At 43.5% G+C, this 288,358-nt stretch overlaps 2 protein-coding genes across 6 annotated transcripts; both read right to left on the reverse strand.

Moving 5' to 3' along the window:
* Window positions 1–1,490: 1,490 nt before the first annotated feature.
* Window positions 1,491–74,644, reverse strand: LOC121580982 (5'-AMP-activated protein kinase subunit gamma-2). 5 transcript variants are annotated; one of them, XM_041896238.2, is made up of 16 exons: window positions 74,369–74,644; window positions 56,955–57,026; window positions 52,698–52,965; window positions 29,962–30,167; window positions 23,758–23,818; window positions 22,880–22,986; window positions 22,195–22,276; window positions 5,043–5,101; window positions 4,878–4,923; window positions 4,740–4,794; window positions 4,464–4,590; window positions 4,088–4,253; window positions 3,925–3,962; window positions 3,645–3,791; window positions 3,452–3,545; window positions 1,491–2,650 (listed from the first exon to the last, which is right to left on the reverse strand). In XM_041896238.2, the coding sequence occupies exons 1-16, from the start codon at window positions 74,453–74,455 to the stop codon at window positions 2,619–2,621; spliced, it is 1,647 nt and encodes a 548-aa protein (XP_041752172.1). In that variant the 5' UTR covers window positions 74,456–74,644; the 3' UTR covers window positions 1,491–2,618. The 5 variants fall into 5 exon arrangements, with proteins under 5 accessions (XP_041752172.1, XP_041752171.1, XP_041752173.1 ...); XM_041896237.2 differs by having other exon boundaries at window positions 3,359–3,545; window positions 74,369–74,643; XM_041896239.1 differs by lacking the exons at window positions 52,698–52,965; window positions 56,955–57,026; window positions 74,369–74,644 and adding an exon at window positions 37,646–38,526 and having other exon boundaries at window positions 3,359–3,545.
* Window positions 74,645–82,646: 8,002 nt separating this feature from the next.
* On the reverse strand, window positions 82,647–215,001 carry LOC121581316 (histone-lysine N-methyltransferase 2C-like). Its single transcript, XM_045224804.1, has 60 exons — window positions 214,040–215,001; window positions 209,627–209,812; window positions 194,885–194,997; window positions 191,394–191,559; window positions 190,316–190,546; window positions 188,408–188,636; window positions 179,003–179,165; window positions 178,636–178,807; window positions 178,120–178,234; window positions 175,798–175,973; window positions 175,252–175,673; window positions 156,585–156,665; window positions 155,544–156,286; window positions 153,166–153,300; window positions 146,066–146,182; window positions 145,100–145,204; window positions 144,863–144,967; window positions 144,264–144,445; window positions 143,781–143,945; window positions 143,525–143,631; window positions 141,759–141,833; window positions 140,968–141,180; window positions 133,447–133,569; window positions 132,907–133,032; window positions 132,610–132,740; window positions 129,652–129,856; window positions 129,445–129,537; window positions 129,038–129,085; window positions 128,122–128,256; window positions 127,968–128,000; window positions 127,706–127,843; window positions 125,329–125,479; window positions 124,834–125,087; window positions 124,613–124,686; window positions 122,411–122,644; window positions 120,161–122,161; window positions 119,648–119,934; window positions 116,419–118,064; window positions 116,040–116,218; window positions 115,866–115,929; window positions 115,444–115,676; window positions 113,411–115,132; window positions 112,664–112,867; window positions 104,978–105,142; window positions 103,835–103,964; window positions 103,430–103,577; window positions 102,641–102,816; window positions 102,301–102,440; window positions 101,628–101,967; window positions 99,563–99,702; window positions 98,342–98,467; window positions 97,623–98,165; window positions 96,692–97,301; window positions 96,261–96,397; window positions 94,797–94,939; window positions 94,504–94,678; window positions 93,297–93,413; window positions 93,082–93,155; window positions 84,310–84,418; window positions 82,647–84,217 (listed from the first exon to the last, which is right to left on the reverse strand). The coding sequence occupies exons 2-60, from the start codon at window positions 209,809–209,811 to the stop codon at window positions 84,125–84,127; spliced, it is 15,447 nt and encodes a 5,148-aa protein (XP_045080739.1). The 5' UTR covers window position 209,812; window positions 214,040–215,001; the 3' UTR covers window positions 82,647–84,124.
* Window positions 215,002–288,358: the final 73,357 nt, after the last annotated feature.

Raw genomic sequence — 288,358 nt, forward strand, 5'->3', positions numbered from 1 at the left:
GAGGGGGGTAAAACTGATCTAAGACCAGTGTCTAGAAAAATACTAGTTTTATCTTTGCATTAAATCCATTGAAGTCCAGTAGAGCCATTGAGATTACAGTACCATTCCTACTCCACACACAGGCTAGCAGATGCCTCTATCTATTGCCTGGTAATACATGGCATGTCATTTCTATGAATAAATATTATTTTGTTGGTGAATTTGGAGCAAAATTGGAGCAAAACATCATGTATCATTTGATCCCTAAATGACATTCTAGTGACCTTCACAGTGTGTCTATCTAGCATACAATCGCATGGTGCTTAAGCTGCATTCACAGCCAAGTGGGAAGGTGATAATTACCAGTTGTGAAGTCGTAAATACCAGTTGGATGCATTCACATGCTTTGAACTCGTTGAGAAACGCTGATTGGCTAATGGCCAACAAGCTGTGTCAACCATAAACTAAAATTACAGATATTATGCTTGTAAACAAATGATACGAGTTCAAAAACCATATTAATAGATTGCTTTTCATAAATAATGTTTTGTTGTTACATTTAACATTAGTAGGTGACGTCAGAGGTCACCATTTGGGAGAAGTGGGAGCTCAGGGATGATAGACGAGTTTCCCACTAGTAAATACAACTTGGAGGGGCGTTGAAGTGGATTTTTCCCAGTCGTATGTGGTAAACATCACCTTCCCACTTGGTTATGAATGCAGCATTAGCACCTCATACAGTTATTTTTTAGCAGACGTTCTTATGCAGAGCAATTTACAGGAGCAATTAGGGTTAAGTGCCTTGCTCAAGAGCACATCGACAGATTTTTCATCTAGTCGGCTCGGGAATTAGAACCAGCGACCTTTCGGTTACTGGCACAACGCTCTTAACCACTAAGCTACCTGCCGCCTATACTGCTTATATTACACTGTCACCTTGTAGGCTGGTGTTCAAGAAATGCTTGGAATGGTTTTGGGAGTATCCTTTGCTTGAAAGCTGAAGTAGGACAGCTTTTGAGGGGGACCTTGGTGGTGTTTGCTGGTCTGTATATGGCCTGAAGCCATTTTGTTTCCTTTAAATATTAAAATCATTCAAGCAACTTCCTACTGTGTAAACAATTTCAATTTGTCATAGGAGGCCTCCAATAGTTTCTAGCATCGAGCTTCGAAGACAAGAGGGAGAAAACACAAACTGCCATTGGTATCCTCTGAGCCTCAGAAACTAAATATACTTAACGTGCCATCAACGCGCGTGATGGCCAATCTTAGAACAGGTGCAGATATGCCTGCAGTGCAGCTCCTAACCACTAGATGGTGGCAGTGTTCAGACATCCAATGTCACGATGATTATCATTGAAGGCATTATAGCCACCATGACTGTCAAATAAGTTCCATTAGAGAAGGGCATAGAAAATGTGTTATACTGTATGACGTTAAATAATTAAAGTGTATGGCGGTGATAAAAATATTACATCAATCAATTATCATTATATCAAATTGATTTACCCAAGCACTTTTAATTTGGCTTTCTTGCTAACTCAAAATAAAACATAATTAAATGTATCATGTGGTGGTGAAAATCTGCCATTAAAAAGAAGATATGCAGCAACACACATTACATACATTATTTTTTTCTGCTTTCAGAAAAGTAAAGAACAACATTCATAACTGTTATAGTGTCATTTATCATGCTTGCACAGGTACAGTCCATCTTGTTCTGAATACACATTTTCTTTGAATACAACATTTTATTGCCACATTATATTTACAAAAATAATATTAAACTGTAGTCAATTTAACATGATTTGTTTTAAACTTAGATAAAAAATAAATCTTTCTCTGGCACTTTTCTTCAAAATGTTCTTATTTACAGTAAAACAACAGAGATGAGTTTTGTCAGAGTTGTGTACTCTGGCCACAGCACAGGAGCCCAGTTGTGAGCAGTTCAGAATCTGCCATTTTCCTTTGCATGGTTTTCGTGTCTGTCGATTATAGATGGACGTGAATAATCGCTCAAGTACATTAATCAGGCAAAATAAATGTCTTAAAATAAAGCCTTTTTTCCCTGTTCTGTCTCTCTTCACAGCATATTACTCAAATGAAAATACAGCCCCTCCCACCATAACAAGGTAAAGCATGAAAACTTGCGATTTCTCCTAAAGTGTGTATCATCAAGTCTAAGATGCTTTGACCATATCTGTCAATCTTCTTCCTTGAAGGTTTAAAACTTACTGGGAGTGACTAGGCACTGTTGCTGGAACAACGACACAGCAGCATGATTCAGAGAGAAAAAACAAAATATACATAGCTCTCATATACCTAACCACAGTCTCCAGACTGGCTCAACCTAACAGAAGAGCCCAATACAGCAGTTTCATCAGTCCACCCTACTATAACCCTCCCACAGTGAATGAAGTCCAGTTCCATTTAGACAGAGAGATGCTGGTCCTCAGGCATTGGAGCCCTTTACATCCCAGTATCAGTCCAATCCAGTCTAGTTAAGTCCAGCCCAGCCTTTTGGTTTCAAAGTCTAGCACATCAATACCAAGGGCTCTGGGCCCCATGGCCAGAAACATAGAAGTCTAATAAAAGTTTTATGACAGCCTTCAACCTCAGTGGTCCCCACGGCTTTTCCCCTCTCACTCCAGCAGGCCCTCCTCTCTGCAGGCATCTAGGGGAGGAGAGGACAGACATGTGAGGTGAGAACACAAGAACACATCCCACTAGCCTGGTCCCAGATATGTTTGTGCTGTACAGCCAACTCTTATGGTTGTTGTTATGGCATAGCAATGGCAATAGGTGTTGCCTATACAGCAGCAACAGATCTGGGACCAGGCTAATGCCGAACATAACAATAGTAGGCTTCTTTGCTTCAGGGAGAGAGTTGTGCAAGATGCTTCATGTTTCTTTCACATCACGTCTCACATCTGAGTTGATGACGAGTCTTGCTCACTGTACTTTTCAATCTGTGAACTGATGCACCAGCAAATTCCAAATGCAAATTCCAAATGCATTATGACTGCACCAGGAAATGCATTTTCTTTCAAAGAACAAAAATGCGAACTCTTTATCTTACATCAATTATCATTCTTCTTCATTATTCGAAACTATAAGCAGATAGACAAAATACCAAGACAACAAAGAAGGAGTCCCAAGCATGTGGTCAGATGTTGAAATTAATGTTCTTCTATTTGAATCTGAGGGTAGGAGGAGAGGACAGGACATGGCCCGGAGTCAGGACACAGGACACAGACACACAGACAAGCCCACACTACACCATAACGAGCTGGCATACAGGATACGGCTCATGGGCACAGGCACGTGCCATCCGCATGTGGGTGCCAACCAGCAAGGGCCAGAGTGTGTGTTTGTGTCCTACCTGTGTGAGAAGTACGGGGCGGGGCAGGACAGGGTGGGGAGCTCAGGGTCCAGGTGTAGGATGAGGGTGGTTTGGAATGCTGAGCGACAATACCTGCTGGGCTGAGCACCAGTGCCTGCAGGATGTCAGACAGGGAGATGATGCCCTCGATGGCTGAGCGATCATCCACCACCACCAACCGATGGACCTGACACACACACACACACACACACGCACAGACACACACACACAAAGTTAGAGAGAAAGAGAAAGAGAGAGGAAGAGAGGCAAGTGTGTTAGAACTCACCTCTGCTTTGACAATCCTGTCCACGATGGTCTCCAACGTATCCAGCTTGTGGCACTGCATGACCCCCTCAAAGTACTGGCAGCGATGCCTCAGAGCCTGGGTCACTGTGATGTCCAGGTTATTATACGTCTTCTCTGCTGCCAGGTTCTACACACGATACATATACACACTCATAAGGATGGCTTTTTGAAGGAAAACATTCACGATATATTGTTGAGGGGAAGACACGTGATTATCAAGCTGTATTAAGATCATCAATATTTAGAAAATCATCACTTACTATGACATCAAATTTGGAGTAAATATCCACCACTTTCCCTGTGATGAGATTGAAACATAACCATTAGGCTTCACCACGAGAGTTAAACTGAATCTAAATCAATTAATCAATCAAATGGACCTGTAAATTATCTTTAAACAACAGTTGTCAAAGTAACACGTACCAGATACATCCACCACGGGCAGGGCAGACACCCTCCTCTCTACGAAGATCTGCAGGGCCTTGATGATGGGTGTGTCAGGGTGGATGAAGGCTATGTTCTTATAGGTACCGATGCCCAGCTCCCCTAGAGTTTTCTTCATAAAGGCTGGCTTGGGCATCTCACGCACCTGGAACAACAGAACAGAGAGAGAGCGAGAGACACTTTCAGTTTCTATTCACCTTCTCCAAATCCACTAGAGGGCAGTGTTCAAGTAAAAGCAGACTTGTCAGTTTATTGTTTCAAGAAAGACCGTTTTTCTTATATTCTTCCCCAATAGGACTAGTGTGTATTATCATAAAACCTAACGTCAGGTTGTTAGTCATGGTTTTAGACTTACAAAGAGCTGTAGGAACTTGAGGATCCTCTTGTGTGTGAGGATGTAAAGTGGGTTTCCCGTAACAGGGTCGATGACAGGCAGACGGTGGATCTTGTTTTTGATGAGGGAATACACTGCATCAAATATGCTTCAAAGACAGACAGACATAAAATGCATATTAAAAGAAAATGCAGGTGTTTTCTTTGCAGGTATGTATATTCAAACCACATTCATGGCACACAGACATACACACATTCACAACTGTATAATAGCCATTGTTATGCAGTAACAACTTACCTTGATTCAGGTGATATGTTCACTAAAGGTTTGAATGTCTCTTGCAAATATACTTCTGTGCAGAGTAAAAACTATGTGAGTTCAATGTTCTGTACATGTAATTTAATGTCATAATATAATCCAAAGCTTATTACATACCTCTCCATGTCTCAAGCTTATGATCTTCCAACTCATATATTTGCACCTATAAACAATACAACTATATTGATATCTAAAGAATAAACTACAGAAATACAGAAATCCATCATAGGTTTCACATGTTGAAAAAACATATTGCAAATGGGTTTGTCCTCTCAAACTTACCAACGGTGACTTGTAGTATCTGTGTAATATGATGATGAAGTCTGTGATTGTCAACATTCCTGAAATGAGAAGACATGTATGCCTTTAGAATGACTAACAGTTGTCATGAAGCTGTCAACAAATCACGCTCGACTGGCCATGACTCGTAACAAAACAGATTTTTTCTAAAGAAATGTGACAAACATATTTAAATCTGGAGATAATTGTTATCTGGGTTGTTCCACCAAATGAGTATACCTTTTGGGTAATATACCTTCATCAAAATAATACATATTTCACAAAATCTGTACATTCTGTCATAAAGAGCACATGTTCAACTTAATAAAAAACACATTTTCCCATCTCAAGAGTTTAAATAAAAAAAGATCTATAATAAGTGCCAAATAAATGTCACAGAGTTGACCATTTAATCTTAAATCACCCATAAATCCCCTCTTGACATGGGGAATGGAAGCTTGTTTTGTGCAACAGGGAGAGGCAATTGAATGCAAGCGTAACAAAAATAAATAAATTGATAAAACATTTGTAGCCTGTCTAGCTATGGGTAACAGGGAGTTGATGCGTTATGCTCGACCCATTCAGTTGAACAAAACAAAACACCAGAAATGGCCAAAAAGTGTAGAACCAGTTCACCTGCTCTTACACTATGATTTGACTATTAATGTTCAATGTTTCTTTGAAAAAATATATTTTAAAAGGAATAGTTTCATCATATTAAAACGAGAGTTCAGTTCACATAACATGGTTGACATTAAAATTAGGGACAGACATTCCATGTGATTAGATCAATCACTAATCACATGAAATAAATAATAATAATCTTCAGAAATGACTTTTTCAAAGTAACAAAATAACTAGGGCTTTGGAGATATGTTGGGGTTAAGTGGGGTAAAATCTTCCTAGAAGTCAGAGGCTGCACAGACGGTCATGTCAAAATGCTGAATTTTGGCACTTTGCAAGTTTTATTGAATTGTATTAATGTGGTCTATATTCACGTGGTCTATAAATCAAATCAAATAAAACTGAATTGGTCGCATACACATATTTAGCAGATGTTATCGCAGGTGCAGCGAAATGCTTATGTTTCTAACTCCAACAATGCAGTATACCTAATATGTGACGAGTACTGAGGATACGAAGAGGCAGGACGCAGACACAGGAATCAACAACGTAAAGGTTTACTTAACACTGAGCAAGAGAACAACAAAGAGCGAGTACACGACAAGACACTAACAATCACACACAACTACTTACAGTGGGGAGAACAAGTATTTGATACACTGCCGATTTTGCAGGTTTTCCTACTTACAAAGCATGTAGAGGTCTGTCATTTTTATCATAGGTACACTTCAACTGTGAGAGACGGAATCTAAAACAAAAATCCAGAAAATCACATTGTATGATTTTTAAGTAATTAATTTGCATTTTATTGCATGACATAAGTATTTGATACATCAGAAAAGCAGAACTTAATATTTGGTACAGAAACCTTTGTTTGCAATTACAGAGATCATACGTTTCCTGTAGGTCTTGACCAGGTTTGCACACACTGCAGCAGGGATTTTGGCCCACTCCTCCATACAGACCTTCTCCAGATCCTTCAGGTTTTGTGGCTGTCGCTGGGCAATACGGACTTTCAGCTCCCTCCAAATATTTTCTATTGGGTTCAGGTCTGGAGACTGGCTAGGCCACTCCAGGACCTTGAGATGCTTCTTACGAAGCCACTCCTTAGTTGCCCTGGCTGTGTGTTTCGGGTCGTTGTCATGCTGGAAGACCCAGCCACGACCCATCTTCAATGCTCTTACTGAGGGAAGGAGGTTGTTGGCCAAGATCTCGCGATACATGGCCCCATCCATCCTCCCCTCAATACTGTGCAGTCGTCCTGTCCCCTTTGCAGAAAAGCATCCCCAAAGAATGATGTTTCCACCTCCATGCTTCATGGTTGGGATGGTGTTACGCAGGTAGCTTAGTGGGTAAGAGCGTTGTGCCAGTAACCGAAAGGTCGCTGGTTCTAATCCCCGAGCCGACTAGGTGAAAAATCTGTCGATGTGCCCTTAAGCAAGGCACTTAACCCTAATTGCTCATGTAAGTCGCTCTGGATAAGAGCGTCTGCTAAATGACTAAAATGTAAATGTAATGTAAAATGTGTTCTTGGGGTTGTACTCATCCTTCATCTTCCTCCAAACACGGCGAATGGAGTTTAGACCAAAAAGCTCTATTTTTGTCTCATCAGACCACATGACCTTCTCCCATTCCTCCTCTGGATCATCCAGATGGTCATTGGCAAACTTCAGACGGGCCTGGACATGCGCTGGCTTGAGCAGGGGGACCTTGCGTGCGCTGCAGGACTTTTATACATGACGGCGTAGTGTGTTACTAATGGTTTTCTTTGAGACTGTGGTCCCAGCTCTCTTCAGGTCATTGACCAGGTCCTGCCGTGTAGTTCTGGGCTGATCCCTCACCTTCCTCATGATCATTGATGCCCCACGAGGTGAGATCTTGCATGGAGCCCCAGACCGAGGGTGATTGACCGTCATCTTGAACTTCTTCCATTTTCTAATAATTGCGCCAACAGTTGTTGCCTTCTCACCAAGCTGCTTGCCTATTGTCCTGTAGCCCATCCCAGCCTTGTGCAGGTCTACAATTTTATCCCTGATGTCCTTACACAGCTCTCTGGTCTTGGCCATTGTGGAGAGGTTGGAGTCTGTTTGATTGAGTGTATGGACAGGTGTCTTTTATACAGGTAACGAGTTCAAACAGGTGCAGTTAATACAGGTAATGAGTGGACAACAGGAGGGCTTCTTAAAGAAAAACGAACAGGTCTGTGAGAGCCGGAATTCTTACTGGTTGGTAGGTGATCAAATACTTATGTCATGCAATAAAATGCTAATTAATTACTTAAAAATCATACAATGTGATTTTCTGGATTTTTGTTTTAGATTCCGTCTCTCACAGTTGAAGTGTACCTATGATAAAAATGACAGACCTCTACATGCTTTGTAAGTAGGAAAACCTGCAAAATCGGCAGTGTATCAAATACTTGTTCTCCCCACTGTGTGTGTGTGTGTGTGTGTGTGTGTGTGTGTGTATATATATACACACATATATATACACATAAATAAATACACACACACTACTAGTCAAAAGTTTGGACACACCTACTCATTCAAGGGTTTTTCTTTATTTGTAAAATTTTTTACATTGTAGAATAATAGTGAAGACATAAAAACTATGAAATAACACATATGGAATCATGCAGTAACCAAAAGAGTGATAAAACAAATCAAAATATATTTTATATTTAAGATTCTTCAAATAGCCACCCTTTGCCTTGTTGACAGCTTTGCTCACTCTTGGCATTCTTTCAACCAGCTTCATGAGGTAGTCACCTGGAATGCATTTCAATTAACAGGTATGCCTTCTTAAAAGTTAATTTGTGGAATTTCCTTCCTTCGTAATGCATTTGAGCCAATCAGTTGTGTTGTGACAAGGTAGGGGGGTATACAGAAGATAGCCCTATTTGGTAAAAGACCAAGTCCATATTATGGCAAGAACAGCTCAAATAAGCAAAGAGAAATGACAGTCCATCATTACTTTAAAACATGAAGGTCAGTCAATACAGAACATTTCAAGAACATCTTTGAAAGTTTCTTCAAGTACAGTCGCAAAAACCATGGTTTGAGATGAATGAAGTAAAAGCAGCCAACAAGTGCTCAGCATATGTGGGAACTCCTTCAAGACTGTTGGAAAAGTATTCCAGGTGAAGTTGGTTGAAAGAATGCCAAGAGTGTGCAAAGCTGTCATCAAGGCAAAGGGTGGCTATTTGAATAATCTCAAATATATTTTGATTTGTTTAACACTTTTTTGGTTACTACATGATTCCACAGCTACGGAGCTGTGAGGGGAACGGCACCTCCGTACCTTCAGGCTCTGATCAGTCCCTACACCCAAACGAGGGCATTGCGTTCACCCCTACCTCTGCGGAAGCACAGTTCCCGCTCAGCCCAGTCAAAACTGTTCGCTGCTCTGGCACCCCAATGGTGGAACAAGCTCCCTCACGACGCCAGGACAGCGGAGTCACTCACCACCTTCCGGAGACTCTTGAAACCCCACCTCTTTAAGGAATACCTGGGATAGGATAAAGTAACCCTTCTACCCCCCCTTACCCCACCCCCCCAAAAAAAATAAGAATTGTAAAGTGGTTGTCCCACTGGCTATCATATGGTGAATGTACCAATTTGTAAGTCGTTCTGGATAAGAGCGTCTGCTAAATGACGTAAATGTAAAAATCTGTGGTACTTCACAGTTTTGATGTCTTCAGTATTACTCTACAATGTAAAATTTTTTAGAATATAAAGAACAACCCTTGAATGAGTAGGTGTGTCCAAACTTTTGACTGGTACTGTGTGTGTGTACACACACACACACACACACACACACACACACACACACACACACACACACACACACACACACACACACACACACACACACACACACACACACACACATACATATATATATATATATATATATATATATACACACACACAGTGGGGAAATAAAGTATTTAGTCAGCCACCAATTGTGCAAGTTCTCCCACTTAAAAAGATGAGAGAGGCCTGTAATTTTCATCATAGGTACACGTCAACTATGACAGACAAATTGAGAAAAAAAATCCAGAAAATCACATTGTAGGATTTTTAATGAATTTATTTGCAAATTATGGTGGAAAATAAGTATTTGGTCACTTACAAACAAGCAAGATTTCTGGCTCTCACAGACCTGTAACAACTTCTTCAAGAGGCTCCTCTGTCCTCCACTCGTTACCTGTATTAATGGCACCTGTTTGAACTTGTTATCAGTATAAAAGACACCTGTCCACAACCTCAGTCACACTCCAAACTCCACTATGGCCAAGACCAACGAGCTGTCAAAGGACACCAGAAACAAAATTGTAGACCTGCACCAGGCTGGGAAGACTGAATCTGCAATAGGTAAGCAGCTTGGTTTGAAGAAATCAACTGTGGGAGCAATTATTAGGAAATGGAAGACATACAAGACCACTGATAATCTCCCTCGATCTGGGGCTCCACGCAAGATCTCACCCCGTGGGGTCAAAATGATCACAAGAACGGTGAGCAAAAATCCCAGAACCACACGGGGGGACCTAGTGAATGACCTGCAGAGAGCTGGGACCAAAGTAACAAAGCCTACCAGCAGTAACACACTACGCCACCAGGGACTCAAATCCTGCAGTGCCAGTGCAGATCCAGAAGAGGATTGGGAGAATGTCATATGGTCAGATGAAACCAAAATATAACTTTTTGGTAAAAACTCAACTCGTCGTGTTTGGAGGACAAAGAATGCTGAGTTGCATCCAAAGAACACCATACCTACTGTGAAGCATGGGGGTGGAAACATCATGCTTTGGGGCTGTTGTTCTGCAAAGGGACCAGGACGACTGATCCGTGTAAAGGAAAGAATGAATGGGGCCATGTATCGTGAGATTTTGAGTGAAAACCTCCTTCCATCAGCAAGGGCATTGAAGATGAAACGTGGCTGGGTCTTTCAGCATGACAATGATCCCAAACTCACCGCCCGGGCAACGAAGGAGTGGCTTCGTAAGAAGCATTTCAAGGTCCTGGAGTGGCCTAGCCAGTCTCCAGATCTCAACCCCATAGAAAATCTTTGGAGGGAGTTGAAAGTCCGTGTTGCCCAGCGACAGCCCCAAAACATCACTGCTCTAGAGGAGATCTGCATGGAGGAATGGGCCAAAATACCAGCAACAGTGTGTGAAAACCTTGTGAAGACTTACAGAAAACGTTTGACCTGTGTCATTGCCAACAAAGGGTATATAACAAAGTATTGAGAAACTTTTGTTATTGACCAAATAATATATTAATATTTATATATAATATATAATATATATAATATATATATAAAATATATAATATATATTTTCCACCATAATTTGCAAATAAATTCATTAAAAATCCTACAATGTGATTTTCTGGATTTTTTTTCTCATTTTGTCTGTCATAGTTGACGTGTACCTATGATGAAAATTACAGGCCTCTCTCATCTTTTTAAGTGGGAGAACTTGCACAATTGGTGGCTGACTAAATACTTTTTTCCCCCACTGTACATATATACAGTGGGGAGAACAAGTATTTGATACACTGCCGATTTTGCAGGTTTTCCTACTTACAAAGCATGTAGAGGTCTGTAATTTTTATCATAGGTACACTTCAACTGTGAGAGATGGAATCTAAAAATCACATTGTATGATTTTAAAGTAATTAATTTGCATTTTATTGCATGACATAAGTATTTGATCACCTACCAACCAGTAAGAATTCCGGCTCTAACAGACCTGTTAGTTTTTCTTTAAGAAGCCCTCCTGTTCTCCACTCATTACCTCTATTAACTGCACCTGTTTGAACTCGTTACCTGTATAAAAGACACCTGTCCACACACTCAATCAAACAGACTCCAACCTCTCCACAATGGCCAAGACCAGAGAGCTGTGTAAGGACATCAGGGATACAATTGTAGACCTGCACAAGGCTGGGATGGGCTATAGGACAATAGGCAAGCAGCTTGGTGAGAAGGCAACAACTGTTGGCGCAATTATTAGAAAATGGAAGAAGTTCAAGATGACGGTCAATCACCCTCGGTCTGGGGCTCCATGCAAGATCTCACCTCGTGGGGCATCAATGATCATGAGGAAGGTGAGGGATCAGCCCAGAACTACACGGCAGGACCTGGTCAATGACCTGAAGAGAGCTGGGACCACAGTCTCAAAGAAAACCATTAGTAACACACTACGCCGTCATGGATTAAAATCCTGCAGCGCACGCAAGGTCCCCCCTGCTCAAGCCAGCGCATGTCCAGGCCCGTCTGAAGTTTGCCAATAACCATCTGGATGATCCAGAGGAGGAATGGGAGAAGGTCATGTGGTCTGATGAGACAAAAATAGAGCTTTTTGGTCTAAACTCCACTCGCCGTGTTTGGAGGAAGAAGAAGGATGAGTACAACCCCAAGAACACCATCCCAACCGTGAAGCATGGAGGTGGAAACATCATTCTTTGGGGATGCTTTTCTGCAAAGAGGGCAGGACGACTGCACCGTGTTGAGGGGAGGATGGATGGGGCCATGTATCGCGAGATCTTGGCCAACAATCTCCTTCCCTCAGTAAGAGCATTGAAGATGGGTCGTGGCTGGGTCTTCAAGCATGACAACGACCCGAAACACACAACCAGGGCAACTAAGGAGTGGCTCCGTAAGAAGCATCTCAAGGTCCTGGAGTGGCCTAGCCAGTCTCCAGACCTGAACCCAATAGAAAATCTTTGGAGGGAGCTGAAAGTCCGTATTGCCCAGCGACAGCCCCGAAACCTGAAGGATCTGGAGAAGGTCTGTATGGAGGAGTGGGCCAAAATCCCTGCTGCAGTGTGTGCAAACCTGGTCATGACCTACAGGAAACGTATGATCTCTGTAATTGCAAACAAAGGTTTCTGTACCAAATATTAAGTTCTGTTTTTCTGATGTATCAAATACTTATGTCATGCAATAAAATGCAAATTAATTACTTAAAAATCATGCAATGTGATTTCCTGGATTTTTGTTTTAGATTCCATCTCTCACAGTTGAAGTGTACCTATGATAAAAATTACAGACCTCTACATGCTTTGTAAGTAGGAAAACCTGCAAAATCGGCAGTGTATCAAATACTTGTTCTCCCCACTGTATATACACATACACACAGTATATATATATACATACACTACCGTTCAAAAGTTTGGGGTCACGTAGAAATGTCCTTGTTTTCGAAAGAAAAGCAATTTTTTTGTCCATTAAAATAACATAAAATTGATCAGAAATACAGTGTAGACATTGTTAATGTTGTAAATAGCTATTGTAGCTGGAAATGGCTGATTTTTAAAGGAATATCTACATAGGCGTACAGAGGCCCATTATCAGCAACCATCAGTCCTGTGTTCCAATGGCACGTTGTGTTTGCTAATCCAAGTTTATCATTTTAAAAGGCTAATTGATCATTAGAAAACCCTTTTGCAGTTATGTTAGCACAGTGAAGAGGCGACTCCGGGATGCTGACCTTCTAGGCAGAGTTGGAAAGAAAAAGCCATCTCTCAGACTGCCCATCTTAACCTTTTATTTTTATTCGGCAGTCTGAGATATGGCTTTTTCTTTGCAACTCTGCCTAGAAGGTCAGCATCCTGGAGTCACCTCTTCACTGTTGACGTTGAGACTGGTGTTTTGCAGGTACTATTTAATGAAGCTGCCAGTTGAGGACCTGTGAGGCATCTGTATCTCAAACTAGACACTAATGTATTTGTCCTCTTGCTCAGTTGTGCACCGGGGCCTCCCACTCCTCTTTCTATTCTGGTTAGAGCCTGTTTGCGCTGTTCTGTGAAGGGAGTAGTTCACAGCGTTGTACAAGATCCTCAGTTTCTTGGCCATTTCTCGCATAGAATAGCCTTCATTTCTCAGAACAAGAATAGACTGACGAGTTTCAGAAGAAAGTTATTTGTTTCTGGCCATTTTGAGCCTGTAATCAAACCCACAATTGCTGATGCTCCAGATACTCAACTAGTCTTCAGAAGGCCAGTTTTATTGCTTCTTTAATCAGCACAACAGTTGTCAGCTGTGCTAACATAATTGCAAAAGGGTTTTCTAATGATCAATTAGCCTTTTAAAATGATAAACTTGGATTAGCAAACATAACATGCCATTGGTCCCTTGTAGCTCAGTTGGTAGAGCATGGCGCTTGCAACGCCAGGGTTGTGGGTTCGTTTCCCACGGGGGGCCAGTATGAAAATGTATGCACTCACTAAACTGTAAGTCACTCTGGATAAGAGTGTCTGCTAAATGACTAAAATGTAAATGTAAACCTCAAATGTAATGTAAATGTAATTGGAACACAGGACTGATGGTTGCTGATAATGGGCCTCTGTACGCCTATGTAGATATTCCATATTTTTTTTTATCAGCCGTTTCCAGCTACAATAGCCATTTACAACATTAACAATGTCTAAACAAGGACATTTCTAAGTGACCCCAAACTTTTGAACGGTAGTATATATAATATTTTTTTTTTCGGACTCTGACATTGCTCGTTCTGATATTTATATTTCTTAATTTCTTTCTTTAATTATATATATACACACTGCATTCGGAAAGTATGCAGACCCCTTGACTTTTTCCACATTTTGTTACGTTACAGCCTTATTCCAAAATGGATTTAAAAAATAAATAATTGGCAATAATCTACACACAATACCCCATAATGACAAAGCGAAAACAGGTTTTTAGAAATGTTTGCAAATGTATTAAAAATTATAAACAGAAATACCTTATTTACATGTATTCAGACCCTTTGCTATAAGACTCGAAATTGAGCTCAGGTGCATCCTGTTTCCATTGATCATCCTTGACATGTTTCTACAACTTGATTGGAGTCCACTTGTGGTCAATTCAATTGATTGGACATGATTTGGAAAGGCACACACTTGTCTATATAAGGTCCCACAGTTGACAGTGCATGTCAGAGCAAAAACCAAGCCATGAGGTCGAAGGAATTGTCCGTAGATCTCCGAGACAGGATTGTGTCGAGGCACAGATCTGGGGAAGGGTACCAAAAACATTCTGCAGCATTGAAGGTCCCCAAGAACACAGTGGCCTCCATCATTCTTAAATGGAAGAAGTTTGGAACCACCAAGACTCTTCCTAGAGCTGGCTGCCTGGCCAAACTGAGCAAACGGGGGAGAAGGGCATTGTTCAGGGAGGTGACCAAGAACCCGATGGTCACTCTGACAGAGCCCCAGAGTTAATCTGTGGAGATGGGAGAACCTTCCAGAAGGACAACCATCTCTGCAGCACTCCACCAATCAGGCCTTTATGGTAGAGTGGCCATACGGAAGCCACTCCTCAGTAAAAGGCACATGACAGCCCGCTTGGAGTTTGTCATTTTTTGTCAACAATCTATTTAACCCCATGAGTCAATACATGTTAGAATCACCTTTGGCAGCGATTACAGAATCTTTCTTGGTAAGTCTCTAAGAGCTTTCTACACCTGGATTCTGCAACATTTGCCCATTATTCTTTACAAAATTCTTCAAGCTCTATCTAATTGGTTGTTGATCATTGATAGACAATCATTTTCAGGTCTTGCCATAGATTTTCAATTAGATTTATGTCACAACTGTAACTCAGCCACTCAGGAACATTCACTGTCTTCTTGGTAAGCAACTCCAGTGTAGATTTGGCCTTGTGTTTTAGGTTATTGTCCTGCTGAAAGGTGAATTCATCTACCAGTGTCTGGTGGAAAGCAGACTGAACCTGGTTTTCCTCTAGGATTTTGCCTGTGCTTCGCTCCATTCCGTTTATTTATTATCCTGAAAAACTCCCTAGTCCTTAACGATTACAAGCATACCCATAACATGATGCAGCCACCACTATGCTTGAAAATATGGAGAGTGGTACTCAGTAATGTGTTGTATTGGATTTGTCTAAAATATAACACTTTGTATTCAGGACAAAAAGTGAATTGCTTCGCCATATTTTTTGCAGTATTAATTTAGTGTCTTGTTGCAAACAGGATGCATGTTTTGGAATATTATTTTCTGTACAAGCTTCCTTCTTTTCTCTCTGTTATTTAGGTTAGTATTGTGCAGTAACTACAATGTTGCTGATCCATCCTCAGTTTTCTCCTATCACAGCCAATAAACTAACTGTTTTAAAGTCACTATTGGACTCACGGTGAAATCCCTGAACGATTTCCTTCCTCTACGGCAACTGAGTTAGAAAGGAAGCCTGCATCTTTATAGTGACTGGGTGTATTGATACACCATCCAAAGTGTAATTAATAACTTCACCATGCTCAAAGGGATATTCAATCTCTGCTTTTTAATGTTTACCCATCTACCAATAGATGCCTTCTTTGCGAGGGATTGGCAAACCTCCCTGGTCTTTGTGGTTGAATCTGTGTTTGAAATTCACTGCTCGACTGAGGGACCTTACAGATAATTTTATGTGTGGTGTAGAGGTCTTCAAGGGTCCAAATTTCCCACCCGAACCCGATATGCATTTTTTAAATATAGAGACCCGTTCTGAACGGACCCGAAGACAACTAGACCTGTTCCGTATAGACCCAGTCGGATCCAGACCCAATCCGATCCAAGTGAAGAAAGCAACAGAAAAGTGATTTTTTAAGCTACTTTATTAAAACGGAGCTGATAAAGCACAAGAGGTGGGGAGAGGTACCTCTCTAGCAGGCGGGGGAGGGTACGTATTCTGAGCAAGTGAAACAGGGAGCAGGGAGGGAGAGACAGTAACCAACCAACCAACCAACCAACCAACCAACCAACCGAGCCGACTCGCGCAGTGTTGGCATGTTTTCAAGCCAAATTGGACTACTTTAAAAACGATGTCACGGGTGAAAATGCATTGGTCGCGGGTTGCGGGATTTTGGCCTATTTCTAATTTGCACTGCGGCCGCCATGGCATTTCTCTTATTTAATATACAATTCACTGTGACATGCTGCTGACTGTCAGGTAGTGGGGCAGGCTGTTGCTGAGTGAGTGAGTGGTGGGGAGGGCCGGAGGGCTGTGTGTGTGTTGAGAGAGTACTACAGCTATTGGCTGAGTCACGTGAGAGGAGAGAGAATCAAGAGCGCACGTCGTGACAACTTTTTACCAGTTGTAGGTAGGCTATTTAGCAAGATTGTCATTATGGAGACACCTATTTCCAACCCTTTTTCCATAAAACATTAATATGCTAGAACTGATGCACATCAATAAATAATGGAGAAAAAGCACTGGAAAACAACTTTGGGCGCACTAGAGCTCATTACATACATTTGCTTGGAGGTGGTTTAAACTGCATTCTAATGTTGACTTTGCTTAAAGAAAACGGCATCAAGCGAAGTGTTTTATGCATGCTCAGTTCTTTGGTCTGGAGGTCTGGCCGAATGGAAATTTGAAATGGAAGTTATATGGAACTCCGTCACGTGGTTCTTTTTTTGGGAAAAGGCCTCAATGAAACTGACATTAAATGTGGAGAATGATATATTTGCCTCTTTTGGCCATCAAGTAGCCTATTAATTTATATGCCATTGTAGGCTACCATTTGATACAATACATATGTTGAGTCATTGCAAATCAATTTGTGCCACTTGTGTAACCTACCTGGAGCTGGCAAACCAATTTAATAAATAGCCTATAACGTCAGTTTGTTGTTGTGTTATTATGCAACTATTAATGGACATGTTTAGTTAATTAAATTGGAAGTTATTAAAGCTCTATCGCAATTGACGATCAGTTGTTAGAACGCATTAGATTGAAGGTAACAGTAGTCAGATTAGGCTACAGGTAAAAAATAAAATAAAAAATAAAATGTAAACAACACTGGCTGTTGTTGACAAGCATATTCAGTTCATATACATATTATTAACATTTAATTCAGTGATTGAAATGATGACGCCATCCTCAGTAGCCTATTCCAGCAGGCTATTGGAAAACACAAGCACTTCTTACCATAACAGCCTAGCTGTTCATGTTGAATAAATTAGTCTGTTAATTTGAATTGAGCAAGCTGCTAAATCGTTCAGTTTACATCTTTCCTACATTGTCTAGGCTACTGTAGACTATCTGAAATGAGATGTAGGCCTGTCAGGGGCTATAGGCTACATGCCTTTAAGCAAACCACGGCAAAATTGAATTACAATCATAAACCCAGATTTTAGTCTGTAGCCTATGCCTATTTAAATGATAAGTCGATCTCGCAAATGGGCCATTTATAACGGTTTGTAATCTTAACATCTGGCACATAATAACAGCACAATTGCCAGAAAATAGCTTAACAGTTTATGTTCGTCCAAGTGTTTCTTGCGCAGAGATTTTGAGATCCTCTGTCCAACTTTCATCACTCAAACTCTCCTGTCCGATTTATCTATAGTTATGCACATTCGCAAAAAGGATTTATTTACAATTATAAACCTGGTCGAGCCGAATGCTGATTGGCTGAAATCCGTGGTATATCAGACCGTATACCACGGGTAAGACAAAACATGTATTTTTAATGATCTAATTATGTTGGTAACCAGTTTATAATAGCAATAAGGCACCTCGGGGGTTTGTGATATATGGCTAATATACCATGGCTAAGGGCTGTGTCCAGGCACTCCGCGTTGCATCGTGCTTATGAACAGCCCTTGGCCGTGTTATATTGGCCATATACCACACCTCCTCGGGCCTTATTGCTTAATAAGGTACCCCTGGGGTTTGTGGTATATGGCCAATATACCACGACTAACAGCTGTATCCAGGCACTCCGCATTGCGTCATGCTTATGAACAGCCCTTACTTGTGGTAAATTGGCCATATACCATACCCTCTTGTGCCTTATTGCTTAATCATAGCAGTCAAACGAGTTAAATCGACATTCATTGATGGAAAATGATCTGGTGAGTTTAATAAAGGCTAATTATCTTTTCTCTTGCCACATATTCAAATTCCTTTATTAGCTACATCATGTCATAGCTCACAATAATTATTGTTTTGAGGAAAACATAACATTTTGCTTCTAACGTCGTAACAAGTTACTACGATATTCCTTCTTAATTGGCTCGATAACGTTATGGATAGCTAGGTTATTTATCATCAAATATGATTAAGTAGTACCTGTCTTGACTGCATCAAACTGGGAGAAGCTAGTTAAGCTAGCTAACATTAGCTAGCTAGGCTAATTGAGGCTGCAGTGCATGCACTTTCTCATCCTACAGTTAAAAATAACAACAACTCATTCAGAATATTAGCTAAATAGCAGCCTACCTGTTGGCTTTTAGTGGTTGTAGCCTATCCTTCTCCTTTAACTTTTAATTCCATCATTTTAATTCAATTTTCCATTGATTAGATATTTCCTAACTTTTGCCACAAATAGGCTCTATGACTGTAGCCTATTGCCGCTTTGATGACTTGTGATTGGCCAACAACAACAAGCTACACACGTCACACTCCACTCTCGTGAAAAGCAAGAGCAGCAGCATAAATTATACATTTTATCTCCCTCTCGCTACTGCAGCTCGTTCGGATCTGTACGGGCCCTTCCGGACAAGTCAGTTAAAATTACACATACCCAAGGCCTGTGAGAATCATATCAGATCCGACCCAGACCCGAGACATTATTTAGAATTCTGGATCCGAACCCACTCGGGTGCCGGATCGGGTCTCGGGTATTCGGGTACAGGTGGATCCGTGAAGAGCTCTAGTGTTGTGTACAGAGATGAGGTAGTCATTCAAAAATCATGTTAAACACTATTATTGCACACAGAGTCCATGCAACTTATTATGTGACTTGTTACTCCTGAACTTATTCAGGCTTGCCATAACAAAGGGGTTGAATATTTATTGACTGAAGACATTTGTAAAAATTTCGAAAATACATAATTCCACTGACATTACTCTGAAATTTTAATGAAATAACAGATATGGAATCATGTAGTAACCTAAAAAGTGTTAAACAAATCAAAATATATTTCATATTTGAGATTCTTAAAAGTAGCCACCCTTTGCCTTGATGACAGCTTTGCACACTCTTGGCATTCTCTCAACCAGCTTAATGAGGTAGTCACCTGGAATGAATTTCAATTAACAGGAAGCCTTGTTAAAAGTTATTTTGTGGAATTCTTTCCTTCTTAATGCGTTTGAGTCAATTAGTTGTGTTGTGACAAGGTAGGGGGATACAGAAGATAGCCCTATTTGGTAAAAGACCAAGTCCATATTATGGCAAGAACAGCTCAAATAAAAATACAAATAAAATCAATAAATAAAAGAAGCTCAAATAAGCAAAGAGAAATTACAGTCCATCATTACTTTAAAGACATGAAGGTCAGTCAATACGGAAAATTTCAAGAACTTTGAACGTTTTTTCAAGTGCAGTCGCAAAAACCATCAAGCGTTATGTTCTTTAATTGCTCTTTAAATATTTTTTTTATTTTTTACTGATCTATTTTTTACATAATACTTTTTTTTTTTTTTAAACGCATTGTTGGTTAATGGCTTGTAAGTAAGCATTTCACTGTAAGATCTACACCGGTTGTATTTGGCGCATGTGGTAAATACAATTTGATTTGAAACCGGCTCTCATGAGGACCGCCACAGGAAAGGAAGACCCAGAGTTACCTCTACTGCAGAGGATAAATTCAATCGAGTTACCAGCTTCAGAAATTGCAGCCCAAATAAATGCTTCACAGAGTTCAAGTAACAGACACATCTCAACATCAACTGTTCAGAGGAGACTGTGTGAATCAGGCCTTCATGGTTGAATTGCTGCAAAGAAACCACTACTAAAGGACACCAATAAGAAGAAGAGACTTGCTTGGGCCAAGAAACACGAGCAATGGACATTAGACCGGTGGAAATCTGTCCTTTGGTCTGATGAGTCCAAATTTGAGATTTTTGGTTCCAACAGCCGTGTCTTTGTGAGACGCAGAGTAGGTGAACGGATGATCTCCGCATGTGTGGTTCCCACCGTGAAGCATGGAGGAAGAGGTGTTATGGTGTGGGGGTGCTTTGCTGGTGACACTCAGTGATTTATTTAGAGTCCAAGGCACACTTAACCAGCATGGCTACCACAGCGATACGCCATCCCATCTGGTTTGCGCTTAGTGGGACTATCATTTGTTTTTCAACAGGACAATGACCCAACACACCTCCAGGCTGTGTATGGGCTATTTGACCAAGAAGGAGAGTGATGGAGTGCTGCATAAGATGACCTGGCCTCCACAATCACCCGACCTCAACCCAATTGAGATGGTTTGGGATGGGTTGGACCGCAGAGTGTAGGAAAAGCAGCCAACAAGTGCTCAGCATATGTGGGAACTCAGCATATGTTGGAAAAGCATTCCAGGGTTGGGAGAGAGAATGCCAAGCGTGTGCAAAGCTGTCATCAAGGCAAAGGGTGGCTACTTTGAAGAATCTAAAATCTAAAATATATTTTGATTTGTTTAACACTTTTTGGTTACTACATGATTCCATATGTGTTATTTCATAGTTTTGATGTCTTCACTATTATTGTTTAATGTAGAAAATAGTAAAAATAAAGAAAAACCCTTGAATGAGTAGGTGTGTCCAAACTTTTGACTGGTACTGTATATATATTAAAAAAATAGGAACTCAGTCGGGGTCTTAACTTGAGAGTTAGAATAGTAGAATACACAAGGTGCAATTTCAAAACTTGGTTGTGCATCAGCAGTTTTCCTCTTGTTATGTCACTCACTGACAGTCACTCAAGTAGCCCATGTCAGTAAAAAGAATTTGATTGGTAAATTAGTCTAGTTAGTCAGTCTAGCCAGCTATCTAAACTTCTAGTAATCATGGACGAATTACCGACCGGGCCCACAGGGACCCCATTGATTTTGTTAGTCACTCTCACTCAGATGTCTTATTAACGAGGCATAAGTCATGGCAATTTTTTATTTATTTTATTTTTATTTAACCTTTATTTAACTAGGCAAGTCAGTTAAGAACAAATTCTTATTTACAATGACGGCCTACACCGGCCAAACCCGGATGACGCTGGGCCAATTGTGCGCCGCCCTATGGGACTCCCAATCACGGCCGGTTGTGATACAGCCTGGAATCGAACCAGGGGGTCTGTAGTAATGCCTCAAGCACTGAGATGCAGTGCCTTAGACCGCTGCGCCACTCGGAAGCCACTCGGGAGCCCATATGTGTAGAATTGTAGGAAATAAGCTGTAAAACTGCAAAAACTAAAAGTTTTTAATCCTGGTGCTGAGTTAATATGATATAATGTGTAGTGGCTAACTGTATAGCTAATAGGCTATGTGTTTATAGATTGACTGAGTTGAATGAAGCTACAGCAACCAATGTGATAATGGCTGGAGTTTTGCTTGTTTTTGCTGTTCTTCAAATAACATTTTAGAGTTTAAAGTGTATAGAAATGCATTAAATTAGCTTCAACTTTCTTCCCGGACCTGACTAAAACTCAGACCCTGGCTACGGCCCTGATATGCATTCATTGGTGGATATAGGTGTTTGCATCAGCGAATGCATTAAGCGTGAATGCATTTCATGTGAATGTATGTCATACACAAAGGGTGTTTCTTACCCACAAAACACTGCCTCTCTGAGTCCCATAGTGGGGCAGCACGCACCCCATTGGCCACTAAGGCAAAGAATGCCTTCTTTACCTGTGAGAAAGGACCACAATCACATACAAAAACACATGGATGGCAAGGTTCTGAAGGTGGTATTGTACATATTGTAAAAATGTGAAGTGTAAAATTGAAATCCAAAATCATACACTAAAGTATTCTGGTTTTAGGGGTTTCATACTCAGATAAGGGAACTAAAACCTTGAGTTTAATAGATTCGGTGGCTGATTACTGTTTAACCGTTTATGAGGCAAATCATTAGCACTAGCAATAGCACTGCTCTCCTCATGGAACATTAACCAAACCATTCTCAGTGCCTTTCAGACCAAGGAGGCACTTCAATAACCATAAGAATGTCCCTCACTGGACAAACCTAATAAGACAAACAAATGCTACACTGATGGTCAAAGTTAGGTTATAGTCAGGCCTACTCAAAGTTATTTACACATAGTCTGAATTCCCAACCCTGTGTGTCTGTCTGGACCAGAAAGTGTCTCAGGTTGCTGATCTAAGATCAGGTCCCCCCTGTCCATGTAATCTTATCCATTATGATCTAAAAGGCAAAAAAGTGCTTTTTGAATATGGTCCCTCCATCATGATGTCAAAGTGTAGTCATGTGGAGGAGCTGGGCTTACTTACTTGCAGTCCCGTGTCAAACACAACCAGCTTGGAGCTGGTGGGAACGATGTCATAGCAGCTATGGGACTTCATAAAGCGCATGTAAATATCGCTGTCTGGTTCAGCAGCTGTAAAGACAGACACAAATATTCACACTAAATGTGTATATCGAATAATCTCACTATTCATACTGAACCAATGATGCCACCTCTTGGGCTGGGGGAATCCCTTATTCCAACAGCGTGCGACGACAGGACTGCACAAGGCTTTGCGCTATCACCAGGCAATAATTGGGTTATGATCAAAACAAATCCTGCATAATAAGACTTAAATGTGAAGGATTGTGATTTTGCGATCAGGATGACACTTTTTGTCTTGGTAAAAGAAGCAAAACCGGAATAATGTATCATATGGAGCATCATATTCCGTGAATAGCAACTGGTGTCACCATTACAATTCAAAATAAAATGTTATTTGTCACATACACGTGTTTAGCAGGTGTTATTGCGGGTGTAGAGAAATGCTTGTGCTTCTAGCTCCAACAGTGCAGTAATATCTAACAAGTAATATCTAACAATTTCACAACATATACCCAATACACACACATCTAAGTAAGGAATGGAATTTAAGAATATATACATATAAGGACAAGCAATGACAGAGCGGCATGGACTAAGATACAGTAGAATATTATAGAATACAGTATATACATATGAGATGAGTAATGCAAGATATGTAAACATCATTACACCAGCACTTTACAAATCAGCATTCTGCATTCCATATTCAGCCTGGTCTTCAACTATATGCGGATAAATAGCAAAAACGTCAAATAAATGGCTATGTAACACCAAGTAAAATCAAAATGTAGACTAGCCTACTAAGTAAAATGCACTTACCAACACCATCATCGTCTAGTTCAAGTTTCTCCAGCATGCCTTCGAATAAACCGTAGAAATTCTGTAAGAATAAGACACAGATGAAGTCAAGAACGCGCTCCAAATCTACCACAATATGACATCAGTCGCACTACTCGCCGTTTGCCAAAGTTAAGATTAAAATAACAAGGTACATTCAATAACTGCTGGCACTTTACACCATGACAAAATCAACTATCTTTTTGAGAGACTGACAAGTAGGCTAAACGTCCTTGCGCAAAGCCAACAATAAGAAAAGCAAGCCCCGTCTGTTTGACAATGACAAAATACGCACTGCGCGCAACTCATTCAACTGCCCTTGTCCAAGTTTCTACTGTAGACTATTGGCAATTCATATCCGGAGCTCTGTGCCTGCCAGTAACTGTAATGGCACATTATTATTAGACTACACACCCCTTAAATCTGTAATAGTGGAACATTCCTAAATGTATTTTGCTGCAATCAATGCAGCCAATGCCTACAGTAGGATCATACTATAGACTAAAACAGAGGAGTGAACAACTCCTACGGATAAAAAACGAAGCAAAAACATAATAATAAAAAAAACAGTCTGACATAGGCTACGCGTGACAGTATCTGCTCGCAAGCAGATGTTTTTCTGCGCATTCTGTGGATTGTGAACGACAGGGGACTTCGTTAAAGTTTCATTTATTATTATGATCACGCACTAGAACCCTCCATGCGAAACAACCAAGGCTTTTCACCATATTAGGAAATCCCTTATGTTGCCAAGCAGCCAGAAGCCAAGGATTCCCTGTCCTTCTCTATGCCCATAACTTTTTTTTTGCAGGACATAAAAATGCAACAATTTGCACAATACAGAATTATTTACGTATATGGATAGTGCATAGAAAAATCAATATGGCAAGGGATGAATGTGATGAAGTAGGCTGGCTACTGCACAATGACTAAGACACAGTGCAGAGACAGAGGCTGTGCTGCAGCAAATTTATCCTATAACAAAATTAATCTGTGTACAGCGATAACATGCAAATGTCAATGAGGTAAGTTGCCTTCTTCCCTATCCTACAAAACACTTCATCATGGCACGTACCACGAGCCAAGCCATATTGTGCTCTTTGTAGCATATGAGGATTTATTTACATGTATTTTTATCTCCCCTAGCCCCTTGATTAGACCCTTCAGTTTTTCATGAATTTGCCTACCACCCAAGCACCTGCGGAAAATACCTGGATGTGCGTATGTTCTTCAGCTTTTGCCCAACCAACCCCCCAGTCACCCTATACCGCATGGTGACAGCAATTTTTCAGCCAACACCACTACTGCACTGTCATAAATCTAGCCCGTCTAACGCCGCATCAGCATGGGCATGAATCCCATCCCAATCTGCTGCTGCTGCACTGCCACAGGGAACAGGGACAGGAACGTGCTGTAGGTAAACATGGGGCTGTAAAATCGAGATGATGGGCTGTTTCATTAACACGCTTCCAGATTGGATTTGGCAGAGAAGTAATTCCTTTGATTTGGTAAGAGGAGAGCCTGGTGTGTGTTGAGAGAGAGAGAGTTTACTGTTTATTTCACTTTTGTTTACAATCTACTTCACTTGCTTTGGCAATGTTAACACACGTTTTCCATGCCAATAAAGCCCTTAAATTGCAATTGAAATTGAGAGAGAGAGAGAGAAATACAGTGCATTCTGAAAGTATTCATACCCCTCGACTTATTCCACAGTTTGTTGTGTTACAGCCTGAATTCAAAATCGATTCAATATTTTTTTCCCACCCATCTACACACAATACCCCATAATTTCAAAGTGAAAACAAGTTTTAAAATTTTTTAGCAAATGTATTGAAAATGAAATACAGAAATATCAAATTTACATAAGTATTCACACCACTGAGTCAATACAGGTTAGAATCACCTTTGGCAGCGATTACAACTGTGAGTCTTTCTGGGTAAGAGCTTTGCACACGTGAATTGTACAATATTTGCTCTTCAAGCTCTGTCAAGTTGGTTGTTGATAATTGCTAGACAGCAATTTCCAAATCTTGCCATAGAATTTCAAGATGATTTAAGTCAAAACTGTAACCAGGCCAATCAGGAACATTCAATGTCGTCTTGGTAAGCAACTCCAGTGTATATTTGGCCTTGAGTTTTAGGTTAATGTCCTGCTGAAAGGTGAATTTGTTTCCCAGTGTCTGTTGGAAAGCAGACTGAACCAGGTTAGCCTCTAGGACTTTGCCTGTGCTTAGCTCTATTCAGTTTATTTTTATCCTAAAAAAACTCCCTTGTCCTTGCCGATGACAAGCATACCCATAACATGATGCAGCCACCACCATGCTTGGAAATATGAAGTCTGGTACTCAGTGATGTGATTTGTCCCAAACATAATGCATTGTATTCAGGACATAACGTTTATTTCTTTGCCACATTTTTTTGCAGTTTTACTTTAGTGCCTTATTGCAAACAGGATGCATGTTTTGATTCTGTACAGGCTTCCTTCTTTTCACTCTGTAATTTGGGTTAGGATTGTGGAGTAACTACAATGTTGTTCATCCATCCTCAGTTATTCTCCTATCACAGCCAAACTCTCTAACTGTTTTAAAGTCACCATTGGCCTCATGGTGAAATCCTTGAGCGGTTTCCTTCCTCTCTGGCAACTGAGTTAGGAAGGACGCCTGTATCTTTGTAATGACTGGGATTATTGATACACCATCCAAAGTCAGCTACCACAGCAAGTGAAATCACTGCAGCGCTTAACAAAGAGCTGCAGTCAGTTTCAGAATGGGTGGCAAGAAATAACTTAGTCCTAAATATTTCAAAAACTACACGCATTGTATTTGGGACAAGTCATTCACTAAACCCTAAACCTCAACTAAATCTTGTAATGTAATGAATAATGTGGAAATTGAGCAAGTCGAGGAGACTAAACTGCCTGGATTATAAACTGTCATGGTCAAAACAGACAAGTAGCTAAAATGGGGAGAGGTCTGTCCATAATAAAAGGGCTGCTCTTCCTTCTTAACAATGCTATCAACAAGGCAGGTCCTACAGGCCTTAGTTTTGTCGCCACAAAGAGGGTCTTAGGAAAATTACAATTGGCCCAGAACAGAGCAGCACGGCTGGCACTTAAATGTACACAGAGAACTAACATTAATAATATGCAAGTCAATCTCTCCTGGCTCAAAGTAGAGGAGAGCTTGACTTCATCACTACTTGTATTTGTGAGAAGTACAGTGAGGGAAAGTATTTGATCTCCTGCTGATTTTGTACGTTTGCCCACTGACAAAGACATGATCAGTCTATAATTTTAATGGTAGGTTTATTTGAACAGTGAGAGACAGAATAACAACAAAAAAATCCTGAAAAACGCATGTCAAAATATTATAAATTGATTTGCATTTTAATGAGGGAAATAAGTATTTGACCCCTCTGCAAAACATGACTTAGTACTTGGTGGCAAAACCCTTGTTGGCAATTACAGAGGTCAGACATTTCTTGTAGTTGGCCACCAGGTTTGCATACATCTCAAGAGGGATTTTGTCCCACTCCTCTTTGCAGATCTTCTCCAAGTCATTAAGGTTTCGAGGCTGACGTTTGGCAACTCGAACCTTCAGCTCCCTCCACAGATTTTCTATGGCTAGGCCACTCCAGGACCTTAATGTGCTTCTTCTTGAGCCACTCCTTTGTTGCCTTGGCTATGTGTTTTGGGTCATTTTCATGCTGGAATACCCATCCACGACCCATTTTCAATGCCCTGGCTGAGGGAAGATTTGACGGTACATGGCCCCGTCCATCGTGCCTTTGATGCGGTGAAGTTGTCCTGTCCCCTTAGCAGAAAAACACCCCCAAAGCATAATGTTTCCACCTCCATGTTTGACGGTGGGGATGGTGTTCTTGGGGTCATAGGCAGCATTCCTCCTTCTCCAAACATGGTGAGTTGAGTTGATGCCAAAGAGCTCGATTTTGGTCTCATCTGACCACAACACTTTCACCCAGTTCTCCTCTGAATCATTCAGATGTTCATTGGCAAACTTCAGACGGCCCTATATATGTGCTTTCTTGAGCAGGGGGACGTTGCGGGCGCTGCAGGATTTCAGTCCTTCACGGCGTAGTGTGTTACCAATTGTTTTCTTGGTGACTATGGTCCCAGCTGCCTTGAGATCATTGACAAGATCCTCCCGTGTAGTTCTGGGCTGATTCCTCACCATTCTCATGATCATTGCAACTCCACTAGGTGAGATCTTGCATGGAGCCCCAGGCAGAGGGAGATTGACAGTTATTTTGTGTTTCTTCCATTTGCGAATAATCACACCAACTGTTGTCACCTTCTCACCAAGCTGCTTGGCGATGGTCTTGTAGCCCATTCCAGCCTTGTGTAGGTCTACAATCTTGTCCCTGACATCCTTGGAGAGCTCTTTGGTCTTGGCCATGGTGGAGAGTTTGGAATCTGATTGATTGCTTCTGTGGACAGGTGTCTTTTATACAGGTAACAAACTGAGATTAGGAGCACTCCCTTTAAGAGTGTGCTCCTAATCTCAGCTCGTTACCTGTATAAAAGACACCTGGGAGCCAGAAATCTTTCTGATTGAGAGGGGGTCAAATACTTATTTCCCTCATTAAAATGCAAATCAATTTATAACATTTTTGACATGCGTATTTCTGGATTTTGTTGTTGTTATTCTGTCTCTTACTGTTCAAATAAACCTACCATTAAAATTATAGACTGATCATTTCTTTGTCATTGGGCAAACGTACAAAATCAGCAGGGGATCAAATACTTTTTTCCCTCACTGTATTAACATGTTGAATGCACGGAGCTGTCTGTTTAAACTACTAGCACACAGCTCACACATCCATGCATACCCCACAAGACATGCCACCAGAGGTCTCTTCACAGTCCCCAAGTCCAGAACAGACTATGGGAGGCGCACAGTACTATATAGAGCCATGACTACATGGCTGTCACCGACGCTCGTTTAATGTGAGCGGGTCAAAGACGCACAACATCTTTAAGCAGTCCCAGATGCTTTATCGGCTCAAAATCTGCAATGCTCTTGTAGTGTGAGATGTGCAACGACACGTTTTGAGAACGGAATGTTCACCCAGAATGTTTAGACTCTCGAGCAGGAGCGATGACTACTACTAGTATGCGTTTGTAATTGCCTTCAACCAAAGCCAAAGTGTCAAATGGTTACATCTCTGAAGTTCACAAGTGTTGTGTAGTGTCCACCTGGCTTTATGTGAACAGCGGGGACTATGAAGAGACACACACACAGGCACAGACACACGCATTCACACACACACATGTTAATATACGCACTATACACACACGTACACAATTATTTTGTGTTGTAGATATGTGGTAGTAGAGTAGTGGCCTGAGGGCACACAATGTGTTGTGAAATCTGTGAAATGTATTGTAATGTTTTTTATATACCTGCATTAATTTTGCTGGACCCCAGGAAGAGTAGCTGCTGCCTTAGCAACAGCTAATGGGGATCCATAATAAATACAAATACAGTCACTGTCTACTTCTACTGTACCTACACCTACACAGTGGAAATCCTCCTGCATTGTATCTGTTCCCAAAAACCGCCAAGGGGCAGGGCCTAAACAACGTCAGGTCTGTTGCACTCACTTCCCAGCTGATGAAGGTGTTTGAGAGAGTGGTCCTGGCGCAACTAAAGCAGCAGGTGCAGGGGTTTCTTGACTCCCTGCAGTTTGCCTACCAGGCCAAGATAGGTGTGGAAGATGCACTGCTGTTCATAGTGCACAAAGCATATGAGCACTTGGAGAGAGCAGGGACTGCAGACCGCATTATGTTCTTTGACTTTTCCTGTCGAAAGGGTGGACTCGTACAAATATCTTGGGCTGGTGATTGACCATAAGCTGCAGTGGAAAAATAACACCTCCATGGTTTTTAAAAAGGCTCAGCAAAGGCTATTATTTTAAAGGAAGCTCAGATCCTTTGATGTCTGCTAAAAAATGCTCCAAATGTTTTTTAATAGCTGGGGGGGAGGGGGGGGGCCTTCTCAGAAAATCTGAAAAAGGGGGCCTTCTCAGAAAATCACATCAGCTTCCCCCTTACACCACTTTTGGCAACCCTGCAATATTGCTTCACTGCACAATCAATTATCACTGACACTAACAAACAGAGTAAACCAGCAGTTGGTGTAGTAGGTAGGAAGAGGTATCACTCACTGGCTGTGAGGTAGCTTGGAGCATCGGGAAGGAGTAGGGTATCGGAGAAGAGGAGGGCATGGGGGGCTTGGCAGTGGAGGGTGATGAGAGGGAGCGGTCCAGGCGTTCAGGGGCACTCCGATGGACCTCCTGGGGGAACAGCATGGGCTGGCTGGGGGCCTGGGTGGGGGTGCTGGGTGGGGTGGGGGAAGACGAGAGGCCGGACACTGTGGAGGAAAGACAAGGACCAGAGAAAGGATTAACAGTTAACACTGGTCTACACAGGCCTGTCATTTATACATGGAGTTTCCCTAGACATCTCCTGTAATGCTGTTTCTATGTTCACAGGCAATCTCAACTCAATTGAGGCCTTTCTGATTGAGATATACTGTACCATTTCAATAGATTATGTGCTTGTCACATGATACTGTAATAGTGGAGTGGCTCCCCAAGATATTTTGCTTTTCAGAAGAATATTGATTACTTTATCATCAGCAGAGCTGATGGGTCAATAATACTTCATTCATCCAGATGAATCATCTGAGTTGAGCTTACAGATGGGATTTTCCATTCACAACGTGTGTGGTTAAGTGCTGCCAGGGCCTGGAAACCTGCCAAGAAAATAATGAAAATATCCACCCCACCCTGTCCCTAAAGAACAGCAATAAATTGATTTCAGCGGATCACCGCAGGGTAAGCGGGTGGACCAACACAACGGGTTGGACCAACACACAGTCTCAGAGAACATCTTCAAATACCTAAATAATGTATCCAAAGCTGGTTCAGATTTGTTTAAAATCAAATCAAATAAATGTGAAGAACATTTACATTCTGCCAATTAACAATAGAGTGGAATATAGTTATAAATCCTTTCTTCCTCTATTCCTAGCTTCATGTACTACTACCACTACCACTGTGCCATTCCCCAGCCTTGACGATGTGTATCATATCATAAATCAGTGAAGAGATACTGATAACTGACAAAATAAAGGAAACACCAACATAAAGTGTCTTAATATGGCGTTAGGCCCCAACAAGCCTTCAGAACAGCTTTGATGCGAATTATAGATTCTACAAGTGTCTGGAACTCTATTGGAGGGATGTGACACCATTCTTCCACGAGAAATTCCATCATTTGGTGTTTTGTTGATGGTGGTGGAAAACGCTGTCTTAGGCGCCATTCCGCTCCCATAAGTTTTCAATTGGGTTGAGATCTGGTGACTGACGCACGCACGCACACACGCACACGCACACACACCCTTTAAACCCCCTATGCTCCTTAGAGACCCCTCTTTCAAAGTCTCTGAGATCTCTTCTTCTAGCCATGGTAGCCAAAATAATGGGCAACTGGGCATTTTTATACATGACCCTAAGCATGATGGGATGTTAATTGGTTAATTAACTCAGGAACCACACCGGTGTGGATCCACCTGCTTACAATATACTTTGTATCCTTCATTTACTCAAGTGTTTCCTTTATTTAGGCAGTTATCTGTATCTATTGTACAGTATACCATACAGTACTAACAGTGACATATCACTCAGCCTGGCCATACTATTATTGGACAGCTGCCTGAGAGGCTGGCAGGCTCCTGCTCTGGCAGTGTCTATGTCAGGTCGAGGCCGTCGCTTGATCACATGACAGCCCTCACATGCCCCTCAGCAGTCACGACCCAGCACGGGGAACGGGTTGACATATGACACCCACACACACGGCCACAGACCCACCCTGCTGACATATTTCTGAGGCCATACTTCCAGTGACGTGGGAGATGAGTACAGAGTGGTTCACATTTCCTCCAGTCGACCATGGGACTGCCATGGGACTCTGCTCATCTCCAGTAACTTTTCAGCAACTTCACTTTGACATTCAAGTCTCCACTCACTTATCTAACAATCACCTATAAGTAATAATTATAAAGGCACACTATCGTAACAGCGGAGGAGATGAGGGATTACTTGAACCCAAATGTAAATTGTTGAAGTAAACTAAATTATGTTTGATCTGAAAAACAACCACTTCCAAGTGTGCATTACACAGCAAAAACATAAACAAACAGTTCTGTTTTTTTTGCTAGAAGACAGATTAGTCTATCAAATAACTTGGCTTGCATCATTTCTGATCATCCTTATTTTACAAAGTATTTATTCTTTCTACCACCCCTCCCCTGGTTGGAGGATCTGGTGGAAAACATTGCAATTCAATATATATACACAGTACCAGACAAAAGTTTGGACACACCTACTCATTCAAAGGTTTTTCTTTATGTTTTTCTATTTTCTACATTGTAGAATAATAGTGAAGACATCACAACTATGAAATAATACATATGGAATCATGTAGTAACCAAAAAAGTGTTAAACAAATCTAAATCTATTTTATATTTGAGATTCTTCAAAGTAGCCACCCCTTGCCTTGATGACCGCTTTGCACACTCTTGGCATTCTCTCAACCAGCTTCATGAGGTAGTCACCTGGAATGCATTTCAATTAACAGGTGTGCCTTCTTAAAAGTTAATTTCTGGAATTTCTTTCCTTCTTAATGCGTTTCAGCCAATCAGTTGTGTTGTGACAAGGTAGGGGTGGTATACAGAAGATAGCCTTATTTGGTAAAAGACCAAGTCCATATTATGGCAAGAACAGCTCAAATAAGCAAAGAGAAATGACAGTCCATCATTACTATAAGACATGAAGGACAGTCAATCTGGAACATTTCAAGAACTTTGAACGTTTCTTCAAGTGCAGTCGCAAAAACCATCAAGCGCTATGATGAAACTGGCTCTCATGAGGACTACCACAGGAAAGGAAGACCCAGAGTTACCTCTGCTGCAGAGGATAAGTTCATTAGAGTTACCAGCCTCCGAAATTGCAGCCCAAATAAATGCTTCACAGAGTTCAAGTAACAGACACATCTCAACATCAACGGTTCAGAAGAGACTGCATGAATCAGGCCTTCATGGTCAAATTGCTGCAAAGAAACCACTACTTCCAACCGGCGTGTCTTTGTGAGATGCAGAGTAGGTGAATGGATGATCTCCGCAAGTGTGGTTCCCACCGTGAAGCATGGAGGAGGAGGTGCGATGGTGTGGGTGTGCTTTGCTGGTGACACCGTCTGTAATTTATTTAGAATTCAAGGCACACTTAACCAGCATGGCTACCACATCATTCTGCAGCGATACGCCATCACATCTGGTTTGCGCTTAGTGGGACTATCATTTGTTTTTCAACAGGACATTGACCCAACACACCTCCAGACTGTGTAAGGGCTATTTGACCAAGAAGGAAAGTGATGGAGTCCTGCATCAGATGACCTGGCCTCCACAATCACCTGACCTCAACCCAATTGAGATGGTTTGGAATGAGTTGGACCGGAGAGTGAAGGAAAAGCAGCCAACAAGTGCTCAGCATATGTGGGAACTCCTTCATGACTGTTGGAAAAGCATTCAAGGTGAAGCTGGTTGAGAGAATGCCAAGAGTGTACAAAGCTGTCATCAAGGCAAAAGGTGGCTACTTTGAAGAATCTCAAATATAAATTATTTGTTTAAAACTTTTTTGGTTACTACAATATTCCATGTGTTATTTCATAGTTTTGATGTCTTCACTATTATTCAGTAGAAAATGGTAATGAGTAGGTGTGTCCACATTTTTGACTGGTACTGTATATACTGAACAAATATATAAAAGTAACATGCAACAATTTCAAAGATTTTACTGAGTTACAGTTCATTTGAGGAAATCAGTCAATTGAAATAAATGCATTAGGCCCTAATCTATGGATTTCACATGACTGGGAAAACAGATATGCATCTGTTGGTCACAGATACCTTTAAAAAAAAATGGGCCTCACAATGGGCCTCAGGATCTCGTCACGGTATTGCCATCGATAAAATGCAATTGTGTTCATCGTCTGTAGCTTATGCCTGCACATACCATAACCCCACCGCCACCATGGGGCACTCTGTTCACAAGTTGACATCATTAAACCGCTCGCCCACACGACACCATACACATGGTCTGCGGTTGTGAGGCCAGTTGGACGTACTGCCAAATTCTCTAAAACGACATTGGAGGCAGCTTATGGTAGAGAAATAAACATTCAATTCTCTGGCAACAGCTCTGGTGGACATTCCTGCAGTCAGCATGCCAATTGCACGCTCCATCAAAACTTGAGACACCTGTGTTGTGTGACAAAACTGCACATTTTAGAGTTGCCTTTTATTGTCCCCAGCACAAGGTGTACCTGTGTAATGATCGTGCTGTTTAATCAGCTTCTTGATATGCCACACCTGTCCGGTGGATGGATCATCTTGGCAAAGGAGAAATGCTCACTAACAGGGATGCAAACAAATGTGTGCACAACATTTGAGAGAAATAAGCTTTTTGTGTGTATGGAACATTTCTGGGATCTTTTATTTCATCTCATGAAACTTGGGACCAACACTTTACATGTTGCGTTTATATTTTTGTTCAGTGTACATATAGCCTCCTCCTATTTCTACTGGACTCCAAGTGCATTGTCAAATCAACCAATCCCTCTGATCTTAATTCCACCCCTCAGATATCCACAGACTAACACATCTTTCCCAGTATGTTACCATTTTACTATTTTATTTTGCAATACATCCTTACATTTTACTGTCTTACGAGGGTCTTGAACCTCTATTCGTACCATTTCTACCGAAATTGCCCTAAGAATAATTACTTTACTTTTAAGAGTATAATCATATTTCCCATTGATTGATCATGGTTTTTCAGATCTCCTAACAGTACTGTTTGTAGGTCCATCTGAACACAGACATTATGACTTAACAACCACTCCTGGACCTGACTCCAAGGACAGTACCAAAAGAGATGATCTATTGATTAAAATAGAAAATAAAAATCTGGTTTCCAACTATCTTGAATTTGATGCGGTATAGTTGTCAAACCTCTCGACCTATTTTACGATATATACTAGTCATTTTAAACCATGCATGGTTTTGGATTGGCAGCATACAAACTAATGCATTCCTTTCGCTCTTGAGTAAATTTTATAATTCTAATTCTATGACTGTATATAGATCCCTCTAGAGCGAACCATACAGTGCACACACTGACTTCTGCTTCTCCATAGATGCAAATATTGCGGTAAAATAAAAAGGGACTGAATTCTAAATGGCAGTTACATTCAACCCTTCAAAAGTAAATAGTAAACCGATATACCATCTAAAGAAAGCTCAACTTGATTGAAGAGGATAAACCTGCATGGGCATTCATCGTGTCACACAAAAACACGTCTGCCCAGTCCAGCTATCTCCACTATCTCCTGACATTTAGCTGGCTAATACCAGCCCTCTCTTCAGTAGTTTTGGTGTCTTATTTTAGCTATGCTGTTGTGGCACATTCCGCAGGAGAAGATAACACAGGGGACAGCAGGGAGGGAGCCCCTCCTCATCCAAACACACAGGGAGGGGAGGGGGACTACACCACATGGGGTATTGGAGATAGAGTCATCTATACCAGTGTCTCTTAACCTCCAGTCCATGGACCAGCACTGGCCCCTTGGATGTTGCAGACTGGCCCCTCAGTTGGTTAACTGGAACACCCAACAATCAACATCTAATTCAGCATGTCAGATTGCGTCACATTACATTTAGAAAACACTGAGAAGCTTTGCGTATAAAGGGCATTGGTGAACTAAGACGGTGACGGCATCATACTGGCCAGTGTTCTTTCCATTAGGTCTAAGGAGGAAGGCAGGTGTCACAATACTGCTGGGACTCAACATTAGGCTAGTCTAAACCTAACCTAGTCTTAAGCAATCAGTGTTTCTGATCTGCAGTGGTGAGTGGCAGATTTCCCTGAGGAGTTTGAAAGGGGTGACTGGGCTGTCAGCCATGTTAGGTTATGACTGACTGGGGTTATGAGTGTATCAGCAATATGATCTGACCTGTGTCTGATGTATTGTATGTAAGGGGTTTGTGGGACTCCCATAAACTCCTTAGGGAGACACAGCAACAACCAACCCCGGTCACCCTTGTGTAATATGTGTGTTTGTTTGCGCGTGTAGGCAGTACATTTAGTAAACCCTTAACATTCCCCCTTTCCCTTTCAACTACACTACATGACAACTCTTCTAGACTGGTCCTATACTGTATATGCTGTAGTGTAGACAACTCTTTTATCATTGACATGCCAAACTCTTCTATTATTGTCATGCTGTAACCATAGAAGACTTGGCAACAGCACATACTGTATGGGGCCAGACCAAAATAAACCGAGCACCACATATGGGTTTACACATACAGGTTTACATCATAATGACAGTTGGGCCTTGACCTCCACTGATCCCAGGTCAGACTAGGACTAAATCAGGAGCTGTGGAGTTCATGGCAGTGTCACTCAGGGCCACCGTCCGTACACCCCAAGCATCCAGTGAGATGTCCCAAAGGCAACATTCATAACACCCCATGTATCCTGTGTTGACCATGTCCCTGACGCTCTTGAAGGAGGGGAGATACCATCATTTTCATAAAGATTAACGTTCCAAACCAGAGCAGCGATGATTCCGTAGAGATTAACAGATGTGGGCCAAAAATAACAGCGTCATATTATCACCCTGTTCAAGCAGCAGGACTATCAATTACCATTCTATGTAGCACGAGAGTACTCTTAAATCACGATTAATTAGATTGAATGAAAATATATGCAAACGTTAGTTTACCGTGTCATATCCTCACTGTACAATGTACAAATTCACAAACGTATTTGAGGGACACCAGTCACAAAGACCTCCGAGCTGTCAGCAGCCTCTACAGTATATGTAGGTGCTGTGCCAATTACAAAATGGATGCTCTGTTTTTACTGTCTGGATCGGCAGGGTCCGGGTGATGTCTACCTTACTGTACTTGTTCAAAAAAATGAATGCTGTTCATACTGTACTACTACTGTATCAATAGAAGATCAATTTAACTGCTCCGATAAGAAACATTTAATCTGAGTGTGATTGCTAATCCGTGATGTCTGTCTGATACGTCAGACTAGACATCATGCTCTGTTGCAGACTTCAATCACAAATAAAAGTTAGCCATCTTGTGAGTATACTAGCTTGTAACTAGTGTATCTGGTAACACTACGCCATTTTGCAGTGGAATGGTTAGAATCTAAAAGAGACCTTGAGGGAAGGATAATATATTCAACATATAGTGTCTTCAGTCTTGTGGCCCGTCATACACTGAGTGTACAACACATTAGGAACACCTGCTTCGTGGATCGAGACATGGATCGAGACATGGACTGTGCATGTGTGCCATTCAGAGGGTGAATGGGCAAGACAAAAGATTTAAGTGCCTTTGAATGGGGTATGGAAGTAGGTGCCAGGCGCATCGGTTTGAGTGTGTCAAGAACTGCAACGCTGCTGGGTTTTTCACGCTCAACAGCTTCCTGTGTGTATCAAAAATGGTCCACCACCCAAAGGACATCCAGCCAATGTGACACAACTGTGGGAAGCATTGGAGTCAACATGGGCCAGCATCCCTGTGGAACGCTTGACACCTTGTAGAGTCCATGCCCCAACGAATTGAGGCTGTTCTGAGGGCAAAAGGGGGTGCAACTCAATATTAGAAAGGTGTTCCTAATGTTTTGTACACTCAGTGTATACTACGCAGTTAGACATTTTTATAGACAATTGAAGTGGTGTGATCATGTGAACAGCACAAGACATTACCAGGCAGACATGGTGGCTCTGACTGGCATCTTCCTGCCGCTAGCAGGTCCTGCTCCTTCCGCTTCTTACTTCTCCTCAGGCTACCAAATCTCTTCATGGACACCAGCGGGTTCAAGTGATGGGTTCAGCACCCAATGTGGACCATGACCATCCAGGATTGGGACCGGTCACAACTATAGGGCACCACCACCACTGCCCAGAAGAGTGACGAGAGAGCTACTCCTGCTACTCTGCCTGATGCAGGTTTGTAAATACAATAAAGCTAAAGATCTGCGTCAAAGATGACAAGATCTGTGCCAGAATGAAACTGAAGATCTGTTCGGAGAAGGGTTTTTCCTAACCAGTCAGGTTAAGAGATGCCTCTTCTCCTTTCAATTCATGTGTTATCTGTTATTTAGACATGGCCGGCCTTCATGCTTGTATTTCTTGGTAAGTTAAGGATCTGTTCTTTCTGTTAGGTCATCCAGAAAATGTCTCATTGAGTCCACAGAGGCCAGCAGAGGCTGCAGGCGAAGTAGACTCCCCTCTCAGGGTATTGATGTCTCTGGCAGCTCACACGTTTGCTGGAGAACACGAAGGGAAAGAAAGCTGGAAATTCCACACGTCCACTGTGAGACGAAGTCCAACACTCCCAAGTGATGATGCAGAGTGTAGCACAGCACACACAGGCAGATACTCTCTCCAGCTCACTCAATATCTCTCTCTCTCTCTCTCTCTCTCCGGTCTCTCTTTCACTGCTGAATTTCAGTCTGTTCCTCCTCTACTTTGCTCTGCTCTGTTTTGGTCTACTTCTCTCCCTCTCTGTTCGATTATGCTCTCCCTCTCTCTATCTGCAGAGCCCTAGTGGCGTTGGTTGCTGTAAATTGTCAGGTGCAGCTGTGGGTGGTGTCTCTTTAATATAGCACGCGTGTCAGCAGACTGTAAAAGGAGGCCTGCCAGGGAGGGCCACACAAAGTGATTGGCTAAGCGTCTGCATCTCGCTCCCCAACACATTCAAATCACCATACCCACTTCTGTCTCACTCGGTCTTCAATTGTATACACACTCACACTGTATCTCAATCAAACTAAAGACACTAAAGTGTCATAATAATTCAAATCCCTATGTACTTATAGTGGAACAAACTGAGAAAGAATTGAAAGACACAAATAGAACTATCTTTAGGGCTGTGACGGTAATTGAATAACCGTGTAACTGGCGGTTATGGATGAAGACCGCCATGAAAATTAAATAACCGTCAAAACCGTTTAAATAGGCCTACATTTATATATATATATATTTTTTTTAATTATTAACTTTACCTAACAGTGGGAGTGTTTACTAATGACTATAAGCAATTGTTTTGCTAACTTAGTCTGTCTACATCTCTTCCTCTTTCCAACTGTCGTTTGATGTTCGAGCAGCTAATCCGTTAGATATGCGGGGGTGTAGAATCGCTAGCCTATGGGCTATGGCACTTCAGTAAAAACGTATTTGATGTGTGGACTTTCTTTTATACAATGTACATTTTCATTGCTTGGTAGTATATAAATAAAATTGGTTTTCTTATAAAACTGGTTGGATGTGTCTGACTTCATTAATTATTCAACAGCAATCGACAAGGTTGTTCTGGCTCTGAGGCCTATAATGCGCTAATGTTGTGACAAATGGACAACGCACCAATCCTATCCAACCTGGCATGGTATAAATTTGTTACGGAATATTTTCTTACATCTATAGACTAATCAACGCTGATAAATAGGCTATGGACATGTTGTGTGTAGGCCTATTTTGTTTATATTTTAATAATTATCAACTTTTTAAGGAAAGGAGAAATATTTGCTTGTGTCTGACATATGCTGGTGGCTTTGATTGACGATTCCTTTTACTGGGGTGTGCATGTTTGAGTTCGCTGATTCTCTCTATAGGCCTATATGTCCATTCAGAAAGTTTCCTACAGTAGCCTGTCTGGACTCAATCTCTTTAATAAGAATCAAACGCTCCTGTCATTATTTAATCTTGTAAAAGGGCTATTTTCAGTAAAGGCCTTATCTCAACAAGTCCACTATTTTCGTCCGAATAATTAGGAAGAAAAAATAAATATGACGCTGTTCACAACAATTCCGATATATCGTCCTGCCACAATCCGTCAATTATTTATTCGGAACAGGTTAGATTTCTTTGTCTTTTCACATGTGAAAATAAGCTGTTGACCAATATAAATTGTTATCTGGGACACTGCCACTGACAGGTCTGTTGGTTCGTTGTGTGAATTAATGAATTTCTCTCTGGTTGTTTTTTTACATTTGCAATGCATCTGTGCAGCAAGGTATCAATTTAGCCAATGTGATCACATCACACCAGAGCTAGGCTACAAGTCGCTCTCGCCATTCAAACTTCCCCGCCAGTTCATTTCAAATGCTGTAGCCTATTTTATAGCCATTCAGCAAGCAATTCACCACCATGCTTCACCGTAGGGATGGTGCCAGGTTTCCTCCAGACGTGACGCTTGGCATTCAGGCCAAAGAGTTCAGTCATGGTTTTATCAGACCAGAGAATCTTGTGGCAAACTCCAAGCAGGCTGTCATGTGCCTTTTACTGAGGAGTGGCTTCCGTTTGGCCACTACCATAAAAAGGCCTGATTGTTGGAGTGCTGCAGAGATGGTTGTCCTTCTGGAAGGTTCTCCCATCTCCACAGAGGAACTCTGAAGCTCTGTCAGAGTGACCATTGGGTTCTTAGTCACCTACCTGACCAAGGCCCTTCTCCCCCGATTGCTCAGTTTGACCGGGTGGCCAGCTCTAGGAAGAGTCTTGGGGGTTCCAAAATTCTTCCACTTAAGAATGATGGAGGCCACTGTGTTCTTGGGGACCTTCAATGCTGCAGACATTTTTGGTACCCTTCCCCAGATCTGTGCCTCGACACAATCCTGTCTCGGAGCTCTACGGACAATATGTGTATGTGACCAATAAAATTTTATTTTATTTGAATTCCTTTGACCTCATGGCTTGGTTTTTGCTCTGACATGCACTTTCAACTGTGGGATCTTATATAGACAGGTGTGTGCCTTTCCAAATCATGTCCAGTCAATTGAATTTACCCCAGGTGGACTCCAAGTTGTAGAAACATCTCAAGGATGATCAATGGAAACAGGATGCACCTGAGCTCAATTTCTAGTCTCATAGCAAAGGGTCCGAATACTTATGTAAATAAGGTTTCTGTTTTTTAATAAATGTGCAAAAAATTCTAAAAACCTGTTTTTGCTTTGTCATTATTGGGTATTGTGTGTAGATTGATGAGGAAAATGTATTTATTGAATCCATTTTAGAATAAGGTAGTAACTTAACAACATTTTGAAAAAGGGAAGAGGTCTGAATACTTTCCAAATGCACTGTATTATGCTATATATTATAGACCTGCTAAAGTGAAACTAGAAAATCACCTGTGTTATATGCAACCCTAAAAGACAGAAAAAGATATCCGCCAGAGTTTACCCTTATCAATAAGTGGTTGCACAGATTTAGATAAATCACTCAAATTAAAATGTAGTGTCAACATTACCAACCATTGCTTCACTAAAATTGATTAACGACTGATTATTAGGCTATGGACAGGTTGTGTGCATGTGTTTCTATTTTCTAATGGTTGTCAATTTCATCTTCATGCTTATCACATCTGTCTCTATATATATCCCCCTTAAAACTTTCCTCGTCGATTTATATGATAGACTACATTGATTTAGCATTATCCTAGAATGTAGACTATTTTTTGATATCCTACAGAAAGGATTAGAAGCTAAGGCAAGGTTTTTAATAAGTGATTTGCTTATGTGTCTGAGTGAGATGCGCTGCAGGCGGCTTTGATTGATGGGTCCTTTTAGGTGGGTGTAGGAGTCCACTAATTCCCTATGTCCATTCAGAACGTTTTCTAAAATAGGCCTACCCTGTTTGGACTTCATCTCTTTAATCCGATAGAAAAAAAACTGTGTCTTGTTGCAGGGTCAGCATATGTGCGAGGAATGACGACAGGTGCCAGTTTTGCATTTCCTCTCTTATTAAATGGGGTGCAACTAAATGAAACGTAGCCAAGCTCCTTTCATGATTCATCCTATAGGATATATACACTAATATTTTCAGTACATATTATTTTTCCAGTAGTATAAGATTTCTCTCTCATTACTGCAACCTCATCCTCTATTGCCACAGAGAATGACCGCAGCAGCGTTGGTGACTTTATGAGAATTGTTCGGTAAAGTGAAGGGAAAAACGGACTTGGTGTCAATGGTTTAGCACGTCAAAATCGGAACATGTATTTTTTCGGAATTCCTCTCCAATCTGACATGTTTTTATTTGTATACTAGACTAATAATATTTAAAAGGTAATACATTGAATTCTATGACCGTCACAGCCCTACCTGTCGTGACTCGTGGAGGTTGTGTAAGATCTGTCAACTCCCCAGACCACGTCACCTGCCTCACAGAGAGACAGCTAGATCAGATCACTGTCCCAGTACTGTAGCTAACTCATTAAGACTGACCTTTAAAGAGTGCTGAGCTCAGCCCCAGATCACCTCAACCGTCCTCAGCTGACTAAAGGTAGGCCCATTGGTCTCTCCCTGGGCTGGCAGCTGTGGATTCAGCTGATCAGACGGGTTCCACTCAATACACTAACACCCCCCACGACGTCCTGTGATGACCCAGTCAGTTATGACACTATTGACTGCCTTCTCCACTACCCCAGATCCATTCAAAATGGTTATGCAAATGACCAGCCCAAACAAGTCAATAAACAGTTCAGCAGAGCATGAATGAGGAGATGCAGGCAGGGTCTGACTTCCTGCTCCTGCGTTTACCTATGACATCTCCATTGTTTTTACGCTGGGCTTGCATAAACTAGGGAGAAAATTACTTCATGAGCATTTCCTCTTCTTTCTCTAGACTTCACTTTCAAATGTAGTCTCTTCTTTATACTCTATTGTCATGGGTCTCTGTGAATTGGGCGCAATTTATAAAAACTACCCACTTCCTTAATTTACTGACCATATTATACAGTACGCAGTGGAAGGGGAGATAGAGACAGAAGGAGGGAAAGAAAGATGCAGACTGCCTGAAGAGCTTGATACAAGTTTGTCTGGGCATTTCCAGATAAGGGCATGAAAGAGCTACAGTTGTCTGCCATGGTGAGGGAGTGACAATGTCCAGACTATGGTAAACAACGCATGTAATATAGCTATAAAACTGAGGGACATTCTGATTATATTTGCGGGAGACAAATGCAGCCAGGATGGCATTGGAACAGACAGGCATCAACCTGATTCAATGACAACATAAATGTTTAAATTACCTTGAATGACAAATAGCTTATTATATTATAAAACCAAAATTCCAATGTATGCCAGGCATATGGACCCCTAGAGAAAATATATTTTTATTGACATCAAAAACACATTCATGGTTCCAGCTCCAAACAACTTCTCATAATGTGAGGGATGGAACAAAGCAAGGAAAGAACAGGGGGATAGCACACCCTTGTGGCAACTGTAGGATGGTTGCCGTGAACCTTGGAAGAGTAGTGTCTACAGTCAGAATCTGAGTTTCAGTCTGGTTGGTGACCCATATTCATCTTGAGGAAGAAACAGAGCTTGCCCCAAGCTAAGGACTGGCCCCAGATGGAGTGTTTCACTATAAAACTGCCAAACATGCCTCTTCATAGGAGCTGGGAAGAATGGGTGAACACCAGCCAGGGAAAATGACTCACTTTTAAACCAAAGTATTTCCATGCACAACAGACTAGTTTTCATTAGACCATCAACTATACAAGTACTGACACTGAAGAGCTTAAAGGGCAATTCCACCACTTTTCAAACTCATATTAATTATCTACAGCATCATACCAGTCTCTATATATGTGGAAATTGCGTGTTTCTATGATCTGTGGTTAAAGAAATAAGAAGAAACGTCCTGAAAAAAAATCACCATGTCACCACAAATGTCAGTGTTTGAAAATCACTGTTTTTAAAAAGTTGTAACATTTGATGATGTCATCGGGAATAACTTTTTAACTTTATATTTGTTTCTACATGACGTAGAAATGCATCCTTTTCACATACAGTGCATTCAGAAAGTATCCACACCCCTTGACTTCTTCCACATTCTGTTGTGTTACAGCCTGAATTTGAAATGTATTAAATTGAGATGTGTCACTGGCCTACACACAATACCTCATAATGTCAAAGAATTATGTTTTTAGAAATTTGTACAAATTAAAACAAAATGAAAAGCTGTAAAATGAGAAGTCAGTAAGTATTCAACCCCTTTGTTATGGCAAGCCTAAATAAGTTCAGGAGTAGAAATGTGCATTTGAATCATTTAGCAGACACTTATCCATAGCGACTTACAAGAGCAATTAGGGCACATCAACAGATTGTTCACAGAGTCAGCTCTGGGATTTGAACCAGCAACCTTTCAGTTAATGGCCCAACGCTCTTAACCACTAGACTACCTGCCACCCAAAAAAATTTGCTTAACAAGTAATAAGTTGCATGGACTCACTCTGTGTGCAATAATAAACGTGATTTTTTAAATGACTACATCATCCACATATACAATTATCTGTAAGGTCCCTCAGTCGAGCAGTGAATTTCAAACACAGATTCAACGACAAAGACCAGGGAGGTTTTACAATGTCTCGCAAAGAAGGGCACCTATTGAGATCTGTAAAAATTGAAGACATTGAATATCCCTTTGAGCATGGTTAAGTTATTAATTAAACTTAGGACGGTGTATCAATATACCCAGTCACTACAAAGATACAGGCGTCCATCCTAACTCAGTTGCCGGAGAGGAAAGAAACCGCTCAGGGATTTCACCATGTGGCCAATGGTGACTTTAAAACAGTTACAGAGTTTAATTGCTGTGATAGAAGAAAACTGAGGATGGATCAACAACATTGTAGTTACTCCACAATACTAGCCAAAATAATTAACTTTATGTCCTGAATACAAAGCGTTATGTTTGCGGCAAAGCCAACACAACACATCACTGAGTACCACTCTTCATATTTTCAAGCATGATGGTGGCTGCATCATGTTATGGGTATGCTTGTCATTGGCAAGGACTAGAGAGTTTTTCAGGATAAAAAGAAACGGAATAGAGCTTAGCACAGGCAAAATCCTAGAGGAAAACCTGGTTCAGTCTGCTTTCCAGACACTGGGTGACAAATTCACCTTTCAGCAGGACAATAACCTAAAACACAACGCCAAATCTAAACTGGAGTTGCTTACCAAGACAGCATTGAATGTTCCTGAGTGGCCTAGTTACAGTTTTGACTTAAATCAGTTTGATAATCTATGGCAAGACTTGAAAATGGCTGTTTAGCAATGATCAACAACCAACGTGACAGAGCTTGAATAATGTTTTTAAGAATACAGTGAGGGAAAAAAGAATTTGATCCCCTGCTGATTTTGTACATTTGCCCACTGACAAAGACATGATCAGTCTATAATTTTAATGGTAGGTTTATTTGAACAGTGATAATCAGAATAACAACAAAAAAATCAAGAAAAATGCATGTCAAAAATGTTATAAATTGATTTGCATTTTAATGAGGGAAATAAGTATTTGACCCCTCTGCAAAACATGACTTAGTACTTGGTGGCAAAACCCTTGTTGGCAATCACAGAGGTCAGACGTTTCTTGTAGTTGGCCACCAGGTTTGCATACATCTCAGGAGGGATTTTGTCCCACTCCACTTTGCAGATCTTCTCCAAGTCATTAAAGTTTCGAGCCTGACGTTTGGCAACTCGAACCTTCAGCTCCCTCCACAGATTTTCTATGGGATTAAGGTCTGGAGACTGGCTAGGCCACTCCAGGACCTTAATGTGCTTCTTCTTGAGACACTCCTTTGTTGCCTTGGCCGTGCTTTGGGTCATTGTCATGCTGGAATACCCATCCACGACCCATTTTCAATGCCCTGGCTGAGGGAAGGAGGTTCTCACCCAAGATTTGACGGTACATGGCGCCGTCCATCGGCCCTTTGATGCGGTGAAGTTGTCCTGTCCCCTTAGCAGAAAAACACCCCCAAAGCATAATGTTTCCACCTCCATGTTTGACGGTGGGGATGGTGTTCTTGGGGTCATAGGCAGCATTCCTCCTTCTCCAAATACGGCGAGTTAAGTTGATGCCAAAGAGCTCGATTTTGGTCTCATCTGACCACAATACTTTCACCCAGTTCTCCTCTGAATCATTCAGAGTTCATTGGCAAACTTCAGACAGACCTGTATATGTGCTTTCTTGAGCAGGGGGACCTTGCGGGCGCTGCAGGATTTCAGTCCTTCACGGCGTAGTGTGTTACCAATTGTTTTCTTGGTGACTATGGTCCCAGCTGCCTTGAAATCATTGACAAGATCCTCCCGTGTAGTTCTGGGCTGATTCCTCACCGTTCTCATGATCATTGCAACTCCACGAGGTGAGATCTTGCATGGAGCCACAGGCCGAGGGAGATCGACAGTTATTTTGTGTTTCTTCCATTTGCGAATAATCGCACCAACTGTTGTCACCTTCTCACTAAGCTGCTTGGCGATGGTCTTGCAGCCCATTCCAGCCTTGTGTAGGTCTACAATCTTGTCCCTGACATCCTTGGAGAGCTCTTTGGTCTTGGCCATGGTGGAGAGTTTGGAATCTGATTGATTGATTGCATCTGTGGACAGATGTCTTTTATACAGGTAACAAGCTGAGATTAGGAGCACTCCCTTTAAGAGTGTGCTCCTAATCTCAGCTCGTTACCTGTATAAAAAGACACCTGGGAGCCAGAAATCTTTCTGATTGAGAGGGGGTCAAACTTATTTCCCTCATTAAAATGCAAATCAATTAGTAACATTTTTGACAAAATGCGTTTTTCTGGATTTTTGTGTTGTTATTCTGTCTCTCACTGTTCAAATAAACCTACCATTAAAAATTATAGACTGATCATTTAATTGTCAGTGGCCAAACGTACAAAATCAGCAGGGGATCAAATACTTTTTCCCCTCACTGTAAATGTGAAAATATTGTACAATCCAGGTGTGCAAAGCGCTTAGAGACTCACCCAGAAAGACTCTATAACATGTATTGACAAAAGTTTGGACACACCTACTCATTCAAGGGTTTTTCTTATTTTTACAATTTTCTACATCGTAGAATAATATTGAAGACATCAAAACTATGAAATAACACATATGGAATCATGTAGTAACCAAAAAAGTGTTAAACAAAGATTCTTCAAAGTAGCCACCCTTTGCCTTGATGACAACTTTGAACACTCTTGGCATTCTCTCAACCATCTTCATGAAGTAGTCACCTGGAATGCATTTCAATTAATAGGTGTGCCTTGCTAAAAGTTAATTTGTGGAATTTCTTTCCTTCTTAATGCGTTTGAGCCAATCAGTTGTGTTGTGACAAGGTAGGGGTGGTATACAGAAGATAGCCCTTTATGGTAAAAGACCAAGTCCATATTATGTAAATAACAGCTCAAATAAGCAAAGAGAAACAACAGTCCATCATTACTTTAAGACATGAAGGTCAGTCAATACGGAAGATTTCAAGAACTTTGAACGTTTCTTCAAGTGTAGTCGCAAAAACCATCAAGCGCTATGATGAAACTGGCTCTCATGAGGACCGCCACAGGAAAGGAAGACAGAGTTACCTCTGCTGCAGAGGGCAAGTTCATTAGAGTTAACTGCACCTCAGATTGCAGCCCAGATAAATTATTCACAGAGTTCAAGTAACAGACACATCTCATCATCAACTGTTCAGAAGAGAGTGCGTGAATCAGGCCTTCATGGTCGAATTGCGGCAAAGAAACCACTACTAAAGGACACCAATAAGAAGAAGAGACTTGCTTGGGCCAAGAAACACGAGCAATGGACATTAGACCGGTGGAAATGTGTCTTTTGGTCTGATGAGTCCAAATTTGAGATTTTTGGTTCCAACCGCCGTGTCTTTGTGAGATGCAGAGTAGGTGAATGGATGATCTCCGCATGTGTGGTTCCAACCGTGAAGCATGGAGGAGGTGGTGTTATGGTGTGGGGGTGATTTGCTGGTGACAGTGTCTGTGATTTATTTATAATTCAAGGCACACACTTAACTAGCATGGCTACCACAGCATTCTGCAGCGATATGCCATCCCACCTGGTTTGCGCTTAGTGGAACTATCCTTTGTTTTTCAACAAGACAATGGCCCAACACCTCCAAGCTGTGTAAGGGCTATTTTACCAAGAAGGAGAGTGATGGAGTCCTGCATCAGATGACCTGGCCTCCACAATCACCCAACCTCAACCCAATTGAGATGGTTTGGGATGAGTTGGACCGCAGAGTGAAGGAAAAGCAGCCAACAAGTGCTCAGCATACAGTGGGGAAATAAAGTATTTAGTCAGCCACCAATTGTGCAAGTTCTCCCACTTAAAAATATGAGAGAGGCCTGTAATTTTCATCATAGGTACACGTCAACTATGACAGACAAAATGAGAAAAAAAAATCCAGAAAATCACATTGTAGGATTTTTAATGAATTTCATTTGCAAATTATGGTGGAAAATAAGTATTTGGTCACCTACAAAGAAGCAAGATTTCTGGCTCTCACAGACCTGTAACTTCTTCTTTAAGAGGCTCCTCTGTCCTCCACTCGTTACCTGTATTAATGGCACCTGTTTGAACTTGTTATCAGTATAAAAGACACCTGTCCACAACCTCAAACAGTCACACTCCAAACTCCACTATGGCCAAGACCAAAGAGCTGTCAAAGGACACCAGAAACAAAATTGTAGACCTGCACCAGGCTGGGAAGACTGAATCTGCAATAGGTAAGCAGCTTGGTTTGAAGAAATCAACTGTGGGAGCAATTATTAGGAAATGGAAGACATACAAGACCACTGATAATCTCCCTCGATCTGGGGCTCCATGCAAGATCTCACCCCGTAGGGTCAAAATGATCACAAGAACGGTGAGCAAAAATCCCAGAACCACACGGGGGGACCTAGTGAATGACCTGCAGAGAGCTGGGACCAAAGTAACAAAGCCTACCATCAGTAACACACTACGCCGCCAGGGACTCAAATCCTGCAGTGCTAGACGTGTCCCCCTGCTTAAGCCAGTACATGTCCAGGCCCGTCTGAAGTTTGCTAGAGTGCATCCAGAAGAGGATTGGGAAAATGTCATATGGTCAGATGAAACCAAAATATAACTTTTTGGTAAAAACTCAACTCGTCGTGTTTGGAGGACAAAAAATGCTGAGTTGCATCCAAAGAACACCATACCTACTGTGAAGCATGGGGGTGAAAACATCATGCTTTGGGGCTGTTTTTCTGCAAAGGGACCAGGACGACTGATCCGTGTAAAGGAAAGAATGAATGGGGCCATGTATCGTGAGATTTTGAGTGAAAACCTCCTTCCATCAGCAAGGGCATAGAAGATGAAACGTGGCTGGGTCTTTCAGCATGACAATGATCCCAAACACACCGCCCGGGCAACGAAGGAGTGGCTTCGTAAGAAGCATTTCAAGGTCCTGGAGTGGCCTAGCCAGTCTCCAGATCTCAACCACATAGAAAATCTTTGGAGGGAGTTGAAAGTCTGTGTTGCCCAGCGACAGCCCCAAAACATCACTGCTCTAGAGGAGATCTGCATGGAGGAATGGGCCAAAATACCAGCAACAGTGTGTGAAAACCTTGTGAAGACTTACAGAAAACGTTTGACCTGTGTCATTGCCAACAAAGGGTATATAACAAAGTATTGAGAAACTTTTGTTATTGACCAAATATTTATTTTCCACCATAATTTGCTAATAAATTCATTAAAAATCCTACAATGTGATTTTCTGGTTTTTCTTTTCTCATTTTGTCTGTCATAGTTGACGTGTACCTATGATGAAAATTACAGGCCTCTCTCATCTTTTTAAGTGGGAGAACTTGCACAATTGGTGGCTGACTAAATACTTTTTTTCCCCACTGTATGTGGGAACTCCTTCAAGACTGTTGGAAAAGCATTCCAGGTGAAGCTGGTTGAGAGAATGCCAAGAGTGTGCAAAGCTGTCATCAAGGCAAAGGGTTGCTACTTTGAATAATATAAAATATATTTTGATTTGTTTAACACTGTTTTGGTTATTACATGATTCCATGTGTTATTTCATAGTTTTGATGTCTTCACTATTATTCTACAATGTAGAAAATAATAACAAATAAAAACCCTTGAATGAGTAGGTGTGTCCAAACTTTTGACTGTACGTAAATTAGATATTTCTGTATTTAATTTAAAACATTTGCATTTGTTCTTATGGGGTATTGTGTCATGATGGGTGAGAAAAAAAAACAAATTTTAAATCAATTTTGAATTCAGGCTGTAATAAGTCAAGGGATATGAATACTTTCTGAAGCCACTGTAGACACTGGTATTGTGCTGGAAATAATGAAAATGGGGTTGAAATACAGTAGATTTGCACTTTAAAACTCCTTCGGTTAACTCTGCTCTCTGGCAAGGCAAGGAAGTTACCTTCTAACACTCAACAAATTACTTCCAAACCATAATTCTTAGGTACGTAATACTTTACGTGAAACCTCTAAAGGCTACATAACGCTGTCGTAACATTATAAATAGTCATGAAAGTGTAACCAACTTCTTAGCTGCCATTTCATTTGGTTGTTATAAGGCTGTTCTAAATTGTGTTTTAAGGAGTAAATACTAAGCAAAATTACTACCAGTGTTGTGTTCTTGACTCTGTATGTAATTTTGTAATTACAGTGGTGTGAAAAAGTGTTTGCCCCCTTCCTGATTTGTTATTTGTTTGCATGTTTGTCACACTTAAATGTTTCAGATCAAACTAATTTAAATATTAGTCAAAGATAACAAGTAAACACAAAATGCAGTTTTGAAATGAAGGTTGTTATTATTATTAAGGGAAAACAAAATCCAAACCCACATGGCCCTGTGTGAAAAAGTGATTGCCCCCTACAACCTAATAACTGGTTGGGCCACCCTTAGCAGCAACAACTGCAATCAAGCGTTTGCGATAACTTGAAATGAGTCTTTTACAGCGCTGTGGAGGAATTTTGGCCCAAACATCTTTGCAGAATTGTTGTAATTCAGCCACATTGGAGGGTTTTCGAGCATGAACTGCCTTTTTAAAGGTCATGCCACAGCATCTCAATAGGATTCAGGTCAGGACTTTGACTAGGCCACTCCAAAGTCTTCATTTTGTTTTTCTTCAGCCATTCAGAGGTGGACTTGCTGGTGTGTTTTGGATCATTGTCCTGCTGTAGAACCCAAGTTCGCTTCAGCTTGGGTCACGAACAGACGGCCGGACATTCTCTGTCAGGATTTTTTGGTAGACAGCAGAATTCATGGTTCCATTTATCACAGCAAGTCTTCCAGGTCCTGAAGCAGCAAAACAGGCCCAGACCATCACACTACCACCACCATATTTTACTGTTGGTATGATGTTCTTTTTCTGAAATGCGGTGTTACTTTTACGCCAGATGTAATGGGACACACACCTTCCAAAAAGTTCAACTTTTGTCTCGTCAGTCCACAGAGTTTTTTCCCAAAGGTCTTGGGGATCATCAAGATGTTTTCTGGCAAAAATGAGACGAGCCTTAATGTTCTTTTTGCTCAGCAGTGGTTTTCTTGGAACTCTAACAAGGAAGCCATTTTGGCCCAGTTTCTTTCTTATGGTGGAGTCATGAACACTGACCTTAACTGAGGCAAGTGAGGCCTGCAGCTCTTTGGATGTTGTTGTGGGGTCTTTTGTGACCTCTTGGATGAGTCGTCGCTGCGCTCTTGGGGTAATTTTGGTCGGCCGGCCACTCCTGGGAAGGTTCACCACTGTTCCATGTTTTCGCCATTTGTGGATAATGGCTCTCACTGTGGTTCGCTGGAGTCCCAAAGCATTAGAAATGGCTTTATAACCTTTTCCAGACTGATGGATCTCAATTACTTTCTTTCTCATTTGTTCCTGAATTTCTTTGGATCTCGGCATGATGTCTAGCTTTTGAGGATCTTTCGGTCTACTTCACTTTGTCAGGCAGGTCCTATTTAAGTGATTCCTTGATAGAGAACAGGTGTGGCAGTAATCAGGCCTGGGTGTGGCTAGAGAAATTGAACTCAGGTGTGATAAACCACAGTTGAGTTGTGTTATAACAGGGGGGGCAAACACTTTTTCACACAGGGCCATGTAGGTTTGGATTTTGTTTTCCCTTAATAATAACAACCTTCATTTCAAAACTGCATGTTGTGTTTACTTGTGTTATCTTTGACTAATATTACAATTTGTTTGATGACCTCAAACATTTAAGTGTGACAAACATGCAAACAAATAACAAATCAGGAAGGGGGCAAACACTTTTTCACACCACTGTATAACAATGTAATTTTGTCCTTATAATGAAAATTCTATGAACATTAGCTAGAAAGAATGTGCTTGGACTCTAGTTGAATGAATCCCAGAGGCCAGCAGCACAGTACATTAACTCAATCTGACATGCTTGCTTTCTGGCATCCATGAAAGCCAGAAATCAAAGTCAAAATCAAGTCCTATTTGTTTCTGTCACTTTCTATATTTTTACCCCAAGAATAAGTTGTTGACAGTGACAATGATGATACGAGTCTAAACAAGGAAGGAAGGCCATCTGTCTAGTCCTCTAATAATACAGTATGGCCCTCTCTAAGCTTAAGACCCAGAATACTCTTGGTCATGATGGGTCACTGAGCTCTCAGGACAAGGCAATGAGATGGTGATGCTTGCACTGTGTTTGCTTTCCAGGAGGGGTCTGCTGCCACCTACAGCTCTTGCAGGGCTTTTTAGCACTAATGTGCTGTGACTATAGGGTTTTAGTGTTATGACCATTTTCTTTTGAACCGCTACCTGTGTTTGCCATGCTATTTATTCCATATTATTACAACAGCGCATCTGCACATAATTCAGTTATAGATAATTCTGTCAGAATCAAAGTCTAAGGTCAAAATAATGCTGATAACTTCATGTCTTGAGGTTTTTCAGCATGTAAATACAGGAAACCACAGTCGGCTCTTTGAAATACATTTCTTTGTATTACCTTTCCTGGTCCTAGAGAAGAGCTTGATGCTAGAGTTGGACGAAGAGCGGAAGATACAACTGAAGCTGAGGCGGCAGGGTGACTTGGGAGGTGAGCGTTCCTGGTGGGCGGAGGGGTAGGGGAAGATGGTTCTGGATGAGCCCGGACTGGTCCGAGACTGGGAGTGGGCAGGGGCAGACATAGGACTAGATGGTTGGCTGACACAGGCAGCACCACCCCTCACAAATAGTCCTTTAGTTAGGCTGGCAGAGTGGCAGCAGACCTCTCCCTGAGATAGAAGAAAAGAGATGGGAGGGAATTTCATTTACAATGTGTCAGGTGGATGACACCAGGAAATACTAAGACAGAGGCTTTCTGCACTACAGTCATCAAAGAAACCACAACGCCAGCGTCGGCATAAAATGAAAATGTATCTTTGTTGGATGTATTCTGCATTAGAACCTGAATGGAATTTCTAAGGCTTGATATCACCATCTGTAGGAGAGATGTTCATGGCTTGGGTGTAGCCACTTCTCTTTGTGTGAGATATGAAACCATGTGTAATCAGAGCTATCACATTACAGTGTTACCCCTTTATTCATTTAGCAGCAGCTTCTTGCGAAAGAGCGTGTTTAGGCAAGCGAGTCAGCTTGGAGAGTTTTATCAGTAGATCTATCAGCTCATTCAAAACACGAGGAAAGACAGGTGGTTCATTCACTACATACAATATACTCTGGACAGTTGAAAAAAAGAGAACAATCAAATCTCAAGAAGGAATCAAATCTTAACGATTCAGAGAAAAGACTGAGGTTGTCGGGAAAATAACAAGTGAAAGGACTTAAAAACTGACTCAGACAATGTAAAGACAGAGAGAAAAGAGGAAGCTTGCTTTGCAGGGATCAATTTCCTGTATTTGATCCTACCATGTCTGGAGACTGTGGGTGGGGAAGTGCAATGAGGCAGTCTAAGGAGTTGGTAGAAAAAGCATGATAGAAAAAAAATGTTTTGTAAAAAGGAGAGGTAAAACCAAATCACTGCCAAACTCAAAACCAAAGGAGCCAAATATAGCCAGAGCTTGCACAACCAAGAAGTTGTCTAAAAATCTCTGATAGTCTTTGATACTTATCATACTTTCTACTATTTTAAATAAGTCAAACACCCTGTCATAGACTGTTCTCTCTTCAACCGCATGGCAAGTGGTACCGATGCACCAAGTCTGGAACCAACAAGACCCTGAACAGCTTCTACCCCAAAGCTAAATATTTAGTTAAATAGCTAACCAAATAGCTATCCGGACTATCTGCATTGACCCTTTTTGCACAAACTTTCTGTTTGACTCATCACATACGCTCCTGCTACTGTTCATTATATATCCTGTTGCCTAGTCACATTATTCATAGTTATACATACACAACTGCTCAAAAGTTTGGGGTCACTTAGAAATGTCCTTGTTTTCGAAAGAAAAGCAATTTTTTGTCCATTAAAATATCAAAATTGATCAGAAATACAGTGTAGACATTGTTAATGTTGTAAATGGCTATTGTAGCTTGAAACGGCTGATTTTTAATGGAATATCTACATAGGCCCATTATCAGCAGCCATCAGTCCTGTGTTCCAATGGCACGTTGTGTTTTCTAATCCAAGTTTATCATTTTCAAAGGCTAACTGATCATTAGAAAACCCTTTTGCAATTATGTTAGAACAGCTGAAAACTTTAAGATGGCCAAAGGAACACAGACACTGGACAGAGGAAGATTGGAAAAAAGTGTTATGGACAGACTAATCGAAGTTTGAGGTGTTCGGATCACTAAGAAGAACATTTGTGAGACACAGACCAAATGAAAAGATGCTGGAGGAGTGCTTGATGCCATCTGTCAAGCATGGTGGAGGCAATGTGATGGTCTGGGGGTGCTTTGGTGGTGGTAAAGTGGGAGATTTGTACAGGGTAAAAGGGATCTCGTAGAAGGAAGGCTATCACTCCATTTTGCCATGCCATGCCATACCCTGTGGACGGTGCTTGATTGGAGCCAATTTCCTCCTACAACAGGGCAATGACCCAAAGCAGAGCTCCAAACTATGCAATAACTATTTAGGGAAGAAGCAGTCAGCTGGTATTCTGTCTATAATGGAGTGGCCAGCACAGTCACTGGAACTCAACCCTATTGAGCTGTTGTGGGAGCAGCTTGACCGTATGGTACGTAAGAAGTGCCCATCAAGCCAATCCAACTTGTGGGAGCTGCTTCAGGAAGCATGGGGTAAAATCTCTTCAGATTACCTCAACTAATTGACAACTAGAATGCCAAAGGTCTGCAAGGCTGTAATTGCTGCAAATGGAGGATTCTTTAACGAAAGCAAAGTTTGAAGGACACAATTATTATTTCTATTAAAAATCATTATTTCTAACCTTGTCAATGACTACATTTCATATGCATTTTGCTATATTTCCTATTCAAACTCATTTCATGTATGTTTTCATGGAAAACAAGGACATTTCTAAGTGACCCCAAACATTTGAACGGTAGTGTACATACAGTGCATTCAGAAAGTATTCAGACCCCTTTACTTTTTCCACATTTTGTTACGTTACAGCCTTATTCAAAAATTTATTAAATCATTTTTTCCCATCAATCTACACACAATACCCCATAACGACAAAGCAAAAACAGGTTTTTAGAAATTTTTGCAAATGTATTAAAAATAAAAAACTGAAATATCACATTTACATAAGTATTCAGACCCTTTACTCAGCACTTTGTTGAAGCACCTTTGGCAGAGATTACAGCCTTGAGTCTTCTTCTGAGGTCCTGAGCACTCTGGAGCAGGTTTTCATCAAGGATCTCGCTGTACTTTGCTCTGTTCATCTTTCCCTCGATCCTGACTATTCTCCCTGTCCCTGCCGATGAAAAACATCACCACAGCATGATGTTGCCACCACCATACTTTACCGTAGGGATGGTGTCAGGTTTCCTCCAGACGTGACGCTTGGCATTCAGGCCAAAGAGTTCAATCTTGGTTTCATCAGACCAGAGAATCTTCTTTCTCATGGTCTGCAAGTCTTTAGGTGCCTTTTAGCTAACTCCAAGCGGGCTGTCATGTGCCTTTTACTGAGGAGTGGCTTCCGTCTGGCCACTCTACCATAAAGGCCTGATTGGTGGAGTGCTGCAGAGATGGTTGTCCTTCTGGAACGTTCTCCCATCTCCACAAAGGAACTCTGGAGTTCCAGCTCTAGGAAGAGTCTTGGTGGTTCTAAACTACTTCCATTTAAGAATGATGGAGGCCACTGTGTTCTTGGGAACATTCAACGCTTTTGTTACCCTTCCCCAGATCTGTGCCTCGACACAATCCTGTCTCGGAGCTCTGAAAATGCACTGTCAACTGTGGGACCTTATATAGACAGGTGTGTGCCTTTCCAAATCATGTCCAAACAATTGAATTTACCACAGGTGGATACCAATCAAGCTGTAGAAACATCTCACGGATGATCAATGGAAACAGGATGCACCGGAGCTCAATTTCGAGTCTCATAGCAAAGGGTCTGAATACTTACGTAAATAAAAGGTATTTGTTAAAATGTCTAAAAACCTGTTCTCGCTGAGTTATTATGGGGTATTGTGTGTAGATTGATGAGGAAAAACTTAAATTTAATCAATTTTAGAATAAGGCTGTAACGTAACAAAATATGGAAAAAGTCAAGGGGTCTGAATACTTTCTGAATGCACTGTATCTACCTCAATTACCTCGTAACCCTGCAAATTGACTTGTTACTGGTACCCCGTGTATATAGGCAAGTTAGCGTTACTCATTGTGTATTTATTATTAAGTGTTATTACTTTTTTATTTTATTTCTCTATTTAATTTCTCTCTGCATTGTTGGGAAGGGCCTGTAAGTAAGCATTTCACTGTTAGTCTACTCCTGTTGTTTACAAAGCATGAGATTAATAAAATGTGATTTAATTTGATAAAATGTAAATGATTACCTTGCATTCATCCTATTCGGTCTGATCTTTCGGTATAACCCTGAGCTTCTGCAGAGCAATCTTCATATGTACAGAGGGACCTCTACCATGACATCTACAAACTCACGGTCATGTGAGATCCATTTTCACAGGTGATTGTCAGCAGAGGGCTCCGGAACAATGATTGTCTGACTGTCTCACTGCCTGTGTCCAAACATGTTGCTTAGATAACTTAAAACTATAAAAATGAAAGGTAAAGGTGAGAAACACAACGCTGTTAGTCATTGTGTGTAAACACGAGTATGAAGAGAAGACAATTTACCTTAGGAGAGCCATCCTTGTCCGAGCCACCAGACTCAGCATCCAGTATGGGGGAGGTAAAAGCACTAAGGTCCTGCAGACAGACAGGGAAGGCTTGGTGTCAAACTGTCAATAAGATAATACTAAAAGGCTGATCACTTAACATTCAGGACATGCCTCAGAATAACAAACTGGCATGTTATGACATGCAGCATTTATTTCTCAACACCATTATCAATACGTCTTGTCAATAAGTTAAGTGTAGTCAACATTTTAGCCAATTTTAACAAGAAAAATGTACTATCGATGTTACACCCATTTACTGTAATTTACAGCTTTAGGTTCAATCATTTGAAAATCTGCTTCCGGCAAGACGTTAACCTCTGAATGAGGAGAAACATGTTAAACCACTACTGGGGCATGACATGACCAGGAAATACATTTACCTTGCATTCTTCCTCATAGCAAGGATTGGGTTTCCCCATACTGCACTGTATTCAAAACAAAAATCTAAGTTAAGTGAGAAGTATGCATTGGTCTGAAGCCAAAAAAAGAAAGGAAATTCACATGAGCATCACAATGCCTATTACACCCATGCTCTACCAAGGTTTTCCAGCACACAGCTTTGACCTACTACAGTAGCTACAGTACATTTTAAGTATTGATAGAGTGCAAAGCACCATGTGTATGCATTTGAATTGGCATAAGTTGTTTGTCAGCTCCACATGGGCCAGCTTTAATTTCTCCGTGACAGGCAAATGCCCACAATCCGCCACTCTGCCATAAAGCACTGTGGCGTACATCTCACGGATGAGGGCAATGACCACTTCCTTGAGTCTGAGAGCTGGTCTCGCCTCCGTTCTAGAAAAACGCACGCAGTAGTACACACCACCACACTCACTGCCTCTTGCCTGCCACTCCACGAACCCAAAGGCTCTTTTAAGAGACACCTAATAAATTAAAATAAGTGTGTGTGTGTGTTTGTCGGGAGTGGGCTGTCAAAACAAAATAATGGTCAAAATGTATCCTCCGGGAGGCGAACCCACAATCTTCAAATCCACAGAAGGAAACTAACCATTACACTACGAACCCTGTTCCTAAAAAGTTGATTTCGACAGAGCATTTAGATGAACATTCTGGAAGTGATTTTGTTCATTCACTCAGTACTGATTGAACATTTATTTCTCTTGCTTGGTTAAAATAAGTCTAAAACAGTTGACTTGTTGAAAAATACTAATTTAAATCACATAGCTAACCAAGTTAGCAAGCATATCATTTTATTTTGACTGTGCACAGCATGGTGCACAATTTAAGCAAGCAGAGAGCGGGTTCAATTAATCTGGCCCGGGATACAACGGGCTATGGCCTGTCACGTCTTCGGGCGAAAGCGGGGAGGGAAGGCAGATAAAGCGTTTTTATCAAAAGCAATCACTTTTGCATGTATAAACACAAATCCTACTCTTTAATACACATGCTTAATAACATCACTTGTTTTGAGCCAACTTCACCGTCGGACAGAGCGGGGCACCTGGCTCACGCCTGGGAGGCAGCCCGGTTCCAAATCGAATGCAATCGACTTTCAGCCGGTGCAAAAAACGCCTACACAGGCACCCGGGCGATATTAACTGACCCCCTCAATGATTCTGATTTTGTTTTACCTGGGTGCACCGTGTGCAGCACCCGCACCCTCTGACTACTTTTTACTTTTGGATGGCAACTTCAGATTTTCTGGGAACACACTGAAAAGTAACTTGACACTGTGTTAATCCTCTAGAATGTTAGCTAACTACCTAGATAATCAAAATATCTGTATGCATTTATTGATTAACCTCAGCTTGAATACCACCAAATAGCTACCTAGCTATCTACAGTAGCCTAGGTTTGTTAGCATTCAATTCTTATGACTGGCAGACTGGTGCAAGCAGCGGTGTTGTTGCCGAGCAACCGACCAGTTTAAAAACTCTGAGCTTCGGCAAAAAAAAAAGACGTTAGCATTGTCAGAAATGCTACAAAAAGGTAGCACATCGTTGGTTCTTAATGGACAGAAATTAGCATGTGAAAGCGATAAATTATCAAATGTAATCAAAACTGTTGCCCCAACAAACGTATTCAGTCTGAAAGGTGGCCCTAATGCTAACAACCCTGTTAAAAATCCGGTATGTGGTTCTCAGTAATGGATGGACAGCTCATGACGAGAGGCAGGGAGTGTGTTGTGTAGCTTCAATCAAGTTTATTTAGTATCATATTGGCTTAGATATGATGGTAGGGTGATTTGAATTTAACACTGAGCTTCATCCAATCCCTATAAATCAAATCAAATTGTATTTGTCACATACACGTGTTTAGCAGATGTTATCGCTGGTGTTGCGAAATGCTTGTGCTTCTAGCTCCGACAGTGCAGTAATATCTAACAAGTAATATCTAACAATTTCACAACATATACCCAATACACACAAATCTAAGTAAGGAAAGGAATTTAAGAATATATCCATATATGGACAAGCAATGACAGAGCGGCATGGACTAAGATACAGTAGAATATTATAGAATACAGCGTATATAGAATACAGCAATGCAAGATATGTAAACATTATTAAAGTCACTAGTGTTCAATTTCTTAAAGTAGCCAGTGATTTCAATAGGCAGCAGCAGCCTCTAATGTGCTAGTGATGACTATTTAACAGTCTGATGGCCTTGAGATAGAAGCTGTTTTTCATTCTCTCGGTCACAACTTTGATGCACCTGTACTGACCTCGACTTCTGGATGATAGCGGGGTGAACAGGCAGTGGCTCGGGTAGTTGATGTCCTTGATGATCTTTTTGGCCTTCCTGTGACATTGGGTGCTGTAGGTGTCCTGGAGGGCGGGTAGTTTGCCCCCGGTAATGCGTTCGGCAGACCGCACCCCCCTCTGGAGAGCCCTGCGGTTGCGGGCGGTGCAGTTGCCATACCAGGAGGTGATACAGCCCGACAGGATGCTCTCAATTGTGCATCTGTAAAAGTTTGTGAGGGTTTTAGGTGCCAAGCCACATTTCTTCAGCCTCCTGAGGTTGAAGAGGCTCTGTTGCGCCTTCTTCACCACACTGTCTGCGTGGGTGGACCAATTCAGTTTGTCAGTGATGTGTACGCCAAGGAACTTGAAGCTTTCCACCTTCTCCACTGCAGTCCCGTCGATGTGGATAGGGGAGTGCACCCTCTGCTGTTTCCTGAAGTCCACGATCATCTCCTTTGTTTTGTTGATGTTGAGTGAGAGGTTATTTTCCTGGCACCACACTCCCAGAGCCCTCACCTACTCCCTGTAGGCTGTCTCGTCATTGTTGGTAATCAAGCCTACTACTGTTGTGTTGTCTGCACACTTGATGATTGAGTTGGAGGCGTGCTTGGCCACGCAGTCATGGGTGAACAGGGAGTACAGGAGGGGGCTGAGCACGCACCCTTGTGTGGCCCCAGTGTTGAGGATCAGCGAAGTAGAGATGTTGTTTCCTACCTTCACCACCTGGGGGTGGCACGTCAGGAAGTCCAGGACCCAGTTGCACAGGGCGGGGTTCAGACCCAGGGCCTCGAGCTTAATGATGAGCTTAGAGGGTACTATGGTGTTGAATGCTGAGCTATAGTCAATGAACAGCATTCTTACATAGGTATTCCTCTTATCCAGATGGGATAGGAAAGTGTGCAGTTTGATGGCGATTGCATCGTCTGTGGATCTATTGGGGAGGTAAGCAAATTGAAGTGGGTCTAGGGTGACAGGTAAGGTAGAGGTGATATAATCCTTGATTAGTCTCTCAAAGCACTTCATGATGACAGAGGTGAGTGCTACTGGGCGATAGTCATTTAGTTCAGTTACCTTTGCTTTCTTGGGTACAGGAACAATGGTGGCCATCTTGAAGCATGTGGGGACAGCAGACTAGGAAAGGGAGAGATTGAATATGTCCATAAACACACCAGCCAGCTGGTCTGCGCATGCTCTGAGGACGCGGCTAGGAATGAAGTCTGGGCCGGCAGCCTTGCGGGGGTTAACATGTTTAAATGTCTTACTCACGTCGGCCACGGAGAAGGAGAGGCCACAGTCCTTGGTAGCGGGCCTCATCAGTGGCACTGTGTTATCCTCAAAGCGGGCGAAGGTGTTTAGCTTGTCTGGAAGTGAGACGCCCGTGTTGGCGACGTGGCTGGTTTTCCCTTTGTAATCCGTGATTGTCTGTAGACCCTGCCACATACATCTCGTGTCTGAGCCGTTGAATTGCGACACCACGTTGTGTCTATACTGATGTTTTGCCAGTTTAATTGCCTTGCGGAGTGAGCAGCTACACTGTTTGTATTCTACCATATATCCAGTCACCTTGCCTTGGTTAAATGCAGTGGTTCGCGCTTTCAGTTTTGCGCGAATGCTGCCATCTATCCACGGTTTCTGGTTAGGGTAGGTTTTAATAGTCACAGTGGGCACAACATCACCTATACACTTCCTGATAAACTCAGTCACCGTTTCAGTGTATTCGCAAGCTACCCGGAACATATCCCAGTCCGCGTGATCAAAACAATCTTGAAGCGTGGATTCCGATTGATCAGACCAGCATTGAATAGCCCTTAGCACGGGTACTTCCTGTTTGAGTTTCTGCCTATAGGAAGGGAGGAGCAAAATGGAGTCGTGGTCAGATTTGCCGAAAGGAGGGCGGGGGAGGGCCATATAACCATCCCGGAAGTTCGAATAGCAATGGTCGAGGATTTTAGCAGTACAACAGTCTATATGTTGATAGAACTTCGGCAGCCTAGTCCTCAAATTTGCTTTGTTAAAATCCCCGGCTACAATAAATGCAGCCTCAGGATATGTGGTTTCCAGTTTGCATAAAGTCCAGTGAAGTTCTTTGAGGGCTGTCGTGGTATCGGCTTGGGGGGGATATACACGGCAGTCACTAAAACCAAAGAAAATTATCTTGGGAGATAATACGGTCAGCATTAGATTGCGAGGTATTCTAGGTCGGGTGAACAAAAGGACTTGAGTTCCTGTATGTTACTACAATTACACCATGAGTCGTTAATCATGAAAAACACACACCTCGCCCTTCTGCTTCCCGGAGAGATATTTATTCCTGTCTGCGCGATGAACTGAGAACCCATCTGGCTGGACCGATTTCGACAGAACATCCCCAGAGAGCCATGTTTCCGTGAAACATAGTATGTTACAGGCCCTGATGTCTCTCTGGAAAAAAATCCTTGCCCTGAGCTCGTCGACCTTGTTATCCAAAGACTGAACATTAGCGAGTAGTATACTTGGAAGCGGTGGGTGGTGTGCGCGCCTCCTAAGTCGAACCAGCAGGCCGCTCCGAGTGCCTCTCCTCCGCTGGCGATGTTTTGGGTCAGCCGCTGGAATCAGTTCAGTTACCCTGGGGAGAATAAACAAAGGATCTGCTTCGGGAAAGTCGTATTCCTGGTCGTAATGCTGGTGAGTTACCGCCGCTCTGATATCCAATAGTTTCTCCAGGCTGTATGTAATGATACAAAACATTGAGCTAATAATGTAAAAAATAATACATTAAAAAATAATAATACCGCAAAGTTTCCTAAGAGCTAGTCGCGAGGCCGCCATCTTCGTCGGCGCCAAGTAGTCCAGTATGCTCTACACTATTATACAGTGGGGGAAAAAGTATTTAGTCAGCCACCAATTGTGCAAGTTCTCCCACTTAAAAAGATGAGAGAGGCCTGTAATTTTCATCATAGGTACGCGTCAACTATGACAGACAAAATGAGATTTTTTTTCTCCAGAAAATCACATTGTAGGATTTTTAATGAATTTATTAGCAAATTATGGTGGAAAATAAGTATTTGGTCAATAACAAAAGTTTCTCAATACTTTGTTATATACCCTTTGTTGGCAATGACACAGGTCAAACGTTTTCTGTAAGTCTTCACAAGGTTTTCACACACTGTTGCTGGTATTTTGGCCCATTCCTCCATGCAGATCTCCTCTAGAGCAGTGATGTTTTGGGGCTGTCGCTGGGCAACACAGACTTTCAACTCCCTCCAAAGATTTTCTATGTGGTTGAGATCTGGAGACTGGCTAGGCCACTCCAGGACCTTGAAATGCTTCTTACGAAGCCACTCCTTCATTGCCCGGGCGGTGTGTTTGGGATCATTGTCATGCTGAAAGACCCAGCCACGTTTCATCTTCAATGCCCTTGCTGATGGAAGGAGGTTTTCACTCAAAATCTCACGATACATGGCCCCATTCATTCTTTCCTTTACACGGATCAGTCGTCCTGGTCCCTTTGCAAAAAAACAGACCCAAAGCATGATGTTTCCACCCCCATGCTTCACAGTAGGTATGGTGTTCTTTGGATGCAACTCAGCATTCTTTGTCCTCCAAACACGACGAGTTGAGTTTTTACCAAAAAGTTCTATTTTGGTTTCATCTGACCATATGACATTCTCCCAATCCTCTTCTGGATCATCCAAATGCACTCTAGCAAACTTCAGACGGGCCTGGACATGTACTGGCTTAAGCAGGGGGAAACGTCTGGCACTGGAGGATTTGAGTCCCTGGCGGCGTAGTGTGTTACTGATGGTAGGCTTTGTTACTTTGGTCCCAGCTCTCTGCAGGTCATTCACTAGGTCCCCCCGTGTGGTTCTGGGATTTTTGCTCACCGTTCTTGTGATCATTTTGACCCCACTGGGTGAGATCTTGCGTGGAGCCCCAGATTGAGGGAGATTATCAGTGGTCTTGTATGTCTTCCATTTCCTAATAATTGCTCCCAAAGTTGATTTCTTCAAACCAAGCTGCTTACCTATTGCAGATTCAGTCTTCCCAGCCTGGTGCAGGTCTACAATTTCGTTTCTGGTGTCCTTTGACAGCTCTTTGGTCTAGGCCATAGTGGAGTTTGGAGTGTGACTGTTTGAGGTTGTGGACAGGTGTCTTTTATACTGATAAGTTCAAACAGGTGCCATTAATACAGGTAACGAGTGGAGGACAGAGGAGCCTCTTAAAGAAGAAGTTACAGGTCTGTGAGAGCCAGAAATCTTGCTTGTTTGTAGGTGACCAAATACTTATTTTCCACCATAATTTGCAAATAAATTCATAAAAAATGTGATTTTCTGGAGAAAAAAAATCTCAATTTGTCTGTCATAGTTGACGTGTACCTATGATGAAAATTACAGGCCTCTCTCATCTTTTTAAGTGGGAGAACTTGCACAATTGGTGGCTGACTAAATACTTTTTTCCCCCACTGTATATTGTATAATAGTGTAGAGCATCCAAGCCAATCATCAGGTTTCACAGGTGAAAAGGTAATATTTCGTAGCAATAAACCATTGTAATTGCATGGAAAAGCAGATGTGTATACACATGTCTAGAGGTATTTTTTCATTGATAGATTACTCCTGGGAGGGCATGGGACTGCTCCAATGATGGATGCCATCCAAAGAATACCTACATGAGCTGCAGCAACATGCACCCAGCACCAACAATAACATGCTCTGCAGATTTTGAGGGACATTGCCTTGACATAGAAAATGCAAGCTTAAATAATTAATTGAACAAAAATATACATATACACACACACAGACTTTTGCCACTTTGTTACGTTACAGCCTTATTCTAAAATTGATTAAATAGTTTTTTTCTTCATCAATCTACACACAATACCCAATAATGACAACGCAAAAACAGGTTTGTAGAAACATTTGCAAAAAAATAAAAATGAAATCACATTTAAACAATTACTTTGGCAGAGATTATAGCCCCGAGTCTTCTTGGGTATGATGCTACAAGCTTGGCACACCTGTATTTAAAGGTGTTTCTCCCATTCTTCTATGCAGATCCTCTCACGCTCTGTCAGGTTGGATGGGGTGCGTTGCTGCACAGCTATTTTCAGGTATCGCCAGAGAGTTCGATCGGGTTCAAGTCTGGGCTCTGGCTGGCTCACTCAAGGACATTCAGAGACTTGTCCCGAAGCCACTCCTGCGTTGTCTTGGCTGTGTGCTTAGGGTCCTTGTCCTGTTGGAAGGTGAACCTCTGCCCTAGTCTGAGGTCCTAAGCGCTTTTTAATCAATTTTAGAATAAGGCTGTAAAGTAACAAAAAGGTGGAAAAAGTGAAGGGGTCTGAATACTTTCCGAATGCACTGTAAATGCAACAATGAAAGATTTTACTGAGTTAAAGTTCATATAAAGAAATCAGTCAATTTAAATAAATAAATTAAGGCCTAATCTATGGATTTCACATGAATACAGATATGCATCTGTTGGTCACAGATACCTTTTCAAAAAGGTAGGGGCGTGGATAGGGCTGTGGTGGTCACAAAATGTAGTCAGCCGGTGATTGACAAGCAATAACTGTCGGTCTCACGGTAATTGACCGTTAAAGATAAACACATTCAGCATCTCCTGGCTTCTACACATAGCCTACAAGCCACTTACGCAGACCTTTGGAACATCTACATTTAAAAAAGTATTAAAAATCCATGTAAGATAGCGTGTAGTCTATTTCAGAAGAACAGAATAGCATACTCTGAGTCGTCCTTATGTTAGGTCCTGATCTGGCTATGCCAAAAGGCTGTGTGCTACACTAGTTCATTTAGCAGACAAGATTTGCTTAGAATTCCGTGGCATTAGTTTAAAGTATGAAGAATATAAAATAACAAAGCTGAATAAAATAGAAAAAGAACATGCGGCTACTTTGTGTGGAGCAGTTAACAAAAAAATAGGTATTCCTACAGTTGGAAGTTTACATACACCTTAGCCAAATACATTTAAACTCAGTTTTTCACAATTCCTGACATTTAATCCTAGTAAAATTCCCTGTCTTAGGTCAGTTAGGATCACCACTTTATTTTAAGAATGTAAAATGTCAGAATAATAGTAGAGAGAATGATTTATTTAAGCTTTTATTTATTTCATCACATTCCCAGTGGGTCAGAAGTTTACATGCACTCAATTAGTATTTGGTAGCGTTGCCTTTAAGTTGTTTAACTTGGGTCAAATGTTTCGGGTAGCCTTCCACAAGCTTCCCACAATAAGTTGGGTGAATTTTGGCCCATTCCTCCTGAAAGAGCTGGTGTAACTGAGTCAGGTTTGTAGGCCTCCTTGCTCGCACACGCATTTTCAGTTCTGCGCACACATATTCTATAGGATTGAGGTCAGGGCTTTGTGATGGCCACTCCAATACCTTGACTTTGTTGTCCTTAAGCCATTTTGCCACAACTAGTATGCTTGGGGTCATTGTCCATTTGGCAGACCCATCTGCGACCAAGCTTTAACTTCCTGACTGATGTCTTGAGATGTTGCTTCAATATATCCACATAATTTTTATTCCTTATGATGCCATCTATTTTGTGAAGTGCACCAGTCCCTCCTGCAGCAAAGCACCCCCACAGCATGATGCTGCCACCTCCGTGCTTCACGGTTGGGATGGTGTTCTTAGGCTTGCAAGCATCTCCCTTTTACCTCCAAACATAACGGTGGTCATTATGGCCAAACAGTTCTATTTTTGTTTCATCAGACCAGAGGACATTTCTCCAAAAAGTATGTTCTTTGTCCCCATGTGCAGTTGAAAACTGTAGTCTGGCTTTTCTATGGCGGTTTTGGAGCAGTGGCTTCTTCCTTGCTGAGCAGCCTTTCAGGTTATGTCGATATAGGACTCGTTTTACTGTGGATATAGATACTTTTGTACCCGTTTCCTACAGCATCTTCGCAAGGTCCTTTGCTGTTGTTCTGGGATTGATTTGCACTTTTCGCACCAAAGTACGTTCATCTCTAGGAGACAGAACGCGCCTCCTTCCTGAGCGGTATGACGGCTGTGTGGTCCCATGGTGTTTATACTTGCATACTATTGTTTGTACAGATTAACGTGGTACTTTCAGGCGTTTGGAAATTGCTCCCAAGGATGAACCAGACTTGTGGAAGTCTACCATTTTATTTTCTGAGGTCTTGGCTGATTTCTTTTGATTTTCCAATGATGTCAAGCAAAGAGGCACTGAGTTTGAAGCTAGGCCTTGAAATGCAGCCACAGGTACACCTCCAATTTTTTTTAATAGTCATTTAGCTCTTATCCAGAGCGACTTACATGAGCAATTAGGGTTAAGTGCCTTGCTCAAGGGCACAGACAGATTTTTCACCTAGTCGGCTCTGGGATTAGAACCAGCGACCTTTCTGGCACTACGCTCTTTACCACTAAGCTACCTGCTCCTCAAATGATGTCAATTAGCCTATCAGAAGCGTCTAAAGTCATGACATCATTTTCTGGAATTTTCCAAGCTGTTTAAAGGCACAGTCAACTTAGTGTATGTAAACTTCTGACCCACTGGAATTGTGATACAGTGAATTATAAGTGAAATAATCTGTCTGTAAACAATTGTTGGAAAAATGCTAGCACAGACTGGAATATGTTCCGGGATTCTTCAGATAGCATTGAGGAGTACACCACATCAGTCACTGGCTTCATCAATAAGTGCATCGATGACGTTGTCCCCACAGTGACTGTACGTACATACCCCAACCAGAAGCCATGGATTACAGGCAACATCCGCACTGAGCTAAAAAGGTAGAGCTGCCGCTTTCAAGGAGCGGGACTCTAACCCGGACGCATAAAAGAAATCCCGCTATGCCCTCCGACGAACAATCAAACAAACAGGCATAGAGCATCAATACCGGACTAAGATTGAATCGTAATACACCGGCTCTGACACTCGTCGGATGTAGCAGGGATTTAAAACTATTAGACTACAAAAGGAAGCACAGCCGCGAGCTGCCCAGTGACAAGCCTACCAGACAAGCTAAATCACTTCTATGCTCGCTTCGAGGCAAGCAACACTGAAGCATGCATGAGAGCACCAGCTGTTCCGGATGACTATGTGATCACGCTCTCCGTAGCCGATGTGAGTAAGACTTAAGCTGGTCAACATTCACAAGGCTGCAGGGCCAGACGGATTACCAGGACGTGTACTCCGAACATGTGCTGACCAACTGGCAAGTGTCTTCACTGACATTTTCAACATGTCCCTGACTGAGTCTGTAATACCAACATGATTCAAGCAGACCACCATAGTCCCTGTGCCCAAGGACACCAAGATAACTTTCCTAAATGACTACCGACCCGTAGCACTCACGTCTGTAGCCATGAAGTGCTTTGAAAGGCTGGTCAACACCATTATCCCAGAAACCCTAGACCCACTCCAATTTGCATACCGCCCCAACAGATCCACAGATGATGCAATCTCTATTGCACTCCACACTGCCCTTTCCCACCTGGACAAGAGGAACACCTTCGTGAGAATGCTGTTCATTGACTACAGCTCAGCGTTCAACACCATAGTGCCCTCAAAGCTCATCACTAAGCTAAGGATCCTGGAACTAAACACCTCCATCTGCAACTGGATCCTGGACTTCCTGATGGGCCGCCCCCAGGTGGTAAGGGTAGGTAACAACACATCTGCCATGCTGATCCTCAACACGGGGGCCCCTCAGGGGTGCGTGCTCAATCCCCTCCTGTACTCCCTGTTCACCCATGACTGCATGGCCAGGCACGACTCCAACACCATCATTAAGTTTGCTGATGACACAACAGTGGTAGGCCTGATCACCGACAACGATGAGACAGCCTATAGGGAGGAGGTCAGAGACCTGGCCGTGTGGTGCCAGGATAACAACCTCTCCCTCAACGTGACCAAGACAAAGGAGATGATTGTGGACTACAGGGAAAAAAAAAGAAGAGGACTGAGCACGCCCCCATTCTCATCGACAGGGCTGTAGTGGAACAGGTTGAGAGCTTCAAGTTCCTTGGTGTCCACATCACCAACGAACTATCATGGTCCAAACACACCAAAACAGTAATGAAGAGGGCACGACAAAGCCTATTCCCCCTCAGGAGACTGAAAAGATTTGGCATGGGTCCTCAGATCCTCAAAAAGTTCTACAGTTGTACCATCGAGAGCATCTTGACTGGTTGCATCACCGCCTGGTATGGCAACTGCTCGGCCTCCGACCGCAAGGCACTACAGAGGGTAGTGCGTACAGCCCAGTACATCACTGGGGCCAAGCTTCCTGCTATCCAGGACCTCTATACCAGGCGGTGTCAGAGGAAGGCCCTCAATTTTCAAAGACTCCAGCCACCCTAGTCATAGACTGTTCTCTCTACTTCCGCACGACAAGCGGTACCGGAGCGCCAAGTCTTGGTCCAAAAGGTTTCTCAACAGATTCTACCCCCAAGCCATAATACTCCTGAACAGCTAATCATTGCTACCGGACTATTTGCACTGCCCCCCACCCCCCTCTTTTACGCTGCTGCTACACTGTTTATTATTTATGCATAGTCACTAACTCTACCCACATGTACATATTACCTCAATTACCTCGACTAGCATGTGCCCCCGCACATTGACTCTGCACCGGTAACCCCCTGTATATAGCCTCCCTACTGTTATTTTCTTTTACTGCTGCTCTTTAGTTTAGTTATTTGCTTTTATTTTTTTTATCTTTAAAAAATGCATTGTTGGTTAAGGGCTTGTAAGTAAGCATTTCACTGTAATGTCTACACCTGTTGTATTCGGCGCATGTGGCAAATAAAATTTGATTTGATTATGTGGAGTGGTTGAAAAACAAGTTTTAATGACTCCAACCTAAGTGTATGTAAACTTCCGACTTCAACTGTATATGCTTAATTTAGAGTTAGTACTGTAACTTTAGTTGTTCTACAAATGTTGGGCTATATGTTTTGATTTATAATACAAGGCTGAATGATGCAACTAATGATGATTTGAAAAAAGTTGCTTGAAAGGCATGAGCTCTGCTTAGTTTTTTTGCGCAGGCTGTACACACTACATCAGTCACTCATTCACAATTTGACAAGCAATTGATAATGCCTAGAATTTCACGGCGGCGTCCCCTTTGTGTGGCCGTACTGCACCCTAAAAAAAAACATGCCTTTTGCGGGCACAACGGTGATTGGGTCTCTCACAGGCTACAAGTGAAGACAAACACATCGGGGACGTAACTGCGCGCGTCCTTATCCAATTCAGAGGTGCATATTGAAGATATTGGAAGAACTGTCTACATTTACTTTTCGTAAGACAACAAGATGAGTAGGCCTAACAAACAGCAAAAGCACTAGCATACGTCAATCTACATTTTACATTTACATTTACATCCCCCATAGTACAAAAGTCAACCTATTCTATTCTGTGCGAGAAATAAATATTCCAAACAGTCTGGGACAGATAGATAGATAGATCCCAAATTAATCCAACCACTAGCATAAAAAATAAACTTTTTTACGCAATGTGGCTGACGCAACAGATCAGAAAGTTTAACTTAAAATGTTGATAAACTATTAGGCTATTTCTTCAGATTATAAGCGCAGCAATGCACACATGGTAGTAGGCTATAAGCGCAAATGTTCTATTAGCGGAAAACACCATTATCAAAAGTGACTGCAAATGCAATTATGCATGTAATGCTTTTATTATAAAGGTGCATTTTTGTGGTGAAAATTATCTTCCCCAAACTTGAAACTCACGCGCTGCTTAGGTATGCCAGTTAGGCTCTACACCCCTTGTAAAGTGGATTAATTTGCTTAATTTTAAGAAGTTATTTGCCCACATTAGTTGTGATACAAACTTTATCAAAACATATAGGCCTATGGGCTAGGCTACATGAGGTGTGCAAATATGATTATGTTTTTTAAACTAAAAAGGCATGTGATAATATATAATTCACAAGTGATAGACTAATATTGTCACCCATCAGACTATTCTAGATTTAATCTTGTCTTTACATATACTAAATAATAAACTCAGCAAAAAAAGAAACGTCCCTTTTTCAGGACCCTGTCTTTCAAAGATAATTTGTAAAAATCAAAATAACTTCACAGTTCTTCATTGTAAAGGGTTTAAACACTGTTTCCCATGCTTGCTCAATGAACCATAAACAATTAATGAACATGCACCTGTGGAACGGTCGTTAAGACACTCACAGCTTACAGACGGTAGGCAATTAAGGTCACAGTTATGAAAACTTAGGACACTAAAGAGGCCTTTCTACTGACTCTGAAAAACACCAAAAGAAAGATGCCCAGGGTCCCTGCTCATCTGCGTGAACGTGCCTTAGGCAATAAATTGCAATGTCCATACTGTGAGACAGCGCTACAGGGAGACAGGACGGGCAGCTGATCGTCCTCGCAGTGGCAGACCACGTGTAACAACACCTGCACAGGATCGGTACATCCAAACATCACACCTGCGGGACAGGTACAGGATGGCAACAACAACTGCCCGAGTTACACCAGGAACGCACAATCCCTCCATCAGTGCTCAGACTGTCCGCAATAGGCTGAGAGAGGCTGGACTGAGGGCTTGTAGTCCTGTTGTAAGGCAGGTCCTCACCGGCAACAATGTCACCTATGGGCACAAACCCATCGTCGCTGGACCAGACAGGACTGGCTAAAAGTGCTCTTCACTGAAGAGTCGCGGTTTTGTCTCACCAGGGGTGATGGTCGGATTCGCGTTTATCGTCGAAGGAATGAGCGTTACACAGAGGCCTGTACTCTGGAGCGGGATCAATTTGGAGGTGGAGGGTCCGTCATGGTCTGGGGCAGTGTGTCACAGAATCATCAGACTGAGCTTGTCGTCATTGCAGGCAATCTCAATGCTGTGCGTTACAGGGAAGACATCTTCCTCCCTCATGTGGTACCCTTCCTGCAGGCTCATCCTGACATGACCCTCCAGCATGACAATGCCACCAGCCATACTGCTCGTTCTGTGCGTGATTTCCTGCAAGCAGTGTTCTGCCATGGCCAGCATAGAGCCTGGATCTCAATCCCATTGAGCACGTCTGGGACCTGTTGGATTGGAGGGTGAGGGTGAGGGCCATTCCCCCCCAGAAATGTCTGGGAACTTGCAGGTGCCTTGGTGGAAGAGTGGGGTAACATCTCACAGCAAGAACTGGCAACTCTGGTGCAGTCCATGAGGAGGAGATGCACTGCAATACTTAATGCAGCTGGTGGCCACACCAGATACTGAATGTTACTTTTGATTTTGACCCCCCCTTTGTTCAGGGACACATTATTCCATTTCTGTTAGTCACATGTCTGTGGAACTTGTTCAGTTTATGTCTCAGTTGTTGAATCTTGTTATGTTCATACAAATATTTATGTTAAGTTTGCTGAAAATAAACACAGTTGACAGTGAGAGGACCTTTCATTTTTTTGCGTGACATTTGTTTTGATTTAGAATGGACCATTATCATGCAATAAAAAATACATGTAATCTATACACTTAAATAGTGAATAGAGGATGCTTTTCCTGTAGTTCATTTTCATGCCCGCCAGGTAGGCTATACTCCTGTTGTAAATATAAGCAATGTGCTTAATATTAGGAAAGTTGAGAAATAAATAAATATATATATATATATAGTAGGCCTAACCTATAGTGGGGCGATAATACGGTCACCGCATCAGCCCTAGGGGTGGATCAGAAAACAAGTTAGTATCTGGTGTGACCACCATGTGTCTCATGCCGCGCAACACATCTCCTTCGCATAGAGTTGATAAGGTTGTTGATTGTGGCCTGTGTAATGTTGTCCAACAATGGCTGTGCGAAGTTGCTGGATATTGGTGGGAACTGGAACACGCTGTCGTACACGCCGATCCAGAGCATCCAAAATATGCTCAATGGGTGACATGACTGGTGAGTATGCAGGCCATGGAAGAACTGGGACATTTTCAGCTTCCAGGAATTGTGTACAGATCCTTGCAACATGGTGCTATGCATTATCATGCTGAAACATGAGGTGATGGCGGCGGATGAATGGCACGACAATGGGCCTCAGGGTCTCGTCACGTTATCTCTGTGTATTCAAATTGCCATCGACAAAATGTAATTGTCTTCGTTGTCCGTAGCTTATTCCTGCCCATACCATAACCCCACTGCCACCATGGGGCACTCTGTTCACATCAGCAAATCGCTCGCCATCTGCCACTGAAGTCGGTTACGACGCCGAACTGCAGTCAGGTAAAGACCCTGGTGAGGACAACGAGCATGCAGATGAGCTTCCCTGAAACTGTTTCTGACAGTTTGTGCAAAAATTATTCGGTTGTGCAAACCCACAGTTTCATCAGCTGTCCGGGTGACTGGTCTCAGACAATCCCGCAGGTGAAGAAGCCGGATGTGGAGTTCCTGGGCTGGTGTGTTTCCGGTTGTTCTCACACTTTAGAGTGGCCTTTTATTGTCCCCAGCACAAGGTGCACCGGTGTAATGATCATGCTGTTTAATCAGCTTCTTGATATGCCATACCTGTCCGGTTGATGGATTAGCTTGGCAAAGGAGAAATGCTAACTAACAGGGATGTAAACAAATGTGTGCAAAAAACTTCAGAGAAATAGCTTTTTGTGCATATGGAAATTTTCTGGGATCTTTCATTTCAGCTCATGATACATGGGACCAACACCTTACATGTTGTGTTTATATTTTTGTTCAGTATAGTTCATCAATATATCATCATTGTCAGCTATTGAAGTAATCTACATTTTTGTCTCTGAGTAATCAAACGGCGCGCTCTGACCGCATGCACTCTGACCCCACTCTGGCACACCAGAATGCATTTACGAACGCACCCAAAGACAACCCATATGATGCTAGCCTGCCTTAACCAAACTGAACACTGCTCAGCATTGTTTCAGGTTAAACCAGGCTGATATGATGCCAATGCGAGTAACTTCGTTAACTATAGCGGAGAGAACATGATGTGAGAGAAACCAGAATAATACTTTGAAATCCAATTAATCATGACTCTCTCTCTCTCTCCTCGGTGTTGGCCCTAGTTACGGTGCGGGCACACACAATGAATCATGATTTAGTGGTTAAGAGCAGAGCAGAGACCATAGTAGTGTGTTTCCTCACCGCTGTTTGCCTAGCTTCCTCTTCTCACAAATATTGTTTTATTTTTTTTCTTCACATTTGTAAAAAACAACAAGATATCTTATTGCCCACAAGCCGACTCGTACTCCTAACTTCCATTTGAACGTTAAAAATTAAACAGTAGGCTAATTAATGACTTGATTAGCCTGTTATGTTTCTAATATTTCAGTTCATGCAAGAATGGAAAAGAACAATGCAGGTCTGTTAAGAAATTAAATAAAAACGTGTATCATGCCTGTCCAAAGCAGTGTTGTTTTTGATTATGATGTAATTACAAAATAAAAGGATATAAAAAAACATGACTTCAAATGTGAGGACTAGATGCTGTCAGTTGGGAAATATACCCATGTGGATTGATGTAACAACGCTGATACCCGCGCATACCTAAAAGTTGCAATATCTTTTGCAACATTGTGACTCAAATACACACTTGCCTACTACATTAATCTCACTGTCATAATAAACGCCCAGATAGTCTGCTCTTGACACAATGCCACATTAACAAATACCTATAGATCTCAAACGTATATAATTTAGGAACTTACTGGCATATTTATGCGTAGTATTCTCTTTTTCTTCGAGGTTTTCTTAGAGTTATCCTTCTTGTTGGACTCCATCACCATGCTTCCCATTTTCAGACTAATGACGCTCAGTTCTTTCTTTTTAACGAGCAAGACCGAGTTGGGGTAAATTGCGTGGCATATGCCATACGTCTTTATCTGAAAACGAAGTTTTAAGTCAAAATTCTTCCAAAGAAATTAGTTCATTTACCAGGAAGTATGCCGCACTACCGACGCATTAGGCCAATCTACGGCTGTATTGACATCACCGAGACTGAGCTTGCTGTTTCACCATAAAACTCAGGGTGTGCTCCAACCTGGACTCAGGGGTAGACTTAACATAGTAAATGTAACTCTGAGACACTCCAATTAGTAGGCTATGTTACGTTTCGTATGGTATGTATTTATTCGTGGACGTCCCTCATCCATTTTGTGTGGTATCTTACGAATTACAATTCATATATGTTAAGAATTGCAATTAGCACAATATGTTAAGAAATGTAATATGTAACGATTTGCAAAACGTATGATATTGTTATGAGTGGAAATCACACCTACCTTGTTACATCTATGATTGATGGCTTACTGGCCAATCAGATGTGAGCTCTGTGCTTATATCGTTTGCACACTGGTTTAAGCTTCAGATTGACTTGACATATGTCCACGGAACGGAACATATACTGAACCAAAATATAAACGCAACATGTAAAGTGGTGGTTTCATGAGCTGAAATAAAAGATCCCAGAAATGTTCCATACACACAACAAGCTTATTTCTCTAAAATGTTGTGCACAAATCTGTTTACATCCCTGTTAGTGAGCATGTTATCCTTTGTCAAGATAATCCATCCACCTGACAGGTGTGGCATATCAAGAAGCTGATGAAATAGCATGATCAATACACATGTGCACCTTGTGCTGGGGAAAATTCTCTCAAATGAGCAGTTTTTTCACACAACACAATGCCACAGACGTCTCATGTTTTGAGGGAGCGTGGCAATTGGCATGCTGACTGCAGGAATGTCGACCTGAGACGTTGCCAAATAATGTTAATTTCTCGAACATAAGCCGCCTCCAACGTTGTTTTAGAGAATTTGGCAGTTCGTCCAACCAGCCTCACATCCGCAGACCGCATGTAACTACACCGGCCCAGGACCTCCACATCCGGCTTCTTCACCTGAGTGATCATCGGGGGTGGGGGGGTGCTGAGGAGTATTTATGTCTGTAATAAAGCCCTTTTGTGGGGAAAAACTCATTCTGATTGGCTGGGCCTAGCTCCCCAATGGGTCGCCCTGGCTCCCAAGTGGGTGGGCCTATGCCCTATCAGGCCCACCCATAAAGCCCTTTTGTGGGGAAAAACTATTTCTGATTGGCTGGGCCTGGCTCCCCAATGGGTCGCCCTGGCTCCCAAGTGGGTGGGCGCACCCATGGACCCACACATGGCTTTCACATGCCCAGTCATGTGAAATCCATAGATTAGGGCCTAATTTCTTTATTTAAATTGACTGATTTCCTTATATGAACTGTAATATTTGAAATTGTTGCGTTTATATTTTTGTTCGGTATACTTCTTTGTGCTGGAGCTAGTCAGTCTGTTTTGTATGACAAGTTCTTAATAAACAGCACAAAAGAGAGGTTGTTGTGTCCTTCTGCCCATGCCACCATCCACCAACGAGGAATTGACCAGAATAGACTAAGACATTAAGTATAGTTAAGTTGAGCTAATGTTAGCAAGCTAACTGTGGTGAGGCAGACTAGCTAGCTGCTGTGATGAGGGTACGTTAACGGTTTGTTAACGCCAACGGATGCATAACACAACATTATGTTACAAATTCCAATTTGTTTTGGCTAACGTTAGCTAGGTGGCTAGGTTAGAGGTTAGGGGTTAAGGTTAAGGTTAGCTAACATGCTAAGTAGTTGCAAAAGTGCAAAAAAAAGTAGTAAGTACTTGCAAAGTGCTAAAGCTGTCCATGATGAGATTCAAACACGCAACCTTTGGGTTGCTAGACGTTGGGTTGCTAAACGTTTGCATTATACGCCCACTCATCCATCCATCCCGACCAACCACCCTCCTTTAGTTTTTGTCTTAAGTAACCTTATGTCTTATGTAACCATACCAAATTTAACATATCAATCTGAGTTCTCGGATTTACATTTACTATGTTACGTCTAGTCTATGAAACCTGGCAGTGTAATCATTAGTCCAAACACTTGCAACTAAAACTGTAGTTTCTATTGGACAAATTCAGGTAGGTCCCTCCCTGTCCCGAAAGTAAAAGATGCAAAAACAAAGCTTAAGAACAGGAAGCATAGAAATAGCGCACATAGAACAGATCTACCGATTCTTAGACTTGCTTTCAATGAGAATGAGAGAGCTATAACACACATTTCTATGTGAATTTGGTCAGGTTGCCCAAAAAGTTATATATTGCAGCTTTAAGTAGTTTTTTTGGGTATCTGTACTTTACAATTTCTTTTTCTTTCTCTCGCTCTTACATGCAGTGGTGGGTTAAGCAAAACAAGTAGCCTCCAGTTGGATATTTTGTTGCTACATTCTTAGAAAAAAGGGTTATTCGGCTGTCCCCATAGGAGAACCCTTTTTGGTTCCAGGTAGAACCCTTTTGGGTTTCATGTAGAACTCTCTGTGGAAAGGGTTCTACCTGGAACCAAAAGGGTTCTACCTGGAACCAAAAAGGGTTCTTCAAAGGGTTTATCCTATGGGGACAGCTGAAGAACCCTTTTAGGTTCTATATAGCACCTTTTTTTCTAAGAGTGTAACGTTTGAACAGCAAGGCAGATCTCATAACCCATCTTTCTCTCTGTCTTTGTCAGTCCTTCTGGTGCTTATGCAGATGATGCATGAGCCAAGAGTCATCCGTTCCCATTCCACTCTGGTCCTCGCTCTCTCTCTCTCCTGAGAGAAGGTTTTGTTCCCTTCACCTAATTGGTTTCCATTAAACTAATGTTTTTGCAGATATCTGAATCTCCAACAGCTCTTGTTTCAGTTGATTATACATTTAAACTGTTCATGGCAGGCCATACTTCTATAGATGATATTCGTATCTGTTGTCTTGTCATTATATGATGTTATCAGTTGGTAAAAAATATATTAAGAAATCAATATGAACAAAATGTGTATGTTGATGATGACCAAGTAGTGGAGCTGCAGTCCTCCCTCGACCCTTCCTTTGGCAAATCAGACCATAACTCTATCCTCCTGCTTCCAAGAAAAAACTCAAACAAGAAGTACCAATGACATGTTCAATACGGAAGTGGTCAGATGAAGCGGATGCTAAGCTACAGGACTGTTTCACTAGCACAGACTGGAATATGTTCCGGGATTCATCCGATAACATTGAGGATGTTTACCACATTGGTCACCGGCTTCATTAATAAGTGCATCGACGACGTCATTCCCACAGTGACCATACGCACATACCCCAACCAGAAGCCATGGATTACAGGGAACCTCCACACTGAGCTAAAGGCTAGAGCTGCTGTTTTCAAGGAGCGGGACATTAATCCGGATGCTTATAAGAAATCCTGCTACGACCTCCGACGAGCCATCAAACAGGCAAAGCGTCAATACAAGACTAAGAGAGAATCCTACTACGCCGGCTCTGACGATCGACAAATGTGGCAGGGCTTGCAAACTGATTAAAAAGGGAAACCCAGACGCAGCCTGCCCAGCAATGCAAGCCTACCAGAAGAGCTAAATGCCTTCTATGCTCGGGTCGAGGCAAGTAACACTGAACCATGCATGAGAGCACCAGCTGTTCCAGATTACTGTGTGATCTCGCTCTCTGTAGCCAATGTGAGTAAGACCTTTAAACAAGTTAACTTTTGCAAGACCACGGGGCCAGACGGAATACCAGGACACATACTCAGAGCATGCGCTGACCAGCTGGCAAGTGTCTTCACTGACATTTTCAATTTATCCCTGACCTGGGCTGTAATACCTACTTGTTCTAAGCAGACCATCATACACTGAACAAAAATACAAATTCAACATGCAACAATTTCACAGATTACAGTTCCTATAAGGAAATCAGTCAATTGAAATGAATTCTTAGGCCCTAATCTATGGATTTCACATGACTGGGAATACAGTTATGCATCTGTTGGTCACAGAAAAAATAGGTAGGGGCGTGGATCAGAAAACCAGTCAGTATCTGGTGTGACCACCATTTACCTCATGCTGCGCGAAACATCTCGTTCGCATAGAGTTGATCAGGCTGTTGGTTGTGGCCTTTGGAATGTTGTCCCACTCCTCTTTAATGGCTGTGCGAAGTTGCTGGATATTTGTGGGAACTGGAACACGTTGTCTTACACGTCAATCCAGAGCATCCCAAACATGCTTAATGGGTAACATGTCTAGTGAGTATGCAGGCCATTGAAGAACTGAGACATTTTCAGCTTCCAGGAATTGTGTACAGATCCTTGTGACATGGGGCCGGGCATTATCATGCTGAAACATGAGGTGATGGCGACAGATGAATAGCATGACAATGGGCATCAGGATCTCGTCACAGAATCTCTGTGCATTCAAATTGCCATCAATAAAAGGTAATTGTGTTCGTTGTCTGTAGCTTATGCTTGCCCATACCATAACCCCACCGCCACCATGGGGCACTCTGTTCACAACGTTTACATCAGCAAACCACTAGCCCACACAACGCCATTCACAATGTCTGCCATCTGCCCGGTACAGTTGAAACTGGGATTCATCCGTGAAGAGCACACTTCTCCAACGTGCCACTGGCCATTGAAGGTGAGCATTTGCCCACTGAATTTGGTTACGATGGCGAACTGCAGTCAGGTCAAGACCCTGGTGAGGACGACGAGCACGCAGATGAGCTTCCCTGAGACGGTTTCTGACAGTTTGCACACTCCCTCAAAAGTTGAGACATTTGTGGCATTGTGTTGTGACAAAACTGCACATTTTAGAGTGGCCTTTTATTGTCCCCAGCACAAGGTGTACCTGTGTAATGATAATACTGTTTAATCAGCTTCTTCATAAACCACACCTGTTAGGTGGATGGATTACCTTGGCAACGGAGAAAAATACTTACTAACAGAGATGTAAAACACCTAGTTACAGTGAGGGAAAAGAGTATTTGATCCACTGCTGATTTTGTAAATTTGCTCACTGACAAAGAAATGATCAGTCTATAATTTTAATGGTAGGTTTATTTGAACAGTGAGAGACAGAATAACAACAAAAAAATCCAGAAAAACGCATGTCAAAAATGTTATAAATTGATTTGCATTTTAATGAGGTTAATAAGTATTTGACCCCTCTGCAAAACATGATTTAGTACTTAGTGGCAAAACCCTTGTTGGTAATCACAGAGGTCAGACGTTTCTTGTAGTTGGCCACCAGGTTTGCATACATCTCAGGAGGGATTTTGTCCCACTCCTCTTTGCAGATCTTCTCCAAGTCATTAAGGTTTCGAGCCTGACGTTTGGCAATTCGAACCTTCAGCTCCCTCCACAGATTTTCTATGGGATTAAGGTCTGGAGACTGGCTAGGCCACTCCAGGACCTTAATGTGCTTCTTCTTGAGCCACTCCTTTGTTGCCTTGGCCGTGTGTTTTGGGTCATTGTCATGCTGGAATACCCATCCACGACCCATTTTCCATGCCCTGGCTGAGGGAAGGAGGTTCTCACCCAAGATTTGACGGTACATGGCCCTGTCCATCGTCCCTTTGATGCGGTGAAGTTGTCCTGTCCCCTTAGCAGAAAAACACCCCCAAAGCATAATGTTTCCACCTCCATGTTTGACGGTGGGGATGGTGTTCTTGGGGTCATAGGCAGCATTCCTCCTCCTCCAAACACGGCGAGTTGAGTTGATGCCAATGAGCTCCATTTTGGTCTCATCTGACCACAACACTTTCACCCAGTTCTCCTCTGAATCATTCAGATGTTCATTGGCAAACTTCAGACGGGCATGTATATGTGCTTTCTTGAGCAGGGGGACCTTGCGGGCACTGCAGGATTTCAGTCCTTCACGGCGTAGTGTGTTACCAATTGTTTTCTTGGTGACTATGGTCCCAGCTGCCTTGAGATCATTGACAAGATCCTCCCGTGTAGTTCTGGGCTGATTCCTCACCGTTCTCATGATCATTGCAACTCCACGAGGTGAGATCTTGCATGGAGCCCCAGGCAGAGGGAGATTGCCAGTTATTTTGCGTTTCTTCCATTTGCGAATAATCACACCAACTGTTGTCACCTTCTCACCAAGCTGCTTGGCGATGGTCTTGTAGCCCATTCCAGCCTTGTGTAGGTCTACAATCTTGTCCCTGACATCCTTGGAGAGCTCTTTGGTCTTGGCCATGGTGGAGAGTTTGGAATCTGATTGATTGATTGCTTCTGTGGACAGGTGTCTTTTATACAGGTAACAAACTGAGATTAGGAGCACTCCCTTTAAGAGTGTGCTCCTAATCTCAGCTCGTTACCTGTATAAAAGACACATGGGAGCTAGAAATCTTTCTGATTGAGAGGGGGTCAAATACTTATTTCCCTCATTAAAATGCAAATCAATTTATAACATTTTTGACATGTGTTTTTCTGGATATTTTTGTTGTCATTCTGTCTCTCACTGTTCAAATAAACCAACCATTAAAATGATAGACTGATCATTTCTTTGTCAGTGGGCAAACGTACAAAATCAGCAGGGGATCAAATACTTTTTTCCCTCACTGTAAATTAATTACACTTTGGACGGTGTATCAATATACCCAGTCACTACAAAGATACAGGCGTCCTTCCTAACCCAGTTGCCGGAAAGGAAGGTAACCGCTCAGGGATTTCACCATGAGGCCAATGGTGACTTTAAAACAGTTACAGGGTTTAATGGCTGTGATAGGAGAAAACTGAGGATGGATCAACAACATTATAGTTACTCTATAATACTAACCTAAATGACAGAGTGAAAAGAAGGAAGCATATACAGAATAAAAATATTCCAAAACATGCACACTGTTTGCAATAAAACTGCCAATTTTTTTTACAAAGCATTATGTTTGGACCAAATCCAACACAACACCTCACAGAGTACCACTCTTCAAATTTTCAAGCATCATGTTATGGGTATGCTTGTCATTGGCAAGGACTAGGGAGTTTTTTAGGATGAAAAGAAACGGATTAGAGCTAAGCACAGGCAAAATCCTAGATGAAAACCTGGTTGTCTGCTTTCCAACAGACACTGGGAGACAAATTAACCTTTTAACAGGACAATAACCTAAAACACAACGCCAAATATACAGTGCCTTTGGAAAGTATTCAGACCCATTGACTTTTTCCACATTTTGTTACGTTACAGCCTTATTCTAAAATTGATTAAAATGTTTTTTTCCCCTCATTAATCTACACACAATACTCCATCATGACAAAGCAAAAACAGGTTTTTAGAATTTTTTGCACATTTATTTAAAATAAAAAACAAAAATAACTTATTTACATAAGTATTCAGAGCTTTTGCTATGAGACTCGAAATTGAGCTCAGCTGCATCCTGTTTCCATTGATCGTCCTTGAGATTTTTCTACAATTTGATTGGAGTCCACCTGTGGTAAATTCAATTGATTGGAAATAATTTGGAAAGGCACACACCTGTCTATATAAGGTCCCACAGTTGACGGTGCATGTCAGATCAAAAACCAAGCCATGAGGTCGAAAGAATTGCTGGTAGAGCTCGGAGACAGGATTGTGTCGAGGCACAGATCTGGGGAAGGGTACCAAAACAATTCTGCAGCATTGAAGGTCCCCAAGGACACAGTGGCCTCCATCATTCTTAAATGGAAGAAGTTTGGAACCACCCAGACTCTTCCTAGAGCTGGCCACCAGGCCAAACTGAGCAAACAGGGGAGAAGGGCCTTGGTCAGGGAGGTGACCAAGAACCCGATGGTCACTCTGACAGAGCTCTAGACTTCCTCTGTGGAGATGGGAGAACCTTCCAGAAAGACAACCATCTCTGCAGCACTGCACCAATCAGGCCTTATTCACTGTGCATTTATTCCTTGTGTCACTATTTCTTTATCTTTAACTCTGCATTGTTAGAAAATGACCTGTAAGAGAGCATTTCAGTGTTCGTCTACACCTGCTGTTCACGAAGCATGTGAGAAATAAATTGTTATTTGATGAAGTTACCAAATTTCGCCAGTGGGTGTCTTTCTTGAGCAGTGAATTACATTACTCTACTCATGGGGTTTCAGTCCTATGGGTCAGTCAGATGTGTGTGATTTCTAAAAGTCACAACAAATAATTAAGATGTAAAATAGTTTATTTTGTAAATGCTTCTAAATTCAATTACACAAACTCCAAACCTCATTACTCTGTACACTTCAAAAGGCTGTTTTCAAAAAACATTGACTACTTTACAGGACCAAGAAAAATGTAGCACAAACACACTGGCAGGATGATGTCATTTTATACAAGAGAAGAAAAATATCCAAGAAATAATTTTGTTACAACCATTCATTGAGAAAATATATACAATTGAGTCTTCGGAAAGTTAAAAAAATACATGCCATATACATTACAAGTTCTAAGACTGTCTCCAAAATGTTACAGTCGACTTGAAATTGTGCACGCAAAACATTTTGCATTTTCTAACTACTGTAAGTGGCTTGTGAAGTGTGTTTGGGTGGTTTAAAAACCTTATTCACAGTTCTATAAAATCAAACCTGATTAACAGCAAAGATGTCAGAATGATGTCTTTCCCATTTTGAAATTCTGTAACCAATGACTCGTTTCTACACTGGTTAGTCACCAAAAATATTTCTTTTTGAGTGGTCAAAGTACGTGTAAATCACAAAAACACTACGCTACAATACCATACTTTTAATAAACCAAAAATACTTTGAATTATTGTGGTTATTTTACAAATTCTGTACAGAATAATCATAATATATACTCTCAAACTGATATCATGACATCCTTCTTAAATAAATTGCAATGACAAACAAAAAACAAAACACCCAAACATCGAGAAGGTTAAGGTAGTATTTGGTCGGTTATTCCTATATTTTTCTTTATATACATTTATACAAAAGTAAGAGCATTTCTTCAATCTTCAGAAAACAATATCAGTTTAGCTTTCGTTTTACTGTCTCATCATTTTGAGAATAAAATTCATTCACTCAATAATAAATACAAAACGAATTTCACTCAAATCACATGACAGAAATCTATGACAAAACTGACTCATGGAATCAAGTATCTTAAAGTTGTGTGTACGTGTCTCTTTCTTTAGTGCAAGTTAATATTCCCTTCGCTGTAGTCATTGCTGTACATTCCCCATTCAGTGAATTCTACATTTAGTCAAACGGTTTTACATTTAAAGTTTTAAACAAAAGGGCCTGCCCTTACCAACCAATAAGGTCCGCGCCCCACAGTGCTCTCTTCTCATTCGCTGGTGGATTCTCTTCTGCGCTCTATTGTATATCTCACTAATACACAGACACACACTCATTGACACAGGCCTTCCAATAAAACCTAGCCTCTCACGTAATATGGCACAAATCACACATCCTGCTTACTGCTCGCCTCTTTCCACACCCTCTCCATCTTCAGTCTGTTTCAAACATGGGACTCCATCCATGCATCGCTCTCAGGGTTTACTCAGGTCTTCCACTCGTTCTAAAAAAGGACAGTCTGAAGCACCTCTCTGTCTACACAGAGATCAGGGCATCTGCATAATATGGAAAGGAATGCATTTGTTGATGTCATTTTAGTTTTTTTTCAGTTGATCCTTTTCCTGCACTCTGCTGTTCCACAGTGACAGGCAATCTTGTGATGGCTGTCCACACAGTCAAACTGGTAGTCGAAACACAGCTGGAAAGTAATGCAGAGAAAACAGTGATGACAATGAAAACGTCACTCATAGCATATGTAGAGATTTCCAATTGAAAGGAAAAAGAACACACCTCCTCTCCTTTCTCGATTCTGCGGTTGGAGGTGATGATGATTTTATAACCTCTTTCAAAGGTTACCACCTCAGCGACACAGTTCGGGGTACAAGAGTGATTGATGTACCTGTATAAGAAAACAAACCCATAGCACATTATGACGTGATTTGTTTGTGACCAACTTTTTATTTAGTTGTCATTTTCATTTCAGAGGGTACAAAAACAATCAAATAAATGCATACAAAGATAAACGACTCATTCTCCCCAGGCCTCAATTGTTACTTGACTAGCACCATTCATTCTCACTGTCGATAATTCTAATATAATAACTTCTAATAGTAACTGTATCCACTGGTTAAATGGGAGCGAGTGAGGTGGCTGCCATCTGGGAGCCAAAAGACTATTCGCAGAAGTGCTGCCTGCCTACAGTAATCTTCTCTGATTGATTGAGAGATTCAAGGGGCTATCATTAAGTAACATAATAGATGGAAAGCATTGAATATTTAAATTCATGCACCTCGAAATTAATTTGATAACTTTGCCTCAGTACAAATTAACTGCAGGGCACTCCCACGTTATATGAAGGAATGTGCCTACCTGATTTAGGGGACACAATGAACAGTTGGGAGTTGGGGCCAATTTCATCGTAAAACATTTCCTTGGACTTAAATACAGTCTGAAGAAACTTAAAATGTATAAATTGATGGTTCGGATTACAGGATGCCATGGATTACAGGATACATTGTAGAATAATAGTGAAGACATCAAAACTATGCAATAACACATATGGAATCATGTAGTAACCAAAAAAGTGTTAAACAAATCAAAATATATTTTATATTTGAGATTCTTCAAATAGCCACCCTTTGCATTGATGACAGCTTTGCACACTCTTGGCATTCTCTTAACCAGCTTAATGAGATAGTCACCTGGAATGCATTTCAATGAACAGGTGTGCCTTCTTAAAAGTTAATTTGTGGAATTGCTATCCTTCTTAATGCGTTTGATCAGTTGTGTTGTGACAAGGTAGGGGGGGTATACAGAAGATAGCCCTATTTGGTAAAATACATTTATATTTTAGTCATTTAGCAGACGCTCTTATTCAGAGCGACTTAGTGAGTGCATACATTTTCATACTGGCCCCCCGTGGGAATCAAACCCACAACCCTGGCGTTGCAAGCGCCATGCTATACCAACTGAGCTACATGGGACTACCAAGTACATATTATGGCAAGAACAGCTCAAATAAGCAAAGAGAAACGACAGTCCATCATTACTTTAAGACATGAAGGTCAGTCAATACGGAACATTTCAAGGACTTTGAAAGTGCAGTTGCAAAAACCATCAAGCACTATGATGAAACTGGCTCTCATGAGGACCGCTACAGGAAAGGAAAACCCAGAGTTACCTCTGCTGCAGAGGATAAGTTCATTACAGTTAACTGCACCTCAGATTGCCGACAAAATAAATGCTTCACAGAGTTCAAGTCACAGACACATCTCCACATCAACTATTCAGAGGGGACTGTGTGAATCAGGCCTTCATGGTCAAATTGCTGCAAAGAAACCACTAATAAAGGACACCAATGATAAGAAGAGACCTGCTTGGGCCAAGAAACACGAGCAATGGACATTAGACCGGTGGAAATGTGTCCTTTGGGCTGGAGTCCAAATGATAGACTATTGGTTCCAACCGGTGAGTCTTTGTGAGACGCGTGGGGGTGAACGGATGATCTCTGCATGTGTAGTTCCCACCGTAAAGCATGCAGGAGGTGGTGTTATGGTGTGGGGGTGCTTTGCTGGTGATACTGTCAGTGATTTATTTAGAATTCAAGGCACACTTAACCAGCATGGCTACCACAGCATTCTGCAGCGATACACCATCCCATCTGGTTTGGGATTAGTGGGACTATCATTTGTTTTTCAACAAGACAATGACCCAACAACTCCAGGCTGTGTAAGGGCTATTTTACCAAGAAGGAGAGTGATGGAGTGCTGCATCAGATGATCTGGCCTCCACAATCCCCCGACCTCAACCCAATTGAGATGGTTTGGGATGAGAGTGAAGGAAAAGCAGCCAACAGGTTGGCTCAGCATGTGGGAACTCCTTCAAGACTGTTGGAAAAGCATTCCAGGTGAAGCTGGTTGAGAGAATGCCAAGAGTGTGCAAAGCCTTCATCAAGGCAATGGTTGGCTATTTGAAGAATCTCAAATATAAAATGTATTTTGATTTGTTTAACACTTTTGGTTACTACATGATTCCATGTGTGTTATTTCATAGTTTTAATGTCGTCACTATTATTCTACAATGTAGAAAATAGTAAAAATAAAGAAAAACCCTTGAATGAGTAGGTGTGTCCAAACTTTTGACTGGTACTGTACATTTTGAAAACGCACTAGGAATTTTATCTCAATAGCCAGATGGGGGAGCCATGGGAAGCATTGAACTACAGAAAGCCGTGGCAATATATTCATTTTGACAATAGATATTCTCATGGTTACAGCAACTGGGATATTATTCCATCTACTGAGGTCAGATTGAATTGATTTGAGCGTTCTGCTAAAGTTTCTGGCAATAGTTATATCTAAAGAAGGAAATATATCTACTTAAAAATATTTTAAATGGTAATGGGATTCCATAAGTAGAGATGGAGACCTCCATCAGGGTCCTGAGAGGAAGTAGGGCTGATTTGGTTAGATACATTTTAAGCTGACTTTATCTAGGATCTTCAATGCGTTTGGAATTGATTCAGATTTGTATTTGTATTTATTAGGGATCCCCATTAGTTGCCGCCAAGGCAGCAGCTACACTTCCTGGGGTCCAAACATATTAAAGCACTTACATTACATATAAAACAAAATATAAAACAGTACATCATATGACATTATTACACCACTACCTATCTACAATACACAATGTTTATACCCTTGTGTGTCTCTTCACAGTCCCCATGTATTTTTACCAGTTTTTTAAAAATCTGATTCTACTGCTTGCATCAGTTACCTGATGTGGAATAGAGTTCCATGTAGTCATAGCTCTATGTAGTACTGTGCGCCTCCCATAATCTGTTCTGGACTTGGGGACTATGAAGAGACCTCTGGTGGTATGTCTTGTGGGGTACGCATGGGTTAGTAGTTTAAAAACAGACAGCTCGGTACAGTCAGCTTGTCAACACCTCTTACAAAAACAAGCAGTGATGAAGTCAATCTCTCTACCACTCTGAGCCAGGAGAGACTGACATGCATGTCATTAATGTTAGCTCTCCATGTACTTTTAAGGGCCAGCCGTGCTGCCCTGTTCTGAGCAAACTGCAATTTTCCCAAGTCCCTCTTTGTGGCACCTGACCACACTACTGAACAGTAGTCTAGGTGCGACAAAACTAGGGCCTGTAGGACCTGCCTTGTTGATAGTGTTGTTAAGAAGGCAGAGCAGCGCTTAATTATGGACATACTTCTCCCCATCGTAGCTACTGTTGTATCAATATGCTTTGACCATGACAATCTACAATCCAGGGTTACTCCAAGCAGTTTAGTCTCCTCAACTTGCTCAATTTCCACAGTCATTAAGAGATGTAGTTGAGGTTTAGGGTTTAGTGAATGATTTGACCCAAATACAATGCTTTTAGTTTTGGAAATATTCAGGACTAACTTATTCCTTGCCACCCATTCCGAAACTGCAACTCTTTGATAAGTGTTGCAGTTAGTTAAGTTGCTGTAGTAGCTGACGTGTATAGTGTTGAGTCATCCGCATACATAGACACACTGGCTTTACTCAAAGCATGTCGTTAGTAAAGATGGAAAAAAGCAAGGGGCCTAGACAGCGGTCCTGGGGAATTCCTGATTCTACCTGGATTATGTTTGAGAGGCTTCCATTAAAGAACACCCTCTGTGTTCTGTTAAGACAAGTAACTCTTTATCCACATAATAGCAGGGGGTGTAAAGCGATAACACATACGTTTTTCCAGCAGCAGACTACGATCGATAATGTCAAAAGACGCACTGAAGTCTAACAAAACAGCCCCCACAATATTTTTATCATCAATTTCTCTCAGCCAACCATCAGTCATTTGTGTAAGTGCTGTGCTTGTTGAATGTCCTTCTCTATAAGCAGATACATTGTCTAGATATAGTAAAATATTGTCTGCATACAATGAGATTAAGTGATCAGTAGATTAGAGATTTTCGATTGACAAATTGCCTGGGCCAAAGGTTCCATGGATAATAAGTTTTGGATCACCTTGTCTGCTGCTTCTAGTGATTATGAACGGAGCAGAGCAGATATTGCATGTTATAACTATGGCTGAGGGATTGACCTATTTAAGTGATAATGCCCGAGAAGCCGGTGTTTGGAGGATATATTGGCATGGGTGTTAGGCCCGAGATGAAGCTCCGAGGGCATTTTCACTTTTATACAACATGTTACCAACATATTCAAATAATGATTAACATATTTTCATGAATTTATTCATACCATTTCATCCTTCCACAAGATATAGTCCCGAAACAAATCTAGGGTTGCTACCCAAGTCGGCTGGTCGTTCGTTCTATCGTTCAGTCTTGTAGTTCTGTATGTATGGACGTGAACCAGTCGTTCGTCCTAAATGTTCCATTGCCAGAATAACAGCAAAGTAGCCGCATTTGCATTTGTTTAAACTGTTTTCTAGTGACATTTATTTCGGATACATCCATAACAATGAGCTAATGAGTCGTGATTTCGCCTGGCATAGAAAATTTGCTCACTCGTCAGGACACTGATGTTCAGAGGAGCTTGCCAACAACACAGCTAACGCAATCACTTCAAACTGAAGCTGGAAAAACTGCAAACTACAGTAGCTGCACTTCGTTTCATTTTACCTTTTTTTCTATTGACATTTCTTTGTATATATATATATATATATATATATATATATATATATATATCCATAAAAATTATGCCAGCTGATTCATGATTTCAACTGGCTGAGAAACGCTGCCTGCCTGTCTAGATGCTTTTTATAGTGGAGTTCAAATGTATAAATTGCTTGGCTGATGAGACAGTGGATTGCGCAGTCAGATGGAACAGAGTAAATAGGCATTTTAACGTCATATATTTAGCCGGTGGTAACTTGTGGAATAGACACCGGCTGGAATGCGGTTTTAACCAATCAGCATTCAGGATTAGACCCACCCGTTGTATAAAGTATTTTAATCATATGAATGAAATTGAGGTCAATTCACATATGTTCCAAAACAGACCAGATATGATCATTCTAGTTTATCAAAAGCAGTTTCTGCATCGAGAGACAAAACATCCCAAGGAGCTGTTGTTTCTGATGAAGCTTTTAATATATGTAATTGTCGACGGAGGATATCTGAGGATAAACGCTTTTTAACAAACCCGCTTTGGTCCGTGTGGATCAATTTGGGTAAGTAAGCATGGAGATTAGATGACAACATTTAGGAAAAGGGTTTAATATCTGTGTTTATCAAAGATATGGGGCGACAATGAGTGGCATCCTTACCTTTTTTAATAAAAGAGAAATTAGTGCCATGTTCACATCTCTCCTAAATTAACCTTTGTGAACGGCTGTATTCATTATTTCAAGCAGTAGTGGACCTAATTGATTCCAAAATGTTAAATAGACCTTTGGAGGAATTACCGTCCCATCCAGGGGATTTGCCTTTATTCATGCTATCCAACGCCCTTTTGAGTTCATTGAGAGTAATTGTGATCTTTAGTGTTAATAAGCCCATGGATGTGAAACAAAAAGCAGGAACCACAAGGATGCCCACGCATTGGTTATTCCCCCCCATGAACAATTCCCCATTCCCTCCTCCAGGGCCCCAGGTACATTGTGCATACTGTGTAATCAGAGTCCAGGATACAGTGCATTCAGAGGTATTCAGACCCCTTCCCTTTTTACACATTTTGTTACGTTACAGCCTTATTCTAAAAAAAAATTTTGTATGTACACATCAATCTACACACAATACCCCTTAATGACAAAGCGAAAACAGGTTGACATTTTTGCACACATATTCATATATATATATACATTCATATATATATATATATAAAAAAGTATTTCACATTGATGTTGGGTGACTTTATGCCACTCCTGGCGCAAAAATTCAAGCAGCTCAGCTTTGTTTGATGGCTTGTGACCTTCCATCTTCCTCTTGATCACATTCCAGAAGTTTTCAATGGGGTTCAGGTCTGGATATTGGACTGGCCATGACAGGGTCTTGATCTGGCGGTCCTCCATCCACACCTTGATTGACCTGGCTGTGTGGCATGGCGCATTGTCCTGCTGGAAAAACCAATCCTCAGAGTTGGGGAACAATGTCAGAGCAAAAGGAAGCAAGGACAACCTTGTACGTGGCTTGATTCATGCGTCCTTCACAAAGACAAATCTGCCCGATTCCAGCCTTGCTGAAGCACCCCCAGATCATCACCGATCCTCCACCAAATTTCACAGTGGGTGCGAGAGACTGTGGCTTGTAGGCCTCTCCAGGTCTCCGTCTAACCATTAGACGACCAGGTGTTGGGCAAAGCTGAAAATTGGACTCATCAGAGAAGATGACCTTACTCCAGTCCTCTACGGTCCAATCCTTATGGTCTTTTGCAAACCTCAGCCTGGCTCTTCTTTGCTTCTCATTGATGAAGGGCTTTTTTCTAGCTTTGCACGACTTCAGCCCTGCCCCTAGGAGCCTGTTTCGAACCGTCCTCGCCGTGAACTTCACCCCAGCTGCCGTTTGCCATTCTTTTTGTAGGTCACTTGATGTCATCCTAAGGTTGTTGAGTGACATTCGAATGAGTTGGCGGTCATCCCGGTCAGTAGAGAGTCGTTTTCGCCCTCTGCCGGTCTGTAGCTTTGTTGTCCCAATGTCTGCTGCTTGACCTTGTTCTTATGAACCGCCGTCTTTGACATTTTATGGATGGAAGCAACCTGACGCTCACTGTATCCCTCTGCCAGTAAAGCCAGAATTGAACCCTTCTTTTCCTCACTCAAAACTTTCCTTTTCAACTCTTTTGGCATGGTCAATAGTTATTTTTTGATAATTATTACTTTTGAGGTACTATTAGCACTGTTTTTGCCATCCAGCTGGTCCTATTGCAAGAGGATAGTGATGACCACAACAGTGGTTTCTATACTTTTCCTCATTAAATAAGATTTGGTTCATGTGATCACCTAATCAGTACCGAATTCAGTAGAATGAGGTGTGCCTGTGTTGGAATTCAACAGACACTGGAATGGAATGGCTGTCATACATGCAGAGATGCTGATTTAAGAAACATTTGCAGTGGTCTCTTAATTTTTTCCACAGCTGTATGTATATAAGTATTCAGACCCTTTGCTATGAGACTCGAAATTGAGCTCATGTGCATCCTATTTCCATGCATCATCCTTGAGATGTTTCTACAACTTGATTGGAGTCCACCTGTGTTAAATTCAATTGATTGGACATGATTTGGAAAGGCAAACACATGTCTATATAAGGTCCCACAGTTGACAGTGCATGTCAGAGCAAAAACCAAGCCATGAGGTCGAAGGAACTGTCCGTAGAACTCCGAGACTGGATTGTGTCGAGGCACAGATCTGGGGAAGGGTACCAAAAAATGTCTGCAGCATTGAAGGTACCCAAGAACACAGTGGCCTCCATCATCCTTAAATTGATTAAGTTTGGTACCACCAAGACTTTTCCTAGAGCTGGCCACCCGGCCAAACTGAGTAATCGTGGGAGAAGGGCCTTGGTCAGGGAGGTGACCAAGAACCCGATGGTCACTCTGACAGAGCTCCAGAGTTCCTTTGTGGAGATGGGAGAACCTTCCAGAAGTACAACCATCTTTGCAGCACTCCACCAAATCAGGCCTTTAGGGTAGAGTGGCCAGACAGAAGCCACTCCTCAGTAAAAGGCACATGACAGCCCGCTTGGAGTTTGCCAAAAGGCCCCTAAAGGACTCTCAGACCATGAGAAACAAATGGTCTGATGAAATCAAGATTGAATGCCAAGCGTCACTTCTGGAGGAAACCTGGCACCATCCCTACGGTGAAGCATGGTGGTGGCAGCATCATGCTGTGGAGATGTTTTTCAGCAGCAGGAACTGGGTGACTAGTCAGGATTGAGGGAACAGAGCAAAGTACAGAGAGATCCTTGATGAAAACCTGCTCGAGTGCTCAGGACCTCAGACTGTGGCGAAGGTTCACCTTCCAACAGGACAACAACCCTAAGCACACAGCCAAGACAACGCAGAAGTGGCTTCGGAACAAGTCTCTGAATGTCCTTGAGTGGCCCAACCAGAGCCCGGACTTGAACATCTCTGGCGAGTCCTGAAAATAGCTGTGCAGCGACGCTCCCCATCCAACCTGACAGAGCTTGAGAGGATCTGCAGAGAAGGTGTGCCAAGCTTGTAACGTCATACCCAAGAAGACTCGAGGCTGTAATCACTGCCAAAAGGTGCTTCAACAAAGTACTGAGTAAAGGGTCTGAATAGTTATGTAAATGTGATAGTTCAGTTTATTTTATACATTTACAAAAAATAATACAAACCTGTGTTTGCTTTGCCATTATGGGGCAATGTGAGTAGATTGATGAGGGAGGAAAAAAACAATTTAATCAATTTTAGAATAAGGCTGTAAGGTAACAAAATGTGGAAAGAGTCAAGGGGTCTGAATACTTTCTGAATGCACTGTACATACTGAGCCCTGTGATTTATTGCACAACCATCCTGACATTGAGTGACAAATAAATCAGGTAAGGTTAGAATGTGAATCAGGTTGAATGTGACTATGTAAAGAATTATGCTTACCTTGCCAGACCTCCTGTCTGACTGGCATCAACAACACGTTCACTGTCGATGCGGAACATGAACACTCCACGATTCTGTAGAGGGAAAAGTAACCACTTAGACCAACTGAGTCATCACATGAGCGAATACAGCAAACATGTATTATTCATCCTTCACAACACAGCAAGTACAGTTACTACAGCCTTAACAAAAAAATTAAAAATTATAATTGGCACCTGAGACTTGTAAGTCCTTTGCTTCTTGATGGCCACCTCGTTGCGGAGGACGGTTCCATTGTACTCAATCACCATGGTGTTTTTCTCTATGTCCCTGGCTGCATACAGACCCAGGCCCTGTGGACACAGTAACCAGAAAATGTGTCTACGTTCAACAGTAAGAGTCCCTTTACTCTCATGCTGTCATACTTCAGTCTTATCTTCACTCTGCAACTTAAGAACAGGAATGCAAGAGTGCTGAATAGGGTTGGGCGGTATCCAGATTTTCATACTGTCATACCATTTCTGTACTATACCGGGGATTTCACACACAAAACTATTAGGCAACATGGATCTGCTGTAACCAAGAAGCTTGATCTTGCCATCTAGCCACTTAGCTAGCAAGTTAGCAAAGCAAATGCATAGCTGGAGCTTGGGCTGGATATAATTTATTTGGCACATCTACAGTGCCGTGAAAAAGTATTTGCCCCCTTTCTGATTTTCTCTATTTTTGCATATTTCTTTACACTTTATGTTAGCAGATCTTCAACCAAAACCTAATATTAGATAAATGTGATACTTATTTTATTTATTTAATTAACAAAGTTATGCAACACCAGCGATGCAACACCAAAATGGCTAAAAAGCAACAAATTTGACATTTTGGAATGGCCTAGTCAAAGTCCAGACCTAATCCCAAATGAGATGTTGCAAGACTTGAAACGAGCACTTCATGCTTTAAAAAACCCACAAATGTCGCTGAGTTAAAGCAGCTCTGCATGGAAGAGTGGGCCAAAATTCCTCCATAGCGACGTGAGAGACTGATCAACAACAAGTGTTTGGTTGGAGTCATTGCAGCTAAATGTAGCACAACCAGTTACAGAGTGTAAGAGGACAATTCGTTTTCACACAGGGCCATTGGGTGTTGCATATCTTTGTTTATGAAATAAATGCAATAAGTATGTAATTGTTGTGTTATTTGTTCACTCAGGTTCACTTTATCTCATATTAGGTTTTGGTTGAAGATCTAATAACGTTCAGTATCAAAAATATGCAAAAGTAGAAAAAAATTAGAAAGTGGGCAAATACTTTTTCACAGCTCTTAAATGACAGTTATAAGCACAGCTCTTAAATGACAGTTATAAGCAGTGGCATGGCATGCACTGCACCCCCCCCACCCAGCCCAGGCCTAGTGCTGAACTTAGAGGATCATGTCCCCTACACCCACCTGGATCTTGGAGGCAGCGAGATAGACGTTGGCCCTCCACTCACTCTTCATCCAGCGGTACTGAGAGGACCTATGGTGCACCGTGGGGGGCTTGGTGTAGGGGACGCCTCCCTCCCCCTGGGCTGTGTTCTGGCACCTGGAGGTGGTACTGGTGCTGCTGGATACTGGCTGGGGCCTAGGAGTGAATGTGTGTGCGTGCATGTGTGCGTATATTCTGTTATAAAGACAACTTGTGCTAAACCAAAGTATATTAAATCCACAGACTTGAAACAATGTTAATTCATCCACAATACCTTATGACAACGGCAGTGAAAGGGGAGCTGGTTTTGGGCATGGCGCGGGCGCTGCCAGAGGGGTTGAAGATCAGGGGCAGCTCCATCAGAGGGTTACGTCCATAACGGAAGGTGTACCTGTCACAGGCCTCTACCCCTGGGAGCTGGAAAACAAGTAACAGCACAGGGAAATGAGACTGGAACGCTCCTCCTCACTTCAGTGTCTACAATATATACTGAACAAAAATATGAACGCAACATGCAACAATTTCAAAGATTTTACTGAGTTACAGTTTATATAAGGATATCAGTCAATTTAAATACATTCATTAGGCCCTAATCTATGGATTTCACATGACTGGGAATATATATGCATCTGTTGGTCACAGGTACCTAAAAAAAAAAGTAGGGGCGTGGATCAGATCGCCAGTCACTATCTGGTGTGACCACCATTTGCTTCATGCAGTGCGACATCTCTTTCGCATAGAGTTGATCAGGCTGTTGATTGTGGCCTGTGGAATGTTGTCCCACTCCTCTTCAATGGCTGTGCAAAGTTGCTGGATATTGGTGGGAACTGGAACATGCCGTCATACACGTCGATCCAGAGCATCCCAAACATGCTCAATAGGTGACATGTCTGGTGAGTATGCATGCCATTGAAGAACTGGGACATTTTCAGCTTCCAAGAATTGTGTACAGATCCTTGTGACATGTGGCCATGTGAGGTGATGGTGGCGGATGAATGGCACGACAATGGGCCTCAGGATCTCGTCACGGTATCTTTGTGCATTCAAATTGCCATCGATAAAATGCAATTGTGTTCGTTGTCCGTAGCTTATGCCTGCCCATACCATAACCCCACCGCCACCATGGGGCACTCTGTTCACAACGTTTACGTTGACATCAGCAAACCGCTCACCCACACGACGCCATACACGTGTCCTGCGGTTGTGAGGCCAGTACTGCCTAATTCTCTGGCAACAGCTCTGGTAGACATTCCTGCAGTCAGCATGCCAATTGCACACTCCCTCAAAACTTGAGACATCTGTGGCATTGTGTTGTGTGACAAAACTGCACATTTTAGAGTGGCATTTTATTGTCCCCAGCACAAGGTGCACATGTGTAATGATCATGCTGTTTAATCAGCTTCTTGATATGCCACACCTGTCAGGTGGATGGATTATCTTGGCAAGGGAGAAATGCTCACTAACAGGAATTTAAACAAATATGTGCACAACATTTGAGAGAAATAAGCTTTTTGTGCGTTTGGAACATTTCTGGGATCTTTTATTTCAGCTCATGAAATATAGGACCAACACTTTACATGTTGCGTTTACATTTTTGTTCAGTGTAGTATGGTGTGAGCACTTTAAGAGTCGCTCTCTGAATAGGCAGCTATAGACACCTATTGTGTCATTTGAACATTGATCATTTATTCTAAATCTGAATTATTTGAATATAATACAACAGAGAACAAATACAAACCGATTCAGTGATCTTGGTGACTGCAGAGACGGTGAGCCCAAACAGGTCCTCTCCTTTCAGATAGACAGGAAAGAGTTTCAGAGTTCCTATTTCAGTCCTCTTTTCAGCAACTGGTCCCAGGACCTTATCCCACACTCCTGATTGACAGAAAACAGCAGGCGTTATAGTAATATATTATAGGGACTCCTACAGAACACATTTACTGCAGTAAAAGAGAATCTCAAAGGCAAAATGAACTAGACACAAGCCTAGTCTAAGCCAACCCAGATACATGAACAGCAGAGGCTACAGCCATAACAGGGCTATATCAAAGCATGTCATAAAACCTATCAAGCTAGCCCACCTGTACTAAAACTAAAAAAAAATTGAGCTCACCTTTACTAGACAAGCCTAATCTAAACCAGCCCTAAAACAAATCTAGCCCAGCCCACCTTTGGCGGTGGAGTCAGTGAGGACCAGGTCCTTGTATCCCTGCTCGATGACGCGGATGCTGAACTCCGGCTGCTCCTCCCTTTCCTCCACAGAGCACAGGTAGCGGCAGCGGCGGTTGCCGTGGCGCATGCTCCAGTAGATGCGGCAGGCCTCGTAGCCCACGGGGAAGATGGCGGAGGTGGAGTGGAAGGCGGCCATCTGGGACGGGGTGAGCTGACCCACGGCGTGCAGTACCAAGCTGCCCACTCTGAAGGTGTAGCCCAGCTCGGGCTGCTGCACGGCGCTGGCCATCTGCCTCACCTCGTCCCTCTGTACGTAGACGCGGCGGAACACAGCGAAGCAGCGCAGCTCGTGCTCTAGGACGTGGCCAGAGCCACCGTGGGCGGAGCCAGAGCCTCTGGGCCTGTGGGCGTGGCACAGCATGGTCTTGTCCTTGAAGAAGGTGCAGTGTGCCTGCAGGGCACAGGTGAAGTGGTAGATGTTGGTGCAGCGCAGGCGGTGGCAGCCGCTGGTGGCGCCCATCTGCTGGCAGTAGGCACAGCGCACCGCTGAACCCCGCCTCAGCGCCAGCTCCACGTTGATCAGGGCGCCCGCCTGCGTCTCGTACACCTATACAACAATACAATGTTAATAATACATATACAACATAATACAACTTTAATAAAAGGGTCACAATTGTAGTAGATAGTATGGTAGTAATGATCTGAAACCAGCAGTCTTCCCCCCCATTAGCCAGTTCTGTTCCCCCCCATTAGCCAGTTCTGTTCCCCCCCCATTAGCCAGTTCTGTTCCCCCCATTAGCCAGTTCTGTTCCCCCCCATTAGCCAGTTCTGTTCCCCCCCGCTTTTGTATTTTTTTTAAATCCCCGACTGAGGACATGAACCTTGTGGTTACCAGTCCACCACCGCTCTTAACTTCTGGGTTACCTACCTCGGTGGACCACAGGGCACAGTTGAGGTGCACCCACACATCCAGGTCTAGGTTGAGGAGGCGGGCAGGGCCGTCGGTGACCCCGTCCCCCAGTTGGTGACAGAAGCAGCAGCGGCGCTGGTCCCTGAGACTGGCCCAAGGGCGGAGAGATGCTCCCAGCTTCCTCAGCAGCTCGTCTATCTGGTCCTCGTCAGGGAGCTGGGAGCTTCCTCTAGGCACCACCACCTGCACCGTCCACTTCCTCCAGCGGAGACCCTTGTGTCTCTTCCCCTGGTGCCAGCCCTCCTGGTGGGCCCTGGGGCCCCGCGCCTTCAGTTTCACAGTCACTTTGATGGTGTCTGACTTGTCCTCTGTCTTAGGAGTCTTAGGGGTGTCGCTGGCTAGAGGGAAGGGGATGGGTGGGGTGGAGCGAGGGGACTGCTTGGGCTGGAGCTGGGCCAGACAGTGGACATCCAGAGAGGACATGTTGTTGCTGTACTGGTGCTGGGCTTTAGACAGGCTCTCCTTTTGGTCTGAGTCTGGAGACAGGAGGGCCACCGAGTCCTGCAGAAGATATGAATGACAATAATTTAATGTCCTGCTGCAAATAATTACATTTGACCATTTATATTTCACACACCGGTAGCAAATCTGGATACAACAAGTACTGTATACTGATTACCTACACTGGTTAAGAAGTCAAAAATAAATTGCCTCGGTGCATCAATAGAAACACAAACCTTAGTATCTGTAGTGTTTCTGGACTGCGAGGAGGAGGAGGAGGAGGTGGAGGCAGAGTAGAGGAGGAAGCAGCTGTGGCTGCAGAATACCAAGTTTCCCTCGGAACGCAACAGACCTTCCTGTTCCTGATGAGAGAAGACAGGCATGTCAGGAGATGGAGTGAGGAAGAGAGAGAATGAGATAATACATTATATTTATACAGCACTTCTCAAGAACACAAAGTTACTTTTCAATTGTTGAAAGAAGAGAGAGAAAGGGATAGCAATGAAACCCTTTTATCTAGCCTACTTCCCCAGAGTCAGATGAACTTGTGGATACCCTTTTTATGTATCTACATCTAGTATGAAGGAAACACTTGTTAGCAATTACACTAACGCAAGTTAGCAACTATCCTTCAAACTGAACGCAGAGACATAAAAATTGTGTCCACGAGTTCATCTGACTGAGGAAGTAGATAAAGGGCCTCATTGCCAAAATCCTGAACTATTCCTTTAAGCTCATAATCACAGTGAGACATCAAAGGTCAAATCAATTCCTATACATAAACCTTTATCAATACTAAAAGGGGTTATTAAATAATCAAACAGCTCCAAAATTCAGATGAATCAGGGTTTAACCATTTGTGAACTCCCCAGACTGCAGTCTAAGGGCATGCAACCGCTTAACCCACTAATTGCACTGAGATGGATTTCACTCCAATGGGGGAGGAATTAGCATAATTAGAGGCTCTACAGTATGTGTGTGTGTGTATGGACATATGTTCTTGGATGTGTGTGTGTGTGTGTGTGTATGTGTGCATTCATGCTTGTGTGTGTGCCTAAGGGCATAATGTGGATTAAATCTATTGTTTGAAGTGAGGTCTGAGCCTCTAGTCATGACCCGTCTGTGCTCTTCTGCCCCCTGGGGGGAACAGACTAACGCAACAGTAATATACGGCTGACAGGTGGAAAGGAGAGCTTTTACTGGGTTGGTTGGCCAAGAAGATAGTTATTCAATCCATATAGATCATAGCTTGGTTGGGCAAGATTCAACAAGGTAATTGATCAAATGATCTATGTTGACAGATCATGTGGACCATTAGAAAGACAGAGACGATTATCTAATGTGGACCACCACAAGATTTATGTTTCTATGTATCGCAATAGATAACTGTCTTTGTAATGTATGAGTTCAGCTTGATAAACACATAGCACAACATGAAAGCTCTGGCCATACGATACCTGTTTGTGCACTGGAAGGTCTTTGATGGACTTGCAGACTCCATTTCCCAGCACCACCACCTTGCAGTGACAGCACCACTGGGGCTTGGAGCCTGGGCTGCCGGGGATCTTCTGATGGGGGCCTCTGACTGCAGCTGGACCTGAAGCACAGCAACAGCACTCAAATAAGACACAGCTCCTGCAACAGTAGATGTTTAAACAGGCCAGAGCATTACAGCATGGCTTAGCTCGGCTCTGTAGCGTCTAAAGGGTATTATACTGAACAAAAATAAACGCAACATGCAACAATTTCAAAGATTTTACTGAGTTACAGTTCACATGAGGAAATCATTCAATTGAAATGAATTCATTAGGCCTTAATTTATAGATTTCACAATACAGATATGCATCTGTTGGTTACAGATACATTAAAAACAAAATGGGCCTAACAATGGGACTCAGGATCTCGTCACGGTATGTCTGTGCATTCAAATTGCCATTGATAAAATGAAATTGTGTTAGTTGTCCGTAGCTTATGCTTGCCCATACCATAACCCCACCGCCACCTTGGGGCACTCTGTTCAAAACATTGACATCAGCAAACCGCTCGCCCATACGCCGCCATACACGTGGTCTGCGGTTGCGAGGCCGGTTGGACGTACTGCCAAATTCTCTAAAACAACGTTGGAGGAGGCTTATGGTAGAGAAATAAACATTCAATTCTCTGGCAACAGCTCTGGTGGACATTCCTTCAGTCAGCATGCCAATTGCACGCTCCCTCAAAACTTGAGACATCTGTGGCATTGTGTTGTGTGACAGAAATGCACATTTTAGAGTGGCCTTTTATTGTCCACAGCACAAGGCGCACCTGTGTAATGATCATGCTGTTTAATCAGCTTCTTGATATACCACACCTGTCAGGTGGATGGATTGTGTTGGCAAAGCAGAAATGCTCACTAACAGGGATGTAATGTGTGCACAAAATTTGAAAGAAATAAGCCTTTTGTGCATATAGAAAATGTAGGGGATATTTTATTGCGTTTATATTTTTGTTCAGTGTGGATAGATTCTCTTACTGCACATATAGTACCAGTCAAAAGTTTGGACACCTACTCATACCATACTTTCTTTATTTTAAATATTTTCTACATTGTATATTTTGATTTGTTTAACACTTTTTTGTTTACTCCATGATTCCACATGTGTTATTTCATAGTTGTGATGTCGTCACTGTTATTCCAAGAAAAACCCTTGACTGGTAGTGTAGGTAAATATAATAGGTTTATTACTTCAATTAAATGAGGGGTGCTCTGATGCGGTCTTGTTTTGGACAAGCTATACATTTTAAGCGCCTGATTTTATAACATTTTAGAAGGCAGCTCGTCATACTTTATGACCTTAGATGGGCATGATGCTAATTGTCTTAGATGAACCACACAATTGGTTTAGAGATAAACAGCTCCTAATTATAAGACCCCCAAGACAATTAACACCAGGGGTGTCCACTTTCCTGTTCATCTGGCTGTTTGTGGTCTAGGGGTCTAGGCAAACTGACCACATCCATTAGGCCCATGGTCTGACACTGACAGCAGCGCTAAGCAGGTGTGTGTGTGTGCGCACCAGTGAGGTCGAGGCCTAGGAAGGATGATTAGTCAGTTTCATTAGCTGTGCGGATCATTGTGTGAGATCAATACGGATGTCCATCACTACCTGGTGGGCCAGACACACACAGCCTGTAGGCTGCAGACAGAAGGATAATGGTGCACAGGATGAAGAAACGGACCGTTTGTAAACATTGTTAAAAGAGGCTAATTATGCCAATGGACGACGAGTGGGAAAACAATTAGATAGAGATGGCTCTGTTCTGTTGTCTTGTGCACTTCTAGGTGCAGTGAAGTCGTGCTTAAAGACAGATATTATTAATATCAGAAAAAGTCTTAAAAAAACAAACTGGTCTGGATGGACATGAATTTCGTCAGTGTCTCATTTCAACACGAGCGCACAAGAGCAGCAACATCTCCCCTGTTATGTCTGTATTTGGACTTAAGGGGGCGATAAGGTGCAGGGATGTAGCCCAGTCTCTCACCTGGTCCGTCAGGGTGGAAGCGGATGTGCTGCTGCGGATGTCCCTGCTGCTGTTGCATCATCATCATCCCCTGCTGTGGTCCTCCTCCTCCCCCGGAACTAATGAGCTGGCCTGGGGCTCCTTGAGGGTGCGGGCCCTCCATTTCCCCAGCACCACCACGGCCCGGGTATATCATTGGGGCGCCCGGCCGGTGCTCGAGATCTCCCTGGGGGCCCAGCCTCAGGCCGCTCAGCATGGCCAGGGGCCCCCTCTCTGGGCCTGGGGTGCTGCTGACTTCATAGCTGCTGGGTATCTTCACACACAGCAGGTCTGAGATGGCTGCTACAACACCTGTGATGTTCTGGGAAAACAAACAAAAAAAGTCGTAAAATTGTATGTAACAGCTATTGCCAGTCAAAAGCCAATGGCACAGATAGAGAGCAGTTCATGACTCGCGCACAAAGTATTGGGTTCGGCTTCTACAATTAAGCCTGGTGAGATTTAATCCTAACATATCTAAACAGTAGTGAAAGGACTGAGGTGCATTTTTGAGAGGAAAAAAGGGGAATAAAACTACTACATGAACTACATTGTTTAACCGCTTAAATAAAAATTAAAGGATCTAGACCATTCCCTCCATGGTGACATTCTCTGAGAGCAGGACGAAGAGAAGCCAACAGAACAGAACCCTCACCTCTGCGGCAGCTGGTCTCAGGGTGATGGCTACAGACACCAGGCCTGGCTTAGTGTCGTTAGATGCTGGGCCAAAATGGGAGCCGAAGAACATCCCAGAAGGCTCCGTCTTGAGCTCAGTCTTCAGCCTAACCTCTAACCCTACAGGAAGAGTAAGACACATCCGGAAAAATATTTCATTAATACTTAGTCCTGTCAACTGAAAGCAGTTTGTGACAACTGTTAATGTAAAAAGGGCTTTATAAATAACACGATTGATAAAGTAGTGCGTATAATAGTTAGAAAGGCACATACTCTGTTTGCAGTTTATTTCCAGTTTAAACAAATGACCAAAATTGTACCTTTCCCCCAGGGTGCAGGGAGCATGGGGAGGACGGGGGAGAGAGGCTCCTCCTTCACCAATGACAGGTTTGGGTAGCGGCTGATCTCCATGCCAACCACACTTTCAGGAGACGAGGAGGGGACGAAACTGTCTGGTGTGTCCCGATCCTTACAATGCTCTTGTCCCAGCCTGTTACTGTGACAGAGAGGGAGGGGGTTGAGAGAAACATTAGTTAAGATCAGTTAAAATTTAAACAAAAATCATTGCGTTCACAATTCTAAATTGTCTTCATCAGGATTTCCTAAACTGAGAACATTGTGAAGAGATTGTTTTGGAGTCTGAAAGCTTGTATGGTATATCTACAGCCTAGTCCTAGTATCCAGATAGAGGAAAATGCATGTTTTTAGACTAATAACCTATTTTCACAAAAATATCATTGCATTCACAACTGTAAATTGTCTTGAGGAGGCTTCCCTAAGGTGAATTGTTGTGGAATCTGAAAGCTTTTTATCATATACATGTATCTACAGCCTAGTCTGAGTACCTAGCTAGAGGATAATGCATGTTTTTAGACAAATATTAGTATATAAATTGTGTCCACTGTCTATGAAGTGCAATTCAATTGAATCTTTATTGTCCCAGTAGGGAAAATCATTGTGTGGCCAAGTATTTACAGAATATACTGTATTCACAATGACAAGTTTATAGGGTAATATGGCATCTTTCAGCCACTGATGTAAAGCATGTAAGCATAACCAAAGACATCACTACTAATTTATCTGTTCTGGGGAGCAGAGGCCTTCCTTACCTGAGTTCCTCCTGGTTGTTGTGAGGGGGCGTGGGGAGGGAGGCTGGCACGTCCACAGTTTTAGGTCCCTGAGCGATGGCCCGCGCCAGCAGGTCCTCCTCGGTCCTGAACGGGACGTGGAGCGGCTTGGGGACCAGACCTTTAGACACTAGAAGAGAAACATATGAACGAGACATTCAGATTGGTCCAAACTAAAGACATAGAATCCCTTGAAATTAATGTAAATGTATGTTCTAGGAGTTAGGCTTTATTTATATGTGACTGTCTGCTCTAGGAATGCTATGTCTAGGGTCCTAACAGCAATACACAGCATGACACTACATATGAGCAACACTTTCAGGGGTTCAGCAAGCAGGAATATGCCAATAAACCCTGGTCACCCCTGATCCCTTTCCCAGTACTCACCCATAGCAGCAGCTTTGCTGGCCAGCTCTTCTGTGGTGGCGAAGCCATTGATCATCTTCTGTCGGTTCACAGGTGGAGGAGTCGGAGGAAGGGAAGCCGGCGGGGTAGGGGGGTTGCTCAGATTGTTCTGCTTTGAAGAATCAATCCAAGGAATACATGTTACCATACTACAACAGGGAGGGATCTAGCATATCTCAGAGTGGTCTCTGAGGCACCAAAGACATCATTCAACTTATTAATAAAACCTGTGCCTGGGGCTGGTCTAGTGGGTAGTGCCACTGCCTTCAGCACATACAGTATGCAGTACATGTTTATGTGGGATCACCCCATCTCCTCTTAGCTCATGTAAAGCCTTGAACACAAAAACAAGAGGAGTGGCATTTTAAAATAATTGTAAAAAAATAACTGTGGTTGGTATTCTGTAATACCGCAGCTGTTTTCAAACCGCACTGATACTCTGTAATCGGAAGGTTAGCGATGTTAACAAGTATATGTCAAATCCCATAGAGAACGCTAATGAGAGCATTGAACATTTTGTACAGTTTCTACAAGTAACTCAAAAATGCTACTCACAGTTCACTGCACGCACAAAACAAACATTAACCAGCAAGGCTCTTGATCCAGGAGCGGATTCTCTACTGTTTCCAAGCGAATGCTTGATTTTGGAAGAAGCTAGCTAACCACTTAACTAGATAGCTAACTAGTTACTAAATTAGCAAACCAAATGCACAACTGCAGAGCATTTAGCACATTTTAGACAATTAACTTAAGTTATCAGATATCTATACTGTAATTAGATCACCTGGCGCATGCTGCACAAGTGTGAGTGACTCAAGGCTCCGGTCTCTCGTTGTCTGATTGTAAACAAACAACACATGACCGTGACTGGGGACTACCGTAAGCGTCATAATAATGTGACAGGAGTTGTGAAGAACGCAATGTTCTTTATCGCCTAACAGATTGCAAAAGTTGACTGCAGGTATATACTTAAAAAGTACCTACAAATATTAAAATATATTTAAAGACTTTAAAGAAATAGTGTAAACGGTATTGACGGTTTTGAAAAACCGTCCAGTGGCTTTTTCCAAATACCCTGGTATACGGTATACCGCCCACGCCTAGTGGTTGGATCAGAGTCCTCACCTTGTAGGCTAGCTGGGAGTAGTAGTCTGAGACTCCGTCCAAAGCGGCGCTACCAAAGGTCCCAGACAGATGGTTCTCCCCGTTGAGCTGGCCGCTGCCATAGGGGGCGAAGTGGGCAAAGTTCACCCCTATCAGGGGCTCTATGAGGGGCAGAAGGGACAGCTGCTGTAGGAGGAGAGAGAGGGAGGAAGGGAGAGAAGGGGAGAAAAAGAGAAGTGGAGTAGGAGGAAGAGACATAGGGTGTAACTATTTATTTACTTAATCCTTACTTTACAAGGTTCGTGTTCAGTAGGGCACACTGTAGCTAAACGTTTTGAAACAGAAAAGTTTTTTTTTTATTGAATCACATCCAGATAGTCCCTCCCTGTTTTAGTTATGTTTTTTCTGTTTGGCACCTAATGAACACGACACATTTTTCTTTACAGTAACAACCTGGGGAAGAGTTTCAGCGAGGGGAAAGGAGAGGGGTTGAAGGAGCTAATGATGATTATAGTCGCGACTATAGTTGGGATTGGTTGAAGCTCAATGTTAAATTCAAATCTCCCTACCATCATATCTAAGCAAATATGACATTAATGTCGATGAAACTTTGCAAATCAACTTGATTGGAGGTACACAACACGCTCCCCGCCTCTCGTCATGATCCGTTCAGAGAAACACATTGGATTTTTAACATGGTCGTTAGCATTAGGAAAAAATTAATTGTCTTGCCCGACCTAACTCAAGATCTAGGCGTCGGATAAGAACGAGACTACAGGGACCATAAAATGACCATTAGACTTGCCATCTTTCTGACTGAATATGTTTGCATGTGCAACAGTTATGATTACATTTATAATTTATCGCGCTCACGCGCCAATAAAGAACCAACGATGTCCTACCTTTTTGTAGCATTTCTGACAATGCTAACATATTTTTCAGAATTTTTAGTTGCAACTGTTTGGACTAATGATTACACCCCAGTCTGGCCAGTTATATGAGAGCTACTGTTGGCTCACGTCCTAATGCCAGTTAGCTAGCTAGCTTGCCGACGATACCCAAACAGTGGTGTGAACATTCGTGCACCACAACTCAATGTTGAAAATATGCCACATTCTTCCACAAAAGAAGCTAACTTTAGCAAACTGCCACGCTAGGTCTTAGCTTGATGCAAATTCAGTACATTCTCTTCCCTGTCATCGTCAACTTTACTCTTGACATTTAATCCCAAAGATCTCTGGCCAAGTTACTTGATTGTACTTGACAGCTCCGAGCTGGCTACTTGACAGCTAGCCCATGTGTACTTTGCAGCGGTAGGCAACCTCCACCCAAACCCTGACAACCAATGTATAGCAATGCATAACACCGCAACCCTTAAGGCTAGAAACAAGCCGTAAAAGACTATATGAAATTCAGAGGCTGAGCTAAGACCTTCAAAAGTCAATCAGTTACTAAACAGATTTGCTTTGAGTTAAAAAACTTTGTAAAATATGACTTCCCATTCAAAGCAATGTAAGACTGTCGCAATCTATGTAGTTCAAAACTGATTTTAGAGTGCAGCAGACCAGGGTTTAAACTAGCAACACTTGCAGTTATCCAAGCACACCACCTGTGCCATTAAGGTCCAGATCTTTTGTCAGAGGCCGCATTACAGGTTACAATAGCACTAACAATTATATTAATTTTTGGTTGCAAAAAAAATAATCATGCTTTGAATGTGGAAATGTTGTATAATGCACCTTTAACATAAAATCACCTTCAGGTGTAAGTCGGCATTGGTCTGAAGCGTTTAAAGTGAGAAGTAGGCATTGGTCTGAAGCCAAAAAAGAAAGGAAATTCACGAGCACCACAATGCCTACTTCACCAAGATTTTTCAGCACACAGCTTTGACCTACTACATTAGCTAAGTTTGGTATATTGTACTTCAAACAATGCGTAGGCAGGTTGCTTGGGATTCAAACCTTCTCAAACAGCCTAAGTCATACTCTTAGAGGAGGTGCTTCCACCATTATGTGATTTGTACTGCATACAAGGTAAAGTATTGAATTCTTCACACACCACACTAAGACATTATCCCATTCCACTACACTTTCAAGCACTTTCTTTTATTATTTGAAAGCAAGCTTTGCTTTTATACCTACAAGACCATCAGGCTTGATTGAGTGAGCTGTTTTGTTCCGTATTTCCTTAAACCTTTATTTGAGCAATTGAATATAAAAATTCCCTTTGAGCATTAATTACACTTTGGATGGTGTATAAATACACCCAGTCACTACAAAGATACAGGTGTCCTTCCTAACTCTGTTGCTGGAGAGGAAGGAACCGCTCAGGGATTTCCCCATGAGGCCAATGGTGACTTTAAAAAACATAGAATTTAATGTCGGTGTTAGGAGAAAACTGAGGATGGATCAACATTATAGTTACACCACAATACTAACCTAAATGACAGAGTGAAAAGGAAGCCTGTACAGATTAAAACATATTCCAAAACATGCATCCTGTTTGCAATAAGGCACTAAACTAAATCTGCCAAAAATGTGACAAATAAATTAACTTTATGTCCTGAATACAAAGCGTTATGTTTGGGGCAAATCCAACGCAACACCTCACAGAGTACCACTCTTCATACTTTCAAGCATCATGTTATGGGTATGCTTGTCATCGGCAAGGACTAGGGAGTTTTTTAGGATTAAAATACATTCATTGAAGCTAAACTCAGGCAGAATCCTAGAGGAAAACCTGGTTCAGTCTGCTTTCCAACATACACTGGGTGACAACTTAACCTTTGAGCAGGACAATAACCTAAAACACAAAGCCAAATATACCAAGACAACTTTGAATGTTCCTGAGTGGCCTAGTTACAGTTTCGACTTAAATCGGCTTGAAAATCTATGGCAAGACTTGAAAATCGCATTCTAGCAATGATCAACAACCAACGTGGCAGAGCTTGAAGAATTTTAATAAGAATAATGTGCAAATATTGTACAATCCAGGTGTGCAAAGCTCTTACAAAAAATTTATTGAATCCATTTTAATTTTAGGCTGTAACAACAAAATGTGGAAGTCGAGGAGTATGAAGGCACTGTATGTTCTCCGGTGGTGTAAAACTGCCTGCAAAATTCCATAATTACCTCAGATATATGAACACAAATAGCACCACGCCAATTAACATGCCTGGGGTATTATTAACATTTTTTACTCTGCTGTGGTGGCTATGTGTTTAGTGGAAGTCTGTGGGTCATTTGTCCTTGTTTATGGTTTACAGCGATTACCGGGTATTTCTAATTGAAGCGTGTTTTGAAAGCCTAGATTTCCCATTAAATTCATTTTCTACAATTATTCTTCCCACATGGGAATAAAACTGCGACAGCAATTACTTATCAAAATGTCAGTAATTTAACTTTGACAAAGCAGCGAGTAAATTGTAACTCTAAAGAGCTGGTTGACTGTTTTATAATAACCTTTGGTGAGAAAAACAATATTATTTATGTCTCATTTATCAATGAGATGCACACAGTATGATGTAGCAGCACCCAGTATGCAACGACATAATTTGTTTAAATGAACATCATTTTTTACATATCATACATGGCTCTATGCCAAACTGTAGATAGCAGTATGCAATCAAACTGTGTAGTTTCTATTGAATTTAAACTAGAGCCATTTATGAAGTGATTATGTGATCAGATTTAATCAATGAACAGCACCATGCAGGGTGGGGGGAGTTATAATATGCATTGCATTCTTCTAGATAATAACCACTAGTAATGCCTGGGTGTATAACTGTCATACACCTAGCAGCATAATTTGCTAGTCCATAATCACAGCAGTTACACTATATATATATTCTTAAAACTGCATTGTTGGTTAAGGGCTTGTAAGTAAGCAGTTCACAGTAAGGTCTACACCTGTTGTATTCGGCGCATGTGACAAATAACATTTTATTTTATATATAGACAAAAGTATGTGGACACCCCTTCAAATGAACGGAATTGGCACCGTCCTAGGATGCCACCTTTCCAACAAGTCAGTTTGTCAAATATTTGCCCTGCAAGAGCTTCCCCGGTCAACTGTAAGTATTGTTATTGTGAAATGGAAACGTCCAGGAGCAACAACAGCTCAGCAGTGAAGTGGTAGGCCACACAAGCTCACAGAACAGGACTTCCAAGTGCTAAACGCGTAGCGCGTAGAAATCATCTGTCCTTGGTTGCAACACTCACTACAGAGTTCCAAACTGCCTCTGGAAGCAACGTCAGCACAATAACTGTTCGTCGGGAGCTTCATGAAATGGGCTTTTATGGCTGAGCAGCCGCACACAAGCCTAAGATCACTATGCGCAACGCCAAGCGTCGGCTGGAGTGGGGTAAAGCTCGCCGCCATTGGACTTTGGAGAAGTGGAAACGCGTTCTCTGGAGTGATGAATCACGCTTCACCATCTGGCAGTCCGACGGATGAATCTGGGTTTGGCGGATGCCAGGAGAACGCTACCTGCCCCAATGCATAGTGCCAGCTGTAAAGTTCGGTGGAGGAGGAATAATGGTCTGGGGCTGTTTTTCATGGTTCGGGCCAGGTCCCGTCCAGTGAAGGGAAATCTTAACGCTACAACATACAATGACATTCTAGATGATTCTGTGCTTCCAACTTAGTGGTAACAGTTTGGGGAAGGCCCTTTCCTGTTTCAGCATGACAATGCCCCGTTACACAAAGCGAGGTCCATACAGAAATGGTTTGTCGAGATCGGTGTGGAAGAACTTGACTGGCTTGCACAGAGCCCTGACCTCAACCCCATCGAACACCTTTGGGATGAATTGGAACGCCGACTGCGAGCCAGGCGTAATCGCGCAACATCAGTGCCCGACCTCACTAATGCTCGTGGCTGAATGGAAGCAAGTCCCCGCAGCAATGTTCCAACATCTAGTGGAAAGCCTTCCCAGAAGAGTGGAGGCTGTTATAGCAGCAAAGGGGGGACCAACTCCATATTAATGGCCATGATTTTGGAATGAGATGTTCAACGACCATGTGTCCACATACTTTTGGTCATGTAGTGCATGTTGCTATGATACATGTAATGCTTTCAGCACACACACACACACACCAGCATACACACACACACACACCGTCCTATCCTATCTGTAATTAGCTAGCTCTGTGGTCAACGCATCAGCACTGCAAAAGATGGAGTTGCAGAAGGAAACATCTCTGAAGGGAGAATTCACCTCCCCTGAATGCGAGATAAATGTGAGTACATGTAGCCTTTCTGCATGCTGAATGTGGCCTACTGGTGTAAGGAGTCGTCTAATCTTACCAAGATGGCGTAGCAGTGCGGTCAAGTATTCTGTAGTGTCCTTGTGTAAATAGCCTGTTTTTTTTGTTGTTTTTTGTCTCTTTTGTATACATTTCTCAATCTCACTTTCCATCCTTTCACTAAATATACTTTCCTGCAACCCACCTCACCCAATGTGGAACGGATTCTATTATTTCTTTATACCTTTTTATCTAGAACCTCCGGCTGAAACTAGCCAGCTAACTAGCTACTTGCTATTAGACACCGTTAGCGGTCTTCACCATTCTCCGTGGCCTGCACTACCTACCAGCCAGCTCTAGCCTGGACAAGTATCGGGCAGTCTGCACAGCGCGCTATCGACCCAGAGCATATCAGATTTTCTACCGGAATCACTGGACCTTAACACAGGATCATCGCAACTAGCAAGCTGCAACCGAATGGCTGTTGTTGTTGTCTAATCACCACTGTCCCAAAGCAAGCACCAGTTAGCCTTGAGCTAGCCTCGAGCCAGGCCCATCTCCCGGCTATCTACCTCTCTGTCAACCGGACGGGACCTCCTAGTGTCGACACGGAGCCCCACCGATCCATCACGACTGGTCTGCCGACGTAATCGTCTGATGTGGTTTCAACAGGCTTCCCGTTGCGACGACCACGAAGATCCATCTGCTAGCCCCGGCCCGCTAGCACACGCAATCAACAGCCGTGCCTCCTGCTTGCCTGTGCTGTAGCAGCCTATGAACTGCTCCCTATTGCTGTTCACTGGACCTTATGATCACTCAGCTACACAGCTAATGCCTGCTGGACTGTTCCTTTATACGGTACCCCATCCTGTTTATCTGTTTAGCATCAGGCCAAACTTTCGTCGCCATTACCAGCTGTTGTCTTCGCTCTCTCGAATAACACCTGTGATTGCTTTATGCCTCTCTCCCATGTCAATATGCCTAGCCTATTGCTGTTCCGGTTAGTTCTTATTATACAATTTCACTGTAGAGCCCCTAGTCCCGCTCAACCAGCCTCAGAGAGCTCCTTTGTCCCACCCCCCATACACGCAGAGACCGGCTCCAGTGATGCTATTTCTTTCATCGTTTCCCAACACTTAGGTTTTCCTCCACTGTATTCATATCCTTGTCTGTACATAATGCCCTGAATCTATTCTATAACGCCCGGAAATCTGCCCCTTTTATTCACTGTACCCAACGCACTAGAAGACCAGTTCTTAAAGCCTTTAGCCATATCCATATTCTATTCCTCATCTGTTCCTCTGGAGTTGCAATCTACTGTAGAGATAGCCTGCAGAGCTCTATCATACTATCCAGGTCTGTGCCCAAACAGTTTGAGCTTCTACTTCTAAAAATCTGAAATAAGTCTCTCACTGTTGCCGCTTGCTACAGACCCCCCTCAGCCCCCTGCTGTGCCCTGGACACCATATGTGAATTGATTGCCCCCCATCTATCCTCAGAGTTCGTACTGCTTGGTGACCTAAACAGAGATATGCTTAACACCCCGGCCGTCCTACAATCTAAACTAGATGCCCTCAATCTCACACAAATTATCAAGGAACCTACCAGGTACAACCCTAAATCCGTAAACATGGGCACCCTCATAGATATCATCCTGACTAATTTACCCTCTAAAAACACCTCCGCTGTCTTCAACCAGGATCTCAGCGATCACGGCCTCATTGCCTGCGTCCGTAATGGGTCCGCGGTCAAACGACCACCCCTCATCACTGTCAAACGCTCCCTAAAACAAGGTATATCTCACTGGTCATCCCCAAAGCCAACACCTCCTTTGGCCGCCATTCCTTCCAGTTCTCTGCTACCAATAACTGGAACGAACTGCAAAAATCTCTGAAGCTGGAGACACTTATCTCCCTCACTAACTTTAAGCATCAGTTGTCAGAGCAGTTTACCGATCACTGCACCTGTACACAGCCCATCTGTAATTAGCCCACCCAACTACCTCATCCCCTTATTGTTATTTATTTTGCACCCCAGTATCTCTATTTGCACATCATCTTCTGCACATCTATCACTCCAGTGTTAATACTACATTGTAATTATTTTGCACTATGGCCTATTTATTGCCTTACCTCCATAACTTACTACATTTGCACACACTGTATATAGATTTTCTATTGTGTTTTTGACTGTACGTTTTGTTTATTCCATATGTAACTCTGTGTTGTTGTTGTTTTTAATCGCACTGCTTTGCTTTATCTTGGCCAGGTCGTAGTTGTAAATGAGAACTTGTTCTCAACTGGCTTACCTGGTTAAATAAAGGTGAAATAAAAATAAATAAATAATCTCTGAAGTGTGTTTAGAGAATCAACAGCACTCCTTTTATTATTTTATCATTGGCTTATTTTCTGTAGTGGACTACATAGTCCCTAGTGTTATGTGATGTTTAGGTCTATCCCCTACCTGTTTTAGCTGGGTCATTAGTGCATCTGTGCTAGAATGCACCAGTTGCTTCTCCTCCCCCTCTTTCTTCCTCTTCTTGTAGCGAGAGGCAGGCCTCTCCCCTCCCTTGGGGGTCCTCTTGTTTCTGCCTTTCTTCTTCTCCTGTCCTGCTAGCAGCGGTCCTGGAAACTCTGGCAGGCCAGACAGCTGTCCGTCTGAATACGCCTGGGAGAAGGTAGATGAAGATTACTTTATTCTCAATTTTAACAGAAAAACTGGTAAGAGAGCAGTGTCTCTCTTATGGCCAATCACAAAAATACTGCATTATCTATAAAAATAAATAAACATGACATCAAGAAGGATGATAACCGTTAAAAAATAATTTTACAAATGTTAACTCTTAAGCCTTTTGGGTATGTCTGAGTGTTTTCAAAAAACATTTCATGAATCATGACTCAGCCTAAAATACTGCCTCCTACTATGACTCACAGCAGTTTGTCACAAGCAGCAGGAGACACGACCCATCTGACTGAGTCACTGAGCCAGACTCAGAGCTTGGCTTAGCTGTGACTCACACTGGCAGATCATCTACCTACATAGCAAGCTAGCGGTCACTGACTCAATGGAGGCTGGTCGAGGGAGAAATCAGAGGACAGGCTCACTGTAATGAATGGAACGGAACTGTTCCACTCAATCCATCCCAGCTGTTGCAATGAGCCTCCACCAGCCTCCACTGCCGTGCCTCATCTGCCAGACAGTGAGACTCACCCCATTGCTGTCCATGGAGCTCTGCCTCAGCAGCAGGGCCTTGCAGTCTGCAGCCGCCTCCTCCTCTTCAGACCTCAGGCTCTCGTCTGACCGTTGGGGGGGAAGCCCTGGTCCATTAAGAGGTGTCTGCTTGTTCTTCAACAGGTGTTTGAGGAGCTCGTTATTACCCCCAGACTCCCCCTTGGCTCCCCCGCCGTGCGAGGGGCTCTGTGGTGCAGGTCTACCCTCCTCCTTCACCATGCCCATCCCTGAGCACATGTCGGATGAGGCGCACTCGGTGCTCTCAGTCTGCTCCAGCTTGATGTTGCTGAGGATGCGCTCCTGCTCCAGAGCCTGGGCCCTGGCTAGGGCGATGTCTGATGGGAGGCTGCTCATCCCTCCAGGCTGCCCAACACCACCCATCCCCAAGCCTCCTCCAGAGAGCTGCCTCTCCAGCTCAGAGTGGCTGTGGGTAGAGGTGGAGGAGCCCAGTAAGGGGGACCTGGAGAGGTCCTGGTCCCCAAAGAGGTGGGCGTTGTTCCTGGTGGGTGTGGAGGATGTGTCCGACCGGCAGGGCGTCAGAGGGGCTGTGAGGTCAGAGTGCGGCGTGGACGGGGTTTTGATCGAATCTGCGTCGTCGTTGTCTGTCTTCTTCTTTCTGTTCCTCTTCTTCTTCCCCTTCTCGTCCGGGATGATGTTGGAGTAGAGCTGGATCAGAGACTGACCCGAGCCGGGGAAGTTGGAAGGCAGCGGTGTGGTGGAGGAGTCTCCGCCAAACGGAGGGCCTTCCCCGGGCATCTGAGGCATCATGCCTGGCCCACTGAACCTCCTGGGTCTGGGTTGACCCTGGGAGAAGTTACCTCCCTGTAGACCCATGGTGTCAGGCCCAAAACCACCAGGCCCCATGTCCTGAGGAAGCATCCCGTTACCCATCATGGCCCTCCGGTCACCGCCTTGCATGTAGGCCCCGGGAGGAGAGCCCATCCCTGGCTGCATGGGCTGCTGCTGGGGGAACAGCCTCTGTGGCTGCATGAAGTCCTGGGGCAGCTCGGCATTGAAGAACAGCATCTGAGAGATGGGCACCATGTTCCCCCCATCGGGCCCCAGCAAGCCTTCCTGTTCCATCTCCATGCGTTGTTTCAGGACCCGTTGGTGCTCTACCTCCTGCATCAGCTGGACCCTCTGCCTCTCCTGCTGCTCTCTCAGCCTCTCCCTTCGCTCTCTCTCCTGGAAGCCCTCGCTGAACGGGTTGTTGTCGTCAAACTTCAGACCAGAACCCTGTGGGGGTTTGACCCCACCAGGTTGAGCCTGAGGCTGTGGTTGGTTTTCCATGGGCATCTGCTGGGGCATTTGGGTAGGCATCTGCTGGGGCATCTGGGGGGGCTGCTGAGCTGGGTTTCCCATGGGAACCTGAGGGGGCATGAGAGGGGGTATATTGGGGCCGCCCATGGGTATGGGAGCTCCAGGATGCCAGCCTGGTTGGTTGGTTATCGGCATGCGTTGTGGAGGGGCGTTTGGCTGGCCTGGATGGAGTGGCACCTGATGCATCATTGGGTTCATAGGTGGCTGTTGGTTCATCGGAGGCCCGCTTGGTACCTGGCCACCAGGGCCAGGGACACCCTGCATTGGTGGCATTCCTGGCACAGCTGCTGGCATCACAGTGGAAGGCACTCCACTACCACCATGCTGCTTCACTTGATACTCCTCGATGAGCTCAGCGTGCTCTTTCTGCTGCTTCCGGATCTGAAAGGACAAGAACCAAACACAATTCATGAGCACATAGGCAAACTCATGACAATGCATGTCTCAAATGCCAAGACAGACAATAACAATTAAACATTTTCGTTGACATCATTTAATGCATATTCATGATCATTATAAGGAGCATTGAAATTTTGTCTGAATAACTGAAGAAATAATCGACATTTTTGTCAGGGACTCAAAACATAGCTCCCCAAGCAAAGGCAGTTTGAGCGTTGAACTGAGAGCATAGTGCAGGGGTGAGAGGAAGTGCTGATGTGAAAGAAAGAAAGAGTGCCCTCAGCAGTATTTACCTGGTCCAGCTGTTTCTGGACTACACTCTGCTGCTCTGTCACATGTTTCAGCTGCTCTGCGTCCTCCTCAGCGAACTCCCTCCCAGCCTTCTTGGCCGTGCGCTGCTTGGCACACAGGGCCTTCTTGGACTTCCTGTGGGCTCCGATCTTTTCCTCCAGAAACTTCTGCTGCATCTGGAGCAGCTGCTGGGTCTCCTGAAGCCACTCCTCGTACTGAGCCTTCTGAGCATTGTCTGAGTGGGAGATAAGAGACAGGAGTTTTCATAGGACTTATATATCAAACAGCATTTCTTAAAAACACCCTATGGGCTAAGTCTGAAAGCCCAAAAAATATCTTAGGGGTAGACAGAATGTTATTTTATACCATTATTATTGAATTGAATCAAAATATCAATTTACTGACTATTTGAAATTGAACTTACTAACAAAACCTGAACCAAAATTGGGAGGGTTGGGCCTTGCCACCACAGGTGTCAGCTTGCCATCCTGGTTTTGAAAGGGACAAACAATAAATTGTTATAATTCGTATTTCCTAGTATGGTTGTGTATGAAAGATGACTTGAGAGAACTGATTTGGTGAAAAGCGTTTCAGTTACCTGTCCAACAGCCTGTGGAGGAGCAGAGGTGCTTTCAGGACATGGTGCTGCAGCGACAGGTGGAAACCTGTTCATGACCATCGGTGTCATTCCCATGTTGTTTTGAACCATGACTTTGTTGATGCCTTTCAGAGCGACCATCTTTGCTTTCATAATAGGGTCAGTGATTGCGTCAAAATCTGCAGACAAAAAAAAGATGTGGTCAGCAACTTGCCCATTACAAAAGACAAAAGTCCTCAATTATTATTTTATAGACAAAAATTCCTCTATGCATATCACTTATATTTATACTATTTATTAATCATACAAAATGTGAAGGTAAATAACTTGTTTGAACTGGAATAAAAGCATTTAGCCTGAATGAAAAACATCCAGTTACCGATGTTGGGGAAGAAGGAGTCACTGGAGGAGCGTTGTCGGATCATGGCCTGCATCTGCCTCTGCTGCTGCTGCTCCTGCCTCTCCTGGTCCAGCAGGTCCTGCAGGAGGAGGGGCTGCTCCTCCAGCAGCAGCGGTCTGTGCCCCCCTGGCCCCGCCTGGCCCAACGTCTGGGCCAACAGGGCCTGCTGAGCCGGGGTCAACCCACTCTGGTCCATCTCAAAGGTTGACATCGATGTTTCTCCTTCTTCTTCTCCCCTTTTAGTGGGATCCATGGTTTGGGATCCCATAGTAAGTCCAGAGTTGTTCTGAGCATCTTGGTTTGGCTGTGCCATAGAGTTACCACTGCCTTGATTGTCAGAGGAGGAGTCCTCTGGCTGCTGCTTGATTAGTAAGCTAGAGAGGACTGGGGTGGAGTCAGAGAGCACTCCTGATTGGTTGTTAGTGTTTCCGTCTGCTTGCTGGTCCGTCCTCTCATTGGACGTCTGGGACAGGTTGTCTTCGTCCACCATTTTGATCTTCTGCTCAGAGGGCAGGGAGGAGGCGGTGCTTTGTCTACAGCTCACTTCCTGTTTGACCTCAACTGACGAGGAATACTTCTCGGCCGTTCCCTCTGACTTCCCCATTCCAGATGTTAAATTGGAGAAGGAAGATGCAGCACCACCATAGCTAGAGCTGAAGTTCCTCTTCTCAGTCAAAGCCTTCTGGAAGTCTGAGGCATCACTGTGGTCTTCCATGGGGTCACTAAGCTCCAGCTCCTCGTTGAACATGTCCTTCTTGATGTCGTTCAGGTCAGGGTCCGTGTATGCGATGATGTCGAACTTCCCCGACGTCAGGAAGTCGTCCAGGTGCAAATCGTTGGTCTCCAGGTCCAGGTCTTTGCCGTCTTCTTCTTCCGGATCCAGGTTTAGGTTGTCCAGATCGGCATCGACCAGGTCCTTCACCTCCACATCTTCCAGGTCTTTGACAGCCGATTCGACGGTGTCCAGTTTCTCCTCCACTCCATCGTTGTTGTTAGCCATGGAGACTCCCTGACCATCAGTATGTCCATCTGATGTCCCTGGCATCATCATGGAAGGAGCTGACATACTCTGGGTCTCATTTGAAGCTGGCTGGCTCATGGATCTCATCAGCTGTGCTTGCCTGGGCATGGTGCCCCCTTGCATCTGGGCCTGCTGCTGCTGGTGGAGGTTCTCCATGCTGGAGGACAGCTGGCTCTGGCCAACCTGCTGGTTCCCCATGGAATCCATCATCATCCTGGGGCCATCTTGGTTCATACCTGGAGGGAACCTGAACTCAGGCCCTCCCATGAAACCAGGAGGCCTTTGGGGCTGGAGGTTGGGATCAATTTTGGGACATTGATCCATGGCGTTGGGCCCGAAGGGGAGGCGAAGCCTGCTGTCAGGGGCTCTGTGTCTCAGCTCGATGAAAGGCTGACCCATGATGTTGTGCTGCTGCATTGGCAAGCCGCGAGGAGGGAAATGCTGTGGCAGCCCCATAGGGTTGGGGTTGCCCCCCATGGACTTGGCCATGTCCACAGACATAGAGCGTCTCATCCCAAGGTGGATGTCCTGCATGGGGTGGGGGCCTCTGAGGAAGAACTCCTGTCCTCCATGAGGTCCCGGCCCACCAGGTGGAAATGCAAACCTGAGAGATAGAAAAAAAACATATCTCAATACATATTCCAGTGCTGAGTTTCCTCAGACATTCTCCACATTTCTATTAATTTTTTCTTTATTTCACTTTTATTTAACCAGGTAAGCCAGTTGAGAACAAGTTCTCATTTACAACTGCGACCTGGCCAAGATAAAGCAAATCAGTGCGATAAAAACAACAACAACACAGAGCTACATATGGAATAAACAAAACGTACAGTCAATAACACAATAGAAAATCTATATACAGTGTGTGCAAATGTAGTAAGTTATGGAGGTAAGGCAATAAACAGGCCATAATGCAAAATAATTACAATTTAGTAGTAACACTGGAGTGCAGAAGATGATGTGGAAATAGAGATACTGGGGTGCAAATGAGCAAAATAAATAACAATGTAAATAACAATATGGGGATGAGGTAGTTGGGGGGACTAATTACAGATGGGCTGTGTACAGGTGCAGTGATCGGTAAGGTGCTCTGACAACTGATGCTTAAAGTTAGTGAGGGAGATAAGTGTCTCCAGCTTCAGACATTTTTGCAGTTCGTTCCAGTCATTTGCAGCAGAGAACTGGAAGGAATGGCGGCCAAAGGAGGTGTTGGCTTTGGGGATGACCAGTGAGATATACCTGCTGGAACGCATACTACTGGTGGGTGTTGCTATGGTGACCAATGAGCTAAGATAAGGCAGGGATTTGCCTAGAAGTGATTTATAGATGACCTGGAGCCAGTGGGTTTGGCGACGAAAATGTATTGAGGGCCAGCCAACGAGAGCGTACAGGTCACAGTGGTGGGTAGTATATGGGGCTTTGGTGACAAAACGGATGGCACTGTGATATGCTACATCCAATTTGCTGAGTAGAGTGTTGGAAGCTATTTTGTAAATGACATCGCCGAAGTCCTCTGTAGCTCAGTGGTCCTCTGTAGCTCAATTGGTAGAGCATGGCGCTTGTAACGCCAGGGTAGTGGGTTCGATCCCCGGGACCACCCATACGTAAAAAATGTATGCACACATGACTAAGTCACTTTGGATAAAAGTGTCTACTAAATGGCATATTATTAAGTCAAGGATCGGTAGGATAGTCAGTTTTACGAGGGAATGTTTAGCAGCATGAGTGAAGGAGGCATTGTTGCGAAATAGGAAGCCGATTCTAGATTTAACTTTGGATTGGAGAGGCTTAATGTGAGTCTGGAAGGAGAGTTTACGGTCTAACCAGACACCTAGGTATTTGTAGTTGTCCACATATTCTAAGTCAGACCCACCGAGTGACTCATTCAGTTTTTTCTTAGATTACGAAATTCATGAGTCATATAAAAGAGTGTCTTATTTATTGTCCCCCACGATGAAATCAGGGAGGGGACTGTGGATCGCTCTCCGTCCGTACATTGTTTATATGGTTGTTAGTCACACGCAATATCTCAATTACACAGATTGGCCCAAGGCGGGAGCTATAGTAATTCACTTAAGTGTTAATCACACGTGTTATCACAATTGGTCAAGGGGGGGTCGCTGCATCATTCGTGGGGGACGACATGTTTACTGTTGCCTTGTTTAGTCTGTAAGGAAAGTTACAAACCTTGGCCCCTGATGTCTGATATTAGGATCCCCAGGATGTTGTCCTCTGGGAAACTGGACCTCGTTAGGGAAAGGGGCTCGCTGGTCCCCTGGGAAGGGTCCAGGGAACCTCATGGGTCCTGGCCCAGGGTAGGGTGGAGGGGGCCGACTGAATATCTCGCCCTGCTGTCCGTGGCCCTCATGGGGCCAGGGTTGAGGGGTGCCAGGGGCCATGTTCCCAGCATTCTCCTGGCGGATGGCACTCCTCTGCTGCTGCTGCTTCAGGATCAGCTCTCGGATGCGTTGACGCTAAATAAAACAACACGAGTAGTCAGACCTCCAACTAGATGATTCATGCCTGAATATTTGATTGAAAAATGAAAAGTGGTATAAGCTATTAATCACCATGGCTTCAAGCTTGCCAAGGGATAAAACATTTTATTTAAGTGCATACTGAAGCAGTTGAAATTAATCTCTGAAAGATAATGCTTTAAATAAAGAGAAGAGCAGTTAAAAAAAGTATCAGTCCTCCTACCTGTCTGAGTCTATCCTCACTGTCGGCCAGGGAGACACTCTGAACCTCAGAGGAGGTTCCAGGCATCTGGGAAGGTCTTTGCAACTGTCCTCCAAGGTCCTGGCCTTGCTGCTCCTTCATCGCCAGTCTTTCTGCTGGCTGTGGACAGGGGGTGACGGGTGCCTGCTCATAAGGATCATGGACAGGCGTCTGGTTGGGCCGTCTGGACGGCGACGGAGAGAATCCATCATCGGCCATCCCACCGTGATGCTTTGGTGTCTGTGACCCAGGGTGCGGGAAGGGAGCGTCTTGGGGCCTAACGCCTTGAGGGGAGAAAGGGTCCTGCTGGTTTCCCATGGGACCAGGCCTCTGCCCCTGCAGCCTGCCCAGCCCGTCAGGCCCAATCCCTGGCCGGGGGGTTCCTGGAGCCTGGGCGTACGGGTTACTTAGCATGGGCCTGAGGGTCTGGTTGAACATGTCACCACTCATAGGCCTGGGGGTTCCAGGTTGGCTAGCGTAGGGATCCATGGGGGCCAGCCTCTGGCTGCCTGGGGACTTGGAGAACCTATCTCCCATGGGGGGCCGAGGGGTACCAGGTTGCTGGGCGTAGGGGTCCATGGAGTGCCCGGGGGACAACCTCTGACCAGCTGCTTGGGGGTGTGGGTGAGGGTGGTGGAACTGGTTCATGCCAGGGCCAGGGCGAGGAGTGTTGGGCTGCTGGGAGTAAGGGTCCGAGGACTGGCCGTAGTTGTCGTGTGGGCGAGGAGTGCCTGGAGGTCGAGCGTAGCTGGACTCAAAGAACGGTCTGTTTCCAGGAAGTTGGCCACTGGGGTCATTCATGGGTCGAGTGGTACCTGACACCTGAACATAGGGGTCTGAGGAGGGTCTTGGGTTTCCAGTGGGCTGGGCGAATGGGTCATACGTGAAATGGTCAGGCCTTGGGGTAGAGGGAGCATGGACGTAAGGGTTTCGGTTGGGTAACTGTGCCATTGGGCCGGTCTGGGGGAAGGCGTGGCCCTGGGAATGGTGCTGGGCCATCCTGGGTGGACTAGTGAAGCTGTCGTGGGGTCGTGGAGTAGGAGAGGCCTGAGAGTAGGGGTCTCCCTGCTGAGAGAATCTGTCTGACAGGTGTCCCATCGGTCTGTTGAAGGGGTCCTGGGCCTGGGGCGGAGGCATGGGGGTCTTGAATAGAGACTGAGGGACTGAGCCCTGCTCGTTGCTTCCCGGGATGGGAGCTAGTAGAGGTCTGGAGTAAGGGTCTGACAGGATCATCCTGTTCTGAGCCATCCGTTGGTAGGCCTCTTGGCGGATCATAGGTCTGGAGTAAGGGTCTCCCCTTATTGGAGAGCCCATCGGGGGCCTCCCCTGGGGACCCTGGTTGACTCTGGGTGGGCCCATAGGCTTTAGGAAGGGGTCCATGTCCGCAGCAACAGGCCTGGGGGTGTCAGGGGGCTTGGCATAGGGATCCATCTCCCTACTCATGGACGTGGGCGAACCAAAAGCCTCATGAGCGGGAGATGTGAGCCTCCCTCTGTCCTGCTGATCCATCAGAGAGGTGGGAGACTTGCCAGACTCCATGGACATTCTGCGACTTGCGCCGGGACCTAGGGTCGGAGGCCTGGGGGTGCCCACCATCTTGGCGTAGGGGTCCCAGGGAGAGGAGGGTCTGGAGCCGGAGGAGCCTGGGGAGAACACCTGGGGGGACTGGGGCTGAGAGGACCCCCCTGAGGGAGGGGGAGGAGGGGGCCGCAGGAACACGTCTTCGGGGGGCCCTGAGGTGGGCGTCCCTGGGAGTTGAGGTCGGAGGAAGCCCTCTTTACCTCCGGTGCTGTGCTGCATGGGGGACATGCTGCCGTTGCTGCCGTGCTGGGAGGAAGGGCTCTGGTTGCCGCTGTTGTTACCGTCTCCCTCCGACTGGCTGCCTGACTGCTGTTGCTGCTGCTGCAGCTGCTCGTTCTTCACCTGCTCCAGCTTCTGGGTGGCTTCGATCTTGGCTTGCTGCCTGCTTTTCTGTCTCATTTGCTGTCGTAATAACAGGATGAAAAGGCAAACATGTTTAGTTTTTTTTTTAAATAGTGTCTTAACAAGCAATGCATGTTTGCTTAGCAGCCTAAATTACAAAAAGACCAAAAAGTAGTCTATTTGACTAATGTATATTTTTTCGGGGGGCCTTCCTAAACTGCATCTCACCTGGTTGCATCTCACACACACTAGCACACTAAACTGCCTGCACACACTACTACTACCTCACTTCTCTGAATACAATCTTACCTGTCTAAACTTCCACTCTTGCTCATGCTCTGACTCTTTGGGTTTCAAAGGGTCCTTAAAGAGCAAGTCTGTGTCTAGAGGTATGTTGGGGTCAAACACCTCGTCGGGGAGTTGCAGTGAGGCGGGGGGCTGCTGGGACAGCGGAAGCTGCTGCGACTGCTGCCTCTTCAGACTCTCGTTGGACATCTGGACCTTGTTGATGCGCAGAGCAGCCCGGTTGTCCCTTGCCTTTTGCTGCAGAGCAAAATCAGTCGCAGACACGTGCAGACAAGTACACACACAGAGACACAGAATGAATAATTTCAGTTGGTGCCATGGAAGCCTTTGGAGACGATAAAAACATGGCCTCTGCCAGATAAAATTACTTCTCATTAACGTAATTACAGGTTCTGTAGTGACTAACACTGAGAACCGTGGTTCTTCTGTTAAAGCTGCAATATGTAACTTTCTGGGCGATCCAACCAAGTTGACATAGAAATGTGAGTCTATCATTTTAATGGTAGGTTTATTTGAACAGTGAGAGACAGAATTACAACAACAAAAATCTCAGCTTGTTACCTGTATAAAAGACACCTGTCCACAGAAGCAATCAATCAATCAGATTCCAAACTCTCCACCATGGCCAAGACCAAAGAGCTCTCAGAGGATGTCAGGGACAAGATTGTAGACCTACACAAGGCTGGAATGGGCTACAAAGACCATCGCCAAGCAGCTTGGTGAGAAGGTGACAACAGTTGGTGCGATTATTCGCAAATGGAAGAAACACAAAATAACTGTCAATCTCCCTCGGCCTGGGGCTCCATGCAAGATCTCACCTCGTGGAGTTGCAATGATCATGAGAACGGTGAGGAATCAGCCCAGAACTACACGGGAGGATCTTGTCAATGATCTCAAGGCAGCTGGGACCATAGTCACCAAGAAAACAATTGGTAACACACTACGCCGTGAAGGACTGAAATCCTGCAGCGCCCGCAAGGTCCCCCTGCTCAAGAAAGCACATATACATGCCCGTCTGAAGTTTGCCAATGAACATCTGAATGATTCAGAGGAGAACTGGGTGAAAGTGTTGTGGTCAGATGAGACCAAAATGGAGCTCTTTGGCATCAACTCAACTCGCTGTGTTTGGAGGAGGAGGAATGCTGCCTATGACCCCAAGAACACCATCCCCACCTTCAAACACAGAAAATGGGTCGTGGATGGGTATTCCAGCATGACAATGACCCAAAACACACGGCCAAGGCAACAAAGGAGTGGCTCAAGAAGAAGCACATTAAGGTCCTGGAGTGGCCTAGCCAGTCTCCAGACCTTAATCACATAGAAAATCTGTGGAGGGAGCTGAATGTTCGAGTTGCCTAACTTCAGCCTCGAAACCTTAATGACTTGGAGAAGATCTGCAAAGAGGAGTGGGACAAAATCCCTCCTGAGATGTGTGCAAACCTGGTGGCCAACTACAAGAAACGTCTGACCTATGATTGCCAACAAGGGTTTTGCCACCAAGTACTAAGTAATGTTTTGCAGAGGGGATCAAATACTTATTTCCCTCATTAAAATGCAAATCAATTTATAAAATGTTTGACATGCGTTTTTCTGGATTTTTTAGTTGTTATTCTGTCTCTCACTGTTCAAATAAACCTACCATTAAAATGATAGACTGATCATTTCTTTGTCAGTGGGCAAACGTACAAAATCAGCAGGGGATCAAATACTTTTTCCCCCTCACTGTATAGATCTGCCATTCACATCGAAAGCAAGTCTAAGAAGCAGCAGTGCACTATTTCTATGCTTCCCGTGCTTAAGTTTTGTTTTTGTGTCTTTTACTTTTGCTTTCGTAAACCAGCTCCAAACAGCTAAAAATACAATATTTTTGGTTAAGGAAAATATATTTCACAGCGGTTTAGATGGTACAATGATTCTACACTATACTTTCTTGTTTTGTCACAAACTGAAATTAAGCAACCTATTAGAATTTTAGCAACCAGGAAATGGGAGAGCGATTTCTGCATATTGCACCTTTAAATTGGTTACTCTGAATGGCTGGATTTGAAATAGTACTGGCAACAAAAATGTATCAGTACTAGTAGTCTGACTCATAAAAGAAAATGGGAGACAGAGATATTACAATATCTTCACAGGATTCTCACATTTCCAATGTATGTCTACTGGGGACAATAAGTAATTTAAGCAGAATTAAATGCATCTTACCACATATGGGGCCCTGTCTTGAGAACTTGCTTTCCTCCATAGCTTTGCAATCTGTTTGACCCTTGTAGACCAATCTGTAGAGTGGCGAGAGAAGATACTTTATTTTATATCAGCACAACATACTACAGCTCAAAAACGACATTTGATAACATCTTCCATTGTAAATGAAGTCATGATAACTGCTGGATATGCACAGATGTGTGACTGGGACACACACACACCTGGGAACTCATCCTTGAGGCTGGGGAAGTTGACGTTGGTGTAAAGGACGGGGGCCACAGTGGCTAGCTCCCCCAGCATCTCCTCCTTCTCCCACTTCAGTGTGCTCCTCTGGGCGTTGGACATGGCCTCCGCCTCGCCCCCCTCAGCCCCGGGCCCAGGAGGAGGGGTGGGGCCTGGGCCACTGTGGACAAGACCAGGAGCCCCCTGCCACGGACCCACTGCCTCTCTGGCCATCTGATTAAACTTCCTGTCCCTGTAGGAAGGACACACAAACAGGGATTTGAATGATGTACAAAAAAAACATGTAGTCATCATTATAATTGTTTTGTAGACCACAGTAGACCACTAGCTCCCTCCGGTAACTACAGTCACTAGCAAAGTTTGCAATTTGCTTTGGTTGAACCGTGTAGTTCGTATGGAGATGATTTAACATTCAATACAGTTTGTCAGATCTTATGCGCTTTCCACAGCAAGGTAAGAGTTGCAGTTAGTACCTTGGATTGTCAGCGAAAGGCATGCGGTGGAGGGGAGAGAAATTGTCTGGGATACAGGGTCCTGCTCCGGGATTGGATGGATTCAGAGGGAATCGTTGGTTAGGTCCCATCAGCCCGTTCATCATTGGCATCCGTGGAAAAATGGCATTCCCTGTATGGAAAAACAGGATTATATCAAAGGGACTGCATTACTGTAGGAAAACCATGTTCATGTGATGAGCAACCTCGTCTGAAACATGAAGACTTGTGTTAGCTCCCCGAACTAATGCCTAGGCTTTAGCTCAGTGGGCTAACAGTCTTGTGGTACACATAAGACCCAGTGGTATCCTGAACAAAAAATATAAAATCGCAACATGCAACAATTTCAAAGATTTTACTGAGTTACAGTTCATATAAGGAAATCAGCCAATTTAAATAAATAAATTAGGCCCTAATCTATGGATTTCACATGACTGGGCAGGGGTGCAGCCATGGGTGGGCCTTGGAGGGCATAGGCCCACCCACTGGGGAGCCTAGCCAATCAGAATGAGTTTTTCCCCACAAAAGGGCATTATTAAAAGACATAAATACTCCTCAGTACCCCCCACCCCCTCTCAGACTGGTGAAGAAGCCGGATGTGGAGTGTAAACAAATTTGTGCACAAAATTTGAGAGAAAATAAGCTTTTTGTGCATATGGAATGGGACCAACACTTCCATGTTGCGTTTATATTTTTGTTCAGTGTAGGTTTCATCTAGGGCTGTGCTGGTCATGACATTTTGTCAGCAGCTGATAGTCAAGCAAATAATTGACCTTTAATTAACATAAATACGTTTAGCATCTCCTGGCTTCTACGCATAACCTACAAGCTAATGATGCAGACCTTTGGAACAACTACATTTTAAAAAGTATAATACATCAATTTAATATAGCCTACACCATCACAATAAATCCATTATTTATTTTAGACAGGTCTAAAGAAACATGATATAAAGAAAATGTAGTCTATTTCAGAAGAACAGAATAGCATACTCTGAGTTGTCCTTATGTTAGGTCCTGATCTGGCTATGCCATATGGCTGTGGGCTACACTAGTTCATTTAGCAGACAAGATTTGCTTAGAATTCCGCTGCATTATTTTATAGTATGAAGAATACAATTGAACATAGCTGAATAAAATAGAAAGGATGTTTTCCCCAGATGATTTCCAAGGGAGTGCACACTAGAATGGGCTGTATACCGTATATACTAGTACACCAGGGTATTTGGAAATAGCCATGGGATGCTTTTTCAATACCGTTTAAACTATTTCATTGATTTTTTTTATTCATACATTTGAAGCTACTTTTTAAGTAAATACCTGCAGTCAACTTTTGTAATATGTTAGGAGATCAAGTAGATTGCGTTCTTCATTTCACCTGACCTCAACTTCCTGTGCTGCAGGATGACACACACTTAGTCTAAAGTGTTTTTTTCTGGTTTACCCAAGTTCTCACACTTTTTAAAATAGAAAAACAACAAAATTGAATATTCTGTGTTCACAACTATGCTTAAACCACATCAGGGGATGTGAAATGTAAGAAATTTAGATTATTTTTAGTGTAGTTTCCCTTTAATTCAGTGAGCATGCCCTGCACTGTTGTTTGGTTAGCGGGGTGTCTGTAGTGCAGTAAGCGCACGTGATGTGATTAGGCCGCCAATGTGTGGAGGACATTTATTTATTTGTATTTTTGAAGTTCTGTGGAAGTACTTTTTTAGTGTCGCTGACGAGACGCTGATCATGTGACGAGTTCGCAAATCAAATACCCACTGCCACTAGACAGTGAAAAACAAGTTAACCTTTATTTATTGGAATTTAAATTAGTTTGTAGTAGTTAAGTGTTGAGTTAGATTACATACTGTAGCTACCTCATTCGTATTTTTTGTTTTCAGTCGGTGACTTCACAGCAATGGCTAGCTAGCCAACATTTTGGTAGCTAGCAGGCTCAGCTAAATACAAATCTCCCTAGATACAGCCACGTCTCAGTCACGTCATGAGATTTGTACATGAAAGAGGAATCTCATAATACGAATTGGAGTTTCCCAGCTTCCCATTTAGAGTTTCTGGCGCAGCACAGAAATGCCCTTATCCAGATGGTGTGACTAACTAAGTCGCTTTGGATAAGAGCGTCTGCTAAATGACTAAAATGTAAATGTCAGTTAGCAAGTTTTGTAGGCTACTAGTGACCATCAGCGGCATCAGAGCACAGTTTTGGAGAAGCCGTGACTAAATGGTCACGTGGCATTTGACTGCGATCATGACTTGTGAATGCTGGTGTGGCTGTAATAAGGTCACCCTAACAGCCCTAGAAGAGCGAAAGACTGCCAGTATCTGCTACAGGACCCTGATGAGTGTCGTACCTGCGTGAGGGTGTGTCAGGCTGGTTCCTGGTGCCCCAGGTGGGCCTTGGGGTTGAGGCATCTGTGGTGGATGGCTGGTGCTGGTGCTGGGGCTCAGGACGGCAGTAAAGAGATCCTCCACGTCCTTACCCTCCAGCTCTACAGAGCGCAACACCATAGAGACAGCCGTTAACACTAATACAGAGAGTACAGTTAAAACTGATAGACAGACAATACTAATGTTCAGTTATGTATAACCCTGGTTCTCTGTGTAATAACCAACCTGGTATTTTGTATAGTTTGCTGAGAATCGATTCTGATGACAGAAGAAAAAGAAAGGAAACAGATTATTCATCTGATCAGAGTTATACCAAGAAGTGAATTGAATATGAAGGGGCTGAAATACAGACGTGTTGACCACCAGGTCTTGTACTGACCGTCAGCCATCTCCAGCTCTGGGCTGAGGATCCCGTCCAGATGTTCATCTGGGAGCGTACGGGGAGTCCGGCGGCCGGACTGAGAATGGGGGCGTGCTGGGGAGCGGTCTGTCAGGGGTCCAATGTCCAGACCAGCTAAGAAAGCACACACAGATGTACACACACACGAGCAAAGATACACATCAACAACTATGCATGGTACATTCACTTCAAAGCTAGATGCAGTCAGAACTTGATCTGGCTAATAAGCTTTGCGACTCATTTGAATAACGGGGGGATATCTGCACTGTGTGCAAATTAAATGAAGATAATAAGCAACGGTGCAAGCTTAGCAGAATTACTTATGATGACTATCTTTCGAGATTAATCTTTAAATCTCATCACATCTACTATACTCTCAAAGAAACAAATTACAACCATCTATCAACGTCAGGACGACTGCTGCAAACTGTGAGCCACCAAGGCTTTTTTTGAGGTGAAGAAATAATAAGTGCATTTTAAGTTACATAAAAGTAGTGATTACTGAGAAAGAACCAAGGATGCATATTGGCCTCAGTGGAGTTGCTAAGCTATTCTTCACCAATCACCGAGCAGGGACGAGAGAGACGAGACATTCACTGTCATCACAAAATGGAAGGCCACTCACCAAGGCCTCTCATTCTCTCTAAATAATCTGCCTCTAAATTGCTCATTTTTTGTCCTTGACCGTTTGTTACGGTGAGAATCTGAATCACTCTAGCGTTTCTATTTCGGTTAGACTTGAATTTGTACTTCACAAACTGAACCGTAACCAAACAAAGGATTGGAACAGAGAGGCCATTGTTGACCAGGTGAAATGTAGCGAGAGAGGGTCAGAGAGCACACACAGTAATTGAAAGAGAATGTACTATTTCTATTAAGCCCATGGAGCCCTTACCAAAAGGAGGAGGTGAGGAGTCGACCTGGAAAGGGCAAAAATCAAGACCTACAGGAACAGAACCGAAACCAAGACACAAGATGAGTGAATAAAACAGAATAGTGGAGACCGAGCAGGCAAACCAAACTGGAAAGAAACGCATAAAACACACTTGAAACAATGCCAAATAAAGATCAAACAAAACTAAAAAATGAATAAAATAATTTGGGAAAGTATGTGACAAATAAAACGCAATAAATGTGACTTGTTTTGCTGAATAAAAATGTAGTGGGGGTAAGGATACATTTGTAAGAATTTATCCTTACCCTAACCCTTGGAAAATACATTTTGAAAAGACATACAGCAAGACATCCCAGGCTGGCAGTACAATCTTCCCACAATGACAGCCTCAGAGATAAGTGACATACCAGAGTCACCAGTCTGCTTCCCCAGCATTCCCAGGAGGTCTGCATCTGTGTTGAGAACCTCAGACAGATCCACTAGAGGTTCCTCAGAGGGCTCTGTGGATGAGAAGACAGACAGACACGACAGAGTCAGAAACCATGGCATGGATCAATGGACAAGTGTGTGCGCATGCGTCTGTGTGCCTCCATGTGTATCTGTGTAGTACATACGTGGTCCGGCTGGTCTGGACGAGGCTGAGGCAGCACTGAGCAGGGGATCTGAGGATGGGTCCAGGATGCTGGTGGTGGGATGCTTCCTGTCCCCCTGGGGCCCAGTTCCAGCCCCAGCTTGGCCCTCCTCTAGCAGCCCAGACGCCACCGCCTGCTGCCTGCTCTGCTTGCTCTTATCCAGCAGGTCCTTACCGAAGAACGCCTCCTAGAAAGGCACACAACACGGGTCACTTCTCCATAGACCCACCATACTTCAGGATAACTGTCAACCTTTCTTTATCTCCCACCTCCCCATGGGACGTTCATCAACAAGCACAGTTACATGATCCATCCCTTCAAAGGACAAAAAAAAATGATGTTTTACTAGTGTCAGTGGACTCTCTCTACCAGTGTAGATAGACATGGATCTATCTCCCCATCAGCAATGTCTTATCTCGCAGCGGACAGACCCATCGTGTGACTGCTGCAGCCTCCCACTATGCTGGGACATTAAAAGCCTCGCTAACCATCTTAATAATTAATCCAATGTGCTCCGTGTTGGGTTTTATTCAGTCTCTGTGCCCTCCTGCTGTGGAGTACATACCAGCAGTGACAGATGCCTATGGCATAATGCACCTCCTCACATCTCATCTATTTTGGCCAACACAAGGTGACATAGAGCTCTGGGTTTGAGACGAGAGAGAGCGGGAGCGGGAGCGAGAGAGCGATGTAGTCTGGCTTTCATATGTTGAACCCCCAAACAAAAGGATGATCAGAGTAGAGGATGTTAGCTATCCTCTAAGGACAACTCCTGGAGGCATTCCCTCCCACTTTAAGAGAGCACACAAATGGGCCTTCTGCCATCTCCAATGATCTATCTTTAAGTGCTTGCCAGGCATTATGCTGAGTATTCTCTGTATTCTCAGGCCTCCCATTGGATGAGGTAGAACTAGATTTTATGCAGATGCAATGTGACGTTCCAGGCAATCAGTGTGCTCCTGCATCTATGAATGGTTGCCTCATAAAGAAAGGGGTTGACATGTAGGTTGGCAGCTTATTCTGACAATTACTTATCTGCATATGGAGGACCTTAACATATGTTTTTTTTTTGCAGTAAGACAACCTCTACTCCAAATACTGTGCCTAGTACCAAGTGGTGTTTTTGCCTAATTGTAAGCTTACAACTATGTCAGGGAATCATGGCTAAATATATTCCCTCAGTTATAACAAAACCAAACTGACATCTTCCAAATCACATAAAGCCTGAGACAAATGTCAGTCATAATGTACTGTGCCTTCAGAAAGTATTCACACCCCTTTACTTTTCTACATTTTGTTCCGTTACAGGCTACATTTTAAATTGATTAAATTGAGATTGTGCGTCACTGATCTACACACAATACCCCATAATGTCAAAGTGGATTTTAGAAGTTCATAAAGAAATGTCTTGAGTCAATAAGTATACAACCCCTTTGTTATGGCAAGCCTAATTATGTTCAGGATAAAAAACGTGCTTAACAAATCGCATAAGTTACATGGACTCATTCTGTGTTCAATAAAAGTGGTTAACATGATATTTTAATGACTACCTCATCTCTGTACCCCACACATACAATTATCTGGTAGTGGGTTCGATCCCCGGGACCACCCATACACAAAAATGTATGCACGCATGACTGTAAGTCGCTTTGGATAAAAGCGTCTGCTAAATGGCATATTTATTTATTTATTTTATCTGTAAGGTCCCTCAATTGAGTAGTGAATTTCAAGCACAGATTAAACCACAAAGACCAGGGAGGTTTTTCAATGCCTCGCAAAGAAGGGCACCTATTGGTAGATGTGTAAAAAAAAAAGCAGACACTGAATATCCCTTTGAGCATAGTGAAGTTTTAATTAGGCTTTGGATGGTTTATCAATACACAGTGTCACTACAAAGATACAGGCGTCCTTCCTAACTCAGTTGATGGAGAGGAAGGGAACCGCTCAGGGATTTCACCACGAGGCCAACGGTGATTTTAAAACAGTTACAGAGTTTAATGGTTGTAATATGAGAAGACTGAGGATGGATCAACAACATTGTAGTTGCTCCACAATACTAACCTAAATGACAGCGTGAAAAGAAGGAAAACTGTACAGAATAAAAATATTCCAAAACATACATCCTGTTTGCAACAAGGCACGTAAGTAATACAGCAAGAAATGTGGTAAAGAAATTACATTTTTGTCCTGAATATAAAGTGTTATGTTTGGGGCAAATCCAACAACACATCACCGAGTACCACTCTTCATATTTTCAAGAATGGTGGTGGCTGCATAATGTTATGGGTCTGCATGTCATCGGCAAGGACAAATGAGTTTTTCAGGATAAAAATAAACGGAATACAGCTATAAGCACAGGCAAAATCCAAATTAAAAACCTGGTTCAGTCTGCTTTCCAACAGACACTGGGAGATGATTTCACCTTTCAGCATGACAATAACCTAAAACCAAATCTACACTGGACTTGCTTTACCAAGACGACATAGAATGTTCCTGAGTTGTCTACTTACAGTTTTGACTTAAAATCGGCTTGAAAATCTATGGCAAGACTTGAAAATGGCTGTCAAGAAAATGATCAACAACCAACTTCACAGAGCTTGAAGAATTAAAACAAGAATAATGGGCAACTATTGTCCAATCCAGGTGTGCAAAGCTCTTAGAGACTTACCCAAAAAAGACTCAGTTGTAATCGCTGCCAAAGGTGCTACTAAGTATTGACTCAGGGGTGTGAATACTTATGAAAATGAGATCTGTATTTCATTTTCAATAAATGTGCAAACATTTCTAAATACATGTTTTCACTTTGTCATTATGGCGTATTGTGTGTAGATGGGTGAGATTTTTATTTTATTTAACCCATTATGAATTCAGGCTGTAACAAAAAGTGGAATAAGTCAAGGGGTATGAATACTTTGAAGGCACAGTAGATGTGGGACTGACCTGCAGGTAGGTGGGAAAGGCCTCCTCAAGCTTGGTTTTCTTCTTCCTGTAGCGTTTCTTGATCTTCTCTGGGACATCCGGCCCAGGTGGCGTCTCATCCACAGGGGTGTCAGGCAGCGTCTCTCCCCAGCCTGCAGTGGGCACCGAAGAGTAGGTTAGAACCTTTTCCTTACAAATATAGAATCTCATATGCACGCTTGGGTATTCTATTCTACAATTTATTTTCACTCAGAGGCAGAAATAGGATATTCAGACAAAAGCAATTGATCATGCATTGGTAGATGTGTGGGAACTCACCCTCCTCCTTTCCTGTGGGTGGTTCAGAGACAGAGCCAGAAGAATCCTTCCTGCTCAGGGATCGTTTGGCCTTGCCTGGGCCCTGGCCTGGACGGCTCCGCTGGCGCACCATGAAACCACCGATGCCTGAGAAAGAGATATTCAACAATGAACCAACACATAGATAAGGTAAGCATAGGTAAGATTGCTGGTTCCTAGAAAGTAAAGTATCCAAATTGTCATTTTTTATTAGAACGCTATAAGATCTGTTTTATTAGGAAATTACTGTTGGGAGGACATAGAACACGTGGGTCTTTTTCTTGGTGTTTCCATAGAGCACATCTCAATGCTTTCACTAGAGGGGGAAACATCTTTAACCTAGATTAGAGAAAACACAATTTATAACCCCCAGAATGAGCCCTCTTTCTTTCTTTCCTTCCGAGGCCTTGTCTTGTCATCCCTGAGCTTGGCTAGCTACAACGGTACACTGATACAGTGCTGGGCACGTACTGCACCATTTCACGCTCCAGAGGAGCTGTCTCCTTCAATCAGGTGCCCTACCCGGCCGGTACGGCTTCCTCTTCCTCTTCTTGCTGCCGTCTGCCCCCTTGGACTCATCTTCTGCTGGCTCTCGCTCTGGGCTCGAGTCAGACTTCCCCTCACAGTCCAGAGAGAGGTCCGCCTCTGTGAGTGGCGCGGAGAGAGGATTGGGAGGGACAGAGAGAGAGGGTGAGACACACAGAGAGAGAGAGAGCGACACAGAGAGCGTGAAACAGAAAGAGAGAGCGACACAGATCGAGAGGGCGAGAGGGACACAGATCGAGAGGGCGAGAGCGACACAGATCGAGAGGGCGAGAGCGACACAGATCGAGAGGGCGAGAGCGACACAGAGCGAGAGGGCGAGAGCGACACAGAGCGAGAGGGCGAGAGCGACACAGAGCGAGAGCGACACAGAGCGAGAGGGCGAGAGCGACACAGAGCGAGAGCAGGGCGACACAGAGCGAGCAGCAGAGCGAGAGGGCGAGAGCGACACAGAGCGAGAGCGACACAGAGCGAGAGGGCGAGAGCGACACAGAGCGAGAGCGACACAGAGCGAGAGGGCGAGAGCGACACAGAGCGAGAGGGCGAGAGCGACACAGATCGAGAGGGCGAGAGCGACACAGAGCGAGAGCGACACAGAGCGAGAGGGCGAGAGCGACACAGAGCGAGAGGGCGAGAGCGACACAGAGCGAGAGGGCGAGAGCGACACAGAGCGAGAGGGCGAGAGCGACACAGAGCGAGAGGGCGAGAGCGACAGAGCGAGAGGGCGAGAGCGACAGAGCGAGAGGGCGAGAGCGACACAGAGCGAGAGAGACAGAGCGAGAGCGACACAGAGCGAGAGAGACAGAGCGAGAGCGACACAGAGCGAGAGACAGACCGAGAGAGACAGAGCGCGAGACAGACCGAGAGAGAGAGCGAGACAGAACGAGAGAGAGAGCGAGACAGAACGAGAGAGAGAGCGAGACAGAACGAGAGAGAGAGCGAGACAGAACGAGAGAGAGAGCGAGACAGAACGAGAGAGAGAGCGAGACAGAACGAGAGAGAGAGCGAGACAGAACGAGAGAGAGAGCGAGAGAGCGAGACAGAACGAGAGAGAGAGAGAGAGAGAGAGAGAGCGAGACAGAACGAGAGAGAGAGCGAGACAGAACGAGAGAGAGAGCGAGACAGAACGAGAGAGAGACAGACAGAACGAGAGAGAGAGCGAGACAGAACGAGAGAGAGAGCGAGACAGAACGAGAGAGAGAGCGAGACAGAACGAGAGAGAGAGCGAGAGAGCGAGACAGAACGAGAGAGAGAGCGAGAGAGCGAGACAGAACGAGAGAGAGAGCAAGACAGAGCGAGACAGAGAGAGAGAGCGAGAGAGACAGAGCGAGAGAGACAGTGCGAGACAGACAGACAGAGCGAGAGAGTGCGAGAGAGAGAGAGAGAGAGAGAGACAGACAGACAGACAGATCGAGCGAGTGAGAGCAAGACAGACAGACAGAGCGAGCGAGACAGACAGACAGACAGACAGACAGAGAGAGAGAGCGAGCGAGAGCGAGACAGACAGACAGACAGACAGAGCCAGAGCGAGACAGACAGACAGACAGAGCCAGAGCGAGACAGACAGACAGAGAGAGCGAGCGAGAGCGAGACAGACAGACAGACAGACAGAGCCAGAGCGAGACAGACAGACAGACAGAGCCAGAGCGAGACAGACAGACAGACAGAGCCAGAGCGAGACAGACAGAGCCAGAGCGAGACAGACAGACAGACAGAGCCAGAGCGAGACAGACAGACAGACAGAGCCAGAGCGAGACAGACAGACAGACAGACAGAGCGAGACAGACAGAGCGAGACAGACAGAGCGAGACAGACAGAGCGAGACAGACAGAGCGAGACAGACAGAGCGAGACAGACAGAGCGAGACAGACAGAGCGAGACAGACAGAGCGAGACAGACAGAGCGAGACAGACAGAGCGAGACAGACAGAGCGAGACAGACAGAGCGAGACAGACAGAGCGAGACAGACAGACAGACAGACAGACAGACAGAGCCAGAGCGAGACAGACAGACAGACAGAGCGAGACAGACAGAGCGAGACAGACAGAGCGAGACAGACAGAGCGAGACAGACAGAGCGAGACAGACAGAGCGAGACAGACAGAGCGAGCGAGCGAGCGACAGACAGACAGACAGAGCGAGCGACAGAGCGAGCGAGAGAGAGCGAGCGAGCGAGAGACAGAGCGAGCGAGCGAGAGACAGAGCGAGCGAGCGAGAGACAGACAGACAGACAGACAGACAGACAGACAGACAGAGCGAGACAGAAAGACAGAGCGAGAGCGAGACAGAGCGAGAGAGAGAGCGAGAGATACCGAGCAAGAGACAGACAGAGCGAGCGACAGACAGACAGACAGACAGACAGAGCGAGCGACAGACACAGCAAGACAGACAGACACACAGAGCGAGACAGACAGACAGAGCGAGACAGAGCGAGAGAGACAGAGCGAGACAGACCGACAGAGCGAGACAGAGCGAGAGAGACAGAGCGAGACAGAGCGAGAGAGACAGAGCGAGAGAGACAGAGCGAGAGAGACAGAGCGAGACAGGCAGACAGAGCGAGACAGGCAGACAGAGCGAGACAGGCAGACAGAGCGAGACAGACAGACAGAGCGAGACAGAGCGAGACAGACAGAGACAGACAGACAGAGCGAGACAGACAGACAGAGCGAGAGAGAGAGACAGAGCGAGAGAGAGAGACAGAGCGCGCGCGAGAGAGAGACAGAGACAGAGCGCACGCGAGAGAGACAGAGACAGAGCGCGCGCGAGAGAGAGAGACAGAGACAGAGCGCGCGCGAGAGAGAGACAGAGCGCGAGAGAGAGACAGTGAGACAGAGAGCGCGAGAGAGAGAGACAGTGAGAGAGAGAGCGCGAGAGAGAGAGACAGTGAGAGAGAGAGAGAGGGCGCGCGAGAGAGAGAGACAGAGCGCGTGAGAGAGAGACAGAGCGCGGAGAGAGAGACAGAGCGCGCGAGAGAGACAGAGCGCGCGAGAGAGAGACAGAGCGCGGGAGAGAGAGACAGAGCGCGAGAGAGAGACAGAGCGCCGCGAGAGAGACAGAGCGCGCGCGAGAGAGAGACAGAGCGCGCGAGAGAGAGAGACAGAGCGCGCGCGAGAGAGAGACAGAGCGCGCGCGAGAGAGAGACAGAGCGAGAGAGAGAGCGCGAGAGAGAGACAACGCGAGAGAGAGAGCGCGCGCGAGAGAGAGAGACAGAGCGCGCGAGAGAGACAGAGCGCGCGAGAGAGAGACAGAGCGCGCGCAGAGAGAGAGACAGAGCGCGCGCGAGAGAGAGAGACAGAGCGCGCGAGAGAGAGAGACAGAGCGCGCGAGAGAGAGAGACAGAGCGCGCGAGAGAGAGAGACAGAGCGCGCGAGAGAGAGAGACAGAGCGCGAGAGAGAGAGACAGAGCGCGCGAGAGAGAGAGACAGAGCGCGCGAGAGAGAGACAGAGCGCGAGAGAGAGACAGAGCGCGCGAGAGAGAGAGAGACAGAGCGCGAGAGAGAGAGACAGAGCGAGCGAGAGAGACAGAGCGAGAGAGAGAGAACGCGCGAGAGAGACAGACAGAGCGCGCGAGAGAGAGAGAACGCGCGAGATAGACAGACAGAGCGTGCGAGAGAGAGACAGACAGAGCGCGCGAGACAGACAGAGCGCGCGAGAGAGACAGAGCGCGCGAGAGAGACAGAGCGCGCGAGAGAGACAGAGCGCGCGAGAGAGACAGAGCGCGCGAGAGAGACAGAGCGCGCGAGAGAGACAGAGCGCGCGAGAGAGACAGAGCGCGCGAGAGAGACAGAGCGCGCGAGAGAGACAGACAGAGCGCGCGAGAGAGAGAGACAGTGAGAGAGAGAGCGCGAGAGAGAGAGACAGTGAGAGAGAGAGAGAGAGGGCGCGCGAGAGAGAGAGACAGAGCGCGCGCGAGAGAGACAGAGCGCGCGAGAGAGACAGAGCGCGCGAGAGAGAGACAGAGCGCGCGCGAGAGAGAGACAGAGCGCGCGCGAGAGAGAGACAGAGCGCGCGCGAGAGAGAGACAGAGCGCGCGCGAGAGAGAGACAGAGCGCGCGCGAGAGAGAGACAGAGCGCGCGAGAGAGAGACAGAGCGCGCGAGAGAGAGAGACAGAGCGCGCGAGAGAGAGAGAGACAGAGCGCGCGAGAGAGAGACAGAGCGCGCGAGAGAGAGAGAGACAGTGAGAGAGAGAGCGCGAGAGAGAGAGACAGAGCGAGCGAGAGAGACAGAGCGAGAGAGAGAGAACGCGCGAGAGAGACAGACAGAGCGCGCGAGAGAGAGAGAACGCGCGAGATAGACAGACAGAGCGCGCGAGAGAGAGACAGACAGAGCGCGCGAGACAGACAGAGCGCGCGAGACAGACAGAGCGCGCGAGAGAGACAGAGCGCGCGAGAGAGACAGAGCGCGCGAGAGAGACAGAGCGCGCGAGAGAGACAGAGCGCGCGAGAGAGACAGACAGAGCGCGCGAGAGAGACAGACAGAGCGCGAGAGAGAGAGACAGAGCGCGAGAGAGAGAGAGACAGAGCGCGCGAGAGAGAGAAAGAGCGTGCGAGAGAGAGAGAGAGCGCGCGAGAGAGACAGAGAGAGAGACAACGCGAGAGAGAGACAACGCGCAAGAGAGAGAGAGAGAGAGCGCGCGAGAGAGAGAGACAGAGCGCGCGAGAGAGAGAGACAGAGCGCGCGAGAGAGAGAGACAGAGCGCGCGAGAGAGAGAGAGACAGAGCGCGAGAGAGAGAGACAGAGCGCCGAGAGAGAGAGACAGAGCGCGCGAGAGAGAGAGACAGAGCGCGCGAGAGAGAGAGACAGAGCGCGAGAGAGAGACAGAGCGCGAGAGAGAGACAGAGCGCGAGAGAGAGACAGAGCGCGAGAGAGAGACAGAGCGCGAGAGAGAGAGACAGAGCGCGAGAGAGAGAGACAGAGCGCCGAGAGAGAGAGACAGAGCGCGCGAGAGAGAGACAGAGCGCGAGAGAGAGAGAGACAGAGCGCGCAGAGAGACAGAGCGCGCGAGAGAAGACAGAGCGCGCGAGAGAGACAGACAGAGCGCGAGAGAGAGAGAGACAGAGCGCGAGAGAGAGAGAGACAGAGCGCGAGAGAGAGAGACAGAGCGCGCGAGAGAGAGAGAAAGAGCGCGCGAGAGAGAGACAGAGCGCGCGAGAGAGAGAGAGAGCGCGCGAGAGAGAGACAGAGAGAGAGCGCGCGAGAGAGAGACAGAGAGAGAGCGCGAGAGAGAGACAGAGAGAGAGAGCGCAGAGAGAGAGACAGAGCGCGAGAGAGAGAGAGAGCGCGAGAGAGAGAGAGAGAGAGCGCGAGAGAGAGAGAGCAGAGCGAGAGAGAGAGAGAGACAGAGCCGCAGCGAGAGAGAGAGACAGAGCGCGAGAGAGAGAGAGAGAGCGCGCGAGAGAGAGAGACAGAGCGCGCGAGAGAGAGACAGAGCGCGAGAGAGAGAGACAGAGCGCGCGAGAGAGAGAGACAGAGCGCGCGAGAGAGAGAGACAGAGCGCGCGAGAGAGAGAGACAGAGCGCGCGAGAGAGAGAGACAGAGCGCGCGAGAGAGAGAGACAGAGCGCGCGAGAGAGAGAGACAGAGCGCGCGAGAGAGAGAGACAGAGCGCGAGAGAGAGAGACAGAGCGCGCAGAGAGAGAGAGACAGAGCGCGAGAGAGAGACAGAGCGCGAGAGAGAGAGAGACAGAGCGCGAGAGAGAGACAGAGCGCGCGAGAGAGAGAGACAGAGCGCGAGAGAGAGAGAACAGAGCGCGAGAGAGAGAGACAGAGCGCGAGAGAGAGAGCAGAGAGAGAGCGCGAGAGAGAGACAGAGAGCGCGAGAGAGACAGAGAGAGCGAGAGAGAGAGACGCGAGAGAGAGAGAGAGCGCGAGAGAGAGACAGAGCGCGGAGAGAGACAGAGCAGCAGAGAGAGACAGAGCGCGAGAGAGACAGAGCGCGAGAGAGAGAGAGCGCGAGAGAGAGAGCAGAGCGCGAGAGAGAGAGAGACAGAGCGCGCGAGAGAGAGAGAGACAGAGCGCGCGAGAGAGAGAGAGCGCGCGAGAGAGAGACAGAGCGCGCGAGAGAGAGACAGAGCGCGCGAGAGAGAGACAGAGCGCGCGAGAGAGAGACAGAGCGCGCGAGAGAGAGACAGAGCGCGAGAGAGAGAGACAGAGCGCGAGAGAGAGACAGAGCGCGAGAGAGAGACAGAGCGCGAGAGAGAGACAGAGCGCGAGAGAGAGACAGAGCGCGCGAGAGAGAGACAGAGCGCGCGAGAGAGAGACAGAGCGCGCGAGAGAGAGACAGAGCGCGCGAGAGAGAGACGGAGCGCGCGAGAGAGAGAGACGGAGCGCGCGAGAGAGAGAGAGACGGAGCGCCGAGAGAGAGAGACAGAGCGCGAGAGAGAGAGACAGAGCGCGAGAGAGAGAGACAGAGCGCGCGAGAGAGAGAGAGCCGAGAGAGCGAGCAGAGAGAGAGAGAGAGACAGAGCGCGAGAGAGAGAGAGACAGAGCGCGAGAGAGAGAGAGACAGAGCGCGCGAGAGAGAGAGACAGAGCGCGCGAGAGAGAGAGACAGAGCGCGAGAGAGAGAGAGACAGAGCGCGAGAGAGAGAGAGAGACAGAGCGCGCGAGAGAGAGAGAGACAGAGCGCGCGAGAGAGAGAGAGAGAGCGCCGAGAGAGAGAGACAGAGCGCGCGAGAGAGAGACAGAGCGCGCGCGAGAGAGAGACAGAGCGCGCGAGAGAGAGACAGAGCGCGCGAGAGAGAGACAGAGCGCGCGAGAGAGAGACAGAGCGCGCGAGAGAGAGACAGAGCGCGCGAGAGAGAGACAGAGCGCGAGAGAGAGACAGAGCGCGCGAGAGAGAGAGACAGAGCGCGCGAGAGAGAGACAGAGCGCGAGAGAGAGACAGAGCGCGCGAGAGAGAGACAGAGCGCGCGAGAGAGAGACAGAGCGCGCGAGAGAGAGAGAGCGCGCGAGAGAGAGACAGAGCGCGCGAGAGAGAGACAGAGCGCGAGAGAGAGACAGAGCGCGAGAGACAGAGCGAGAGACAGAGAGAGAGAGACAGAACGAGAGAGAGACAGAACGAGAAAGAGAGAGAGAAAGACAGAACGAGAGAGAGAGAGAAAGACAGAGCGAGAGAGACCGAGAGAGAGAGTGAGAGAGAGAAATAGGTGATAAGGAGATAGCCAAGGGGCAGCGCAGTCTGCAGAATGGACTAACAGACCACCCTGCCCCCAAGCTACAGCACCCAGGGTCAATCCCATTTCAACTCCAGTCAACTTCAAGAGATTAGCCTAATTGAAATGGTGGATTTTTCAATTTGGGGAATTTAGCTCCACAACTCTACTCCACCACCTATCCGTCTGCAGTCAGTTGAAGGCCTATTGCTGTTTCAGAGGGTCTTAATCTGTGTCCAGGAAACTGGCCCATAGTGTTTTCTAACAAGCTTGTTGTATTTAAGTCAGTTAACCTATATTTAAGCAGGGAAGTCCGTTAAGAACACATTCTCATTTAAAGACAGGCACCTCTGTTGTCCTCCATGTCCTCATCCCGGGAGTGTTCTGACAGCATGTCCAGGGGGGCCTGCAGCACTGCAACACTGTTCTGGTTGATGATCTTCAGCTTCAGCTTGGGCTTGGGTTTCCTCCGCCGCGATGCAGGGGCCGTCAGGCTCTGGAGCTGACACAGGCCCGACTCAGTCAGACACACGCCGTCCTGAGTGTACGTCCTCACCAAGTCTGAAAGACACACAGACACACTCCACGAGGTTATGGTACTGTTCGAACATCCTAGATGAACTGGAATGTATGGCATGTCCAATGTGATTAAAACAAGATTTAATGAAGTTAAAGAGCTAGAAAGCATCTCAGAGAAGAACAAATATCTCGATCTCAAGGCAGAACAAATACTAAAATCATATGGCAAATAGAAATCAGAACTGGATGGTCTTAAGCGATAGATGGGAGGGGTTGAGGGGAGCTAAAGGGTGTGACTAAAAACAAACAAAAGATAACTAATGTAAAATATACTGTGTCCGTAAAATGTATATAGTATGTATAAGCTGGAAGTAGTTGTTGTCCATTGGTTTACTCCAATTAGGGGAGGGGTGGTAGGGTTAGGGGAAAATAATAAAGGAAACATTTTTTTAAATATATATCTATTAAACAAAATAGATGTGGGGGATTGGAAATTATGCAGACAATTACATTGATAGAAGCCGCAATCTATTTGCAATATTAAAGCTGATACACCCACTAACATTTATTTTTTATTTTTTATAATACAAATAAAATACCAAAAGCGGTCTCGTTCTTACCCATTTCTTTAGCCTTTGTGAGAATCTGCGTCATAACTGCCGGCTCAATGGACTCTCTGGCCTTGGACACTAGCGCTGTGGATGCAGTGAAGAGGGACACAAAAGCCAGTCAGTAATTGGCTGCAATACAAGAGACGCCTGAGACGGTCAGATACAGTAGCAATGTTTCAGAAGGCTACACTGTATGTACAGTTGTGGTCAAACATTTTGAGAATGACACAAATACAAATTTTCACAAAGTCTGCTGCCTCAGTTTTGATGATGGCAATTTGCATATACTCCAGAATGTCATGAAGAGTGATCAGATGAATTGCAATTAATTGCAAAGTCCCTCTTTGCCATGAAAATGAACTTAATCCCCCAAAAACATTTCCACTGCATTTCAGCCCTGCCACAAAAGGACCAGCTGCCATCATGTCAGTGATTCTCTCATTAACACAGGTGAGAGTGTTGACGAGGACAAGGCTGGAGATCACTCTGTCATGCTGATTGAGTTAGAATAACAGACTGGAAGCTTTAAAAGGAGGGTGGTGCTTGAAATCATTGTTCTTCCTCTGTTAACTATGGTTACCTGCAAGGAAACACGTGCCGTCATCATTGCTTTGCACAAAAGGCCTTCACAGTCAAGGATATTGCTGCTAGTAAGATTGCACCTAAATCAACCGTTTATCAGATCATCAAGAACTTCAAGGAGAGAGGTTCAATTGTTGTGAAGAAGGCGTCAGGGCGCCCAAGAAAGTCCAGCAAGCGCCAGGACCGTCTCCTAAAGTTGATTCAGCTGCGGGATCGGGGCACCACCAGTGCAGAGTTTGCTCAGGAATGGCAGCAGGCAGGTGTGAGTGCATCTGCACGCACAGTGAGGCGAAGACTTTTGGAGGATGGCCTGGTGTCAAGAAGGGCAGCCAGGAAGCCACTTCTCTCCAGGAAAAACATCAGGGACAGACTGATATTCTGCAAAAGGTACAGGGATTGGACTGCTGAGGACTGGGGTAAAGTCATTTTCTCTGATGAATCCCCTTTCCGATTGTTTGTGGCATCAGGAAAAAAGCTTGTCCGGAGAAGACAAGGTGAGCGCTACCATCAGTCCTGTGTCATGCCAACAGTAAAGAATCCTGAGACCATTCATGTGTGGGGTTGCTTCTCAGCCAAGGGAGTGGGCTCACTCACAATTTTGCCTAAGAACACAGCCATGAATAAAGAATGGTACCAACACATCCTCCGAGAGCAACTTCTCCCAACCATCCAAGAACAGTTTGGTGACGAACAATGCCTTTTCCAGCATGATGGAGCACCTTGCCATAAGGCAAAAGTGATAACCAAGTGGCTCGGGGAACAAAACTTCAAAACTTTGGGCCCATGGCCAGGAAACTCCCCAGACCTTAATCCCATTGAGAACTTGTGGTCAATCCTCAAGAGGCGGGTAGACAAACAAAAACCCACAAATTCTGACAAACTCCAAGCATTGATTATGCAAGAATGGGCTGCCATCAGTCAGGATGTGGCCCAGAAGTTAATTGACAGCATGCCAGGGCGGATTGCAGAGGTCTTGAAAAAGAAGGGTCAACACTGCAAATATTGACTCTTTGCATAAACTTAATGTAATTGTCAATAAAAGCCTTTGACACTTATGGAATGCTTGTAATTATACTTCAGTATACCATAGTAACATCTGACAAAAATATCTCATAACACTGAAGCAGCGAATTTTGTGAAGACCAATACTTGTATCATTCTCAAAACTTTTGACCACGACTGTAGTGCTTTACCCTTGGAGGTTTTGTGGACTCGGCACATGGTGCAGTCAAAGCTGCTGTCTGCTGCTTTCTCCACATCCTTCTCTGAATGGAGACCCTGGCAGGAACTATGTATCCACCTATGGGAGAGGAAGGAGAAGGGGTTGGGGTTCGGGGTACCATACAGGGGGTTTGATTCAAAATAACAGCACAAATATAGGTTATGGCAGGTTTAGCTAGTACTGTAGACATGCAGAGACAATTGGCTCATTAGAAACAGGTGGCCCACCTGTCGCATTGGCGGCACTGCACCACAATCTCGCCCTCGCTGTAGTCCTGGAGACAGAAGGGGCACGTCGCCAGGCTGGCACAGGGGGCGCACTGGGTGTAATTATTCTGCCACTCACACCTCAGGCCTGGTGAGGTGGCACCACACTGGGTACAGGACACACACCTGCAGGAGGGAACAGGGGAGGGAGGAGTGAGGACAGGTGTCAATGAAGAACTGCGTACATTCAGGTGGTTGTACATTAAGTACAGTACATTGAGAAATAATGAACTAGGTCATTCATGGAGAAAAGGGAAAGGCTTTTTTGTGTGAGATCGCAAATAATCAAGTTTTGTTGATGGTACTTTGACTTCTTGCTTACATATAACAAATATTGACGTTATACTATATAGGGAATAGGGTTCCATTTGGGCCGCATCCATGTTATCATAATAGGAAGTGGTTGAGGGGATGGGACAGATGAGGCAGCAGGCAGCTACCCACCATTTGCACTTCCAGCTGTCCTTGGGCACGTTCTGCAGCGGAGGGTCCAGGCAGTAGGTGTGGTAGCTGATGTCACAGTCGTCACACAGCAGCAGACGGCCCGGGTCGGTGGCCTGGCCGCACGCCTCACACACCGTACACTCCAGACAGCGCCAGCCTTTATTCAACACCACCTTGGTGATCTGGGAAGAGATGACAGGGTCAGATATGGTGTGGGATTATATTGGCAAAAGTCCAAATTGTGTGTGCTTATCTCTTTAAAAAGGCCCCATAGTAAAGGACATTGATATATCACTGTCCCGCTGAGCTACACTAAAGACTTCTGTTTGCAGTAATTGGCAGTATTACGAGATAAGGATCAAATCAACTTGAGCTGAGCTTCATCTGATTACAGAGTTTATATGGCCCGTTTAATCCAGTTGACACTCACATACTGAGTCAGTCATAGCCAGGTTAAAATTTAGGCTACACAATTCAAATACTTTGAGTTAACCCTAAGCCCAATCATTTGTGGGGTTCCCATGTTTCCTACTCTTATGTAGTATCCGAATCTTCAGTAAGATCTCAGAAAATGCCACTGTAATGGTTGGGGTACTTACCTTGATGCCAACACAGAAGGGGTGGTAGCACTGCCCACACTGGGCGCAGGCCAGAAGACGACCCTCTGCACCCAGCCCAAAACTCCCACACACTACACACATGTCCTGAGAGAGGGAAACAAATGGAGTTTACACATTATACTAGAGAATCAAAGTTTTACTGTAATACGGTAAGAGAAACTAATCGAATAATAGAGGTACAGGAAATGTATGAATTGTATACAAACAGATGCACACCTGTTTCAATGTGAAGCTGTCGTTGCTGGAGAATATGACCACGGTGTTATGCATGGCATTCTCCTCTTCCTCCTTCACCTGGTATGGTGATTCCATGGTGGTGACCTGTATGTTATGAAGCATGAGCACAAATACACCGTTAGATGGATAGGATTGAGTCCTGTGATATTACCTACATGAAAGTGAAGTGTTCCTCTGTCACTAAACCAATATTACAGGGGTATGCATCTCTGTTTATGGTGTAAATTCTAACAGATTATTTTACAGCATGTGAAGTTGTCAGCATTACAAGAGACTGCCTGGATAGGATCATTGATTAGTATTTGCCTCTGACACGAATGCTGTGTCACCCTTTGGTATGGAGTAACATGCCCACTGGGATGAGTCGGTTTTTGTGCTGCAGCAAATAATCTATACACAACATATGATTACTGTTTACACTACACACCAGGAAAACTCTGAGGTTTATGGGTAATAAATAAGGCTGGGTAATGCCATGGACGATATTATCACGATACTTAGTTGCCGATACGATATGTATTGCGATTCTCACGATTCCATATGTATTGTGATTCGATACTGTGATTTTATTGCAATTTGATGTTCAAAACATATTGCTTAGTATATGTCTGCAGCAGAGAGACAAGAGGGCATTAGAACATTTGTTTTGACCAGTCATGAAAATAAGTACTGAAAACACGTTGGCTCACTATTTTAAAAAAAGATGGCAAACAAGCTATAGGATGAAAAATTCCGAAGTTCTAGCGCAGATACAGCCGACTAGCGCTAGCTAGCGCTACCTAGCAAATCGATATTTGGAGCCAAAGTATCAATATCATATCATCCAAAATAACATTGCGATACGTAACTATACATTTTTCCTCCCATCACTAGTAATAAAACTGTCTTTCAGTTAATTGTATTGGATTAGTGTGAACTAAAAAGAGATCAGGTGACATAGCCTACCCCAGGGTTGACTGTAGAATTGGCTCCATTCTTCCCCCTCGCTCGGCCCCGACCCCCTCTGCCCGACAGACCAGCCCCTCTGGGTCTCCTCCTCCCAGAGAAGCCTGACCCTCGACCCTGCAGACAGAAACACACACCTCAGGACTCCTCAACACACACAGAAAAATACACATTCACACACAAAAACAAAACACTCGCAGGAGTCGTGTTCACAGTCACATACAGAGAAACACACACACAGGTCCTCGCTTGCTAGACTGTGATCGATGAAGTCAGCTTAATGAAAAAGTTTGCCATAGGGGAACTCTTCTCCCACTGTAGATCTGTTGAGCTGTGAGGCTGCTGGTATCTAGAGAGGTAAAAACAGGAACAGCAGCTTGGTCTACTTCCACAGAGGTAATGTCATTTCCCATCCAGTGTTGTTTTCTTGGATAATAATAATAATAATAATAATAATAATAATAATAATAATAATAATAATAATAATAAGCCATTTAGCAGATGCTTTTATCCAAAGCGACTTACAGTCATGCGTGCATCCATTTTGTGTATGGTAGGTAGAACATTGCAAAGCCTACGCACGGATATGAAATGGCTTCATATCCATATTTAACAAATCTTAGAATAGTGCTTAATTCAAGCTACAAAACAAATTGATGCAGGGGAAAAAAAGCAGCCATTTCTGATTTAAGAGAACAAAATTGCGAATGCAATTTGTTTTAATTTTCTTTATTCAGCTACGGGGGCATACTACAAAGCAGGATCAATGAGTTAGCCAGCTAACTTTGATAAAACTAACTTTGATAAAAAACCCAAATTAATAAAACTACTGATTCAGGTTAATTAAGAAAGCTAAACTTCTATACTGAACAAAAATATAAATGCAGCATGTAAAGTGTTGGTCCCATGTTTCATTAGCGGAAATAAAAAATCCCAGAGATTTTCCATACACACAAAAATATTATTTATCTCAAATGTTGTGCACAAATTTGTTTATACCACTGTTAGTGCGCATTTCTACTTTGCCAAGATAATCCATCCACCTGACAGGTGTGGCATATAAAGAAGCTGATTAAACAGCATGATCATTACACAGGTGAACCTTGTGCTGGGGACAATAAAAGGCCACTATAATGTGCAGTTTTGTCAGACAACACAATGCCACAGATGTCTCAAGTTTTGAGGGTGCGTGCAATTGGCATGCTGACTGCAGGAATGTCCACCAGAACTGTTGCCAGAGAAGTGAATGATAATTTCTCTACCATAAGCTGCCTCCAACATCGTTTTAGAGAATTTGGCAGTATGTTCAACCAGCCTCACAACCGCAGACCATGTGTAACCACGCCAGTCCTCCACATCTGGCTTCTTCACCTGCATGATCGTCTGAGACCAGCCACCCGGACAGCTGTTAAAACTCTCCCAGGCCCACCCATGGCTGCACCCCTGCCCAGTCATGTGAAATCCATAGATAAGGGCCTAATGAATTTATTTCAGCTGATTTCCTTATATGAACTGTAACGCAGTAAAATAGTTGACATTTTTGATGTTGCGTTTATATTTTTTGTTCTGTACATATATGTTATTGTTTGTTGAGTCAATTAGAATATGCCCATGTTAAGCTTATCTTAAAAAAATTAAGTTATTACAGAATATTTAGCTGGCTAACTCATTGATCCTGCTTTGTACATAGGCAGTCCAGCAGTGACAACACAAAACCCATTTCACCAAATAAGACACCTTGACTTGTTCATCTTTATCAGTAATAGGACCGTCTCTCCTGCACCATTCTGAGAGACTAGTGCTGAGCGATTTGTGCTTTTTCAGGTCGGTTCCGTTTCGGTAGATTTGTTATTTATTAAAATCACGTTTTTGATACTTTTTAAAAAACATTAAATGCACTATGCATTATGTGAGTTGAATGCTGTAACACAGAATAAAACAATTAAGAAGTCCCATGATGGTAGTGACTGCTCATTACTGAATATCACTTACTAGCCATCATTTATTCACATTACTTTGATAAAATATTTCAGTTGTGTATATTACATTTGTTTCATTTGATGACTTCATTATTTCATTCCAAGTCATCATCTCATCTCTATAGAGCTGATGCCTATGCTGTCTGACAAAATCACTATTTTAGTAGTTCTTCAAAGTAAATAAGGCATACTTTTATGACTGCTGAATATCAACTATCAATCACTTAGATCATGTATTTTCAGGTAGAGATACCTTGCGAAGCAACAGCTGTTCTCTATATAACCTCACGATCGCGCATTCTTCTGTAGCAGGCGTAAAAGAAACAGACCGGACAAGCAGACGTGCAATGGATAAATGGTAATTGTAGTTAATTACCACATTTCATGCGCTAAACTATGTAGAATATTGGCCCGTTGGAAACTACAACTCCCTACTACATCGCACAGTTCAAGCTGGATCTCATTTAGCTTTAGAGAAACTGTGCAGTGTGCGCATTGAGCTCACAAAAATTATATAAATAAATGGAATAAAAAATTATTGAACAATTAGTTGTTTAAAAAACAAAAAATAAACTAAATGTTTTCTAACACAGCAAGTGTCTAGGCTCTCTGTCCAGGCTGTTAACAGAGAGCCTCTCTAATGTTATTCTGGCCATTTGAGCTCTATTATAATGTCAACACATTTCCGGTGATGGTGGCTGCTGGGGCCTAATCACGACTGTCAAACTAGGGTCTACTTTCTGTGAATTTCCCCCCAAATCCCTCCTCCCTGATCCCCCACTTAGCCCCAGCCCAGTCAAATCAAATAAAATGTTATTTGTCACATGCGTCGAATACAACAGGTGTAGACCTTACAGTGAACTGCTTACTTACAATCCCTTAACCAACAATGCAGTTTTAAAGAAAAATAAGTGTTCAGTAAAAAATAGATGAGTAAAAAATTATTAAAGAGTAGCAGTAAAATAACAGTAGCAAGGCTATATACAGGGGGTACAGGTACAGAGTCAATGTGCGGGGGTACAGGTTAGTCGAGGTAATTGACGTAATATGTACATGTAGGTAGAGTTAAAGTGACTATGCATAGATAAAAAACAGAGAGTAGCAGCAGTGTAAAAGAGGGGCTGGGGGGGGGAACAATGCAAATAGTCTGGGTAGCCATTTGATTAGCTATTCAGGAGTCTTATGACTTGGAGGTAGAAGCTTTTAAGAAGCCTTTTGGACCTAGACTTGGCGCTCCGGTACCGCTTGCCGTGTGGTAGCAGAGAGAACATTCTACGACTAGGATGGAGTCTTTGACAATTTTTAGGGCTTTCCTCTGACACCACCTGGTATAGAGGTCCTGGGTGGCAGGAAGTTTTGCCCCAGTGATGTACTGGGCCGTACGCACTACCCTCTGTAGAGCAGTTGCCATACCAGGCAGTGATGCAACCAGTCAGGATGCTCTCGATGGTGCAGCTGTATAACTTTTTGAAGATCTAAAGACCCATGCCAAATCTTTTCAGTCTCCTGAGGGGGAATAGGCTTTGTCATGCCCTCTTCACGACTGTCTTGGTGTGTTTGGACAATGATAGTTTGTTGGTGATGTGGACACCAAGGACCTTGAAGCTCTCAAACTGCTCCACTACAGCCCCGTCGGTGAGAATGGGGGCGTGCTTGGTCCTCTTCTTTTTCCTGTAGTCCACAATCATCTCCTTTGTCTTGGTCACGTTGAGGGAGAGGTTGTTATCCTGGCACCACACGGCCAGGTCTCTGACCTCCTCCCTATAGGCTGCCTCAACGTTGTCGGTGATCAGGCCTACCACTGTTGTGTCGTCGGCAAACTTAATGATGGTGTTGGAGTCGTGCCTGGCCATGCAGCCATGGGTGAACAGGGAGTACAGGAGGGGACTGAGCACGCACCCCTGAGGGGCCCCGTGTTGAGGATCAGCGTGGCAGATGTGTTGTTACCTACCCTTACCACCTGGGGAATGGCCCGTCAGGAAGTCCAGGATCCAGTTGCAGAGGGAGGTGTTTAGTCCCAGGGTCCTTAGCTTAGTGATGAGCTTTGAGGGCACTATTGTGTTGAACACTGAGCTGTAGTCAATGAATAGAATTCTCACGTAGTTGTTGCTTTTGTCCAGGTGGGAAAGGGCAGTGTGGAGTGCAATATAGATTGCATCATCTGTGGATCTGTTGGGGCGGTATGCAAATTGAAGTGGGTCTAGAGTTTCTGGGATGATGGTGTTGATGTGAGCCATGACCAGCCTTTCAAAGCACTTCATGGCTACAGACATGAGTGCTACGGGTCTGTAGTCATTTAGGCATGTTACCTTCACTTTCTTGGGCACAGGGACTATGGTGGTCTGCTAGAAACATTGGTATTACAGACTCAGTCAGGGGCAGGATGAAAATGTCAGTGAAGACACTTGCCAGTTGGTCAGCGCATGCTCGGAGTACACGTCCTGGTAATCCGTCTGGCCCTGCAGCCTTGTGAATGTTGACCTGTTTAAAGGTCTTACTCACATCGTTTACGGAGAGCGTGATCACACAGTCATCCGGAACAGCTGATGCTCTCATGCATGCTTCAGTGTTGCTTGCCTCAAAGTGAGCATAGAAGTAATTTAGCTCTTCTGGTAGGCTCGTTTCACCGGGCAGCTCGCGGCTGTGCTTCCCTTTGTAGTCTGTAATAGTTTGCAAGCCCTGCCACATCCGACGAGTGTCGGAGACAGTGTAGTATTATTCAATCTTAGTCCTGTATTGACGCTTTGCCTGTTTGACGGTTCGTCGGAGGGCATAGCGGGATTTCTTATAAGCGTCCGGGTTAGAGTCCCGCTCCTTGAAAGCGGCAGCTCTACCCTTTAGCTCAGTGCTGATGTTGCCTGTAATCCATGGCTTCTGGTTGGGGTATGTACGTACGGTCACTGTGGGGACGACATCATCGATGCACTTATTGATGAAGCCAGTGACTGATGTGGTGTACTCCTCAATGCCATCGTAAGAATCCCGGAACATATTCCAGTCTGTGCTAGCAAAACAGTCCTGTAGCTTAGCATCTGCGTCATCTGACCACTTTTTTATTGACCGTCAATGGTGCTTCCTGCTTTAGTTTTTGCTTGTAAGCAGGAATCAGAAGGATAGAGTTATGGTCAGATTTGCCAAATGGAGGGCGAGGGAGAGCTTTGTACCCGTCTCTGTGTGTGGAGGAAAGGTGGTCTAGAGTTTTTTCCCCTCTGGTTGCACATTGCACACAGAGCGAGCGAGAGAGAGAGTGAGACAGAGCGAGCGAGACAGAGCGAGAGAGAGCGACAGAGCGAGAGAAAGAGCGACAGAGCGAGAGAAAGAGCGACGATCGAGAGAGACCGAGAGAGAGGGAGACAGAGACAAAGAGAGCGAGCCAGAGAACGAGAGACAGAAAGAGGTGATAAGGAGATAGCCAAGGGGCAGCGCAGTCTGCAGAATGGACTAACAGACCACCCTGCCCCCAAGCTACAGCACCCAGGGTCAATCCCATTTCAACTCCAGTCAACTTCAAGAGATTAGCCTAATTGAAATGGTGGATTTTTCAATTTGGGGAATTTAGCTCCACAACTCTACTCCACCACCTATCCGTCTGCAGTCAGTTGAAGGCCTATTGCTGTTTCAGAGGTTCTTAATCTGTGTCCAGGAAACTGGCCCATAGTGTTTTCTAACATGCTGGTAGAAATTAGGTCAAACTGATTTAAGTTTCCCTGCATTAAAGTCCCTGGCCACTAGGAGCACCGCCTCTGGATGAGCGTTTTCCTGTTTGCTTATGGCCTTACACAGCTCTTTGAGTGTGGTCTTAGTGCCAGCATCGGTTTGTGGTGGTAAATAGACAGCTATGAAAAATATAGATGAAAACTCTCTTGGTAAATAGTGTGGTCTACAGCTTATCATAAGATACTCTACCTCAGGCGAGCAAAACCTTGAGACTTCCTTAATATTAGATTTCGTGCACCAGCTGTTATTTACAAATATACACATGCAGCCTATATCCCGCCAGCTGTATGTTATCCATGTCGTCTTTCAGTCACAACTCGGTGAAACATAAGACATTAGTTTTTAATGTCCCGTTGGTAGGATATCCGTGATCTTAGTTTGTCCATTTTGTTATCCAATGATTGTACATTGGCTAATAGGACTGATAGTAGAGGCAGATTACGTACACTCGCCGTCAGATCCTTACAAGGCACTCCGACCTACATCCCCGATATCTCCGTCTCTTTCTCATGCGAATGACGGGGATTTGGGCCTTGACGGGTGTCTTAAGAAAATCCTTTGCGTCCAACTCCTTAAAGAACAAATCTTTGTCCAGTACGAGGTGAGTAATCGCTGTCCTGATATCCAGAAGCTCTTTTCGGTCATAAGAGACGGTGGCAGAAACATTATGTACAAAATAAGTTACAAATAATGCTAAAATACACACAGTAGCACAATTGGTTAGGAGCCCGTAAAACTGCAGCCAGCCGTCTGACATCCTGATTGACACACAGTATGGTGCCGTTTAACCTGCCCAGGACCCATGCCAAGACCCAGCAATTACCACCTAACTTAGCGCCAGAGCGTGTAACACTAATGTTACCATGGCAACAGATTGAGGCATCCACTTGGGCAGGCCTAAGTGCCTACACAGCCCACTTAATAAAACCCACATCTCCACCCCGCCCCAAACTCACCCACAACAGTATGACACAAAACAAACAACTAAACAAACAGACAAACACAGATTAAAACCTTGTGCCTCAGACTGCAAAGGTAGGCCAAGATATAGTATCATGAATGGAGTTAATATTACAAGTACATGTGCAAAGCCTAACAAGGGATCCTCTCTGGTGGATAAAAGTTAGGTATTTTGCCATTAAGGAGGAGTTGTATTAGGCTACTATAGGTTCTCATCTACCATTCCCCTATTAGCCTCTCAATGTGAATTCACCAGTCTCCTCTCCTCTGGTGACACAGTGATAGTTGAAGTATTCATTATTAAAGTTCACCATTAACACAGTGACATCAAGAATCACTCTGCCAGTGCACTTCACATAGCCTAAGGTAAGCAGAAGGCTGCTGTGGCATGGCCCTGTGGTGGTTCTGGACGTCTGGTCTCCAGAGAGAGCCATGGTTATTTACCACTCTGATGCTCCAGCCAGGGCTGCCGCAGCCGGGGGAGAGCTGCCTGGTGTTTGGGACGTTCCACCCCTCTGGCTGGTCTGGAGACCAGGAGGGGGAGCTCACACTGCTATGGGGGCTCCCATGCCATGCGCCCTAAGGTACAGGTAGGTGGGCCGGGTTGGGTGGGTGAGAGAGGGGAGGATAGAGGGGAGAAGGAGGGTGACAAAATGCAGCAACTTAAAAACAAAGCTAGCGAAAGATGAAAACATAACAGAGATGTTAGAGAGATGCAGTGAGTTTAAAAGGCTAGTGGCTAAATAAGCTTGTTGGGACCATTCAACACACCCCAAGTAAGATATATGGAGTTAATAATGATGCTGTTATACATTCTGACTTGGGGCATAAAGCCAAGATGATATTATGATGCACATTATACTTTTTATATTGAAGCCAATCCTAGATTTCTTTCATGCATATGAGTTGAGGCATGTTTCATGCTAGACGTTCAGAGAACGTTTGCAAAGGTGAAGCAGAATCCTGTTAGTCGGCGCAGCAACCTTGAGTTCACACAGCACAGCAGCATTCGTCAAGGCAACAGCACCATGCAACAGCAGCAGGACGAGGAGGAGCAAGAGACCTCAACATCCTCTTGCCATGGCAACTGCATGTCACTGCCTCACTCATATAACTGGCTTGTTGACAAAACAACACCTGGTTGCATCAGACAGCACGACTGACAGTGCATGCCTCTTCGAGACAGAAGCATATGACTTGAAGACACCAAATCTGACTACACATGATTTCACTGTATTCAAATAGCCTACACTTGATCTCCCCCAGGCCTGATCTAACAAATTAGTCTGTCTACACACACCGTTTATTTCAGCAATAGGATATATCTGGAGAGAAAAACACAACGTTGCAAGGCTAAACTCTCCTCAGCCTCATCCATAATATATCATAGCCATGGGTGTGATTAATATCCCAGTATTATTAGGATTTGACCCAACCCGCATACTGTGTCTCTGATTAGTGGCTTGATGAAAGTGGGGGGTGGTTAACAAAGCCCTAATGAAGGTATTCTAAGGAGAATGAGAACAGGCTTGTATCCATCATCAGAGAGGGACTGCCTTCAGCACATAAAGCATGTACTAGGATCACCATGGAAATTGGATGCTAGTCTATGACAGGTGAAAAAGCATGCTTGAAGCTATACTGTACGGCCTAAGGAATAGGCTGTACAAATATTCTATTCTCATTCTGCACATTGTGGGAAACTAACTATTCTTCAGACTTAGACAGACCATCAGTGAATCCCAAACCAGCCCCTCACCCCTACCAACTTGTTCGGAGGGCCCTCCGTTGTCACATGTTGCTGACGAAACTCGGAGGGTGACATATATAAAGTGGCGAGGGGATCAATAAACCCATCAACTTCGGCACACACTGGTGACTTGAATGATGCAATTCATGTGCCACATTTAAATAATAAAACGAGCATGACATTCTAATTAACAAATTCCCCCTATGGTTTTACAAGATATAAACCTCAGTAAAAGTAACCACTTCATTTGTGAGGTAGCCTATTTCATTCGTTTTATTTGTCAAGTCTCAAAAATCAGACACAAACAAACACGTGTCATATGATTAGTCATGCCTCGCAATTCTTTTGTATGATGTTGTGCAAACTCCAAACATATTGCGGTGCGTGTTGGGATAGCACTTCACTCTGGAGGCTGTAGCGTTGCTGGCTTGGTCAAAGTGGCTATCGGAGGGTCTAATTAGCCCCTGCACCCTCGATAGTTTTGACTCCCTCAACTTTGGGACACTTGTGCATATGGTGGAGGTGTGCGTGAACGCGCAAATGGAGGGCCAAGGGGCTATTTGGGATTCAGCCCAAGTGAAAACTGAGGAGGAAGGGTGAGATCAGCCGTGGTCTCTGCTGACGATACAGTCAGGCCTATAACCTACATCAAACACACAGGACACAACGGTTCTCAACTGCCACCACTGGCAAGTTCTCTGGGTTAAGTGTCCTCTGCAGCAGCAACACCCGTTTTAATCATATTCCAAACCACTGACATCATAGCCAATCCACCGCTCTGGGGCAGAGCACTCAGAAAGCTCCTCCTCCTCTCATCATTAGATACACTCAACCACACAATGACCAACCTAGACGATCACACAATTATGGTTTCTCTCCAGAGATTTCAACCTGGGATTTTTTAGATGCTCTTTGAAAATAAAAGACATCAGCCTAGATAATACATAAATTATTACGCAAAAAATAGATTCTAAAATAGATTTTGTAGCCCTGGTATACAACTAAGAATAACACATCAAGGTGGCTTGGATCTAAGACAAGACCCACAGCACCCACCAGCACCATGCATTACCTGCTTCACCCTGGGTCTGCCTGGGGAGAACTTCCTCTTGGAGATGGCTGGCTTGCCCATGCCGATCTTAGGGGTGAGAGGTATGAGTGTGGTGGAGGGGACGCTGCTGCTGTGTTCCCCCAGGGTAGGGTGGGCGTGGTGGGGAGGCTCCCTGGGAGAGGGCCCCATGGTCCTAGGGGAGGAGTGGGTAGGGGAGGCAGCCATCTCTGCCAGTCTTTCCATAGATGTCTTGTAGGGCTTTTCTTCGATGGGGGGACTGAGGTGGGAGAGGTTAGGCTTGCTCTCAGTCTCGGGGGTGGTGTCCATCTCTTCCAAGGCGCAGACCCCTGCCAAAACCCCACCAGCCAGTACCCCAGACATACATTTCCCTTTCCTCTCCCTCCTAGCCTTCACTGCTGTCTCCAGACTAGAAGGACCTTCCACTTGTTCTACTCCTGAATTATCAGAAGCTGACACCTCCATGGGTTCTTCCTTGATGATTACGGACACAGTACTTGGTTCTTTGGTGGTGGTGGGTGGGGTCATGGCCATGATGTCCTCTGTGCTGGGTTTGACCGCCCTATTTTCAGAGGAGGGTTTTGTCTTTACTGGCTTGGTCAGTCCTGTTGTTATATCCTGTGGCTGCTCTGGCTCGCTTGACACCTTGGCTGGCAGGGGTTGTTTCTCAGGATCCTGCTTGGTCAGCCTGGGAGACTCAGGACTCTCTGTTGAAGGAACCTGGGTCTCCCCTGCTGGTTGCATTTCTACCGAAATGAACAGAGATAAATAGACATCACATCAACACATGACCCGTCAGTAAAATATCATCATGAAAACCAACAGATGATAAACTACAAAGGCTGCACCATTTGGACTTCCTTCACACCAATATTTTCAAGCAAGAGAAATGTCCTTAGATGGTGAAAGGCCTATTAAAAAACGACCGCTTTTATGTTGTGAGGGCATTAACGTAGAAGTAAAGAAAGAACTATAGGCTGAGTAAAAGTACAACGAATATTCTTGATACATTAATGGATTAGCAAAACTGGCTATGAACCTAACCTGGATGTAACTGGCTCAGGTCCTTGTTGACAGACACCTCATCAGTCCCTTGCTCCACAGCAGCAGCTCCCACTGAGACGCCTGGGAGAGAAGCAGGGAATTATAGCAGTGAGAGACCAACCTGGAACCCACCATCATCAACTGTTAATTTGACCAGACTCAGCCTCTTACAAAATTATAGATTATGTGGGTAAAGATTGGAGTCATAATTTTCATCACAGGATATGGACACAAACATTAATGGAGTGAAAATGATAGACAAAAAGGGTGAGAGGGAGAGAGAGAGAAATAGAGGGGGAGAGAGAGCGAGAAAGAGACTGTTGTTAGTGATCGTCCTGTCAGTGACATTTTGATTTGTATTTTTTTTATGCTGTTATTGCTAATGAATCATTTCCAAAGTGCGCCTTGGCAATATGTACATTGTTACGTCATGCCAATAAAGCAAATTGAAAGTGTGTGAGTGTGTGAGTGAGTGAGTGAGTGAGTGAGTGAGTGAGAGAGAGAGAAATAAAAAGTGGGCTAATACAGGCAGAAATATTAGATGCCCAGCATGCTTATTGACAGTGAACAGAGTCAGTTTTAACTGGCCATTATTTCAAATCCCACCTTTAGTTCCAACAGCCAAAGATGCATAGCTTTGATTTGTAACGCCAATCCTAGCTAGCAGTCTTTGATTGCGGTGGCTGTCCCTCTCACACAGAACCGAACCACTGAGACTTGCAGATTCCCAGCCAAGTGCCCTCAAAGTAACCCAATAATCCATTACTAACTCATGAATCTGTCACATAAAAAGCCCTAATTTCCTCATGGAAAAGACAGTCATCCATCTAGGCCAACACCAGGTAGGAGGATTTTATAAACTCAATATTGGCTGAGGTTAACAGACCTGAGCTGCAGGCTGTTAAACACCTCCGGTTTCTCAACTCGATCTGCTGTGCAAATAAAGTCAACTGTGGAGAACAGAGCATGTGGTGCTCACTCAAAGAAAGCAATGGTGACCCAATCGTGGCAATCAAGCAACGTTAGAAAACAATGGACTGCGTGTTGCTACAATCAAATTTGTAATCATCATCAATGTATTCTTACACATATACTCCGGTAGCTCCTTACGCCTATCCACAGAATCCCCGCTGACTGCTTGGGACAAACTACAAACCGTTCCTCACTTTTCACAAGTTCCCACAACATCACTGCTCTGAAGACCTCATCCCAACAAACACACAACATGCACCTGCTGAGCATTTCTCCACCAGGAAAGGACTTTGAATAACCATGACAACCTGCATATCAAGGTCTGAACTCTGATGACTGTGCAGCTCACAACACAAGCATATCTGGGCCTCAACACCCAGAGAGTCAATTAGGAGATGAGTGAGCATTTCAAGCGTCCTTGTATCCTTCTTATAAACACTACAGAGGGGTTGTGTTATCATTATCAAACCCTTACTGCTGATTACTGTTATCATGAACCTTACTGCCAATCTTCTTATAAACACTACAGAGGGGTTTGTGTTATCATTATCAAACCCATAATGCTGATTACTGTTATCATGAACCCTTACTGCCAATCTTCTTATAAACACTACAGAGGGGTTTGTGTTATCATTATCAAACCCATAATGCTGATTACTGTTATCATGAACCCTTACTGCTTATTGTTATCAAATCCTTATTCTCCCCGTCTCCCTGCAGAAGGAAGCGATTGTAGACACACACACAGCTCTATTTGACACAGATAAGCCATCATCGTGTCAGATTTCATTTGTGTTCACACCATGGATCTGACAGTAGGCGGTCTGTCTGTCATTAGAGTCATGATAAGCCTGCTGCTAAGCCCTGAGTGGATGAGGAGGATCTGAACAGGTTACCACAGCTCATTTTAATAACCTTAATTAACTTTACACTGGGTGACAGGCAGGCCAGGAGGAGAGTGGCTAGTAGTGCCATGATCCCACAACGCCAATGTTTAGCTAGTCTATTCCACACCACACCTAGCATATAACCCAGCACCAAACATACACATATGCCTAGGCCTGAAAGGACATTTGGGATTCCTGTCTGGGAGCAGTGATTGGATACGTAGCCTACATTGTGAATGACTTCCCTCATCTACTGCGGACAAGACAAGAGCACCAAACATATGCCAAAAGCTGTCAATATGACATTTGAATGGATGACCGATCAACAGAGAGTGTAGAGTTGAGCTGTGCGGAGGCTGACTTCAGAGCTAAACCAACCATCTAGTATGACCTAGTGCTATAGCCCTTGGTGTTCAGCATCAGGCCTCTCGAGGGAGGCTCCGCTCCCCCTTCTCTCCTCCAATCAATAGAGATGAAATGCTAGTAGACCAAGGCCCCTAGAGTTTCTTTACCATCACACAGGCCTAATCAAAAGCCTCCCTCCACACAGCCAGCAGCTCACACAGCAGCAGCACAATAACACAACAGCACTGCTGCTTAGGACAGGAGCCACACAGACATACAGGATTCCAAAGTTGCCGCTCCCCTTCCTGTGTGTGTGTGAGTGAAAGAGAGGAGCTCAACTCAGGGGTGTTTTTAACAGCCACATAGGCGCTGGATCAGAATCTTGGACAACTCGCTGCCTGGTTATCTGTCATCAGCACCGCTCCCCTCCTTCCACCACAGATCCCTCCTCATGTCTGCCTGTGTCTAGTCAGGTCTAGTCTAGATGGAGGGTGGACATCCAGGTTAGAACCCATAGTAGTATACCCTGCAGCTCATTCACCTGCTACATTAATAAGTGCATCGATGATATCGTCCCCAGTGACCGTACGTACATATCCCAACCAAAATCCATGGATTACAGGCAACATCCACACTGAGCTAAAGGCTAGAGCTGGCGCTTTCAATGAGCTGGACACTAATCCAGATGCTTATAAGAAATCCCGGTACGACCTCTGTCGAGCCATCAAACAGGCAAAGCGTCAATACAGGACTATGTGTGAATCCTATTACGCCGGCTCTGACGAATGCCGGATGTGGAAGGGCTTGCAAACTATCATGGATTACAAAGGGAAACCCAGCCGCGAGCTGCCCAGTGACGCGAGCCTACCAGAGGTGCAAAATGCCTTCTATTGCTCGCTTCAAGGCAAGCAACACTGAACCATGCATGAGAGCACCAGAAGTTGAGGATGATTGTGTGATCTCGCTGTCTGTAGCCGATGTGAGTAAGACCTTTAAACAGGTCAACATTCACAAGGGCGAGGGGACAGATGGATTACCAGGATGCGCACTCAGAGCATGCCAGCTGGCGGGTGTCTTTACTGACATTTTCAAACTCTCCCTGACCCTGTTTGTAATACCTACATCTGGCTGCCGTTTTACGGGCTCCTAACCAACTGTGTTATTTTTTTATTTTTTTTTCGCATTGTTTGTAACTTATTTAGTACATAAAGTTGCTGCTACCGTCTCTTATGACCGAAAAGAGCTTGTGGACATCAGAACAGCGATTACTCACCTCGAACTGGACAAAGATTTTTTATTTAATGAGCCCGACGCGAAGGATATACTACTTCCCGGAGACCAGGCCCAAATCCCTGTCATTCGCGTGAAGAAAAGACGGAGATACAGAGGGTGAAGGTCGGGGTGCTTTGAGAGGATTCGTAGGCGAGCGAGTAAATCGCCACTACCATCGGTTCTATTGGCCAACGTGCAATCACTGGAAAACAAACTGGATGATCTACGGTCAACGCTATCCTACCAACGGGACATTAAAAGCTGTAATATATCTTATCTTTCACCGAGTCGTGACTGAACGACGACACGGATAACCTAGTGCTGGCTGGGTTTTCCGTGCATCGGCAGGACAGAGTAGCTATGTCTGGTAATACGAGGGGTGGGGGTGTGTCTAGTTGTCAATAACAGCTGGTGCACGATGTCTAATATTAAGGAGGTCTCGAGGTATTGCTCACCTGAGGTAGAGCACCTCATGATAAGCTGTAGACCACACTATCTACCAAGAGAATTCTCATCTATATCATTCGTAGCAGTCTATTTACTACCACAAATCGATGCTGGCACAAAGACCGCACTCAACGAGCTGTATAAGGCCATAAGCAAACAAAAAAATGTTCATCCAGAAGCGGCACTCCTAGTGGCCGGGGACTTTAATGCAAGCAAACTTACATCCGTTTTACCAAATTTCTACCAGTATGTCACATGTGCAACCAGAGAAAAAAAATACAACTCTAGACTAGGCCGAACAGGCCCCATTAACATCGATAGGGCTGTAGCGGAGCGGGTCGAGAGTTAAGTGCCTTGGTGTCCACATCACCAACAAACTATCATGGTCCAAACACACGAAGACAGTCGTAAAGAGGGCACAACAACACCTTTTCCCCCTAAGGAGACTGAAAAGATTTGGCATGGGTCGAGAGCATCCTGACCGGTTGCGTCACTGCCTGGTATGGCAACTGCTCGGCATCTGACCGTAAGGCGCTACAGAGGGTAGTGCGTACGGCCCAATACATCATTGGGGTCAAGCTTTCTGCCACCCAGGACCTATATACTAGGCAGTGTAAGAGGAAGGCCCAAAAAATTGTCAAAGACTCCAGTCACCCAAGTCATAGATTGTTCTCTCCGCTACCGCACGGCAAGTGGTACCGTAGCGCCAAGTCTAGGTCCAAAAGGCTCCTTAACAGCTTCTACCCCCAAGCCATAACACTAATTAACAATTAATCACATGGCCACCCAGACTATTTACATTCACGCCCCCCCCCTCCCTTTGTTTTTACACTGCAGCTACTCGCTGTTTATTATCCATGCATAGTCACTTTAACCCTACCTACAATTTACCTCGATTAACCTGTACCCCCGCACATTAACTCGGTACAGGTACCCCCTGTATATAGCCTCGTTATTGTTATGTAATCTTATTGTGTTACTTTTTATTTTTTTACTTTAGTTTATTTAGCAAATATTTTCTAAACCATTTCTTGAAATGCATTGTTAGTTAAAGGCCTGTACGTAAGCATTTCACGTTAAGGTCCACACCTGTTGTATTCGGTGCATGTGACAAATACAATACGATTTGATTTGTAGCCATGAAATGCTTTGAAAGGCTGGTCATGGCTCACAACACCATCCCAGACACCCTGGAACAACCAACAGATAACGCAATCTCTATTGCGCACCACTATGCCTTCTCCCACCTGGACAAGAGGACCACCTATGTGAGAATGCTGTTCATTGAATACAACAACTCAGCATTCAACACCATAGTGCCCTCCAAGCTCATCACTAAACTCAGGACCCTGGGACTGAACACCTCCCCCTGCAACTGGATCCTGGACTTCCTGACGGGCCACCCCCAGGTAGGTAACAACACACCCACCACGCTGAGCCTCAACACATAGCACGCACCCCTGAGGGGCCTTAGTCCAAGGGCTGCACGATTTGGACAAAATATCGAATGCGATTTTTGGCCAGATATTGCAATTGCGATTATGAATTGCGATTTTCAAACAAGTGTCAGGGTAGAGAACATCACTTCTAAAATTAGATCATATGAATTAGTACATACTGTGCAAACTGAATACAAAACCAAATGAAACAAATCTTTCCAACATTGTTATAGGCTACATATGATAATAGGATTATTACACTTGCATTTTAAGAAACAAAATGTTATACAGTGGGCAGAACAAGTATTTGATACATTGCCGATTTTGCAGGTTTTCCTACTTACAAAGCATGTAGAGGTCTGTAATTTTTATCATAGGTACACTTCAACTGTGAGAGCCACTCCTTAGTTGCCCTGGCTGTGTGTTTCGGGTCGTTGTCATGCTGGAAGACCCAGCCACGACCTATCTTCAATGTTCTTACTGAGGGAAGGAGGTTATTGGCCAAGATCTCGCGATACATGGCCCCATCCATCCTCCCCTCAATACGGGCAGTTGTCCTGTCCCCTTTGCAGAAAAGCATCCCCAAAGAATGATGTTTCCACCTCCATGCTTCACGGTTGGGATGGTGTTCTTGGGGTTGTACTCATCCTTCTTCCTCCAAACACGGCGAGTGGAGTTTAGACCAAAAAGCTCTATTTTTGTCTCATCAGACCACATGACCTTCTCCCATTCCTCCTCTGGATCATCCATATGGTCATTGGCAAACTTCAGATGGGCCTGGACATGCGCTTCTGGGCTGATCCCTCACCTTCCTCATGATCATTGATGCCCCACGAGGTGAGATCTTGCATGGAGCCCCAGACCGAGGGTGATTGACCGTCATCTTGAACTTCTTCCATTCTCTAATAATTGCGCCAACAGTTGTTGCCTTCTCACCAAGCTGCTTGCCTATTGTACTGTAGCCCATCCTAGCCTTGTGCAGGTCTACAATTTTATCCCTGATGTCCTTACACAGCTCTCTGGTCTTGGCCATTGTGGAGAGGTTGGAGTCTGTTTGATTGAGTGTATGGACAGGTGTCCTTTATACAGGTAACGAGTTCAAACAGGTGCAGTTAATACAGGTAATGAGTGGAGAACAGGAGGGCTTCTTAAAGAAAAACTAACAGGTCTGTGAGAGACGGAATTCTTACTGGTTGGTAGGTGATCAAATACTTATGTCATGCAATAAAAGGCAAATGAATTACTTAAAAATCATACAATGTGATTTTCTGGATTTTTGTTTTAGATTCCGTCTCTCACAGTTGAAGTGTACATATTTATAAAAATTACAGACCTCTACATGCTTTGTAAGTAGGAAAACCTGCAAAATCGGCAGTGTATCAAATACTTGTTCTCCCCACTGTACATGCTCATCAAAATAGTGTGCTATAAGCGCAGGACTAATTAATTACATTATGAGTTCTCATAAATAAAGTTAATTATTTATTCAGGCAGCAATAGGCTGCAGATGGAATAGGAAGCTTATGATTGTGTAATTATGTATAAGTAGGCTCAATCATTAATATAATTGAAATTATAAAACAAAAGTGCCTTTAAAACATGTAACACAATTAGCTTACCGATTGCAAGGTGCAGCTTGTGTACAAAATATTGGAATCTGGTCCAGTCATTCAATACGACATGTTTCAACATCTCCCTTATACGTGCGAGATGGAATCTTGTATTACCTGTCCAGCTTGTTTATCATCTTCTTGAAGCAGTCTTTGCCGACTGTGTAAATAGGAACCATGTCTTTGGCTATGTGATAGCTTCTGTGATTTCGTAAAATAGAGGATGCTTATTCTTCAAATGATTGAATATATTTGTCATGTTGCCTCTTGTTGTCGCCACAACTAAGGGACTTTTTGCACAACTCTTGCATTTAGTTGATAATCGGTTTGCCTATAGCCGAAATACTCCCATACCACTGAAGATGCACCCTTCTTTGGCACCAAATCAACATTTTCTTTAGAACTAGCAGCACTCGCGTTTACGACTCACACTGCGGTAAAGCCACAGAGTTCCTAAACCTTATACTGTACTGTCTTTGGTAAAGCCCTTTATCTCCTGACCAGCATCTAGCGGCGCGCTCTAAGCCGGGAGCATGTGCATGCCATGCAGAGAGAGAGAGCGCCCGCTTGTGATTGGTCAGCATCCTCTGTGCATGTAGAGTGAATGAACGGAGTCTGTCACATCTCATTGGAGGAGGTATCGTAGTCTGGTTTTTGTTGTATTAACAGAGTGTCAAAGAAACAAGGAAATCGCAGCCTCTTGCGATATGGAGTGTGCACGTCAATATTGCAATTTAGATCTGAATTCGATTAATCGTGCAGCCCTACTTAGTCCCCTCCTGTTCACCCACGACTGCGTGGCCGCACACGACTCCAAAACTATAAATTAAGTTTGAGGACGTGGTAGGTCTGATCACCGACGATGAGACCGCCTATAGAGAGGTGGTCAGTGAACTGACTGTGTGGTGCTAGGACAACAACCTCTCCCTCAACGTCACCAAGGCAAAGGAGCTGATCATGGACTACAGGAAACGGAGGCCCGAGCATGCCCCCTTGTGTGGCAGTTATGCCCCCTAAAATAATTATGCCCTTGGGCTGAATATAATAATTATAATTCCCTTCTGCTGGCTGGCAATCGCCGTGCTCCGAAGCCACCTCTTATTCACATGGCTTTCTCAATTCTTATTAGCCAATGCCCGTCATGTGATCGGATCCTTCTCAGGCATCGCAGCTCTGAAGTACAAGTGAAGACAGACACGTCAGGATGCAATGGTGCGCGTCCTTACCAAATTCTGAGGCGCACATTGAAGATGTTAGAACTGTCCACGTGGATTTTTCCTCAGCCAACAAGATGAGTACAGCAAAAGCACTAGCCTATGTCAACCTACTATCCCCCATAGTACAAAAGTTGAGTTAGCCTACCTATTCTGATACGGTAGACCATTCCATCATTGTCGGCCGGCTAAGGAGTATTGGTGTCTCTGAGGGGTCTTTGGCCTGGTTTGCAAACTACCTCTCTCAAAGAGTGCAGTGTATAAAGTCAGAACATCTGCTATCTCAGCCACTGCCTGTCACCAAGGGAGTACCCCAAGGCTCGATCCTAGGCCCCACGCTCTTCTCAATTTACATCAACAATATAGCTCAGGCAGTAGGAAGCACACTCATCCATTTATATGCAGATGATACAGTCTTATATTCAGCTGGCCCCTCCCCGGATTTTGCATTAAACGCTCTACAACAAAGCTTTCTTAGTGTCCAACAAGCTTTCTCTGCCCTTAACCTTGTTCTGATCACCTCCAAAACAAAGGTCATGTGGTTTGGTAAGAAGAATGCCCCTCTCCCCACCGGTGTGATTACTACCTCTGAGGGTTTAGAGCTTGAGGTAGTCACCTCATACAAGTACTTGGGAGCATGGCTAGACGGTACACTGTCCTTCTCTCAGCACATATCAAAGCTGCAGGCTAAGGTTAAATCTAGACTTGGTTTCCTCTATCGTTATCACTCCCTTTTCACCCCAGCTGCCAAACTAACCCAGATTCAGATAACCATCCTAACCATACTAGATTACGGAGATGTAATTTATAAATTGGCAGGTAAGGTTGCTCTCGAGCGGCTAGATGTTCTTTACCATTCGGACATCAGATTTACCACTAATGCTCCTTATAGGACACATCACTGCACTCTATACTCCTCTGTAAACTGGTCATCTCTGTATACCCGTCACAAGACCCACTGGTTGATGCTTATTTACAAAACCCTCTTAGGCCTCACTCCCCCTATCAGAGATACCTACTGCAGCCCTCATCCTCCACATACAACACACGTTCTGCCAGTCACATTCTGTTAAAAGGTCCCCAAAGCACACAGATCCCTGGGTCGCTCCGCTTTCCAGTTCGCTGCAGCTAGCGACTGGAACAAGCTAAAAAACAACACTCAAACTGGACAGTTTTATCTCCATCTCTTCATTCAAAGACTCAATCATGGACACGCTCACTGACAGTTGTGGCTGCTTCGCGTGATGTATTGTTGTCTCCACCTTCTTGCCCTTTGTGCTGTTGTCTGTGCCCAATAATGTTTATACCATGTCTTGTGCTGCTACCATGTTATGCTGCTGCCATGTTGTGTTGCTACACATACATACACACATATATACATATATATATATATATATATATATATATATATATATCACATACATACATACGTATATATATATATATACATATATATATATATATACACATACATATATACACACACACACACACACACACACACACACACACACACACACACACACACACACACACACACACACATATATATATATATATATACACACACACACACACACACACACACACACACACAGTGGGGAGAACAAGTATTTTATACACTGCCGATTCTGCAGGTTTTCCTACTTACAAAGCATGTAGAGGTCTGTCGTTTTTATCATAGGTACACTTCAACTGTGAGAGACAGAATCTCACATTGTATGATTTTTAAGTAATTAATTTACATTTTATTGCATGACATAAGTATTTGATACATCAGAAAAGCAGAACTTAATATTTGGTACAGTAACCTTTGTTTGCAATTACAGAGATCATACGTTTCGTGTAGGTCTTGACCAGGTTTGCACACACTGCAGCAGGGATTTTGGCCCACTCCTCCATACAGACCTTCTCCAGATCCTTCAGGTTTCGGGGATGACGCTGGGCAATACGGACTTTCAGCTCCCTCCAAAGATTTTCTATTGGGTTCAGTTCTAGAGACTGGCTAGGCCACTCCAGGACCATGAGATGCTTCTTACGGAGCCACTCCTTAGTTGCCCTGGCTGTGTGTTTCAGGTCGTTGTCATGCTGGAAGACCCAGCCACGACCCATCTTCAATGCTCTTACTGAGGGAAGGAGGTTGTTGGCCAAGATCTCGCAATACATGGCCCCATCCATCCTCCCCTCAATACGGTGCAGTCGTCCTGTCCCCGTTGCAGAAAAGCATCCCTAAAGAATGATGTTTCCACCTCCATGCTTCACGGTTGGGATGGTGTTCTTGGGGTTGTACTCATCCTTCTTCTTCCTCCAAACACGGCGAGTGGAGTTTAGACCAAAAAGCTCTATTTTTGTCTCATCAGACCACATGACCTTCTCCCATTCCTCCTCTGGATCATCCAGATGGTCATTGGCAAACTTCAGATGGGCCTGGACATGCGCTGGCTTGAGCAGGGAGACCTTGCGTGCGCTGCAGGATTTTAATCCATGACGGCGTAGTGTGTTACTAATGGTTTTCTTTGAGACTGTGGTCCCAGCTCTCTTCAGGTCATTGACCAGGTCCTGTCGTGTGGTTCTGGGCTGATCCCTCACCTTCCTCATGATCATTGATGCCCCACGAGGTGAGATCTTGCATGGAGCCCCAGACCGAGGGTGATTGACCGTCATCTTGAACTTCTTCCATTTTCTAATAATTGCGCCAACTGTTGTTGCCTTCTCACCAAGCTGCTTGCCTATTGTCCTGTAGCCCATCCCAGCCTTGTGCAGGTCTACAATTTTATCACTGATGTCCTTACACAGCTCTCTGGTCTTGGCCATTGTGGAGAGGTTGGAGTCTGTTTGATTGAGTGTGTGGACAGGTGTCTTTTATACAGGTAACGAGTTCAAACAGGTGCAGTTAATACAGGTAATGAGTGGAGAACAGGAGGGCTTCTTAATGAAAAACTAACAGGTCTGTGATAGCCAGAATTCTTACTGGTTGGTAGGTGATCAAATACTTATGTCATGCAATAAAATGCAAATTAATTACTTAAAAATCATACAATGTGATTTTCTAAGATTTTTGTTTTCGATTCCGTCTCTCACAGTTGACGTGTACCTATGATAAAAATTACAGACCTCTACATGCTTTGTAAGTCGGAAAACCTGCAAAATCAGCAGTGTATCAAATACTTATTCTCCCCACTGTGTGTGTGTGTGTGTGTGTGTGTGTGTGTGTGTTTATATACACTGCTCAAAAAAATAAAGGGAACACTAAAATAACACATCCTAGATCTGAATGAATGAAATAATCTTATTAAATACTTTTTTCTTTACATAGTTGAATGTGCTGACAACAAAATCACACAAAAATTATCAATGGAAATCAAATTTATCAACCCATGGAGGTTTGGATTTGGAGTCACCCTCAAAATTAAAGTGGAAAACCACACTACAGGCTGATCCAACTTTGATGTAATGTCCTTAAAACAAGTCAAAATGAGGCTCAGTAGTGTGTGTGGCCTCCACGTGCCTGTATGACCTCCCTACAATGCCTGGGCATGCTCCTGATGAGGTGGCGGATGGTCTCCTGAGGTATCTCCTCCCAGACCTGGACTAAAGCGTCCACCAACTCCTGGACAGTCTGTGGTGCAACGTGGCGTTGGTGGATGGAGCGAGACATGATGTCCCAGATGTGCTCAATTGGATTCAGGTCTGGGGAACGGGCGGGCCAGTCCATAACATCAATGCCTTCCTCTTGCAGGAACTGCTGACACACTCCAGCCACATGAGGTCTAGCATTGTCTTGCATTAGGAGGAACCCAGGGCCAACCGCACCAGCATATGGTCTCACAAGGGGTCTGAGGATCTCATCTCGGTACCTAATGGCAGTCAGGCTACCTCTGGCGAGCACATGGAGGGCTGTGCGGCCCCCAAAGAAATGCCACCCCACACCATGACTGACCCACCGCCAAACCGGTCATGCTGGAGGATGTTGCAGGCAGCAGAAAGTTCTCCACGGCGTCTCCAGACTCTGTCACGTCTGTCACATGTGCTCAGTGTGAACCTGCTTTCATCTGTGAAGAGCACAGGGCGCCAGTGGCGAATTTGCCAATATTGGTGTTCTCTGGCAAATGCCAAACGTCCTGCACGGTGTTGGGCTGTAAGCACAACCCCCATCTGTGGACGTCAGTCCCTCATACCACCCTCATGGAGTCTGTTTCTGACCGTTTGAGCAGACACATGCACATTTGTGGCCTGCTGGAGGTCATTTTGCAGGGCTCTGGCAGTGCCCCTCCTTGCACAAAGGTGGAGGTAGCAGTCCTGCTGCTGGGTTGTTGCCCTCCTACGGCCTCCTCCACGTCTCCTGATGTACTGGCATGTCTCCTGGTAGCGCCTCCATGCTCTGGACACTACGCTGACAGACACAGCAAACCTTCTTGCCACAGCTCGCATTGATGTGCCATCCTGGATGAGCTGCACTACCTGAGCCACTTGTGTGGGTTGTAGACTCAGTCTCATGCTACCACTAGAGTGAAAGCACCGCCAGCATTCAAAAGTGACCAAAACATCAGCCAGGAAGCATAGGAACTGAGAAGTGGTCTGTGGTCACCACCTGCAAAACCAGTCCTTTATTGGGGGTGTCTAGCTAATTGCCTATAATTTCCACCTGTTGTCTATTCCATTTGCACAACAGCATGTGAAAGTTATTGTCAATCAGTGTTGCTTCCTAAGTGGACAGTTAGATTTCACAGAAGTGTGATATATATATATACACACACACACACACACACACACACACACACAGTTCTGGCAAAAAATTAAGAGACCACTGCAAATTTTTCTTAAATCATCATCTCTACATGTATGACAGCCATTCCATTCCAGTGTCTGTTGAATTCCAACACAGGCACACCTCATTCTACTGAATTAGGTACTGATTAGGTGATCACCTGAACCAAATCTTATTTAACGAGGAAAGGTATAAAAACCACTGCTGTGGTCATCACTATCCTCTTGCATTAGGACCAGCTGGATGGCAAAAACAGTGCTAATAGTCCCTCAAAAGTAATATTAATCAAAAAATAACTATTGACGATGCCAAAAGAGTTGAAAAGGAAAGTTGAGTGAGGAAAAGAAGGGTTCAATTCTGGCTTTACTGGCCGAGGGATACAGTGAGCGTCAGGTTGCTTCCATCCTTACAATTTCAAAGACGGCGGTTCATAAGAACAAGGTCAAGCAGCAGACATTGGGGATAAAAGCTACAGACCGGCAGAGGGCAAAAACGACTCTCTACTGACCGGGATGACCGCCAACTCATTCGAATGTCACTCAACAACCGTAGGATGACATCAAGTGACCTACAAAAAGAATGGCAAATGGCAGCTGGGGTGAAGTGCACGGCGAGGACGGTTCGAAACAGGCTCCTAGGGGCAGGGCTGAAGTCGTGCAAAGCTAGAAAAAAGCCCTTCATCAATGAGAAGCAAAGAAGAGCCAGGCTGAGGTTTGCAAAAGACCATAAGGATTGGACCATAGAGGTCTGGAGTAAGGTAATCTTCTCTGATGAGTCCAATTTTCAGCTTTGCCCAAAACCTGGTCGTCTAATGGTTAGACGGAGACCTGGAGAGGCCTACAAGGCACAGCATCTCGCATCCACTGTGAAATTTGGTGGAGGATCAGTGATGATCTGGGGGTGCTTCAGCATGGCTGGAGTCGGGCAGATTTGTCTTTGTGAAGGACGCATGAATCAAGCCACGTACAAGGTTGTCCTAAAAGAAAACTTGCTTCCTTTTGCTCTGACATTGTTCCCCAACTCTGAGGATTGGTTTTTCCAGCAGGACAATGTGCCATGCCACACAGCCAGGTCAATCAAGGTGTGGATGGAGGACCACCAGATCAAGACCCTGTCATGGCCAGCCCAATCTGCAGACCTGAACCCCATTGAAAACTTCTGGAACGTGATGAAGAGGAAGATGGATTGTCACAAGCCATCAAACAAAGCCGAGCTGCTTGAATTTTTGCGCCAGGAGTGGCATAAAGTCACCCAACATCAATGTGAAAGACTGGTGGAGAGCATGCCAAGACGCATGAAAGCTGTGATTGAAAAATCAAGGTTATTCCACCAAATATTGATTTTGGAACTCTTCATAAGTTAAAACATTAGTATTGTAATCAAGACAAAGGGTGGCTATTTGAAGAATCTCAAATATAAAATACATTTTGATTTGTTTAACACTTTTTTGGTTACTACATGATTCCATGTGTTATTTAGAAGTTTTGATGTCTTCACTATTATTCTACAACGTAAAAAATAGTTTTAAAAAAGGAAAACCCTTGAATGAGTAGGTGTCCAAACTTTTGACTGGTAGTGTATATATACACATATATACATATACAAACATACACAGTGCATTGGGAAAGTATTCAGAACCCTTGAATCTTTCCTCATTTTGTTACATTACAGCCTTATTCTAAAATATCTTATTTTTATCCTCCCTCTACACACAATACCCCATAATGATTGGACATTCCATTTTACATTTTAGTCATTTAGCAGACGCTCTTATCCAGAGCGACTTACAGTTATAGTGAGTGCATACATTTTTCTTTCATACAGCGGCATGCTCTACCAACTGAGCTACACGGGACATGATTTGGAAAGGCACACACCTGTCTATATAAGGTCCCGCAGTTGACAGTGCATGTCAAAGCAAAAACCAAGCCATGAGGTTGAAGGAATTGTCTGTAGAGCTCAGAGACAGGATTGTGTCGAGGCACAGATCTGGGGAAGGGTACCAAAAAATGTCTGCAGCATTGAAGGTCCCCAAGGACACAGTGGCCTCCATCATTCTTAAATGGAAGAAGTTTGGAACCACCAAGAGACTCTTCCTAGAGCTGGCCGCCTGACCAAACTGAGCAATCAGGGGAGAAGGGCCTTGGTAAGGGAGGTGACCATGAACCTGATGGTCACTCTGACAGAGCTCCGGTACGGGAGAACATTCCAGAAGGACAACCATCTCTGCAGCACTCCACCAATCAGGCCTTTATGGTAGAGCGGCAAGACGGAAGCCACTCCTCAGTAAAAAGGCACAGGACAGCCCGCTTGGTGTTTGCCAAAAGGCACCTAAAGGACTCAGACAATGAGAAACAAGATTCTCTAGTCTGATGAAACCAATGAATGCCAAGCGTCATGTCTGGAGGAAACCTGGCACCATCCGTACAGTGAAGCATGGTGGCAGCATCATGCTGTGGGGATGTTTTTCAGTGGCAGGGACTGGGAGACTAGTCAGGATCGAGGGAAAGATGAACGGAGCAAAGTAGAGAGAGATCCTTGATGAAAACCTTCTCCAGAGCACTCAGGACCTCAGACTGGGGCGAAGGTTTATCTTCCAACAGGACAACAATCTAAGCACGCAGGAGTGGCTTTGGGACAAGTCTCTGAATGTCCTTGAGTGGCCCAGCCAGAGGCCGGACTTGAACCCGATCTAACATCTCTGGAGACCTGAAAATAGCTGTGCAGCGACGCTCCCCATCCAACCGGAGCTCAATTTCGAGTCTCATAGCAAAGGGTCTGAATACTTATATAAATATGGTCTCTCTTTATTATTTTGAATACATTAGCAAACATTTCTAAAAACCTATTTTCGCTTTGTCATTTTCGAGTATTGTGTGTAGATTGATGAGGGAAAAAAATTGTTTAATCCATCTTAGAATAAGACTAACGTAACAAAATGTGGAAAAAGTCAAGGGGTCTGAATACTTTCCAATTGCACTATATGTAATTAAAAGTCTCATTAAAGTTTGGCAACATTTTTATGTCAGCACTTATTTATCTACATTTACATACACAAATGGCCTTGCCCCTAAAATCTTGAAATTCCAGGCTTGGAGCACGCCCCCATCCACGGGGCTGTAATGGAGCGGGTTGAGAGTTTCATGTTCCTCAGTGTCCACAAACACTAAGGAATTAACATGGTCCACACACACCAACACAGTCTTGAAGAAGGCACGACAATGCCTCTTGCCCCTCAGGAGCCTGAAATGATTTGGCATGGGCCCTCAGATCCTCAAAATGTTCTACAGCTGCACCATTGAGAGAATCTTGGCTGGCTGCATCACTGCTTGGCATGGCAACTGCTTGGCATCCGACCGCAAGGCGCTACAGAGGGTAGTGCGTACGGCCCAGTCAATCAATCACTGGGGCCGAGCTCCCTGCCATCCATGACCTCTATACCAGGTGGTGTCAGAGGAAGGCCCTACAAATTGTCAAAGACTCCAGTTACCCAAGTCACAGACTGTTCTCTCTGCTACTGTACGGCAAGCGGTCACGATGCACCAAGTCTGGAATCAACAGGACCCTGAACAGCTTCTACCCCCAAGCCATAAGACTACTAAATAGCCTAGTTAACCAAATCGCTACCCAGACTTTCTGCATTGACCCTCTTTACACTAACTCTGACTCATCACATACGCTGCTGCTACTGTTTATTATCTATCCTGTTGCCTAGTCACTTTACCACTACCTATTAGTGTTGCACGGTATACCGAAACTTCTGTACCTTTTCAGTACTAGAATTTGTGTCACTTTTAGTACTTCTGTCAAATGTGTCTCACGTCATATACGGATTGAGAGGCTCGAGTGTCTAGTAATTTGTCAAAATCTTCAAGGGGGCAGTAGCTAGCTAGGCTACTTGTGCTTGCAGCTGACACAGCACAAGCCACTTTTGAGAAGCAAGCGAGCGGAGAGGAAAAATGCAGACAGCATTTCACTACAGACCCTGGTTCGATACCAGGCTGTGTCACAACCGGCTGTGACCAGGAGTCCCATAGGGAGGCGCACAATTGGCCCAGCGTCGTCCGGGTTAGGGGAGGGTTTACTTGGCTCATTGCGCCCTAGTGACTCCTTGTGGTGGGCCGGGCACCTGCAGACTGACTTCGGTTTGGCGGTTCATGTTTCGGAGGATGCATGACTCGACCTTCGCCTCTCCCGAGCCCGTTGGGGAGTTGCAGCGATGAGACAAGATCGCGATTGGATATCACGAAATTGGGGAGGAAAAAAAATAAAAAAAAGAAGAGCTTGGTGACTTTCAACATGCCACCGTCATAGGATGCCACCTTTCCAACAAGTCAGTTTGTCAAATTTCTGCCCTGCTAGAGCTACCCCGGTCAAATGTAAGGGCTGTTATTGTGAAGTGGAAACATCTAGGAGCAACAACGGCTCAGTGGTAGGCCACACAAGCTCACAGAACGGGACCCCCGAGTGCGTAGCACGTAGAAATCGTCTGTCCTCGGTTGCAACACTCACTACTGAATTCCAAACTGCCTCTGGAAGCAACATCAGCACAATAACTGTTCGTCGGGAGCTTCATGAAATGGGTTTCCATGGACGAGCAGCCGCACACAAGCCTCAGATCACCTCAGGCAGCCAAGCCCCAAAGGCCTGAGTGGATATGTACTGCCCCTGCTAGGACTGTACAGCAGGGTCACTCAGTTCATACTAGAGAAGCATCCTGCATAGCTACTAATACCTACTGTATGTGAGGCTCTGTTGCCCATGGAAACTATGGAGAAGAGAAGCATTGCTGCTAAGGTATAATAGATGAGGAGGAATACAGGCCAGTGTTGTGTTCAAGAGAAGACACATTCTGCAGGGAAATGAAACAGGGGGAAGTTCTACTTCTAATTCGGAACTCATTCTAGAATGTATTAATTCTGTCAAATAACAGCAGACTTTTGTTTTCCATTGCAAAATGTTTTGCTACGGCGTGCCATACTGAACACCACCCAGTAGGCAGGTGTTCTGTTCACCCAGGTTAGTCTCTAGTCCAGTCCTCGAAACAAGGACAGAGCGCAACAAACTCTCCATCTCCCCAGGAGAATCAATGGGAGAATACAAAGTGCTTTTTCACTCCAAAAGAATTACAAAAACAATGCTTTCATGGCTTTAATCTTGTGATAATGGGACCCCATCTGGTTATTGATGCCTTTAGAAACCAAGCCCCTGATGATGAATGGCTGTCAGTCTGATGTGAGCCATGGCAAAGAATGAGAGAGAAAGACAGCAGACAGAGCAATGCTTCCCTCTGGTCTTCATCCAGGCCAGACTGCCTTCATCTACACACAAGGGACTTATAACTTCATCAGTGATACTGCTGCTCGACCGTGGCCAAACCTAACACCTGCAAGGAAAGGAATTGTGTGTGTGTTTGTGTGTGTGTGTGTCTAGCCCACAGAGTTACACTGTCTGGCATTCTGTACCCGAAAGCCTGCCTGGTCTCAGAGTTTGGACACTAAAAAAGCCAGACTAGCGGTTTTCATGTAACCTTTCAATACTGAGGTAATTAGCCATGTGACAAACAAATCTCTCACACTCTAATGAGTCCACCTGCCAAACCGCTCGAGAGCATTAAAGGAGAATGATAGGGGGAAACAATGTTCAACCACAACACACAGTTGGCCTCTGTGTGTAGACACAAATAACCCAGTCAGACAAAAGAGGGACTTACCGGGCTGCTGGTCTGATGTAGCCTGCTGTGGCTGCCTCTCCTCATGGCCGTTCTCACAGACAGTGGCGGTGGCTTGAATAGGCTTTGGCTCTGGTTCTGTATCTGTGTGCATTGGAACTGGTTGTAATTCCAGTTCTGGATCATTGTGCACTGGAGAAGGAGATCTCAGCGGCTGCAGACCAGGTTCTAGATCTGTATGCATTAGAACCACCGGTTCTGAGTCTGTGTGGCTCTGAGTAGCAGTCTGTGGGCTCAGCTCTAGGCCTCCTGTGTCCTTCTCCGCCACCACCTCCTCCTCTACCTGTGGTGGGGCCTGTTGTGGTAGTGACCCAGTAGGCCTACAGCTTGAACACACATAGCCCTGGCTGGGCTGGATGTCTGCTTGACCTGACGACTGGCGCTCACATTCCAGGTGGAGCCATCTGGAAGCAGGAGGAGAGGACAAACGAAGATTAAGGACTCCATCACAACATCAATGGGAAAAGAGACAATGGTAAAACAATGGAGATAGAAAATAGAATGAACAAAGGGACTGTGTGTGTGTACCTTTTACAGCTGTGGCAGGACAGCAGGTCTTTGTGGTGCTCTGGGTCCAGGATACAGGCACACAGCGGACAGCTAAGGTCGGGGTCCTGATGTTGGACACAGGTCTCACACAGTAGACTGGTGTGGTGCCATTGACCGCTGGTCCTGGTGCCGCACTGGACACACACTCTGCAGTTCTGGAGGAGGAGGGAGAGAGAGAACTGAAACAATGATTCTTAATTTTTTTTATTCATCTCCAAGAAGACATTCAGATGAGGCTTCAGTCTGAACTAAAGCGCTTGGGCAAGACACAGCAGCTTCAAGAGTGGAGGAGGGAGGAGAGAGAGGAGCGAGTTGGAGAGAGCGCGAGAGAGAGAGAGAAGAGCGAGAGAGAGAGAGAGAGAGAGAGAGAGAAGAGCGAGAGAGAGAGAGAGAGAAGAGCGAGAGCGAGAGAGAAGAGCGAGAGCGAGAGAGAAGAGCGAGAGCGAGAGAGAAGAGCGAGAGAGAGAGAGAAGAGCGAGAGAGAGAGAGAAGAGCGAGAGAGAGAGAAGAGCGAGAGGAGGGGGTTGGGTGCTGTGTGGGCTGTGTTCCTTCTGTGCTGCAGAGTCAGACTGAGAGGCAAAAGCTAAGTGAGTGTGAAGATTCTCCACCACCTGGCCGGCACCTCACTGGCTGCTGCTGTGGTCTGCAGTCTGATCCCCACCCACCACCACCGCAGCAGCTGATTGTACGCCCAGACAAGCACCGCGCGCTACCTGCCCCACCAGAGGAAGAGGCCACAGGCAGGGGATGACGACGCCTACGGTTTGATTTCCCCACCGCACACACACGGGCGCCGCCTTATCTGAAATGATTCAGGGTTTGAGGCTAAACGGCAGCCTTTAAAAGAGCGGCCTGTGTGAGTCATTTCTTAACCACAGGAAGCACAGATACAACCACGGAAAAAATTCAATATTCTCATCAGGCAGCTGAATTTCTCAACATTAACTGTGGGAGTTTTAAACCACTGTTCTTACATATTGACAGAGAAAAGGAACATACAACCCTTTAATTCCATTTCTCATTCTACACAGATTTTTCCCCCCCTGTGCCATCTTCAGCTTTTCATATATTGTAGATTCATACCATTTACCTGTAATATACAGCAGAGGACAGGATTATTATTTTATTTTTAAAGGCATTTTCTACCCTGTGAACTTTTAGGGGGCATTTTGAGGCATTTCCATGGCATTTTCATTTGTGGATAAAAAGAAACGTAAATAGCTAATGTGGAAATGTTTCTAAAGTCTTGTATTGGCAAAAAAGCAATCATTCACTCAATTAATGAAATTATAACAATAATAATAATATAAAGTATTATTAATTTTAACTCACATTGGTAGAAATCCACATTCTTTGTGGTTTGAGTTGCCTAAATGTGATGCATAACAATTGGACACACCAATTCATAACACAAAATAAATATAATTATAGGAGAACTGAGCAATTTATGGAACAAGGTTGATCTCTTCCTCTGGTGGGCCTTCGAGAGAGATCAACATTAGGTTTGTCAGCGTGCTGGTATTGTGCTGGGCTTCTCCTGTCCATTTTTACGCTTTTCATTTGTGAAAAAATCCCATTCCACCTTTTCAACTAGTTTATGTGACAAATGAACTAAACTGACCATACGCTGCTTTGTGACTGTGGCTCACCGATGCATATATTTTTTTTGACTCAAGAATCAAAGGCGATAGCCCACGAAAGCTCTTAGATGTATTTTGTACCAAAGTTTCATGGCAGGCTTTGCAGAACATTACGGTGGCAGCATCTTGAATGGTCTTGACCCCCACCCAATCAATCTTCCATCCCTCGATGGTTGTGTTTTTAACTGTGGTTTTGACGGTTGACTTGCTCAGCGATAGAGGCTGCCGGTGGGTCATTATTATTAACATATTTTTCAACTTCTGCTGTCGCTAATGTTTGCGCCGTCGTTTTTCAAATTAGAAATCGGTCAATGCCAATAAAAAAAAATACTTGAGAAGTGGGAGCAGGTCTGCTTACCGTGGACAGATTTTGACGGGAGTAAACTCTTTCGCTTCGCCTCTTCCTCTCTGTTATTATTACCCAAGGTGCCCAGGTTGTGCGAGATGGGGGGAGGGGGCTTGATCTCGTTGCTGCGGCCGGTGTATAGTTTTAATTTTGATATCATTTTTCAAGGGCATTTATTTGCCCTCGTTATGACAATTTAGGGGGCATTTAAGAAACCTTAGCGGACATTTTTGCCCCTCGTTCAATTCCGACCCTGATACAGCACCTTACACTATAATGTCCATCTTTCACAGTATTGTAGTGTCTTCCACATACCTTACACCTCCATCCGTTGGTAGGGATGTCTTCAATGGCCGGTTGCAGACAGAAAGTGTGATAGCCTTTGTCACACATGTCACACACCAACATCTTATCGTCCTCCCCTGGGTTCCTGCACACAGGGAGAAGGACACTTGAGAGCTCTACATACATTCTTTGGATCTATGTACTCTATATGTAGCCCCTTATGTTAAAAATGTGTGCCCTAATCCTAGAAACGAACGACTGTTGCAAAGTCACAGCTAAAGGGTCAATGTGTTGGTCTAATCTGTATTGCAGAGCCGACCTGAATTTATTGTGGACTCGGTTGCTAACAGTAACCAGGCTGTTTGAGGTACGAGACTAAAGAACAGTGCCTGAGGGTGCGTTACCCACAAACCACAGTGGTAGCACAAACAAAATCACACAGTGTCCACCTCCATGCCTGACGGCCACTGCCACACATACAAATCTCAATACAGGGCCAGGTCAGGTGTGTGGGTGGACGGATGGGGCTGTTGGAAGGTGACTCACTTGCAGGCCTGGCAGACCTTGCACTCTGGGCACTGCCAGCCAGCTCTCCTCAGCGGGGTCACAGCCATGTCCAGGCAGGCCCCGTGGTAGTGCTGCCCACAGCTGGTACAGAAGAGATGGTCAAGGAGCTCCCCAGGGCTGTCACACAGTGCACAGATAAAGTCGTCTGGAACTAGGAGGGGGAAGAGGGGGAGGGTAAGAGGGGGAGGAAAGGAAAGAGAGAGAGAGAGCGAGAAAGAGAGGGAGGGAGGGAAATGGAGAATAGGGAAATTTCAGATGACGTCTAGAGAGTTTTTCCTTGTTCCTACTTATGACAGCATTACATCATATAATTATTTCAAGTGAATTTGTATGACGCTGGACTCACATCTGCTGATGGCCAGTTCTATGTGATCCGGACAGAGGAGGGAGAGACTCCTGATATCCTGAAAAGTCCCTGCCGCCCCCGCACATGGGTAATGGTACAGTTGAGCACATCCTTCAGCACAGCACTTGATGGAGGCTCCAAGGCGCTTACAGTATGCACAGTGCTAGAAAGGGGGGAAACAAGAGGGGAGTCAATCAAATTTATTTATACTGAACAAAAATATAAACTCAACATGTTAAGTGTTGGTGCCATGTTTCATGAGCAGAAATAAAAGACCGCAGAAATGTTCCATATGCACAAAAAACGTATTTCTCTCAATTTCTGTGTACAAATGTGTTTACATCCCTGTTAGTGAGCATTTCTCCTTTGCCAAGAAAATCCATCCACCTGACAGGTGTGGCATATCAAGAAGCTGATTAAACAGCATGATCATTACACAGGTGCACGTTGTGCTGGGGACAATAAAAGGTCACTAAAAAAAAAGCATTTTTGTCACACAACGCCACATTTCTCAAGTTGAGGGAGCTTGCACAATTGGCATGCTGACTGCATGAATGTCCACCAGAGCGGTTGCCAGATAATTTAATGTTAATTTCTCTACCATAAGCCGCCTCCATCATTTAAGAGAATTTGGCAGTACGTCCAACCGGCCTCACAACCACGGACCATGTGTAACTACGCCAGCCCAGGACCGCCACATCCGGCTTCTTCACCTGCGGGATCATCTGAGACCAACCACCCGGACAGCTGATGAAACTGTGGGTTTGCGCAACCGAAGAAATTCTGCACAAACTGTCAGAAACCATCTCAGGGAAGCTCAACTGCGTGCTCATCGTCCTCACCAGGATCTTGACCTGACTGCCGTTCGGCGTTGTAACCGACTTCAGTGGGCAAATGCTCACCTTCGATGGCCACTGGCACACTGGAGAAGTGTGCTCTTCACGGATGAATCCCGGTTTCAACTGTACTGGGCAGATGGCAGATAGAATGCATGGTGTTGTGTGGGCGAGCGGTTTGCTGATGTCAACGTTGTAAACAGAGTGCCCCATGGTTGCGGTGGGGTTATGGTTTGGGCAAGCAGGCAGGCAATAAGCGACGGACAACAAGCACAATTGCATTTTATCAACGCATTTTGAATGCACAGAGATACTGTGACGAGATCCTGAGGCCCATTGTTGTGCCATTCTTCCACCGCCATCACCTCATGTTTCAGCATGATAATGCATGGCCACATGTCGCAAGGATCTGTGCACAATTCCTGGAAGCTGAAAATGTCTCAGTTCTTCCATGGCCTGCATACTCACCACACATGTCACCCATTGAGCATGTTTGAGATGCTCTGGATCGACGTGAGTGACAGCATGTTCCAGTTCCAGCCAATATCCAGCAACTTCGCACACCCATTGAAGAGGAGTGGGACAACATTCCAAAGGCCACAAACAACACCCTGATCAACTCTATGCGAACAAGATGAGTCGCGTTGCATGAGGCAAATGGTGGTCACACCAGACAGATACAGACTGGTTTTCTGATCCACGCCCATACCTTTTTTTAAGGTAACTGTGAAAACAGCACGCATATCTGTATTCCCAATCATGTGAAATCCATAGATCAGGCCCTAACGAATTTCAATTTACATATTTCCTTATATGATCTCTAACTCAGTAAAATCTTGGAAATTGTTGCATGTTGCGTTTACATTTTTGTTCAATGTATAAAGGCCTTTTTACAACAGTAATGACACAATCACCTCATTGTTCTCTCTAGATTCTTAAAACACAATACAAAGATATGTCTACAAAAATCCCCTGCAAGGGGCTACTATTGACAAGAATGATCTGTCAAAGTCAATGGGCTAGGGGAGGTTTACAGACAGTACTTTGAGATGAGGAAGGTATTTTTGGTAGTGCAAGGTTGTGCTTAGACAGTAAATGTATTGTTGTGTATGAGAACAATTGAGAGATCCCATTTCTCCTCTATTTCCCATACACAACAATTCATACTGTGTAAGAACAGCCCTCCTAAGACTTTTCACATCTTTAATTTTATTTGTCATATGCTTCATAAACAGGTGTAGACTAACAGTGAAATGCTTAGTTACGGACCCTTCCCAACAACGCAGAGAGAAAAAATTGAAATAATAGAAACAAATAACTTGGCTATATACACGGGGTTGCAGTACCGAGACCATGTACAGGGGTACAAGGTCATTGAGGTAGTAATGTGCGTATAGGTACAGTGAGGGAAAAAAGTATTTGATCCCCTGCTGATTTTGTACGTTTGCCCACTGACAAAGAAATGATCAGTCTAATTTTAATGGTAGGTTTATTTGAACAGTGAGAGACAGAATAACAACAACAAAATCCAGAAAAACGCATGTCATAAATGTTATAAACTGATTTGCATTTTAAATTAGGGAAATAAGTATTTGACCCCCTCTCAATCAGAAATATTTCTGGCTCCCAGGTGTCTTTTATACAGGTAACGAGCTGAGATTAGGAGCACACTCTTAAAGGGAGTGCTCCTAATCTCAGCTTGTTAACTGTATAAAAAAGACACCTGTCCACAGAAGCAATCAATCAATCAGATTCCAAACTCTCCACCATGGCCAAGACCAAAGAGCTCTCCAAGGTTGTCAAGGACAAGATTGTAGACCTACACAAGGCTGGAATCGCCAAGCAGCTTGGTGAGAAGGTGACAACAGTTGGTGCGATTATTCGCAAATGGAAGAAACACAAAATAACTGTCAATCTTGCTCGGCTTGGGGCTCCATGCAAGATCTCACCTCGTGGAGTTGCAATGATCATGAGAACAGTGAGGAATCAGCCCAGAACTACATGGTAGGATCTTGTCAATGATCTCAAGGCAGCTGGGACCATAGTCACCAAGAAAACAATTGGTAACACACTACGCCGTGAAGGACTGAAATCCTGCAGCGCCCGCAAGGTCCCCCTGCTCAAGAAAGCACATATACAGGCCAGTCTGAAGTTTGCCAATGATCATCTGAATGATTCAGAGGAGAACTGGGTGAAAGTGTTGTGGTCAGATGAGGCCAAAGTCGAGCTCTTTGGCATCAACTCAACTCGCCGTGTTTGGAGGAGGAGGAATGCTGCCTATGACCCCAAGAACACCATCCCCACTGGGGTGTTTTTCTGCTAAGGGGACAGGACAACTTCACCGCATCAAAGGGACGATTGGACGGGCCATGTACCGTCAAATCTTGGGTGAGAACCTCCTTCCCTCAGCCAGGGCATTGAAAATGGGTCGTGGATGGGTATTCCAGCATGACAATGACCCAAAACACACGGCCAAGGCAACAAAGGAGTGGCTCAAGAAGAAGCACATTAAGGTCCTGGAGCGACCTAGCCAGTCTCCAGCCCTTAATCCCATAGAAAATCTGTGGAGGGAGCTGAAGGTTCGAGTTGCCAAACGTCAGCCTCAAAACCTTAATGACTTGGAGAAGATCTGCAAAGAGGAGTGGAACAAAATCCCTCCTGAGATGTGTGCAAACCTGGTGGCCAACTACAAGAAACGTCTGACCTCTGATTGCCAACAAGGGTTTAGCCACCAAGTACTAAGTCATGTTTTGCAGATGGGTCAAATACTTATTTCCCTCATTAAAATGCAAATCAATTCATAAAAATTTTTACATGCGTTTTTCTGGATTTTTTTGTTGTTATTCTGTCTCTCACTGTTCAAATAAACCTACCATTACAATTATAGACTGATCATGTCTTTGTCAGTGGGAAAACGTACAAAATCAGCAGGGGATCAAATACTTTTTTCCCTCACTGTATGGCTAAAGTGACTAGGCAACAGGATAGATAATAAAAACTGTAGCAGCAGCGTATGTGATGAATCAAAAGAGTTAATGCAAAAAGGGTCAACACAGATAGTTAAATAGTTAACCAATAGCTACCCGGTCCAACTATTTAGCAGTCTTATGGCTTGGGGGTAAAAGCTGTTCAGGGTCCTGTTGGTTTCAGACTTGCTGCATCGGTACCTCTTGCAGTGGGGCAGCAGAGAGAAAAGTCTATGACTTGGGTGCCGGGGTCTGACAATTTTTAGGGCTTTCATCTGACACAGCCTGGTATAGAGGTCCTGGATGGCAGGGAGCTCGGCCCCAGTGATGTATGGGCAGTGCGCACTACCCTTTGTAGCGTCTTGCAGTCGGATGCCAAGCAGTTGCCATACCAAGCGGTGATGCAGCAAGTCAAGATGCTCTCAATAGTGCAGCTGTAGAAATTTGAGGATCTGAGGGCCCATGACAAATCTTTTCAGCCTCCTGGGAAGAGGTGATGTCGTGCTTTCTTCACGACGGTGTTGATGTGTTTGGACCATGATAATTCCTTAGTGATGTGAATGCTGAAGAACATGAAGCTCTCGACCAGCTCCACTACAGCTCTGTCGATGTTGAAGGGGGTGTGCTCGGTCCTCCGTTTCCTGTAGTCCACGATCAGCTCCTTTGTCTTGCTGACATTGAGGGAGAGGTTGTTGTTCTGGCACCACACTGCCAGGTCACTGACCTCCTCCCTATCGGCGGTCATCGTCGTCGGTGATCAGGCCAACCACTGTCGTTTCGTCAGCAAACTTAATGATCGTGTTGGAGGCGTGAGCAGCGACGCAGTCGTGGATGAACAGCGAGTAAAGGAAGGGATTAAGCATGCACCGCTGAGGGGCCCCCGTGTTGAGGGTCAGAGGCAAGACGACAAATGTATTCAATCCTTTGAAGAATAACCATCCTCTACTTTAATGACGATTGCATGGTAAAAAAAATAAGCACCTGACAGCAGCAATGTCCCTCAGCCACAACCAGCCACCTATGTTAAACAGGCATTGATTGCTGATGCGTTTTCAAGTGTAACGCCCTACGAAATAACATCCTGCGCAGGCGCATACAAATCACAGAAGCTATCACATAGCCAAAGACATGGTTCCTATTTACAGTCAGCAAAGACTGCTTCAAGAAGATCATAAACAAGCTGGACAGGAAATACAAGATTCCATCTCGCACATATTCGCCATCCCCACACTTTAACAAAAATAAGGGAGATATTGAAACATGTCGCATTGAATGACTGGCCAAGACACCGATGCTTCGGACACAAGCTGCACCTTGCAATCGGAAGGCAACATGTGTTACATGTTTTTAAGACACTGACTTCTAATTATAATAATGACGAGGCCTACTTATACATAATTACACAATCATAAGCTTCCTATTCCATCTGCAGCCTTGGGTTAACTTAGGTTATTTAAGAACTCATAAAAGTAAAATAGGAAATGGGAACTCGTGTTACTAATTAATTAATTAAATTAGTGCTGCGCTTATAGCACACTATATTTGATGATCATTTAAAAAATGTTTTGTTAATATGTAGGTGTAATAATCCTATCTATTATCATATGTAGCCTATAACAATGTTGGAAAATATTTGTTTAATTTGGTTTTGTATTCAGTTAGCACAGTATGTATTCATTCATATGATATCATTTTAGAAGTGATGTTCTCTACCCTGAAAATTGTTTGAAAATCACAATTCATAAATCGCAATATCTGGGCCCCCCTCCCAAAAAACGCAATTAGATACTGTATTTTGTCCAAATCGTGCAGCCATAGGACTAAGCACGCACCCCTGAGGGGCCCCCATGTTGAGGGTCAGCTTGACGGATGTGTTGTTGCCTACCCTCACTACCAGGGGGCGGCCAGTCAGGAAGTCCAGGATCCAGTTGCAGAGGGAGGTGTTCAGTCCCAGGGTCCTGAGCTAAGTGATGAGTTTGGAGGGCACTATGGTGTTGAACGCTGAGCTGTAGTCAATAAACAGCATTCTCACATACAGTAGGTGTTCCTCTTGTCCAGGTGGGAGAGGGCAGTATGCAGTGCAATAGAGATTGCGCCATCTGTTGATCTGTATGCGAATTGAGAGGGTCCAGGGTGACTGGGATGGTGTTGTGAGCCATGACCAGCCTTTCAAAGCATTTCAGTGCAAAAAGTCCCTCAGAGTTGCGGTGACAATGAGAGGCAACATGAAAAATGTATCCAATCATTTGAAGAATAACCATCCCCTACTTTACGACGATTGCATTGTAAAAAAAATTGAATAATCATCCGACAGCAGCAATGCCCCTCAGCCACAAAGCACTTCATGGCTACAGATATGAGTGCTACGGGGGCGATAGTCATTTAGACAGGTTATCTCGGCATTCTTGGGCACAGGTACTATGGTGGTCTGCTTGAAACATGTAGGTATAACAGACTGGGTCAGGGAGAGGTTGAAAATGTTAGTGAAGACACTTGACAACTGGTCAGCGCATGCTTGGAGTACACGTCCTGGTAGTCCATCTGGCCCCACGGCCTTGTGAATGTTAACCTGTTTAAAAAGGTCTTACTCACATCGGCTACGGAAAGCGAGATCACACAGTCATCCGGAACACCTGGTACTCACTGGGAAGCTCGCGGCTGGCTTTACCTTTGTAATCTGTGATAGTTTGCAAGCCCTGCCACATCCTGTATTGAAGTTTTGACTGTTTGATGGCTCGGAGGTCGTAGCGGGATTTCTTATAAGCGTCCAGGTTAGTGTCCCGCTCCTTGAAAGCGGCAGCAGTAGCCTTTAGCTAAGTGCGGATGTTGCCTATAATCCATGGATTCTGGTTGGGATATGTACGTACGGCCTCCAACACTCCGTTGTGTCCTCCTCCCAAAGTGCAAAGAACCTTGGCGTGACCCTGGACATCACCCTGTCATTCTCCGCTAACATCAAAGCGGTGACCCGATCCTGTAGGTTCATGCTCTACAATATTCGCAGCGTACGACCCTACCTTACACAGGAAGCGGCACAGGTCCTAATCCAGGCACTTGTCATCTCCCGTCTGGATTACTGCAACTCGCTGTTGGCTGGGCTCCCTGCCTGTAACATTAAACCCCTCCAACTCATCCAGAACGTTGCAGCCCGTCTGGTGTTCAACCTTCCCAAGTTCTCTCACGTCACCCCGCTACTCCGCACACTACTGGCTTCCAGTTGAAGCCAGAATCTGCTACAAGACCATGGTGCTTGCCAACGGAGCTGTGAGGGGAACGGCACCTCCGTACCTTCAGGCTGTGATCAGTCCCTACACCCAAACGAGGGCATTGCGTTCATCCACCTCTGGCCTGCTGGCACCTCTGCGGAAGCACAGTTCCCGCTCAGCCCAGTCAAAACTGTTCGCTGCTCTGGCACCCCAATGGTGGAGCAAGCTCCCTCACAACGCCAGGACAGCGGAGTCACTCACCACCTTCCGGAGACACTTGAAACCCCACCTCTTTAAGGAATACCTGGGATAGGATCAAAGTAATCCTTCTACCCTCCCCCTACCCCACCCCCCAAAAAAATATTATATATTTTAAAGTGGTTGTCCCACTGGCTATCATAAGGTGAATGCACCAATTTGTAAGTCGCTCTGGATAAGAGGGTCTGCTAAATGACAAAAATGTAAATGTCACTGTGGGGACGTCGTCGATGCACTTATTAATTAAGCCGGTGACTGATGTGGTAAACTCCTCAATGTGCTAGTGAAACAGTCCTGTAGCTTAGCATCTGCTTCATTGGAACACTTCCGTATTGAGCGCATCACTGGTACTTCCTGTTTGAGTTTTCACTTCTAAGCAGGAATCAGGAGGATAGAGTTAGTCAGATTTGCCAAATGGAATGCAAGGGAGAGCTTTGTATGCATTTCTGTGTGTGGACTAAAGTTGATCAAGCGTTTTGTCGCCTCTAGTTGCACAGGTGACATGCAGGTAAAAATGAGGTAAGACGGATTTCAGTTCACTGCATTAAAATCACCGGCCAAAAGGAGCGCTCCAGGACAAAGTGCTTTTACAGTAACATGGTCTAAACCGAGAGTCAGATTAGAATTGATACAATATGGTATACCAGTTCCTTACTGCATCTACAGACAAATGAAAAAACTCCTACAACAAAGGACAAAGAATTTCAAAGGAAGACCTCCCTAAAGTACTGTCCACAGAATGCAGCATTGCTCATGCAAGTCCATGGTTCCCCTATCCTTTGATGTTTCCTTTAAAACAATCCATCAATGCTCTCAGTTCTTCCTGATTAAAAACCCTCCCTTTGTCACACCATGATTAGCCCATTGATGCTAACACTTCCCTTCCAAAGTGTCATATCATATGCTATTGGATACTTCCGACTCCCTCATAAATTCTTCCCCAAACACACTGAGTCATGCCTCCTCTCATTCATCTGCACTGATCTGAACAAACTGACCAGATGAAAGCCAGCCTACTGATGAGCTTCCACCATATTGTTTCAAGTCTTTTCCAACCATTGCAGATGAAGGGGGATGAATGTTTAGACACTTGAAAAGGAGCTGGTGACTTGCTGATGGTCTAGCAGGCGAGGGGAGTGCCAGACATATGGGATGTGCCCCAAATTGATCCCTATAGGTCCAAGTCAAAAGTAGTGCACTATATAGGGAATAGGGTGCCATTTCGGACGCAACCACCCAGTCATGGGTCTGTGAGTTGTGTTGGTGCTAATGCTACAATAGGCACCGAGCTAAGCCACCATGACTCTATACAGCCTTTACTGTAGAGTGTCATGACCTTTTCCATTTCACAGCTGAGAGAGGAGAGAGCAGCGCTGCCAGGGGCGACCTTTAACAGCCGGCCTGATCCATCACCTCACCAGTCTCTCCCTCCCTCCTTTTCCCCCCTCTCATTTTACGTTTACATTTTAGTCATTTAGCAGACGCTCTTATCCAGAGTGACTTACAATTAGTGAGTGCATACATTTTTTCATACTGGTCCCCCATGGGAAACGAACCCACAACCCTGCTCGCCATGCTCTACCAACTGAGCTACCCCCTCTCTATCCGTCTCTCACTGGAACACCCCCTTCCTGCTGCTGTCATTCATTATAGGCACCATGTTAATTCCTATTCACTATGGACACACTGTTAACGCATATTCATAAGACAGTGTGAAGTCCTACTGCATTTACTGTAGACAATGACAACTCACTATATAGACAGTTCTCTAGAGCAGTGGTATTCAAAGTCGGGGAACAAAAAAGTAAGAGTACAGATTATATAAAAACTTTGAGAAAGATAATTTGAAAAATACAATTTTATTGAGTAAAAGTATTTATTGGTTTCTTTTCATTTTGATAAGAGATGAAAATGCAATGAATTGAAGGTAATTTGTTGATGTAAAAACCTACATTTACAGACTAAGGTTGTCATTAGATTCAGGGTGGGGTTGCAAGAAATTCTTGGGGGGGGGGGGAATGGGGTCCACAAACTCTGGCAGAAAAAAGTGGGGTCCCCGCTGAAAAAGTTTGAATACCACTGCTCTAGAGTGTATAATCCCATTCACTTTATAGACATGTTTTAAAATGGGCTGCTCACCTCTGTGCTCCCTGAGTCGATGGCTCTGTCCACGTTGAGCAGTGATTGTCCCTCGCCCACGCACACACCCTGCGACCATAACGCACAGCGGTGATGCGCCCAGCACTGCCCCGACTCCTCAAAGAGAGACTGGACGTCCACGTCTCCTGGGAGGCCCACGTGAGACAGCTCATCCCAGAACCTGCTTGCCTTGTCTGGGTCTGGTAACTCCCCATAGCGCTCAGCTCCACTGGAAGAGATATGAAGAGAGAGATTAGTAAAGATAACTGGAGATGAGGCTGAGGTAGAAAGAGTTGATGAAGCAAAGTGAGGCAACCTGGGAGGAGAAGACAGTAAAGGACTACCGAGAAGAACTAAGGCAGAGATGAGAGGAGGGAGAGAGCAGTAGAGGAGAAGGAGGGGGAGGAAGGGGGTCGTATTATTTGGCTGTGACACACAAGAGGCTGGCTGTTCAGACTCATAAAATCTGCTGAAAGGGTAGCCGTTCCCAGAGTCCATGGCTTGCTCTAGTGAGCCGCAAAGCATGCGGAAAATGTGGCAAGAGGGAATTAGCATTTATAAGGACCCTAGTTGGTTTCAGTAAATACACAAACATCCAAAAACGGAGTGAGTGAGGTCTAGGATGATGATGATGGAGGAAGTTATAATTATATTCCCTGTATAACGCCTTGTCCTTGTTATGGCTCTTCTGACAGGAGCTTACATATTGTGCAATATAGGTCTAGTATTCAATGTACCTTGTGGAACAGCGGAGACCGGGAAGAGAAACAAACAGGCACACACATACACACACAATAAGAAACACTACACACATAGGTATTGTAGATTTGTGGTAGTAGAGTAGTGGCCTGAGGGCACACACTTATTAATGTGTTGTGAAATCTGTTGTGAAATGTAATGTAATGTTTTTAACTGTATACAACTGCCTTAATTTTGCTTGACCACAGGAAGAGTAGCTGCTGCCTTGGCAACAGCTAAATGGGGATCCATAATAAATACAAATGCCACCATCCTTTATGTTTACATTTCCTCCCTCTCCCACATCCTCCATTCCTCTCCCTCTCCCTCTCCCCACCCTTTCTCTCCATGGACTAGTCTAGAGACCCAATGACCAATCACACTGCACCAACACAACAATGCTTGGCTGGCGTTGGCCCGCTGCCAGGGGAGTTGCGGTGTGAGTGTTTGTGCTCTGCTCTCTCTGCACATTACATTACGTCACCGGGACCCCAGGGAGATGCTCTATTGGCTCCAAAGAGCAAAAACAAATTAGGCAGCTGTCCAAAACGTGTCCAGGGAGGGTCCTTTGATGGCACAGTACACGCACGCACACACAAACGTACAGCACACACACACAGAGTGCAAACGCTCACGTCTTAGTGTTACTCTACGTGGGATCATAGGGCCCCTGGGGACCACAGTAGGCAGAAAAGGCTTGCTAAGGCGGAGCAGAGCGCCACCAATTTAGCCTTCAAGAGCAGAGTGCTAGCATTCATATACGCACTCAGACCCTTCCTCTGAAATACACAAAGCACTTATTCCACACATCAGCAGATATTCAAGACATCAACTCTGAGATTACAGATATCAGCTGCCAGCTAAATCATGTCCTATAACGATGCTGCACACACATCTTTGTTTGCTGCTGTTTTCCTGTTCCTTTGTTTTTATTCTTCCGTGTCATGTTTCTCACTCAAAGTCTGTGCGTCTGTATTGGACAGGCATCTGTATGGACAGGCAAGGCTGGCCAAATAAACAGCCTGCGACATCAAAGCAGCAGAGAGCCCAGCTCTCGTTCCATACAGCTCATTAACCGGCTACAGAGGCCATCACAGATTTCACCGTCCCTGCTCAGCGAGACCAGACCAGCTCTGCCTGCCAAACCCTTTGCTAGCCAGCTCTACTTACTTCTGTGTGCCCCTCTGTCCTGAGCTGGCCTCTCCGGCCGAGTCGCTGGGCTGAGTGGTTCTCTCACCACCGCTGTCGGCGCTGCCTTTACTGGCCTTCCTGTGGTCGTTGGCCTGGCCTACTCCTCCTGTCGCGTTGCGCTCGTGTCCAGGCGAGGAGTCAAACACTCGGAGATCCCCCTGACCCAGCAGACTGCAGCCGCCACAGTAACAGAAGGCACAGAGCTGCTCACTGAGAGAGAGACAGAGAGAGACAGAGAGAGAGAGGGTTGGTTAATTATATATGGAACATGCAGCTATGCATGCAGTACGTAAAAGTAGGAAAATGTATGACCTCACTACAGTAAGTCACTCTGGATAAGAGCGTCTGCTAAATGACAAAAATGGAAATGGTCACTGGCTGGTTGTAAATTAATTATCTTTGGTATGGCCTGGTCAGGAGCAAGCAAAGCAAGTATACGCACAAACTGTACACACGCAATAAAACATTTTTTGTAAGTTACACATAGTAGGGACCTTTGATGAACCTATACTCAATCAAATCGATCAAGCCACATCCACGCATTCAAGGATCCAAAACAGAGGATCTTGAGCCACCAGAGAGATGGGTCGAGTGGCAGGGAGTCAGTGGGTGAGGGAAAGTAAAGCAAGCCAGGCAGATCAGACCAGCGCAGGCAGCAAATATTTATCTGGTTGGTTTCTAGAGGAGCTGGGCTTGTTAATAAGATTAATAAGATCCCTCGAGAGATGCTGCTTGTCCGGCCTGACTGCCCCTCCATCAGCAGCATCGACAGTGCAGTCAGTCTTGGAGATTGATTACAACCTTTAACAGAGTGGCACCTGGGGGGGGGGGTGTATCGTTCCTCTGCCCGCTCCCGGCTGATGACTCAATATTTTGACACACGTGAGGTGCACCGTGCATGTGTGTGTTTGTGCATTGATGAGAATAGGCATGCAAGCAGAGAAGCCCATATGCTGTATACTGACAGACGGACCTATACATATCGCATTAACAAACATACAGATACACAGCATACAAACATACGCAGACTTGATGGTGGCCTATCTCTCTGACTGACCTGCTTTTGGCTCCTCTGGTGGTAGCAGGGCCAGGGGCGGAGGGCTCGGCTGCATCCCCAGTCTGAGGGCTCTGGACGTGGGGAGAGTGGGGCTTCTCCTCCGCCTCCCCCAGACCCTCAGTGGTAACCACCTCCACACTGTCCACCTGCTGCTGGGCTGGAGTATCTGACGGTGCAAAGACAAAGAGGATAGGGTTTAGAGGCAGAGAAACATGAATATCTATGCATAGAATCTAACCAGTATGTTTCCATAGATTCCTACCAGTAATGTATATTTGTGTCAATGGTTGAAATTTTACATTTCAACCATGCCCTGAAGTGATCATCCATCTACCAAATGTCAGATCAGTCTCTGACCGATACAGGTTGACAGAGGACTGGTTGATTTGTCTTCAGTTCCAGGCAAGTTGCTCCAGGTCAGAAACAGAAACACCCTTTGTTAGAGAAAGGGATGATGGTGGGAATATGGAGACCATATGCTGGAGCGCTGATTGCCGTAAACCCAAGGGGAGCCCACAGGCAGGCTTCCAGTCACATACGACAATAACAACGTTGACAAAAACACCAATTACTCACATCACTTCAGACAAACAGAAGAGAGGGTTATTATAAACCTGAATAGTGGCCATGGCCTCCCAAATAGTGTTTTACACAGACACTTTGAACATTGGACTATAATTGGATGTCTGACAAGTAACCTCTGAGTGGTTTGGGATTTTGGTTGGGTTTTGACATGTCTGTGGCTGGCCTGCGCTTCTAGTTACATTCCATCTATTGGTGGCTTGTTATTTTGATGAGCATTTAGCTAACATGTCAATGCCACTGGCAATTAGGGGTTAAATTGAGGTATTTAGTGCCAAAGGTCAAATGTCTTCTCCAAGGTACAAACAGTATGCTCATTGTTTAGGTTTGATGGTCAGCAATGTATTAATAACCCATTGCTAGGAAATAACCAGTTGCTATGGAAATAAGCATGAACGGAACGGTAAAGTGACCCAAACACATCATGTCATGAAAGGAGAGTCAGACAGACACAGGAAGGATTAGTACTAAGGTCACGTTACATCCTCGGTGTTGACTTTTTCATTTATAGAGTTGTGCATACAACAAGTCAAGGGCCAAGACTATTGTAAAGACACATTGTGAGTGAAGTTCCTTTAGCTCCAACTGCCTGAAGGGAAAGCAGACTAATGCAGAGTCTGACTCCGCTTGCAAGAACACCCCTATTGGAGCTCTAGAGGCCAGTCAGTGAGATAAATAACAGAATAGAGTGATTGTGTTCTATAAAATTGGGAACAAACAAAAAAATCCATACCCATTGTTAAAGCAAGGTAAAATAACATAACCCACTCCCAAATGCATGCACACACACCCTCTGAAACACCTACAAGGTCTAGAGCTGAGAAAACAAAAATCCCTCTCCCCAACTATATAGCACCTTCCACCTACAGTGCATTCGTAAAGTATTCAGACCCCTTGAATTTTTCCACATTTTGTTAATTTATAGCCTTATTCTAAAATTGATTAAATTGTTTGTTTTTACATGTTAGTCGTTTGTTTTTCCTCATCAATCTACACACACAACACCCCATAATGACAAAAAAAAAAACAGGTTTAGAAATGTTTTAAAAATAAAAAACTGAAATATCACATTGAAGCACCTTTGGCAGCGATTACAGCCTCGTGTCTTCTTGGGTATGACGCTACAAGCTTGGCACACCTGTATTTGGGGAGTTTCTCCCATTCTTCTCTGCAAATCCTCTCAAGCTCTGTCAGGTTGGATGGGGAGCGTTGCTGCACAGCTATTTTCAGGTCTCTTCAGAGATGTTCGGTCGGGTTCAAGTCCGGGCTCTGGCTGGGCCACTCAAGGACATTCAGAGACTTGTCCCGAAGCCACTCCTACGTTGTGTTGTCTTGGCTGTGTGCCTAGGGTCGTTGTCCTGTTGGAAGGTGAACCTTCGCCCCAGTCTGAGGTCCTGAGCGCTCTGGAGCAGGTTTTCATCAAGGATCTCCCTGTACTTTATTCCGTTCATCTTTCCCTTGATCCTGACTAGTCTCCCAGTCCCTGCCGCTGAAAAACATCCCCACAGCATGATGCTGCCACCACCATGCTTCACCGTAGAGATGGTGCCAGGTTTCCTCCAGACGTGACACTTGGCATTCAGGCCAAAGAGTTAAATCGTGGTTTCATCAGACCAGAAAATCTTGTTTCTCATGGTCTGAGAGTCCTTTAGGTGCCTTTTGGCAAACTCCAAGCAGGCTGTCATGTGCCTTTCACTGAGGAGTGGCTTCGGTCTGGCCACTCTACCATAAAGGCCTGATTGGTGGAGTGCTGCAGAGATGGAAGGAAGAGTCTTGGTGGTTCCAAACTTCTTCCATTTAAGAATGATGGAGGCCACTGTGTTCTTGGGGATCTTCAATGCTGTTTTGGTACCCTTCCCCAGATATGTGCCTCGACACAATCCTGTCTTGGAACTCTACAGACAATTCCTTCGACCTCATGGCTTGGTTTTTGCTCTGACATGCACTGTCAACTGTGGGACCTTATATAGACAGGTATGTGCCTTTCCAAATAATGTTCACTCAATTGAATTTACCACAGATGAACTCCAATCAAGTTGTAGAAACATCTCAAGGATTATCAATGGATACAGGATGCACCTGAGCTCAATTTCGAGTCTCATAGCAAAGGGTCTGAATACTTAGGTAAATAAGGTATTTCTGTTTTTTATTTTTCATAAATTCGCATGAATTTCTAAAAACCAGTTTTCGCTTTGTCATTATGGGGTATTGTGTGTAGATTGATGAGGGTAAAAAAATAAAAATCAATTTTAGAATAAGGCTGTAACTTAACAAAAATGTGGAAAAAGGGAAGGGCTCTGAATACTTTCCAAATGCACTGTATTTAGCCCAAGTCCATGACAGCACTGAGATGTACGGGAACTGGGGGCAGGTCATGTGATGTACACGCATAGAAAAGCATCTAAATGGGCTGGGGGAGAGTGACAGGATTTTAAAAAGCTTTTAGAGGGCATTAGCCTTGGGCTCCCTCCCGCTCTGCACCTCTCTATGCCAATCTCTGAGCAGGGATAGAGGAGTGAGAGAGAGCGGAGAGGGGGAAGACAGATAGAGGGGAGAGAGGGAGAGTGTAAAGAGAGGGGAGAGGGAGAGCGTTAGATAGAGACATAAAATTCATGAGTGTGTGTCCAGTATGAAGAAAGTTAGAGGCAGTTTTGCGAGCCAATGCTAACTAGCTTTAGAACAATGACTGGAAGTCTTTGGATATCTGCTAGCATGCTCTCATCCATCCCCCTCTCCTCACTCTCCAGGATTGGGGGGGGGGGGGGAACCACTCCACTGCCTCCTGAGAGCTCCTATGAGACACTCTGTATACTCTGCGCAGCCAGGATGTGTAAGCTCTAAGCTCAGCTGGAGTTCAAAAATAGACTACATAGGTCTCACATAGGGGAGGGAGAGGAAGACTGACTCACCTGTTGTGTCATGAGGGGGGCTCTCTGAGGTGGCAGCCTCCGTCCCGTCCATGCTGCTGTCCTCCTCCTCCTCCTCCTCCTCCACCACAACCGCTCTCCCTCTTGCACGCCCCCTGAGAGAGCGAGAAAGAAAGAGAGAGACAGGGATGCAAACTGGTGAGGGCCCAAAAAGGTGACAAAATGTTTGCACGTAAACCCGCAAAAAATCTGTGTAAAGTGCAAGAAGATGTGCTTATTTTCAGAATGGGGTTGTCACAATACCAAAATTGTACTACCAATGTAATACCATGCCAAGTATCACCAGTAGTATCGTGATATCACAGCTGTGGTCAATGGAGCGGTCAAATTTTAGAGGCCCTCCTCTTGGCCGCAGAGACAAAATATTGCTGTTTTAAAGCTAATTTCCTGCCATTCTACACATTTTGCCATGGCTTATGCAGTGTTATGCTATCTGAATGACTCATAACAAAATCAATGGGGGCCCGATGCATGACATTTTAGAATTTTAGATTCTCCCTGTCTAGTAATTTATTTATTACAGGAAACACTGTACTTTTTACTGTATTATTTAAAAGCTGTACTACAGAAAATAGCTGATTTGCTCATATCCAAAGGCCTACCTGTTATTGGGCAGTTGGAATGTAGTAAGGAATAGAAATGCATAATGATCTGCACTAAAATGATATGTATTTTCTTTGTACAGTAAGGGGAACACACATTAGGCCTATATGAAATCATCTTTAGCGTACTCTTCAGACAACATTACACACAGCCTACACACTCTTCCTCCCTCCCACACACACACACACACACATCTTTTTCTCTCTCCCTCACACACTGCTCCCAATAGTTAGGCACCAAACAGAATTTGACAAACACCAGATTAATCTTAGAATTACATTGATTAGGCATATGCATCCTACCTTTGAAGCATCTCTGAGTAGGCTATCTATCCATCTGTTTTTCTTGTGCCATCCAAATGTGTGCATAGCCAAGGGGTACCATGTTGTTAGCTAACTAGCTAGCCAGGTTACATGACTAAACAAGGTTATTTATCAAGACAAAAACGAGTCGTTAAAACAGCCCACGACATGGTTTATAAAATTATAAACTCAGCAAAAAACGAAACGTCCCTTTTTCAGGACCCTGTCTTTCAAAGATAATTGGTAAAATTCCAAATAACTTCACAGATCTTCATTGTAAAAAGGGTTTAAACACTGTTTCCCATGCTTGTTCAATGAACCATAAACAATTAATGAACATGCAGATTAGTGAACGTGCCTTAGACATGCTGCAAGGAGGCATGAGGACTGCAGATGTGGCCAGGGCAATAAATTGCAATGTCCGTACTGTGAGACGCGTAAGACGGCGCTACAGGGAGACAGGACGGACAGCTGATCGTCCTCGCAGTGGCAGACCACGCGTAACAACAGGTGCAGGATGGCAACAACCACTGCCCGAGTTACACCAGGAACGCAGAATCCCTCCATCAGTGCTCAGACGGAAGATATGGCAAATAGGAGTGGCAATATCGTCCACTATTATCCTCAGTAACCTGTGGTATTGTAATAGTTAGCGCACAGAAAAGCATTGTGCATAAGGTAAGGGCACGACAGAGGGCACTATAAAAAGCATATTCCCCCTCAGGAGACTGAAAAGATTTGGCATAGGTCCTCAGATCCTTAAAAGGTTCTACAGCTGCACCATCGAAAGCATCCTGATTGGTTGCATCACCGCTTGGTATGGCAACTGCTCTGCCTCTGACCGCAAGGCACTACAGAGGGTAGTGCGTACAGCCCAGTACATCACTGCGGCCAAGCTTCCTGCCATCCAGGACCTCTATACCAGGCTGTGTCAGAGGAAGGCCCTAAAAATTGTCAAAGACTCCAGCCACCCTAGTCATAGACGGTTCTCTCTGCTACCACACGGCAAGCGGTACCGGAGCGCAAAGTCTAGGTCCAAAAGGCTTCTTAACAGCTTCTACCCCCAAGCCATGAGACTCCTGAACAGCTAATCATGGCAACCCAGACTATTTGCATTGTCCCCCCCCACCCCACCCACCCCCTCTTTTATGCTGCTGCTACTCTGTTTATTATTTATGCATAGTCACTTTAACTCTACCCACATGTACATATTACCTCAATTACCTCGACTAACCAGTGCCCCCGCACAGACTCTGTACTGGTACCCCCTGAATATAGCCTCCCTACTGTTATTTTATTTTACTGATGTTCATTTCTTTTTTTTCTTTTATATACCTATCCTATTTTAAAATATTTTTCCTTTTATTACTTTCCAACCCCACCACCCCTTCCCTACTTGGAGTAAACCAGTGAATAACAACGCTTAGGCCTCTACTTCCAGCTTATACATACTATATACATTTTATGGACACAGTCAATTTGTCAATAATTCTATTTTGTTTGTTTTTACTCCTGAACTTCCTCTACCCTCAACCTCTCCGATCATTTTCATGATGTCCATCCGGTTTGCTTCTATATGCTATATCTTTCTAACTGTGCTCTTTCACAAAAGCTCTCAACCTATAACCTATATACTTATTATGGACACAGTATACTTTACATTAGTTATCTTGTTGTTATTAGTTGTTGTTAGTTGTTATTAGTCCCATCACCCATCTATCTCTTAACACCATCCATATTGGATTTCTATTTGCCATATATTTTTCAACTGTACTGTGATGTTTCACAAAAGTTCTGAACTCTTCTATTCTCATTGTTTCTACAGATTGTAAATTGAAAATAAACATTTTTGCTAAAAGTATTATTATATTATTGATCGATTGACTATAATAATAATAATAATAAGCCATTTAGCAGACGCTTTTATCCAAAGCGACTTACAGTCATGCGTGCATACATTTTTGTGTATGGGTGGTCCCGGGGATCGAACCCACTACCTTGGCGTTACAAGCGCCGTGCTCTACCTGCTGAGCTACAGAGGACCACACTATGACTTTTCAGATCACCCAGTAGTGCTATCTGCAGAGTTAGCTCCAGGTAAATATTGCAATCCTTCAGCCATTCCTGGACCTGTGACCAAAAAACAAGCTACAAATGGACAGTACCAAAACAAATGATCTAATGATTCTGTCTCGTCGCAGCAAAATCTGCAAAGCTGGGAAGATTGTATCCCCCATATAAATAACATTCTATTGGTAGCAAGAATGTTGTATAATAACTTAAATTGAAAAATTCTAAGTTTTGAATCCGGCGTCGTTTTGCGTATCAGTTCATAAACACTATGCCATGGAATCGGTAGGTCAAAAATCTCTTCCCAACTATTTTGCAATCTATATGGGATGGCTGTAAATCCTTTGGTCCTTAACTGAAACTGGTATACTTTTTTTATTTATCACAAATTTCTTTAACCAATTATGTTATTTAATGCAGGGCCGACAGACAAGTTCCTTACTTTTTCCCCCTTTCACTTCCCTCTTCCATTTTTGTGGTAATGCTGCAATTATGTATATGTAATTTTGGGTAGAGCAGACATTTCCATATGTTTTTGTTAGCTGCATGTGCGACATAACTCCACCAGTCCTACCTATGATATCATTTACAAAGATACCTTTTTTTTTTTTATCCAATAAAGGGAAAAAGGCCATTCTTGAACATGGGGTGAGACAATCTTACTAATTTGCTAGAGAACCAGCTCGGATTCAATATTTAATCATTTCTGTCCTCCGAATTCATATTCATTATATAAATAGGCCCGTTCAATTGTGTCTGGCTTACCGTTCCAAATAAAATTGAGTATTTTCTCTTATAATAAAAAAAAAAACTGTTCGCTAGGCATAGGCAAGACCATAAGCAAATAGGTCAACTGGGATAATACTAAAGAGTTAATCAGGGTGATTTATCCACAAATAGACAGGTATTTACCTTTCCACGGTAGCAAGATCTTATCTATTTTTGCTATCTTTCTATTCACATGTATTCTGAGTATATCCACATCACCATCAGACCGTTTTATTGGTAAACTATATGGTAATGTAAAAAATAAATAAAAATTGTGATCCAATACGTAATAGTCCATTTACCATAATTTGGTTGTAATCCAGAGAGGTTAGAAAATGTATCTAGATCCTCTATGAGGCTGTGGAGGGATTCAAGTTGTGGATTTAAAAGAAAACATGAATCATCAGCGTACAATGACATCTTTGTTTTTAAGCACTGGATTTCTAATGCCTTGATATTATTAGCTAACATTTCGATGGCCATAATAAATAGATATGCCGATAGTGTACAACCTTGTTTTACTCCTCGACAGTTTAAAACTTTCTGAGAAATAGCCATTATTTACTATTTTACAACTAGGGTTACTATACATGATTTTAACCCATTTTATAAGAGATTCTCCAAAATTGAAATGCTCCAGGCATTTATATATAAACTCCAGTCGTACTTTATCAAATGCCTTTTCAAAGTCTGCTATGAATAGCAAGCCTGGTTTCCCAGATTTTTCATAGTGTTCTATTGTTTCCAGTACTTGCCTTATATTATCTCCAATGTATCGTCCATGTAAAAAACCTGTCTGATTAGAATGAATAATGTCCGACAATACCTTTTTAAATTCTATGCGCTATACATTTTGCATCACAACACTGAAGTGTAAGGGGACTCAACATTTTTAAATGGACTGGATCTTTATTATTTCCCACTTGTATCCTATTTCAGTAATAATGAAATCAGACCTTCTTCTTGAGTGTCTGATAATCTACCATTTACATAGGAGTGGTTAAAACATGCTAATAAAAATAAAAAAAAGGTTTGGTGTACCTCAACTGGTATGCCATCCAACCCTGGAGTTTACCCAGACTTAGTCTTTAATTGCATCCAGAAGTTCCTCCTCTGTAATTTCACCTTCACATCAGTCTTTCTGTATGGCTGTTAATTTTACATTATCAATAGAAAAAAAAGAAAAAAAAAACGACAATTAGCTTCAGTTAGAGGAGATGGAGGCGACAAACGAAAACATATGCTTAAAGTACTTTGCTTCCTCCTTCAAAATATCATTTGGTGAATCATGGGTGAATCCGTCATTTGTAAACAGTTTCAGTAAATTATTTTTGGTAGCATTTCTATGTTGAAGATTCAAAAATAATTTGGTACATTTCTCCCCATATTCCATCCAGTTTGCTTTATTTTGATAATATATTACACTTGATCATTCTTAAGTTTATCAATTTCTTTGTTTTTCCTCACATTTATTCTGAGCCTCTGTTACAGTTTTTATTTCTACCTATCTGTTAGACCCATTTCCTTTGTTAGTATGCTACTGCTCTTTAATTATGATTTTTTTGATTTTTTTTACTTAACACTTTTTTCTTAAAACTGCATTGTTGGTTAAGGGCTTGTAAGTAAGCATTTCACTGCAAGGTCTACACATGTTGTATTTGGGGCATGTTGCAAATACTAATTGATTTGAAAATCCCTTGATATAGGGAAGGCGCATGCAAGCAGATGTGGAAATGTGTCTAAGATGGAAGAAATTACAGTGCATTTGGAAAGTATTCAGATCCATAGACTTGTTCCACATTTTGTTACAGCCTTATTCTAAAATAGATTAAAATAACTGTTTTCCTCAATCAACACACAATAGCCCATAATGACTAAGCAAAAAAAGTTTTTTAGAAATGTTTGCTAATTTATATATTTTTAAAAACTGAAATATCACATTTACTTACAGTGCCTTGCAAAAGTATTCATCCCCCTTGGCGTTTTTCCAATTTTTTTACATTACAACCTGTAATTTAAATGGCTTTTTTTTTGGATTTCATGTATTGGACATACACAAAATAGTCCAAATTGGTGAAGTGGAATGAAAAAAATTCCGGAAAAGTGCTGTGTGCATATGTATTCACCCCCTTTGCTATGAAGATCCTAAATAAGATCTGGTGCAACCAATTACCTTCAGAAGTCATATAATTAGTTAAATAAAGTCCACCTGTGTGCAATCTGTCACATGATCTCAATATATACACACACCCCTGTTCTGAAAGGCCCCAGAGTCTGCAACACTACTAAGCAAAGGGCACCACCAAGCACGCGGCACCATGAAGACCAAGGAGCTCTGCAAACAGGTCAGGGACAAAGTTGTGGAGAAGTACAGATTAGGGTTAGGTTATAAAAAAATATCAGAAACTTTGAACATCCCATGGAGCACCATTAAATCCATTATTAAAAAATTGAAAGAATATGGCACCACAACAAACCTGCCAAGAGAGGGCCGCCCACCAAAACTCACAGACCAGGCAAGGAGGGCATTAATCAGAGATGCAACAAAGAGACCAAAGATAACCCTGAAGGAGCTGCAAAGCTCCACAGCGGAGATTGGAGTATCTGTCCATAGGACCACTTTAAGCCGTACACTCCACAGAGCTGGGCTTTACGGAAGAGTGGCCAGAAAAAAGCCATTGCTTAAAGAAAAAAATAAGCAAACAAAAGGCATATGGAAGAAGGTACTCTGGTCAGATGAGACTAAAATTGAAATTTTTGGCCATCAAGGAAAACGCTATGTCTGGTGCAAACCCAACACCTCTCATCACCCCGAGAACACCATCACCACAGTGAAGCATGGTGGTGGCAGCATCATGCTGTGGGGATGTTTTTCCCCCATTGGCAGGGACTGGAAAACAGGTCAGAATTGAAGGAATGATGGATGGCGATAAATACAGGGAAATTCTTGAGGGAAACCTGTTTCAGTCTTCCAGAGATTTCAGACTGTGACGGAGGTACACCTTCCACCAGAACAATGACCCTAAGCATACTGCTAAAGCAACACTCGAGTGGTTTAAGGGGAAACATTTAAATGTCTTGGAATGGCCTAGTCAAAGCCCAGACCTCAATCCAATTGAGAATCTGTGGTATGACTTAAAGATTGCTGTACACCAGCGGAACCCATCCAATTTGAAGGAGCTGCAGCAGTTTAGCCTTGAAGAATGGGCAAAATCCCAGTGGCTAGATGTGCCAAGCTTATAGAGACATACCCAAAGAGACTTGCAGCTGTAATTGCTGCTAAAGGTGGCTCTATAAAGTATTGACTTAGGGGGGGTGAATAGTTATGCACGCTCAAGTTCTGCTTTTTTGTATGTTTCACAATAACAAATATTTTGCATCTTCAAAGTGGTAGGCATGTTGTGTAAATCAAATGATACAAAATCCCAAAAAATCATTTTTAATTCCAGGTTGTAAAACAACAAAATAGGAAAAACGCCAAGGGGGGTGAATACTTTCACAAGCCACTACAGTGAGGGAAAAAAGTATTTGATCCCCTGCTGATTTTGTACATTTGCCCACTGACAAAGACATGATCAGTCTATAATTTCAAATGGTAGGTTTATTTGAACAGTGAGACAGAATACCAACAAAATAATCCATAAAAACGCATGTCAAAAATGTTATAAATTGATTTGCATTTTAAATGAGGAAAATAAGTATTTGACCCCTCTGCAAAACATGACTTAGTACTTGGTGGCAAAACCCTTGTTGGCAATCACAGAGGTCAGACGTTTCTTGTAGTTGGCCACCAGGTTTGCACACATCTCAGGAGGGATTTTGTTCCACTCCTCTTTGCAGATCTTCTCCAAGTCATTAAGGTTTCGAGGCTGACGTTTGGCAACTCGAACCTTCAGCTCCCTCCACAGATTTTCTATGGGATTAAGGTCTGGAGACTGGCTAGGCCACTCCAGGACCTTAATGTGCTTCTTCTTGAGCCACTCCTTTGTTGCCTTGGCCGTGTGTTTTGGGTCATTGTCATGCTGGAATACCCATCCACGACCCATTTTCAATGCCCTGGCTGAGGGAAGGAGGTTCTCACCCAAGATTTGACGGTACATGGCCCCGTCCATCGTCCCTTTGATGCGGTGAAGTTGTCCTGTCCCCTTAGCAGAAAAACACCCCAAAGCATAATGTTTCCACCTCCATATTTGACAGTGGGGATGGTGTTCTTGGGGTTATAGGCAGCATTCCTCCTCCTCCAAACACGGCGAGTTGAGTTGATGCCAAAGAGCTCCATTTTTGGTCTCATCTGACCACAACACTTTCACCCAGTTCTCCTCTGAATCATTCAGATGTTCATTGGCAAACTTCAGACGGGCCTGTATATGTGATTTCTTAGGCAGGGGGACCTTGCGGGTGCTGCAGGATGCAAATAGTCAGGGTAGCCATGATTAGCTGTTCAGGAGTCTCATGGCTTGGGGGTAGAAGCTGTTAAGAAGCATTTTGGACCTAGACTTGGTGCTCTGGTACCGCTTGCCATGCGGTAGCAGAGAGAACAGTCTATGACTAGGGTGACTGGAGTCTTTGACAATTTTTAGGTCCTTCCTCTGACACAGCCTGGTATAGAGGTCCTGGATGGCAGGAAGCTTGGCCCCAGTGATGTACTGGGCCGTACGCACTACCCTCTGTAGTGCCTTGCGATCGGAGGCCTAGCAGTTGCCATACTAGGCGGTGATGCAACCAGTCAGGATGCTCTCGATGGTGCAGCTGTAGAACTTTGAGGATCTGAGGACCCATGCCAAATCTTTTCAGTCTCCAGAGGGGGAATAGGCTTTGTCGTGCCCTCTTCACGACTGTCTTGGTGTGTTTGGACCATGATAGTTTGTTGGTGATGTGGACCCCAAGGAACTTGAAGCTCTCAACCTGTTCCACTACAGCCCTGTCGATGAGAATGGGGGTGTGCTCAGTCCTCTTTTTTTCCCCCTGTAGTCCACAATCATCTCCTTTGTCTTGATCACGTTGAGGGAGAGGTTGTTAATCAGAACGTATATAACACGGGTATGACAAAACATTTATTTTTTCTGCTCTAATTATGTTGGTAACCAGTTTACAATAGCAATAAGGCACCTCGAGGGTTTGTGATATATGGCCAATATACTCAGGCCTTATTGCTTAAATATAGACTGATAGTAGCTAGCGAGATCATCCAAACAAAAACTGTGACGTAAATGTGTTATTGTGAATGCCTGGGTCTGGGATATCTTCTTTCCAACTAAATTCTCCAATCATAGATAAAACCAGAGAAGCATGAGAACCAAAGCCAAGCCCATTATTCTCAGTCCCAAATGGTATGACACATTTCTATTAGGCCATAATAATTGTAACTGCTGAACATATGCAAGCCACATTTTAACCCAATGAGAGAATACATCACGTCAAAACAAGCCAGTGATTTATAACATGACTAAACACAAACATCCTTTGATCAATCTGGATGATGAGAGGTGTAATATGGCCAGAGGTTGTGCTTCAGACAGAAACACAGGCTGGAAATGAACAGAAAGGCCATATTGCTTCAGCTACTTAGTACAATCAGAAGGAGGACATTGAACTTTGAACCAGTCAGTTTTATTGTTATTGTCCATCCCAATATTTTTGTGAATTGTCTATGGGCCAACAGACCTAGACTAGCACGCAAAACATGTATTTGGATAATATATCCACCTAATCAGGCTACCACCTCCGAAACAAGCTGGTGGTCAATTACAATTGTCCAAATACCAGTGGAAAGCGGACAGAAGAAAATTCATGACTTTATGCATTGATTTGTGATTTTCTCACTGTAGATGGAATTTGGCCCAACTCAGACCCACACAGCGCCCTTTACTACACGTCTCACACACCATCACTAGCCTACTCCACTCTTCACCTTTGAAGATGATTATTATGGCAGCCTAGCTGTCAGTGACACTAGGGCAGAGTTAAAGACACACAGACAGTTGCTACAGTCACAACTCAAGACTTACAAACAAGGTGATGTTACCTTTTCCTCTTTTAATTGAGACTAATAGTCTGCAGAGCAAAGTAAACAAACATCAATGGAGAGTGCATAAACCACGCACACACACACACAGAGAGAGATCTGTCAGTGTCAGGATCCTCCAGTAGGAGTTCTCTGTCTTAACCCAGTCTGAGGGCCACCACGTTGAGGTGATAATTGTCATGTACACAAATTAAACAGCACCACGCACAGTGAACCCACTAAATGGGAAGAGCAAACAGTCTAAATGAGAGCAGCCAGCATTTCGCGGGGGTAGTGGGGAGGATGCAGGGGGAGGGGGGTAATTTTCGATGCCAATGGAGAAAGAAATCACAAACAGCCAGTTTGCCAAGTCAACTCCTCCCTCCAAATGACTTCCCACTCCAGATAAGAAGCAACAAGATGGAGGCCTAAATGGCACAGTTCAAGCCTCTGCATTGGGCAGGAAACAGTGGAGAAAAAAAACAACCATTCTAACTGAAAGTACCAAATCAATAAATGATTAGTGAAGTAGACACTAGATAGCCCTGATCTTTATTTCTGAAATGAGGCCTAGTCATGGCAACACATATTTAAGCAGGAGTCCATAAGGCCCAATATAAGCCCAGGTCTAACAAACAGTGATGAGATCGCCATGATGTTGTAACCCACGACCTCAGAGCCCAGGGGCAGGACCATCCCAGTGATGACGGCACAGGGGTGTAGAGTAGAGAGACACCATTTTTTTTTATGCATCGCTGTTCCTCTCTCCCTCTGTCACTGTCTGTGAGGAGGGCTTCTCTGGTGCCCAACGTCTACAGCAGATAGATACATCTGTTTGAGGAGTCCAGCTGACGTAAATGAATGTCTGATATCAGCCATATTCAGAAGATCGGTAGTACATACACACGAGCCATGAAGTCAACCTGTATTAAGTTGATGATGCATCTGATCTACCTTCACTTCACTGGCATGGAATATCACTCTCTCCACAATTACCAGGGCTTTCTGATTATTCACCAAGGTACTTATGATAAATACACTTGACGAGCAGCAGGCACATAAGAATATCTGACATTTAGGTCTAGTACAGACGCAACTGTATACCGTCATAACCCTGTCTGTGACCATTCCTAGCGTGCTGTGCCTATAGTGCAGTGTCCTTGTGCTCTCATGTAGCCTTCGAAGTGGTCTTTTCTTTTTGCCTTTTCTTTAAATTACAAAAAAACCTAAAGGTCTGGAACATCCAACTCCCCAACTTCTCCCCATGATCCCACCACCAGGAGAGAGAAAAAAAGAGAAGGAGGGTGAAAATAATGCTGTGGTAAGTAGTTCCAGCTCTCAAGGAGCCAACAAGAAAACCTGGAACAGATTTCCTTGTTCTGGACTGGAGTGGTGGATGACTGGGTGATCCAACCCAGTATCCAATCAATCAAACAATTTCTAACTTCTAAGGGAAGCCTATTCTATCCTATTTGCATCAAAATAGTGTCCAGTTGATACATGCTGCAAAGACAATACAGTATCACTAGCTCCCGACTACATTTGTTCATTCTCCTGTGAACACTTCAAATGTTACTCAGCTAATCATGGCTACCCGGACTATTTGCACTGCCCCACCCACCCCACCCCATCCCCCTCTTTTACGCTGCTGCTACTCTGTTAATTATTTATGCATAATCACTTTAACTCTACCCACATGTACATATTACCTCAATTACCTTGACTAGCCGGTGCCCCCGCACATTGACTCTGTACCGGTACCCCCTGTATACAGTGGGGGAAAAAAGTATTTAGTCAGCCACCAATTGTGCAAGTTCTCCCACTTAAAAAGATGAGGCCTGTAATTTTCATCATAGGTACACGTCAACTATGACAGACAAAATGAGAAGAAAAAAATCCAGAAAATCACATTGTAGGATTTTTTATGAATTTATTTGCAAATTATGGTGGAAAATAAGTATTTGGTCAATAACAAAAGTTTCTCAATACTTTGTTATATACCCTTTGTTGGCAATGACACAGGTCAAACATTTTCTGTAAGTCTTCACAAGGTTTTCACACACTGTTGCTGGTATTTTGGCCCATTCCTCCATGCAGATCTCCTCTAGAGCAGTGATGTTTTGGGGCTGTCGCTGGGCAACACAGACTTTCAACTCCCTCCAAAGATTTTCTATGGGGTTGAGATCTGGAGACTGGCTAGGCCACTCCAGGACCTTAAAAATGCTTCTTACGAAGCCACTCCTTCGTTGCCCGGGCGGTGTGTTTGGGATCATTGTCATGCTGAAAGACCCAGCCACGTTTCATCTTCAATGCCCTTGCTGATGGAAGGAGGTTTTCACTCAAAATCTCACGATACATGGCACCATTCATTCTTTCCTTTACACGGATCAGTCGTCCTGGTCCCTTTGCAGAAAAAACAGCCACAAAGCATGATGTTTCCACCCCCATGCTTCACAGTAGGTATGGTGTTCTTTGGATGCAACTCAGCATTCTTTGTCCTCCAAACACGACGAGTTGAGTTTTTACCAAAAAGTTATATTTTGGTTTCATCTGACCATATGACATTCTCCCAATCCTCTTCTGGATCATCCAAATGCACTCTAGCAAACTTCAGACGGGCCTGGACATGTACTGGCTTAAGCAGGGGGACACGTCTGGCACTGCAGGATTTGAGTCCCTGGTGGCGTAGTGTGTTACTGATGGTAGGCTTTGTTACTTTGGTCCCAGCTCTCTGCAGGTCATTCACTAGGTCCCCCCGTGTGGTTCTGGGATTTTTGCTCACCGTTCTTGTGATCATTTTGACCCCACGGGGTGAGATCTTGTGTGGAGCCCCAGATCGAGGGAGATTATCAGTGGTCTTGTATGTCTTCCATTTCCTAATAATTGCTCCCACAGTTGATTTCTTCAAACCAAGCTGCTTACCTATTGCAGATTCAGTCTTCCCAGCCTGGTGCAGGTCTACAATTTTGTTTCTGGTGTCCTTTGACAGCTCTTTGGTCTTGGCCATAGTGGAGTTTGAAGTGTGACTGTTTGAGGTTGTGGACAGGTGTCTTTTATACTGATAACAAGTTCAAACAGGTGCCATTAATACAGGTAACGAGTGGAGGACAGAGGAGCCTCTTAAAGAAGAAGTTACAGGTCTGTGAGACCTGGTTTCTTGTTTGTAGGTGACCAAATACTTATTTTCCACCATAATTTGCAAATAAATTCATTAAAAATCCTACAATGTGATTTTCTGGATTTTGTTTTCTCAATTTGTCTGTCATAGTTGACGTGTACCTATGATGAAAATTACAGGCCTCTCTCATCTTTTTAAGTGGGAGAACTTGCACAATTGGTGGCTGACTAAATACTTTTTTCCCCCACTGTTTAGCCTCCCTACAGTTATTATATTTTACTGCTGCTCGTTAGTTATTTGCTTTTATTTTTTTACTTAACACTTTTTTACATTGTACTTTTTCTTTAAAAAAACTCCCTTGTTGGTTAATGGCTTGTAAGTAAGCATTTCACTGTAATGTCTACACCTGTTGTATTCGGCGCATGTGGCAAATACAATTTGATTTGATTCTTGCAAAAACAACATACCGGTATTGAGTCATCTGGGATATATCCCGCAAGCTTCCCCTCCCCTTCGTTGAAGGGTGCTGCCTGAGATGCAAGTATCGGTAATAATGCATACTTCCCTCCACTGTCCCATGGGTTTTTAGCATTATGACCACCAAGAATGTCCTAGAAAAAACTGATGCACTGTCTCTCATACAAACCCAACTGACCATAATAACACACTGATAGCCTGACCAGCCGTCCAGTCCTTGATTCTGGAACCAGGGAGACCTTGTGAAAAACCAAGTGAGGTCATCAGCTCATGCTGGGAAATACAACACAACCATATAGCAGGCATAGGCTATGTATTCCTTAGATCACTTGCATGCTGTAAATAATGGGGCAAATGACATGTAGGCCTACCCCCCAAGCTTTGCCACTCCCACCAACCAACCTATCAGCTAATGTGACCTAGACCTGGAATTGTCTCAACTGTCCTTACAGCCATGGCATAAAAATATCATTTGAATGATTATTGATTGATAATAGATTGTTCACACACTCCATTTCTTCAATATCCTAATACGGTGACCCCAGATCAAATTAGTCAGAGTTAGGTAAATTGTAGGCATCATATTACACAGTTCGGCTCTCTGAGCTGCATTATGTGTTGCCATGGATATAACAAAGGAGGCAGGTTGGTACTGCTGCATACAATAAAACCCTGGAAAGGGTTTGTGCAGGAGTTACCTGTATTTATTAGTCTGCTAAAGGAGATCTTTGCCTGATGAACAGGTTTGGATAGTATCTGTGTAATGTTTAAACACATTTTGGGGCAGGGGAACTGAGTACCACAGTATGAGTCATAATACCCATGAAACCTAGCGGTTAAACAGGGAAATGGTCCCAATCGTTTTTCCACCATTCATTTTTCCCATAGGGGATTTTAGAAACACTTAAAATAAGGGCTGTGTTTTGTGTAGGCTTAAATTGACACAATATCTGTTAGCAAAGGTGTCAGCTAGAGATGACGTGCAGGAGCTTGCAAGGATTTGTAGTTTTGCATGATGTCTAATTTGATACTAATTAGCATTTTCAAATCTGAGAATAAATAGAGATAAATATATTGATAAAAGTCACCTTGTCCGAGAGACATTTACATGGTTATCAAAACGTCACACCAGGGTAAGCCTACACAAAACTCAGCCCTTATTTTAAGTATTTCTAAAACGATTGGAACCATTTCCGTTTGACCGATAGGTTTTATGGGTATTATGACACCTCCACTGTGGGGCTCTATAGCCGCTTGAATAGCTTCCAGTTCTAACACCACAAACAAAATGCAGACTAAGTTCACAGAAGAATGACTTACAGTCTATGTCCACTGTAAATTACCAATAGCAATTGTGAAGAAATGGAGAGTAAACAACATACTTCTTCCTGGTCTTGGATGTGGGTGGCGCCTGGGGTGCAATGGCGGTGGTGGCATCCTTGCGAGGCCTGCCCCTGGGGCGCTTGTCTGTCTGGGCAGGGCTTCCTGTGGACGTGGCCCCTGCACTGCTGGAGGGCAGCGAGGGTCCCTGGTCAGAGGGCTCCACAGTCTTATCCTCTGATGACATTCTTCTCGAAGGGGGGGAGAGAGAGAAGCATCAGTGCACAATCATGCCTGTTTAGAAAAATTAGTTTGTTACTTGACGTACTTTGGAATCAGTGAATGAATAAGATGTGCCACTCTCCAGGACAATTTATCACATTGCCTCGATCAAATGTTTAATCTATTCTACACAATTGATTCTTAAAAATGAGCTATCTGCAGATGCTGCATCAATTTCTGGACTTATAAATTAATGTACCCATTGATTCTTGAAGAATATAACTTAAATGCCTCATGAACTGTCGTACCCCATCAGAACCCAAAATATAAGCTTATTTTACTCCAAAGTTTGTAAACAAAGTACACTGAACAAAAACATAAAACGCAACATGTAGTGTTGGTCCCATGTTTCATGAGATGAAATAAAATATCAGAAACGTTCCATACGCACAAAAAGCATATTTCTCAAATGTTGTGCATAAATTTGTTTACATCCCTGTTAGTGAGCATTCATCTTTTGCCAAGATAATCCATCCACCTGACAGGTGAAGCATATCAAGAAGCTGATTAAACAGCATTATCATTACATAGGTGCACCTTGTGTTGGGGACAATAAATGTCCACTAAAATGTGCCGTTTTGTCACACAACACAATGCCACAGATGTCTAAATTTTTTAGGTAGCGCGCAATTGGCATGCTGACTGCAGGAATGTCCACCAGAGCTGTTGCCAGAGAATTTCTGTACCGTAAGCCGCCTCCAATGTCGTTTTAGAGAATTTGGCAGTACGTCCAACTGGATTCACAACCGCAGACCACGTGTATGGCGTCATGTGTGCGAGCGGTTTGACGATGTCAACATTGTGAACAGAGTGCCCCATGGTGGTGGTGGGATTACAATATGGGCAGGCATAAACTACGGACAACGAACACAATTGCATTTTATTGATGGCAATTTAAATGCACAGAGATACAGTGACGAGATCCTGAGGCCCATTGTCGTGCCATTCATCCGCCGCCACCACCTCATGTTTCAGCATGTTAATGCATGGCCCCATGACGCAAGGATCTGTACACAATTCCTGGAAGCTGAAAATCTTCTTCCATGGCCTGCATACTCAGACATGTCACCCATTGAGCATGTTTGGGATGCTCGGGTTCCAGCTTCAGCCAACATTCAGCAACTTCGCACAGCCACTGAAGAGGAGTGGGACAACATTCCACAGGCCACAATCAACAGCCTAAACAACTTTATACAAAGGAGGTGAGGCAAATTCTGGTAATACCAGATACTGAGTGGTTTTCTGATCCACACACCTATACCTTTAAAAAAAAAATGTATGTGCATATCTGTATTCCCAGTCATGTGAAATCCATAGATTGGGGCCTAATTTATTTCAATTTACTGATTTCCTTATATGAACTATAACTCAGTAAAATCTTTCAAATTTTTGCATGTTGCATTTATATTTTTGTTCAGTATAAATGTAAACAAACACTATAGTTTCAAAACATTGTTAAAACTATCATTTTTGTCACGGATGGTTAGTTCTTGCATCCATAGCGCTCTATGAATTTGAGAGTGCTTACATTTCTCCAGGCCCATCCCTCAGCTTTTTACCAAAACAGGCGTGGCATATCTTTTTCCAGATATGCTACTCTTGAGGAAATGCCTAAAATGAATCTCTGACCTTTCTAGGTGTCCTTCAAGGACACTTATCAGCTGAAGCAATGTTCATTTGTTAGTGTTGTCAATGTAAGAGTTCACATACCTACTCTCTTTTCCTGAGCTAGCTACCACCACACTGTGATCGCATGTCTCTGTCTGGATGGTCGTTCGTCCTTCGATGCCTTGCTTGTGTTCTTGCCTTCCTCTCCTATCAGCCTCCGAAGTTGCCTCTACTTACCACTGAAATAAGCCTGCTCTATTTGTTTGTTCCACCATGGATTAGTTAGTTTGCTCCACTGTGGTTCTCTGTTCGGTATCATATTGTAACAGTATGAGAGGAAACACTGTAAACCAGTAGGCCTATTTGTTTTATTGTGACAAACACTGGGAACAAAAAGCCATGAGTGTATTGACTTTTCAGCTCAGCTTGACTATGTCTGTTGAAGATGATGTCATCCCTATCTTTTGAAGGGCTTGTCTGACACCCAGTCCTCTCAGACAGTTGAGGGACACTGCCAATGGAACAATGTCTCTTCCTGGAACTAGCCTACTACACCGGATCCATGGTTTTGACTAGACGGGATGCAGCTAATGCCAGAAGTGCCTTATCGTAGCAGGTTAGGAGAACTTACGCAGCAGGATAAGAGAATTAACATTACAGGTAAGGAAAATTAGGTTAACGTTAGGAAAAGGGTAAGCGTAGCTAAAAGGCCAAAATTATCAGACGCGACTCGAACATGCAACTTTTGATGTCACTTTGACATTAGCTGCATGACCAGGATCCATCCCTCCACCGTATCCTGCTGTGTCATCAGGGGGACCTCGCACAGAATTTGAGACTGTGATCAACTAGCTACCTGTGTGAGAGCTGAGTCTTTTCCTAAATACAGCTTGACGTTATTCTGTGACTGAGCCTATATTTGACCTCTTGTGGTGTCCAATGCAGTCTTTGTGTAAGAAGTTCAGCTAGGACTAGATGTAGTCAATGGGAGGGGGGAAAAAAGCATAAACGTCACAATATCAATAAATTGAGTTTGTGGTTGTCCCAAATCGTGTAGGTTGCTGCACAATATGTGGTCTTTGGTAAGCCAATTGCCTAACCTCTATATTCCATTCTCCCAAAAGGTAATCACAGCAGCCCTTAATGTGGTCTTTCTCATACACAATCAAGTACTGATACATTCTGTGCCCCTGCCTGCATATTGAGCAATAGGCTTGACAGCAAGCTTGAACAAGTAAACGTTACCAACATAACAAATAGATAAAGTATGGATTCTGGAAAGACAAAGATTCAGTATAGCCCTACTCAGCCTATGACCATAAGCAGGAGGCACAAGTGGGTGGCCAAAAGCTGGTGAGTGAAGTAGATCAATGACTGGATAAAAACTGGAATAAAATAAAAAGTGTAGTGACCAATTACAGTAAACTGATATATATTTACACTTTAAAGTGAATCTTAATGTTTCATATTAGTTTCTACACTGATAACTACATTAGTATGGAAGAACATTGACTTCTTAAGGCAGTGGGCAGAGTTGGTACCCCCCAGACACACTGGGCTAGCTAGCTACCTTTGTTAAACTAGCGTAGAGCACAAAGCAACTGCATGCTCAAGTCAGCCAAAACAAGCTAACTAGCTAGCTAGCTAGCTAGCCAGCCATCCTAGGTTCTTTGTAGTCTTTGTTTGGCTATTGTATGAATTTGCAAATGAGGAACAATATGATGTACCTACTAATAGACTAGGGATATCCCACTTGGTGGGATACAGAGATATAAGATGATGATCAAGGTATTTGATAAATGACAAATAGGATGCAACTCACTATATAGCTAGCCAACGTACCTAAATGACTAGTTAGCTAGTAACGGTAGGTAGCTACCGTTAGCCAATTTAGCTGAGCCATTGAATATGTGTGTTAACGTTAGTCAACATCTACATAGTGCTTTGCTGACATGCTGCCTGACAGTTTTAACAATTAGCTAACGTTAAACTTCAAAGTCAAGTCACTTTAGAAGTCACGCATGATTCCACAGCTGCCTACCTACCCGGTAGGTAGCCAACGTTAGCTAGCTACCTAGCTAGCATGTGCATCAAAGGTTTTGGGTAGCAAATCAATTAGCTAGAGCTAATTTACTACATTTCCCAAATACAGAAGTTAGCTAACTAGGTAGATAGCTATCTAGTTTAGTTAGCATTTTGTTTGGTATGGGACGACCTCCAAAATAAATACATACTGAGATCAAAACGAGTGTAGCTAACTTAGCTGGTCAACTTCTAGTTCAATGTTAGCTAACAGGTTAGCTAGCTACATAACATTACAGTATACATAATCAACAGCAGAGGTGGTTTAAAGCACACGTTAGCCTTCCATTTTAGCCACAGCTGAAGCATTCACGTGTCTAAATATATTTTCTAGCAGAAAATAGGTCTAATTTGGCTGATTCGCTGTGTCGAACGTTGTGTTGGACGTTCCGACCAAACAAGGCGGTGACAAACACATTAGGCTCCAGCGGCCGCTGCAAAGCCGAAAATGATGTAGCAAGCTAGCAAGTACATGAAATAGCTAGTTAGCTAAGATAACTTACCTTTAAACCCTATGAATAGTAGGTTATTTTCTTCATGTCCAAAATTGTAAGAGATATATAGTTATATCACTTTGTAGTGTATTTGTGAGGAAGAATGATATCGCCAACTGTCAGTCAGCTAGTTAACGTTAGATAAGTTAGCTAGCTCAGTCTTCTGTTCTGTACGACAAGTAGCTAACTAGCTAGGTGGCCACGCCAATGTTAGCTACGAAAGCAATACAACCGCTGTTTAAAAAAAAGCATGAACGCATACACCAATAATCCGATGTTTAACGTTAACATCACCCATTTGAAAAAAGGATGCAAAATGTAAATCCAGTAGAGATCAGCTTCATTGCAAACGCATGATGGATCACTTTCCTTTCTCCAAATGACAGCTGTCGTCGCACAAATAAAATGTTTAGCTAACTATCACACTTCATCCTTTGCTAACTATTATTATAGGGGGAAGGTGTAGCCAATATCCATAATCCAAAGCAGGCACAAATTCCAAGCAGTCTTCAAGAGAAAACGTCACAAAATCTTCACAAGAAAGCCAATGCTTACGACAAAAACAAACGATGCAATGGCTAGTTGCTCGAGCTAGCTTGCTAGCTCAAGACCGTTCGCTTTGCTTGCCAACTGGTTCTATTTTCTTTAGCCGCGACAGAGAGCGAGATGCCCTAGCTGGCGGAGCGGACTATCCGGAAAGACTAACATGAGTGTTCAGCAAAACATAAAAACAGATTTTTTTACACTAACTATATAAAAAAAAAAAACGGTGGCTAAATGGCGAGTTCTATCTGGTCAAAAAATTAAAGTTGTATCGTACTCTTTACGGTGGCCATGTTTAAGTGACACCGAATAATAAACCCCGACAGCTGGACTCCCAAAAATATAGGTCGAAAATATCGCTGCATAAATCGAAGAGATGTAATGGTTTCTAATATTATTTCACTATTTTCAGTTGTATTAGAAATCTAAACCGCAAATGAGGTTAAATGCGATATTCATAGGCTTATAAAACAATTTCTTGAAAATACTCCCTGACCCTGCGGAAGAATATGTGCATTTAATAAATACGGTGAAGTGTATCGGATCCTTCTAAAATGCGGTACTCTGATCATAACAGACGGAACGGACTGCAATGGGCCTTGTGATTTAAAGGGCAATTCCGCCACTTTTCAATCTCATATTAATCATCTCCTGGGTCCGGATTCACAAAACACTTCTTACACAAAAACTTAAGAAGCTTCTTAAGAAGAGAAAAAATAAGTTTATAAGATAGTTTGTAAGTGCAATTCCTCAACAATATTTTCAGATTTCATGATTTTCTTATGAACTTCTCAAATATCTTCTTAGAATCTTCTTAAGATGTTTGTTGCTAGGCAACCAATTTAGCTAGCTATCTAGCTAGCAATGGCAATCATGTTAGCATATTGCATACTGAGATTACTGTTCTAAAACATGTTCTTGGGTTTAAAATAAACAATACTGAAACTTTCAGATAAAGTTTGTGAGTGAATTAAACATGTTCAATTGCTTCATGAGCTTTCTCTCTCACTGCCCTGAGTTTAAGACAAGGGTTTCGCTATCTTGGAATGAAGAACATTTCCAATAACTTTCTTTTCAAAAATCTAATTTCTTCTTAACGTTTTGCTTAAGGAAAAACATAAGAAATAGTGCAAGAAAATTTCCAATAACCTTTTTGAGGAATAGCAACTTTGCTTAAGTCTACAGTCAAGGAACAAATGACAGTTAAGAATACATTTTTTCTTAAGAAAGTTTTGTGAATCTGGGCCTAGTGGGGCGGCAGGTAGCTCAGTGGTTAAGAGTGTTGTGCTAGTAACCGAGAGGTCGCAGGTTCTAATCCCTGAGCCGACTAGGTGACAAATCTGTCGATGTGCCCTTGAGCAAGGCACTTAACCCTAATTGCTCTGGATAAGATCGTCTGCTAAATGACTTATTATTACTTAAGTAAAAATACTTTAAAGTACTACTTAAGTAGTTTTTTGGGGTATCTTTACTGTACTATTTATATTTTTACCAACTTTTACTTTTACTTCACTACATTCCTAATGAAAATAATGTAGTTTTTACTCCATACATTTTCCCTTAACACCCAAAAGTACTTGTTACATTTTGACAGGAAAATTGTCCAACTCACACACTTATCAAGAGATCATCCCTGGTCCTCCCTACTGCCTATGATCTGGCGGACTCACTAAACACAAATGCTTCATTTGTAAATTATGTCTGAGTGTTGGAGTGTGCCCCTGGCAAAATGACTTTAAAAACAGTCGTTTTTTTTATAAATGTACTTTGAACTGATTTATACTTTGCCAACTTTTACTTTTGATACTTCACTACATTTCCTAAAGAAAATACATTTACTTTTTACTCCATACATTTTACCTGACACCAAAAAGTACTCGTTACATTTTGAAGGCTTAGCAGGACAGGAAAATTGTCCAACTCACACACTTATCAAGAGATCATCCCTGGTCCTCCCTACTGCCTATGATCTGGCGGACTCACTAAACACAAATGCTTCATTTGTAAATTATGTCTAAGTGTTGGAGTGTGCCCCTGGCAATAGGTACGTTTAAAAAACAAGAAAATGGTGCTGTTTGGTTTGCTTCATAAAAGGAATTTGAAATGATTTATACTTTCACTTTTATTTTTGATACTTAAGTATATTTGAGCAATTACATTTACTTTTGATACTTAAATATATTTAAAAACAAATACTTTTAGACTTTTAGACAAGTTTGACAAAATCCAAATGAAATTGTGTAAAGTTATTAAGTATTTTGTTTTCAGTTGGTTGCAGGTTATTCCATGTGTTTGGAGAGCATCAGATGGGGGTCCAAGCAGGCCTATACTATTGAATCAGACCTTCAGAACCAGTAAGATCCTATTTCAAATAAGCAAACCTAAACCTGAATCATATATCTGCCTCCGACTGTTCCCTTTAGGCCCGTTTTAATGGTGGTTTGAATATATGTTACACTAGCACTAGCATACCTGAGTCATGCTTTATTGACAGCCCTGAATTTTACATAAGTCCATTGTCCAAACCCTTAACTCAATTTTGTTCTTCCAAATATGCCTGTACCCAAACCCAATTACTGGCCCATGAATTAGGCTGGTTTCAGTTCTTTTGACTTTGTGATATCTGTTAAGTAGATCAATATTGCCACCATGTGGTTGTACAAGTGTAGCCTACTGTGTTAGTCTCAGTCCTATGGCCTCAGTATAGAGTATAGACAGAAATGTGAAATCTAAAACTTCTATCATTCATAAATATAACCAGCTATCAGGATGTATCAGTTTGACATGAGAGGTCTGCAGACAGGACACAGACATAGCCTACAGAGAGATCAAAGCTCTAAAACAGATTTACATTTACGTCATTTAGCAGAAGCTCTTATCCAGAGCGACTTACAGTTAGTGAATACATATGTATATATATTTTTTTTCATACTGGTCCCCCATGGGAATTGAACCCACAACCCTGGCGTTGCAAACGCCATGCTCTATCAACTGAGCTACATCCCTGCCGGCCATTCCCTCCCCTGGACAACGCTAGGCCAATTGTGCGCTGCCCATGAGTCTCCCGGTCGCGGCCGGCTGCGACAGAGCCTGGATTCGAACCAGGATCTCTAGTGGCACAGCTAGCACTGCGATGCAGTGCCTTAGACCACTGCGCCACTCAGGAGCAGATGATGGCTGTGTCTGATTTTGCAACACCTTAGATGTATGGTAAAAAAAAGTATCACATTTTATGTCACATGTGCCGAATAGAACTGGTGTAGACTTTACCGTGAAATGTTTGCTGACAAGCCATACCCAACAATGCAGATTTTAAAATAATAATAAATATATATATGGATAACATGGAATAGTAACATGAGGAATAAAATAAAATACACAAGAATGGAAGTACCAGTACCAGATGAATGTGCAGAGGTACGAGGTATGAGAGGTAAATATGTAGATGTAAGTAGTGTAAAGTTACTAGGCAACAGGTTAGATAATAATAGAGTAAAATAAAGAACAGAGTAGCAACATTAAATGAGTGTAAAAGTGTGTGTGTGTGTGTGTGTGTGTGTGTGTGTGTGTGTGTGTGTGTGTGTGTGTGTGTGTGTGTGTGTGTGTGTGTGGTGTGTGTGTGTGGGAGTGCCAAAGTAGTGTGTGTGAGTGTGTACATACACTACATGACCAAAAGTATTTGGACACCTGCTCGTCAAACATCTCATTCCAAAATCATGGGCATTAATATGGAGTTGGTCCCCCCTTTGCGGCAATAACAGCCTCCACTCTTCTGGGAAGGCTTTCCACTAGATGTTGGAACATTGCCGCGGGGACTTGCTTCCATTCCTCCACAAGCGCATTAGTGAGGTCGGGCACTGATGTTGGGCGATTAGGCCTGGCTTGCAGTTGGTGTTCCAATTAATCCCAAAGGTGTTCAATGGGGATGAGGTCAGGGCTCTGTGCAGGCCAGTCAAGTTCTTCCACACCGATCTCGACAAACCATTTCTGTATGGACCTCGCTTTGTGCACAGGGGAATTTTCATGCTGAAACAGGAAAGGGCCTTCCCAAAACTGTTGCCACAAAGTTGAAAGCACAGAATCGTCTAGAATATGATAATATGCTGTAGCATTAAGATTTGCCTCTCACTGGAACTAAGGGGCCTAGCCCGAATCATGAAATACAGCCCCAGACCACTATTCCTCCTCCACCAAACTTTACAGTCGGCACTATGCATTCGGGCAGGTAGCGTTCTGCTGGCATCCGCCAAACCCAGATTAGTCAGTCGGACTGCCAGTTGGTGAAGTGTGATTGGCAGTCCGACGGACAAATCACCTCCAGGCTGTGTAAGGGCTATTTGACCAAGAAGGAGAGTGATGGAGTGCTGCATCAGACGACCTGGCCTCGAAAATCACCGGACCTCAACTCAATTGAGATGGTTTGGGATGAGTTGGACCGCAGAGTGAAGGAAAAGCAGCTAACAAGTGCTCAGCATATGTGGGAACACCTTCAAGACTGTTGGAAAAGCATTCCAGGTGAAGCTGGTTGAGAGAATGCCAAGAGTGTGCAAAGCTGTCATCAAGGCAAAGAGTGGCTACTTTGATGAATCTCAAATCTCAAATATATTTTGATTTGTTTAACACTTTTTTGGTTACTACATGATTCCAGATGTGTTCTTTCATAGTTTTGATGTCTCCACTATTATTCTACAATGTAGTAAATAGTCAAAATAAAGAAAAACCCTTGAATGAGTAGGTGTGTCCAAACTTTTGACTGGTACTGTATATATAGTGTATATATTGTATATATAGTCTAGTGAGTGTGTGTGTGTAGGGTCAGTGCAAGATAGTCTGGGTAACCATTAATTGACTATTTAGCAGTCTAATTGGTTTTTTAAAGCAGTAGTGTAAAGTACTTATGTATAAATACCTGAAAGTACTACTTTTGTAGTAGTTTTTTGGGGTATCTTTACTTTACTTTACTTTACTATTTATATATTTTTTACAACTTTTACTTTACTACATTCCTAAATAAAATAATGTACTTTTTAATCTATACATTTTCCCTGACACCCAAAAGTACTCGTTACATTTTGAATGCTTAGCAGGACAGGAAAATAGTCTAATTCACACACTTACCATGATAACATCCCTGGCCAACCCTACTGCTTTCGATCTGGCGGACTCACTAAATACATGCATAATTTGTAAAGATGTCTGAGTTTTGGAGTGTGCCCCTGGCTACTCGTCTCCTTTGCCATCTGGTTTGCTTAATATAAGGAACGGATTCTGCCGAGGCTGCTCCTCCTCCTTGCTCGGGCAGGCTTCGGCGTTCGTCGTCCCCGGAGTACTAGCTGCTGCCGATCGATGTTTCAGTGTTTGTCTAGTTTAGTCTGTATTGTTTACACCTGTTCCCCATTATGTTTGATTGTATGCCCTATATTTACTCCTGTCTCTCATTTGGATATTTTGTGTGATTGTTTCGTTGTGACGTGTGTCGTTGGTGAGCGGGTTAGTTCCTCCCTGTGTGGAGGTATTCTGTTTCGTGTTTTTTGCATTCTGAGTAAGTACGTTTCCCAGAGTTCTGTGTCCTGCGCCTGACTTCTTCCAACGCATTTCACTGACAGTCGTGACAGATACTTAAGTAGATTTTAGCAATTACATTTACTTTTGATACTTTAGTATGTTTAAAACCAAATACTTTTAGACTTTAACTCAAGTAGTATTTTACTGGGTGACTTTTACTTGAGTCATTTTCTATTAAGGTACTGTATCTTTACTTTTACTCAAGTATGACAATTGGGTACTTTTTCCACTACAGTTTAAAAGTCTTATGGCTTGGTGGTAGAAGCTGTTTCGGAGCCTGTTGGTCCGAGAGCCGATCCTCCGGTACCGTTGCTGGACAGTAGCAGAGTGAACAGTATGGCTTGGGTGGCTGGAGTCTCTGATATAGAGGTCCTGGATGGCAGGGTGCTTGGCCCCAGTGATGTACTGGGCTGTCCGCACCACCCCCTGTAGAGCTTTGCGGTCGAGGGTGGTGCATTTGCCATACCAAGCGGTGATGCAGCCAGTCAATATGCTCTTGATGTTGCAGCTTTAGAACTTCATGAGGATCCAAGGGCCCATGCACAATCTTTTCACCCTCCTGAGGGGGAAGAGGCGCTGCCAAGCCCTCTTCACAACTGTGTAGGTGTGTGGACCAGTGGTGGAAAAAGTACCCCATTTTCATACTTGAGTAAAAGTAAAGATACCTTAATAGAAAATGACTCAAGTGAAAGTCACCTAGTAAAATACTACTTGAGTAAAAGTCTAAAAGTATTTGGTTTTAAATATACTAAAGTATCAAAAGTAAATGTAATTGCTCAAATATACTTAAGTATAAAAAATGTAAAGTATAAATATTTTCAAATTCCTTATTAGGCAAACCAGACAGCACAATTTTCTTGTTTTTTTTTATTTGCAGATAGCCAGGGGCACACTCAGACATAATTTACAAATGAAGCATTTGTGTTTACTGAATCCGTAAGATCAGATGCAGTAGGGATGACCAGGGATGTTCTTTTGAAAAGTGAGTGAATTGGACCGTTTTCCAGTCCTGCTAAGCATTCAAAATGTAACAAGTACTTTTGGGTTTCAGGGAAAATGTATGGCGTAAAAAGTACATTATTTTCTTTAGGAATGTAGTGGAGTAAAAGTGAAGTATAAATAGTCAAGTACAGATACCCAAAAAACTACTTAAGTAGTACTTTAAATATTTTTACGTAAGTACCTTACACCACTGGTGTGGACCATGTTAAGTCCTTAGTGATGCATAAATTCTAGCGAAATGCATAGCGCATAGAATTAAAAAGTTATTGTCTGACATTATTCATCCTAATTTCTTTTTTACATGGACGATACATTGGAGATGATATAAGACAAGTACTGGAAACAATAGAACACTATGAAAAATCTGGGAAACCAGGCCTGGTATTCATAGATGACTTTGAAAAGGCTTTTGATAAAGTACGACTGGAATTTATATATAAATGCCTGGAATTATTCAATTTTGGAGAATCTCTTTATAAAATGGGTTAAAGTTATGTATAGTAACCCTAGGTGTAAAATAGTAAATAATGGCTACTCAAAGTATTAAACTGTCAAGAGGAGTGAAACAAGGTTGTCCAATATCGGCATATCTGTTTATTATTGCCATCGAAATGTTAGCTATTAAAATCAGATCAACAATAATATGAAGGGGTTAGAAATCCAGGGTTTAAAAACAAAGGTGTCATTGTACGCTGATGATTCATGTTTTCTTTTAAATCCACAATTTTGATCCCTCTACAGCCTTATAGAGGATATAGATACTGTTTTCTAACCTCTCTGGATTACAACCAAATTAGGATAAGTGTACTATATTACGTATTGGATCACTAAACATTTTTACTTTTACATTACCGTGGAGTTTACCAATAAAATGGTCTGATGGTGTTGTGGACATACTCGGTATACATATCCCGAAAGAAAGAAATTATCTCACTACAAGACATTTTAATTGAAAGTTAGCAAAAGTAGATAAGATCTTGCTACCATGTAAAGGAAAATACCTGTATTTGTGGAAAAATCACCCTGATTAACTCTTTGGTCATATTATTATGATATATCAGTTGACCTATTTGCTCATGGTCTTGCCTACACCTAGCGACCTGTTTTTTTTAAAGGACACGAGCAAAAAAGATTCCATTTTATTTGGAACGGCAAGCCAGACAAAATTAAACGGGCCTATTTATATAATGAATATGAATTCGGAGGGCAGAAATTATTAAATATTAAAGCATTAGACCTCTCACTAAAGGTGTCAGTCATACAAAAGTTATACTTAAATCCGAACTGGTTCTCTAGCAGATTAGTGAGAATGTCTCACCCTATGTTCAAGAATGGCCTTTTTCCCTTTATTCAGATTACAACCTCTCACTTTCGGTTATTTGAAAATGAAATAATTTTCAAAATATCGCATTTTTAAAACAAGCCATAGAAAGTTGGTTGTAATTTCAGTTTATTCCACCAGAAAAGACAGAACAAATAATACAACAAATATTGTGGTTAAACTCAAATATACTAATTGATAAAAGAAACATAAATAAATAAATGTATAATCTTTGTAAATTATATCATAAATAGGACTGGTGGAGTTATGTCACACATGCAGCTGTCACGACTTCCGCCAAAGTTGGTGCCTCCTTGTGCGGGCGGCTATCGGCGGTCGTCGTCACCGGTCTTCTAGCTGCTACCGATCTACGTTTCTGTTTTCCATTTGTTTTGTCTTGATTGTACACACCTGGTTCCCATCACGTTATGATTATTTCCCTATTTAACCCTCTGGTTCCCTCATGGTTTTGTGCGTGATTGTTCTTTGTTTTGTGTTTATGACTGCTGTGAGCTGGTGTATTTCCCTGCATGGAAATTAGAATTGTTTCTTTTCGAGTAAAGTTTGTCTGTTACTCAGTTTTGTGTCCTGCGCCTGACTCCGTCCTACCACTGCACACTGACACCTGACAGCAGCTAACAAAAATATATGGAAATGTATGCTCTACCCAAGTTTTCCTACTTACAAAGCATGTAGAGGTCTCTCATTTTTATCATAGGTACACTTCAACTGTGAGAGACGGAATCTAAAACAAAAATCTTAAATCACATTGTATGATTTTTAAGTAATTAATTTGCATTTTATTGCATGACATAAGTATTTGATATATCAGAAAAGCAGAACTTAATATTTGGTACAGAAACCTTTGTTTGCAATTACAGAGATCATATGTTTCCTGTAGGTCTTGACCAGGTTTGCACACACTGCAGCAGGGATTTTGGCCCACTCCTCCATACAGACCTTCTCCAGATCCTTCAGGTTTCGGGGCTGTCGCTGGGCAATACGGACTTTCAGCTCCCTCCAAAGATTTTCTATTGGGTTCAGGTCTGGAGACTGGCTAGGCCACTCCAGGACCTTGAGATGCTTCTTATGGAGCCACTCCTTAGTTGCCCTGGCTGTGTGTTTCGGGTCATTGTCATGCTGGAAGACCCTGTCATGACCCATCTTCAATGCTCTTACTGAGGGAAGGAGGTTGTTGGCCAAGATCCCCATGGCCCCATCCCCTCCCCTCAATATGGTGCAGTCGTCCTGTCCCCTTTGCAGAAAAGCATCCCCAAAGAATGATGTTTCCACTTCCATGCTTCACGGTTGGGATGGTGTTCTTGGGGTTGTACTCATCCTTCTTCCTCCAAACACGGCGAGTGGAGTTTAGACCAAAAGCTCTATTTTTGTCTCATCAGACCACATGACCTTCTCCCATTCCTCCTCTGGATCATCCAGATGGTCATTGGCAAACTTCAGACGGGCCTGGACATGCGCTGGCTGGATTTTTATTCCATGAAGGCGTAGTGTGTTACTAATGTTTTTCTTTGAGACTGTGGTCCCAGCTCTCTTCAGGTCATTGACCAGGTCCTGCCGTGTAGTTCTGGGCTGATCCCTCACCTTCCTCATGATCATTGATGCCCCACAAGGTGAGATCTTGCATGGAGCCCCAGACCGAGGGTGATTGACCGTCATCTTGAACTTCTTCCATTTTCTAATAATTGCGCCAACAGTTGTTGCCTTCTCACCAAGCTGCTTGCCTATTGTCCTGTAGCCCATCCCAGCCATGTGCAGGCCTACAATTTTATCCCTGATGTCCTTACACAGCTCTCTGGTCTTGGCCTTTGTGGAGAGGTTGGAGTCTGTTTGATTGAGTGTGTGGACAGGTGTCTTTTATACAGGTAACGAGTTCAAACAGGTGCATTTAATACAGGTAATGAGTGGAGAACAGGAGGGCTTCTTAAAGAAAAACTAACAGGTCTGTGAGAGCCGGAATTCTTACTGGTTGGTAGGTGATCAAATACTTATGTCATGCAATAAAATGCAAATTAATTACTTAAAAATCATACAATGTGATTTTCTGGATTTTTGTTTTAGATTCCGTCTCTCACAGTTGAAGTGTACCTATGATAATGACAGACCTCTACATGCTTTGTAAGTAGGAAAACCTGCAAAATCGGCAGTGTATCAAATACTTGTTCTCCCCACTGTATATATGGGATACAACCATCCCAGCTCTACAGATTTTGCTCTAAAGAGAATCATTAGATCATTTGTTTTGGTACTGTCCATATGTAGCTTGTTTTTGGTCACAGGTCCAGGAATGGCTGAAGAATTGCAACGTTTACCTGGAGCTAACTCTGCAGATATCACTGCTGGGTGATTTGAAAAGTCAGTCAATCGATCAATAAAATAATAATACTTTTAGCAAAAATGTTGATCTTTAATTTACAATCTGTAGAAACTATGAGAATAGAAAGGTTCATAACTTTTGTGAAACATCACAGCACAGTTGAAAAATATATGGCAAATAGAAATCCAATATGGATGTTGTTAAGAGATAGATGGGAGGGGTTGAGTGGAGCTGAAGGGGTGGGACTAATAACAACAAGATAACTAATTTAAAATATAGTGTGTCTGTAAAATGTAGTGGAAAATAATAAAGGAACATATATTTAAAAAATGTGTATATAAAAAAAGTTCTTAGTGATGTGATGGGGACGTGCTCTCTCCACTTTCTCCTATAGTCCACAATCAGTTCCTTGGTCCTACTGATGCTGAGGGAGAGGTTGTTATCCTGGCACCACACTTCTAAATCTCTGACCTCTTCCCTGTAGGCTTTCTCGTTGCCGTCGGTGATCAAGCCTACCACCGTCATGTCGTCGGCAAACTTGGAGGGGACAATGGTGTTGAATGCTGAGCTGTAGTCTATGAACAGCATTCTCACATATATTAGTTATTTACCCTCTTGTCCAGGTGGGAGAGGGTAGTGTGAAGTGCAATTGAGATTGTGTCATCTGTGGATCTGTTGGGGGTGGTTTGCGAATTGGAGTGAATCCATGGTGTCTGAGATGTTGATGTGTGTCATGACCAGCCTTTCAAAGCACTTCATAATTACAGATGTGAGTGCTACAGGGCAATAGTCATTTAGGCAGGTTACCTTGGAGCTCTTGGGATCAGGGACATGGTGGTCAGCTTGAAACATGTGATTTACAGACTGGGACAAGGAGAGTTTGAAAAATAGGGGCTTTCACGCAAGACGTGTTTTATTCCTAGAAGCGAGCATAAAAGGCATTTATCTGGTTTGAGAGTTCTGCATCACTGGGCAACTCACGGCTGGGTTTCCCATTTTAATCTGTTATCGTATGTGGCAGGGCAGCTTCGGAGCCGGTGTAATAGGATTTCACATTCCTCCTATATTGTCCTTTTGCATGTTCGATGTCTCGTCGGAGGTCCTAGCGGGCTTTCTTGTATGTGTCCATGTCCGTGTCCCGTTCCTTGTAAGCGGGATATTGCCTGGAATCCATGGTTTTTGGTTTGGATATTTTCGTATAGTCACTGTGGGGATGACATCGTCTATGCACTTATTGATGAAGCCCGCGACTCTTGTGGTAAACTCCTCAATGCTATCGGATGAATCCCGGAACATAGCCCAGTCTGTACTAGTAAAGTAGGTAATGACATGGTACTAACATGGTAATGACCATATAATTAGATCTATATGGTAATGACACTCATTTGAACAGAACTGGCAGTTGAGATCAGCAGTTGTAGAGCAGCGTGGTAGTAAAGTGAGAGGCACCTGCAGGGCTGGGTGTTGCTATTTACAGCCCTCATGTCAGAATAGATTTTCGCGGCTAAGCACCAGGATTGTCCTAATTACCTTTGATACAGTATTCATACGTTCCTCTGTACATACAACACACTGCATAATACACTCCTGCTTGTATGACCTATTCGTTTGAAGTAGGGGGCAGTATGACACCATGTACAACATTGAGTGCGCTGAAGACCATACAGGGTAACACCATTTAGGGTAGACACTCTGTCTTTGTATCTCGACCAGGTCACTGGCATTGTGGTTCAGAACCTTGTCCTCCGTTATTGTATAGACACAAGGTCTCTTCCATTGTCAAAACCACCAGACCATTATTACCTGCTGCAGCATGTCGTATAGGATAAAGAGCTCGCTTATCATCCAACAACAGGAGACATTTCAGGTGACTGATGCCATAAACCTGTGGCGGTTTTTGAGTGTAAACTTAATGTCCAGAGTTACTATCTCATTTCACAGGGCTGACAACCCTATTTGAAGGTTTATCACTGTAACTGATTACTTGTGCTATTGCACAAGAGAGGATATTCAAAGTTAATTTGGCAGCAAATGACCAGTATAAAGGATCAGTTAATGCAAATAATGAGTAAACACTTACACAAACATGTTCAAAATCGGTCTGCCTATGGGAATATTCAGTATTTGCTGCACTTAAAGGGGCAATCAGCAGTTGACACAACAACAAAGCATTTTCCCTGCCACTGTTTCGGTAAAAAGCTGAGGGATGGGGCTGGAGAAATGTAACCATTCTCAAATTCATAGACAGAGCGATGCAGGCAAGGACACATTTTTTTTTGTTTTGTTTTAAGCCCCTGTGGCTGCACTTGTCATCCTGGGACAGTCCTGTTTTCAGCTCCTTTTCAGGTGTCCCAACTTTTCTTTCCACAAAAAAGGTAATTTTGTCAGAAAGACTCATCAATTAATTCAGGCTACAAGAGTGTAGACCAATGACAATCACCAAATGTCATTACACTTTTTGGTGTTTTGTAACAGATGTCTCTTTCCATTCATCAAATGGTGCGAGTGCACAGTGCAACTGTTTAGATGCTGGAATTATTTGGGACTGGACAAACATGTGCAGGTAGCCTACTTTTCAGCCTGGACTCATAGACTAGATGTAACATAGTAAACGTAAATCCGGGACACTCAAATTAGTATGATATGTTACGTTTGGTAGGGTTACATAAGATAAGGATACTAAAGGTAAAAAAGAGGGGTGGATGGGAGAGCGTATAATGTGAACATCTAGCAACCAAAAATGAGGGGTGGGTGTATACCACGAACGTCTAGCAACCCAAAGGATGCATGTTCGATTCTCATCAAGGACAACTTTAGCATTTTAACTAATTAGCAACTTTTCAACGACTTTCTACTTTTTAGCTACACTACTTTTTCTAATATTTAGCATGTTGGCTAACCCTTCCCTTAACCCTTTAACCGAACTCCTAACCCTTAACCTAGCTAATGTTAGCAGCTAGCTAACGTTAGTATTAGCCACCTAGCTAACTTTTTCCACAATAAATTGGAATTTGTAACAAATTGTATGTTTTGCAAATTCATAACATATTGTACATTTCACAAATTTGTAACATATCATACGAATTGTGCACGGGTGTATTGTTTGAGTTACAGCGCTTGTCTGGAAGGAGGTAGGCTTGGCTTATATGGTGTTGAGTAAAGCTTAAACCATGTATTTAGATTGTAGGTAGTTTATCTAGGTAGTTATTGTAAGTATTGTATTCGGCTGAGCCCGGTGAAGCACGAGGCTAACTCACTACCTGGACCAATAAAGCTAACTAGCTAGCGGGTAGCTACTTGTAACTATTAGCAACTGTGGATAGTTGTTTCCAATGTTATTTCACGCTTAAGAGTACCTGTAATTATGCCAGCTAGCTAGCTACCATTCAGCTGTTTTTCTAACCTCATTATCTGAAGCGTTAACGTTAGGTAGTTAGTAGCTACTGTAATCGAAATGTAGCTACCTGGATAGCTAACTAAACAATAGCTGGAACGACCTAGCTTTAATATTTGGAGACTCTTTCTCTCCGTTGGGACAGACGCGAACTGGCTGAATCGATTCAGTGGCTAGGTTTGCACTTAACTGGCTAACAGTAGCTACTAAGGGTAAGCTATAACCTACATTTAATTTTTGTTTTTACATACTGGTAACCAGAGTCGTTCAAGGGAATTCGGGACATGGGTGACTAGCTAACGTTATCTTGGCTTTCTGTGTGTTCGTGCCGTGGGAGGAGGGGTTAGTTCGTTGGCAGAGAGCAATGGCTAGCTAGTATGCTAACTATTCTAGCTAACTAACTGGCTGAATAAGTTGACGACGTACTCACTCAAACTGTCAAAACGAACCCAAAACTTTACACAACGTTAGACACGGACACGAATGATCTGCTTGGCGTGTTAACACAATGGTGGTTTGTTGTAACCGAGTATTGGTGCTAAACCGTGTTATTGGAGGCTGGCATGCTAGTTGGCTTTGGCGTCATAGGATTCGGTGTACCAAGTTAGCTGAATAAACTAAGTTAGTCTATTCCTAGAAACATTGAACCGCTGTAGTTTACAACAATTATAATTTCTAAAGTGGAAGTTGGGAGAGTTATATTTGAGTGTTTCAGTGAAACGTGAGGGAGACCCCCCTCTCTCGCTTTCCCAGATGTTTAGTTAATTTCATTCCGATCTCCTTTGCATTATTGTAGCCTTTCTCTGTAGCCTGTCAACTATGTGTCTGTCTATCCCTGTTCTCTCCTCTCTGCACAGGCCAAACAAACGCTTCACACCACGTGGCTGTTGCCACTCTAATCTGGTGGTCCCTGTGCGCATGACCCACGTGGAGATCCAGGTCTCTGGCAGCCTCTGGAACTGCCGTTCTGCGGCCAACAAGGCAGAGTTCATCTCAGCCTATGCTACCCTCCAGTCCCTCGACTTCTTGGCGCTGACGGAAACATGGTTTACCACAGAAAACACTGCTACTCCTACTGTTCTTTCCTCGTCTAACCATGTGTTCTCGCATACCCGAGAGCATCTGGTCAGCGCGGCGGTGGCACAGGAATCCTCATCTCTCCCAAGTGGACATTCTCTCTTTTTCCCCTGACCCATCTGTCTATCTCCTCATTTGAATTCCATGCTGTCACAGTCACTAGCCCATTCAAGCTTAACATCCTTGTCATTTATCGCCCTCCAGGTTCCCTTGGAGAGTTCATCAATGAGCTTGACGCCTTGATATGTTCCTTTCCTGAGGATGGCTCACCCCTCACAGTTTTGGGTGACTTTAACCTCCCTACGTCTGCCTTTGACTCATTTCTCTCTGCCTCCTTCTTTCCACTCCTTTCCTCTTTTGACCTCACCCTCTCATCGTCTCCCCCTACTCACAAGGCAGGCAATATGCTTGACCTCATCTTTACTAGATGCTGTTCTTCTACTAATCTCACTGCAACTCCCCTCGAAGTCTCCGACCACTACTTTGTATCCTTTTCTCTCTCGCTCTCCTCCAACTCTACTCACTCTGCCCCTACTCAGATGGTAATGTGCCGTCGCAACCTTCGCTCTCTCGCTCTCCCTCTACTCTCTCCTCTTCCATCCTATCATCTCTTCCCTCTGCTAAATCCTTCTCCCTCCGATCTCCTAATTCTGCCTCCTCAACCCTCCTCTCCTCCCTTTCTGCATCTTTTGACTCTATGTCCCCTATCCTCCCGGCCGGCTCGGTCCTCCCTTCCTGCTCCGTGGCTTGACGACTCATTACGAGCTCACAGAAGAGGGCTCCGGGCAGCCGAGCGGAAATGGAGGAAAACTAGACTCCCTGCGGACCTGTCATCTTTTCACTCCCTCTCTACATTCTCTTCCTCTGTTTCCGCTGCTAAAGCCACTTTCTACCACTCTATATTTCAAGCCTCTGCCTCTAACCCTAGGAAGCTCTTTGCCACCTTCTCCTCCATGCTGAATCCTCCTCCCCCTCCCTCCTCCCTCTCTGTGGATGATTTCGTCAACCATTTTGAAAAGAAGGTTGACGACATCCGATCCTCATTAAGTCAAATGACTCCGCTGGTCCTGCTCACACTTCCCTACCCTATGCTTTGACTTCTTTCTCCCCTCTCTCTCCAGATGAAATCTTGCGACTTGTGACGGCCAGCCCGCTTGACCCTATCCCCTCCTCTCTTCTCCAGACCATTTCCGGAGACCTTCTCCCTTACCTCACCTTGCTCATCAACTCATCCTTGACCGCTGGCCATGTCCCTTCTGTCTTCAAGAGAGCGAGAGTTGCACCCCTCCTCAAAAAACCTACACTCGATCCCTCCGATGTCAACAACTACAGACCAGTATCCCTTCTTTCTTTTCTCTCAAACTCTTGAGCGTGCCGTCTCTAGCCAACTCTCCTGCTATCTCTCTCAGAATGAACTTCTTGATCCAAACCAGTCAGGTTTCAAGACTGGTCATTCAACTGAGACTGCTCTTCTCTATGTCACGGAGGCTCTCCGCACTGCTAAAGCTAACTCTCTTTCCTCTGCTCTTATCCTTCTAGACCTATCCACTGCCTTTGATACTGTGAACCATCATATCCTCCTCTCAGAGTTGGGCATCTCCGGCGCTGCTCACTCTTGGATTGCGTCCTACCTGACAGGTCGCTCCTACGAGGTGGCGTGGCGAGAATCTGTCTCCGCACCACGTGCTCTCACCACTGGTGTCCCCCAGGGTTCAGTTCTAGGTCCTCTCCTATTCTCTCTATACACCAAGTCACTTGGCTCTGTCATATCCTCACATGGTCTCTCCTATCATTGCTACGCAGACGACACACAATTAATTTTCTCCTTTCCCCCTTCTGAAAAGCAGGTGGCGAATCACATCTCTGCATGTCTGGCAGACATATCAGTGTGGATGTCGGATCACCACCTCAAGCTGAACCTCGGCAAGACGGAGCTGCTCTTCCTCCCGGGGAAGGACTGCCCGCTCCATGATCTCGCCCTCATGGTTGACAACTCCATTGTGTCCTCCTCCCAGAGTGCAAAGAGCCTTGGCGTGACCCTGGACAACACCCAGTCGTTCTCCGCTAACTTCAAAGCGGTGACCCGATCCTGCAGGTTCATGCTCTACAACATTTGCAGAGTACGACCCTACCTTACACAGAAAGCGGCACAGGTCCTAATCCAGGCACTTGTCATTTCCCGTCTGGATTACTGCAACTCGCTGTTGGCTGGGCTCCCTGCCTGTGCCATTAAACCCCTGCAACTTATCCAGAACGCCGCAGCCCGTCTGGTGTTCGACCTTCCCAAGTTCTCTCATGTCACCCCGCTCCTCCGCACACTCCACTGGCTTCCAGTTGAGGCTTGCATCTACTACAAGACCATGGTGGTGCTTGCCTACGGAGCTGTGAGGGGAACAGCACCTCCTTACCTTCAGGCTCTGATCAGACCCTACACCCAAACGAGGGCACTACGTTCATTCACCTCTGGCCTGCTAGCTCCCCTACCTCTACAGAAGCACAGTTCCCGCTCAGCCCAGTCAAAGCTATTTGCTGCTCTGGCACCCCAATGGTGGAACAAGCTCCCCCACGACGCCAGGACAGCGGAGTCACTGACCACCTTCCGGAGACACTTGAAACCCTACCTCTTTTTAAAGAATAGTATAAAGGAATCCTTCTACCCCCCCCCATTAAAATAAGTGGTTGTCCCACTTGCTATCATAAGTTGAATGCACCAATTTGTAAGTCGCTCTGGATAAGAGCGTCTGCTAAATTATGTAAATGATTGTAACTTGTAACATATCATACAAAATGGATGATGGACAACCACAAATTAATACATACAATACATGACCAAGTATGTGGACACCGGCTCGTCAGACATTTCATTCTGAAATCACGGACATTAATATGGAGTTGGTCTCCTCTTTGCTGCTACAACAGCCTCCACTCTTCTGGGAAGGCTTTCCCCTAGATGTTGGAACATTGCTGCAGGACTTGCTTCCATTCAGCCACAAGAGTATTAATGAGGTCGAGCACTGATGTTGGGCGATTAGGCCTGGCTTGCAGTTGGCGTTCCAATTCATCCCAAAGGTGTTCGATAGGGCTAAGGTCAGGGCTCTGTGCAGGCCAGTCAAGTTCTTCCACACCGATCTCGACAAACCATTTATGTATAGACCTCGCTTTGTGAACAGGGGCATTGTCATGCTAAAACAGGAAAGGACCTTCCCGAAACTGTTGCCACAAAGTTGAAAGCACAGAATCGTCTAGAATGTCATAGTATGCTGTAGCATTAAGATTTCCCTTCATTGGAACTAACGGTCATAACCCGAACCACGAAATACAGCCCCAGACCACTATTCCTCCTCCACCAAACTTTGCAGTCGGCACTATGCATTCGGGCAGATAGCTACTATTTTTACGCACTACACGCTTCAGCAGGCCAATTCTGTGAGCTTGTATGGCCTACCACTTCACGGCTGAGCCATTGCTGCTCCTAGACGTTTCCACTTCACCACACTAACAGCACTTACAGTTGACCGGGGCAGCTCTAGCTGACTTGTTAGAAAGGTGGAATCCTATGACGGTGCCATGTTGAAAGTCACTGAGCTCTTCAGTAATGTTTGTCTATGGAGATTGCATGGCAGTGTGCTCGATTTTATACACCTGTCAGCAACGGTTGTGGCTGAAATAACCAAATCCACTAATTTGAAGGGGTGTCCACATACTTTTGTGTATATAGTGTACCATATGAAACGTAACATATCATACTAAATGTACTGTTTTGGTTTACTACGTACAGAATAATACAAAATGCTCTGAGACCAGGTTGTACTTTTGAAGTGGTTTGTTTGACAATAAGATGAAAACATCATGACTGGTTGTGGACATGCCAAATTATAAGGTAATTAAAATGTTTTACCGTTAATGACATGTCTTTACTATTAGGCCCATAAATCACTTTCATAGGAGGTCCCGTGAACCAAATAGACCTCACCGAATGTCATGGTATAATTCACACTGGCCAGCAGGGAGATATGCGGTGGTCCTGCGAGGGCCTGGGAATCGATACCTTGCTATGATGAAATCTGAGGGCTATACTTTTCAAAGGCATTAAAAACCAAGCATCAGAAAGGACAGACACACAAAAGGGATTTGAAATCCATCTATTGAGCAGACTGGACCGCTCTGGCTAACACTGGGAGGTAGGCAATCTGTCTAATTGTTTGGTGTCCCATTGAGTTTAGTCAAAGAGAAAGATGCGAAGCGAAAGGTTTTACTCCGCCCAAAACCTGTGAGGAATTGTTGTGTAGAGGTCAATGAGTTTTGAATTTGGTCAACAGGAAATGTAATTGCTCATTTGCTATGTGAGGCTTATTTGATCAAATAGAATAATGGTAAGGTTGTTACGAATGCGCAGATGTTTAGATGCACGTGGCATTTCGGCAACTTTGAAAACAACTTTATATCGGAGTTGTGCCTGTTGTCATAGATATAGAAAGAGGACTCATCATGGAGACCACCTATTTTAGCATAGACATTGACATTGAGGGCTTCCAGCATTTTAAAGTAGTCAACTGGGGATTCCTATACGTTGGGAGCAATCAGCCAATGAAGAAGAACATTTACTACTTTAAAATGGAGATAGCTTCAATGGCACTGCCCATGCTGTCACAGATGCTATAATGGCACAGATACAAAGATGAGTCCTCTGTCTATCTCTATGGCCTGTTGTTCACACATATATCTGCCTTCTCATTGGCTAGAATGGTCCCACCTGATCTCGCCTCCTTCTGCCTGCCTTCCTTCTTTGAGGACATATTTGAAGTATTTCCATTGTTAGAGCGGTCACTTGACTATCTTGTCAATATAATAGACAATCTTTGGTTTAGTGCCTTTGTGGAGCGGGCAGGTGACGTAAAATGACGGAAGTGGATGCTGAGTTCGAATCAAGCAGCGCGTCGATCGGGGAGGTGAAGTGAAATGACGGTAGTGGATGCTGAGTTCGAATCAAGCAGCGCGTCAAGCGGGCAGGCGAAGTAAAATGACGGAAGTGGATGCTGAGTTTGAATCAAACAGCGCGTCAAGCAAAGTTGGTGAAGATGAATGTCCTGAATGGACAACAGTAATGTCGATAACTGGATACGTCTATGAATGATAATGATTCACTTCTTGTTGGGATGAATTTGTTGAGTAAGGATGCATATGTGGGAGACCCGTTTGGGGTGTCAAATGGTGAAGTATGCGCTGGGAAAAGTGGAGTCTGTCAGAGTGACCTGGAGTGGTCTTATTTTGATTCATTTTTTTATTTCTGAAGAACAGAGGAAGATTGCAGTGGGCCTCAAAAGAATCCAGACAACATACGTTTTGTACTTTGGAGTAGAGCACCTGTCAAAGGAGTCATCTCAGGGGTGACGACGGATGTTCAGGTTGAATACCTGAAGAGAATTCCTGGTGTGGTTGGTGCCCGGCATCACCCCTGAGAAAAATAAGAAAGTTTGTCGGTCCTGTTGTTTTTTGATAAAGAGCATCTATTATTATAATAATAATAATAATAATAATAATAATAATAATAGCATCTACCTACGTATGTGAAGCTTGGTTATGTAAGATTCGCTGTAAGAGCTTTCATTCCCAAACCACTGCAGTCTAAGAACTGTAAAGGATTTGGCCATGTTTCAAGTGTGTGAAGACGGATGGAGAATACTGAAGAACGGCGTGTAGAAGGACGACTGTGTTGCAATTCTGGTGGGGATCATGATCCTTAGTTCCTGGAGTGCCCTGTAAGGGTGAAGGAGATTGAGGTAGCAAAAGTTAGCGCAACCAATCAAATCTCCTATGCGGAGGTGATTTAAAAGAATTGAGAAAACAAGTGATGCTAGTGAAGATATGGTAGTGGATGCACCACAGCCTGTAGTAAATGTTTGTTGCCAGTCAAAAGATACCCTGTGTGTTAAAAAGGTGGATTATGTGGTGTGCATTGAAACAGTTATAAACTGTACGGCTCAAGTCTCAAAGAAGTCTAAGAAACTGGACATTATTGTGTCTGGGGCAGAAATGTTTTTGGGACATCTGAAGACTTGCAAGGGGTACTGGCGCCGGAAGACGGCCCACCCTCCCAGGCTCCCCTTCAGCCTGTATAGGGATCAGATATGTTTAGCTTTTAACAGTTAAGTTGTTTGATTTATTTTATTTTATTTTTGGTAGTTTTTTGGGGGTAGTTTGTTCAGATTTTTTTTGTGGGGGAATCCTGTTTCCATCCTGCACAGTAGGTGGCAGGATGCACATTAAATTGTGCTATCACCAATATACCATAGAAGAAGAAGAAGTGCCTTTGTGATGATGTGATTTATTTGTAGGACAGGAAATACAACTATTGGCCAGCGAGACGTTGTGTGAAGCCATATCATCACCATAGGTAGTGAGAAGGGAGGAGAAATGGAAACAGTACAATTTTATGAGTAGGCATTTGGTGGAATAATGTAAATAATTCTAACTACGAAGAAGGTGTGAGTTGGGGGAGTTGCTTAATTGATTGCTTTTGATTGATTGGTCAATTAATGGGTTTCTGTGACAGTGCAAGGGATTTTACACTGTCTAGGGCAGGGGTATTCAACTCTTTGCCTTTATACAGATTACAACTTCTCATTTCCGACTAATTGAAAATGAAATTTTGTTTAAAGAATCTCCCTTTCTTAAACAAGCCATACAAAGCTGGTTAAAATTTCAGTTTTATCCTCCAGAAAATATAGAACAAATATTACAACAAATGTTATGGTTAAACTCAAATATACTGATTTAATAAAACACATTATTTATGGTAAAAATGTTTAAAAGTTGTATTATATTTATTAAAGATATTATGAATTTAAATGGTGGAGTTATGTCACATACGCAGCTATCGAAAATATATGGGAATGTCTGCTCAATCCAAACTTATAACCAACTGATTGGAGCATTACCACAAAAATGGAGGAGGCAAGTGGAAAAGGGAGAAGGAGGGAACTTGTTTGCCTGCCATATATTAAAGATACAAATTGGCTGAAAGGAATTGGCATAAATAGAAAAATATACCAGTTTCATTTGAGGACAAAAATGTTGACAGCTGCGCCATACAGGTTGCAAAATGAATGGGAAGAGATTTTCGATTGACCGATTCCATGGCACATGGTTTATTAACTGATACAAAAAACGACACTTGATTCAACACTGAGTTTTTCAATTAAAATGATTATACAAAATTCTTGCCACCAACAGAATGCTACATATATGGGGCATACAACAATCTCAGCTGCGAAGAGACAGAATCACTAGATCATTTATTCTGGTATTGCCCCTATGTAGCTTGTTTCTGGTCACAGGTTCAGGAATGGTTAAAAAATCACAACATTCACTTAAAATTAACGTTACGAATAGCAGTGTTGGGCAATTTGGAAAATAAAGAATATAATAACACTTGTAGAAAAGGTTTTCATCTTTAACTCACAATCTGTGTATACTATACGATTAGAAAGGTTCAAAATGTATGTAAAACATCACAGCACAATTGAAAAATATATTGCACATGGAAACCAGACAAGGGTGGTCTCTGGTGATAGGTGGGATGGGCTGGGAGTGGCTGAGGGGTGGGATTAAAGAGATTATGTTTGGTAATGTATTATTGTTATCTGATTGCTTTATATAGAACTACCATGTACAGTACCTTCGGAAAGTACCCGTTTTACTTTTTCCACATTTTGTTACGTTACAGCCATATTCTAAAATGGATTTTTTTTTTAATAATCCTCAGCAATCTACACACAATACCCCATAGTGACACAGCAAAAACAGGTTTTTACAAAGTTTTGCAAATGTATTAAAAATAAAAAACAGATATCTTATTTACATACAGTGAGGGGAAAAAAGTATTTGATCCCCTGCTGATTTTGTACGTTTGCCCACTGACAAAGAAATGATCAGTCTATAATTTTAATGGTAGGTTTATTTGAACAGTGAGAGACAGAATAACAACAACAAAATCCAGAAAAACGCATGTCAAAAATGTTATAAATTGATTTGCATGTTAATGAGGGAAATAAGTATTTGACCCCTCTGCAAAACATGACTTAGTACTTGGAACTGTGGAACTGGCTTCGAGGTCCAGAGTTGAGTTTGAGGGGTCTAGGGGGCAGTAGCGGTGCGTGGGTAAAATCACTGGGGAAGCCAAACCAAGCCAGTACAAAAAGCCATATTATAACCTGGACTATATATATATATATATACAAAAGTATGTACGTGGACACCCCTTCAAATTAGTGGATTCGGCTATTTCAGCCACACCCCTTGTTGACAGGTGTATACAATCGAGCACACAGCCATGCAATCTCAGTGGACAAACATTGGCAGTAGAATGGCCTTACTGAAGAGCTCAGTGACTTTCAACGTGGCACCGTCATAGGGTGTAACCTTTCCAACAAGTCAGTTCGTCAAATTTCTTCCCTGCTAGAGCTTCCCCGGTCAACTGTAAGTGCTGTTATTGTGGTGAAGTAGAAACGTCTAGGAGCAACAACGACTCAGCCGCGAAGTAGTAGGCCACACAAGCTCACAGAACGGGACCGCTTAGTGCTGAAGTGCGTAGCGCGTAAAAATCGTCTGTCCTCTGTTGCAATACTCACTACCGAGTTCCAAACTGCCTCTGGAAGCAACATCAGCACAAGAACGGTTTGTCGGGAGCTTCATGAAATGGGTTTCCATGGCCGAGCAGCCACACACAAGCCTAAGATCACCATGCGCAATGCCAAGCGTTGGCTGGAGTGGTGTAAAGCTCGGCGCCATTATACTCTGGAGCAGTGGAAACGCGTTCTCTGAAGTGATGAATCACGCTTCACCATCTGGCAGTCCGACGGACGAATCTGGGTTTGGCGGATGCCAGTAGAATGCTACCTGCCCCAATGCATAATGCCAACTGTAAGGAGGAGGAATAATGGTCTGGGGCTGTTTTTCATGGTTCGGGCTAGGCCCCTTAGTTCTACAATACACAACAATACACACAAATCTAAAAGTAAAAGAATGGAATGAAGAAATATAGAAATATTAGGACGAGCAATGTCGGAGTCTGGAGTGTAAAAAATGTGTGTGTGTGGTCTTTTTCTGGTTGGTCATTGGTCTTTTTTTACATTGGTCTTTTTCTGGTCCAGATAGGACAGGGCAGTGTACAGTGCGATGGCGATTGCATCATATGTCGCTCTATTGGGGCGGTATGCGAATTGCAGTGGGTCTAGGGTGTCGGGATAGGTGGAGGTGATATGATCCTTAACTAGCCTCTCAAAACACTTCATGATGACAGAAGTGAGTGCTACAGGGCAATAGTAATTTAGTTCAGTGACCTTCGCTTTCTTGGGTACAGGAACAATGGTGGACATCTTGAAGCAAGTGGGAACAGCTTACTGGGATAGGGAGAGATTGAATATGTCCGTAAATACTCCAGCCTGCTGGTCTGAGGAGGCAGCTAGGGATGCCGTCCGGGCCGGCAACCTTGCGAGGGTTAACACACTTAAATGTCTTACTCACGTCGGCCACAGAGAACGAGAGCTCACAGTCCTTCGGGAGCGGCCCGTGTCGGCGGCACTGTGTTATCCTCAAAGCGGGCAAAGAAGGTGTTTAGCTTGTCTGGGAGCAAGATGTCGGTGTCCGCGACGTGGCTGGTTTTCCCTTTATAATCCGGGATTGTTTGGAGTCCCTGCCACATACGTCTCGTGTCTGAGCCGTTGGATTGCAACTCCACTTTGTCTCTGTACTGATGGAGGATATCACTGGACTGCATAACTGGACTGTTTGTATTCAATCATATTCCCAGTCACCTTGCCGTGGTTAAATGCAGTGGTTCACGCTTTCAGTTTTGCACGAATGCTGCCATCTATCCATGGTTTTTGGTTTGGATAGGTTTTAATCGTCACAGTGGGAACAGCATCCCCTATACACTTCCTGATGAACTCAGTCACCGTGTCAGTGTAAACGTCAATGTTATTCTCAGAGGCAACCCGTAACATGTCCCAGTCCGCATGATCAAAACAGTCTTGAAGCAAGGATTCTGATTGGTCAGACCAGCATTGAATAGACTTTAGCACAATTACTTCCTGTTTAAGTTTCTGCCTATAGGAAGGGACGAGCAAAATGGAGTACTGCAAGCGATGTGTTGATGTGTTGATAGAATTTCATTAGCGTTTTCCTCAGATTTGCTTTATTAAATGTGGCCTAAGGATATGCAGTTTCCAGTTTGCACAAGGTCCAGTGTAGTTCCTTGGGAGCCGTCGTGGTATCAGCTTGAGGGGGAATATACACGGCTCTGACGATAACCGAAGAAAATTATCTAGAGAGTTAATGCGGTCAGCATTTGATTGTGAGGTATTCTAGGTCAGGTGAACAAAAGGAAGTTCCTGTACGTTATCACAATCACACCATGAGTAGTTAATCATGAAACATACACCTCCGCCTTTCTTCTTTCCGGAGAGTTCTTTATTCCTGTTCACACGATGTATTGAAAACCCAGCTGGATGTATGGACAGGGACAGTATATCCGGAGAGAGCCATGATTCCGTGAAACAGAGTATGTTACAGTCCCTGATGTCGCTCTGTAAGGAGATCCTCGCACTGAGCTTGTTTTCTTTATTGTCCAGGGACTGAACATTAACGAGTAATATACTCGGAAGCAGTGGATGTTGTGCATGCCGCCTGAGTCGGACTAAAAGTCCCCTCCGAATACCTCTTCTCCCCCGCGACGTCTTGGAGCAGCCTCTGGGATAAGTTAAATCACCTTGAAAAGTACGAACAAAGGATCCAATTCAGGAAAGTTGTATTCCTGGTCTAAATGCTGGTGAGTAACCACCTCTCTGATATCCAAAAGTTATTTCCAGCTGTACGTAATAATGCAAAGAATGTTCTGGGCTAATAATGTGAGAAATATCATTAAAAATATATATATATATTCAAAGTTGCTTAAGAGCCTGAAACAAGGAAGCCATGTCTGTCAGCGCCATCTTTGGATACTGAGACAGAGGGGCACTGTTTCCCTTGCTCGGATGATTCCTCCGGTAAGATTCAGCCACTTGCGTATTGATGGACAATTATGAAAACACAGAGAGATGAAAAACAAATGATTTTATGTATATCATTTTTTAATTGGTCAAATATTTTGGGAAATCTGGCTTCCCTTGGCATCCATGAATACACACAACTACTAGGGGGTCGGGCATAGGCAATGACTCAAAGGTAAAGGGACAGAATGGTGGTGGAAACAGGTTTTTATTAAGAAAAGGCTAATTTTAGAGCTCTACAGCAGGGGTGTCAAACTCAATCCATGGAGGGCCTAGTGTGGGCTGGTTTTTGTTTTTTTCCTTTCAATTAAGACCTAGACAACCAGGTGAGGGGAGTTCCTTACTAATCAGTGACCTTAATTCATCAATCAAGTCCAAGGGAGGAGCGAAAACCGGCAGACACTCGGTCCTCTGTGGAATGAGTTTGACATGTGCTCGAGTCTACAGGGTCAGACTTTAAACTTAGAAATCAATACATAAAGGTCTCAGCCTTACAGCTCACGTGTGCTCTCCCCAGCAGAGTGAGAGCTGCACACCTTTAAGTCTTTAGGCAGTGAATTAGTGGGCTGCCACACCATCATTAAGGGAACAGTGCTCAGCTGGAGCTTGTTCCCCTAGCTGCACCACAATTCCTAATCAATCAATACTTTTTCCATTCAATTTAAAATGGTTAGGATATTAAACTTCATGTATCTATGGATGCGTTTACACAGGCAGCCCAATTCTGATATTTTTTCTACTAATTGGTCCTTTGATCAATCATCTCAGATCTTTCACGTTAGAACTTTTTCAGAGCTGATCTGATTGGTCGAAAGACCAATTAGTGAAGAAAATATCAGAATTGGACTGCTTGTCTAAACGCAGCCATTGTGGCAAAACACTAATCAGAGAGAGATGGTAAGAGGGAGAGAGAAAGCCTTCTGGGGGCCCTAAGCACCTAGAGGCAAAACATTTTAGTGGTTTAGGTTTTACAGTTTATTTCCTGAAATTCTACACATTTTGCCATGGGGCATAGATAAAAAAAAAAAAGTTTTACTGCTAATTTCCTGTAATTCTACAAATTTTGTAATGACCTATGCCATGTTAATATGATCTAATATGATCAATGGGGGCCCCATGGAGGTCAGGGCCCCTGGGCACATGCCCTGCGTGCCCAGACGGTATTCAGCCATGATTTACTAAAATATGCCATTTAATATGCCATTTAGCAGGCTAGACTAACAATCTATTAATTGTTAGCTGACATTGTTAATAGAGTGACTGTCAATGACTGACATAACAACGGAAAAACTGCTGATGCACAACCAAATAAAAAAATTGCACCTGGTGTATTCCATTTTTCTTACTCTTTTGAGACCCCGACCACATGTCGCTTATGCCTGGAACCTGCCCTGGGGGGAGATAGATGGAAATGTGTTTGTGATGAGGTAATAGCTACTGGAGCTACTGTAGTGCCAGGTAAACATATGGATAATGGTTAGCAATATATAATAGTGGACAGCCTGAACATGAAACCAGACACGTCTGTGCTCCCTGCTGTAGAAAGACTGAGCATCATAAGGCAGGGCCCATGGCAGAGTGAACAGACAGAAATAATAATAAAATGTGTTCATATGACTGTTGTGAATTAGATGCAGAACAATTCTAGAACTTCTTTTTTTTTTTGGGGGGGTGTAACATACATGTCAATATTACACAATCCATGTCTCAATTGTCTCAAGGCTTAAAAATCATTCTTTAACCTTTCTCCTCCCCTTCATCTACACTGATTGAAGTGGATTTAGCATGTGACATCAATAAGGGCTCATAGCTTTCCCATGGTCAGTCTATAGCTAGGTTTCCATTCAATTGGCGACAGATTTTCATGCGAATATTCTAAAATTCCGCATTAAAAACAATATGCACCAGAGATGTGTTTCCATCAAATTGACTTGTCGCAGATAAAAGGCTGTGCATTATGACTTAGCGCGCATAAAAATACCTTTTGCGGTTAAATTCCCATGTACCGAATAAAACATTATAGTTTAAATGGGTTTCCATCGCATTATCAACTCTACTGACGGTTTTCTCACAAAAAAATGTTGCGTTATATAGCGAGTATGCCATGAATAGCCTACATGATGAGATGCTGTTGGCTAGAGCGCATGTATAGCCTATGATGAGATGTTGTTGATGTTGTTGCACGTAGGCTATAGATGAGATTATTATGGACAAAAGAGCGAGATTATTTGTCAAATGCCAGCCAAGCATCGATTATCATGTCACCAGAATAAGACCCTCATTATTTAATTAAAGGAACATCAAGCTCATCACCTTGCACTTTCACCACCCTGTGAGTTCATCATAATTGATTTAATCTGTCATTTAGGAGGACTACACATGTCATCGCGTGACTCCAAGTTTACTTGGACATGATGGTTATTATTTTAATATTTGCACATAAAAGCGTTTCCACCTACATTTTTCGCATAATTCCTTTTACCGACACAAAACGATCCCACCTTGTCTAGAGTATTTTGTTTTGTCAACATTTGGAAAGTTTACCGAAAAATGTTCTGTTTCCATCAGGCCTTTCATGACATGTTTTATCCGACATGTACTTTACTCCCATAAAAAGGTTGGATGGGAACCTGGTTTGTGTCATGGAAAGACGAAGAGCAGGTGTTCCTAATGTTTTGTACACTGTATAATAATTAAATGTGTTAATTTTAGTACAAGATTTTAACTTGTATCAGTTACAGGTTCAGGGTCTTATAAGCAAGGCCATGCAATGTAAACAAACAACTATTTGATCAAATATGAATGCATTTTCATGCTATAGGCATCAAGAATAGCCAACCAACTCCAACATTTCCAACTAACCTCTGGTAAAGTTTCCAGATTTCACAAACTAATTGTATTCAATCTCGGAGAGTACACTGTACAGTATTAACTGCCTCTGGAAAATTGTTGATAATTTCAAGGGAAATATTAATGAATGTGATTATTTAAAATTTAGCTATTCTGTTCCACAGAGATGCACCCACCCACTCCTTGTGATGATTCCTTTTGACTGTAAATAACTTTCAAAACTCTTTCAAGCTGTTTATTTAGAGCTCTCCCTGGCAGTGTAGGCATGTGTGAGGGTGTTTGTTCATCTGTTGTATGTCTCTGTTAAGGGAGAATATATGTGGGAGATTTTCATAATAGTGGAAAGAATCCTCTGCTGCTGTTTCAACTGTAAATCAATCAAATCAATTTTGCAATAGGAATGCCAGTGTGGAATTCAAAACCATCTAAATACTGACCAAATATTATTTATCTCCCTCAAATGATAGGCTAATAAATACTCTTGCCATAAGATACACCAATGCCAGCCTATATACTTACTATACAGTCTCTGCTTGGCATTTAAGTTGTCTAGTATACCATGTTTGTGCATCACAGTGAGTCTGTCTGTCTGTCTGTCTGTCTGTGTCTCCCTCCCCCTCTCACCTCATTCTTTCTCGAAAGGTGAAATTGAATGAGCATGTTCCCCAATAAATGCTTGGAGACAAGTCCTCCTCTGGGAGGAGAAGAGATGAGCGATCTCAGGGCTTTTTTGTAGGTCACAGGGAAATCAGACGTGCTCATAGTGGATAGATATGAAAGCACCTCATTAAGCTGTATTGACAGCCATCAATAGACCATGTAATGTAGTAGTGCTCTTTTATGTTACTGACCAATTTCTGCCCTACAAAGGCAAAACGCAGTAACTACACTTTTGGTCAAAATTGAGTTAAGACTGAAATCAGGCTTTGTAGTATCTGTTTTATCTTGTGAAAAAGTGTCCTGGTTCAATTATGTTCTGTTTCAGAGAAAATGGAGTGTGACATTTGCAGTAACTACAAAATACAAGTAAAAATCAGTAACTGAAGTTCCACCATGTTTTGACTGCAGTTACCCGCTCTGCCATACAAAGGCAAAGAGCAGTAATTAGCAAACAGTGAAAAATTTCTTTAAAGTTGTATTTAGTGTTCAGACAAATATGTTGTAGGTAGATAAGTGATAACGCACTGATGTATTATCCTTTTTTAATTTTTAATTTTTATGCATATCAACCATGACCACTTATTTGAGATATGACCCCTAAGTCAAATAAATGACCATACAAAGTCAAACAGAAAAACAACCAGAATGTTGGATAAACACATTTAGATTGTAGATACTGCACAATTATTATTATTAAAAAAAAAAGTATAAACATTCTGCGTGATGAAATAGTCCTTAACTGATGGCAAATAAATGCTTGAGGGTTACTACAATAAAACATGAAAACATAACTACATAAAACCATTAAATACAGCTGGAATGTAGTTAGAACTCTCAAACTGTTTCCATCAAACAGAAAACAACAAGAAAGTTGGATAAACACATTTAGATTGTAGATACTGCACTTGCCTATACATTACCCATATAGTTGTTTAAGGTCATACAAAGGCACAGAGTGCAGTATCTGCATTTTAGGGGTCATAGGTCAAATCAGTGGTCATGGTTGATATGCATAAAAATTACTTCATAATAATATAATACATCAGTGCATTATCACTTATCTAGCTACAACACGTGAGAAGCGAGGTGAGGTTAAATACAGAAGTTGCTCTTTGTATGCGAGCAGACAGTGACGATTCCAGGTGAATGATTGACCGATTAGCCATCGGTGCATGTCTCCATAATTAAGAGACACTTCTAGGTGCCTTCAAATGAGATCATCATAGCCGAGTCAGCCATCATCCATTCACAGATAACCACTAATGGGCCTCCCTGGACCTGCTGTCGTGAATCACTAATTCACTGAATCGTATGCATAGCAATACAGCAACAGGACATGAAAACAAGCCTGGGGTTGATACTCAGTAGTTCAATTATCCATCATCAGTATCAGTTTTGTATGTCGCATTGGCTCGACTTACACAGCCTGCGCTCTCCCTACCGCTCCGCTCAGAGTCATATTCATTTGAGTGTTGTGAAACAACAGAATTTTTAAAGCAGCAATAAGATTAAAGGGTCAAGGTCAGATGTTTTTAGTAATTATGATATTCTATCGGTGTAAAAACTTTTTATTTGCTGCCACATAAACACATAAACAGAGGGCAGAGTTTTTCAGTAATGAGATGTTAAAAACAGACAGTCTGTTGCCTGAATGTGAAAAACATTTTCCTTCGGCAGTCAAAACAGACACAATGATATGAGGTGAGGGCACTTCTCCAGCCCTTTCCATCTCCCCTCTAAATTGAGATGCGAATTGGGATGGCTCTTGACATGATTGCCTCTTGGCTCTGTTCAAGCCAAAGTTGCCCTTCTGTCTTCTCCCGTCTGCTAATACTCCCACTCCTCCACCTGTTGTTAGCCTCACATGGAGGAGAGACGAGGCCCCTCTTCACACTCTTCCACAGCCAGAGGATGTGACGCCTCACCCTGGTGGCCTCATTAAATCCAAGGTTCTCTCTCTCTCTCGCTCTCTCGCTCTCTCTCGCGCTCTCTCTCTCTCATTCATATGCATATATACTGTATGTGCCAAGAGCTCTCAGATTTGTCATAGATTTGTACTTCCATTAAGTACTCCTACAGATAAGTTGTACCCCTCCAGGACAACTACAGTGCTGGTGAACATCTCTAGCTGCATAAGGTTGTCTGTGAGGGAGAGTCAGATTTGGTCAATTATGGAGTTCTATCAAGCCAAGTCCAGGTGCCTGTGTGGGTTTTGCATGCCAAGGGGCAGGGTAAGTAGTAAGACAAAGCAAGCTAGTCCAAGTGGGGTTAGAGGTTATTCTACATGATTATGTTTAATTTAATGTTTTTGTTATACTCTCCACTATAGTGCCTCAAACCACCTGTGTTCTTGTAGGCCCTAATAACAATGGGGCCTATTATGGTATGTTGGTCCTTCATTGATGGCAGAGAACACACGCAAATCCTAAATTCTATTCAACATAGAGATACTATACAGCACAACCTTGTCCAACATTGTTGATAGAAAACAACAAATTAAAATGTTTCAATTACCCTGTTTTATTTTCTTGCCAGTAATGTTCTGTTACTGAAATGTGCAACACCAAATGGGGGTTGTTTCACTGCTGTATAAATCACTTTTCTGACTCTTATAATGCCGGCTGGAGGCTCAAGATCTCATAAACCCTGTAGTGTGGGGGCACTAGGGTGTGAGGCATAGCACAGGAGCTGATACTTGCAAGCTTGTGGCTTCGAACAGGGGTGACCTCAAATACTGGTGGTTATATGCTAGAATAGCTACTGTAGCATAGTTAACTAGAAGCAAAATATGTCTCTACAGAATTAGGTAGAACATACGCATCTCTCTCAATGTGTGGCTCACCCTATGTTCAAGAACTCATTATCCACAGAATTGTAACTGTCTCTGGATAATGGGAGTAGTCCATATGAAAGTTGTAAATAGGCAATTAAATAGCAATCAAGAGGATGACACAGGCTTGTCTTTCATTCCATCCCACTAAGTAGAGCAGGAGGTACAACAAAGCAAATTACAAGCCCTTGAAAATAAACATAGAGACAGTTATTAGTTGAGTACATTGATTAGATTTCACATTGTATCTTTGATGCGTTGATCACTTTGTATTTAACATCGAGATGCATTTGGAGGGTATACAGTGCCTTCAGAAAGTATTCACACCCCTGGACTTTTTTCACATTTTGTTGTTACAGCCTGAATTTAAAATGGATTAAATTTAGATTTTTTGACACTGGCCTAAACATAATACCCCATAATGTCAAAGTGGAATTATGTTTTTAGCATTTTTTTAAATAAATTAATTAAAAATGAAAAGCTGAAAGGTATTCAGCTCCTTTGTTATGGCAAGCCTAAATAAGTTCAGGAGTAAACATTTGCTTAATAAGTCACATACTAAATTGCATGGACTCACTCTGTGTGCAATAATAGTGTTTAAAAATATTTTTTGAATGACTACCTCATCTCTGTACCCCACACATACAATTATTTGTAAGGTCCCTCAATGGAGCAGTGAATTTCAAACGCAGATTCAACCACAAAGACCAGGGAGGTATTCCAATGCCTCGCAAAGAAGGGCACCTATTGGTAGATGGTAAAACATTTTTTTTTGGGAATATATACCTTTGAGAATGGTGAAGTTATTAATTACACTTTGGATGGTGTATCAATACACCCAGTCACTACAAAGATATGTCCTTCCTAACTCAGTTGCCGGAGAGGAAGGAACCACTCAGGGATTTGACCATGGTGGCATTACAATGGTTACAGAGTTACAGTACCTTGCAAAAGTATTCATCCCCCTTGGCGTTTTTCCTATTTTGTTGCATTACAACGTGTAATTTAAATAGATTTTTATTTGGATTTCATGTAATGGACATACACAAAATAGTACAAATTGGTGAAGTGAAAAGAAAAAAAATTACTTTTTTCAAAACATTCTAAAAAATAAATAACGGTATTCACCCCCTTTGCTATGAAGCCCCTAAATAAGATCTGGTGCATCCAATTACCTTCAGAAGTCACATAATTAGTTAGATTGCACACAGGTGGACTTTATTTAAGTGTCACATGATCTCAGTATATATACACCTGTTCTGAAAGGCCCCAGAGTCTGCAGCACCACTAAGCAAGGGACACCACCAAGCAAGCGGCACCATGAAGACCAAGGCGCTCTCCAAACAGGTCAGGGACAAATTTGTGGAGAAGTACAGATCAGGGTTGGGTTATAAAAAAATATCCGAAACTTTGAACATCCCACGGAGCACCATTAAATCCATTATAAAATGTACCTTCTTACAGTGAGGGAAAAAATAATTTGATCCCCTGCTGATTTTGTACGTTTGCCCACTGAGAAAGACATGATCAGTCTATAATTTTAATGGTAGGTTTATTTAAACAGTGAGAGACAGAATAACAACAACAAAAATCCAGAAGAACGCATGTCAAAAATGTTATAAATTGATTTGCATTTTAATGAGGGAAATAAGTATTTGACTCCTCTGCAAAAAATGACTTAGTACTTGGTGGCAAAACCCTTGTTGGCAATCACAGAGGTCAGACGTTTCTTGTAGTTGGCCCCAAGGTTGCAGAGCAACTCGAACCTTCAGCTCCCTCCACATATTTTCTATGGGATTAAGGTCTGGAGACTGGCTAGGCCACTCCAGGACCTTAATGTGCTTCTTCTTGAGCCACTCATTTGTTGCCTTGGCCGTGTGTTTTGGGTCATTGTCATGCTGGAATACCCATCCACGACCCATTTTCAATGCCCTGGCTGAGGGAAGGAGGTTCTCACCCAAGATTTGACGGTACATGGCCCCGTCCATTGTCCCTTTTGATGCGGTGAAGTTGTCCTGTACCCTTAGCAGAAAAACACCCCCAAAGCATAATGTTTCCACCTCCATGTTTGACGGTGGGGGTGGTGTTCTTAGGGTCATAGGCAGCATTCCTCCTCCTCCAAACACGGTGAGTTGAGTTGATGCCAAAGAGCTCCATGTTGGTCTCATCTGACCACAACACTTTCACCCAGTTCTCCTCTGAATCATTCAGATGTTCATTGGCAAACTTCAGATGTGCTTTCTTGAGCAGGGGGACCTTGCGGGCGCTACAGGATTTCAGTCTTTCACGGCGTAGTGTGTTACCAATTGTTTTCTTGGTGACTATGGTCCCAGCTGCCTTGAGATCATTGACAAGATCCTCCCGTGTAGTTCTGGGCTGATTCCTCACTGTTCTCATGATCATTGCAACTCCACGAGGTGAGATCTTGTATGGAGCCCCATGCCGAGGGAGATTGACAGTTATTTTGTGTTTCTTCCATTTGCGAATAATCGCACCAACTGTTGACACCTTCTCACCAAGCAGCTTGGCGATGGTCTTGTAGCCCATTCCAGCCTTGTGTAGGTCTACAATCTTGTCCCTGACATCCTTGGAGAGCTCTTTGGTCTTGGCCATGGTGGAGAGTTTGGAATCTGATTGATTGATTGCTTCTGTGGACAGGTGTCTTTTATACAGTTAACAAACTGAGATTAGGAGCACTCCCTTTAAGAGTGTGCCCCTAATCTCAGCTCATTACCTCTATAAAAGACACCTGGGAGCCAGACATCTTTCTGATTCAGAGGGGGTCAAATACTTATTTCCCTCATTAAAATGCAAATCAATTTTTGACATGCGTTTTTACGGATTTTTTTGTTTGTTATTCTGTCTCTCACTGTTCAAATAAATCTACCATTAAAATTATAGACTGATAATTTCTTTGTCAGTGGGTAAACGTACAAAATCAGCAGGGGATCAAATACTTTTTTCCCTCACTGTAAGAAGGTACTCTGGTCAGATGAGACTAAAATTGAGCTTTTCCACCATCAAGGAAAACGCTATGTCTGGCGCAAACCCAACACCTCTCATCAGCCCAAGAACACCATCCCCACAGTGAAGCATGGTGGTGGCAGCATCATGCTGTGGGGATGTTTTTCATCGGCAGGGACTGAGAAACTGGTCAGAATTGAAGGAATCATGGATGGTGCTAAATACAGGGAAATTCTTGAGGGAAACCTGTTTCAGTCTTCCAGAGATTTGAGACTGGGACAGAGGTTCACCTTCCAGCAGGACAATGACCCTAAGCATACTGCTAAAGCAACACTCAAGTTGTTTAAGGGGAAACATTTAAATGTATTGGAATGGCCTAGTCAAAGCCCAGACCTCAATCCAATTGAGAATCTGTGGTATGACTTAAAGATTGCTGTACACCAGTGGAACCCATCCAACTTGAAGGAGCTGGAGCAGTTTTGCCTTGAAGAATGGGCAAAAATCCCAGTGTCTAGATGTGCCAAACTTATAGAGACATACCCCAAGAGACTTGCAGCTGTAATTGCTGCAAATGGTGGCTCTACAAATTATTGACTTTGGTGGGGGTGAATAGTTATGCACGCTCAAGTTTTCTGTTTTTCTGTCTTATTTCTTGTTTGTTTCACAATAAAAAATATTTTGCATATTCAAAGCGGTAGGCATGTTGTGTAAATCAAATGATACAACCCCCCCAAAAATCAATTTTAATTCCAGGTTGTAAGGCAACAAAATAGGAAAAATGCCAAGGGGGGTGAATACTTTCGCAAGCCACTGTAAATGGCTGTGATAGGAGAAAACAGAGGATTAATCAACAACATTGTAGTTCCTCCACAATACTAAACTAATTTAACAGAGTGAAAAGAAGGATGCCTGTACAGAATACAAATATTCCAAAACATGCATTCTATTTGCAACAAGGCACTAAAGTAATACTGCAAAGCAATTAACATTTTGTCCTGAATACAAAGTGTTATGTTTGGGTGCAAATCCAATACAACGCATTACTGAGTACCACTCTCCACATTTTCAAGCATAGTGGTGGCTGCATCATAATATGTTATGGGTATGCTTGTAATCGTTAAGGACTGGGGAGTTTTTGAGGATAAAAAAATAAATGGAATGGAGCTATGCACAGGCAAAATCCTAGAGGAAAACCTGATTAGGTGTGCTTTCCACCAGACACTGTGAGATGATTTTACCTTTCAGCAGGACAATAACCTAAAACACAAGGCCAAATCTACACTGGAGCCGCTTACCAAGAAGACAGTGAATGTTCCTGAGTGGCCGAGTTACAGATTTGACTTAAATCTGCTTGAAAATCTTTGGCAAGACCTGAGAAATGATCAACAACCAATTTGACAGAGCTTGAAGAATTTGGAAAGATATTATGGGAAAATGTTGCACAATCCAGGTTTGGAAAGCCCTTATAGACGTACCCAGAAAGTCTCACAGCTGTAATCGCTGCCAAAGGTGCTTCTACAAGGTTTTGACTCAGGGGTGGGAATACTTATATAAATTAGAGATTTAATTTTCAATAAATTTGCAAACATTTCTAAAAACATGTTTTCACTTTGTCATTATGAGGTATTGTGTGAAGATGGGTTAGATAAAAAAAATGTAATCCATTAATTATTCAGGCTGTAACAAAACAAAATGTGGAATAAGTCAAGGGGTATAAAAAAGTTCTGAAGGCACTGTATCCACATGGAAGTGTTTGAATTCACAGCATCAGAGACCAATTACAATGTAACTTTCTTTTTTTTAAACGTTTATTTGTCTTTTCATCAATGTTTTCAAAGATTTGCATATCCCTCTGAACTAAAGTGATGTCATAACACAGGTACAGTTGATGAAAGAAAATATTTTAGACCTTTTGAAAGTGTTTGGACTAATTATTCAGAAACGTTATGCTTTGTGTTAGAAAACCAACGATAAGACTCTCAGATCTTTGCCTGTTTTGTTTCAGAATTTTGTATGCCCTCCTTTTCAACACTCACCACATTAAGCAAATAAAATCATTGTTCAACTTGGAGTTAGGATAACAATATAAAACCAAAATTAACAACTTCACCCTTTGAGTAATGTAGAGAATTGTGGAGTGTGGCAAAACACTGAGCACCACAACACACCCAAAACACTGATTTGAATGCATTTGGCATGGTTGAAAGAAATGCAGCCATGGCTAGGTTTCCATCCAATTGGCGACAGATTTTCATGCAAATATTCACGAATCGACATAAAGAAAATATACACATTTTCCCACCAGTGGTGTGTTTCCACCGAACGGACTTGTTGTGGATAAAAATCAGTGTGTGATGACGTAGTGCACAAAATGTACTTTTTCGCGTACGTTTTCATGTATCAAATAAAAATCTAAAGTTCAATGTGTTTCCATCGCATTTTCAACTCTACAGATAGTGTCACGCTCGTTGAAGGACGGGTCAGACCAAGGCGCAGCGTGAAATGCATACATGTTTATTATAACGATAAACACACGACCAAAACAACGAAACGTGAAGTCCTCAGGCTAAATACAAATACAAGCCTCTAACACGGAACAAGATCCCACAACTAATGAGTGCCAACAGGCTACTTAAGTATGATCCCCAATCAGAGACAACGAGCGACAGCTGCCTCTGATTGGGAATCACACCCGGCCAACATAGAAACACACAACATAGAATGAAAACATAGAAAATACAACGTAGAACTCCACACCCTGACTCAACATACTAGAGTCCCATACGTCAGGGTGTGACAGATAGTTTTGTCAGAAAAAAGATATTGCATTAAATAGCCAATGTGCCTACTCTGGTCTTGGCACATGCGCGCTAGCCAACAGCTCGCAGATACAGAGCGGGTAGGCTGTGCTGGTAGGCTACTCTAAATGATGAGATTATTATGGATAAGAACAATAATATTTTTATTTGTCAAAGGGCAGTCAAGCATCGATCATTATGTCACCAGAATAAGACCCTACATTTTTATTGGAAAGGATCATCAAGATCACCGTGCACATTCAACAGCCTGTGAAGTTCATCATAATTTATTTAATGTAATAAACTGCAAGCTTTCCTGAGTAGTGGGAGGACCACACACCATGTCATCGTGTATCTCCAAGTTTACTGAGATATTTACATTTACATTTACGTCATTTAGCAGAGCGACTTCCAAATTGGTGCATTCACCTTATAGCCAGTGGGATAACCACTTTACAAAGTATTATTTTATTTTTTATTTTGGGGGGGTTGGGGTAAGGGGGGGGGTAGAAGGATTACTTTATCCTATCCCAGGTATTCCTTAAAGAGGTGGGGTTTCAAATGTCTCCGGAAGGTGGTGAGTGACTCCGCTGTCCTGGCGTCGTGAGGGAGCTTGTTCCACCATTGGGGTGCCAGAGCAGCGAACAGTTTTGACTGGGCTGAGCGGGAACTAAGCTTCCGCAGAGGTAGGGGAGCCAGCAGGCCAGAGGTGGATGAACGCAATGCCCTCGTTTGGGTGTAGGGACTGATCAGAGCCTGAAGGTACGGAGGTGCCGTTCCCCTCACAGCTCCGTAGGCAAGCACCATGGTCTTGTAGCAGATGCGAGCTTCAACTGGAAGCCAGTGGAGTGTGCGGAGGAGCGGGGTGACGTGAGAGAACTTGGGAAGGTTGAACACCAGACGGGCTGCAGCATTCTGGATGATGGCACAGGCAGGGAGCCCAGCCAACAGCGAGTTGCAGTAATCCAGACGGGAGATGACAAGTGCCTGGATTAGGACCTGTGCCGCTTCCTGTGTAAGGCAGGGTCGTACTCCGAATGTTGTAGAGCATGAACCTACAGGATCGGGTCACCGCCTTGATGTTAGCGGAGAACGACAGGGTGTTGTCCAGTGTCACGCCAAGGCTCTTCGCACTCTGGGAGGAGGACACAACGGAGTTGTCAACCGTGATGGCGAGATCATGGAACAGGCAGTCCTTCCCCGGGAGGAAGAGCAGCTCCGTCTTGCCAAGGTTCAGCTTGAGGTGGTGATCCGTCATCCATACTGATATGTCTGCCAGACATGCAGAGATACGATTCGCCACCTGGTTATCAGAAGGGGGAAAGGAGAAGATTAGTTGTGTGTCGTCTGCGTAGCAATGATAGGAGAGGCCATCTGAGGATATGACAGAGCCAAGTGACTTGGTGTATAGCGAGAATAGGAGAGGGCCTAGAACTGAGCCCTGGGGGACACCAGTGGTGAGAGCACGTGGTGAGGAGACAGCTTCTCGCCACGCCACTTGGTAGGAGCGACCGGTCAGGTAGGACGCAATCCAAGAGTGAGCCGTGCCGGAGATGCCCAGCTCGGAGAGGGTGGAGAGGAGGATCTGATGGTTCACAGTATCAAAGGCAGCAGACAGGTCTAGAAGGACAAGAGCAGAGGAGAGAGAGTTAGCTTTAGCAGTGCGGAGAGCCTCCGTGACACAGAGAAGAGCAGTCTCAGTTGAATGACCAGTCTTGAAACCTGACTGGTTTGGATCAAGAAGGTCATTCTGAGAGAGATAGCAAGAGAGTTGGCTAGAGACGGCACGCTCAATAGTTTTGGAGAGAAAAGAAAGAAGGGATACTGGTCTGTAGTTGTTGACATCAGAGGGGTCGAGTGTTGGTTTTTTGAGAAGGGGTGCAACTCTCGCTCTCTTGAAGACTGAAGGGACATAGCCAGCGGTCAAGGATGAGTAGATCAGCAAGGTGAGGTAAGGGAGAAGGTCACCGGAGATGGTCTGGAGAAGAGAGGAGGGGATAGGGTCAAGCGGGTCAGGTTGTTGGGCCTGCCGTCACAAGTCGCAAGATTTTATCTGGAGAGAGAGGGGAGAAAGAAGTCAAAGCATAGGGTAGGGCAGTGTGAGCAGGACCAGCAGTGTCATTTGACTTAACAAACGAGGATCGGATGTCGTCAACCTTCTTTTCAAAATGGTTGACGAAGTCATCCACAGAGAGGGAGGAGGAGGGGGGGGGGGGAGGATTCAGCAGGGAGGAGGATTCAGCAGGGAGGAGAATGTGGCAAAGAGCTTCCTAGGGTTAGAGGCAGATGCTTGGAATTTAGAATGGTAGAAAGTGGCCTTAGCAGCAGAAACAGATGAAGAAAATGTAGAGAGGAGGGAGTGAAAAGATGCCAGGTCCGCAGGGAGTCTAGTTTTCTTCCATTTCCGCTCAGCTGCCCGGAGCTCTGTTCTGTGAGCTCGCAATGAGTCATCAAACCACGGAGCTGGAGGGGAGGACCGAGCCGGCCGGGAGGATAGGGGACATAGAGAGTCAAAGGATGCAGAAAGGGAGGAGAGGAGGGTTGAGGAGGCAGAATTAGGAGATTGGAGGGAGAAGGATTGAGCAGATGGAAGAGATGATAGGATGGAAGAGGAGAGAGTAGCGGGAGAGAGAGAGCGAAGGTTGCGACGGCGCATTACCATCTGTGTAGGGGCAGAGTGAGTAGTGTTGGAGGAGAGCGAGAGAGAAAAGGATACAAAGTAGTGGTCGGAGACATGGAGGGGAGTTGCAGTGAGATTAGTAGAACAACAGCATCTAGTAAAGATGAGGTCAAGCGTATTGCCTGCCTTGTGAGTAGGGGGGGACGGTGAGAGGGTGAGGTCAAAAGAGGAGAGGAGTGGAAAGAAGGAGGCAGAGAGAAATGAGTCAAATGTAGACGTAGGGAGGTTGAAATCCCCCACAACTGTGAGGGGTGAGCCATCCTCAGGAAAGGAACTTATCAAGGCGTCAAGCTCATTGATGAACTCTCCAAGGGAACCTGGAGGGCGATAGATGACAAGGATATTAAGCTTAAATGGGCTAGTGACTGTGACAGCATGGAATTCAAATGAGGAGATAGACAGATGGGTCAGGGGAAAAATTGAGAATGTCCACTTGGGAGAGATGAGGATTCCTGTGCCACCACCCCGCTGACCAGATGCTCTCGGGGTATGCGAGAACACATGGTCAGACGAGGAGAGAGCAGTAGGAGTAGCAGTGTTTTCAGTGGTAATCCATGTTTCCGTCAGCGCCAAGAAGTCGAGGGACTGGAGGATAGCATAGGCTGAGATGAACTCTGCCTTGTTGGCAGCAGAACGGCAGTTCCAGAGGCTGCCTGAGACCTGGAACTCCACGTGGGTGGTGCGTGCAGGGACCACCAGGTTAGAGAGGCAGCAGCCACGCGGTGTGAGGCGTTTGTATAGCCTGTGCGGAGAGGAGAGAACAGGGAAAGGCATAGTTGACACGCTGCAGAAAATGGCTACAATAATGCAGAGGAGATCGGAATGAAATGAACTAAACATCTGGGAAAGGAGAGAGCGGGGCCTCCCTCACCACAACTCCCAAATATAACTCTCCCAACTTCCACCTCAGAAACTATAATTGTTGTAAACTACAGCGGTTCAATGTTTTCTAGGAATAGACTAACTTAGTTTATTCAGCTAGCTAACTAGGTACAGTATTATTCCGTGAAAATCGTCCGGGCACCTAGTCATAAGACGCCACAGCCAGCTAGCATGCCGGACTCCAACAACACGGTTTAGCGCCAATACTCGGCCACAACAAACCACCAGTGTATCAACACGCAAGCAGATCGTTCGTGTCCGTGTCTAACGTTGTGGGTTAGTCCCGACAGCTTGAGCGAGTCCGTCGTCAACTTATTCAGCCAGTTAGTTAGCTAGAATAGTTAGCAAGCTAGCTAGCCATTGCTTTCAGACAAAGAAGAACCCCTCCTTTCACGGCACGAACACACAGAGAGAGCCAAGCTATATCAATATTTTCACATAAAGGTGTTTCCACTGCCATTTCTCGCATAATTAATTTTACCAACACAAAAAGATCCCACCATGTCGCATTTATACAATTTTACCGAAACGTATTGTTTTCATCACAGCTGTCGTGATTTTCTTTATGACTTTACTCTCATAACTGTGGATGGAAACGTGGTTACTGTGTCTAACCCTGCAAACTATGTGGCCAAGAATTAAAACAAATCTAATATATTATATGTATATATCCACCCCAGTCCCCCTGCCCTAGGACTGTACTCATTTGCATCTGTCCATACATTTTTTATCCAGTCATGTTGCTTACTGCCAGAGGGTTGTATCTCTGATACAGTCAACACAGCAGTCATCACACATTCTAAGAAAAAAGAGTGGGCTAATTCAAACTATTGACAAAATAATTTAATTTGAATTTCCATTTATAAATGTTTGTCTCCATACAGTTTGGTGCTGAAAAGTATACACATTTATGAGTATTTTGGGTGTTTTATGAGGGAAATGCCATTTCTTTCTATTCAACTCCATCTTCTCAAGTCCATCACCCCTCCACTTTAATCTATTGCAATGTTTCCCAACTCCAGTCTTCAAGTACGTTCAACAAAGTGGAGGTTGCTGAGGGGAGGACGGCTCATAATAATGGCTGCATCAAGCGAATGGAATGGCATTAAACACGAAAAACATGGGTTTGATGTATTTGATAGCATTCCACCTAATCTGCTCCAGCTATTACCACGAGCCCGTCCTCCCCAATTAAGGTGCCACCAGCCTACTGTACTCCAACAGCACACATTTATGTTGTAACCCGGAACAAACAGACCTGATTCTACTCATCACAGGCTTGATGATTAGTTGACAAGTTGAATCAGGTGTGCTTGTTGAGGGCTACAATACAAATGTGTGCTGTTGAGGGTACTTGAGGAGTTGGCAAACACAGCTCTATTGCACTCAGACAGCCCAAAATGATTTTTCTGAATCCATCACTGGTTCCCCAGGCTGCCTCCATCAGTAATGAGGACAGGGGTTCCCTGCCGAGGGAGCTCAGTGACACAGTGGACACCCTAATGTCTGCCATCCCTCTCTTGAAGTTTAGTGTGCCAGGTTCCTCACTATCTGCACATCATCAGAATGTTACTGTGTCAGCCCACTCAGCCTTGTCTCTTTTGTCCTCTATACCTAATTTATCCTCTAGGCTCTAGACCTATTTCATTACTTTTCACAGAAGTGTCAAGGTGAGTTGGACCTTACACAAGACATGGTATAGCTGAAGTTACCTGAAGTTGAAAAAAGGTTTTGTCATTCATACTTAGTCTCTCCCCTAATTCAAATGTAAAGTTACTTGACATTTAAAGCAAAAGCCCAAAAGTAAACTGTTAAGTGTGTCTGTAATTTGTTGTTCTCTTATAATTGATTGAAACGTTGTCAGCTATGTCTCATTCGTTAATGACTTGGCATTTGTCAATAAAGCTTTTAATGGTTCATTCCTAATAGATTTGGCATTATCTAGGCTAAAGAAATATAATGGAATGCTGTCTGAACACTTTCATAAAGGCTTTATGATAAGGGTCCTCAGTCTCCCAGACTGCTATGTGCCTGATACAGAGTTCATTATTATTATTGAGATATAACAACAACACTCTCTAGACACCTTGATTGCCATCTAAAGCCAGTGAAGTGCCTTGCATCAAACAAATGGAAAAACATATGTAATATTATAAGCCTATAAAGCACTGTACATTTCCACCATAGATGATGGACTCACTGTAGAATGGCCATTGTACTTGAGAAACTTGAGAGGCTGGAGTATTTCCCAACATTCTACCACTTCCTACTCAACATTGAGCAATCGTCAGAGAATACCTGGAAATGGACTCCCAAGATACTTGCAACTACAAAGAGTGTGAGCCAAACCAACAACGAAAACTGTAGAGTAGCAACATTAATATTTGTACTTTCTGTGAAATGAAAAAGATAGAGAACATCAGTATGCAGTTGCAGTGGGATTTGCCTCGACTGATGATTGTCAACCTGTGAAGACAGCAGCTGGTGGATTCCAGTACACATAGTGTTGACTCTGATTTCAATTTGTCCAAATGTAAACACTTCCTTCAAATTGTATGCTGTGTTCAGGGGCATTTCATGTCCATAGGGAAATTAATGAATCCTAGTAATACAACCCAATGCAGAAACATCCATGATAGTTTGGTTAGAACTATGATACAGAGGACAGGTCATGGAATAGGCATGCTTTATTCATGCTATTATATTGGTGATTGTTTACGTCATGTGTGGAATGTAATCTTTGTTTCAATGTTTGAATTGTTTTCAATGTGATTGTGATTATTTGTCAGTGTTACACTCAAGCCATTCTTCCTTATTGCACAGGTACCCTGTCATGAGCCATGGAGAATATGGTGATTGTCTGTTCATATGTAGGTACAGTACATTTGGGAAGTAAAAATGGCACAGATACAATGGTTCTTAGTGGAGAGCTGTGAACTAACATAAATCATTCTGACAGGCGTTCTCCCATCTACTTCACCAATCTAAATACTGTTTGAATGACACTTTGACAGTATAATAATTTGTATTTCTTGTGCTGAACAGAACCGGCACAGCAGAAGCAGAAATGTTACCACAGAGGCAAACATGGCCACATTTAAAGCACTGCCAAACAAGGTGATTATTCAGTCACTGCCTGTAATAATGTAACCCTACTGTTCTCCTTTCTCCAAATCATGCACTGTAACATATGGAAATGATGTCGGTAACTGTTTTGTGGCTGTTGTGGGTTCATAGAACACTTGATCTATCAGTCAAACAGAGGAGAAGCCCTACTGCAATTAAACACTGAAGTATTTTATGGTTGGCCAGTCAAGAAACATGCCCTGCAAGGCATGCTCTGAGAGTTGTAACAGCAGTTTTAAAAAGATTAGGCTTTTACATTTGAGTGCTCTGTAATTGTCCACACAGCAATAGTTTCACAAAGTTATTTTAAGGTGAGTAGTCAGGGTAATTGGTTTTACCATAAGAGATTTACAGGAGAAAATGTAATGGTTACATAAGTCAGACAATAATGTGTTGTCGTGCCTTTATTAGTTCAAGGCCCAGCTTTTTGTGTCTTGTACAACTAAGAGCATGCGGGTATATCATGTAACATGCATAACGGAGTATCCTGGGGTAAAATGAATGTCACGGTTTGGTATCACAGAAATTCTGACTTGAATCACCTAGTTGTATTTAAAACCTCTGCATATTGTGTATTGAACTCCTTTATCAGAAATCAAGATATTGCATCTTGTCCAAATCCTAACAAAATCCTGACCCTCAGCTTCAAATAATGACTTGTCATCCTACATTATGAATGGGGCATTGGAGCCAATCTGGGATTAGATGTGGTTCTAAGGTTACAATCTGTGAGGCAGGATCAGAGGGGATGACAGACTGCTTGAGGTAGGAGGTTGACTGTAGGCTATCTGCTGCTACACACACAGAGGTTCCGATCTCTATCCACTCTCCCTAAGGAGGCCAGATGTAGTGTGTTTGGAGATATCAAAGACTGTACACAGACAGCTCTCACAAAACACACACAAACATATGAAATCATGTCCACTGAGTTCACATGGAAATAGAGAATTAGCATGGGCTGTTATCTCAACTGAAACAAAACTGTTATCTTATGGCCTCCCGTGTGGCGCAGCGGTCTAAGGCACTGCATCGCAGTGCTAGAGGCGTCACTACAGACCCGGGTTTGATCCCGGGCTGTATCACAACCGGCCGTGATCGGTAGTCCCATAGGGCGGTGCACAATTGGCCATGTGTCGTCCGGGTTAGGGGAGGGTTTGGCCGGGGGGGCTTTACTTGGCTCATCGCGCTCTAGCGACTCCTTGTGGCAGGCCAGGTGCCTGCAGGCTGACCTTGGTCATTAGGTGAACGGTGTTTCCTCCGACACATTGGTGCGGCTGGCTTCCGGGTTAAGCGGGCGGGTGTGAAGAAGTGCGGTTTGGCGGGTCATGTTTCGGAAGACACATGCCTCGACCTTCACCTCCTGAGCCCGTTGGGGAGTTGCAGCAATGAGACAAGATTGAAAAAGGGGGTAAAATACAACAACAACAAAAAAGTCAGCTTATAGGACTGTTCAGCCACATCCATTTGGACCTTGAATGTAGCCAACCTGAATGTACAAACATGTTTTGGAAGTGTTCATGAAAGGCGATTTACAGGTGGCAGAATGCCTTCTATTAATGTACTGTACTTACTGTAAAAGTTGAAAGTTGAAAGACCAGGGACAGCGAGAGCATTAGCTAATATATTCATCAATCTCCACCTATTTTGCCTTTACTGTTAATCATTAAAAGCTCCTGATGGAGTTTTATTTTAGGGGACCAGAACCACCTTTTTGAAATGTAGGCCAGTGTACAGATCCCAATGCAATAGATCCTGTCCTAAATCTCTGAACTAGTGTAGAGGGAGTGTGAAGCGACGAGCTGTTGAATAATTCATTATGTGAGCATAGGAAGTGAAACGCATCATTACGGTGACAGTCACAGGGTAACAGAATGTAGGTTGTCTGTGTGCCCAAGTGGTCAAAACTCACCAACAGACAGAAGCTAGAGTACTCCTTTATATGCATGCAACCATTGAATTACATTGATGATATCTGTTTCTGTGTACAGGTGCTCATCTGGTCGTCTGCGACGGGATGAAAAGTGAGTCTGCCAGAGCTGCCTGTCCTCCATTGCAGACGCAATCTCCTCCTCCAGTCCAATGTCAATCCTGAGTTGGTCCACATACCTGATCTCTGATCCCCCTTAGGTGCACACAAAAGGTAAGGCTTCACCTGGCAACTCCTCATCAAAGATAGAGGTGATGAAATCACTACTGATGTTCTGCATACCTATAGGTTGACCCACGTAGAAAACAAATTCCACCATAGCCTAGATCTGTCCCTTTTTTTATTAAGATAATTCCTATAATCTCAGCTAAACGGATTTACTTGAAAGCCAACCTGCTTCACTTGCAGTGTTTACATTAAAATGAATAACTGACTGAAATAGGTCACCAAGTTGGGTGCTCATGTATTTATTAATGGGATCTCTAGCAGGAGAGGATGGAGGCTGTGAACCAATAGTGGTTGGACGAAAACTATCCCAAAACCAGGAGTGTGAAACTGAGTGTGAACCTGATAAATAAGTCATGGCCTCCAGGTCCATTAGGAAATTGCCCAAATTTTTACTTACACCTTAGGAACTAGACGCAAGCCCGGCGTGCCATAGATGTCGGAAGGTCTTGAAAATTGATAGAGGTGTCAAAAGTGAGTGTCGGGTGTCTTTTGACCCAACCCATGTGCAACTGACAAGATAGAATGCAGAGTGAGAGAGAGAGACAGAAATGTAAAGACGGTTTTATTTTCGTCTGCAGATCTAGGGCCCTTTGAAATTGTAAAATTGAGAACCTCAATGGTACAGTAGGATACTGAAGCCAATTTCCATACCTCAGACATCAGCTGTCTACCCCAGAATAGAATAATAAACAAGCCGCAATGCAGAGCACCTGACAACTAGGACAGCCAGGTGAAGTTTTACTGCTTGTCAGCCCTTTTCCAACTGAATATGAACTACTGATAAAAAAATACTCAAATGCAGCAGAGAAGCCAATTATTACTGTAATGTACTGTAACATCATGCAGAAATCTGTTCTGGTGACTACTTAAAACAGTCTATACAGCAAATACACATATTGCTGTTTTCACATAAATATACACACTTAAGTGGGATAAATGACTCTGGACCCAAAATATTGAAGCTTTTGTTTATAAATCACCATTGTCCCAAACTGAAAGAACAAACAATGGTTACCGTAATTTAGTATCCATCTGTACAATGAAATACAAGGAGTCTCCCTATTCATAGTGATAAATGAACTGTCAGAGACAAAACACAAAGAGACAAAGGGCTTTGAGGATGAGTAATAGTTTAAAGGGCCACTTACGTGTATCTGTGTGTGCATACTGTATATGCACAAGTATGTGTGTACTGTATGTGAATCATTTTTCTCAATCCAACACTACCATGTAAAAGCACATGACTTACTGTGCTGCCATGGTGATGAAGGAAAGTTGAGGTCCAGGGGGCTCGTGAGTCTGTCAGTGGGATTGTATCCTTACAAGATCTCATATTTGATCTTAGAGCATGCAGTGCATCCCATATTCCCTCTAGTTTAGCTAGCAAATATGCTACAGGACTGTTTTGCTAGCACAGACTGGAATATGTTCCGGGATTCATCCAATGACATTGAGGAGTATACATGCCACCTCAGGCACCAGCTTCATCAATAAGTGCATCAACGATGTCATCCCCACAGTGACCGTACGTACATATCCCAACCAGAAGCCATGGATTACAGGCAACATCTGCACCGAGCTAAAAGCTAGAGCTGCCGCTTTCAAGGAGCGGTACAGTACTTCGTATGCTTATAAGAAATCCCTCTATGCCCTCAGACAAACCATCAAACAGGCAAAGCGTCAATACAGGACTAAGATTTAATCCTACTACACCGGCTCTGATGCTCGTCGGATGTGGCAGGGCTTGCAAACTATTACGGACTACAAAGGGAAACCCAGCCGCGAGCTGCCCAGTGACGCGAGCCTACCAGACGGGCTAAATGCCTTTTATGCTCGCTTCGACGCAAGCAACACTGAAGCATGCATGAGAGCACCAGCTGTTCCGGACGACTGTGTGATCACGCTCTCCGTAGCCGATGTGAGCAAGACTTTTAAACAGGTCAACATTCACAAGGCCGCGAGGCCAGACGGATTACCAGGACGTGTACACAGAGCATGCGCGGACCAACTGGCAAGTGTCTTCACTGACATTTTCAACCTCTCCCTGATCGATTCTGTAAAACCTACATGTTTCAAGCAGACCACCATAGTCCCTGTGCCCAAGAAAGCGAAGGTAACCTGCCTAAATGACTACCGCCCTGTAGCACTCACATCGGTAGCCATGAAGTGCTTTGAAAGGCTGGTCATGGCTCACATCAACACCATCATCCCGGAAACCCTAGACCCACTCCAATTTGCATACTGCCCCAACAGATCCACAGATGACACAATCTAAATCGCACTCCACACTGCCCTTTCCCACCTGGACAAAAGGGACACCTATGTGAGAATGCTGTTCATTGACTACAGCTCAGCGTAGCTGAGGACCTTGGGACTAAACACCTCCCTCTGCAACTGGATCCTGGACTTCCTGAGAGGCTGCCCCCAGGTGGTACGGGTAGTTAACAACACATCTGCCACTCTGATCCTCAACATGGGGGCCCATCAGGGGTGCGTGCTTAGTCCCCTCCTGTACTCCCTTTACCCCATGACTGTGTGGCCAAGCACGACTCCAACACCATCAGTGTTTGCTGACGACAAAACGATGGTAGGCCTGATCATCAACAACGATGAGACAGCCTATATGGAGGAGGTCAGAGTCCTGGCAGTGTGGTGCCAGGCAAACAACATCTCCCTCAACGTGAGCAAGACAAAGGAGATGATTGTGGACTACAGGAAAAGGATGGCCGAACATGCCCTCATTCACATCGATGGGGCTGTATTGGAGCAGGTCGAGAGTTAAGTTCCTTGGTGTCCACATCACCAACAAACTATCTTGGTCCAAACACACCAAGAAAGTCATGAAGAGGGCACGACAATGCCTTTTCCCCCCAAAAGACTGAAAAGATTTGGCATGGGTCCCCAGATCCTCAAAAGGTTCTAAAGCTGCACCATCGAGAGCATCCTGACCGGTTGCATCACCGCCTGGTATGGCAACTGCTCGGCATCCGACCGTAAAGTGCTACAGAGGGTAGTGCGTACGGCCCTGTACATCACTGGGGCCAAGCTTCCTGCCATCCAGGACCTATATACTAGGCGGTGTCAGAGGAAGCCCCCAAAAATGGTCAAAGACTCCAGTCACCCAAGTCATAGACTGTTCTCTCTGCTACCGCACGACAAGCGTTACTGGAGCGCCAAGTCTAGTTCCAAAAGCCTCCTTAACAGCTTCTACCACCAAGCCATAAGACTGCTGAACAATTAATCAAATGGCCACCTGGACTATTTGCATTGTCACCCCCTTTGTTTTTACACTGCTGCTACTCACTGTTTATTAACAATGCATAGTCACTTTACCCCTACCTACCTGTACAAATTACCTCGACTAACCTGTACCCCCGCACATTTACTCGGTACCGGTACCCCCTGTATATAGCCTCATTATTGTTATTTTATTGTGTAATTAATTAATTTTTAACTTTAGTTTATTTAGTAAATATTTCCTTAACTCTATTTTCTTAAAACTGCAATGTTGGTTAAGGGCTTGTAAGTAAGTATTTCACGGTAAGGTCTACACCTTAATTTTATTTTATTTGAAATCACGGACAGTGCTTTAGGTACTGATAATGTATGTGGTGGAGCTTTAGTATCTGTGCAACACACATCTAACATCTAAACCATTTCACAAAGCCCAACATGTAATGTGTGAAATAATTATAATTCCTTGTTGCTTGTCAAACTCATCGCAACAAAATATAGCAATTTGTGGGACTATATAAACCTTTGCTGTTCTAATGTCCAAATTAAATTGTCCTCTGGGCTGATGTCAATTCAATAAAACATGAATTGTGGGCTCATTTGTGGCTTAATCTGGAGCAACACATATTCCTTGTGGTATTGTGGAATGGCATCAACGGTCCCCCTAATGGAGCAACACATATTCCTTGTGGCATTGTGCAACGGCATCAATCACTGTGTGCAACGCCCCCCCCCCCATGGGGTGATTTATCCCTCTAAAACAGCGACGACAGGCACACTATAACACATTTGTGTTTACGAGCGCTGTGTGTGTGTGCGCAAGCACAAACAAACTTTTTTTAATGGAGGACCAGAATGCATGATTGATTATACGATAAGATTTATACGATAAAAGATTTGTGTATATTCACTGCTGTATGTAATATTGATTTACTGTATATATTGTAGCTAATATTATTTCACCAAACCTGCCCATGACATTCCCAGACCATACAGTGCAGAGAAGGAGTTGTAACATTTTGGGTAATGTTCTCTGCAGTAAGTAATACACATTGCCATGTAAACCCCACCTCTCAGCTATCCATGTTGACATGTGGGTTCAATTGTAATTACTGCAGAGACTTCTGAGGAGTGGTTAACATGAGCTGTGTGCCTGGCTGCATGGAAGGAAGATGATACTGCAGAAAGTTACTGTGGTGGTTCTGTCCTTAATCAGAGGTAGGTAGAGCTGTCGGAGACTCTATATGAAACCTGACCCTGTAAGCTGATGCAGGCTGTGTACGTGCGTGCGTGTGTGTGCATATGCGGGTGTCATTGGTTCTCCACTGAGGAATATACAGTACTTTCAATATAATTGCTGTTCTCTCCCTCTGTCTCTGCTTTGTATAATGACGAAACAACCGGAAATGACACACTCCCTTCAAGTATCAATATGATGATGTGGGCTTCTTCATCAATTGTTGAGATAGGCTTTCAGTGAGTCAGTCATCACTGAAATTATTGGCACCCTTGATAAAGATTAGCAAAAAAGATAAATATATACAAATACTGAGCTACGTACAGTATATAGTATGCTCCAAAACATTAGAAAATTATTTTATACTAATACAATTGATAAAATGGGGGGAAAGTTTGTGGGACTCCACAGTGCCTTAGACCACTCTGCCTAAGCAGAGTGCAGAAACACTTTATACATGATCAGTCAGTTCTAGGCAGAGGAGGCAGTGCATCAGTAGTGGAGGAGACACATTCATATCACATGAAGTACCCCTCTGGGGTAATGCTATAATTGTCACAGTTCCCCCTAATGGAAACAGTGGTGTAATAAGATATGGCTCAGTAACTGATTGGTAAACCAAACTGATTCAGAAGAACACTGATCCCAGTCTTGTTCTCATGTGTATAGCTCACTATATGGTCAATCACTTTATCTTATTTTAAAACAATCTTGTAAAAGCTTATCTAAACTAACACATTTCCCACATTATTTTCATAAGTTGTTTTTCAAGAGCTGCTTACAGGCTTAAAGGTTAAATTTGCTTTCCTCAGAGCTTCAATTAAAACCCACTCAAACACTTCACTACATAACAGGCAAAGTGTTTTGCTAATGAATGTGCATACTTGAAGACATAAGGATAGATCCCTTAAGTAACACTCACACAGCGGGACAGAGAGAAGTAACACTCACTGTGTGAGGGTTGCAAAGAGATTCAAGCATATTAGTATATCCTGCTTACATTAGCTCTTTACCTTGTTATTTCATCTTGCCAATCTAAAACTTTGCCTGGTTGTATGTCTTAGCCATGGTGCCTCTAAAACTGGAGCCTCTTATCTGAACAAAAGTGTAACCACAGGTTACACTGACATTAGACCTCCTATAGCTATCAATCTTATTCCTGAATTTTCTCCATTACCACCTGACTTTTCTCCATCACCACCACAGTGTACTGTAGCTTCAGCCAGGCTGGTTTCTGTCCAAGGTGCTGATCTGTAATTGGTGGATTGGTAGGGTGACTATTGCACAGCCTAGCGTGAAACTTTCTGATTAACTTCTTTCTTCCTCTTTCTTCCGATGAAGACAACACTCTTGTAGTTTACAAAATTAATAAAATGTACATATACACTAAGCAAAAATATAAACGCAACAATTTCTAATATTTTACTGCTTTACATATAAGGAAATCAGTCAATTTAAATACATTAATTAGGCCCTAATCTATGGATTTCACATGACTGGGAATACAAATATGCATCTGTTGGTCACAGATACCTTAAAAGAAAGGTAGGGGTGTGGATCAGAAAACCAGTCAGTATCTGGTGTGACCACCATTTGCTTCATTCAGTGCGACACATCTCCTTCGCATAGAGTTGATCAGGCTGTTGTTTGATGCCTGTGGAATGTTGTCCCACTCCTCTTCAATGGCTGTGCGAAGTTGCTGGATATTGGCGGGAACTGGAACACGCTGTCGTACACGTCGATCCAGAGCATCCCTAACTTGCTCATGGCGGCGAATGAATGACACGACAATGGGCCTCAGGATCTCGTCACGGTATCTCTGTGCATTCAAATTGACATTGATAAAATGCAATTGTGTTCATTGTCCGTAGCTTAAGTCTGCCCATTGAACTTCCATCAATGTAATTGTCTGCATCACTTCCAATCCCCCATGTTTATATATATATATATATATATATATATATATATATATATATACACACACACATACAGTGAGGGAAAAAAGTATTTGATCCCCTGCTGACTTTGTACATTTGCCCACTGACAAAGAAATGATCAGTCTATAATTTTAATGGTAGGTTTATTTGAACAGTGAGAGACAGAATAACAACAACAAAATCCAGAAAAACGCATGTCAAAAATGTTATAAATTGATTTACATTTTAATGAGGGAAATAAGTATTTGACCCCCTCTCAATCAGAAAGATTTCTGGCTCCCAGGTGTCTTTTATACAGGTAAAGAGCTGAGATAAGGAGCACACTCTTAAAGGGAGTGCTCCTAATCTCAGTTTGTTACCTGTATAAAAGACACCTGTCCACAGAAGCAATCAATCAATCAGATTCCAAACTCTCCACCATGGCCAAGACCAAAGAGCTCTCCAAGGATGTAAGGGACAAGATTGTAGACCTACACAAGGCTGGAATGGGCTACAAGACCATCGCCAAGCAGCTTGGTGAGAAGGTGATAACAGTTGGTGCGATTATTTGCAAATGGAAGAAACACAAAAGAACTGTCAATCTCCCTCGGCCTGGGGCTCCATGCAAGATCTCACCTTGTGGAGTTGCAATGATCATGAGAATGGTGAGGCATCAGCACAGAACTACACGGGAGGATCTTGTCAATGATCTCAAGGCAGCTGGGACCATAGTCACCAAGAAAACAATTGGTAACACACTACGCCATGAAGGACTGAAATCCTGCAGCGCCCGCAAGGTCCCCCTGCTCAAGAAAGCACATATACAGGCACGTCTGAAGTTTGCCAATTAACATCTGAATGATTCAGAGGAGAACTGGGTGAACGTGTTGTGGTCAGATGAGACCAAAATCGAGCTCTTTGGCATCAACTCAACTCGCCGTGTTTGGAGGAGGAGGAATGCTGCCTATGACCCCAAGAACACCATCCCCACCGTCAAACATGGAGGTGGAAACATTATGCTTTGGGGGTGTTTTTCTGCTAAGGGGACAGGACAACTTCACCGCATCAAAGGGACGATGGACGGGGCCATGTACCGTCAAATCTTGGGTGAGAACCTCCTTCCCTCAGCCAGGGCATTGAAAATGGGTCGTGGATGGGTATTCCATCATGACAAGGACCCAAAACACACGGCCAAGGCAACAAAGGAGTGGCTAAAGAAGAAGCACATTAAGGTCCTGGAGTGGCCTAGCCAGTCTCCAGACCTTAATCCCATAGAAAATCTGTGGAGGGAGCTGAAGGTTCGAGTTGCCAAACGTCAGGCTCGAAACCTTAATGACTTGGAGAAGATCTGCAAAGAGGAGTGGGACAAAATCCCTCCTGAGATGTGTGGAAACCTGGTGGCCAACTACAAGAAACGTCTGACCCCTGTGATTGCCAACAAGGGTTTTGCCACCAAGTACTAAGTCATGTTTTGCAGAGGGGTCAAATACTTATTTCCCTCATTAAAATGCAAATCAATTTATAACATTTTTGACATGCGTTTTTCTGGATTTTTTTGTTGTTATTCTGTCTCTCACTGTTCAAATAAACCTACCATTAAAATTATAGACTGCTCATGTCTTTGTCAGTGGGCAAACGTACAAAATCAGCAGGGGATCAAATACTTTTTTCCCTCACTGTACACATACATATACATATATATATACACACATACATACACACATACATACATACATACATACATACATACATACATACATACATACATACATACATACATAGACATACATATCCTTTAAAATATATATATTCCTTTTTATTACTTTCCAACCCCACCACCCTTTCCCTACTTGGAGTAAACTAGTGAACAACAATGCTTAGGCCTCTACTTCCAGCTTATACTTACTATCTACATTTTATGGACACAGTCAATTTTACAATAATTATATTTTGTTTGTTTTTTCTCCTGAACTTCTTCTACTCTCAACCTCTCCGATCGTTTTCATGATGTCCATCCGGTTTGCTTCTATATGCCATATCTTTCTAACTGTGCTCTTTCACAAAAGCTCCCAACCTACAACCTATATACTTATTATGGACACAGTATGCTTACATTATTAGTTATCTTGTTATTATTTGTTGTTAGTTGTTATTAGTCCCATCCTTCAACTCCATTCAACACCAACCATCTATCTCTTAACACCATCCATATAGGAAACAAACACTTTGGCAGCATCTACTGTACTGCATTTCATTCTGTATCAATGAAATGCCTGCTTTTCAATCCATTTTGGAATAATTTTCTGAATCAAGTTAGTAAGACTGATTGTGTTTTTTGTTCGGCCTACAATGTCACTCGTGTGAGAGCGGACAGGACCAAACTTTTAGCTGCAGTGGCGAGGCAACTTTTTTCAAGGCTGGCGATAACCATTCTGGAAGAACAGACTTTGCAAGTGATTCATTAGACTGCGGATACCGCATATGTAGACCCACGCGCTTTGGTTTTTGGAAATCCCGGGCTTCGCGGTTCGAGTGTCAAAGCTCAGCATGGACTTGAAATGAAAGCTATTGAATGAGCCGTTTGTGAAAGTGGTCTATAAAGTTTAGCTTTTTTATTTGTTGTAACCGAATTACTACTACACGTTTGATTGATATCACTAAAGGATACCAGACTGAAGACGAAATTTCGAGGGAACTATTCATTCTGGTTAGTTTTCCGCATGCACACTCTTCTTCTCGCGCTGTGTGTTTTAATTTTCGAGTGGGCATGTTGAGATGAAAGTAGTTTATGAACGAAACAGCTGTATAACAGTAGCTCTGTATACATCTCTGCATTTCAGGTAGCCTACCAATCGAGGGACCATGAACTCCTCGGCAGGTGCAGGCAACTACCGAAGGGGCTCCACCAAGGGAGAGAAGGTTGGCAATGTAATTAAACTTTTGTAGCTCAACTAGCTTATAATTTTGGTGATGCCCTCATTCTTTTAGATTTGTGCTAAAATGAGTGCCTGAAATATAGCACTTAGAGCTGAAAGGTCTTATCCTTTTCGTATACAAAGGTATCGTACAGAGTAGCCTATACAGCACAGTTATCAGGGGCCACTGTTTTGTATTCGATTTAAACAAACAAGCTGTTTAGACCGCAAGGAACAGTGTTCATATCAATTGTATGTGCACCATTCTTTTCAGTCTTGCTGCGTAGGCTCAATAGAGTAGCCTCAAAGACTAGACTTAACATAGTAAATATGTGACACCAAATTAATATATGTTACATTTGGTATGATTACATAAAGCGCAAATCAAACAAAGTGTTTTTTTTACGCTCGTTGTGTAACGCTGGAATTAGAATGCACAGGAGCGTCAACGGCGTCATAGCGCGTCAAATTTGAAATCAAGTCTATTTTTCTGGCATCTACACGGAGCAATGCGGGTAAGATAAACAGATAAATTGTGTCTGTCATTTGTAGAAAAGGAATTAGAGGAATTATGATCTTCCATATGCTAAGTAGACTAAATATATAGTTTAAAATGTATTTTAATATATTGTAAAATGTAAGCTAAGGTTTCAGTCAAATAGGCTACATATTTGAAAACAAAATCAAATCAAATTGTATTTGTCACATACACTTGTTTAGCAGATGTTATTGCGGGTGTAGCAAAATGCTTATGCTTCTACCTCCGACAGTGCAGTAATATCTAACAAGTAATATCTAACAATTTCACAACATATACCCAATACACACAAATCTAGTAAGGAATGGAATTTAAGAATATATACATATATGGACAAGCAATGACAGTGCGGCATGGACTAAGATACAGTAGAATATTAGAGAATAGAATACAGTATATACATATGAGATGAGTAGTACAAGATATGTAAACATTATTAAAGTGACTAGTGTTCCATTTCTTAAAGTGGCCAGTGATTTCAATAGGCAGCAGCAGCCTCTAATGTGCTAGTGATGGCTATTTAACAGCCTGATGGCCTTGAGATAGAAGCTGTTTTTCATTCTCTCGGTCACAGCTTTGATGCACCTGTACTGACCTCGCCTTCTGGATGATAGCGGGGTGAACAGGCAGTGGCTCCGGTGGTTGATATCCTTGATGATCTTTTTGGCCTTCCTGTGACATCGGGTGCTGTAGGTGTCTTGGAGGGCTGGTAGTTTGCCCCCGGTAATGCGTTTGGCAGACCACACCACCCTCTGGAGAGCCCTGCGGTTGCGGGCGGTGCAGTTGCCGTACCAGGCGGTGATACAGCCCAACTGGATGCTCTCAATTGTGCATCTGTAAACGTTTGTGACGGTTTTAGGTGCCAAGCCAAATTTCTTCAGCCTCCTGAGGTTGAAGAGGCTCTGTTGCGCCTTCTTCACTACACTGTCTGGGTGGGTGGACCATTTCAGTTGGTCAGTGATGTGTACGCCGAGGAACTTGCAGCCTACCTGTGTTGATTTCGATCATAGGCATATAACCTAGGCAGGCTATGGCTGGGAAACTCGAGGAACTCAGATTTTAAGAGAATACTGTTATGTAGACTAACAAGACTAGCTAAATTCTTTATAAACTGCTTGGCTGTACTAGCGACAACTCTCCTCACGTTCATAAGCTAACAGAATAACTGTTTAGCGCAGGCAGGATTGGTGGCTCCCATAGGACAGATAAGGTGAGTCAAAAGGAACACACTACAATAATTCATAAGGGCTACATAACGAACATAACAAATACAGCTGTTAATTATGGATTCTCATGACAATTAAGTTGGCATACGCTACGCAGTTTATGTGAATTGATGGCGTTTCTCCAGTTTGATTTCGGCTTAAGGAGGGGAGGGAGGATGGGTGGGCGTATAACGTGAACGTCTAGCGAATGTCTAGCAACCCAAAGGTTGTGTGTTCGTCTAGCGAACGTCTAGCAACCCAAAGGTTGCGTGTTTGATTCACATCACGGACAACGTTAGCATTTTTGCTACTTTGTAGGGTGTCCACCCACTCTGCCCTTAGTTGGTGATGAAATTTCACTTCCTTATGTTATAAAATACATTTTACCAAGACAAATATGATTATTCATGTTCTGAATTGTTCAGTGGGGTCTTTATTTAACATTTCATTAACAGTATATAAAAAAAGTTGGATTTCGTAACCTAATACTAATATGCACCGAGCTATGTTGACAGAGAGGTGCAGCTTTCTCACCACAACTTTTGAGGATTTTACATGTTGTGGTGGTCGTGTTCAAAGTTGTTTACGCGGGTCGCAAAAAGCAAAATGAGCATAACATGAGCTGAATTAAATGTAAAAGACTTTGAAAATAAAACGCTTGTGGTACACTCATTGCTCCGTTGACATTTCAGAGATACCTATGTTTTTGTGAGAAATCTTTGAAAAATAACAGGATTTTTGCATTAATAAGAAAAGCGTATTCTAAAATATGAAAATACTATATGTCATATCTCTAAATCGATATCCATCTTACCTCTATATATTGTTTATTTCCTGCGGATTCAAGAAGAAAGATGACGAGTTCAGTGGGGAGTGAGCCTGTCAGGTAGAGTTCATTCTGGAACAGCATCCAGCCTAGCTGACACAATGCTGTGCAATTTTTCTTATTTTTTACTACTCCATTGATTTAGTTACCCTAATTCTGTCCATCCTACAAGGGTAGAAAACTCCAGTAATGTTTGAACAGATTATGATAGAGACATGCGTTTTGGAACATTGGGTTTCTTCTAGGATTATCTACACAATTAACATATTATTTTACCAATTGGCCAAAGTATGCGTTTTTGATTGGATAACCTAACCTAAACCCAAACCCAAACCTTAACCCCCAAACCCAAACCTTCACCCCCAAACCCAAACCTTTACCCTAACCTTAACCCCTAGCCTAGATAACGTTAGACACCTAGCTAACGTTAGCAACAACAAATTGGAATTCGTAACACATCATACGTTTTGCAAATTCGTAACATATTGTAATATTTGCAATTCATAACATATCGTACGAATTGCAATCTGGAACATATCATACGAAATGGATGATGGACATCCACAAATTAATGCATAACATACATATAATACTAATTTGAGTGTCACAGATTTATATTTACTATGTTAAGTCTACCCCTGAGTCCAGTATGGAAGAGGCTACTTTCCCCACTATGTGTGCCCAGTAAAGAGTTGCTGTTGCTGCTTTAAATTAAAATCCTGTTCTCACCCCATTGGGCACCGTATCTACACCGCGGCAGCCTGGCTGCTCGCCCACGTCTTGTGTTGTATTCCAGCCCAGCGCTAAAGAGATGCCAACTGGCACCTACCGTGCCCAAGTCCCTGAGTGGCTGATTGGCTGTCCTTTGATGTGAAGTCAAGGCCATTAGGCTACCCAGAGGATGGCATTGTCCTCTTCAGACTTTCACTGCAGAACTTCAAACACTGTTTTCCGCTTTGAGCCCAGGGAATAAATGCCCAAACTTTTCCTCTGGTTATCTAATCTTGCTCATTAATATAATACCCAGGTTATTTGCGCTAGGTGTAAAGGATGTCACGCTGCTTGCTGAGCGAGTAAAGCTTCGGCTCATACCAAGGCCCGAACCCAGGACCTCTGCCTTGCAAACACACGTGACTGCCCTCCTGAAGTGTTTACCCAGTCGTGCCACCAAAAAGCTAGCTATTCAGCAGCGCAAATGGAGACACTTCAGGCTGAGATTTGCGTTTCACAGTTCCCCATCTGCACACATTCACCCCCCCCACAAAAAAAAAGCAACCCCAGCATTGAATTGAGCGCAACTGCAGATCCGGCTCACGGCACCATTGCAATGGACACTACGCTGTTTGCTTAGCGAGTACCGTTGGGATAGTTCGCCCAGATTACTAAATTACATCTTGCCAGGGGTAGGCAACTAAATTCAGCTGTGGGACGATTTTGTCGGAGCTGATGGTCGGGGGCCAGAACATAATTATAATAATTTGTACACTGCAAATTCACCACAACTAAGCCCAATAAGAGATTGTATTTGAAAATAACAATAATTTTATACCTTGATTACATTGAGACATGATCACATATATTTAAAAAAAATCATTTGTGGGAATACTTGGGAACAGATTTCCTAAATTATTATTATTTTTTGCTGAATTCCTGGTGATATTAGTCTTACTTTGGGGGGCCCAAAAATGATCACTAGATGGCCGGTTTTTGCCCGCGGGCCGCCTGTTGCGGACCCCTGCTGTAAGCAGTCTATGGACAAGGTAAGACAGAAATCAATGCTTTGATTTTGTTTACCTGACCACTTACTCCAAATGCTAACTTTTCCAATATCTCCAATGTTATATCCCCAATATCCAAATCATCATAAAGTATTGAGCTACACAATACATTTTAGGTTGATTTGGACATGGCGTTTAAGCAAAATATTTATCTGTATCTATGAGAAACATAAAAATATTACTACCACTTAAAACGATTTGAAGAGGTAATATCACTTTCCATAATACAGTTATCATTGGACATTGTGTTTTCTGGTATGGCATCGCTTGTTCAGATCTATACTGTACCAGAACTGTAGGCTTACATCTCTGGCTGTTTGGATGGACTATGATTGCGTCTCAATAATCTCTCCTTTCTCCTGTGTGTGTACTTGTTCATATCCTTTCATGGATTTGAAAGGAGATTCCCTCTAGCCCATGCCTATACCAATCCAATGCTTTTACATTTGTGGTAAGCAGTGAACGTGGGCACGCTATAGGACAATTAAGGTCCTTTTCTGAAGATATCCTCAGAGGAATATACAGTCTGTCCTCTTGCCTAAAACAGTCAAGGATTAACAGGTGTGAAAGCTTTGCCTTGTTTCACAAGAGATAATGCTACTGTCTACAGTTATTGTTCTACAGTTAATTTCCTGGGAGAAATATTGTGAGATTCATCAAACTGATGTTCTCCAGTCGGGACAAATGTCCCCAGTCCCCACACAGTACAAGGTGCAATGTGCAAAATGAAATATTCAACCTGCAATAGATTTGTTACTACCTCTAGAGGGCGTTACCTCCCAACAAATGTCTTGAGATTATGTTTTGACAGAGTGCTATGACAGAATCATGCATGCATGCAGCCTTGTCAGTTCAACTAATTAAATAAGTATTAATGTGAAAAGTAGTATTACTTCAACTGCTATCATTACGTTGGTCATTACCTTGGTCTGGCACATTTGTATTGTGATTGATCAATCACTTATGGTGATACACTGGCAATAATGATGGTAATCTTTCTGTTCTGTGTCTATTCATTCATGATTTCAATTCATTCACTTATGCATCAATACAACCAACAGTATCAGTCAAAGTGACGTGGTGACAATTTACATTTAAATGGGATTGCATCAATGGTATGGCATAGGTACTAATAATGCCAGTGGCTAGAGTGAGTTTGCCCTCTGCTGGAGGGATATGATACTTTCCTCTGTGGTGTTACCTGACACCTTAGTTTCCCTAGACATCCGGGTTGCCTCCCACAATTTTCAAATGTTAACACATCTGTATGTAATAGAACATCAGTTTGGCATAGATGAACTACGTCACTACCTTATCTGCTTGAGTAAAATAGTAGCTAGCGAGATGGAGATCAGAGGTTATTTTTAATGAGTGCGTTTTGCAAGTGGCTAGTTTGCATCAGCTACCTTCACTAAAACCACTGCAAAGGTTTTTGCCTGCAAACTTTGGTTTTGAATCACGACATTCTGGCATGTCTGCCTCGGGATTTGTTGGGAGAGTTGTCTGTCTGAAGAGGACCAACCCCAGATTCCCCCCCTTATCGAAGTTGACAAAAAGTCTGTAATTGAAACCAGACCCTAGTCACTTCTGTTGCCTAGGGTCGGGTTTTGGAAACTACCTGACGCCTCTGTAACCTTTTCTGGTTGTTGACAGGTGTTTTCATGCTCACTGTTGCCCCTTTTTTATATTCAGCCTTTAGACTACTTTCTCACATTGATCATCTGTTCCTTGAGACGCACAGGTAGATGACCTTCATTTATTAATCTGCTTTTCTCTAGGATGGCAAACATGAAACACAGAGTAGCACATTTAGTTGAGAAACTTAACACTTTCTAAACTTTATAAAGTCCTGTTCTGCATAGTCATAGATAGAAGTTTCATTCTAGCATAATCTCAAGATCAATTTGCATAGAAAATAAATCATTAAGGGTGGTTGTTTCTACCCAAGCCAGGCTTTCTCCTCTGAGAATAGTCTTTGGAATTTCGGAGCTGATGCAGATTTCTCTTCAATAAGGTTCATTATGTCCCTGCTGTTATAAGACAGCTCTTTTTTTGACCATTTAATGAAAATGGAGCTCATTGCCTGGGATGTATAATGAGTAGTATTGCATGTCAAATGGTAGTTTATACTGTACGTGATTTGTAGAGGTGAAAAGTAATTGGATGGATTGGCCTTATATCTAGCGACAAAAAGACAAGTGTTGGTTGGTTTGTTGGTTCTCTCTCTCGTGCTGTCTCTCTCGCTTTCTCTCTTCCCCTCTCTGTTTCTCTCTTGTGCTCGTCCTCGCTCTTCCTCTCTCTGCCCCACCCTCTCTCTCTTCCCCTCTCTCTGTCACTCTCTCTGTCTCTCTCTCTCTCTGTCTTTCTCTGTCTCTCTCTCTCTCTGTCTTTTTCTGTCTCTCTCTCGTGCTTCCTCTCTCTGCCCCCCCATGTCATTGTAGACATGACAGTAACTGAGATTACAGGTAAGTCTAGGTCCAAAAGGCTTCTCAACAGCTTCTACCCCCAAGCCATAATACTCCTGAACAGCTAATCATGGCTACCCGGACTATTTGCGCTGCCCCCCCCACCCCACCCCCATCCCCTTCTTTTACGCTGCTGCTACTCCGTTTATTATTTATGCATAGTCACTTTAAGTCTACCCACATATTACCTCATTTACCTACCCCCCTGTATATAGCCTCCCTACTGTTATTTTATTTTACGGCTGCTCTTTAGTTATTTTATTTAATTTTTTTACTCAACAATTGTTTTATTTTACTTTTTCTTTAAACAACTGCATTGTTGGTTAAGGGCTTGTAAGTTAGCATTTCACTGTAATGTCTACACCTGTTGTATTCGGTGCATGTGGCAAATCAAATTTGATTTGATTTGAGGTTTGTAAATCATGTCGAGTGAAGAGGAACCATCTGAAATCTGTCTCTGTCCTAGAAGAATGGTACTAAAAAGCAAGGTCATTTGTCAATACTGCTATTTCAGTCATTCTACTAATTTCCCTACCCTCTTCCTCAACCAATCTCCTATTAAAGTTGGATGGATCCATGGATGAATAGGCATTTAGTGTGTGTACTTACTTTATGGCCCAAGCAAATTGTTAATGGAAAGTTGTTCATTGTATTTCAGCATTACCGTTGACATTGACTGTTGACATTTTACAAATGCTCGCAAAACTGAAATTGCAGCAGGCTTCGTGAACTTCCATTAAGATTGTTAATGGAAGGCTAAGCTCTGATTAACTGTTGCTGGTTGGAGTTGCACTTCTTCTATGACCTCTCTTCAGGGAGCAGAAGGAATTTACATGGATTCATGCTCATGTTAATTGTGGCACTTTACGTGTTTATCAACTCCCAGAGCAGGTCCCCTTGTTATTGTGTTTTATGTTTACTGCAGCTTTGTCTTCTGTACTTTCACTTTCAATTGTCCCATACTTTAGACCGGCAGTAAACCTCACATACAGGACCTGCTGAATCATCAGCATTTATCTTTATGCCTGATGTGTCCCTCCCTGAGCAGGCCTACCTCATTTACCAACCTCCAAATGAATCTCGGATCCTTCGCATTTGGAGGGAATTTACATCTGCTGGAAAGGTCAGACGGCATCATTTAAGTCTATTCAGACACTGGCTGTCTCGATAGAATCACTGAAATTCAATCGCTCTTCTGTGCCAGTGGAAAAGTAGGAAATATTTCATAGCCTCCCATGGTGTGGATCCCTGTCTGATACAGTTTTATAGTGTTGGCTCTGCCTCCGGTGTTGGTTGCTCTGCCTGACACTTTGGAGGCAAGAGTCTAGACTTTGATGATTTGCATTGCCAGAGTGCTGCTATATGAAAGTAGCAGGGAGAGAGGCAGGGGTTTTATTATTCTGGTAGAAAACTGGTGTCGCAGCTTCAAATATTCAGCATTATACAGATCTGTGTTAAGTTATGTAAAATAGTGTAATTGATCAAGTGCGTAAACAGTATATAATGTAAGTAATTCAAGAACATTGAATAGATCATGAATAAATTAACCTAATTATACGTTAGCACATCCCTTTCCAACCAGTTGATCCGGTTAGTGCCAATGTTTTAGTGAACCTTTTTCAAAGCTTTTTGACAGTTGGTTGGTGTAAATGAGAGATTCTATTGCCTTTTTTGTTAGTGCTATTTGGAGCCACAAACTCGCTTACATTTGTATGCAGACAGAATACTCTGAGCTCTGAGAGATAGCTGGTAAAAAGCCTTTGAAAGAGTTTTATTCATAAACTTGGATGACTTTGAACACTGTGACTGTGAATATTGTACTGTTTACCCACAGCTAAATAATGTGGTCCTCTGTAGCTCAGCTGGTAGAGCACGGCGCTTGTAACGCCAAGGTAGTGGGTTCGATCCCCGGGACCACCCATACACAAAAATGTATGCACGCATGACTGTAAGTCGCTTTGGATAAAAGCGTCTGCTAAATGGCATATTATTATTATAATACCCCCTATAAACTGTGTGCAATTCAAACACACACACACATACACACACACACACACACACACACACACACACACACGCATGCTCACACGCATGCGCACACACAGACGGTTTTGCACATTGTCATATTAGAAGCCAAAGAGCATTGTTCAAAATAATGAAATCACAGGAGAGCATAGTGGTCTCTTTAGAATCCAGAGATGACCACAACATTCAATGGCCGTCATTTGTCATTCACAAGTGCTGCACTAAGGATTTTGGTGTTCTACATGGATGACTTCCTCTCTGGCCATGGACCATATTTATGAAATCTGTCCAGGTTTTGCAGTCTGAGCCAGTGGGGCCACCAAAAAGTGCTCAAAACAGTTCTCATTCCCCCATTCTGTTCATGATCACCTCTACTGTATGTGTAAGACAATAAGTCATTTTCAATATGATTATTGCTATAAATGATAGCCTATCATCCTATCCATATTCATAGCAAAAGTGCCCCTTTCCCAGCTCTCAGGAGAGACTGGCTTTGTCTGAGGAGCATACTGAAGACGGAGGCATGAATCCTTCATATCCACAGGGAAATATGCATGTGAAGGTTAAGGATGTGTGGCTGGCCTCTGGGGTGGACTATAGTCAGGGACAGAGCCAGTGATCTGACTCAAGGTCAAGCACAAGGTCAGGTCTTTCTCATGGGAGGGTGATGGTATGAGGTTAGTCTGAGATGCTGCACACACACACACACCATTTCTCTCTAGAGATCCTCTCCCTCTCTCCATTCCCCTCGGTTTTCTTAATTAGTACATTCATATTTCACATGAGCCTCGGCCTTAGCTGGCGTCCTATAGCGTGTGCCTGTTTTCTAAAGGGGTGGTTAATATGTAAAACATTATTGAGATGCTGGAAAGTGGAGGGAAAACAGCAATGAGGAATAATAAGTGTCCTTTGTTACAGCTCATATACATGTTTATAAGCCTTGCTTAGTGTTGTGTTTACCAGGAAGGATCTGATTACCATTATTAATGAATCAATTGATGAGTAATTATTTGGGCAGATGGTCACCTCAGTTTGAAATAAGAGCTTTGTAGAATGCACCTTTAATGAGAAAGTGGTTTACACCTCTAATATTATGGAGATTTTTCTCTTGTTACTATTTCCCTAGTACAACTCTGTCTTATCCCCAGTGGCCGTTAAGGAGCGAGGCTGGCCTCTCCCTGCTTCTGTCCATCCTTTTACCATGATTAGAGGCGTGAGGTGAATTAACTAGCGTTAGCAACACAGGTTGGGGTGGGGCTGGAGGGGTTCTAGAGTTAATAACATGCATGGACGTATTTGACCCTAAGTGTTTATCTTGCTATGCTTTGGGCATAGTCTCCCATTATTCAAACACTACTTCAGCCTTATAATGGGTTGAGTGGAGGAACTGTGAAATTTCAAGACCAGCAATAAAATGACCAATGTGAAGTGGGAAAAGCGAGGGGAAATTATAGAACACTCTTAGAAAAAAAGGTGCTATCTAGAACTTAAAATGGTTCTTCGGCTGTCCCCATAGGATAACCCTTTTTTTCATGTTCATATGCATGGCACAGTGGAGATTGCACAGAAAAAAACAGCAACATGTTGCACAGTTCAGATAGGCATACAGCGAGGCTTATATTAACCCCTGCTGTACCAAACCACATGCTAGGCTAGTAGCATGGGGAAATGTTGTCTTGATGCTTTTTTCTCAGGGAGATTACGTTTATAAATTGACTGGCTGTGCTGTGGGGACAGTGGATGCTCATTGATAAATCGAATGGAACCGTTAACAGGCATTACCCGTGGAATATGTGGTCCTCTGTAGCTCAGCTGGTAGAGCATGGCGCTTGTAATGCCAAGGTAGTGGGTTCGATCCCCGGGACCACCCATACACAAAAATGTATGCACGCATGACTGTAAGTCACTTTGGATAAAAGCGTCTGCTAAATGGCATATTAATATTAATTAAATTAATTAATTAATATTAATATGGGGATTGTGGCACTATAACTCCCTGCTATCAACCAATCAGGATCCAAACCACCCATTTTATAAAATGACTTACGTCTGCTGTGTTCCTGGTCACAGAGGTGTATTTCACAGCTGTAAATGTGACAGAAATTAATATAGGGGATGACCAATCAGGAGTGAGTTTAAAGGGCCCAGGGGAAATGTCAGAGAAGGAAATAATCTTGCTAACAACAACAGGGACTGTTACAACCTTATATCCCTGTTATGGTAACACATAGAGGATTTATTATCCCAGAACATACACCACAACAATCACTCAACACTCCTTGGGATATAATCAAAGGGGGAGCATGTAAACATAACATTTAGCTCATCTGTATCTCCAGCCCATTATCAGCCTCAGAATGTCAACCTGTCATGTTTGTGCAAAGAGTTAGGCATCAACCCATTTGAAGCTTATGTCAATTGGTCATGCTCCCAGCATGCGTTGTGGTGTCAATGGGAAAAGATGAGGGTCAACCAATTGACGTTTATACCAACACATTACATTCAATGGGAAAAGATGAGTGTCACAGGGTTAACCGTAACTCTAGATTCATGTTCATATCCCGGGTGCAACTTAATATTAGGAATGTGTTCTTAATGTTTTGTACACTCAGTGTTATATGATTTCATAAAATCCTGGTCTAAGCTGGTGTTGCTTATTTTATAAAGCAATGTACAGCTGTGTCTGTCTCTATACACCCTTGAGGGGCCCCCTGGCCTGGGACTGGTGCTGCTGGTAATTATGGCTATATCCATTTGCAATGTCATAGCCTTGCCCTTGTATGTTAATTTAGCAGAAAAAACATTCTTATATTCCCGTGCCCTTATCACAGTCAAGACACACCTATTTTCTAGTATGAATATAATGGAATATACAGTGAGGGGAAAAAAGTATTTTTGCCCACTGACAAAGAAATGATCAGTCTATAATTTTAATGGTAGGTTTATTTGAACAGTGAGAGACAGAATAACAACAACAAAATCCTGAAAAACGCATGTCAAAAATGTTATAAATTGATTTGCATTTTAATGAGGGAAATAAGTATTTGACCCCTCTGCAAAACATGACTTAGTACTTGGTGGCAAAACCCTTGTTGGCAATCACAGAGGTCAGACGTTTCTTGTAGTTGGCCACCAGGTTTGCACACATCTCAGGAGGGATTTTGTTCCACTCCTCTTTGCAGATCTTCTCCAAGTCATTAAGGTTTCGAGGCTGACGTTTGGCAACTCGAACCTTCAGCTCCCTCCACAGATTTTCTATGAGATTAAGGTCTGGAGACTGGCTAGGCCACTCCAGGACCTTAATGTGCTTCTTCTTGAGCCATTCCTTTGTTGCCTTGGCCGTGTGTTTTGGGTCATTGTCATTGTCAAGTTGTCCTGTCCCCTTAGCAGAAAAACACCCCCAAAGCATAATGTTTCCACCTTTCTTGGGGTCATAGGCAGCATTCCTCCTCCTCCAAACACGGCGAGTTGAGTTGATGCCAAAGAGCTCGATTTTGGTCTCATCTGACCACAACACTTTCACCCAGTTCTCCTCTGAATCATTCAGATGTTCATTGGCAAACTTCAGACGGGCATGTGCTTTCTTGAGCAGGGGGACCTTGCGGGCGCTGCAGGATTTCAGTCCTTCACGGCGTAGTGTGTTACCAACTATGGTCCCAGCTTTTTCCCCCACTGTAGACAGGTATTTACCTTTCCATGGTAGCATGATCTTATCTATTTTTGCTATCTTTTTATTAACTTTTATTGGAGTGAGATCATTTATTTCATTTGGGATATGTATTCCGAGTATATCCACATAACCATCAGACCACTTTATTGGTAAACTACATGGTAATGTAAAAATTGTATTTTATATTGATCCAATATGTAATATAGTACATTGATCATAATTTGGTTGTAATCCAGAGAGGTTAGAAAATTTATCTAGATCCTCTATGAGGCTGTGGAGGGATTCAAGTTGTGGATGTAAAAGAAAACATGAATCATCAGCGTACAATGACACCTTTGTTTTTAAGACCTGGATTTATAATCCCTTGATATTATTGTTGGATCTGATTTTAATAGCTAACATTTCGATGGCCATAATAAATAGATATGCCGATAGTGTACAACCTTGTTTTACTCCTCTTGACAGTTTAAAACTTTCTGAGAAATAGCCATTATTTACTATTTTACAACTAGGGTTACTATACATGATTTTATCCCATTATATAGAGATTCTCCAAAATTGAAATGCTCTAGGCATTTATGTATAAACTCCAGTCGTACTTTATCAAATGCCTTTTCGAAGTCTGCTATGAATAAAAAGGTTTGGTATACCTCGACTGGTATGCCATCCAACCCTGGAGTTTTCCCGGACTTAAAGTCTTTAATTGCATCCAGAAGTTCCTCCTCTGTTATAAATTATGTTATAAATTCCTCTGTCCTAGTAAAAAACAATTTATCATCCAATAGGCTTTGATTACATTTCCAATATCCTCGCCCACATGGAAATTCAGTAAGAGTAATGTATATGCCAATTATATGATGGTTCGACCGCATTCTGTCCCCTATCAACACTTTTAAACTTTTGGTGCCAACGAGAATGACACGAAAGAAGTCAAGACGACTAGCTTGATTGAGTCTCCGCCATGTATATCTCACTAGGTCAGGATATTTAAACCTCCATATATCTACTAGTTCTAATGTTTCCATGACATTCATGATTTCCTTAAGAGCATGAGGGTGATAGTAGGTAGTGTGATTTCCTTTACGGTCCATTCAGCTATTTAAAACATTATTATAATCTCCCACCATAATAATAGAGTCTTGTATTGCTTGCAGGGTTGATAATGTATTATATATATTGTCGAAGAAGTGTGGATCATCAAGATTTAGTCCGTAAAGGTTAATGAGCCATATCTGTTTATGATCCAATAACATATTTAAAATCATCAATCTACCTTGCGGATCTGTTTGGACAATTTGCACATTTGGATCGAAATTACTGTTAATTAATATCATCACCCCTTTTGAGTTTCTTTGCCCATGGGAGAAGTATATATATATATATTTTTTTTAATGGAATATCTACATAGGCGTACAGAGGCCCATTATCAGCAACCATCAGTCCTGTGTTCCAATGGCACGTTGTGTTTGCTAATCCAAGTTTATGATTTTAAAAGGCTAGTTGATCATTAGAAAACCTTTTTGCAATTATGTTAGCACAGCTGAAAACTGTGAAGCAATAAAACTGACCTTCTTGAGACTAGTTGAGTATCTGGAGCATCAGCAATTGTGTCTTCGATTACAGGCTGAAAATGGCCAGAAACAAATAACTTTCTTCTGAAACTCATCAGTCTATTCTTGTTCTGAAAAATGAAGGCTATTCCATGCGAGAAATTGCCAAGAAACTGAAGATCTCGTACTACGCTGTGAACTACTCCCTTCACAGAACAGCGCAAACTGGCTCTAACCAGAATAGAAAGAGGAGTGGGAGGCCCCGGTGCACAACTGAGCAGGAGGACGAATACATTAGAGTGTCTAGTTTGAGAAACAGACGCCTCACAGGTCCTCAACTGGCAGCTTCATTAAATAGTACCCGCAAAACACCAGTCTCAACGTCAACAGTGAAGAGGCGAATCCTGGATGGTGACCTTCTATGCAGAGTTGCAAAGAAAAAGCCATATCTCAGACTGGCCAATAAAAAGAACACAGACACTGGACAGAGGAAAATTTGAAAATTATTTTATGGACCGATGAATCAAAGTTTGAGGTGTTCGGATCACAAAGAAGAACATTTGTGAGATGCAGACCAAATGAAAAGATGCTGGAGGAGTGCTTGATGCCATCTGTCAAGCATGGTGGAGGCAATGTGATAGTCTGGGGGTGCTTTGGTGGTGGTAAAGTGGGAGATTTGTACAGGGTAAAAGGGATCTTGAAGAAGGAAGGCTATCACTCCATTTTGCAATGCCATGCCATACCCTGTGGACGGCGCTTTATTGGAGCCAATTTCCTCCTACAACAGGACAATGACCAAAGCACAGCTCCAAACTATGCAATAACTTTTTAGGGAAGAAGCAGTCAGCTGGTATTCTGTCTATAATGGAGTGGCCAGCACAGTCACCGGATCTCAACCCTATTGATCTGTTGTGGGAGCAGCTTGACCGAATGGTATGTAAGAAGTGCCCATCAAGCCAATCCAACTTGTGGGAGGTGCTTCAGGAAGCATGGGGTGAAATCTCTTCAGATTATCTCAACAAATTGACAACTAGAATGCCAAAGGTCTGCAAGGCTGTAATTGCTGCAAATGGAGGATTCTTTGACGAAAGCAAAGTTTGAAGGACACAATTATTATTTCAATTAAAAATCATTATTTCTAACCTTGTTAATGACTACATTTCCTATTCATTTTGCTATATTTCCTATTCAAACTTATTTCATGTATGTTTTCATGGAAACAAGGACATTTCTAAGTGAACCCAAACTTTTGAACGGTAGTGTATGTTTGTAAATTTACCAATAAAAAATACCATAGTGATTGAGTGTCCATATAGCTGTACCATGATATTTGCATTGCTACTAAGTAACCCTCCAATTGTTCTTCACTATTTCCCCCGCTAAAGCCCCTCCCCATCCCAAGTTGGGTTGTCATCCCAGTGATCGGCATACCACCCCCGTCACCCCGGATCCCTAGGCCCCCTGAGAGGCCAGGACCCATCCTTCGAAAACAGCACACAGTACCACCCACAAAACAGAAGCAGGTCAACTGCCAAAAGCATTTAAAATGCTCTCACCTCAATAATATATATATATATATATATATATATATATACACTGCTCAAAAAAATAAAGGGAACACTAAAATAACACATCCTAGATCTGAACGAATGAAATAATCTTATTAAATACTTTTTTCTTTACATAGTTGAATGTGCTGACAACAAAATCACACAAAAATTATCAATGGAAATCAAATGTATCAACCCATGGAGGTCTGGATTTGGAGTCACCCTCAAAATTTAAGTGGAAAACCACACTACAGGCTGATCCAACTTTGATGTAATGTCCTTAAAACAAGTCAAAATGAGGCTCAGTAGTGTGTGTGGCCTCCACGTGCCTGTATGACCTCCCTACAATGCCTGGGCATGCTCCTGATGAGGTGGCAGATGGTCTCCTGAGGGATCTCCTCCCAGACCTGGACTAAAGCATCCGCCAACTCCTGGACAGTCTGTGGTGCAACGTGGCGTTGGTGGATGGAGCGAGACATGATGTCCCAGATGTGCTCAATTGGATTCAGGTCTGGGGAATGGGCGGGCCAGTCCATAGCAACAATGCCTTCCTCTTGCAGGAACTGCTGACACACTCCAGCCACATGAGGTCTAGCATTGTCTTGCATTAGGAGGAACCCAGGGCCAACCGCACCAGCATATGGTCTCACAAGGGGTCTGAGGATCTCATCTCGGTACCTAATGGCAGTCAGGCTACCTCTGGCGAGCACATGGAGGGCTGTGCGGCCCCCCAAAGAAATGCCACCCCACACCATGACTGACCCACCGCCAAACCGGTCATGCTGGAGGATGTTGCAGGCAGCAGAACGTTCTCCATGGCGTCTCCAGACTCTGTCACGTCTGTCACGTGCTCAGTGTGAACCTGCTTTCATCTGTGAAGAGCACAGGGCGCCAGTGGCGAATTTGCCAATCTTGGTGTTCTCTGGCAAATGCCAAGCGTCCTGCACGGTGTTGGGCTGTAAGCACAACCCCCACCTGTGGACGTCGGGCCCTCATACCACCCTCATGGAGTCTGTTTCTGACCGTTTGAGCAGACACATGCACATTTGTGGCCTGCTGGAGGTCATTTTGCAGGGCTCTGGCAGTGCTCCTCCTGCTCCTCCTTGCACAAAGGCGGAGGTAGCAGTCCTGCTGCTGGGTTGTTGCCCTCCTACGGCCTCCTCCACGTCTCCTGATGTACTGGCCTGTCTCCTGATAGCGCCTCCATGCTCTGGACACTACGCTGACAGACACAGCAAACCTTCTTGCCACAGCTCGCATTGATGTGCCATCCTGGATGAGCTGCACTACCTGAGTCACTTGTGTGGGTTGTAGACTCCGTCTCATGCTACCACTAGAGTGAAAGCACCGCCAGCATTCAAAAGTGACCAAAACATCAGCCAGGAAGCATAGGAACTGAGAAGTGGTCTGTGGTCACCACATGCAAAACCAGTCCTTTATTGGGGGTGTCTTGCTAATTGCCTATAATTTCCACCTGTTGTCTATTCCATTTGCACAACAGCATGTGCAATTTATTGTCAATCAGTGTTGCTTCCTAAGTGGACAGTTTGATTTCACAGAAGTGTGATTGACTTGGAGTTACATTGTGTTTTTTAAGTGTTCCCTTTATTTTTTTGAGCAGTGTATATATATATATAGCTATTCAAAATATATATCTATTCAAATATCTTGCATATCTTAATTTCCATCATTATCAATTCATATGCGTAATAATGTTGGCAGTTCATGCGAAGGATTGTTACCTATAACCCGGATTGCCATTGTATTACATTACATTTTTGTCAAGCAATTATTATTTTAGCAAACAATTATTGTTGTTCATCCTATATTCTCCCTAACATCCTTACCCCCTTGCAACAGATGTGGGATACACACACACACACGCACATACTCTAACACACTCAACCCCTTTCCTCCACAATCAACCATAAGCTCAATTGCTCAACGGTTGTTACATCCCAGAGCCCAACTCAAGAAAGGACCTGATTTATGAACGCATATACAGTTACAGCTGTTTTAGAAAGCATGCAAGATTGAGCAAAAATGGACAAACATTTGAGATTTGATTAACCTATGTCAAGTCCTAGGTGATGGAGATCAGAGCCACCCTCTTCCCCTGAGACACAAACAATCTGGTCCCCCGTTGTAACCATTTTCCCCAAGCATCTCCGTACAGTCAGACCTTTGAT

Source organism: Coregonus clupeaformis, chromosome 14 (assembly GCF_020615455.1).
Source record: "Coregonus clupeaformis isolate EN_2021a chromosome 14, ASM2061545v1, whole genome shotgun sequence".
Lineage (NCBI taxonomy): Eukaryota > Metazoa > Chordata > Actinopteri > Salmoniformes > Salmonidae > Coregonus > Coregonus clupeaformis.

Coding starts and splice junctions, on each gene's coding strand:
- LOC121580982 (XM_041896237.2), bottom strand. CDS start 74,455: ATGGGAAGCATGGTGATGGAGTCCAACAAGAAGGATAACTCTAAGAAA. Junction 52,966..56,954: donor ACAAGGATGGCTCTCCTAAG/GTAAATTGTCTT, acceptor CTTCTATCTCAG/GGAGAGGTCTGCTGCCACTC. Junction 4,924..5,042: donor GATACTACAAGTCACCGTTG/GTAAGTTTGAGA, acceptor TATTGTTTATAG/GTGCAAATATATGAGTTGGA.
- LOC121581316 (XM_045224804.1), bottom strand. CDS start 209,811: ATGTCATCAGAGGATAAGACTGTGGAGCCCTCTGACCAGGGACCCTCG. Junction 156,287..156,584: donor CCTGAGCCAGTTACATCCAG/GTTAGGTTCATA, acceptor TCATTTCGGTAG/AAATGCAACCAGCAGGGGAG. Junction 144,968..145,099: donor ACAGCTTCACATTGAAACAG/GTGTGCATCTGT, acceptor TCCCTCTCTCAG/GACATGTGTGTAGTGTGTGG.